This window comes from Dama dama, chromosome 25 (assembly GCF_033118175.1).
Source record: "Dama dama isolate Ldn47 chromosome 25, ASM3311817v1, whole genome shotgun sequence".
NCBI lineage: Eukaryota > Metazoa > Chordata > Mammalia > Artiodactyla > Cervidae > Dama > Dama dama.
Window position 1 is genome coordinate 76,729,821 of NC_083705.1, and position 282,523 is coordinate 77,012,343.

General features: G+C 52.8%; 8 protein-coding genes and 1 pseudogene across 12 annotated transcripts; 2 read left to right on the plus strand and 7 right to left on the minus strand.

Annotated features, from left to right (window-relative positions):
- Positions 1-1,289: 1,289 nt before the first annotated feature.
- On the plus strand, positions 1,290-37,184 carry SLC9A3 (solute carrier family 9 member A3). 2 transcript variants are annotated; one of them, XM_061129733.1, is made up of 17 exons: positions 1,290-1,615; positions 24,319-24,621; positions 26,314-26,474; positions 27,765-27,843; positions 28,441-28,618; positions 29,131-29,351; positions 30,874-31,076; positions 31,521-31,610; positions 31,694-31,764; positions 32,529-32,658; positions 33,683-33,798; positions 34,231-34,360; positions 34,546-34,722; positions 34,852-34,924; positions 35,329-35,439; positions 35,723-35,966; positions 37,081-37,184. In XM_061129733.1, exons 1-17 carry the CDS (start codon positions 1,399-1,401, stop codon positions 37,082-37,084), a joined length of 2,508 nt encoding a protein of 835 aa, XP_060985716.1. In that variant the 5' UTR covers positions 1,290-1,398; the 3' UTR covers positions 37,085-37,184. The 2 variants fall into 2 exon arrangements, with proteins under 2 accessions (XP_060985716.1, XP_060985717.1); XM_061129734.1 differs by lacking the exon at positions 37,081-37,184 and having other exon boundaries at positions 35,723-35,970.
- Positions 1,998-6,646, minus strand: LOC133046460 (nascent polypeptide-associated complex subunit alpha, muscle-specific form-like). The gene is made up of 5 exons (XM_061129297.1): positions 6,629-6,646; positions 5,833-6,026; positions 4,980-5,182; positions 3,675-3,966; positions 1,998-3,302 (listed from the first exon to the last, which is right to left on the minus strand). The coding sequence occupies exons 1-5, from the start codon at positions 6,644-6,646 to the stop codon at positions 3,122-3,124; spliced, it is 888 nt and encodes a 295-aa protein (XP_060985280.1). The 3' UTR covers positions 1,998-3,121.
- A 6,527-nt stretch (positions 37,185-43,711) lies between the features above and the next one.
- EXOC3 (exocyst complex component 3) lies at positions 43,712-67,950 on the minus strand. Its single transcript, XM_061129399.1, has 13 exons — positions 67,812-67,950; positions 66,593-66,795; positions 64,889-65,108; positions 56,607-57,288; positions 53,917-54,034; positions 53,527-53,652; positions 50,918-51,018; positions 49,000-49,110; positions 48,775-48,925; positions 47,563-47,685; positions 45,437-45,598; positions 45,071-45,198; positions 43,712-44,733 (listed from the first exon to the last, which is right to left on the minus strand). Exons 2-13 carry the CDS (start codon positions 66,734-66,736, stop codon positions 44,562-44,564), a joined length of 2,238 nt encoding a protein of 745 aa, XP_060985382.1. The 5' UTR covers positions 66,737-66,795; positions 67,812-67,950; the 3' UTR covers positions 43,712-44,561.
- A 3,378-nt stretch (positions 67,951-71,328) lies between these two features.
- Positions 71,329-164,693, minus strand: AHRR (aryl hydrocarbon receptor repressor). The gene is made up of 11 exons (XM_061129400.1): positions 164,611-164,693; positions 154,808-154,880; positions 145,346-145,527; positions 123,037-123,152; positions 101,471-101,560; positions 94,009-94,138; positions 93,040-93,176; positions 80,530-80,729; positions 75,639-75,700; positions 75,296-75,437; positions 71,329-74,934 (listed from the first exon to the last, which is right to left on the minus strand). The coding sequence occupies exons 2-11, from the start codon at positions 154,867-154,869 to the stop codon at positions 73,968-73,970; spliced, it is 2,088 nt and encodes a 695-aa protein (XP_060985383.1). The 5' UTR covers positions 154,870-154,880; positions 164,611-164,693; the 3' UTR covers positions 71,329-73,967.
- Positions 164,694-175,891: 11,198 nt separating this feature from the next.
- Positions 175,892-190,985, minus strand: PDCD6 (programmed cell death 6). 3 transcript variants are annotated; one of them, XR_009690527.1, is made up of 6 exons: positions 190,824-190,985; positions 189,898-189,959; positions 184,612-184,656; positions 183,598-183,756; positions 179,150-179,367; positions 175,892-176,626 (listed from the first exon to the last, which is right to left on the minus strand). XR_009690527.1 is itself a non-coding variant. In XM_061129402.1 (6 exons), exons 1-6 carry the CDS (start codon positions 190,916-190,918, stop codon positions 176,528-176,530), a joined length of 564 nt encoding a protein of 187 aa, XP_060985385.1. In that variant the 5' UTR covers positions 190,919-190,983; the 3' UTR covers positions 175,892-176,527. The 3 variants fall into 3 exon arrangements, 2 of the variants coding, with proteins under 2 accessions (XP_060985385.1, XP_060985384.1); XM_061129402.1 differs by having other exon boundaries at positions 179,258-179,367; positions 183,604-183,756; positions 190,824-190,983; XM_061129401.1 differs by having other exon boundaries at positions 179,258-179,367; positions 190,824-190,982.
- A 7,960-nt stretch (positions 190,986-198,945) lies between these two features.
- On the minus strand, positions 198,946-221,312 carry SDHA (succinate dehydrogenase complex flavoprotein subunit A). The gene is made up of 15 exons (XM_061129404.1): positions 221,153-221,312; positions 213,410-213,499; positions 212,282-212,443; positions 210,279-210,422; positions 209,900-210,064; positions 208,823-208,971; positions 208,115-208,239; positions 206,451-206,619; positions 205,271-205,466; positions 204,429-204,600; positions 202,689-202,807; positions 201,750-201,861; positions 201,531-201,661; positions 199,943-200,056; positions 198,946-199,355 (listed from the first exon to the last, which is right to left on the minus strand). The coding sequence occupies exons 1-15, from the start codon at positions 221,213-221,215 to the stop codon at positions 199,269-199,271; spliced, it is 1,998 nt and encodes a 665-aa protein (XP_060985387.1). The 5' UTR covers positions 221,216-221,312; the 3' UTR covers positions 198,946-199,268.
- Positions 221,313-221,417: 105 nt separating this feature from the next.
- On the plus strand, positions 221,418-236,221 carry CCDC127 (coiled-coil domain containing 127). 2 transcript variants are annotated; one of them, XM_061129407.1, is made up of 3 exons: positions 221,418-221,492; positions 222,088-222,724; positions 234,936-236,221. In XM_061129407.1, the coding sequence occupies exons 2-3, from the start codon at positions 222,604-222,606 to the stop codon at positions 235,589-235,591; spliced, it is 777 nt and encodes a 258-aa protein (XP_060985390.1). In that variant the 5' UTR covers positions 221,418-221,492; positions 222,088-222,603; the 3' UTR covers positions 235,592-236,221. The 2 variants fall into 2 exon arrangements, with proteins under 2 accessions (XP_060985390.1, XP_060985389.1); XM_061129406.1 differs by having other exon boundaries at positions 222,088-222,537.
- Positions 229,317-229,414, minus strand: LOC133046933 (U6 spliceosomal RNA; annotated as a pseudogene).
- A 5,879-nt stretch (positions 236,222-242,100) lies between the features above and the next one.
- LRRC14B (leucine rich repeat containing 14B) lies at positions 242,101-247,123 on the minus strand. Its single transcript, XM_061129405.1, has 2 exons — positions 246,234-247,123; positions 242,101-242,746 (listed from the first exon to the last, which is right to left on the minus strand). Exons 1-2 carry the CDS (start codon positions 247,121-247,123, stop codon positions 242,101-242,103), a joined length of 1,536 nt encoding a protein of 511 aa, XP_060985388.1.
- Between the last annotated feature and the right edge of the window lie 35,400 nt (positions 247,124-282,523).

Consider the following 282,523-nt stretch of genomic DNA (forward strand, 5'->3'; position numbering starts at 1 on the left):
TCAGGGAGGGGCCGGGGCCCATCCTCTCAGAGGGGGGCCAACAGGAGCAGGCAGGCCGGTGAAGGTAGGGCAGGGCTCTGAGCCACTGTGGGCTGGCCATAGGCACTGAGCAGCGGGCAGGCTTGGGGGAGTTCTGAAGGTGCTGTGGACAGTACGCTGGGGGCTCGGAGGCTGGGGGCCCGGAGGCCAGGGGGGCCGGGGGCCAAAGGACCAGAGACCAGGGGCCCGGAGACCTGGAGGCCAGGGGGCTGGAGGCCAGGGGGACTGGAGGCCAGGGGGGCCTGGAGGCTAGGGGGCTGAAGCCAAGGGGGCTGGGGGCCGAAGGACCAGAGACCAGGGGCCCGGAGGCCTGGAGGCCGGGGGGCTGGAGGCTGGGGGCCTGGAGGTGGGCGCCTGCCTCTGAGTCCCAGGGGAACCGCTGGCAGAGGAGCCGCGGTGGGCTCTGGGGGACAGGGGGGTGGTGTGTGCCTCTCCCTGGGCCAGATGGGCCGTCCAGCTGGCAGCAGAGGCCAGCTGGGGCTGAGGCCTGGTGGTGGAGCGAGGCCAAGCCCTGGGGGAGAAAGGGCCCCTGAGTCCCTCCACTGGAGGTCCAGGGGTGGGGGAACAGCACAGAGCTCCCAGGTCAGAGAGGGGAGCCCTCAAGAAAGGAGGAGGGAGCCCCGGGTGGGGAGGGCAGAGGGGCTTGGTTCCGCCCACCAGAGGTTCTGGGGGGAGGCCCTGGTTTGTTGCCCAGCGGCTCCCGTCAGGAAACACAGGTTCCAGGTGGATACATGGCAGGTGCCGACCAGCAGGCTGCCAGGGGGCTCCGGAGCGCTCCTCGCCCAGCCTGGAGGGCTAAGGAGCGCCCGCAGTGGTGCTCACAGCAGCCGGGGCTCCTCTGGAGGCCGGTGAAGGGCCGCCGCGGGGCGCCCAAGGCGCCGCGCCCCGACCCCGCCGCGGGGATCCCGGGCCCCCCGCCCCCAGCCCCTCCCACGCTGCCCTCCGCCCCCAGGCGAGGCGGCAGGCGAGGCTGAGCCCTCCGCCCGGGTCCCCGGAGGGCGAGAGGAAGAGCGCGCGGGGCGAGGACGGGGCAGCGGATGAGGGGCCAGGGGCGCGCGGGTGGGAAGCCGGGACCGGGAGCCGGCCGGGCCGGGTGGGTGTGCGCCGGCGGCCGGCGGGCTGGCGGGGAGCCGGCGGCTGGGTCTGCGCTCGCGTGCTCGCGGGGCGGGCGGGAAGGCTCCGCCCCGGGGCGGGAGGGGGCCGCCGGATTAAAGGCCACCCCGGCGGGCGGGGATCCGGACAGCAGCCTGCGCCCAGAGCGCGCTCGGCTTCGCGCAGCCCAACTCGAGTCCCGCGAGCCGAGCGCACCAGGGCTCCCGCGTCATGAGCATCCGGACAAGGCACTGAACGACCGCAGCGATGTCGGGGCGCTGGGCTCCAGGCCCCAGGTGGGGGCTCCTGCTGGCGCTGCTGCTGGCTCTGGGCGAGCTGCCGCGAGCGCGGGGCGTCGAAGAGGAACCTGGCGGCGCGCACGGGGAGACCCAGGGCTTCCAGGTGGTCACCTTCAAATGGCACCACGTCCAGGACCCGTACATCATCGCGCTGTGGATCCTCGTGGCCAGCCTGGCCAAGATCGGTAAGCTGCCTGGGGCTCCGCGGGCGCGCCGGCCAGCCGCGGGGTCTGCAGGCCCCCTCCTGCTCCCCCAGGGAACAGCTGGCCGCCGGCTCCGCCTTCTTCCTGGGCTCCTCCGGCTCCGCGGTCTTCCCTGTGGAAGCGGCGGCGTCTCAGCCGGCTTCCCAGAGGTCAGGTCGGGGACCGCAGGGGCCAGTACCGGAACTGAGGTCGCTCAGGGAGAGGCTCAGAGACCGGCGAGCCTGGCCGGACCCGGAGCGCGGTGCGCGTGGCCACGGTAACCTGGTCCTGGCCCGGGGGAAGCAGCCTCCTCCAGTCCCTGGCTCCCCGGTGTCCGCAGTCCCGGCTCTTTCTGCCCGCAGACGCCCAGGGCTGCTCTCCGCGGGGCTCCGGCGGGCCAGCTTTCCCGTGTGTTGGGCTTGTCCGGGTCCTTAGTGCAGGACAGAGGGAATGTCCTTGCCTTCCAGCACTGGAGAACTCCGTCCCCAGTGTAGAAAGAAAAACGGTGCCACTCAACATGAAGCGCAGTGAAATCCTATTTATAGGAGTGAGTTTTCCATTGACAGTGTTTCTCTGTTAAAAACCCTGGTCTGAAAGATCACTTTTCTCTCGACTTGCTCCGCTGAGCTGGCAAAGTGGGAATTGCAGGAAACTCCAGGCAAGGTGACAGGAAGGTCGGCCTTCTCAGGAGCAGCTGAGGACCAAAGTTTCCACACCAGGGAGGGTCTTCCGGGGTGGTGGACATGTGATGGCATTTGTGTCTTAGCAAGTGGAGCAGGGAGAAACTCTGTCGGCAGGGGGTCTGAGGCCACCCCCACACACTCACAGAACAGCCGAGACTGGGACGGGTCAGCAGTGGTTTCGGAATGGGGGGCTTGGGGGGCCCTGGCCTCCTCAGTAGTGTGGGAGGGGCCGCTCTGGGGAGAGTCTGTCCGAGGACTCTGGACCTGGCTTGGGGGGGTCCTGGTGGCAGCTGGTTACAGATTGTTTCTGCTTCGGCCCCGCCTGCATGTGTCCGCTCTGCCAACCAGCTCCCTTTTAAGTCCGTCACGTCTTTCTATTTCTTCAGGCTCTCTGGCCTCTTCCTTACCACTCTGTCTGTTCAGTTCCCTGGCTGTGCCTGCCCGGCCCCAAGTGCCCCCCACTCGCTGGCTTTTTGTGGGAGTTCCTGATGTCAGAAGTGAAATGTGAGCAGGGGGATATGGTCTCACATGCCACGTCTGCCCTGGATGTCTCCGCCTCGGGGGGCCTGCCAACACTGGTCACTTGCTGGGCAGGTCCAGCCTCCCTGGGGCTCTAGGAGCACCCTGACCTGAGGCTCCCCTGGGAGCAAACTGGGGGGTCTTCTGTCTTCCACAAAACCACGTAATGATGCTTGCAGGGCGGACCCACGACTGCCTGGGTCCGCGCCTAGGAACTGGAGCACCCCTGTGGTGTAGAGCAAGCGTGAACTTTCTGTGCAAGTCCAGCCCAGGCTGGGATGCGTGGCGTGCACATGGGGGGCGGGTGTTACTCTCCAGGAAGAGCCTCCCCCCACCTCCCGGGCACTCCTCCCGAGGGGACCTTCTCTGGTGGTGGGGAGTGGGGTGTAGCCTGCTCCAGCCTGCTCCATCTTGAGTCTTGAGGGGGGTCTTCCTGTCCCACCCCTCGCCCTTTCAACAACTCCACCTGAGGGGGACTGCTGCTTCCACTTGAGGCGGAGAAAGGCAGACGTTGGGGGAGGCTTGGGGGGCCATGCCAAGGAAACTGAGGGGGCCCCAGAGAGACCTGAGGGGCTGCCCTCCGCCCTGGGCCCCCGCGCTGCCCTGCGTTTGGCGGCTCCTCCGTGGAGGTGCTGGGCCCCCACCCCGCTTTCTCACCACAGCACGCAAGCCGGGCCCCTCTGTGCCCAGGCCCCTCCCAGCCTCGCCCCGTCCTCCGGGACCTGCTGCACTGACCCCCACAGGTCCCCAGGGCCCTCCGGTGGCTCAGCTTGGGCTTCCTGTGATCCCCGCCTCTAGAGAGCCCCCTCCCCTCGCCGCCCCCTAGGCCTCCCCACCCGCACCCAGCCATCTCCAAGTACCTGTGTGCCCGGCGCCCCCACTGGGAGGCAAGTCCTCCTTCTCCACCAGCCTGGGGCCCTGGGTGGGTGACGTGCTCCCCGGGGGTCTTGAGTCTGCAGCCACCGGCCAGGACCCACTGGGGCCTCAGAGCAGGCTGGATTCCTTCTTCCTCTTCCTGTTCTGTCTCCTCTGCCTCCCCTGGGTCCAACACTCCATGGGCCCACATCGGCCAAGCTGGATCCTGATGCTGGGGCCGCACTGGGTGGGGGTCTGCCCAGGCTGGGGTATCCGGGCAGCTTCCAGAACTGGGGCCTAGAGGGGGGCAGGCCGAGCAGTAGGTGTTCCTCAGGGCCACAGTGGGGCAGAGGGGAGGGGCGTCCTGCCCTCCCCCCTGGACGCGGCGTTCCCAGGGTGGGGGGTGGGGGGTGAAGGCAGCACTGACTTTTGGCCAGAGCTGCGGGGAGGCGTGATTCTCTTCCTGGGCCAGGAGCCACAGGGCCAGGCGGGGATTCACCACCTCCTTCTCCCCCGCCTCTCTCAGGGTGGCCCCCAAGCCACCCCCCGCCCCGACCCCAGCAGAAACACTCCAGGGAAGATGGGTGCCTGTTGGCCCTCCTGGCTTCAGAGGAGGCAGCTTGGGTGGGGGGGCTGGCGGGGGTGGAAACCCCAGCCGTGGTGGTCCTCAGAGACCTTTGCCCTGCCCACGTGGCCCCTGGGTTTGCAAGGGGCCCAGCCTGGGCGGACCCCCACCCAGTGCGGCCCCAGCATCAGTTGCCTCCTCTGTCTTCACCCAGCCTGGGAGGAAGGGACTCTGCAGGGGTCGTAGGGGGCGTCTTTCCTAATCAGAAGGGTCCCCCGGGCACCCTGAGGAGTAGTTGGGGGTCTCGGGCCTCAGGTGGGACCCTTTTCACACACACACCCGCCCTGCCCAGACCTGGGCTTCAGAGGCCGCAGCAGCCTGGCCCCTGGAGACGCGAGTCCCTCTCCTGTCCATGTGCCTGCTGGAGCCCAGCCTCGGGGTCCTCATCCGCTCAGGCTCTGCTCCGTGGGCCCGGGCCCTGTCACTTGTAAGGCACTGTCACACAGCTTCTCATCGGGTCAGCAGGATGCGATCCAGCCCCAGCCCTCGCCGGGGGAAGGGGCATAGACCCTGGGTGCTGGGACATCCAGGGCCTCTGTCCTGACCAGCTGCTGCGTCAGTGGTTTCTCTCAAGTGCAGCCCCTGGGTGCCGGTGTGGGCCCCTGGGTGCTGGTGTGGGCCCCGGGCACCAGTGCAGGCCCCGAGGGGTGCTCCTAGGCTGTGGGGAGCTGTGGCCAGCACTGACCTCCTGGAGTCGACAGCAGGCAACCGTGGGAATTCCGTGGTGGCCCGGTAGTTAGGACTCTGCTCTCACAGCTGAGGGCCCCGGTCCTGTCAGCTCCCTCACTGCTGGGTCGAGGCCCGTGTCCCTCTTCCCTGTGGGAGCACCCTCTTCCTGTGGCTCCCACTGAATTTCCCTCGCATCCCTGAGGGGATCTGTAAGAGGGTCTGGAGGAGGGGGTGACCGGGAAAGGCTGGGTGAGCCGCAGGATGGCATGGTGGGTGCTCCCCAGCGTAGACGAGCCCATTGGCCCTAGTGGACCCCAGCCTGGCAGCACAGATGGATCAAGGCCCGTCGGCCAAGGCCTGGGACCAGGGCCGCTCCCTGGAGTCTCCAAAGGAGCGGCGTTCCTGTGCTGAAGGTGTAAAGTCTCCCTTCTCAGGAACCGCCTGGGAGAGAATTACTGTGGCTGTAAAACAATTGGCATTTGGAGCTAAGGTGTCTCTCTGGAATGTCCCGGGGACGAGGAGCAAAGGTTGGGAGGCGCTGACACCCCGGTCCTGCCTGCTCGGCAGATGGGACGCCCCAGGGAGCCGTCCGTCTGGCAACTTCCCACCAGGGCATCCGAGAGAACCACAGGGGGCTCTAAGACAGGGGCCCAAGCTCTCTGACCCCTCCGCTGGGCCCTCCCGGCCCCCTTGCCCAACTGGCCCCCTGCGTTGTCTGCCCAGGGTCCCAGCGCCCTTCAGCGGGAGCGTGGAGCGGGTGGGGTCCCCGCAGGCCAGGGCCGGCTCTCTCGGGCCCTCCTCCACCCACCCCGCCATCCCTCAGGGACAGGGCTCCTCCGTCTCTGCCCCTGCCGGGCCCGGGGACTGACCTCGCCACACTGGGGCTCAGGCTGTGTGGTCCTCCCCGGGCTGAGGGGGGCTCAGCTGGGCGCCCCGTCCCCGCACCAGGAAGCCTTGGGGGCGGCCGGGGGGCGCTCCTGCGAGAGACCCGCTTCACCAGGGCGGCCGCACACCTGCATCTGCTCCGTCCGTCCCCCACTGGCCCTGCCCGTATCTCCTGTCCCTGCCCCACCCCTTCTCATGCTGTGAAGTCTGTCTCCTCCATCTGTCCAGGGCGGGGGTCAGAGGGGCGCTGGGGAAACCTGCGAAGGCTGCTCTCCCACCAAGCCCTGCCTGCAGAACCCATGAGACGGGCCCACAGGTCCCCCCTCAGCACCCAGGCCTTCTGTCTGAGGCAGGGCAGCCCCGCAGAGGCGGCACAGAGCCCCAGGCCTGGAGGCTGGCCCGCCCCGGCCCGGCTCCTGCAGGTTTGCGCGCGGACACACATGCTTGGCCGGACAGCGCCGGACAGTGAAGGGACGGACACTGCAAACCCCCTAGGTGCCAGCCCAGCAAGAGGCTCCCGAAGCTCCTCAAATTCTTATCTGAATTATCACACAGCCTCCCGTGAGGGGTGCGCCCGGTGACCCCGCCGTGTGCTTGCAAGGCCGGACCTGCTCAGAGCCCCATGAGCGTGGCAGGGGTCTGGGGTTCTGCGGCGGGGGCAGCTTGCCCCTGAGGCCTAGCCCACAGCAACTCCCCCACGAGCTGAAATTCTGTGCATTCACACCCTGCCCTGCCTCTGGCACAAGACTGGATGGAGTAGACCCACGGGTTCAGACTCACGGGCCACAGCGTCTGCATGGCCGGCTCACATGCCCCCGTGAGAAGCCTGGCCCAGGGTCCGCACGCAGTGACCACCTCCAGGCCTAAACATTTGTTTATTACTGCGGCTGACATGCTGGATTCTTAGTAGCCACAGCTCCTAGCACTTGTTTAACATTCACTTTGCCAACATTAATGCTGCCACATGCCTGGTAGTGCCACGGCTTCCGATAAAACAGACCAGACGTCCCTCAGAGTGTGTCAGTCCCAGGGGCAGGCGAGGTCCACCACGGGACATAAGGCGCTGCGTGCGGGTGAGGGGCGGGGCCTGGGCGGGACAGAGCCTGCAGCTGGCGGGCATCGCCGGGGTCCAGGTGGCCCTCAGGGGGCCCTCAGGTGGCCCTCAGGTGGCCTGGGTCCAGAGGGCCCTCAGGGGGCCCTCAGGTGGCCGGGGTCCAGGTGGCCCTCAGGGGGCCCTCAGGTGGCCTGGGTCCAGAGGGCCCTCAGGGGGCCCTCAGGTGGCCCTCAGGTGGCCCTCAGGGGGCCCTCAGGTGGCCCTCAGGTGGCCTGGGTCCAGAGGGCCCTCAGGGGGCCCCAGGGTCTTGCAAAGGCCCTGGGGTGGCTATGTGGGGCACGTCCTGGCCTCCAGGCCCCTTGCGTCCTGGGGCAGGGGGTGAGGTGCCCGCTCGTCTCTGCAAGCCTGACCGGCCTGTGGGGCCAGCACTGAGGCCCCGGGCAGTGCCTCAAGGTCGTGGGGTTGTCCTTGGAGCCACTGTGTCTCAAGTCCACACCTGCAGGCCAAGTGTTTATGCACCCGTTCTAGAAAGAATGGAGAGGCCCCGGGGCTCGCTGGACATGGGGGTCAGAGTCCAGGCTGAGGCCAGGTGGTGGTTGCGGTGCAGGCTTCCCGTCTGGGGGACAGTCGAGACGGGCCACAAAAGGTGGGGCTGGCAAAGCCAGAGGGGCTGGGGAAGGCGGTTCGGGCGAAGACCGACCAGGGAGCCTGGTGCTGCTGGGAGGGGAGGCCGTCAGGGCCTGGGGAGCCCGTGGGGGGTCAGGGCCGGACAGTGGGGAAGGGGACAGGCTAGGGGCGTGGACTCGGGCAGCCTTGAGCCCGGTGGTCCAGGCCCCAGTCAGACTCTGCGCTTCAGGCGCAGACGTGGCCCAGGCACGGGTGGCCAGGTGTGGGCTCATGGAGAAGGGCGGGGCAGGCTCCCTTTCCTCCTGGGTAAGTCGGGAAGCTCCAGGGAGCTCGCCACCTGCAGAGATACCATGCCGAAGTCCAGTCAGTTGTGAGCTCTCTGCCAGGAAAGAGAGGCAGGAAGCTGGAAACGTCTGTCTCCAGCAGCTTTTGGGACAAGGCAAAGGGTGAGGGGCCACCAGCTCACAGGGCTCTGCTCCTTCTCAGATTTAGCGGGCCTGGACGTTGGGGCAGAGCAGACACGGGCCCACAGCCTCCACAGCCTGCTCTCCTAGAACGTGACCCTCTGCATGAGGGGTCCTGGTGCCGCTCAGCCCCTGCCCCCGCTCGACGTGGAGCCGGCTAGACAGGGCCACCCTGGGGCCATGCGCTCTGTGCTGTGCGCTCGTGCCTGTGGGTTGAGGGTTTCACCCATGGCACCAACTCAGATCTAGCTTCCGTGTGGCCGTGGACCTGGGGACCTGAGGTCCCCTCATGTGACTTTGGGTCCCAGCTCTCCCTGCCAGTGTCCGCGAGGGGCGTGCGACAGGCTCGTGGTCTGGTGTGTGCATTGCTTTCACCCCCAGGCCCCGGTGGCTCAGCGGAAAAGAATCCACCTGCTGTGCAGGAGTCACAGGAGACACCAGTTCGATCCCTGGGTGGGGAAGATCCCCTGGAGGAGAGAATAGCTACCCACTCCAGTATTCTTGCCTGGAGAATCCCATGGACAGAGGAGCCTGGAGGGCTATAGTCCATGGGACTGCAAAGAGTCGGACACGACTGAAGCGACTTAGCACGCACGCACATACCCCGACACAGTCAGCAGCGATGGCCTAGACACGAAGCACCTCCCCCCAGCAGGAGAAGCTGCTGCTTCTCCTGGCCCCAGGAAGGGCCACTGCGAAGAGCCTGTTGGGGGTCGGAGGCGGGGGAAGGAGGCTTGGCCCTCGAGAGTTGTGTCCTGGGCTCACAGAGGCCTTTCCAGCTAGAGTAGTCCCCAGACAGCCCCTCCAAGGGCAGGACTACAGGGCTGACGTCGGAGACTTAGCTTTTTCTGGCACCCGAGGCCAATCGAATCTCAGAGACAGAGTCTGGGGTGAAGTAGAAAAGGAGAGCTTTATGGCTTTGCCAGGCAAAGGGGTCTACCATGGGCTCCTGCCCCCGAAGCCTTGTGTCCCTACTGGGGAGGACAGTGACAAGTTTCACAGTAATTGTTCAGAGGGCGTGATCAGCTCATGAACATTCTTCTGATGGGAGGGTGGTGAGCTAAGTAGGAGTCCACATTGTCAGCCTTCAGGTCTGACTGGTCTGGGGTCTGCATGCTTGCAGGCAGCATATCGTTAATCATTAATGCTCCCACCTGGAGGGGTTTCCGTATCTGCAGAATGGCTCAGAGACACGGTGTGTTTCCCTTGATCGGAAAACAGGACCTTGCCCCAAGACTGCTCTTGATTGTTCCTCCCTGGTCTCTATCCCCTCCCTTCCCTAATGAACAACTGCTTGAATCTGCCCCTTGGAACTCAGGGAAGGTCATGGAGGCGGAATGAAGGCTGCTTCCTCGAGTCAGAGAGTGGGGGACACAAGGCCTTGTGCCTGGGGGCCCTACAGGGCCCTGCACGGAGTCAGGGCTGGAAGCAGGCCTGCTGTGGCTCTGCCTGTAGGAGGGGTGGGGGGTCCATCTGCCTCCAGCTGCTTTGCAGAGGCCAGTTCAGATGGAGGCTCCCAGGAGGCTGTGTCCTACCCCGGCCGCACCTGCAGGGACTCGGGAGCCAAGCGGGGTGAGCCTGGGAACGTCAAGTGTGCCTGCCGCCCCTTTCAAACCCCGAGGCGGCAAAGCCGTCCTCCTGCTCCTTCATTGACAGTTCAGACGGGACCGGCTGCCCTGTAGCCCAGGGCGGGTGTGTCACGGCCTCAGACCGTTTTCAGCTTCTGGGAAGCTGGTGAGACCCCTGGTTCTCAGGCCTGTTCCAACAGCTCACATCAGAGCTTCCGGGGTGAGGCTGGGGCCAGGCCCAGGCTCGAGGGGCTTCAGGCTCATGGATCTTCGGGGACCAGGCCCAGGCGGGGCTTCAGGGTGGGCAGCGGGCACTACCTAGAGCAGGCACAGCTGGGCTGGGCTCCTGGAGGCTGCCTTCAGCCTCACAGGACTCGAGGCTCCCCAGAGCCCCCCACGCCTGGCTCCTGCCTGGGATATCACAGCACGTAAGAGGCCTTGTGATGGGCAAGAGGCCTCGCTGTGGGCAAGCTGCTAACCCCTCTTCACCCTGGAAGCTCTGATGTGGGGTGTTGGGACTGGCCTGAGAACCAGGAGTCTCACCGGCTTCCTATAAGCTGAAGTCAGTCTGAGGCCGTGATGCACCTGCCCCAGGCTACAGGCCAGCCGGTCCCATCTGCACTGTCAACTGTCAACTTCAGCCTCCTCGGTGGGGACACCACCAGGTCCAGCATCTTAACAGGCGCTTAGAAGGTGCCTGGTGGACATTCTGTGAACTCATAGTCACCCTGCACAGTGCCCAGCTTAATAAGAGTTCAACAAATAATGGTTGAATGAAAATGAAAATGCCAAAACAGACACAATGACTCCGGACACTAAGTCTGAGGTCAGTAGTGGGAGGCAGGACCTCACGGTGGCGGCCAGGACAGGGCCAGTGCCCTCGGGTGCGGGTAAGGGGGGCTGGGCACTCCTGCCCCCACACCTGTCCCTGCAGCTCCAGCCCCCCTGCTGGGGGTAGGGATGACTTAGCGGCCCCATCAGGGCGCTGGCTTTCACCCACTGAGTCTGCAGCTGGAGAGGGTGTTACATGGAGCCAGTTGGGTGAGGAGTGACCTCTGTGTGAGCCGTGTCAGCTCCACACAGGGGCACCTCAAGCCCCAACCACTAGTGACCCTCTCGGTGCTGGGGTCTCCGGTACCGTGCTGCTGGGATTTTAGGGGAGGGGTCAGCTGACTGCCATTAAAAAATACAGTTAGTGAGCAGGCCTCAGGGGTGAGCATGTGAGGTGGGGCCTGTGGACACACCCCCATGTCCAGCAGTCCCCCAGCCCCACCCCCCAACACCCTACCTTCCGGAGGATAAGCTGGAAAAGGAGGGCAGTTTTTCCGGGCAGGCCCTGGGATGGAGAATGTGGCACCCCTTGTGGAAATCTCTTACTCATTAACTCGACAGAACCAAGAACGCTCTGCAGGTCGGGCGCTCTCAGCTCCGAGTCCGGCCTGCACTTGGGGGCCAGAGGCCTTCCTGGCCCAGCACCCCCTCTGCCTTCCCTGGGGCGCGCCCACAGGGCGCACCGGGAGGGGCAGGGTGGTCGCGCATGGCGGCCGCCCAGGGACAAGGCCCAGCTCTCTCAGCAAACCAGGGGAGCGGGTTCAAGTCCTGGTCTTTCTCCCCGGAGCTCTGGGACCCTCTTCCCAACATCTCCCCCGCTCCACCCCCCCCCCCCCCCCCCACCTCTGCGTCCAGCCTGTGTGGGGGGTGGAGACCCTTGCAAGGGTCTCTGCAGCGCCCCCAGAGGGCACCCAGGGGACTGGCTGTGAGAGGCATCCCGAGGCTTTCCATCTGGACCCCGTTTTCCCCGGGGTCCCTTTCGGTGCTGACGCGCGGAACCTCTTGGGAGGCGGATGTGACGCCTTGAAGCCCAGCGCGCATCTCCCCGCACGGAGGGAGGCGGGCCCGCGGCCCGTGGCAGGGTGGGCCGCGCGCTCTGTCCTTGCAGGGGCCTGGCCCTGCGCCCACCGCCGCGGTAGCCGCGTCCGAGAGCGGGCTGCCCGGGCGCGTGGGACCTCCGCATCACCGCCCGCGCCCGCCTCCAGGAGCCGCGGGACCAAGGTTGGCTGTTTTCAGCCACATCCGCACGGCCCCGGCCTTACCGCGGGCAGTTAAAAGTTAAACGAGACACACCGTCGGGGAGCAAGGTCCTAGGCCCACAGCCACGCCCTGGTCTGCGCTCTGGCCCCCCTCCCGTCGCGGCCCCTGAGGTGTGTGTGGGGCGGGGGCCACAGCCTCGTATCCATGCAGGGAAGTCCTGGGTCGGGTGGCAGGCGTGGACGCTGGTCTGGGCTTCAGGGGACCGTCTCCCTTGGAAAGCCTCTTGCTCCCGGTCCTGCCGAGCAGAGCCCCCCTGTTCCGAGCAGGCCTGCACACTTGGGGACACAGAAGGTGGCCGCGGGGCGGCACGCGCGCTGTTCTGGCCCCTGCAGGACCGTCCGTTTTCCTGAAGCCGATGCCGTCCGGGGTCGGCGCTGCAGTTTCCTCGGAACAGACACTGAATGTCCTATTTATGCCCGCCCCCCGCTCAGGCTGCTGGCCTCCACCCCCCTGCTGGCTGCTTCGCCCCTTCTGCAGGGCCGGCACCTGCCCTCAGCCTCTGCCCTCCAAGGGCACCTCGCCGGGCACTCCATGCCTTCGGCCTTGGGAAGCCCCCTTTGTGTGGACTCATTTTCCACCAGACAGACTCTCCTATTGCTCAGGGCCTGGCTGTGCAGTGGAGGTGACACTGACTGCCCCCAGCGACCTGTGACCCACGGGGTTCATGCTGGGGACCCCCACTCCCCAGCGATGATGCGCTTCAGGGGGACGCAGTGTGGGACCCCTGTGGGCAGGTCACCCAGAGCCCGTGGCAGCCTCCCCGCCAGCTCCCCTGAGAGAACGTGTGCGCCTTCTCTTGAATTTCCTCCCCTGCACTAATGCCTCTGTCTTCATCCTCTGTCTTTTGAGAGGCCTCTAACTTCATCTTCCAGCTCCTCCAGTGAGTCTTTGGTTTCTGCTCCAGTATAACAAAAGGTTTGTAATCACTGAACGTACTTTTTTGTCGAGGTTGCGGCTCCTTTTCCTGAGGGTTTCCTTGCATCATGTGGCCCCAGACCTCCCATCCCCAGCCCCCCGGCGGTGGCCAGTGGGCTGTCCCTGCCTGCGGGCGGCCAGATCTCACGGGGCCCAGCAGGAGTTTGTGGGCTGTGAGGGTCAAGGGCCAGGATGCCAGCATTTTCAGGTCCCTTCTTCCTGCTGGCCCAAAAATAAATGACACCATAGCCCTTCTGCTTTTTCCGGGCTTGGGAAAGAAGCATGTAATCCACCTTCCTTGCAGGAATCTGACTTTCATCTTTATGGTCTCCCAGAAAGGTCTAGCCTTATCCTCATATGATGAGGAAGCCTAGTCTACAAGGGATAAAACAGTAACGTGCTAGTGACCTCAGAACAGAAAGCACTCGAATGTGCAGAAACCCTGACTCTTGATCCCTCAGACAGGTGGGGCTCCATCGAGCAGCCCCAACAGGGGGGCTCATGGGGGCCCCTGGAGGCCAGCAGGGGGGGCCAGCAGTGGTGGGTGGGGGGCCATAGGGGGTCCTGGGGACCAACACGGGGCAGCATTGGGGGAGGGGCAGCATCCAGGGAAGGGTCCTGGGGCAGCTGCTGCACTTGGTCCTGAGCCTCTTGTGTGCTGGGGGAGCAGAGTGGTCCCAGTGAGGGCGTTGGCAGTACTGTTCTCCAGGGATGAGAAGCAGCTTCTCATTCCAGCTTCTCTCGCGACCTGGTGCCCATGTGGGGTCCTCTGATGGCCTCCCTGCCTCGGGAACCCTTTGCCCTCTGCAGCGCGGTATCCATATCAGAAATCGATAGTCCCACGGCTTCCTGCTGCTCTGGCTCCGGGCAGTGGCCCATGACAAAGTCCTGGCTTTGGGGGCCATGCTGGAAGCACCCTGATAGTGGTGGCTGCAGCGGCTGAGCCGCCACGTGAACGGCAGACATGGTTTATGACACCTTGGAACATTGACCATACACTTTATCTGCAGAAAACATGTCCTTGGAGAAAACACCTTGCTGAAATTTTTCACATGAAAGTGTAAAGGTCGATGGAGGGCTTCCCTGGTGGCTCAGATGGTAAAGGGCAATGAGATGTAATCCTGCTCCCCGACAGGAAATCTGTTTGCAGATTCTCCAAGCCCAGCACCGCCCCCCCCTGCCCCCAGCAAAGTGAAGTGTCCTGTGTCCTGGCTCTGGTGGACTTCAAGGCAAGTCTGATTGTTACCCTCAGTCTCCCAGCCAGCCACCAAGCCCCACTGAGGCTGGCTTGTCTCCTCTCACGATGGCTCCCTGTGATGTAATTAACTTTCTGTTCTTGAATCTTAGAACTTTGAAGAATGCCTTTTCTGGTTTGTTTGGCCTCCAGGGCCACCAGCCTCCAGCTTCCTCATTCTATAATAACAGAGTCGCTGAGTACATGCCCTTCTGGGCCCTTTTTACGTCTCGTGCAGAGAGAGGGTTTGTGTGGTGCTGGGGTCTGTGTGACCCTGATGGAAACCTTACTTCTTCCTGCCTTGGCTGTTTTTGCTGGTGTCTGCCTGTCATAGCTCGTGTTCAGTGAATCCTTTCGTGGAGTAAGGTCTCAGTGACCTGGTCACCAGCTACTCCAGCAAGCACGCCCTGTGACTGTCCGCATGAGCCGTCTGCACCTGGGCCTCCTCCATGGTTCCCTGCTTGGGGCCCAGCCAGAGTGGCCCCCCTCTTCTGAGGCCCCAGCCCCCTCAAGCTTTCCTGCCCTGCACCCTAGCTTTTCTCACACCTGCTTCAGCTTCACTGGGACACAGATCAGTAGAAATCATCTAATGTGAAGTGTTTCTCAAGTCTCTAGGTTTATATTTTTCATCAAATCAGGGACACTTTTGGTCGTCATTTCTTCAGATTTTTCTACCTTGTTTTCCCTCTCCTCTTTCTAGGGCTCCAGCTTTACTTACGCTGTGTCTTCTGTTATCATCACACACACTACTGAGGCTCTGTCCACTTTTTATCTTTATCTTTTTGTACTTTGGATAATTTCTATTGTTGTCTCTATCTGCTGTTAAGCTTATCCGTTGACTTTTTTTGTATCAGATATTGAATTCTTCAGTTCTAGAGTTCCAATTTGGTTCTTTTAGATATCTTCTATTTCAAGGGCGAGCAGGTTACGCCCATGGGCTGGCTGACTGTTTTTGTAAATAAAGTCTTATTGGAGCACAATGATGTCCGTCTGTTCATGTATGTCATGGCTGTTTTTGCACTACAGGGGCAAATTGAGTAATTGAAAATCAGAATGTATAGCCCACAAACCTAAACAATTTACTATCTGGCTCTTTTAGGGGAAAAAAGAGAAAAAAGCCAAATCCTATTCTATTCCACTGCTGAGATTTACTCTTTGTTAATTCATTACAAACATATTTTCCTTTACATCCTTGAGCATGGTTGCAATAGCTATTTTTAAACCATTGTCTGCTACAAGGATTTAGCAACATCTGGGTCACCTTGAGGTCTCCACTGATTTGTGGATCTTGTTTTCCTGTTTATTCACATGTCTAGTGATTTTGCATTGTTTCCAGGACACTGTGACTGATGCATTGTAGAGACTCTATTCTGTTATGTTCTTCTGGATGGCATTGCCTTTTGTGGTTGCTGCTGGTCACTGTTGTTTTGCTAGAGCTGGGCTGAAACTCCAAGTGTGTCTCCCTATGGTGACAAAAGCTGAAACCTCTGGATTCTTAGCTTCTGCTGGCATCTCAGGACCTGCCTCTTGTGTCAGCCAGATATTTCAAGAGTTCATACAGAACTTGGGGTTTGGCCTGTCAAGCTCTTTCCTTTCTGGGATCTGCCTCCTCCCTTTTCAGTTACTGTGATCACCCTGAGCTCTGATTTTTCAATCCAGTCAGGCTATAGGCTTCTGTCTGAGTGTTGGCTACTCTGCATGACCCCAGGTAAGACCTGCCCTCTGGAAAACAGTCATAAGGAAACACAGAAATTGATTCGTGCTGGTCTCTTCCTCAAAGTGTAGGTCCCTCTGGTTTCTGTCTTTGGGCTCTCTTCAGTGTTGTGGGTGTTTTTTCCAGACCTCATGGTCATTAACAGGGGACAGATGGCTGGACAACTCTTGACAGTGGTTCCTTTGTGTGACAACGGGAGCGACTCCACTGGTGCTGTGAGGTGTAATTGTCACAAACTCTTAGAGCCAGTCATGAAATCATATGAAAGCAGAGCTTAAATGTGCGCCTCTGTATGTGGAGCACGCAGAGCAGACTGACACGGAGGAGGGGTGAGAAGGCTCTTGGGGAGAAGGTGCAGCTTGTGGAGAGGGGCTGGTGGCTGCAGACCCACCTGTGGGCAGGGACAGGGCCGCTCATGTGTGACTTCACTTGACAACACTTTTGTTTATTGCTTTTGATATGGCGCTGAAGAAGACTCCTGAGAGTCCCTTGCACTGCAAGGAGATCAAACCAGTCCATCCTAAAGGAAATCAGTCCTGAATATTCATTGAAAGGACTGGTGTTGAAGCCAAAACTCCAATACTTTGGCCACCTGATGTGAAGAACTGACTCATTGAAAAAGACCCTGAAGCTGGGAAAGATTGAAGGCAGGAGAAGGGGATGACAGAGGATGAGATGGTTGGATGGCATCACTGACTCAATGGACATGAGTTTGAGCAAACTCCGGGAGTTGGTGATGGACAGGGAGGCCTGGCATGCTGCAGTCCATGGGGTCACAAAGAGTCGGACACGACTGAGTGACTGAACTGATTCTGAGAGTGTATAATTACATGTGACATCATCAGTCACACTGCCGTGTGGTTGCTGCCTGCCCTGTAGGGGATGGCATCTGGGTGGATGCCTCTGAAGACAGGATAAGGGTCCTTGGGCCAGTGTCTGTCCAGGAAGGGGCCTCAGGGAGACCACAACATGGCTGTAGAGAGTACTGGAGAGTCAGAACTGGGACCTGTGTGGGTTTGTGTCACAGATGTGTGTGTGGGATGTCCCTGTGTGCATGTCTGGGTGTCCCTGAGTGTCTGGGTGTCCCTGTGTCTGTATGTCCCTGTGTGTGTGTCTGTGTGTCCCCAAGTGTTTGTCTGTCTGTCCCTGAGTGTGTCTGTGTGTCCCTGAGTGTCTGGGTGTCCCTATGTCTGGGTGTCCCTGAGCGTGTCGGTGTGTGTCCCATGACTGTGTGTCCCTGTGTGTCTCTGTGTCCTGTGTGTGTGTCTGTGTGTTTTTGCCTGAGTGTGTGACATCCCAGGTCACACGTGGACCCACTTGTCCCCTGGAGCAGGCAGAGCCCCAGGCCTCCCACCCTTCTCTCTGGAAGCATTGCACTGTTTGGCTGCTCTGAAGCAGGTCTGAATGTACACGTTAAAGTAAAACCAAGGGATTTACCATGCCTCTGCATTGCGTGGACTCAGCTGAATCTGCTGAGAGATCCCAGGGGCGGTGGCCTCGGACAGCCTGACCCCAGGCCCGAGGTCCCAGGCCATGTTCCAAGGGGGCGTGAAGATGGTTGGCAGTAACTTCCCAGTGCCCGCCCTGCTCGGGGCCCCTCCAGAATGGCTGGCTGGCACGGGCGCCTCTGACCTTTAACATCAGTCCGAGGGTTGTAATTACAGGTCGAGGCATGTGTCCCGTGCTGTGACCATCGCGTGGCTGAGCTCAATTAGCTGTAACTCGCCAGGCCTCTGCCGTCAGTGACCTGTGGGCTCGGAGGTCCCTGTGGAAGGCTGGGCCGCCCCAGGACAGCCTCACGTGGTTCCTGGGGACCGGCCTCCATGGGGCCCCCGGTCTGTCCTGCACAGAGAGCTGTCCTGTCTCCCTCAGGCACTAGCGTTCTGTGTGGTCCTGGACACGTGTCATGCGCTTGCCCGGCATCCAAACCTGTGATTCTGTTGGGTCCTGGCCACCCTCGTGGCTCCTGCCCATGAAGTGGCCCTGTGGGTCTCGACCTGGCTCTGGCCCCACAGTGGACGCACACTTGGGCCCCGTGTTGGCCCTTGACACATGAGGTGCTTGAGTCCTGGAAACCTCGGGTTGGCTCTGTCCTGGCAAACTCGGCTCTGATGGGGAAGGCTGCCCCCTACACTCGCTTCCCAGGGCACTCCCCCAGGACAAGGGCCCTCTGTGTCCATGGCCAGGGTCTGTGTCTGCGGCCCGGGCTCCGTGTCCACGGCACAGGCTCTGGGGGGCCGCACATGGAGACTGTGTAGCAGTGCGGCCTGAGGTGCCGAGGTCACTGCTCTGACTTGCTTTGTGGGCCCTTCTGTCTTCAGAATACAGGAGATGAAGGTTAGGAGGGTGATTGGGCCCTTGGCCACCAGGCCCCCCCAGGTTCCCCCAGTGTAAACCGGGGTGCTGGGAGGTGGCGGGGAGGAGCAGGTGGCAGTCCCACGACTCCCCCATCATCCTCCCAGCTTCCCCAGGAGACCCAGCCACCTGGGGCCTCAGAGGTGGGAAGGAGAGCACCCAGCGGGTGCTCTGGCTGCCGGTCATCCCGGTTATCTCATGGAAGCTGTGACAGGAGCATCTGTCCTAACCACACTCAGGCTGAGGCTGAAGGGAGGGTCTAGCCCGCAGGGACACGACCCCACAGGGAGCGGCCGCCCTCCTGGCGGGTGGACAGCATCTCTGGGCTAGCCACAGCAGGTGTGCCTGCCCAGGGCGCTTGGCACTTGGCCCACTAGCTCCTAAAATGCCCATTATGGGCTTAATGGCTGAGCCACTCACAAATTGCCATTTAAAATCAATCAAGTCTTCAGCTTAATTAGCTGATTACCATGCAGACTGCCGTCTCGTGGTCACGAGAGAAGGGGAGAGCCATGCAGCCTAACCGCCGGGTTGGAGGATTGCTCGCAAGGAATTCCCATCACGCAGAGACCTGGCGCTACGGGCAGAGACAGAGAAGAGGAGCCCCACGCCCACCCCATGGATTGCTGCTTCCCCCTCCCCTGAGACCAGAACAACTGGGAACCAGGGGCCAACCAGATGTCAGAGCCCTCAGACCACAGGGAGGGATGGCCCTGCCTGCCCCGATCGCTAGCTCAAGTGACGGCATGTGGACCACATGGCAGCAAGCCTGCCTCAGGGTGTCCTCACGCTCCTGGGGGTGGTGGGGGTGGACAAAGCCATGTGATGGGGGGTGGGGGAGGGAGCAGGGGATAGAGGGCTCCCCGGGAGAAAAATGTTAGCGAGAAACGGGAAAGTTCCTGTGCGTTCTGACATCACAGACAAGGAGCAGAACACAGACGCAGTAGGACAGGCGCTCACAGTGAGACAATAAAATAGTGGTGAAACTAAAAACTGGAAAAGAACGAACACAGTGAGATCTTAGAAATAAACCGTAAACATTAGAAAAGACCCTGATGCTGGGAAAGATTGAAGGCAGGAGGAGAAGGGGACAACAGAGGATGAGATGGTTGGATGGCATCACTGACTCAACGGACATGAGTCTGAGCAAGCTCCGGGAGTTGGCTGTGGACAGGGAGACCTGGCGTGCTGCAGTCCATGGGGTCACAAAGAGTCGGACACGACTGAGTAACGGAACTGAACTGACCTTTGAAATTGAAAATGCACCCGTGCACGTGCGTGAAGAACCGCCTGTTGATAAGAAAAGGCTTATAACCCGGTAACACAGTAGCAAAGGCCACGATACACGGGTCACAGAACAGGAAGAAATGTCTCCCAAATGATATTAGACACTCAGCCTCACTCACAATGAGACAGATTAAATCTCCAGGAGACGCCCTTTCCCAGCTGCCTGGGATGAGGGGCAAGTGTGCCCCCCGCCATGGGCAGGTGAGGCGGGTGTCTGGGCAGGACACGGATGAGTGCTTATCAGGCCCTGCCCTGCTCAGAGGTGCGTGTCCAATGCCGACGGACACAGAGGTTGGAATAGCATGCCGGTCTGTCCACATTGTGTGTGTGTGTGTGTGTGCATGTATATGTGTGTAGTGTGTGCATGTCTGTGTATATGTGTGTATGTGTGTGGGTTTGTGTATGTGTATGCGTGTGTATTTTCTCTCAATGGGTAAAAAGTTCAGATCACTTTTTCTGTGGGTTTTCAGGGCTTCCTTCCAAGCAGGAGCATCTGGTCAGAGGTCAGCCTGTGTCTTATCCACCCTTTGCCCAAATTATTACGGTTTTCTAGTAACCATACAGGAGTGTGGCAGAGGATTAGGACTCCGAGTCCCAAAGGGCAGAGTTTTGTTGTTGTCGTCGTTAAGGGTCACCTGGCTCCTTGGCATCTTCCTGCCCCGCTGGTCCCACAGCTGCCAGAGACAACTGTGATCTGAGACCCACCATGAACATCTACTTTGGGGAGACGTTTGGCTGAAGAGCAAACTCAGCCTGAGCTGAAACCGGCCTGCTGTCACGGCAGGGGGTGTGCTGGGGTCGGCTGGCACTGGCCACAGCCGGCCCTGGACCTGATGACTCTGCAGTGCTGGCCTCTTCAGAGGGGCCCCCGACCAGTGGTCACCAGACGTGGGCCCCTGGAGCCTGGCCGGGGCAGGAGGCATAGGTTTCTGGGGAACAGCTGCTGGGGCTGGCAGGGCCGCCCTCCACACAGCTTATGCGGGGTTCATTGGGGCTTTTGAGGTGCAGTAGCGGAAGCCACGTGCAGCCTGGGAGAAGCACAGCCTCATAGCAGCCCAGCAAGCAGGGGACTCAGGCTGTACCGTGGTTCTGGCTCTCGGCGGACTTTCTAACTCAGCTCCCAGATGCCAAGCAGCAGGAGGGAGAGGAGAGGACATGCCGCCATCTGTGGACTCCGTGAGGCCCTGGGAGGAGAGGCGAGAGCCCAGGCCTTTCTATGACAGCATCACTCCGAGGGACCAGCACAGATTCCTGGGTCCAGGCCTGCTGAGCCGGGCATCTGGGTGGGGCCTGGGGCCCGCAGGGAGGGTTCTGGGCCAGGCTGAGGGGTAGGAGCAGGCTGTGAAGGAAGAGACGCGTCCCTCCGTCCCCGGTGGGTGGCCGGCTGGGCACGTGTGTGCAGGGAGCAGGTGCGGCCAGGCCCAGGCTCTTGGGCTCCTGCCTGTCTCCCCATCGGGGACCCTCCCATGCTGGGCTTGGAGGGCCCTCGGGGGGTCGAGAGCCTGCAGGCCTCAGGGAGGACAAGCTCAGGCCTCCCGCTGACGAGCAGGGCGGGGCCAGAGGGTTTCCAGGAAGCGCGGCCCCCACTCCGGCCCCCCACCCTGAGCTCACAGGCAGCCTCCTGTGTGGGCACCTCGGGCCATGCAGCCGGCGCCCCCCTGTGGGTTGGGAACCGTTTCCTGTGGAAACGATGAGGCACCAGCCTCCTGGCCTCTGAGATCATCCGTGAAGGTGGGACCCCACCACTGGCTTCCTGGGTGGCTGCCCTCACTGGACCCCTGTGAAAACCATCAGAGGAAGAAGCGGGACCTTGTCCTGACATCCAGATGACCTGCTGCTGCCGTGGTGCCAGATCCCAGGAGGCCTGCGGGCTCCTAAGGGGCCCCCAGTGGGTTCTTAGGGCCTCAGGGCCCATTCTGCTCCACTGGCTGAGACTTGAGGCTCCCTGGGCCACAGAGCGGGGCCCACGCCTGCCCCACTGCACCTCAGCCCGACCTGGGGAGGACTGTCCTGGGGAAGACAGGCAGACTTTCCGAGAGCCAGTGTCTAGCCCCTAAATGTTCTCAGGTCACCAGTGAGGAGACAGGCTGAGGACAGGGTGTGGGGCTCCTGGACCAGAACCCAGGTCCTAGGTGGCTGGGGCGCATAAGCCAGGCTCAGTTTGCTGGCCGTACCCTCGTGGGTCACACCCTGTGCTCTGTCTCCCCCGACCCCGCTGCCCTTGGGTCCTCGCATCTCAAGAGACAATCCTCAGAATACAAAAGAAGACTTCTTAATAAACAGAACTTAGTTTTTCAGTCACACAGTCGTGTCCGACTCTTTACCACCCCGTGGACTTAGCACACCAGGCCTCCCTGTCCATCACCACCTCCTGGAGTTTACTCAAACTCATGTCCATTGAATCAGTGATGCCAAACAACCATCTCATCCTCTGTTGTCCCCTTCTCCTCCTGCCTTCAATCTTTCCCAGCATCAGAGTCTTTTCCAATGAGTCAGCTCTTCTCATAAGCTGGCCAAAGTATTGGAGTTTTAGCTTCAGCATCAGTCCTTCCAATGAATATTTAGGCTTGATTTCCTTTAGGGTTGACTGGTTTAATCTCCGTTCTGTCCAAGGGACTCTCAAGAGTCTTCTCCAACACGAAAGTTCAAAGGCATCAATTCTTTGGTGCTCCGCTTTCTTTATAGTCTAACTCTCACATCCATACATGACTACTGGAAAAACCATAGCTTTGACTATATGGACCATTGTAGGCAAAGTAATCTCTTTGCTATTTCATACACTGCCTAGGTTTGTCATAGCTTTCCTTCCAAGAAGCAAGCATCCTTTAATTTCATGGCTGCAATCACCGACTTCAGTAATTTTGGAGCCCAAGAAAATAAAGTTTGTCCTTGTTTCCATTGTTTCCCCATCTATTTGCCATGAAGTGATGGGACCAGATGCTATGATTTAGTTTTTCAAATGTTGGGTTTTAAGCCAGCTTTTTCACTTTCCTCATTCACCTCATTTCATTCACCCTCAGCAAGTGGCTCTTTAGTTCTTCTTCGCTTTCTTCCATGAGGGTGGTGTTATCTGCATATCTGAGGTGATTGATATTCCTCCCAGCAATCTTGATTCCAGCTTGTGATTCATCCAGCCTAGCATTTTGAATGATGTACTCTGCATATACTTTAAATAAGCAGGGTGACAATATACAGCCTCCATGTACTCCTTTCCCAATTTTGAACCAGTCTGTTGTTCCATGTGGCTGCTTCTAACTGTTGCTTCTTGATGTGTATATAGGTTCTGCAAGAGGTAGGTAAGGTGGTCTGGTATTCCCATCTCTTTAAGAATTTTTGTTTGCTGTGATCCACACTAGTTTGTTGTGATCCACACAATCAAAGGCTCTGGTGTAATCAATGAAGCTGAAGTAGACAGTTTTCTGGAATTCTCTTGCTTTTTCTATGATAGATGTTGACAATTTGATCTCTGGTTCCTCTGCCTTTTCTAAATTCAGCTGGTACATCTGGAAGTTTTCTGTTCATATATTGTTGAAGCCTAGCTTGGAGAATTTTGAGCATTACTTTGCTAGCATGTGAAATGAGTGCAATTGTGTGGTAGTTGGAACAGTCTTTGGCATTGTCTTTCTTTGGGACTGGAATGAAAACTGAACTTTTCCAGTGCTGTGGCCACTGCTGAGTTTTCCAAATTTGCTGGCATATTGAGTACAGCACTTTCATAGCATCATCTTTTAGGATTTGAAATAGCTCAACTGGAATTCCATCACCTTCACTAGCTTTGTTTATAGTGATGGCCACTTGACTTCACATTCCAGGATATCTGGCTCTAGGTGAGTGCTCACACCATTGTGGTTATCTAGGTCATTAAGATATTTTTTGTACAGTTCTTCTGTGTATTCTTGCCACCTCTTCTCAATATCTTCTGCTTCTGTTAGGTCCATACCATTTCTGTCCTTTATTGTGCCCATCTTTGCATGAAATGTTCCCATGGTATCTCTAATTTTCTTGAAGGGATCTCTAGTCTTTCGCATTCTATTGTTTTCCTCTATTTGTTTGCACTGATCACTGAGGAAGGCTTTCTTATCTCTCCTTGCTATTCTTTGGAACTCTGTGTTCAGATGGGTGTATCTTTCCTTTTCTCCTTGCCTTTCACTTCTCTTCTTTTCTGAGATATTTGTAAGTCCTCCTCAGACAACCATTTTGCCTTTTTGCATTTCTTTTTCTTGGGGATGGTTTTGATTACTCTCTCCTGTATAATGTTACAAACCTCCGTCCATAGTTCTTCAGGCACTCTATCAGATCCAATCTCCTGAATCTATTTCTCACTTCCACTGTATAATCGTAAGGGATTTGATTTCGGTCATACCTGAATGGCCTAGTGGTTTTCCCTTCTTTTTTCAATTAAAGTCGAATTTTGAAGGAGTTTATGATCTGAACATGAGTGAAAAAGAGAACTATCTCAAACACCCATCTCTTCTGTCAATATTCCAACTATTTTGAAATCAGACTTAACATAGGATTCTTGCCACATTTTCCTTGGAGTCTTAAAATAAAACAAAGAAGTGGCCCCAGTAGTGTGACCTCCCTTGAGGTCCTGGCAGGGCTGACGGGCGAGGGGACCGAGGGGCCTGACTGTTGGTGGGGGGACCTTTGGGGTCCTGCTGTCCCCAAGCACGTGACTGTTGTGGTGGGGGTGATTGCGGCTGGGGCACCCTGGAGCGCCTGGCCTTATAGGCTGTCTTCCTGGGGGGCAGGGGGGATGTCCTGCATGGGGGCGCTCCCATGAAGACACAGCAGGGCTTCAGGCAGGGTGGGGGTCCAGGGCACCAGATACAGCACGGGGGTGAGGTCAGAGGGGGTTTGTGGGGCCTGGGGCGTGGGAGCCCGCACTCTGCTCACCTGGCCTCTGTCAAAGCAGTCATGCAGCCCCTCCAGCCTGACTCTGGCATGGGACTCCCTGCGGAAGGGGGCCGTTTTCTGAGCAGGAGGCAGGGAGACCTCTGAGGAGGGTGTCCCAGGGCCGGGTGGGCTGGCAGGGCCTCCCAGCCACACAAGCAGGGGCAGGAGGGAGGTGGCCACAGCCCCAGGTGGGGGGCCTTGTTTCCCGAGTTCAGGTCCTCTCCGTGGAGCCAGGCTGGCCCCCTGACTTCCGCTCCCCCCACAGGCTTCCACCTGTCCCACAAGGTCACCAGTGTGGTCCCTGAGAGTGCCCTGCTCATCGTGCTGGGCCTGGTGCTGGGCGGCATCGTCCTGGCGGCCGACCACATCGCCTCCTTCTCCCTCACGCCCACGGTGTTCTTCTTCTACCTGCTGCCGCCCATTGTGCTGGACGCCGGCTACTTCATGCCCAACCGGCTCTTCTTTGGCAACCTGGGCACCATCCTGCTGTATGCGGTCATCGGCACTGTGTGGAACGCGGCCACCACTGGGCTGTCGCTCTACGGCGTCTTCCTCAGTGGCCTGATGGGTGAGTGGGCACTGCCACCCCCGGGGGGTGGGGGGCTCCTGGAGGGTCCCAGCTGGAGCAGGCTCCCAGCAGCTGCGTCTAAGAAAGCACAAGACAAAGAACACAGACCTAAAAGGAGAGTGAGTGTGGAGCTCATCCAGAGATGTCACCAGTGGCCACTTAACCCTCCTGGGTTTTAATTCACCAACAGCCAGTCCACGCCCGTCCTCAGGCCGAGACATGTGTCCCGCTTGGGAATGAAGTCTGGTCCGACCAGGTTGGCTGGTGGGTGGGGCGGTGGGAACGAGCTGGCTGCTGTCCCTCCCCCTTGGCAGGGAGGTCGGGTCCAGCCTCAGATCCCAGGGAAGGAGGAGGCAGCCTCTGGCAGAAGGCGACACCTGAGCCCCACGCCCGTGGAGCCCAGGTAAACCTGCCCCCGTGCCGAAGGTTGGGTGTCGTTTCTACTCAATCCGGCGGGGAGAAGGCAGGCCAGCCTCTCCTCCATCACATGGGATCTGTGTCTGCGGCTCTTCCCCCTGGCCGTGTTTCCTGCTAGTTGGTTACTAACCTCAGCCCTGGTGTACCTCTGAGGTGCACCCCACCCACCTAGGAGTCGGTCATTATCCACCCGGGAAACGAGCAGGTGGGGCCCTGCTCACCGAGGCCGCACATACGTGCTGGATGGCACGGCCCTGAGCTCAGCCTGGTTCCCATGTGCCTCTGGGCTCCGCGGGCTGAGCTCCCGGTGTTGGGGGTGACGAGGGAGGTGGGGGTGCTTCCACCTCCCTGGGCAGCAGTCTCGGCTCAGCTTCGGCCTCAAACACTTCCATCAGCTGAACCAGACAAGGGACAGGCCCTCTGACAGAAGAGCACGCACCCCCAACCCCCCCAGTGGGGCTCACGACCTCCCTTGAAATCACAGTGTCAAAGACACATTGAGAAACAGGGCTAAGGCACCCCATCTGCAGGAGTCACCTAGGACTTTGTCCTCACCCCTGGGCAGTGCGGGCGTCCTCAAGTCCCCACAGCCATTCAGCACCAACCCCAAGCCCAGCCGTGGAAGCCCCCCAAGGCTGGCGTGGCGCCAAACACACCCGGCCAGTTCTCCCCAACGCGTGGGCCGCAGGGGCCAGGCAGGTGACGTTAGAGTGCCATTCCCAGCGGTGCCCTCAGGTAGTTGGGACAGTCTAAGGCCACTTCTGCCCCCAGGCCCAAGGGAACATTCTGGGGTTTGGCTCCCTGAGGGGCCACAGCCGTCTGAGGCCTGTGCTCCATCCTTGGGATGGAGTGGTCACGGCTGGGTGTCAGCCAAGGTCATGGAGCAGGGCAGTGCCCAGGGGATACCTGGAGCCTGGCCCTGCAGCCGGCAGACAGGGATGGTCTCTGCTGACCGTCGGCCCAGCTCCAGGCTCTGAGGTCTGCCCCAAGGCTGGGGCACACCGCCAAGGAAGGGTCAGCCTGGGTGGCCACAGGTGGGCCAGGCAGCGACCGTCCTGGGGGCATTTGGGCACAGCAGCCCAGCACCCAGAAACCCCGGGCCACCAAGAGGCCCTGTGGGTGGGTGAGGCCGCAGTGGGGGAGGGTCCCAGAACACGCAGTCTGGCAGCCGTGAGCCCACAGTCCCGTCCCTGGGACCTTCCTGGCAGGGCCGGTGCAGGGAGGATTGGCCCTCCGGGGAGGAGGGCTACCCCCAATGGTCCACTCGTCCTCCAGGAGACCTGAACATTGGGCTACTGGACTTCCTCCTGTTCGGCAGCCTGATTGCTGCCGTGGACCCAGTGGCCGTGCTGGCCGTGTTTGAGGAGGTGCACGTCAACGAGGTGCTGTTCATCATCGTCTTCGGGGAGTCCCTGCTCAATGACGCCGTCACCGTGGTGAGTGCCCAGCAGGAGGCACCTCCCAGTCCTGCTCCAGGGCCTCACTGCTGGCATCCCAGCTTCAGATGCAGGCTGGGTCCCCGCCCTTGACCGTGGAGTCGTGGGTGATCACGGTGTTGTAGGGACTGAAGAGGAGAGCCCAGCCAGGCCCAGTGTGCCCGTGGCCTGAGGGCTGGGGGTCCACGTCGGCTCTGGGTAGCCTGGAGAGAAGAGCGGCCCGTCCGGATATCAGAGGCCATCCTCCCCATGCCAGCCATGGGCTCTGGGGAATTGCAGTCCCGGGGGCAGCACGGAGCCGTCGCCTCCCTAGGGCTGGTCAGTGGTGTGTCTGAGCACCCTCCTGGGGTCTCCTCAGCCCTGCAGGTTCGCAGACGTAGTGGACATCCAGTCTCCTCTTTGCTCTAAAAGCCCTTTAGCCTCCATGTCCCGTAAATGTGTGAAATTCTGCCCAAGCCAGGAAGCTCCTCCCTGGCTCCTGTGAGGCTCATCTTCCTTACGAAGGAGGAAGCAGGAGAAGCAGGGCGCTGTGCTCTGCTCCCCCGACCTTCACAGCTGCGCCCATCCCTCCCACACAGTCTCCGTGCAGCAACACCACCAGGTTTCCTTCCATAAACACAGCTTTGCGATCTGCCCCGTGAGGGCCTTCTCCCCACTGGAGAGCACAGACCTGGGGACACAGAAACATTTCTTCCCAAGGGCCCCACAGCCCCCCGGCCCGGGTCACCCCCAGGCCCCTCCCCTGGACATGGAGCCAGCGCATCCTTCAGGAGCTTCGCTCAGAGCACAGCAGGCACCTCCCACACACACAGCCCCGCAGCCTCAGATGAGGTGTTAGGCATTTATCACGACGTCATAGCAGGATGAGGTTTAAATGTCAACAGGCAAAGATGCCAGGGGTGCCTCCCTATAGACAGGGGCCACATAACGGCAAAGTCACTGCAAATGAAACTCTGGGTGTGTCTTAGGAAATGAACTAAGGATCACTACGGTAGGCCAGCTTTGTGGCCACCCTGCTTCACCACAGGCGGGAAGGCCAGGTTTTCTCTGAGGGTTCTTGTTCTTCCCAGACTGTCCTTCCACCCCAGACCCCACACTACTGCCCCAGATGAGTTTCCCCCGGTGGTTTTCACTTTCCCTTCAGATTGCTGCCATGTTCTCCTCACTCAGCCCAAGTCTCACAAGGCCTGGGGCACGAGACTCAAGTCTCGACAGGCCTGGTGCCCAAGACAGGGAGGAGTCAGTGCTGACCGCAGGCTGACGATGTCCTGTCTGTCTCTGTCCCCGCAGGTCCTGTACAATGTGTTTGAATCTTTTGTGACATTGGGTGGTGACAAGGTGACCGGTGTGGACTGCGTGAAAGGAATAGGTGTGTGGCTGGCGGGTCGTGTTCCAGCGGGAAGCCAGGGCCAGTGTCTTCTCTGGAGCATGGACTCCTCAGGGCAGCATCTGTGCCAGGCTGGAACCCACAGCCTGTGCAGGGAAACATTCTTCCATTTCAAAATCTTGGTGACAGGCCCCCTCCCTCCCCGGCAGGTCCCACTAATGTGGTTTTCCAGGCCCCAGCCACCCTGGGTGGCGAGGATCATTGCCCCCACAGACCTACGGGAGGATGGGGATCCTGTATCCGGGGTCCTGGGCATCCCTCTGGGCAGGAACAGTTACAGACAGATAGCATTCCTGGGAGCCCAGAGCCTGGTCCTTGCTGTCAACCCCCCACCAATGCTGCTGGTCTCAGTGCTGCCCCCGCGGCGGGGCAGCCAGGCCTCCCTTGATGCAGTGCTCTCCCCTCCCTGTGGAGGCCAGAGCCTCTGTCCGCCTAGAGAATCAGCCTCTTGTTTGCCGAGCTGCTGGTGCCTCTGGGGTCACCCGGGACCTCAATGGGGAACGGTCAGTCAGGCCAGCTCGCCCACGCTGCGGCCACAGAGGGCCGCTCAGAGGCCAGTGGCACTCCTTGTCCTTGCAGTGTCCTTCTTCGTGGTGAGCCTGGGGGGCACGTTGGTGGGTATCGTGTTTGCCTTCCTGCTCTCCCTGGTGACACGCTTCACCAAGCGCGTGCGCATCATCGAGCCCGGCTTCGTGTTTGTCCTCTCCTACCTGTCCTACCTCACATCCGAGATGCTGTCCCTGTCGGCCATCCTGGCGTGAGTCCCCCCTTGCTGGTGGCTCACTCACCAGCCCCCGCGCGCCTGGCGGACCCGCCCAGGGGAGGCCTGGCACTTCGGGCGGGGCGGGAACTCGCTATGGGGGAGAAGAATTTGATCTATTTAGTCTTTTAATTAAGGAGTTGGCGTCTCACAGAGCTGCCCAGGGGCTACAGCGCCTGCTCTGTCCCCATGCAGCCGTTCCCAGGGCTCTGACCCTCAGAGCTGCCCCCTCAGTGTGTGGCCAGAAACTAAGGCAGCCCCCTCTCCTCCAGTGTGGGACCCAGGCTCCCAGAAGCCCACAGACAGTGTCAGGGTAGCCAGCCCAGGGCACCAAGCCCCCAGAAGGAGCCCTGTGCTCACAAAGAGTGCTGATGAGTAGCGGGGGATGCTTGCCCAGGATGCAGAGGCTCCAAGGTGCTGCCTTCCAGGAGACAGGCTTGAGCCCCACGGGGTCTGGTGGGAGCTGAGCCCTGGCCTGAGCCCTCATGGTGGGCTGTCCTGTGTGCCAGCATCACCTTCTGTGGCATCTGCTGCCAGAAGTACGTAAAGGCCAACATCTCGGAACAGTCAGCCACCACAGTGCGCTACACCATGAAGATGCTGGCCAGCGGGGCCGAGACCATCATTTTCATGTTCCTGGGCATCTCGGCTGTGGACCCTCTCATCTGGAAGTGGAACACAGCCTTCGTGCTCCTGACACTGCTCTTCATCTCCGTGTACAGGGCCATAGGTGAGGGTGTGGGGAGCATGGGGGGTGACACAAGGACAATGTGGAATTATGGGGGGATGATGATGACGGGCAGATGAGGGGACAATGGAGGATGATGGGGGTGGTGGGGATGATGAGGGGGATGGGGATGAGGGGATGATGGGGATGAGGGGGATGAGGGGACAATGGAGGATGATGGGGATGAGGGGGATGATGGGGATGGGGGGATAAGGGGGATGAGGGGGAACAAGGGGATGATGGAGGGTGATGGGGATGAGGAGGATGAGGGGGGATGAGGGGGAACAAGGGGAGGATGGAGGGTGATGGGGTGGTGGGGACTATGGGGGATGAGGGGATGATGGGGTGGTGGGGATGATGGGGATAAAGGGGAATGAGAGGACAATGGAGGATGATAGAGGTAGTGGGGATGATGGGGATGAGGGGGCAGTGGGGACGATGGGGAATGACGGGGATGAGAGGATGATAGAGGATGATGGGGATGAGGGGGATGATGGGGATGGGGGGTGATGGGGATGAGGGGGGATGAGGACAATGGAGGATGATGGGGATGAGGGGGGTGATGGGGATGAGGGGATGAGGGGGATGAGAGGATGATGGAGAATGATGGGGATGAGGGGACAATGGAGGGTGACGGGGATGAGGATGGAGGATGATGGGGATTAGGGGATGATGGAGAGTGATGTGGATGAGGAGGGCTGAGGGGATGGTGGAGGATGACAGAGGGGTGAGGGGACATAGTCAGCCAACAGCAGGGATTGGCCGCAGGGAGTCTGAAGAACCAGGGACACACATTGGCCCCTGGCCACCAGCCCTATAGCACAGTGAATGACAGGTTCAAGAGACCTTGGGGAACCTAAGGCTGGCCAGGACATTGGTCACCCTCAGTGAAGGGACAGGCCTTCTCACAGCCTTATAGCCTCATTACTGAAATAAGACGACCTTGAGGTACATGTGGAAGGTTCCAGAAGCCAGGGGAACCCATGTGGCTTCCCACTTACTTTGGATGTGGTCACTTGGGGACACCATCAGTCACCATGGCACTTGAGAGGCAGGAGCCCCTGGGGCCCCACCTAGCCCTGGTCACTGGTCCCTGGTGTGCAGTGCTGACCCAGGGCTGGGGAGGGGAGAAGGCAGTTGGGTGATCCCCACCTGCTCTGCCTGTAGTCACTGGACTGAGGGCTCAGGGAAACAGAGGCCCTGCGGTTGGGTGGCATCTTGTCCTGGAGCTGCTGGGCAGTCACATGTGTGGTCACACTGAGACTTGGGAATTTCCAGAGCGGCTGGAGCACAGCTTGGGGGTGCAGAGGCAGGCAGGGGCCCAGAGAGCTCCAAAGAGGACTAGGGACCTGTGGGCGGGGCTACAGTGGTGCCTCCTGGTCCCGCTCTCTAGCTCGCTTGCTTGCTCATGGGAGGAGGCAGTTTCCCAGTGTGACTCCTCCCCCACTGCGGCTGCAAGGGGTGCTGACAGAGACAGAGGGGCTGCATCTCCCCCCAACTGCTGAGTGCACGCTGCACCCCACAGGGGTCATCCTGCAGACCTGGATTCTGAATCGGTACCGGATGGTGCAGCTGGAGATCATAGACCAGGTGGTCATGTCCTATGGTGGCCTCCGAGGAGCTGTGGCTTATGCCCTGGTGGTCCTCCTGGACGAGAACAAGGTCAAGGAGAAGAACCTGTTTGTCAGCACCACCATCATCGTCATCTTCTTCACCGTCATCTTCCAGGTAGGGGTGGTGGAGGGGCCTCACCCTCCCAGGCGCCAGGCCTAACTGGGTTGATAATTTTAGTAACTAGGTGCAGTTTAGTAGGTTTTCATGTGGCCCCACAAGGGGTGCTGCACGATTTGGCCTAGAAACCTCCTTCCTTGGCTGTTGCTGGTTAACAAAGCCCCAGTAAATGTTTCATTGACCAGGAAAGAAAGGGCCCTGCTTTGCCTGGCTCTTGGATACTCTAAGGAGCTGGCCAGGGGTGTCCAAGGATGTCCAGTGACCTGCAGGTGGCAGCGCCTCTTCTGCCGGGAGGTGGGCACAGATGACCTGGGTCCTAGCCAAGGGGTGGCCCCTTCTGCCCCACTGGGGTAGGTGGGCTCAGGATCAGTGGGCCACAGTGGGGTGTGGGTCTGGGGTGAGGCCTGGCCCAGCCTCAGGGTTAGGGTGCCTATCTTCCAGGGCCTGACCATCAAGCCCCTTGTGCAGTGGCTGAAGGTGAAGAGAAGTGAACAGCGAGATCCCAAGCTCAACGAGAAGCTGCACGGCCGGGTAGGGGGAAGGGCCAAGGGAGGAGGGAGGAGGAGGAAGGGGCCATCCAGGTGACGCTGACCCACTTGCCTCTCCTCCCAAAGGCTTTTGACCACATCCTCTCGGCCATCGAGGACATATCAGGGCAAATCGGACACAATTATCTGAGAGATAAGTGAGTGGCTGCAGTGGCCCCTGACAAACTGAAACAGGAAAATTCAGAGGCACGTTCATTTCAGTTGTTAGTCCCCTTCTTCTTTAACCAGCGACTGTAGGACCCACAAGCTATAGAGTGACTCTCTGGCATCACCGTGACCCTTCCCCACTGAGCCCCAGTGACCTCAGAATACTGCCCTCGGAGGACCCAGAGCCACTCACCACCTTGTTCAGGTCCCTGCTTCTCCCCTCCTGCCCCTGGAGGCCCCCCAAGCCCCTTCTCCTAGAATACTTCTGCTTCTCCTCCTGGGACCCCCCCTTCCGCCTTCCTGCCCCTGAAGCCCCTTAAGCCCCTTCTCCTAGAATCCTCCTACTTCTCCTCCTGGGACCCCCTTCCCCCCTTTAAATCCCCTCCTCCTTCTGGAATCCCCCTCCTCCCCCCATCTTCCTAGAGGGTTATGCAGTTAGAGGAAATCTGCATGACCGCATTACAGGAGAAGGTTAAGTCCACTTTCACGCACGCACCATGACTCTGCTGTCGGACAGGAAGGTAGAGCGGCCACAGGGCTGTGAGGCAGCGTCCAGTGGCACATGGAGGGTCATCTCTTTCACTTCAAAGCTCGCCTGTGTGGCTGTCACAGTAAATGGAAACTGAGTGTCCCGTCCAGTGGCTACACGCTGTGTCCATCGCAAGTCTGGATGTTCCCAGGGTTCCATCCCGGGGCTTCACCCAGACCCCGCCAAGTGCCGACCACTGTTGGTTTGACCCACCTGTCCTCGCAGGTGGTCCAATTTTGATAGGAAATTCCTCAGCAAAATTCTCATGAGAAGGTCGGCTCAGAAGTCTCGAGATCGGATTCTGAACGTTTTCCACGAGCTCAACTTGAAGGATGCCATCAGCTACGTAGCCGAGGTACTAGCCGTCTTGTCTGCTCTTTTGTAGGAGTGTGGGGAGAGGGGGGCAAGAGGCGAGACAGACCCGCATGTGGACAGTGCTGGGTCTGCACACTGAGGCTCGGGCTGAGGTAGGGGCAGCTGGTGGGCGACACACGGTCTTCTCGCTGCCTCAGCCGCGGTTCACCCGAGCTCATGGGCCCTCAGGCACCCTGAAAGTGGGGTTCACCACAGCTCCAGCTCTGCGGTGCTGGGTCTGAGGTCACAGACCCCAGTGAACACAAGCTCCAGGCTCCAGCCAGGGCAAGGCCATGAGCGGAAGGCCTGTCTTCTGCACCTCTGACCAGCTGAGGAAGTTCAGAGCAGGAATCCCGGCCCCTCTGACCGCGAGCCTTTGAGGCCTCGCTGCCTCCCTGGGGCTGGGAAGGTGGGTGGTGACCCCTGCTGGCTGCATCCTCTCCTGGGGACCCTCTATGGCCCCCCAGTCCCCACTGGTGACAGGCTCCCAGCAGGGCACCAGCCTCCCTTCCCCTCGCTGCCTGCCACTGTGGTGCCTATGACGCAGGCCTGTGGGCTCCTCTGCACTGCGGTTGTGCCTGTGAGCAACGCCCACAGCACCAGCTCTGCCATAGCAGGTTGGCCCCCACCCGGCTGCCCTTCCCAGCTCCAAGCTCTCCCCAGAGGGCCAGCTGCTCTAGGGCACCTCACTCGGCAGTGTGACCTCCATGCCTATGGACTCTGTTCTGCCTGGTTTTCGTCTGACTCTGGAGGCTGGGGTTTCTCTTCTGGGGAAAACTAGGGCAGCTGGTTTGGAGCCCCCGTGGGGACAGGGCCTCTTCCCCCATCCCGTGGGGATTCCCAACGCTCCCCGAGGCACCAGGTCCTTTGCACAAGCCTCTGTGAGCCTCCCAGCTCCAGCGGGGCCTCCACCATGGTTTCTGGGGTCTTGGCTCTCCCAGGTGCCTCGGGGTCAGTGCACAGCACCCCGGGGCAGGGTTCCCTGGGGCCAGGCCATTGACTGACAAGGCCACCTCCTCCCGCAGGGAGAGCGCCGTGGGTCCCTGGCCTTCATCCGTTCCCCCAGCACGGACAACATGGTCAATGTGGACTTCAGCACCCCACGCCCCTCCACTGTGGAGGCCTCCGTCTCCTACCTCCTGTAGGTCCCCAGGGCTGCTGTGGGCCAAGCTCTCCCCGGGCTCCCTGTGGCCTGCCACAGGCATGGCCAGTGGGCCTCTTGGGGCTGCCCAAATGGGAAACAGGGCCAGAGCTGATGGCGTCTATCACCTGTCGTGTCGGTCGGCTGGCTGGAGTGAGGCAGTGAGCCAGGGTCCAGCAGCCCGCTTAAGGAGCGCCCCCTCCCCCACCACCAGAGACAGAGGCACTGGTCCCCGATTCCAGGCCTCCAGCCTCTGCCCTGCTAGTGCAGGGCGGTTCTGGGCATCACTGCTGGGGCTTTGGAAGCGCAGGCGCACTGTGGGGTCAGTCTTAAACAAGAGGCGGAGAAGGTCTTACCGGGACGACCCAGGCCCCAGGGGTGCAGGTGGGAGGGCAGGTGGCCATGCCCACTTGCTCACCGAGGCCCCTGCAGGAGGGAGAACGTTAGCGCCGTGCGCCTGGACATGCAGTCCCTGGAGCAGCGGCGGCAGAGCATCCGGGATGCAGAGGACATGATCACCCACCACACGCTGCAGCAGTACCTGTACAAGCCCCGGCAGGAGGTGGGTGCACCCTTGCCAGAGCGGGCGCCCCATCCATCCTGCCCCAGGGCAAAGCACATCCCTACTTAGTGCAGGTTGCTCCTGGGAGGGTGGGGGTTCAGGCCCGCATCCGGAGGCAGCCCAGGCCCTGGGAACACGACCAGCTAACCCTAACCACCCCGCCCACCCCCCGTCACCCCCCACAGTACAAACATCTCTACAGCCGGCACGGGCTGACCGCGGATGAGGACGAGAAGCAGGACACCGAGATCTTCCACAGGACCATGCGGAAGCGCCTGGAGTCCTTCAAGTCGGCCAAGCTGGGGATCAACCCCCACAAGAAGGCCGCTAAGCTGCTCAAGAGGGAGCGTGCCCAGAAGCGGGTGAGAGGGCACACTTGGGCAGGCCCCACTGAGGGGGCACCCCGGCCACACAGGGCAGAGGCCTCCCTGGGGTTGACAGGCGGATCAGGCGGGACCCAGAGCTGTGAGCGGTTTCCTTCTGCTCCTCAGAGAAACAGCAGCATTCCCAATGGGAAACTGCCAATGGTGAGCTCCCTGCAGGACTTCACCATCAAGGAGAAAGGTAGGCTGGGCCATGGCTGGACGTTGGTCAGCAGGAGCTGAGGGGCGCCTGAGGGCAGCCGGGTGCAGATGACTGTCCTTCCAGGAAACCCACCCCCTGGGCACCAGGGCCCTCCTCACAGGCTGCAGCCACTCTAGGGGCAGGGCTGCGACCTGGGCTTCCCAACCTCTTCCTCTGTGGCCCGCCCCCCCTCAAGAAGACAGAGTGTGGTCCTCTCTGCCCAACCCCATGCTGGTGTGGCCAGGTGGGCACCACGGTCTACTGAGCTGCCTAGAGGCTGCTAAGTGGGGGCGGCAGACATGAGGACACCGCCGTGAGCGGTCCGGGGCAGTTGGTCAAGGGCTCAGATGAGGTCATCTGCGCCTCCAGCCTGTCCCCTTACACTGTCCCTTCCCTGTCACCAGATTTGGAACTCTCAGACACTGAGGAAGCCCCCAACTATGATGCTGAGATGAGTGGGGGGATCGAGTTCCTGGCAAACATCGCGCAGGACACAGCGACAGACTCCCCCTCAGGTGAGGGGGACGGCCCTCCACTACTCACAGGTGATCCCTGGCGGGAGGCCCAGGCGGTGGAGCGCGGTTCACGCGGCCGCGCAAGTGCGGGCACAGGCGGAGGCTTCCGCTCTGAGAGAGGCGAGCGAGAGCCGGCGCAGGGCCGGAACCCCAGAGGCCCGACACCTTCCAGGTGACCTTCCGTGTGGCCGAGGACGAGCTGCTGTCTGACCCAGGGCCGCTGCCTCCCTCTCTGCCCTTCCGGTGAGCGAGGGAAGCTGACGACCGCCGCCCTCTCTCCTAGGAATTGACAACCCCGCGTTTTCCCCGGAGGAGAGCCCCGGCATCCTCTCTGGGGTGCCGCCCTGGCTGTGTCCCGGGGAGGCGGTGGTGCCCTCCCAGAGGGCCCGCCTGCAGATCCCCCACTCCCCCGGCAACTTCCACCGCCTGGCGCCCTTCCGCCTCAGCGGCAAGTCCGTGGACTCGTTCCTGCTGGCCGACGGCCCCGAGGAGCAGCCGCATGCCGCCCCGCCAGAGTCCACACACATGTAACTGGCCCGTTGGCCCCCGCTCTGTCCCCCGCTCCTCTCGGCGCTGCCTCAGCCCCGCGCGTCGCTCTCTATCTCAGCTGCCGCCTCCGCCTCACTCTGCTCTCACCAGCCTCAGCCTCTCTTCCAGCCGCGCTTCTTTCTTCAGGCGCATCTGACTTCCTGCTTCTCCCGCGTGCGGGGGGAGGGGCGGGTCCCGTTGAGTGAGGGTGTGAGGGTCTGCGCTGTGTGAGGGTCCCGCTGAGTGAGGGTCCCACTGAGGGAGGATGTGAGGCTTCCGCTGAGTGAGGGTCCCGCGGAGTGAGGGTCCGCTGAATGAGAGTCCCGCTGTGTCAGGGTGTGAGGGTCCCCGCTGAGTGAGGGTGTGAGGGTCCCGCTGAGTGAGGGTGTGAAGGTCCCGCTGAATGAGGGTCCCGCTGTGAGAGGGTCCCCGCTGAGGGCCCCCGCTGAGTGAGGGTCCCCGCTGAATGAGGGTGTGAGGGTCCCGCGGAGTGAGGGTGCGCTGAATGAGGGTCCCGCTGTGTGAGGGCCCCGCTGAGTGAGGGTGTCAGGGTCCCCGCTGTGGGAGGGTCCCCACTGAGTGAGAGTGTGAGGGTCCAGCTGTGTGAGGGTCCCGCTGAGTGAGGGTCCCCACTGAGTGAGAGTGTGAGGGTCCAGCTGTGTGAGGGTGTCGCTGAGTGAGGGTCCCGCTGCGTGAGGGTCCCGCTGAGTTAGGGTGTGAGGTGTGAGGGTCCCGCTGTGTGAGGCTGTGAGGTGTGAGGGTCCCGTTGTATGAGGGTCGCCTGTTCCGGGCTGTCGGTTAGGAGAGCGCCGGCTCAGCGACCTTGGCACCGAAGGGCACGAGCTTTTCTCCCTCAAGGCCCGCGGCCCCGGAAAGCCCGCAGGAAGCGGGTTCGGCAGACACCCTCACTCGGAGGGCAGTGCAGTGGGCGGGGCAGGGAGGGGTCCCCGAGGCCCGCAGGCGCCCGCGAGACCGCAAGAGCTGGCGCCCGTCTTCTTCCCGCGGCTTCGCCTCAGGGCCTCGCACCGGACTTGGGCCTGGGACGTGACCCCGGCTTCCTGCCTAGGCGGAGGGCGCCGCGCCGCCCCGCGCTTACGCCGGCTCCTCCCGCAGGTGACACCGGCTCCGACGCTCCGCTGACCGGACGCTCGTCCCCGCCCGCTGTCGAGAAGCCCCCGCGCGCGCGCGCCCCGAGCCCGGCCCCGCCCAGCCCGGCCCCGCCCAGCCCCGCGCAGGCCCCGCCCACCCCGCGAAGCCCCGGGCCCGCGGCACCACTCGAGCCCGATCCCGCGGCGGGGCCCGCGCAGGGGGCGGGGCCGGAGCGCCGCGGGCTGCTGGGCGCGCACGCGCGGTCGGCGGCGGCGCGCCGCGTACACAGCCGGCGCTCGTTCCAGCGGCCTCGCGCGCGCCGCCGCCCCGCGCTGCTCAAGCTGGCGTCGCTGCCGCCGTCGTGCCACGCGCCGCCCCACGCTCTGGAGCAGGAGGAGACGCCTCTGTGACTGCCGACCCCCCCACCCCCACCGAGGTCTGCAGGCTTGACGTCGCCCCTGGGGGGCTCCACTCCGCCTCGGCCGCGCCTCACGAGGGGCTCCACTCCGCCACGGCCGCGCCCCTGGGGGGTCTCTGCCCCCATCACGGCCCCGCCCCCGGAGTTCTCCACTCTGCCACGGCCGCGACTCCCGGGGGGCTCCACTCCGCCACGGCCGCGCCCCCGGGGGGCTCCACTCCGCCACGGCCGCGCCCCCGGGGGGCTCCACTCCGCCACAGTTGCGCCCCCGGGGGGCTCCACTCCGCCACGGTTGCGCCCCCCGGGGGTCTCTGCCCCCATCACCCTAGGATCTGCACCCATTACCTCGCCCCAGGGGATGACCTCGACCCTCACGACCTCGCCTCTTAGGGGTCTCCACCTGCCCCTCCCAGCCGAGCCACCGTCACTGCCCGCCCCCATGCATGGTCTCCACCCCCGCCACAGCTGCCCATCGGGGGTCTGCTCGCATGGCCATATTTTCTTGGGGTCGTGGCCTCAACTCCCAAGGTATCTTCTGGTGACCTGGAGTAGCCCCGGACACTCACCGATCCGGTTAGGTGCTGGGATGCACAGGAGCTGAACTCTTCGGGACCAAATGAGCTGCAAGATGGGAGCCGAGGCATTCCCTGGGGTTCCTTTGGAGAGGCCGCTGTGGGTGGGAAGTGGGCGTGAGCCTTCCCCATCGTCTGGGAGGCTCCGTTGCGGGCCCTCTATTCACCTGTCCTGGATTTGAGCTGAGCCGGCATTTGTGTATTGCCGTTTCCATGGTCACCCCTGACTCAGGGACAGTTTGTGCTTCAGTTCCTGCCACCTGTGTCCATTCTTATCGGCTCTGTTGGGGAAACAGACCCAAACCAGATGAGACTTGCCCACCGTGATACCCACCCAGGCTGGCCTCTCCCAAAGCCCCCTGGACTGTCAGCCCCAGGGTCGGGGGAGCCCTGACCCCAGGGTGGGATGTGACCACTCACCAGGTCTTTGAACCACCTGTCACCTTAGGGACCGTAGGCACAGCTGCAGAAGCATCTTTTGTTTGCTCGTCCTTTTTGTGTTGAGATTCCCAGAGCCTGATGCTTGCTCACCCTGCACAGATCCAGCCTCAGAATGGGGGCCTCTGTGCACCAAGCCCCAAACATCCCCAAGCCCCTGGTCTGTGGCCTGAGTTGCCCCACCTGATGCTGGACGATGGCCCGGGCTGGGTTAGGGGTTGCAGTGACCCAGTGGGCACGCCCATACAGTCCCAGCAGGTGTGTGGGCATCTGTCAGCAAGCAGTCCTCTTTAGAGTCACAGCTGGTCCTTGGAGACCCCAGGTCTGCTCACCACAGACAGGGGATGAGGGGGATTGGACCACCCCCCCCACGCCCACCCCACTGTCAGGGGCTCAGGGATGTGGCCTTGGACAGATCCCTCAGTCCTCACCTGCTCCTCAGGAGGGTTTGCGAGGCAGTCAAGGAGCAGAGGGTCAGGGGCTCCCGGAAGCTTCTGTGAAGCAGCTCAGCCCTGCTCAGGGAATTGTCCGCTGTGCTGTGACCATATCTTCTGTGCGTCCTTGCACCCCCCTCCCCCCGACCATGGCAATTCACAGGGCCCCAGTGGCCCTGGTGGAAAGTCTACACTGCGCTGTTGAGGGAAACGGGGAGCGGCAGGGAGGGTGGCTGTGGCCCATGTCACCCAGAGACGGACCGTAGGCTGATGCACAGGTCTGCTCACCACGCAAGTTGCTCGCTCAGCTGTCACCGGGACAGGAGTGACGTGGTTTGCAATGCTTATTCTCACATTCACAGCCACTTTGACCCACTCTGAGTGTAAGAGCCAGCCATCATCTGTCCCATAGGCCTGGCGGAAGGCACATTCTCCATCCACTCCTGCAGGGGTGGTTCGTCCGGAGCAGGCGGGCTGGTCCAGGTGCCATAGCCCAGCCATTCAGCATCTCCAGCTGCCTTAACAACTCTCCTGGACCACCGGACCCAGATCTGATTCCTCACTGCAGGGCCAGAGGCTGAGACACCCACTTGACACTGTAGACTAACTAAACTTCTGTGTGACCGACCTCCCCTGGGCCAGCTGTGCCGTGGGCAGCAGGCACTGCCTGTTGTCAACCTGCACAGGCTGAGCAGTGTCCGAGGTTCCAGCGAGACATCCAGCCAGAGAGACTGTGTTTGGTCTGTGACACAGCGTTATAAGCCGTAGTAATGTGGACACATTTCATAAATGAGAATCTGAGCTGTTCTTGTCATTGTAAAACAGAATGTAAACAAAGTCTTATGAATGTATTTCCTTAGGAAAACTTGTAAAATTTTTTATTAGGAAGATTCTTATTTATTTAATACTGAACTGTGGCCAACTTTGTGATATAGACTAAAGTACACAAATTTAGGAGTCATTCTCTCACTTCTACATTTTCTTGAAAATAATTTTAGTGCAGTGCTCAATGAACTATTGATTTCTATTGTTAAAGAGATTTAATGGAGGAATTTCATTGAAACTGGAATGGGAATGTATTTTACATTATGAGTGGTGAAAATTGTGAATGCTGGTTTTGTGAATGTAACCCTGTCAAGCTGTGTGACTCTCATCACGATCACGTGCCTTAAAGCACTGCCAGTGTGCTGTCAGCAGTGTCTGGGAGGAGCCTACCACAGACCCTGCAGCAGCCTGATCAAGTCTATTAAAAATATTTCAAGACACTTTGGGTGAAAACTTTGTTTACAAGTGAGATCATATCAAGGAGGTTTTAAGGGGCCGTCTCTCCTGCAGGCACAGTATTCTGGCACTAAAATTAACATGGATGCGCCTCTGTTTGTGTGTGTGTGTGTGTGTGTATGAGTGAGGGTCACGTGGATGCATGTGTGTGTGTGTGCGTGTGTGCGAGGCTCAGGGTTAGTGCAGAGGCTTGAGGGCACAGGCTGAGCACCTGATGTGTGTGTGTGTGTGTGTGAGGCTCGGGTCTGGTGCAGAGCCTGCAGGCAGAGCCTGAGCCCTGGATGCATGTGCCTGTGTGTGTGAGTGTGTATGTGTGTGTGTGTGTGTGTGTGCATGAGGCTCCGAGTTAGTGCAGAGTCTTCAGGCAGAGCCTGAGCCCTGGGAACCCACCCCCTCCCTGCCCCCACCACAAGCAGAGATGGTGGCCACCAGCACTCTGCCTGCCGGAGTGGGAGGACCAAGCACTTGCCACACCAAAGGGGTCCACAGGGGGCAGGCCTGGGGCTGGAGAGCTAGGTGGGGACAGCTGGGTCCAGAGCTTGGGGGACAAGGCTGGTGGGAAAGACCCTAGTGTGTGCAGTTCAGTTCAATCGCTCAGTCGTTTCGGACTCTTTGCAACCCAGTGGACTGCAGCATGCCAGGCCTCCCTGTCCATCACCTACTCCCGGAGTTTGCTCAAACTCATGTCCATTCAGTCGGTGATGCCATCCACATTCCCTTGTCCTCCCGCCTTCAGTCTTTCCCAGCATCAGGGTCTTTTCCAGTAAGTCAGCCCTTCCCATCAGGTGGCCAAAGTATTGGAGAATTATTGGAGTTTCAGCTTCAGCATCAGTCCTTTCAATGAAAATTCAGGATTGATTTCCTTTAGGATGGACTGGTTGGATCTCCTCGCACTCTCAAGTCTTCTCCAACACCACCCAGTTCAAAAGCATCAATTCTTCAGCGCTCAGCTTTCTTTACAGTCCAACTCTCACATTCATACATGACTACTGGAAAAACCATAGCTCTGACTAGATGGACCTTTGTTGGCAAAGTAATGTTTTTTAATATGCTGTCTACGTTGGTCTAACTTTTCTTCCAAGGAGCAAGCATCTTTTAATTTCATGGCTGCAGTCACCATCTGAAGTGATTTGGGAGCCCAAGAAAACAAAGTCTCTCACTGTTCCCACTGTTTCCCCACCTATTTGCCATGAAGTGATGGGACTGAATGCCATGATCTTAGTTTTCTGAATGTTGAGGTTTAAGCCAGCTTTTTTCACTCTCCTCTTTCATCAAGAGGCTCTTTAGATCTTCACTTTCTGCCATAAGTGTGGTGTCATGTGCATATCTGAGGTTATTTATATTTCTCCTGGCAATCTTGGTTCCAGCTTGTGTTTCATCCAGCCCAGCATTTCACATGATGTACTCTGCATGTAAGTTAAACAAGCAGGGTGACAATATACAGCCTTGATGTACCCCTTTCCCGATTTGGAACCAGTCCGTTGTTCCATGTCTGGTTCTAACTGTTGCTTCTTGACCTGCATACAGATTTCTCAGGAGACGAGTAAGGTGGTCTGGTATTCCCATCTCTTGAAGAATTTTCCACAGTTTGTTGTGATCCACACAGTCAAAGGCTTTGGCATAGTCAATAAAGCAGATGTTTTCCTGGAACTGTTTTTTGATGATTCAGCGGATATTGCAAATTTGATCTCTGGTTCCTCTGCCTTTTCTAAATCCAGCTTGAACATCTGGAAGTTCAGGGTTCACATACTGTTGAAGCCTGGCTTGGAGAATTTTAAGCATTACTTTACTAGCGTGTGAGATAAGTACAATTGTATGGTAGTTTGAACATTCCTTGGCATTGCCTCTCTTTAGGATTGGAATGAAAACTGACCTTTTCCAGTCCTGTGGCCAGTGTGGGGAAACCAAGCCCTACACGTCCCAGTGGATCCCAGCCCCTAGGTGGAGCCGCCCGGGGCTGGCAGTCTTCTCCACTGGGTCATCCTCCAGGGCTCCCTGTCAGAGATACACCTTTTAATAGTTGAATTTTCTAACTTTATTGTAATTGTGTATTTTCACCTGCATTGAGTCCCAGTTGTGGCACACAGGATCTTTTGCTGCTGCGAGGGCTTAGCTGCTCCGTCGCTTGTGGGATCTTACGTCCCTGACCAGGGACTGAAGCCACATCCCCTGCATTGGAAGGCAGATTCCTAACCACTGGACCACCAGGGAAGTCCCCTGAAATTTTATTGTATAAAGAAACTAGCAATTTGCTGTGTGGCTCAGGAAACTCAAACAGGGGCTCTCTATCAACCTAGAGGGGTGGGGTGGGAGGGAGATGAGAGGGAGTTTCAAAAGGGAGGGGTTATATGTGTACCTAAGGCTGATTCAAGTTGAGGTTTGACAGAAAATGGCAAAATTCTGTAAAGCAATTATCCTTCAATAAAAAATTAAGAAAAAAGGAAACTAGCAAGTCAAAATGTAGGCCATAGACATTCTAAGAGGACTCAGTAAATACAGCCCTTTCCACGTTGGTGGAAAGCAGTCTCCAGCAAGGAAGGGGCTTTTTCCTGATGCTGCCCCCCACCGCCTGAAACACAACATTGATTGCTGGAGTTGGCAATCAGGACGAGGCGGGACAGGGCTGTGCCCCCTGAGCCCCATAGGCGAGTCCTCCAGCCTCTGCAGCCTCTGGTGGCAGAAGCCTCACCACGACCCCGTCTTTACCAGGCATCACCTTGTCAGGACAGTCATGTCTGCTTAGGGACCCACATCCTCCTCCCACACAGGAGGGCCCCAGGGCAGCTGGATACCTGCTGCCCACCAGCCCTGACTGATGTCCTCAGCGTGGGAAGAAACCCACCCCCGCTTCCAGGCTCTGCCTGTGTCACTAGGGGAGCGCGGATCGCATGATGCAGGTGCAGTGGGACAGCATGCCAGGCAGTGCAACGAGCATACGGGGTCAAGAGTCCCTTCTCCTCGGCGTTTTGGAAACCCGCTGAATACACCCGAGTCAGACATTTCCCGACTTGAAAGATGTGCTTCCACTGAACAGCAGTGTTTCTACAAAAAATGCCAAGACTCAATGAGTCTGTCAAGCCAGCTCCCAGCGTGGGCCCCAGGTTGCCCACCGTTGAACCCACTTTCTCCAATGGGCACATGGTGGCTGAGCAAGGGGCAGACGCTGGCCTTCAGCACAGGTGCCTGTGGGCCCTGCACTGAGTGACCTGGAGATGCCCCTTCCGTGGGCATCAGTGTGGACACCACACCCGCCCAGCGGGAGCGGCCCTCCGCCATGGCCCCCACCACGCCACCCAGCACATCCTGGCCCTCAGAACGTGGTGTGTCCAGCACTCAGCTCAGGGCCCACCATGGTGCAGGTGTGTGGTGGCCACCAGAGGGCAGGTCACCTGGGTCAGCTGCCACAAGCTGCAGTCACCATGGGTATTTACACAAGAAGTAACTCAGAGTGGAAATTCTCTCATTAAGTGGAAAAACAAATTATTTTCATTATCTTGAGGGGCAATAACTAATGACTGCTAACACTCAACTTTATTAATTCAGAGACCATGCATGACTGAATCCTATACACTTAAGTCTGGTCAAGCAGGAACTGGACTGGACTGACGTGTGTGCTAGCAGACAGCAGTTGGCAGGAAGTTTGGGAGACAACCATGTCTCTTCTGTGCCAGGATCGGCCATGAGAACCGTCTCTTACATCTCCATCTAGGCTGTGAATCGTCCAAGAAGAGAGTCCTCCCACCAGTATCGGCTGTGAGAACCGTCTCTCATGTCTTCAAGGTTGTATGTAACTCCTCCAAGAGAGCCCTCCATGCGAATTTTCTGCCTCTCATGAGAAGGAAACAGCATGGCATCCACTCTGGTTCCAGATGCGTAAGGAAGGACGAGGCCCTCAGAGCAGCCCAGCACCCACACACTGCAAGGAGAAGGGGCGAACGCCGGAGCCATCCCGCAGCCACCGTGGAGCACGGCCGCCAAGAGCGTGCCCAGCAGGGCGGCGCTGGAGTCGAGACCTCCCCCAAGGCTCCCTGTTAACCTCAGGTGCAGGTCTGTAATTCGCTTGGTCTAAGAGTCACTCACGGGCGCTCCTGGCATCGTCCACCTGCCTGCGGGTTCACCCACCACACCCACTGCATCGCCTGCTGGCAGGTCTACTCCCGGGGAGGCCTGGCCTTGAGCTCAAGCATCTGAAACCTGAAAGCGACTTCTGGGCGGGCCTGCAAGGGCATCACCAGTGAGGTGGGGGCAGGAAGCTGTCAGTCCCTGACAGCAGTTTGGGAAGTGTGCACACAGGGCAGTGTGGGGGGGTGGAGGGGCAGTGCTTTCTGACCCCCCGGCCGCCTGAGGCCGGGGTCACACGGGCTACTTGAGGAGCTTGGCCACGTTGAGGCTGGGAACCATGATATCCTTGAAGATGGGCACGTAGTCGGGACTGGCCTGGGCCGGGCCCTGCTCCAGTGTCTCGATGATGGTCTGCTTCATGTCCCGGCTAGCGTCCCCCCGCATGGCCAACAGCGCCCCGATGTGGTCGTCCCTGGGGGCGAGGGGGCGTCAAGATGCAGTCCCAGGGGAGCCCCTCCTTCCCTCCCCCACAAACACGCAGGAGGGCCCAGAGATAGCACAGGATGAGCATCCAGAAACCAGTCTGCTTGGCTACCTTCCCCTGGAACACCACACATGGGGACGCCCAGATCATGACTCCAGCGCGTCACGGTCGTCTCTGAAGCATGCTCTGCCCACGTCGCCATCTGTAGGCCTCAGGGTCCTCACAGAAGCCCAGAGATGCCACACTCCCCCCACCCCGGGGGCTCCCACCTAACGCCTGGGACCCTCCCCCTCCCCAGAGACTTCAGGGGAGACTCTGCTGGTACCTGATGTCCGGGTACTTGCTGACCAGAGTCGAGACCTCCAGGTAGAGCAGAGAAGGGTCCGTGAGCTTAATGACCTCTGCGACGGCGACGATGGTGTCACAGTAGCTGTCCATCTCCTCTCCAAAGCCCTGCGGGTCCGCACGAAGCTAAGCGGTGTACACACCCGGGGCTCCGCCCGGCTGCCCAGCGCCCGCCTCTTTCGCAGCAACCCCTCAGGACTCGCTCCTCAGAGGGCTCAGGAAGAGGCGGGGGGGGGGGGGGGGGGCAGCCCACGCCTTCTGATGGACTGGGACACTAAGCGTCCTTCCCCCGACCCCCCCGCCCCCCGGCCAGGCGGGTCCCAGCAGGAAGTTGTGGCGCACTCACGGAAGCCAGCTTGCGGAAGAGGAAGCGCAGCTGCTCGGCCTCGCGCACCATGCGCTCCGCACCATCCTTGCGCTCCTCGGCGCTGCGGAAGGAGATGCGCTTCTGCATGACGGCCCGCAGGTACTCCTGCACCGCGCGCCGGTGCGCCTCGGCGATCATCCGCTGCGGACGGGGCTCGGTCAGCCTTCCCGTCTCAGTGACACGATTTCAGTGTCTACAGAGTTCTGAGGCTTTCTTACAAACTCGAGTTTAGCAAGGCAGCAAGTTCACCGTGTTTCACGTTTGGCAAAAAGGCAGACGCGGCAGCCACGGGGCCGCAGCTAGAAGCTGGCTCCGCCCGGGCGCCCGGCGGCTCAGGCTGGTCCTAGAATAAAGCGCCTGCGCGGGGGGGGAGGTCTGCCTGCAGCCTTGCTCAACATGTTCTGGGCACAAACCGGCTGCCGAGTGCTTCCTGTGGGGGCAAGGCGGTGGGCGCCAGCTCTGCCTCCTTGCCTGAGACCCTTTCAGGGGCTCACGGGCTGCCCCGGGGCACTGGGGCTGGTCTCCTCGCCCTGCCGGGCCTGCACACACCTCTGAGCGACTCAGCTCATGGGGAGTGTGGACCCAGTGCGAGGACTGGGCTCTGTCCAGGCCCCTGCTTGGCCCCTCCCACATCACACCCGTGATCAGAAGGCTCCTCAACACTGGTCTCTGCGGACAGTATGACTCTGGGAATATGTTGGTGAAGGCTGTGGTTCTCTCCAGGGCCCACCCTCAGTGATAGACCCCAGGCAGTCACCTGTGAACATGTGAGCACAAAAGTGCTGACACAACACAACATCAGGGCCCTGAGAAGAGACATGAGAAGCCCCTTCTACCAGGGAAGACAGGAAGCTCCTTCCCTGCGCTGAAGTGAGGGGGACCCCAAGGTCCCCAAATAAGATAAAGCAAGACAGTGCCCAGCAGCTCAGGGACCCGAGTGAGGCCAGGCTCTCAGCAGAGCAGACGATCCCACAGGAGTGGGCGAGCCACAAGCCCAGGCTGAGGACTTTACACACCACTGTCAGATCAAAGTACAGAAAGTTCAAAAAAATAAAAGGTGGAACCGAAAACTGTACAAGCAACAAGAAATTAAAAACTGAATTAACCCTAACCTCTAACCATCAGAAGCTCCCGACACTGAGACGGGCCATCAGGGTCAGGACTCCCCTCGAGGTCTGGGGGTTAGCACAGCTCGCTCCCAGCACAGGGGCTCTGGGTTAGATTCCCAGTCGGGGAGCTAAGATCCCACATGCTGCAGCTAAACACAGGCAACTACTGAGTCTGCACACACTAAAGCCCTTGAGCCACAGTGAAGACCCAAGGCAGCCTAAATAAACAAAAAAATAAAATAAAAACCCAAAACACCAGGTTCTCCCTACATCACTCTGATGACAGAGTTAGAATTTAAACTTTCAAATGAGACAAAGATGCCCCTTCCTGGGGATCCCAGCCAGGGCAGCAAGACGAGAAGATATGAAGAACGAGAACCAGACACGAAGCCACAGGGTGATGCTGCTCGCAAATGAAACAACCGTTTCCGTGGAGCCCTGAGAGGACCTGGAGACACGCCTCCAAGTGTCTGGACCCGAGTTCCCGGTATCAAAACACACACGCTTCCGGTAGGGCAAAAACAGAAATCCTGACTTTAAAGCAATAACAGCAAAACCCACCCAAGGCCCTGACGATTGTCCCTGAGCTTCCCCAGCGGCTGCCTGACCCCTGAATGGGGACAGGGCATCTCACGGGGCCTGGAGGGACCGGTGTGCCCTCTGCTGAGTGCTGCTCAGCACAGAGCCGAGAGCACAGATGAGCAGAAGGCACTGCCGCTCCTGGCCTCTTGTCAGAGCCGCGGCCAGGGCCCCACCCTCCCTCGGCACGGTCCCTGCTCAGCAGGCCCCGCCGCCATGGGGCTCTGGGACTGGAGCTGTGCCGGCGTGGCCATGGGCAGCACGGTGGACGCCCCGTCACCTTCAGACACCATTGTCTCCAACCTGCTTGGGGCCCAAAACCACCCCTGAATTCTCACCCTGAGAACTAATGACACCAGATTCTACAGGAGATGCCTGGGGACTGAGACCACACGGGGGCCCCATGCTCTTTCTTACCTTTCTATACGGCTTCTTAATTTTGGCAAAATCATTGAAATAGTCTTCCACAGTGACACAGATGATGTCTACAGCGTTTGACCCTGACAGCCACTTCTTTGTCATCAACTCATTGAGATGTTGCTGGAAGCAGAAACCACAGAAAACACCCTCGTGACGGCCCGTCATGGGGAATGGGGTGCCGAGAGTCTACCTTCGCATGCCTGCCTGATGTTGTGATCACGACTGCCACACTTGTGCAGAAACCCTGCACACACACGCTTTTCCCACACGAGACTTACACTACACTTGATGGAGGTGTCTGTGCATGCATGTTTCACCTGAACTGACTACATCTATTTATTGTGTGGATGCTCTGCAACTAATTACTCAATTCTGATGGACATTTAAAATGTCTCATTTTTCCATTATAAAGAAAGCTGCGGTGAATCTGTATGTTTCTGCAGGTGAAACTCCCAAAACCAGAACTGCTGAGTCAAAACGTAGCAAACTACAACCCTCATGACTACTGCCTCCAACACTTATACCAACTGCCCCCAAAACCGCACCAATTCACAGTATTGCAGAGAATACAAGAGTCTCTCTTTTTCCTCAAGTCCTATCACTGTGTGGTAGAAATGTTCTTAATCTGTGCCATCCCAGTAAGCAACACAAACACCGTTTTAATCTACATTTCTTAGAAGATTGGTAACACTGGGCATTCTGTCTTCTACTCAGGACATACACTACTCCCTTTCATGTGAAATATTACTCATGTCCTTTGTCTATTCCTCTATTATGTTGTCTTTTCAAACAGTTCCTTTGTTTTCTAACCATTTCTCAGACAGACATCATGAAATATCCTGCCCATAACCCCAGGAGCTCCTCCCTGCAGGACCCAAGTCATCATGACTCTGCTTTTTAGTATATCCTGGTTCCTGCCATCCCTGGATAATGTGAGCCATTTCCATGTTTCTAAGTAAACTCGCGTGCTCGTCACACTCCACGCCTCTGAGGTGACCTGCCTGGGCCTCACTCCTGACTGTGCGCCGTGCTCTGCTCACAGTCGAGCCAGCTGAGGACAGAGTGCAGGCCGGTGCGTGGCTCAGTCCAGAACTTGCCAGGAAACACCACCAGCTCCCACCCCGAAACTGCTGGGACACTTCATGGAAGCGTGTCTATGCGACACCGTGTCGGGAGGGCCCAGCACGGGGCGGGGGAGAGGGCGCCCACCTCCAGGTCCAGGAAGACTTCCTCCAGCAGGCTGCCGCAGCCCTCTTTGGCAATTGCATCCAAAACCCCATCCATGCTCAGCTGGCTCAGAGAAATGCCTTCTTCCGCCTCGTGCTTCAGATACTTCCTTTTTAAGCTGACTATGGATTCTCTGCAGGAGACAAGACAGGGCGCGTGAGGCGGCTGAGAGCCCGCCCCGCCCTCCAGCCCGCCCGCGCGGCTCACTTGAAGGTCTGGCAGTTGTTGACGACGGCGACCATGTACTGCACGTAGCAGTGCGGGTGCTGCCGGTTGCGCAGGTGCTCGTCCCGGTACAGCTGCGCCTCCTCCTTGTACCTGCGGACACGGGGCGGTCAGCGCGGCCAGCACCGCGCCTAGCACACGGTCCCACCACGGCACCTCAGCGGGGCTCACAGGGCGACCCACGCTAACAGTAGCTCACCGATCAAAACAGATTATTATAAATTTCATATCAGGCCATGAAATATGGCTCTATATTCTGATTATACAAATACTCTGAAATGTTTGTAACTGGGAAACTATTATTTTATCTGACATGTAACTCATCTAGAAACTCACACAGTAGTGTTGGGAACACAATCAAATGTTAGATAAAACATCCTTTTCTGAAACTTCCCCCAAAGAAATCAAACTAAAAATACATCAGACTTCAAGAAGTCAGGAGCAGAAACGGAGACGGCCGCACACTTCACTTCTGAATGTTCTCTGGCGATGCTCAGACAGACACAGGAGCAGAACACAGCACACCTGCGGTCTGCGCACGTTTTCAGAGCATCTTCAGGACGGAGCAAACTGAACAAGGGTGACTGAAGGGGAGTAATTAAGCATTAACTCCAGTGTTCTGCCCAAAGCATGGCTCGGCTAACCACACAGCTGAGGCTGATGAGGAGAATGTGCCTCGCAGAGGAATCCCCACAAGATGCCCCACTCAGCGCACAACTCTCGCGGATGGAGGCCGACGGGGCCTCGATGCAGGGCCGGGCTGTTGGCACCTGAGCCACCGGGGCAGGTGTGCAGACGACATGGGCCTGCTGTGTTCCGGCCCAGCAGTGAGGAGACACAGAGAGGCCTCAGCCTTTAGAGTCGGGGTCTGGTCTGGGGCAGACGGCAGCTTAAGGCCTGGTGGGAGAACCTGGGGCGCTGACAGGAGGGCGTGTGGTCTCCATGGGCCAGGGGCCGGGGGGCCGGCCGTCCGCTGACCTGGCCTGGATGTACCACTGTGTGAGCAGGCAGGTCTGACACCAGTGGGGACCCCAAACACAGCGCGGTGCTGCAGGGGCCCAGCAGCCGCTCGTGGCTGTCGTGTACGAGTCAAGGGCACTGAGGTCAGGGCAGGCAAGCAGGCGAGCCACACCACAGGGTCTGGCGTCTGCAGTCAAGCACGGCTGACCCCTGAACGTGGGTTTGAACCACACAGGTTCACGGCCACGTGTATTTTCTCAGTCACCGTGCCCGCTGCCCAACGGGAGCCAAGGCTGGCTGAAGCTGCAGACTTGGGACCATGGGCAGGACGGCCGCCTGGGAGGTGCTCTATGGACCTGCAGCTGCAGCGGGGGTCCGCCCTCCAGGGCCCGCATCTTGCTCCGAGTCAACTGTACTCCAGCACAACAGGGGGAGAGGAACTAGATGAGGTCCAGAGTGGCTTTAAGTGGACAGCTCTGAACCTGGACAGTGGGCGAAGCAGCTCCTGTGTCACTCTGCCTCTGTCTGTGTCTGAAAATCTCCTTCATGAACAATTCAGAGGTGGGGGGCATCCCTGTGAGGTACTAGTCTTTGAGTACCTTCCTTCCTTCTGAGGGAAGGTGACCTCCCCAGCCCCCGAGGAAGGCAGCCTGGAGGGGGCTCCCCACTCCACCCCCGCAGGAGCTCCAGCCTCCCTCCCCAACCCCGCTCAGGGCCCCCCAACACCCAGGACCCCAGGGGGTGCACTTGTGCAAAAGGCAGATAGTAAGTCAGGGTGTGAGTTCTAAATAACAGAAGAAGGTGACTATGATGAATCCAACCTTATATTCTTTTTTAATACTAGCCACACTAAGATCAACACAGTTTAGCTTTTCATTAAAAAAAAAAATAAAAAATAAAAAATACACTTTATAATTAGCACACTGGTAAGAATACATACCTACTTAAGAAAGAATTCATTTGCTGAAGACACAAAACTAGTACCTTTGTTTTCAAATCTTCACTTATCTGAGCAGCAACTTGAAGGTTCTGCTCGAACATCTAAAAATTGGAGAACTTATGAACTTTGATATAAAGTCATGAGGATACAAGTTTCCCATATCAGTCCCCCAGAAGTTAACTGGTAGTTAGGACAACCCAAATTCAGAGAAAAAAATGAAGCCACTTGAAAAATAACAAAGTTAATTCAACAAACACACAAAACTTTCTCAGCAGGTTGAAAAAAAAAAAACAACCCCAGTGAACCATTTCCTGATCACCTGCAGATCCCCCCCCGGGGAGACACGCTCTCACGGGGAGACACACGTTCTCATGGGAAGCCAGGGGCCGGGGCAGCTGAGGTCACATGGGGACCGGTGCCAGCATGTCGGTCCCTTGGAAGAACGGGGAGAATAAACCCAGGAGCAGGGGCACCAGATGAGGACAGGTGGGGAAGGACCAGAAGGCAGAGCCTGCCCCCATCATCACAGGACGTCAGTCTCCAAATAAAGGAGGGGGTGGGCCCAACACGCCAGGGACCAACAAGGCCACCCACGGCCCACCCAATGCCCAGCTCCGTGTTTCAGGAGTGTGTGAACATGGTCAGCAACACTTCTGAAAAGAGACTGGACAGGCCAGGAGGCGGCAGGCAAGCCCACTCAAGGACACAGCAGGCGTCAAAAAGCAGACTGACTGTACGAGCACACGATTACCCTAGAAATCCACAGGGCTCCCCCAAAGTACATCAGATTAGACTCGCCTAGGCTGTGTTTATGAAGACGAACCTTGACCAGTTACCTCAGGAAGTAAGCACCAGACACGTAACATATAATTACTGGGTTGGCCAAAACATGAGTCTGGTGTTTTCCATAAGATGGCTCTAGTAGCACTTAGTTGTCTTTAACGTCATTCAAAACAGTTCTGTTAGACTGTGTCCAGACAGCTTCATATCAGCATGCATTTTTTCTTTTTAAAAATTGGTGAATTTTTGTGAAGCCATTTTAACACTGAAAATGGAAGAAAACAGTAATGTTTTGGCATATTATGTTTTACTACTTCAAAAGAGGTAAAAACACAACTGAAAGGCAAAAAGATTTGTGAAAATATATGGCAAAGGTGCTATGACTGATCGAATGGGTCAAAAGTGGTTTGCGAAGTTTCATGCTGGAGATTTCTTGCTCCACAGTGGGGCAGACCAGCTGAAGTTAACAGCAATCATATCGAGACATTAATTGCGAACAATCAATGTTCTACCACATGGGAGACGGCCGACATACTCAAAATATCCAAATCAAGCGCTGAAAATTGTTTGCACCAGACTGGTTATGTTCATCACTTCGATGTTGGGGTGCCATGTAATTTAAATGAAAACAACCTTCTTGACTATACATCCACATACTATGTAACAAAAACGTTTCATTGTTACAACAAATTGTGACAGATGGTGAAAAGTGGATCCTGTACAATAATATGCAACAGATGAGATCCTGTGGCAAACGAAATGAACCACCACCAACCACACCAAAGGCCAGTCTTCATCCAAAGAAGGCAATGTTGTGGACATGGTGGGACTGAAAGGGAGTCTTCTATTATGAGCTCCTTCTGGAAACTGAACAATTCCAACAAGTACTGCTCCCACTTAGACCAACCGAGAGCAGCACTCGATGAAAACATCTGGAGTTAGTCAACAGAAAACGCATCATCTTCCATCAGCATAACATAAACCTCATGTGTCTCTGATGACCAGGCAAAAAGCATTACAGCCTGGATGGGAAGTTCTGATTCATTTGCTGTGTTCACCAGACAGGGCACCTTCAGAATGCCTTTTATTTCAGTCTTTATAAAATTCTTTTCATGAAAACAATTTCAGTTCTCTGGAAGACTATAAAAGGAACTGGAACAGCTCTTTGCTCAAAAAGGTAAAAAACTTTTGGGAAGATGGGATTATGAAGTTTCCTGGATATATGGCAGAAGGTAGTAGAACAGTGAATACTTTGATTAATAAAGTTCTTGGTGAAAATGAAAAATGTGCCTTTTATTTAAAAGTTGAAGAATTTTTTGGCCAACCCAATAGCTTCTAGATTGAAATAAAAAACCACTAGGAACACAGAAGATGCAGGGTTCTGCGACCATGGGCAAAAGTACTTGGCAAGCCTGACCCCTGGCTCCCCAGCTCTGGAGAGAAAAAGGCTCTCCCTGAGGTCAGCATGCAACTATGCAACTATGTATGTGTGAAGCCACTCAAGGTCCCACGCGGGGTGGTGTGTGTGTGTGTGTGTCTGTGTGTGTCCCCACGGCCACACACTTGGAACACGATGGCGGGCAGCGTCGTCTGATAGTTGCCCTCCTGGTCGGCCTCGGGCTCTGTCCTTCTTGTCTGTCATATGTGTGTGTGTGTGCCCCACGGGCGTGTACCTGGGGGGGGGGGGGGGGAGAGAGAGAGAGAGAGAGAGAGAGAGAGGGAGGGAGGGAGGGAGGGAGGGAGGAGAGAGAGAGAGAGAGAGAGAGAGAGAGAGAGAGAGAGAGAGAGTGTGTGTGTGTGTGTGTGTGTGTGTCCCCGCGGGCGCGTACCTGGAACACGATGGCAGGCAGTGTCGTCTGATAGTAGCCGTCCTGGTCGGCCTCGGGCTCCGTCTCCTTCACCCAGTCCTTCTTGTCCGTCTCCAGGGCTTTCCGCAGCCAGGCAATGATGTTGGACTGAGCCGCAGGGAGGACAGAGCCGGCCATGGAGTCGACACCCCATCTTGGGGGTGCAGCTGCAGAGCAGCCTGCCCGCCACCCCTCACCCTGGGCCCCGAGGGCTCAGGAGACGCCCTGACCCCACCCGCCCCTCCTGCTCCTGGCTCTGCGCTCAGCCCAGGGGATGGGCGGGTCTGGCCTTCAGCGGAGGAGGTTCCATCCAATCCAGAAGGGGCCACCCTCCCTCCACCCCGCCTCCGTGTGGGACCAACCGCGACTCACAGTCAGAGTGGACATGTAGGTGTCGAGCAGTGCAGAGACCACGTCTTCGGAGAGCAAAGGCTCCAGGCGGGCCACGTCCACCTCAGGGGCCAGCTCCGCATTCCCCATCATCTCCACGCTGCGGCAAAGGGGGGCCAGACAGACAGACTGACTACCAGGGAGGCGGGAGACAGACAGACTGACTGACCACCAGGCAGGCAGGAGGATGAGACAGACAGACTGACCACCAGGCAGGCAGGAGGATGAGACAGACAGACAGACTGACCACCAGGCAGGCGGGAGGATGAGACAGACAGACAGACTGACCACCAGGCAGGCGGGAGGATGAGACAGACAGACAGACTGACGACTAGGCAGGCGGAAGGGTGAGACAGACAGACAGACCACCAGGCAGGCAGGAACCCCTCAGCAGGGCTGCTCCTGGGCCGGGGCTGGAGCGAAGCAGCCTCTTCTGCCGCCCTGAGGCTGGAGGGGAGGTCCATCTGCCCCCCACGGCCTCTGGGGACACGCAGGGCCCAGCAGGCAGGAGGCCCCGGGAGCCAGGGAATGAGCCCTGGGTTTAGACGTGTGGTGTGGGCGCTAACCCTGATGCTCCTGCGAAAGGACGGGGCCCAGAGCTGGCACCATCCGATGTCCACACCCGGCCCCTGGGGCCGAGGAGGCCGGAGTGCGGACCAAGCGCTGGGAAAGAGCTTTCACAAAAAACATGAAAGCGAGGTATGAGACTCAGTTCCTAGAAGGCCAGGGCTGACCGCTCTGATGACTCCTTAAGCACGGGTCCAGAATGACAACCCTAGGTACTAACAGCATCCAACACCCGTAAGGAACCCCAGATCTTCCTGCGTTAAAAAGTACCTCACGACACTCTGCAAACACCCAAAGACCATTTACAGTCTAGACTATTTCTGCCCCAAGAACCTTAATTCTGCATGAACATGTTTCTAGTGTGGAAACAGCGCAATGTTTCTCTTGAGAAAGTCCCACACAACAGAACATGATGAGCAATAGGAGGCGTCAAAGAACTGCCACTGAGAGAACAGCACTTAACCACATGGTGAATGAGAAACAAGGTAAGACCGACACCACGCAGGACACACAAGTGCACACGCCGCAGTCTGGTGGGTCGACCACGGCAGGGGCCCAGACCCCAGACTCAAGTCCTGCTCCCCACCGGCCGGCCGAATGACCCTGGACACAGTCCCCCAGGCCTCACAGCAAAGGGGACGATGAGAGGCCTTCCTCGGGGGTGACCCATGGGGCCTGTGTGCTAGGGACGGCTGTGGCGGGTGGCCGGCACATAGGGAGCTCCGAGGCCCCAGCCCAGCCCAGTGGCTGCAAGGGCGTCAGTCACAACCAACAGACATTTTCTTTCTCTTCACATTTTCCTGTATTGAAATGTGCACATGTAAACGTTTTTTACTATAAGCAGTTACCAAACAACAAACAAAACACAGACCAAAGAAATCCCTAAACCACGCTTCCACAGTAGTGAAGAATCTGCCTCGCAAGGTAGGGGACGCTGGTTCAACCCCTCATCTGGGAAGATGCCACATGCCGCGGAACAACTAAGCCCGCACCCCTGGACTCCGTGCTCCACCAGAGCAGCAGCCACCACGGTGAGATGCCCGTGCACCAGAACTAGAGAGGAGCCCCACCTGCTGCACCTGGAGAAAGCTCACACACAACAACGAAGACCCAGCACAAAAAACACATAAATAAAAGCAATTAAATTTTAATTTATAAGTAACTAAATTTTAATTAATCAAGTTCATCAATTAAGAAATAGTTTAAAAACATCCCCAAACCTTACTACTACAACAAGAGGTTCAATTTCTACACATCAGCGACAAGACAGGATAGGATAAACTATGCTTCCCTCTCACTACTGCTGCTACTGCTGAGTTGCTTCAGTCGCGTCCGACTCTGTGCGACCCCATAGACGGCAGCCCACCAGGCTCCCCCGTCCCTGGGATTCTCCAGGCAAGAACACTAGAGTGGGTTGCCATGTCCTTCTCCAATGCAGCAAAGTGAAAAGTGAAAGTGAAGTCGCTCAGTCGTGTCCGACTCTTAGCGACCCCATGGACTGCAGCCCACCAGGCTCCTCTGTCCATGGGATTTTCCAGCTGACAGTACTGGAGTGGGGTGCCACTGCCTTCTCCCTCTCACTAGCTAACCTTAAAGACTTTGACAACACCCCACCACCGCCTTGTTCTTCAAGTCCAACCTCAAAATAATGCTGGCACACAGTGACTCACAGCCCTTTCATGGAGTGTCAAAACCTCAAAGCCGAAGAGCGAAAGGATGGCTGATTCTCTGAGCACACAGAGGAGAAGAAACCAGACTCGGGGTGTCAGAAGCCAGCGAGGGCGACTGGGGCCCCTTCAGCAGCCACACGACTGTGCAGGTCATGGAGCCTCGGGGTTAGACGGCCAACACTTCCTGCTTCTGATGTCACCGCGGGGCACACGCAATGCTGAGCTGCTCACCAGTGTCCAGGCACAGGAGCCCCCCAAGCGCAGGAGCCTTTGCACAACCCAACCCCGGATCACAGGCAGCCCAGGAAGGAGACGCCTCGGCCAGAGGCAACGCCTGCGGGTGCCAGGTGCCCGCCCTGCGCCAAGGACCCAGCAGCTGTGCAGGTTGCCAGCGGCCTATGGAACAGGAGACGCCGCGTGTGAAGGGGGAGTTACCTGGTGTAAGTGTTCAAAACCCAGGTCAGCAGACTGACAATCTCGTTCGCCTCCAGATCTTCCGCCGCGAGGTCCTGCATGCGCGCGCTCAGAGCCTGGTGGTAGGTGCGCAGCAGGCTCCGGAAGATCTCGTAGTGTGGCGGGAAGCACTGCGCCAGCAGGTTCTTGGCGACGATGAGGTCGTCCAGCACGTACTTCCGTATGATCTCCAGGTGGCGCACGAGCCACATCCTGTCCGACTCCCGGGTGTCTGCCTGCGTGCCCTCGATCCTGGTGGTCACTGTTCTGTCCAGGATGGTGAACATCTTCTCCTTCCAGTTCTTGGGTCTTCCAGGGGGCACGAAGCCAGTTTGCTTTTTCCGGTCAAGTATGCGCCGGTCAATTTTCTCTTCCCTTTCAATGATCCTGACGACGGAGACGAGCAAGGTGGGGTCACGGCGTACAGTGACCAGCGACCTCTGCAGCACCATCCACAGCTGCTTGGCCAGCTCATCAGACAGACCCTGCGTGCTCCCGAAGTAGCTGTGGATGAGCGCCATGTCACGTGTGTTCCCGCTGTCCATGCGGTACTGCTCATACATTAGCCCGTCCCGGGAGCACTCCAGGTCCATCAGCTTCCGGTGGGCTTGCAGCAGCTCCCCGTGCTCTATGAGGTCCTGCGTCTCCCTCACGATCTCGGGCACTGGGGGGAAGGCAGAGATGGCACCGTGAAACACCAACGCAGGGCAGCACGGGTTGCCAGGCCAACGGCAGGCAAGGGCAGCCAGGAACCCACCCCCACTGGACAACCCACCACACCCACAGGACTCAGGTGAGGGGCCACACACTGTGGAGCTGCGAGGGCTACTGAAGGCTCACACCTTCCAGGGAAAGGCATGAACAGTATTTCAGCTCTTAGCACAGCAGAAAAGTAGAAATTGACTACAAATGACCAGGAGAGGCACAGGCTCAGAAAGACCTGAGAAGACTTTAAGTTTACATGCCAGCCTGGTCCTCAACTGAGACATAGCCTACGACAGTCAAAACAGCAAAACTAATAAATAAAATCAGCATACCCCGGCAAAGAGGAACATCTGACTTCCAGAGCCACATGTTAATTAGATTCAAACGTCCACTGCTCAACAAGAGCACAAGGCAACCAAAGATGGAGGAGAGAAGAGAGTCAAAGGGAAAACCAGAAACCATCCCGGAGAAGGACAGACAGTGGACCAGACAAGGACTCGAAGACGAGTTCCCCAACATGCTCAAAGAACTACAGGCAAATGTGGACAGACGTGTAACTGAATGAAAAACTTACTTCAGATTTTCAAAACAGATTTGAGTGAGCAGAAGAATGAATCAGCAAACAAAGACAGGACAAAGGAAATTATCAATCATGAGGATAAAAAGGAAAAAAACTAGAGAAGAGAGAACAGAACCTCCAGGGCTTGTGTGTCACCACTGGGTTGACCTGTGTGCACACGCAGGAGCCAGAGGAGGAGGAGGAGAGCAGGTGGGCACACCTGCCTCACAGACGCTGTGCGTTTCTACCAGCTGAAGGTCTGCAGTGACCCTGCATCAAACAAGCCTACCGGCACCACGTTGCGAACATCATTTGGTCCCTTCATGTCTCTGTGTCACATTTTATTCTTTTATTATCTTGAAGCATTTCACATTTATAGGACATTCCATCTGAAAGCAGAACACGCTCTCCTCTCACGTGCACACAGAACACTCTCCAGATCACATGTGCCAGCGAAGTCCCTGCAGTCGTGTCCACTCTTTGTGACCCTACGGCCGGTAGTCCGCCAGGCTCCTCTGTCCATGGGATTCTCCAGGCAAGAATACTGGAGTGGGTTGCCATGCCCTCCTCCAGGGCAGCTTCCCAACCCAGGGGTCAAACCCATGTCTCTTAAGTCTCCTGCATCGGTAGGATGCAACTTTACAACTAGTGCCACCTGGTGGGTCAAGCCCTGGTAAATTTAAGGAAATTGAAATAGTACCAAGTATCTTTTCTGACCAGAATGTTATGAGATTAGAAATAAATTAGAGAAAAAAAAAAAAAACTGCAAAAAACATAAACACATGGTGGCTAAACAACATGTTACTAAATAAGAAATCACTGAGGAAATTAAAAAATACATAGAAACAAATGATGACAAAAACACAACCACCCAAACCTAAGGGATGCAGCAAAAGCAGTTCTAAGAGGGAAGTTTCTAGTAATTCAACCCTACCTCAAGAATCAAGAAAAATCTTAAACAACCAACCTAACCTCACACCTAAAGCAACTGGAGAAAGAATAAACAAAATCCAAAGTTACTAGAGAAAAGAAATTATGAAAATCAAAGAAGTAAATGAAATGAAGAAAGTAATAGCAAACTCAATGAAACTAAAAGCTAGTTCTTTGAGAAGACAAACAAAATTGATACACCTTTAGCCAGGCTCATCAAGGAAAAAAAGGGAGAAGTTTCAAATAAAAGAATTAGAAATGAAAATGGAGAAATTATTAATACAACTGACACTGCAGAAATACAAAGCTCATAAGAGACTACTGTCACCAACTATATGTCAATAAAATGCACAATCTAGAAGTGAACAAATTCTTAGAAAGGTATAACCTTCTAAGACTGAGTCAAGAAGAAGTAGATAATATAAACAGACCAATCATAAGTGATGAAATTGAAACTATAATTAAAAATCTTTCAACAAACAAAAGCCCAGAACCAGACAGCCTCACAGACAAATTCTACCAAACATTTATAAGAGCTAATACTCATTCTTCTCAAACCCTTCCAAAAAATCGCAGAGGAACACTTTCAAATTCATTCTATGAAGCCATCACCACCCTGATACCAAAACCAAGGTTTAACAAAAAAAATTACAGACCAACATCACTGATAAACATGGATGTAAAAATCCTCAACAAAATACTACCAAACAGAATCCCACAATGCATTAGAAGCACATACACCACGACCAAGTAGGAGTTATCTCCAGGATGCAAAGATTCTTCAATATATGCAAATCAATCGATGTCATGCACCATATTAACAAATTAAAGAATAAAATTCATATGATCCTCTCAATAGATGCAGAAACAACCTAACTTCACGTAAATCAAGCTGGATTTAGAAAAGGCAGAGGAACCAGAAATCAAATTGCCAACATCTGTTGAATCATTGAAAAAGCAAGAGAGCTCCAGAAAAACATCTACTTCGTCACTGACTATGTTTAAAGTCTTTGACTGTGGAGCACAACAAACTGTAGAAAATCCTTCAAGAAATGGAAATACCAGAACTCCTTACCTGTCTCCGGAGAAACCAGCATGCAGGTCATGAAGCAACAGTTAGAACCGGACATGGAACAATGGACTAGTTCAAAATTGGGAAAGGAGTACATCAAGGCTGCATATTGTCACCCTGCTTATTTAACTTCTATGCAGAGTACATCATGCAAAATGCCAATCTGGATGAAGCACAAGCTGGAATCAAGATTGCCAGGAGAAATATCAATAACCTCAGATATGCAGATGACATCACCCTTATGGCAGAAAGCAGAGAGGAACTAAAGAGCCTCTTGATAAAAGTGAAAGAAGAGAGTGACAAAGCTGGCTTAAAACTCAATATTCAGAAAACTAAATTCATGGCACCTGGTCCCATCACTTCATGGCAAATAGATGGGGAAAACAGTGGAAACAGTGACAAATTTTATTTTTATGGGCTCCAAAATCAAGGCAGATGGTGACTGCAGCCATGAAATTAAGAAACACTTGCTCCTTGGAAGATAAGCTATGACAAACCTAAACAGTGTATTAAAAAGCAGAGACATCACTTTGTCAACGAAAGTCCATATAGTTAAAGCTATGGTTTTCCAGAAGTCACATGTATGGATGTGAAAGTTGGACCATAAAGAAGGCTGATAGCTGATGAATTGAGGCTTTTGAATTGTGCTGGAAAAAGACTTTTGAGAGTGCCCTGGACTGCAAGGGGGGGTTTTCCTGGTGGCTCAGATGGTAAAGAAACTGCAATGTAAGAGACCCAGGTTTGATCCCTGGGCCAGGAAGATCCTCTGGAGGAGGAAATGGCAACCCATTCCAGTAGTCTTGCCTGGCAAATTTCAAGAACAGAGGAGCCTGGTGGGGGTTTTGTGTCCATGGGGGTCACAAAAAGTTGAAGAAGACTGAGTGACTAGTCACAGTGGGTGGACTTCAAGGAGATCGAACCAGTCAATCCTAAAGGAAATCAACTCTGACTATTCACTGGAAGGATTGATGCTAAAGCTCCAATACTTTGCCCACCTGATAGGAAGAGCCTACTCACTGGAAAAGACCCCGATTCTAGGAAGAACTGAGGGCAGGAGAAGGGGGTGACAGAGGAGAAGATGACTGGATAGCATCATTGACTCAATGGACATGAGTTTGAGCAAACTCCAGGAGATAGTGAAGGACAGGGAAGCCTGTCATGCTGCAATCCAGGGGTGGCAAAGAGTCAGACACCACTTAGCGACTGAACAAGAATGACAATAAGGAGACAAACGACCTATATGCAGAAAACTGTTAAGACAGTGATGAAAGATATCAAAGACGACACAAACAGATGGAGAGATACACCATGTTCTTGGATAAGAAGAATCAATATTGTGAAAATGACTATACTGCCTACAGCAATCTACAGATTCAATGCAATCCCAATCAAATTACCTGGCATTTTTCACAGAATTAGAACAAAAAATTTTACAGTCTTTAAGGAAACACAATAGTGGTACAGAACCCACCTGCCAATGCAGGTTAAATGTAAGAGACACGGGTTCAATCCCTGGGCCTGGAAAACGGAAATTATAGCTATATTGGCAAATTACAACTATAAACACTTACATTAAAAAGGAAGAAAGATTTCATATCAACAACCTAACTTCACAACCTAAGGAACCAGGAAAAGAATAAGGTAAACCCTCACCTATAATGGAAAAGAACATGAAAAAGAACAGAATATGCATACATATATGTGTGTAACTAAACCACTTTGCTGTATACCAGAAACTAACACAACATTTTTAGTCAACTATACTTACTTTTAATATTCTCCCAATCCCAAAGAAAGGCAATGCCAAAGAATGTTCAAACTACCACACAATTGCACTCACCTCACATGCTAGCAAATTAATGCTCAAAATTCTCCAAGCCATGCCTCAACATTATGTGATCCAAGAACTTCCAGATGTTCAAGCTGGATTTAGAAAAGGCAGAGGAACCAAAGATCAAATTGCCAACTTCTGCTTTATTGACTAAGCCAAAGCCTTTGACTGTGTGGATCACAACTAACGCTGGAAGATTCTTCAAGAGATGGGAATACCAGACCACCTGACCTGCCTACTGAGAAATCTGTATGCAGGTCAGGAAGCAACAGTTAGAACTGGACATGGAACAACAGACTGGTTCCAAATCAGGAAAGGAGTACGTCAAGGCTGTTTATTGTCACCCTGCTTATTTAACTTATATGCAGAGTACATCATGAAAAATGTCAGACTGGATGAAGCACAAGGTAGAATCAAGATTGCCGGGAGAAATATCAGTAACTTCAGATACGCAGATGACACCACCCTTATGGCAGAAAGTGAAGAGAAACTGAAGAGCCTCTTGATGAAAGTGAAAGAGGAGAGTGAAAAAGCTGACTTAAAACTCAACATTCGAAAAACTAGGATCATGGCATCTGGTCCCATCACTTCATGGCAAATAGATGGGGAAACAAAGAAAACAGTGACAGCCTTTATTTTCTTGGGCTCCAAAATCATTGCAGATGGTGACTGCAGCCATGAAATTAAAATTAAAAGACACTTGCTCCTTGGAAGAAAAGCTATGACCAACCTAGACAGCATATTAAAAAGCAGAGACATTACTTTGCCAACAAAGGTCCGTCTAGTCAAGGCTATGATTTTTCCAGTAGTCACGTATGTATGCGAGAGTTGGACCATAAAGAAAGTTGAGTGTCGAAGAATTGATGCTTTTGAACTGTGGTGTTGGAGAAGACTCTTGAGAGTCCTTTGGACTGCAAGGAGATCAAACCAGTCCATCCTAAAGGAAATCAGTCTTGAATATCCATTGGAAGGACTGATGCTAAAGCTGAAACTCCAATACTTTGGCCACCTGATGCAAAGAACTCACTCACTGGAAAAGACCCTGATGCTGGGAAAGATTGAAGGCAGGAGGAGAAGAGGATGACAGAGGATGAGATGGTTGGATGGCATCACTGACCGGATGGACATGAGCTTGAGTAAACTCTGGGAGTTGGTGATGGACAGGGATGCCTGGCGTGCTGCAGTCCATGGGGTCACAGAGTCAGACACAAGTGAGCGACTGAACTGAACTGAAAGGTAAGAAAGCTAAACCTAAAGCATCAAAAGAAACAAAATAAGACTAAAGCAGAGATAAACAGAAAACTGAAACAAAAAACAGAAAAATCAAGAAAACCAAAGGTAGTTCTTTGAAAAGATTAACAACTGACAGACCCTACCCAGATGAACTGAGGGAAAAAGAAGACTCAGATACTAAACAGTTAAAGCATGGGCATTACTGCCAATTCTACAGGAAAAAAAGGATTAGAAGAGAGCACTGTGAGCAAATGTACACCAACCAGTTGTATAACCAGATGAAGTGCAAATTCCAAGAAACACAAAACCTAAACCACCAAAAAACAGAAAGTCCAAATAACCAGTAAGGGGCTTTGCGGAGGGGCAATGGGAAGCTATCATTAACAGCTGCAGACTTTCAGGTGTTTTCTTTCAGTTTTACCAAGACATAATTTACACACAGCTCTGTGCAGAGTTCCAGTTTTCAAGGTGAAGACAGTCCCTGAGATGGACAGTGATGATGCCTTCACAACGATATGAAAGTACCTCACACTACAGAACTGTACACTTAAAAATGATCAAGATGATAGATTTTATATTGTGCATATTTTATATATTTTAAAGAGAGAAAAGAAAAACAAACAGGCTCTGTTCATAACACTACAGAATTAAAGGCAATGATAAAAGTCTGAAGGGAGACAAACAAGTACAACATTTTCTCAGTAAAAACACGCTCCTAACAAAAACCACATCTACATCACAGCCCTGTTTTCCATCAAAAGAAGTACATTATTTTCAGCCTCTATGGATGAACTGGTAGCTTTTTGGTCACTTGGGTTATGTGGATCCAAATGCCGTGTGGATGAAAACGTAACTTTTTAGTCTTCTGGTGTTCGTTTTACAAAACCAGAAGAAAATGACAGTCAACAAGAAATTGTAAGACAGAAATCAACTAAGAAGGGTCTAAACATCATGAAGGAGATCCTGGCAGGGGGACCGGTCCGATTCCAGGCTGCCAAAGGTCACCAGGAGGGGCTGCGGCCAGGGGCCCGGCGCAGCCGGTGGTGCTGGGTCACTGACGTGGGCAGAGCAGGGCCCCGGAACACAGCCCTGGTTGTCAGGCCCAGGGCAACGAGAATGCACAGAGGGACAGCTCAGTACTCAACAACGCTGCCACCAGACACGCGAGTCCAGAGGAACAGCGCACCCACGCCGTGGTTCACAGCGGTGGGCGGAGGGGAAGAGCTGCACCAGGTTACACGCAGGGGTCAAGCAGCATAAACACATGGAGACCAGACACCAGAGGAGGGAAGGGAAGGGGTCAGACCACCCTGAGGTTTCTGGCTGGGATGCTGATGGCCGTGACAAAGGCGCGGGGGGAGGGACACGGATGGACTAGCTCTCGGGGGCAGAGCACGAGGAGGCTTTGCCCTGGTGACGGCTGACACGGAGCACGCTTCTTCATGCCAACGAGGTACTGGGACAGGATTCTCAAAGGGTCACTCACTCCCTGCCGCCCCCTCACCACCCCATCAGCCGCAAGGACTCCTCCAGGCCCGACCTCCATCAGGGCTGGGTCTCCAGGGCTTGGCCGCCCCCAGCCTCCAGCCTGTGCCCAGGCCTCCTGCCTGGGAGCTGCTCCCTCCGGGACCTCTCCCACGCCTGGCAGGGTCCCGCGAGCCACGTCACAGCAGAGGGAAGAGCGCACATCCCTCCCCATGTGCACTTGTTCAGCTCTCCATCTGTCCCTCGGTCCCAAAATATTCAGAACCACACTCTACCAGCCCTTATCTACTCAGCAGACCACCCATCCACGTTCAAACAAGACCCTAACTGTGCAGGCCAAACCACACCTCTCACCCACTCTGGGTGGGCCCACAAAACACGCCGCCCCAGGACAGCTGAAACCCCCCACAACACAAGCAGGCTGCGGATACACGTCCGCCGGCGGCTACCTGAGAAGATGTTCTTCAGGTTCTCCACAGCGGCGGCAAGCTGGCTGTGTCGCACGACCGCGTCCTTCACGTCCTTGAGGCTCTCGATGGTGTTGATGCTCTGCCTCCAGTCCTTGCTGACATCTGCCAGGGACTGCTGGATGGCCTTGACGTCATTCAGCGCGTTATGGAGCTGGCTCAGGCCCGTGCGCACGCCGTCCAACTGTGACTGGATTGCAGCCTAGGGAAGACACCAGGGGTGAGCAGAGCCAGGCCGGACCTGGAGGCTCATACAAGAGAGGTGCTGTAGTAACAGAGAACAGTCAATAAACAAAACAGTAATGTTTGTAAGCTTTGTTGAGAAAACCTCCTAACACTCCTCATGCAGCCCTTGGCCTGAAAATGCTAGACTCCACTGTGGGAATGCCCTGGGTCCCCTAGCCCCCCTTAAATGGTCCCCTAGGACTCTGCACACCATATCGCAGGCATCCTCAGCTTCCTAACAGGCCTGATCTAAATGGAGAAATAGTCAGGATTTGTCATTAACTTGAGTGGAGAGGGCTTTCCTGCCACTCAAGCCAGAACCAGACTCTGCCCCAGGATGGCTGAGCCCCAGATGCAAAACTGGTGCATCTGAGATTCAGACTCACTCTGAGGGCCCATGGACGTGCCGCCCAGGGAGCCACACAGTCAGTCAGAAGGGAGAGAGCATGAAGGAGCAGCAGCAGATAGATGGCAATAGGAAGGGAAAGACAGGGCAGCACAATGGAAGTCAGGAACACCTTTCACCCATGAGTCGTTAAGTAGCACTTAAAAATAACTAATGATTTCAAAGGACCACACAACTGCTAGTTCATCCATGAGTTTCTAGAAGAGACTAAAATTCTGAATAAAAATGTAGCAGGTCTAAACTATTTTTTAAATTGATACGAAACTGCTTCAAGTTAGTCCAACAGGTCTTTGGCTGCTTTGCTGCTGCAAATCAATGACCCACATCCTGTCTCGTCAAACCTGCCATTACCGGGGCACCAATGTTTTCAACTGGACAGGCAACCTCACTATCATATCAGTGCAAGAATTAACCTTCCTCAAATGCACTCTCTTAAATCCTCAAGACTGTTGTGCTGCCAGTCAGCAGGCCATGGTCTTAACATTTTTATAACTATACCAGGCAAGCATTGTTTTAATAAAACCCAATTTCTCCACATGAATTAAGTTGAAAGCCAACCCAAATCATAAAAGATTGACTTTCTTTCTTGCCTCACTTTCACACACACTAATAAATGTATAGAGCTCTCTTCCTTCCTGCCACAAGGCCAACAGAATGCCTGGTTCACAGTCAGCGTACTATATCGTGTGCTAGAAGGACCCAAACAAAATGTTCTCTGGACATACTCTGTGGAAGAGCGTTTACCAAAGAAGGAAAACCGTTACTCTGCTAGTGTTTTTTAAAAAGCTTAATGGACACTTCTGGATGCTTAAAGGGGTTGCTCCTTTGGTGTTTTCAACATCCCCCTGTCTAATTTGTCAATCTACTAACCGGCAATATATTATTGGAAAAAACGTGCTAAATCAAGGTAATGTTCAAGTCTGCCTTCTTCCACATCCTCATAATGTCCAATTTGGCAAAGTTATAACTTTGTTAAAGGAACTTGAAACTCAAGATAAAAGGCCCTGTCCCGCTGGGGAGTGCAGCAGGTGCTGATGGCCACTCTGACCTCGTACCTTTAATCTGGCCTCCACAGAGGCCTTCTTCCGGGCTTCTCTTCTGCGATACTGCTCCACTTTGTCCAGCTGGTCCGGGCGCTGCAGCATTCCAGCAACCCTCTGGACTGCTGTCGCAACAGCCTCCCGATCAGTCTCCTTCATGGTTACAAAGCAGGGAGGATCTCTGCACCTGTCATACTAGAGGCATCCTGTGTCCACAGCTAGATGGGGAACGGGGAGGGGGGATGTGTTAGGAAGGTAGAAATGTTAGTGACAAAACTTACCCCCTCCACCAACAGTCAGCTGTCCACAGTGGAGCTATAAGGAGAGCATCTGAGATCATTAACTCAGTAAACCTGAAAGCAGAACTAGGATTATGAACTCCTGGATAAGAAACAAACTTTCAGAAGTCAATTTTACCTTAAAGTGGAGCAGGGGCAATTACAGGCAAAAAATATTAGCATATGGAGGAATCCAGATTACTCACATCAGACGTCAGTCTCCAGGGCACTTCTCTCCCCCAGACAGGTCCCCTTTCCCATTTCCAGAGCCTTCACACCCGCCCTGAACTCCCTGGAGGGGCAGCTGTGCCAGGAAGCCCCGGTGAAGACGCGGAGACGCAGGGCCAGCACACACCTCACCATCCCCGCGGAAGTTTCAGCACCCACCCTACGATTCGCCTCAAAAATCACTACCTGTAGAGTCTCAAATCCCACGTCTTACTATTTAACAGCCCTAGTGAACAGGTGAGCGGGCAAACGACGCTCTCCTCAGGATAACGCACTCCTGCCTTCGTGCCGGCTCCACCAACATCCGAGCCGGAGAGCTCGGTGAGCGTCCGGCAAAGGAGAGAGCGGACATCTTTAGTCAGCCGCCCGTTTCCACGCATGTTTTCCGTGCACGGATCTCCAAGACGCTCCCCATTCCCTCCGCAAACGCTCTCAGAGCAACACCCAAGTCCCGGCCGACTCTGAGGGGCGGGACCCGAGTGCCTCTGGCGCCCTCACGGACCTGGGCTGGGGCGCCGTGTCTCCTCGCCCCCTTTCCGGGCCCTGGGCTGCGCCGCGTCTGGGGCGCCCGAGGCGGCCGCGGGTCTCCCGGCCGCCGCCCGCGAGCTCAGGTCCGCACCCGCTCCCTCCTCCTGGCCTGGCGCGGCGTCGGCCCCGTCACGGACGCGAGCCGACCCCGGGACCGACCCCCCCGCCCCGCCCTCACTGCCTCCTCGCCGCGCCCGCACCTGCTGGAGCCGGGGAAAGGGGAGGCGGGCGGGGACCGCGACCGCCACCCGGCCGCCACAGCTTGCCGCAGCCTGACCTCGCGGGTCACCGCCGCCGCCTCCGCCACCTCCGCAGCCCGGAAGTGAGCGCTTGGCTGGCACTTCCGCTTCCGTCTTCGAGACTGGGAGGGCGGGGCCTGGCGGCTCAGACGCCGGGCTCGGGGCGCGCGGGCTCAGTGACTGTGAGGGCCGGCTGCCGACGGCGCCACGGTGCGCGCGAGACCAGAGCGGGCAGAGCGGGGCTGCGACGCGCGCACACCCCGCACACACGTAAACACACACACAGACACTACACACACATAGATAGACACATAAACACACAACAGACACCCCACAGACACATATCACATACAGACATGCCACACACTCCACACATAAATGCAGACGCCACACCACATGCACACACCACACACGCTTGAGCGCACAGACCCAGTCAGCATGTGTGCATGTGGGCTCACAGAGGCAGGGCCAGGAAGGAGGTGTGTGAGCCCCTCCCTGTGGCCATGCCAACCGGAACCTACAGTCAGCTGATAGCAGATCACTCTCCAAGGGCCAGGACCTCAGCGCCTGACTGGCTCTGAGGACTGATCCCTCTGTTATTTCATCTGTCCCTAATAATTTGTGAAAATATAGCGCCATGCTGGGTCAGGAAGATCCCCTGGAGAAAGAAATGGCAACCCACTCCAGTATTCTTGCCTGGAGAATCCCCATCTGCAGAGGAGCCTGGCGGGCAACAGTCCATGGGGTCCCAAAGAGTCGGACCGGCTGAGTGACTGAACACTAGAGAAACAAAGAATGTAAACAGAAATTATAATTATGTTTGAAATTCTGACTGTACAGGCATTTTGAAACATCCTCAGTGCAAGAGTGGACCAGGGAAAACAAACAACCGAACCCCAAAAAGCAATGTCTCCCAGGTGCTGGGGTCTCTGGGTCAGGAGAGGATCCCAAGAAGACAGCTGGGAACCTGTGCCTACCTGGGTTTGGTGCCCTCCTCAGTGGAGAAGCTCTCTCGGAAAGGCAGCACTCAGCAGAAGACACCAGGAGCGGTTTTTGAGAGGCCCCAGCCCAGCGGACTAAAGAAGGGAGTGAGGTACGTCTCTGAAGCGTCCTGAGAGAGTGGAGATCTTGTTAAGCTGTAGCTTACACGTTGTTAAATACAAAGAGAAAGTGCAAGCAGTGCCATAGTAATACTAGGAAAAGAAAAGCCGACGGATCATTGGTAACTAAAACACAAAAGGAGGAGTGGAAACATGTTCAGATATATTGATTATCAGGACACAAGTTTAAAACAACTAGTTATTGTAAGAAAAACATGTAAAACATGAAGAAACAGGATGGTTAAGTTTGGAGGAGGTTTGCGTACCAGCTAGTCTGGACCCGAAAAAGCGGTTGTGGTGATGTTAATACCAGACAAATGGGCTTTGTGTCAGAGGCACTGCCAGAGAGAGTTATTTTAAGATACAAACACATAAACCACCAGGAAAAAGATGGTTTGCTGTGCCAAGATTTTAAACTCTTGTGTCTATTTTAGTCCTTAAAGAAAAAGACAAGCCATAGATTGAGAGAGAAACTTTAACTGACAAAGTGCAGCTATCCTGAATTTTCAAATAATGCCCATGGTTCAACTAAAAACAGCAAACAAGTGCAGGGCAGACAGCAGAGGACCTTTCACCTCTCTGGGGAAGAAATCAAGATGAGGGTACCTCGCGGCACCAGCATGGTCTTTGTGAAGGCAGGGGGCCCTCACCTCCCTACAGCCTATCTGGCCTTCAGACCACCGCCCAGGGTCGTCTCCACTGCAAGCCCTCTGGTGGCCCCCTCACCCAGACCTGCCTGTGACCCGCCACCCCTGCCTGACTTCTTCCCCGCTCTCTCCTCACCCTCTCACTCCAGCTTCCTCCACACACGATCTGTACGGTTCCTGTCAAGTCTTGGCCCAAGGCTGCCTTGCCCACAAAACCACCACCTGGGTCACCAGGCCCCAGCTGACCCACCTGAGCAGCACCCAGCCCCTCCCCACACGTCACAGAACCTACACAGTCCTTTGGTCACTTGTCTATCCCCTGTCCCCTGGACATGTGCACAGGGACCTCGGCTTCAGCAACCTTATTTCTGCATCTTTTCTTCCCCAGTATGTCCCCAGCACTGTCCCCACTGCTGCTGCTAAGTTGTTTCAGTCATGTCCAACTCTGTGCGACCCCATGGATGGCAGCCCACCAAGCTCTTCCGTCCACAGGATTCTCTAGGCAAGAATACTGGAGTGGGTTGCCATTTCCTTCTCTACAGCGCTGTCCCAGGACCTGGCATCCAGCAGGGACTTAACAAGCAGCTGAGTGAAGGAAGGAGATGCACATGAAACAGCTGAGTGCCCCCTCCCGCCTCAGAGATACCCAGCGACCTGAAAGCTGGCCTTCAGCAGACCCTGCCGCCACTCAGGTCTCAGACTCCCAGCCTCCGAAACTGTGAGAAAGAAATGCTTGTTGTCCATAAGCCACCCAGCCTCTGGCGTCTTCATTCTACAGCCTGGAATGGGCTGTGTGGAGGCTGTGCAGGGTCCCTCGGGTGCCGTGGGGGACGCCTGGGCAGCGCCTGGTGAGGGGAGTGCTGTCAGCACCTCCGGGGGCATCCTCAGTCCCCCAGAAGCACAGAGGGATAGGGGCGGCCACTGGGCAAGCGGAAGTCTGGAGACAACCCACATGTCCGCTGGCGGCAGGCTGGGTGGTAGGAGAGTCATGCGGTGGGGTGACGCCCGCCTCCAGGTCTCCCCGTGATGAGTCTGAAGAACACAGGGAGAGGAGGCGGGTGTGGGGATGGCAGGCTGGGCCGCTGGCCCCCAGGGCCGGGGAGCGGCTGGCTGGGACCCAGCAGGCGGGGGCAGGCTGGCCTGGTCTCCCCAGGAGGGACACGGAGCCATGGAGCAGGGCCGAGGTGATGGCCTGTAGGATGCAGGAAGGGGGCTGGGCCGGGCTGGACTGGCACCGGGGCAGATCCTAGTGCCGTACGGGGTGCTGGGCGCTTGTGCGGTTTGGAGGTGCTCTGCGATCAAATGAAGGAAATGAAAACACGACGCCCTTGACACTGGGGGGCAGGTCTCTGCCTGGGCCCGGATGACCTCCCTTGACCCTGGGGGGGGTAGTCTCTGCCTGGGCCCAGATGACCTCCTGGCCCTTGCCACGCACTTGTCCCCGGGTCCTGGGCAGGGTGGGGCTGACCCTACAAGACATATGTGACATTGGGCCAAGCATCTGCTCCTCATAGCACAGTTTGAGTCCGGGGTGTCCCCCAACCCTCATTGCTGGGCAGGAGGGTCTGGCAGGAAAGGGAGGGGGGCTCCTCCTGCGGCCCCAAGTCCACTCTTGCTCTTATAGCGGCCCCCGAGTCTGGTGGCAAAGGACAGCCTTAGAATGTAAATTAGCCTACACACACTTTAAAGGAAACAAAATATTTCATTTGGAGAATCAAGAAGATGTTTCCATTTACAGTAAACACATACAATATATGATTTATTTTACAACGATATCATAAATTTAATACAAACCACAGTATCAGAAATGTATTTGGAAGCTCTTTCTAAAGGCACTGAGGAAATATACAAAAGTACAAAAGTTGTATTATAGTGTATCTATTTTTAACAATTCAACAAGTCTGTCTAGATATTAAAAACTTTTTTCATCCAATAGAAACTACAAAAATATAAAATATAAGTTGTGTTTATCTCCTCCCTTCCATCCCATTCTTACATCATCTTTGATTTTAATATTTTTCAGCTATATAGGCAAAAGCTACCAGCAACAGAAAATACAGGCCTGAAATCAGTACTGTTCATGACATTTTAAAGCAGGAATGGCCACATCTACAGAAGTGGCCACATCTGACATTCCACATTCCATCATCACTTTCCGCACACAGTTTCTCAGGGGGCAGGGCTGTAAAACGACAAAGTGCTGACTGAGGCAGGTTCTGTTGCCGCTGTCCCAGCACGTCAGGACCTGGGCCTCCAGCATGACAGCGTCTCGAGCATGAAGCAAGCGCTGATGTCCAGGTGCTGAATTCTGCAACAACAAAGTGTGACTCGCCACACGCCTGCTGGGACCAACTTGGTGCACGTAGTCCAGGGGAGTGGATGCATCTGAATGCTCGGGTACCACGGGCTTGAGGGCAGACTGCTGCACCTCCTCGAGCCGTAGCTATCCTTCGCTGGGTTCCGGCTACAGTGTGCAAACATGCAACGATGCCTCTCCACTCCATCTTTCTGGTCCAGGGTTTCACACATGCAGACTGCCGGCTACCACGCCGAGACAGGAAGGGGTACCCCTGTGCGGAGGGTGCGTTTGAGGACCCTCCCTTCGCAGAGGGAGCTCCAGAGAGGCTGACAGTCACTTCTGAGAGATGGCACAGTGCTTCCATGAGGAGCTGGGCGCTTGGCATGAATAGAAAGGAAGGAGGAAGTTTCTGAAATTCCACCCCATGTCTTAGGGATGAAATCTACACGGTGGGCTGGGCTCAGCATGAGAACCAAGCAGAGAGGGGTGCTGAGCTGGCAGCAGGGGGGCGGGGGGTGGGAAGCAGGTGGTCCTGACAGGCAGCTGTGCTGCCATCACAACAGGGGAGGGGGAGACTCTGGCAAGGGTGGGGGGCAGCATGGCACCAACGTCACTTTCTGCAAGGGCCCCCCGGGGGTGGGCAGGGAAGAGAAGGCTGCTGGGCAGGCCCTGGGGATCCCACGAGGCCATGAATTGACCACACCTGACCCGGGCTCTGACTGGTAACTTCTGTCACTCTGGGAAGAGACCTTCCGCCCCACCACAGGCCTGGGGAAGCCCTTCCAAGAAGAAGAGCGCTGAGGGGTACGGGCGCCCCCAGGCGTGCCTCAGTCCACCGGGCCCAGTCCTGCCGCCCCGTCCTGAGTTGACAAGGTGAATGCAGATGGCTTCACCAACTCAGGAGCTGAACGCTGACACCCCAAAGCCAACAGATGACAGGAAGACCCCTTGCTGAACACGGTGGGACTGCAAGTCCCCGCTGGGGCTCCTGCAAGTCCTGAGACTCGGGGCAGGGGGTGACCGAGGACAGATGCTCGCGCCGCAAGGAGGAGGGGCCTCCAACCCGCTTCCTCCTGCCCCGTGGTGGCTCTGGAGTCACATCCTGCGGGGACTGCACCTGTGGGATGGGGTCGCCCGGAAGGTGTGGTGAACTTTGCCCTTAGCCATGAGCTATCCGTGGTGACTGCGGGTGGCCTTCACTTTCTGATTTCTTCTTTTGCACCTAAATTTCCTACGTTCAGAATGTGTTCCCTTCAAAAATTTTTCTTTTTTTCTGGCCACTTCCTGCGGCATGTGGAATCTTAGTTCCCTGACCAGGGATCGAACCCACACCCCCTGCAGGCATTTAACCGCAGGACCACGGGGGATGTCCCCATGATTTTTTCCTTTTTATAAAACGCTGCCTGTCTGTCTCGTCTCGACTAATTCCTTCTGGGATGACGATCAGAGCCATCTGAAGACCTGCAGTCAGCAAGACAGCCTGACACCTGGACCAACTCCTTCCTTCCCCTCGTGCTGTATTTCTGGACTCCAATCCAGACCCTGTGCATTCCAGGCTACGTGATGCAGCGGGGGCAGATGAGCACGGACCCCCTTCGAAGGCCGCTGAAACACCAGAGAGACTGCAGAAGAACCACAGAAGATCTGGCCAATCCTCCCTCCGGGCTGGCCTCGGCCTAGGCCAGCGTTTCAAGCACACACTGCATGTTGGAGTGGAGGGCAGCCCGGTGCCATCAGCCTCTTCTGGCTGAACTTCTAGATTCCTCCCAGGCATGAGCACGTGGCCACCTGCCATTCAGTGAGCGTTTCTCCCAATTAGCTGTCTTAGCAGTGGGCCACCAGGGTGCGGCTGTTCCCCGAGGTCTGCTCCCTTCGAGGCGCCGGGGAGACAACCTGGGGTGGGGGTGGGGAGCCGTGCTCCTCAGAGGAGAACCCTGCCACCCTTGAGCAGACTGATGACCACCCTGCACTTAAGACCTTCAGTGAACTTGCTACTGCACGTGCTTCCCTCGGGGAAGGCTCGGGCCGGAGCGCTGTCTGCGGGGCCCGGCCGGCTCCAGGACCAGCAGCTCTAGGGCAGGAAGGCGCACTGCGCGTCCCTGGGGGGCATCCCCACGGCCGGGGCACTCTTGCAGAATAGCCCAGGAGGCCCACCCTGGCCATGAGCCGCCCACAAGGGAGAGTCCAGGGGCTCGAGCTTGACCGTGGGAGCCGGCCCGGGAGCCCGGCAGTTGCAGCCCAGGTTGGGGGGCTGGTGGCCCCGTACACAGAGGCGGGGTGGGGGCTCCAGACAGGCACAGGACGCGGGGTGCAGCGGGGCCAGCCCCCTGCTGGGTCTGGGGGGGGCGCCCAGCAGGCCAGGCCCAGGGGGCACGCTGTACAGGGGGTGCCTGGCGCCCGGCTCCGTCTTCAGGTGCATCTTAGTCGGGAAGGTGACCAGCTGTCTCTTGGCCAGGTCGCCGGCCCCCAGCCACACCTGGGTCGGGGACACGCAGTAGCCGTCTGCAGCGTCCTCGGATCCCGAGTCACTCTCCATCTTGATGGGCACGTCGAGTGACGTGGGGTGACTTGGGGCTCCTGGGGGCATCAGAAGGCCTCGCAGCTTGTCCTCAGCTGGGTAGCCGCCCACCGGGAGACGCTGGATTGCCGGCCGAGGGACCCTGTTGTCCAAGCCCCCGTGGGGGAAGGGGCCAGGGGTGGGGGGCGGCACCAGACCCTGGTGTCCGTCCCGCAGGGCTCTGCTGGTCCGGCTGGCACAGGCCCCAGGGGGCGGCCTGGGTGGGTGAGAGCCGGGTGAGCTCCGGAGGGTGTGCACAGCGCCCTGCGTGCCCGGGTAGGGCAGGCAGGCGCCGCGGGCCGGGGCAGTGGGGAACGGGTTGGCCTTGCCCAGCTCCAGCTTCAGCTTGGCACTGCCGCCATCCTGACCATGCCTCCCGGCTGGCCAGTCCAAATGCTTCACAGGGCCCAGGGGCTCCAGGCAGCAGCTGTATGGGGGTGCGTCCCGCGGGACCCCCCCGAGCTCCTCTCCTTCCCCGGCCCTGCAGGAAGGGACGCCCATCAGACAGGACAGGTTGCGGGGGCGACCCTGCATTGGGCAGGTACCGGCTGCAGCCTCAGGACCCTGGGCCAGCCCCCTCCCTCCCCGAAGGGCCCATCCACAGTCCCCCAGCACCTGGGGGGTGGGGCAGGGGGGCTGGGTTGGGAGCGAGGGGAGAGGGCTTCTGAGCGAAGGTGAGGACAGAGGCTGGGGAGTCAGTGTCCCCCACCAGTCCTCACGCGGTGAGGACAACCTCCAGGGCGAGGAGCAGCTGTGGGTGCCCTCTGTGTGTCCCCCGTCCCACCCAGGGAGGCTCAGCTGCCGAGGGCAAGGGCCGCTGATGCTGTGACTCAGTCACTTACCCTGCGGCGCCCTCGGGGTCAAGGACAAGGTCAGGGCCGCCCCGGAGGCACAGGCAGGGGCCCCGGCCTGTGACCCGGCCCCAGCGGCAGGCATCCTCTGGCGTCCTGAACAAGGAGAGGCCGTTTTCTCCATTGCTTCTCCCTGTCAGGATTTGGAAAAGCAAGGCTGAGCAGTGTCTGGAGCGGGTGGACACTCATCCTCCGCACAGGTGACAAAGTGCCCGTGAGACCGGCTCCGCCCACCCACCCCAAGCTGCAGACAGCATCGAGCCCCCACCCCACCTCCAGGGATATGGTTATTTCACCTGTTTGAAAAGGTGGTAGAGACAACTGTGATGAGTACCTGCTAAGTAATTGGGTTTTCCGTGCAATTCTGATTCGCAGAGACTTGAGGCAGCTTTTGCTCTGCAAAGGACAGAAGAGCGCAAGGCAACAAGCAGATTAAATGTGTGTCGAGGGCAGAAATTACACACAACGGGTGTTGCTGCCACCCAGGAGCATAAGATACAGTAACTCCCAGTGTGAAAGTCTGTAGAGATTGGATAATCTTCTCTCAGTTACAGATTTGCTGGAAATTCCAATTCACCTCACTTTTCAGGCCAGTGAAGCACTAATGAATTTGCTTCAGAAAACAGACATACACTGCTGCCAGAATGGGTTTCAGCGTGTTTGCTCTCTTCTGGATGGTCAGGATGAAGACGCAGATCCCTGTGACCTGCAGTAGTTACTTGCAGTAGTTTACAAAGTCACTGTGAGCACTAAGTTAGTGCCACTGAACCACTGCCCCCCCCCACCCACACCTGTGTCTCATAGAACTTACAGTCAGAGATTCTAAGGCAACTTGCAACTTATCTCACAGATCATATTTTCTTTATATGTCAAAAGAAAAAGACGAGGCTCTGAAGTGTTAAGCAACTTGCCTGAAGCTGCCCTGACAGCAGGAGTGGGATTCAAACCCTGGCCAGCTGGTCCCACAGCCAGAGCTTCCTGCCCTATAGTGGCCCTGACTCTCCATCTCATGGACATCTCTGCAGGAGCTGAGACAGAGACAGAGGAAGAGACAGAGACATGGGAGAGACAGAGATGGAGGCCGAGACGGGAGGAGACGGAGACAGAGGAGGAGACAGAGGAGAAGACAGACAGAGGAGGAGAAAGACAGAGACACAGGAGGAGACAGAGGAGGAGAGAGACAGAGGAGGAGACAGAGACAGAGGAGAGACAGAGACAGAGGAGAGACGGAGACAGGACAGACACAGGGATGGACCCAGAGACACAGCAGTGACAGGACAGAGGTGGAGAGCATGCAGCTCACACACAGGACCTGTGAACATTCAGGAGCGAGGCTGTGTCACAAAGGCCCCTTCAGGAAGAATTGTAAAGAACCTGAACTGGGTCCAGTGAGCACGATGCTCCATCCAGAGCCAGCCTCCTGGGCCTCAGACTCCCCAGGTTCACACCTCACGGCCTCTGAGCTCAGAGGGGAACGGACGGGAGGAGGTGCTGCAGCAAGGAGTTGAGTTCAGGGCAGAATTGGGCTCCAGAAAACCCAGAAGGCAACAGAACCTTCTTTCCCAAAACTTTCAAGGGCTCTTCCTCTCTTCCAACTTTTTTCTTTATTTTTAAAATTTTTTGTTTTTTAAATTTTTACAATACTGGCTTCTGCCACACAACAACGTGAATCAGACATAATTATATATATATCCCCTCCATTTCCCCCAGCCGAACCTAGAGCTTGTTATTCAGTGAAGTGAGTCAGACCGAGGAAAATAAATATATATTAACTGCATATATGGGAAATCAAATAAAATGGTACTGATGACCCTATCTGCAGGGAAGGCATGGAGATGCAGATGCAGAGAATGGACCTGTGGACACAGTGGGGGAGGGAGAGGGGAGACCGACGGAGAAGACTGCGTCCACATACATGCATCATCCAGTGTCAAATGGAGAGCGGGTGAGAAGTTGCTGTGTTGACACAGGGCGCCCAGCCTGGCACTCTGTGATAACCTCCCTGAGTTTTAATGATGTTTACAACGTATTTCCAGTATTTGCTGCACAGTCTCCTTCTGTACAGTGTCCTAGCCTCACCGTGAAGACCCTCGCCAGCCCTCCAAGGGACATCCAGGTGTCCACGCCGCCCAGGCAGCAGCATGTGGTCCGGGAGTCCACACCCACTGCGAAGGCTTGCCCACCTGCGCTTCCCCGTGCGGCCGCCAGGGGACAGCACGCCTCTTGGAGAAGCGATCAGTCAGTTCAGTTCAGTCGCTCAGCCCTGTCTGACTTTTTGCGACTCAATGGACTGCAGCACGCCAGGTTTCCCTGTCCATCACCAACTCCTGGAGCTTACTCAAACTTATGTCCATTGAGTCGGTGATGCCATCCAACCATCCTCTGTCATCCCCTTCTCCTCCTGCCTTCAATCTTTACCAGCATCAGGGTCTTTTCAAATGAGTCATCTCTTCACATCAGGTGGCCAAAGTATTGGAGTTTCAGCTTCAACATCAGTCCTTCCAATGAACACTCAGGACTGATTTCCTTTAGGATGGACTGGTTTGAACTCCTTGCTGTCCAAGAGACTCTCAAGAGTCTTCTCCAACACCACAGTTTAAAAGCATCAATTCTTCGGCGCTCAGCTTTCTTTATAGTCCAACACTCACATCCATATATGACTACTGGAAAAACCATAATTTTGACTAGCAGATCTTTGTCAGCAAAGTAATGTCTCTGCTTTTTAATATGCTGTCTAGGTTGGCCATAGCTTTTCTTCCAAAAAGCAAGCATCTTTTAATTTCACGGCCGCAGTCACCATCTGCAGTGATTTTGGAGTCCAAAAAAATAAAGTTTCTCACTGTTTCACTTCCCTGATAACTCAGTTGGTAAAGAATCTGCCTGCAATGCAGAAGACCCTGGTTCGATTCCTGCGTCAGGCAGATCCACTGGAGGAGGGACAGGCTACCCACTGTAGTATTCTTGGGCTTCCGTTGTGGCTCAGCTGGTAAAGAATCCACTTGCAAAGTGGAAGATCTGGGTTTGATCCCTGGATTGGGAAGATCCCCTGGAAAAGGGAAAGGCTACCCACTCCAGTACTCTGGCCTGGAGAATTCCATGGACTATATAGTCCATGCGGTCACAGAGAGTTGGACACAACTGAGCAACCACTTATTTTCACTGTTTCCATTGTTTCCCCATCTATTTGCCACGGAGTGATGGGACCAGATGCCATGATCTTAGTTTTCTGAATGTTGAGCTTTAAGCCAGCTTTTTCACTCTCCTTTTTCACTTTCATCAAGAGGCTCTTTACTTCTTCTTCACTTTCTGCCATAAGGGTGGTGTCATCTGCATATCTGAGGTTATTGATATTTCTCCTGGTAATCTCATTCCAGCTTGTGCTTCATCCAGCCTGGCATTTCACATGATGTACTCTGAATATATGTTAAGCAAGCAGGGTGACAATATACAGCCTTGACGTACTCCATTTCTGATTTGGAACCAGTCTGTTGTTCCATATCTGGTTCTAACTGTTGCTTCTTGACCTGCACGCAGATTTCTCAAAAGACAGGTCAGGTGGTCTGGTATTCCCAACTACTGAAAAATTTTCCACAGTTTGTTGTGATCCACACGGTCAAAGGCTTTAGCATACTCAATAAAACAGAAGTAGATGTTTTTTGCTGGAACTTTCTTGCTTTTTCGATGATCCAACAGATATTGGCAATTTGATTTCTGGTTTCTCTGCTTTTTTTATATCCAGCTTGAACATCTGGAAGTTCTCGGTTCACATACTGTTGAAGCCTGGCTTGGAGGATTTTGAGCATTACTTTGCTATGGGGAAGTGATAGAGAGAGGATTTTCCCTCTATCTGATCACAGGACTGGGAATTTGAAAGTGCAGTGTGTGGGCTCAGTCACCGTCGCTAGCCCAGAGAATATGAACACACGGAGGACTCTGAGAGACAGAGGCAGGCGGAGAGTGCTCGGGTCTGGGGTATGGGCAGGGCCATCCAGCCGGCCAACGCCCGGGGCTCCCGGCCCACAAGACGCGCCCAGGTGTGTTGGGGGTATAACCTCTGTGCTTTGTCGCACCTCATGTTTTAGTTGCTTCATCAGTTATTTTTACAGTTTTTTCCCATGAGTATCCTGTTTTTCCTCCCTCCTATTTTACATTTTCTACCTTAAAAAAAAAGCATACATATTTAATTTTTAAATGCTCCAGAAAACTGCTGCCTTAGCGTGCGGGCCTGTGGGACCTGGAAGCTGTGATGAGGTGCCTGTGCCTGAAGGCAGCAGTCCCCCGCCACCCCACGAACCCCAGGCAGCAATAGGAGGTTTCCTGGTCCTGTGAACTGGAGCTGAGGTCCAAGGGGGAACCTGAATGCTAAGGAGTGACAGAGAAGTGGGCTGGGGTCTCGCGTCTCCTGATATTCTGTCCCTGGGCAGGGCACAGTGGAGGGTACTGAGGAAGAAGACGGACAGACCTCCGACACGTCCCCCTCCCCAGGGCCTCCTCACATAGCAGGAAACACAGTTTACAGGCACACAGCATCTTACAGGCACATCTTACAGGCACACAGTCCCAGCGCCTGGCCCACACAACACAGATCTAACCGTTCCAGAGACTATAGTTGGGAATGTCCTAGAAAACCTAACTTTCTGAAAGTGAAAGTGTTAGTTGCTCAGTCATGTCCAACTCTTTGCAACCTGATAGACTGTAGCCCGCCAGGCTCCTCTGTCCATGGGATTCTCCAGGCAAGAATACTGGAGTGGGTAGCCGTGCCCTCCTCCAGAGGGTATCTTCCTGACCCAGGGATCGAGCCCAGGTCTCCTGCATTGCAGACAGATTCTTCACTCTCTGAGCTGGAAGGCCAGGACACCTGTGGAGTCCCTGTCCCCAGCATGTGCCCCTGTTAGCCTGGAGTCGAGGGAGGGGACAAACGGAGGCTGCAGCCTCGCCCCCATCCCTGTGGGGGCCGGGGCCCCAGCACTGCCTCCGAGGCTCTGAGTGGGGGGCTGGGGAATGACGAGAGGCAGGTAGAAGTGTTCGGTGCCACGGTTGACAAATACTAGTGACAGGCTTTCTTTTCTCTAATAGCTGCTTCTCACATGATGTAGCAGCTTTGTTTTTAAATCATACTCCCTGCTGGAAATGAAGTGAGAACAGACAGAAAATGCACGTGTGCAGACACCGCGTGTGACCCAGCAGTGACGAGAACGGGTTTGGCTGCTGGGGCCTCTACTCACTTTGCGTCGGTCAAGGCCGGGACGTCCGCCCTGTGCTTCGCCCTCAGGTACACGGTCTTCATCCTCACCTCCACGCCGGGGGGCAGGGCCAGGGGGGCCGCCACACAGAACAGGGCCAGCCGCGGGGGCAGGGCCGCGCCCGAGGGCGCCCGCCTGTTCTGTCCGAAGAGGAACTTCAGTCGCCCTTGAAACTGCATCGTCTGGTGTTTCAAAGACAGAAACGAAGGCTCGGTCACAGGGTAAACTAGCCGCTAACTGGTCAACGGCCAAAGGCCTCGGAACTCACATTCCCAAGGACGGAAACCAATACGTCTTCCATGCCGGCCCCTGGGGACAGGCGCTCCCCACTGCCTTTGAATCATTTGGGTTTCCCTGTAACTTTCTCTAAACTTCCAGCGTGTTCTCATGTGTACACTCGTGGGCGTGTGAGTCCTCGTTCAGGTGCCTGAATATCCCTGGACCAGGCCGGAGTCACCAGGCAGGCCCCTGGGAGGACGTGCTGGAGCCAACCATAGTCCAACTCTCACATCCATATATGACTACTGAAAAAACCATAGCTTTGACGAGATGGACCTTTGTTGGCAAAGTAATGTCTCTGCTTTTTAATATGCTGTCTAGGTTGGTCATAGCTTTTCTTCCAAGGAGCAAGTGTCTTTTAATTTTAATTTCATGACTGCAGTCACCATCTGCAGTGATTTTGGAGCCTAAGAAAATAAAGTCTCTCACTGTTTCCATTGTTTCCCCATCTATTTACCATGAAGTGATGGGACCAGATGCCATGATCTCCATTTTTTGAATGTTGACTTTTAAGTCAGCTTTTTCACTCTCCTCTTTCACTTTCATCAAGAGGCTCTTCAGTTTCTCTTCACTTTCTGCCATAAGGGTGGTGTCATCTGCATATCTGAGGTTACTGATATTTCTCCCAGCAATCTTGATTCCAGCTTGTGCTTCATCCAGCCCAGCATTTTGCATGACATACTCTGCATATAAGTTAAATAAGCAGGGTGACAGTATACATCCTTGTCATACCCCTTTCTCAATTTGGAACCAGTCCATTGTTCCATGTCTGGTTCTAACTGTTGCTTGTTGACCTACATACATATTTCTCAGGAGGCAGGTGAGGTGGTCTGGTATGCCCATCTCTTGAAGAATTTTCCACAGTTTGTTGTGATCCACAAAGTCAAAGGCATTGGCATAGTCAATAAAGCAGAAGTAGATGCTTTTCTGAAACTCTCTTGCTTTTTTGATGATCCAATGGATGTGGGCAATTTGATCTCTGGTTCCTCTGCCTTTTCTAAATCCAGCTTGAACATCTGGAAGTTCACGGTTCACGTACTGTTGAAGCCTGGCTTGGAGAATTTTGAGCATTGCTTTACTAGCGTGTGAGATGAGTGCAATTGTGTGGTAGTTTGAACATTCTTTGGCATTGCCTTTCTTAGGGACTGGAATGAAAACCCACCTTTTCCAGTCCTGTGGCTACTGCTTAGTTTTCCAAATTGCTGGCATATTGAGTGCAGCACTTTCACAGTATCATCTTTTAGGATTTGAAATAGCTCAACTGGAATTCCATCACCTCCATGAGCTTTGTTTGTAGTGATGCTTCTTAAGGCCCACTTGACTTCACATTCCAGGATGTCTGGCTCTAGGTGAGTGATCACACCATTGTGGTTATCTTGGCCATGAAGTTCTTTTTTGTATAGTTCTTCTGTGTATTCTTGCCACCTCTTCTTAATATCTTCTGCTTCTGTTAGGTCCATATCGTTTCTGTCCTTTATTGTGTCCATCTCTGCATGAAATGTTCCCTTGGTATCTCTGATTTTCTTGAAGAGATCTCTAGTCTTTCCCATTTTATTGTTTTCCTCTATTTCTTTACATTGAACAGAGGAAGGCTTTCTTATCTCTCCTTGCTATTCTTTGGAACTCTGTATTCAGATGGGTATATCTTTCATTTTCTCCTTTGCGTTTTGCTTCTCTTTTTTTTCTCAGGTATTTGTAAGGCCTCCTCAGATAACCATTTTGCCTTTTTGCATTTCTTTTTTTGGGGATGGTCTTGATCACTGCTTCCTGTACAATGTCATGAACCTACGCCCATAGTTCTTCAGGCACTCTGCCTATCAGATCTAATCCCTGTAATCTATTTGTCACTTCCACTGTATAATTATAAGGGATTTGATTTAAGTCATACCTGAATGGTCTAGTGGTTTCCCTACTTTCTTCAGTTTAAGTCTGAATTTGGCAAGAAGGAATTCATGATCTAAGCCACAGTCAGCTCCCGGTCTTGTTTTTGCTGACTGTATGGAGCTTCTCCATCAATCTGATTTCGGTATTGACCATCTGGTGATGTCCATGTGTAGAGTCATTTCTTGTGTTGTTGGAAGGAGATGTTTGCTATGACCAGTGCATTCTCTTGGCAAAACTCTGTTAGCCTTTGTCCTGCTTCATTTTATACTCCAAGGCTAAACTTGCCTGTTACTCCAGGTATCGCTTGACTTTCTATTTTTGCATTCCAGTCCCCTATGATGAAAAGGACATCTTTTTTTGGTGTTAGTTCTAGAGGGCCTTGTAGGTCATCATAGAACCATTCAACTTTAGCTTTTCCAGCATTAGTGGTTGGGGCATAGACTTGGATGCATGTGAGAATACAGTGTGAGTTAAAAAGCCAGATGGTAACTCTGGAATGTGTGATAAAGAAAATGAAAGCTCTCTGATGGAACGTTGATCTATAACTGAGTGAGTTCACATGACTCCAGGGTGTCCTGCCCTGGGTGGGCGAATAGCACTGCACACTCTCCTTGCCACTTGTCAGTCAGTGTCTCCCTCCATCCCTCCATCTGTCCCTCCCTCCATCCACCCATCCGTCTTTCCATCTCCCCATCTGTGCATGAATTTATGGGGTGCACAAATGCCTGAAAGCCTCTAGGTGTGCTGGCCACGAGCTTGGTGTGGCGCAGGCCCGGCTGTGCCGGGCACCTTACCTCCAGTCCTGGGGGAAAAGCCCTGGTCTGCGGCACCGGGCAGTGTCTTTGGTGTGAACATTCCCACTGTGGCTGACTTTAAGCTAAAAATCCAACATCAACTGCACGTCCTGAGGTTTCAGCAAGGGCGCTCGGGGGCAGCCCCGCCCGCTGGGTATGAGGAGGCTGAACTCAGGCAGGGGGGCTGGGGTGAGCCCGGGACCCGAGCTGTCCACCCCCCCCCCCCCGTGCTCAGGGCCTCAGTCCCCACTGCAGAGCCCTTCCCTGCACGTGCAGACACCAGCCTTGCGGTAAAACGCCGAGACCCTCCACACTGAGTCCTTCTGCTCGTTTCCTCCACTCTGTGCCTCAGGCAGGGCTTCACTTCAACCTAGGTTTAAACCTCTGCCTCAGTGTTAGGTAAAATCTATCTGCATCCATGTGGAGCGAAAACCATCTTAGTTTTCCACAAAACTGAAAACCAAGTATGATCAAAACAAAAGGCCTTCTGGACAACCAACCGATCACCTGAATAAAGGATAAGCAGGGGTGGGGGGTGTCGCCCCTGCAGATGCCCCACTTCATTCTCATTAACCTCCCGTGACTCAGCCCTGCCCCATCAAGGCCAGGCTCCCCCGAGGCACCCACACCCCACCCCTTGCTTCGTCAACTGCTCCCATGGACCTTGGAACCCCGTGCCAGGCCCAGGCCTGGACTCACACAGCACCGGCCCTGCACCCACTCACTCACAAGGAGGCCCAGGTGCTGTCCCCACCCTCTCTCTCACCAGGAAGCCCGAGGTGCCATCCTGCACACCCTCTCTCTCACCAGGAGCCCCCAGGTGCCGTCCCCACCCTCTCTCTCACCAGGAGCCCCCAGGTCCATCCTGCACCCTCTCTCTCACGAGGAGACCCCAGGTGCCGTCCAAACCCTCTCTCTCACCAGAAGCCCCAGGTGCCGTCCTGCACCCTCTCTCTCACCAGGAGGCCCAGGTGCCGTCCCCACCCTCTCTCACCAGGAGGCCCAAGTGCCATCCTGCACCCTCTCTCTCACCAGGAAGCCCGAGGTGCTGTCCCCACCCTCTCTCTCACCAGGAAGCCCGAGGTGCCGTCCCCAACCTCGCTCTCACCAGGAAGCCCAGGTGCCATCCTGCATCCTCTCTCTCACCAGGAAGCCCGAGGTGCCGTCCCACCCTCTCTCTCACCAGGAGGCCCAGGTGCTGTCCCCAACCTCGCTCTCACCAGGAAGCCCAGGTGCCATCCTGCACCCTCTCTCTCACCAGGAAGCCCGAGGTGCCATCCTGCACACCCTCTCTCTCACCAGGAGCCCCCAGGTGCCGTCCCCACCCTCTCTCTCACCAGGAGCCCCCAGGTCCATCCTGCACCCTCTCTCTCACCAGGAAGCCCGAGGTGCTGTCCCCACCCTCTCTCACCAGGAGGCCCAGGTGCCATCCCCACCCTCTCTCTCACCAGGAGGCCCAGGTGCTGTCGCCACCCTCTCTCTCATCAGGAGCCCCAGGTGCCATCCTGCACCCTCTCTCTCAACAGGAAGCCCAGGTGCCGTCCCCACCCTCTCTCTCATCAGGAGCCCCAGGTGCCATCCTGCACCCTCTCTCTCAACAGGAAGCCCAGGTGCCGTCCCCACCCTCTCTCTCACCAGGCGGCCCAGGTGCCGTCCCCAACCTCGCTCTCACCCGGAAGCCCAGGTGCCATCCTGCACCCTCTCTCTCACCAGGAGGCCCAGGTGCGGTCCCCACCCTCTCTCTCACCAGGAAGCCCGAGGTGCTGTCCCCACCCTCTCTCACCAGGAGGCCCAGGTGCCATCCCCACCCTCTCTCTCACCAGGAGGCCCAGGTGCCGTCCCCACCCTCTCTCTCACCAGGAGCCCCAGGTGCCGTCCCCACCCTCTCTCTCACCAGGAGCCCCAGGTGCCATCCCCACCCTCTCTCTCACCAGGAGCCCCAGGTGCGGTCCCCACACTCTCTCTCACCAGGAGCCCCAGGTGCCGTCCCCACCCTCTCTCTCACCAGGAGGCCCAGGTGCCGTCCCCACCCTCTCTCTCACCAGGAGGCCCAGGTGCCGTCCTGCACCCTCTCTCTCACCAGGAGCCCCAGGTGCCGTCCTGCACCCTCTCTCTCACCACGAGACCCAGGTGCCGTCCCCACCCTCTCTCTCACCAGGCGGCCCAGGTGCCGTCCCCACCCTCTCTCTCACCAGGAGGCCCAGGTGCTGTCCTGCACCCTCTCTCTCACCAGGAGCCCCAGGTGCCGTCCTGCACCCTCTCTCTCACCAGGAGGCCCAGGTGCCGTCCTGCACCCTCTCTCTCACCAGGAGGCCCAGGAGCCGTCCCCAACCTCTCTCTCATCAGGAGGCCAAGGTGCCATCCCCACCCTCTCTCTCACCAGGAGGCCCAGGTGCTGTCCCCACCCTCTCTCTCACCAGGAGCCCCACGTGCCATCCTGCACCCTCTCTCTCACCAGGAGGCCCAGGTGCCGTCCTGCACCCTCTCTCTCACCAGGAGGCCCAGGTGCCGTCCTGAACCCTCTCTCTCACCAGGAGGCCCAGGTGCCGTCCCCAACCTCTCTCTCATCAGGAGGCCCAGGTGCCATCCCCACCCTCTCTCTCACCAGGAGGCCCAGGTGCTGTCCCCACCCTCTCTCTCACCAGGAGGCCCAGGTGCCGTCCCCACCCTCTCTCTCACCAGGCGGCCCAGGTGCCGTCCCCACCCTCTCTCTCACCAGGAGGCCCAGGTGCCGTCCTGCACCCTCTCTCTCACCAGGAGCCCCAGGTGCCGTCCTGCACCCTCTCGCTCACCAGGAGGCCCAGGTGCCGTCCTGCACCCTCTCTCTCACCAGGAGGCCCAGGTGCCGTCCCCAACCTCTCTCTCATCAGGAGGCCCAGGTGCCATCCCCACCCTCTCTCTCACCAGGAGGCCCAGGTGCTGTCCCCACCCTCTCTCTCACCAGGAGGCCCAGGTGCCGTCCCCACCCTCTCTCTCACCAGGCGGCCCAGGTGCCGTCCCCACCCTGTCTCTCACCAGGAGGCCCAGGTGCCGTCCTGCACCCTCTCTCTCACCAGGAGGCCCAGGTGCCGTCCCCAACCTCTCTCTCATCAGGAGGCCCAGGTGCCGTCCTCACCCTCTCTCTCACCAGGAGCCCCAGGTGCCGTCCCCACCCTCTCTCTCACCAGGAGCCCAGGTGCCATCCTGCACCCTCTCTCTCACCAGGAGCCCCAGGTGCCGTCCCCACCCTCTCTCACCAGGAAGCCCGAGGTGCTGTCCCCACCCTCTCTCTCACCAGGAGCCCCAGGTGCTGTCCCCACCCTCTCTCTCACCAGGAGGCCCAGGTGCGGTCCCCACCCTCTCTCTCACCAGGAGCCCCAGGTGCCGTCCCCACCCTCTCTCTCACCAGGAGGCCCAGGTGCGGTCCCCACCCTCTCTCTCACCAGGAGGCCCGAGGTGCTGTCCCCACCCTCTCTCTCACCAGGAGCCCCAGGTGCCGTCCCCACCCTCTCTCTCACCAGGAGGCCCAGGTGCCATCCTGCACCCTCTCTCTCACCAGGAGGCCCAGGTGCCGTCCCCACCCTCTCTCTCACCAGGAGCCCCAGGTGCCGTCCCCACCCTCTCTCTCACCAGGCGGCCCAGGTGCCATCCCCACCCTCTCTCTCACCAGGAGGCCCAGGTGCCATCCTGCACCCTCTCTCTCACCAGGAGGCCCAGGTGCCGTCCCCACCCTCTCTCTCACCAGGAGCCCCAGGTGCCGTCCCCACCCTCTCTCTCACCAGGAGCCCCAGGTGCGGTCCCCACCCTCTCTCTCACCAGGAGCCCCAGGTGCCGTCCCCACCCTCTCTCTCACTAGGAGGCCCAGGTGCGGTCCCCACCCTCTCTCTCACCAGGAGGCCCGAGGTGCTGTCCCCACCCTCTCTCTCACCAGGAGCCCCAGGTGCCGTCCCCACCCTCTCTCTCACCAGGAGGCCCAGGTGCCATCCTGCACTCTCTCTCTCACCAGGAGGCCCAGGTGCCGTCCCCACCCTCTCTCTCACCAGGAGCCCCAGGTGCCGTCCCCACCCTCTCTCTCACCAGGCGGCCCAGGTGCCATCCCCACCCTCTCTCTCACCAGGAGCCCCAGGTGCCGTCCCCACCCTCTCTCTCACCAGGAGCCCCAGGTGCCGTCCCCACCCTCTCTCTCACCAGGCGGCCCAGGTGCCATCCCCACCCTCTCTCTCACCAGGAGGCCCAGGTGCCGTCCCCACCCTCTCTTTCACCAGGAGGCCCAGGTGCCGTCCCCACCCTCTCTCTCACCAGGAAGCCCAGGTGCGGTCCCCACCCTCTCTCTCACCAGGAGCCCCAGGTGCCATCGCCACCCTCTCTCTCACCAGGAGCCCCAGGTGCCATCCCCACCCTCTCTCTCACCAGGAGGCCCAGGTACCGTCCTGCACCCTCTCTCTCACCAGGAGGCCCAGGTGCCGTCCCCACCCTCTCTCACCAGGAGGCCCAGGTGCCATCCTGCAGCCTCTCTCTCACCAAGAAGCCCAGGTGCCGTCCTGCACCCTCTCTCTCACCAGGAAGCCCGAGGTTGCGTCGCCACCCTGTCTCTCATCAGGAAGCCCGAGGTGCTGTCTCCACCCTCTCTCTCACCAGGAAGCCCGAGGTGCCGTCCCCAACCTCGCTCTCACCAGGAAGCCCAGGTGCCATCCTGCACCCTCTCTCTCACCAGGAAGCCCGAGGTGCCGTCCCCACCCTCTCTCTCACCAGGAGGCCCAGGTGCCGTCCCCAACCTCGCTCTCACTAGGAAGCCCAGGTGCCATCCTGCACCCTCTCTCTCACCAGGAAGCCCGAGGTGCCATCCTGCACACCCTCTCTCTCACCAGGAGCCCCCAGGTGCCGTCCACACCCTCTCTCTCACCAGGAGCCCCCAGGTCCATCCTGCACCCTCTCTCTCACCAGGAGCCCCCAGGTCCATCCTGCACCCTCTCTCTCACCAGAAGCCCCAGGTGCCGTCCTGCACCCTCTCTCTCACCAGGAGGCCCAGGTGCCATCCTGCACCCTCTCTCTCACCAAGAAGCCCAGGTGCCGTCCTGCACCCTCTCTCTCACCAGGAAGCCCGAGGTGCTGTCCCCACCCTCTCTCTCACCAGGAAGCCCGAGGTGCCGTCCCCAACCTCGCTCTCACCAGGAAGCCCAGGTGCCATCCTGCACCCTCTCTCTCACCAGGAGGCCCAGGTGCCGTCCCCACCCTCTCTCTCACCAGGAGCCCCAGGTGCCGTCCCCACCCTCTCTCTCACCAGGAAGCCCGAGGTGCCGTCCCCAACCTCGCTCTCACCCGGAAGCCCAGGTGCCATCCTGCACCCTCTCTCTCACCAGGAGGCCCAGGTGCGGTCCCCACCCTCTCTCTCACCAGGAAGCCCGAGGTGCTGTCCCCACCCTCTCTCACCAGGAGGCCCAGGTGCCATCCCCACCCTCTCTCTCACCAGGAGGCCCAGGTGCCATCCCCACCCTCTCTCACCAGGAGCCCCAGGTGCCGTCCCCACCCTCTCTCTCACCAGGAGGCCCAGGTGCCGTCCCCACCCTCTCTCACCAGGCGGCCCAGGTGCCGTCCCCACCCTCTCTCTCACCAGGAGCCCCAGGTGCCGTCCCCACCCTCTCTCTCACCAGGAGGCCCAGGTGCCGTCCCCACCCTCTCTCTCATCAGGAGGCCCAGGTGCCATCCCCACCCTCTCTCTCACCAGGAGGCCCAGGTGCCGTCCCCACCCTCTCTCTCGCCAGGAGGCCCAGGTGCCGTCCCCACCCTCTCTCTCACCAGGAGGCCCAGGTGCCATCCTGCACCCTCTCTCTCACCAGGAGGCCCAGGTGCCGTCCCCACCCTCTCTCTCACCAGGAAGCCCAGGTGCGGTCCCCACCCTCTCTCTCACCAGGAGCCCCAGGTGCCATCCCCACCCTCTCTCTCACCAGGAGCCCCAGGTGCCATCCCCACCCTCTCTCTCACCAGGAGGCCCAGGTACCGTCCTGCACCCTCTCTCTCACCAGGAGCCCCAGGTGCCGTCCCCACCCTCTCTCTCACCAGGCGGCCCAGGTGCCGTCCCCACCCTCTCTCTCACCAGGAGGCCCAGGTGCCGTCCCCACCCTCTCTCTCACCAGGAGCCCCAGGTGCGGTCCCCACCCTCTCTCTCACCAGGAGCCCCAGGTGCCATCCTGCACCCTCTCTCTCACCAGGAGGCCCAGGTGCCGTCCCCACCCTCTCTCACCAGGAAGCCCAGGTGCCGTCCCCACCCTCTCTCTCACCAGGAGGCCCAGGTGCGGTCCCCACCCTCTCTCTCACCAGGAGGCCCAGGTGCCGGCCCCACCCTCTCTCTCACCAGGAGGCCCAGGTGCCGTCCCCACCCTCTCTCACCAGGAGCCCCAGGTGCCATCCCCACCCTCTCTCTCACCAGGAGGCCCAGGTGCCGTCCCCACCCTCTCTCACCAGGAGCCCCAGGTGCGGTCCCCACCCTCTCTCTCACCAGGAAGCCCAGGTGCCGTCCCCACCCTCTCTCACCAGGAGCCCCAGGTGCGGTCCCCACCCTCTCTCTCACCAGGAGGCCCAGGTGCCGTCCCCACCCTCTCTCTCACCAGGAGCCCCCAGGTGCCGTCCCCACCCTCTCTATCACCAGGAGCCCCAGGTGCCGTCCTGCACCCTCTCTCTCACCAGGAGGCCCAGGTGCCATCCTGCACCCTCTCTCTCACCAGGAGGCCCAGGTGCCGTCCCCACCCTCTCTCTCATCAGGAGGCCCAGGTGCCATCCCCACCCTCTCTCTCGCCAGGAGGCCCAGGTGCCGTCCCCACCCTCTCTCTCGCCAGGAGGCCCAGGTGCCATCCTGCACCCTCTCTCTCACCAGGAGGCCCAGGTGCCGTCCCCACCCTCTCTCTCACCACGAGGCCCAGGTGCCATCCCCACCCTCTCTCTCACCAGGAGGCCCAGGTGCGGTCCCCACCCTCTCTCTCACCAGGAGGCCCAGGTGCCGTCCCCACCCTCTCTCTCACCAGGAGGCCCAGGTGCCGTCCCCACCCTCTCTCTCACCAGGAGCCCCAGGTGCGGTCCCCACCCTCTCTCTCACCAGGAGGCCCAGGTGCGGTCCCCACCCTCTCTCTCACCAGGAGGCCCAGGTGCCGTCCTGCACCCTCTCTCTCACCAGGAGGCCCAGGTGCCGTCCCCACCCTCTCTCTCACCAGGAGCCCCAGGTGCTGTCCCCACCCTCTCTCTCACCAGGAGCCCCAGGTGCCCTCCCCACCCTCTCTCTCACCAGGAGCCCCAGGTGCCGTTCCCACCCTCTCTCTCACCAGGAGGCCCAGGTGCCGTCCCCACCCTCTCTCTCACCAGGAGCCCCAGGTGCTGTCCCCACCCTCTCTCTCACCAGGAGCCCCAGGTGCCGTCCCCACCCTCTCTCTCACCAGGAGCCCCAGGTGCCGTCCCCACCCTCTCTCAACAGGAGGCCCAGGTGCCGTCCCCACCCTCTCTCTCACCAGGAGGCCCAGGTGCCGTCCCCACCCTCTCTCTCACCAGGAAGCCCAGGTGCCGTCCCCACCCTCTCTCACCAGGAGCCCCAGGTGCCGTCCCCACCCTCTCTCTCACCAGGAGGCCCAGGTGCCGTCCCCACCCTCTCTCTCACCAGGAGCCCCAGGTGCCATCCTGCACCCTCTCTCTCACCAGGAGCCCCCAGGTGCCGTCCTGCACCCTCTCTCTCACCAGGAGGCCCAGGTGCCGTCCTGCACCCTCTCTCTCACCAGGAAGCCCAGGTGCCGTCCCCACCCTCTCTTTCACCAGGAGGCCCAGGTGCCGTCCCCACCCTCTCTCTCATCAGGAGCCCCAGGTGCCGTCCCCATCCTCTCTCTCACCAGGAGGCCCAGGTGCCGTCCTGCACCCTCTCTCTCACCAGGAAGCCCAGGTGCCGTCCTGCACCCTCTCTCTCACCAGGAGCCCCAGGTGCCGTCCTGCACCCTCTCTCTCACCAGGAGGCCCAGGTGCCGTCCTGCACCCTCTCTCTCACCAGGAAGCCCAGGTGCCGTCCTGCACCCTCTCTCTCACCAGGAGCCCCAGGTGCGGTCCCCACCCTCTCTCTCACCAGGAGGCCCAGGTGCGGTCCCCACCCTCTCTCTCACCAGGAGGCCCAGGTGCCGTCCTGCACCCTCTCTCTCACCAGGAAGCCCAGGTGCCGTCCTGCACCCTCTCTCTCACCAGGAGCCCCAGGTGCCATCCTGCACCCTCTCTCTCACCAGGAAGCCCAGGTGCCGTCCTGCACCCTCTCTCTCACCAGGAGGCCCAGGTGCCGTCCCCACCCTCTCTCTCACCAGGAGCCCCAGGTGCCGTCCTGCACCCTCTCTCTCACCAGGAGGCCCAGGTGCCTTCCTGCACCCTCTCTCTCACCAGGAAGCCCAGGTGCCGTCCTGCACCCTCTCTCTCACCAGGAGGCCCAGGTGCCGTCCCCACCCTCTCTCTCACCACCAGGCCCAGGTGCCGTCCCCACCCTCTCTCTCACCACGAGGCCCAGGTGCCGTCCCCACCCTCTCTCTCACCACGAGGCCCAGGTGCCGTCCCCACCCTCTCTCTCACCAGGAACCCCAGGTGCCGTCCCCACCCTCTCTCTCACCAGGAGGCCCAGGTGCCGTCCCCACCCTCTCTCTCACCAGGAGGCCCAGGTGCCGTCCTGCACCCTCTCTCTCACCAGGAAGCCCAGGTGCCGTCCTGCACCCTCTCTCTCACCAGGAGCCCCAGGTGCCGTCCTGTACCCTCTCTCTCACCAGGAGGCCCAGGTGCCGTCCTGCACCCTCTCTCTCACCAGGAAGCCCAGGTGCCGTCCCCACCCTCTCTTTCACCAGGAGGCCCAGGTGCCGTCCCCACCCTCTCTCTCATCAGGAGCCCCAGGTGCCGTCCCCATCCTCTCTCTCACCAGGAGGCCCAGGTGCCGTCCTGCACCCTCTCTCTCACCAGGAAGCCCAGGTGCCGTCCTGCACCCTCTCTCTCACCAGGAGCCCCAGGTGCCGTCCTGCACCCTCTCTCTCACCAGGAGGCCCAGGTGCCGTCCTGCACCCTCTCTCTCACCAGGAAGCCCAGGTGCCGTCCTGCACCCTCTCTCTCACCAGGAGCCCCAGGTGCCGTCCTGCACCCTCTCTCTCACCAGGAGGCCCAGGTGCGGTCCCCACCCTCTCTCTCACCAGGAGGCCCAGGTGCGGTCCCCACCCTCTCTCTCACCAGGAGGCCCAGGTGCCGTCCTGCACCCTCTCTCTCACCAGGAAGCCCAGGTGCCGTCCTGCACCCTCTCTCTCACCAGGAGGCCCAGGTGCCGTCCTGCACCCTCTCTCTCACCAGGAGGCCCAGGTGCGGTCCCCACCCTCTCTCTCACCAGGAGGCCCAGGTGCCGTCCCCACCCTCTCTCTCACCACGAGGCCCAGGTGCCGTCCCCACCCTCTCTCTCACCAGGAACCCCAGGTGCCGTCCCCATCCTCTCTCTCACCAGGAGGCCCAGGTGCCGTCCCCACCCTCTCTCTCACCAGGAGGCCCAGGTGCCGTCCCCATCCTCTCTCACCAGGAAGCCCGAGGTGCTGTCCAGCAGGCAGCGCACGCGGCAGATGAAGCAGCGCGTCAGGAAGGCCGAGTACTCGGTGGGCTGGTCCACGCCCCGCTCCTGGGCCCGCAGCAGCCTCCCCAGCACGGCATCCTCTCCTGGGCACAGACGGCGGGGACCAGGGAGAAAGCAGAAACACACCCTGGTCAGCAAGTTCGTGGCACCACCAGCAGCTGTCAGCAGGTAATGCACAGGCCTGCTCCAAACCGGCCTCCCTCCCTGAGCACCCCCAACACCCCTCGTGAGTGTCCGTCAGCTCGGGCTTTTGTTCTGAGCTTGTAAAGCTGGTCAGCACCTGGGGCTGTGTCTTCTCTACCTGTAGAAGGTGACCCACGCTGCCGTGTGAAGGCGTGCTGGAAACTCCTGGAATTCCTGACCACCGTGGGGAACATGTGGTAGACCCAGGACCCTGTCTCCCTGCACCGCAACCCAGGGGAGGCCACTCACTCTGACCCCCGAGCTCTCATCTGCTCTGCCATCTCAGGGACCTGGGCGCCTGCCTGGTATGTTCACTGGGCAGGGGCTGCAGATCTGGGACACCTTGGGGGGCTTGCCCACAGTGGGCAATGTCCCCGAACAGACAGCAACATTTGGGAGACTGTTTCAGGTAAATCTCAGGTGGGTGGAGAGAGTTTCCTAGAAGATGTGCATCTGAGGAGGAGTTTGCAAAACTAGAGGCAGGGTCCCTGGCTTCTGGGCTTCACACCGTACAGGGCACAGGGACGTGGCAGGAGACACAGGGGCCCTGGGAGCCAGAGAGCCCCCTGGGGAAGCCGTCTGAGAAGGGTGGGGGTGCAGGAGGTCTCCGAGGAGGAAGGGGTGTTGACGCCACTTCAATGGGAGGAGGAGGAAAGGGGCAACTGCTGCGGAGGTGTCCACGTGTTTCAGGAACCTCCGAGTCTGCGTCAGACCAGGGCCCCCAGGACCCACCTGTCTCCGAGAGCAGGGACTGCCCGCACCCTGCCTGGGGAGGGTCCATGGCCCAGTGCAGCTGCCGGCAGAAGTCCTGGCGGTCGTCCACGTGGATGTAGTCATAAATATTCTGGTGCATCACATCCGTCTGCAACACGAGACAGTCATTTTAGTCTTACCCCGAGGGAATGTCTGCACTGTATTCCAGGGTTAATGACCACAAACACGTCTCATCCATCTGTCAAAGGCAAGTCACACCCGTGAAGAGAAAGTCCCTCCCCACAAGAGGCAACCAACACTGCCTGGACACCAGGCGTCCAGCCCACAAAGTGCCCCCCAGGCCAGGCAGTGCCTCCGGGGCAGATCAGGGGCTCAGAGACCAAACTTCCTTTGGGATCAAGATTCCCAAAGTTCAAAGCTGACTCCAACCTCATCGAGCTGTGCACTTATGTCTGGTCGCCTTCCAGCCTCTTTGTTACACTTGGATCACAAAGTTAATTAGGGAAGCACACCTTTACGGTGAGATGGGGCCAGGCTGGCATCTCCAGGCCTGACCGCTGCCCTGGCAGGATGCCGCAGGGACCCTCCGACCCACAACCCTCTCTCTGGTCCTGGGTCCCCCCACCTGCTTGCAACCTAAGCACAGAGGCCACCCCACCCCCCAGGTCCACACTGGGAACCTGCAGTCCGGGGCGCCAAGGCCCTGCCTTGGGCTATGAAGGCAGACCTCAGCGGACTTGATTGTTGGTATTGCCAGAGAAAACATCCAGAGTGTCGACAAACGACGAGGCTGGTGCACGTCTTCCCATCTGAACCGAATGGCATTACCCATTACCCACCTGGGGCCCCAGTCCCACAGAAGCCCCTTGGCCCCTTCAGCTGGCCCATTGCTGAGCTTCCGTTGTTTCTCAACTGGATCACTGTAAAAACTAGATAGAGGAGAAGTTCCTGAAGGATCAGGGTTTCACAGATGAGGCACTTTCTCAGGGGGTAATAGGCAGCCTCACTCAGAGTGGATGGGGGGCCTCAAGGTGAGGAGAGCCTCCAGGTGAGGGGGGAGCTGCCAAGTGAGGGGGAGCCTCCAGGTGAGAGAAGCCTCCAGGTGAGGAGAGCCTCCAGGTGAGGAGAGCCTCCAGGTGAGGGGGGTGCCTCCAGGTGAGGGAGAGCTCAAGGTGAGGGGGGAGCCTCCAGGTGAGGGGGAGCCTCAAGGTGAGGAGAGCCTCCAGGTGAGGAGAGCCTCCAGGTGAGGGGGGAGCCTCCAGGTTAGAGGGACCTCCAGGTGAGGAGAGCCTCCAGGTGAGGGGGGAGCCTCCGGGTGAGGGGGGAGCTGCCAAGTGAGGGGGAGCCTCCAGGTGAGGGGGGAGCCTCCAGGTGAGGGGGGAGCTGCCAAGTGAGGGGGAGCCTCCAGGTGAGGGGGGCCTCCAGGTGAGGGGGGAGCTGCCAAGTGAGGGGGAGCCTCCAGGTGAGGAGAGCCTCCAGGTGAGGGGGTGCCTCCATGTGAGGGGGGGCCTCCAGGTGGGGGGCCTCCAGGTGAAGGGGGGGCCTCAAAGTGAGGAGAGCCTCCAGGGGAGGGGCGAGCCTCCAGGTGAGGGGGGCCTCCAGGTGAGGGAGAGCCTCCAGGTGAGGGGGGAGCTACCAAGTGAGGGGGGGCCTCCAGGTGAGGGGATGCCTCCATGTGAGGGGGGGCCTCAAGGTGAGGAGAGCCTCCAGGTGAGGGGGGCCTCCAGGTGAGGGGGGAGCTACCAAGTGAGGAGGAGCCTCCAGGTGAGAGGAGCCTCCAGGTGAGGTGAGCCTCCAGGTGAGGGGGGCCTCCAGGTAAGGGGGGGGGGGGTCTCCAAGTGAGGGGAGAACTGCCAGGTGAGGTGGGAGCTGCCAAGTGAGGGGGGCCTCCAGGTGCATGAGAATCAGAAGGTGCTGCAGGTGTCAGCAGGAGGGAAGGTCTGGTGTGTCCCCATCCACTACGAGTGGTCCTCATTCAGGCCAGAGCCCGGACAACACTGACCAAGGACTACAACACTTCTGACCTCAGCGTCTGCTTCTTTCTGTGAAAACTGTGTCTGAGACTGTGAGAGAGAATGTGCATACATGATTAGAGTTTAGCCTTCGAGTTATAATCACACTCATTTTCTACCTTCCTGCGGTTACCTGTTTGACATTCAGGGACCACAGTTATAGGAAGAGCCCGAGGAGAGATGGTGCCCGCCTGGAGGCCCCCCTCACCTGGAGGCTCCCCTCACCTGGAGGCTCCCCCTCACCTGGAGGCTCTCGCGTCACAAGGGCATGTCCCATAATGAAGCTTTCCTCATGCAATTTTGTGATGCGGCGTAACACAGAGTGAGTGTGAAACGTGCCCACGTCATAGTCACACATCTTCCCCACCCAGTCAGGACTCAGAACCCTTCGCCCCGCACTCCGCGGAGGCGACCCGGGTGCAGCCCCCGCACCCCGGGCTGGTTCTGTTCTCAGGTGGAGCCCCGTTTCCTCCGTGTCCCCACCTCGGTGGTGACGCGGCCCCTGGCGCCTGAAGCAGAGGTCCAGCCCCTCCGCGGTGTGGCTCTCAGCCGTAAGACACACCGCCGCTGCATCCGGGACACACCGTCCCTCCCCGCCTCCGGGCCTCTCACCGGCGCAGCTGCGGTGTCTTCCAGGGCGGTTCTGCTCGGCCCGCACCCCGGACTGGGATGTGGGCCACGGGGTGGAGGGCCTCAGCCCCAGCGGAGCACGCCGCCAGCCGCCAGAGTGAGCGTGCGAGCACTCTCCCCCGGGCCGTGTGCGAGCCCAGGCGCCCCGCCTTCTTTGTGAGCCACGTGTAACGGTGTCTGTTCCACGTTTAATCAGCGCGTCTCGAGGACTAATGAAGGGAGCGCCTACCCACAGAGTCACTGGTTTTCAGATGAACGTGTGCGATGCGCCGCCTGCTGCTGTCCTTCTCTCGACTCTCCACGGGGCCGCCTGGCTGCCCCGTCACCTCCTCCGCCCTCCCGGACGGCAGTCCTGTCGGGGGGCGACTCCTTGGCAGACATCTTCCCCACCGCTGGGCCTGCCGCCCTCCTCACGGGTCTGACGCAGCTGGATCCATCAGTCTCTCCTCATGGTCAGGGCTTTAGGGTTTCTGTCCTCTCTGTGTGCTTGTTCCTCAGATACCGCCTGACTCTGCCCTGTTAACTTCTAGAAACTTCCACCATCTACCATTGACTCTGCGTGGTGTGAGGTAGGTGTCAAGATTCACTTTTTCAAGAGGATTCAGTGCATGAAGCACCATTTACTGACAAGACCAGCACCTGCCCACCTCCTGGCAACATCGGTTTCATTGTGAACCCAAATCTGCTGTGACCCTCCCATCTCATGAGGCCATGTGTCCTCTTTGCACCGACCCCACTGGTCTCAGCCACTGAGCTGGCCATGAAGTGTTGTGTCTGGGACAGTGTGTCCCAGAGATCATCAATGCCCTTCCCCATGGTGCTGGATTCACTCAGATCTCTGCATCTCCAATTAGCTTGTCCAGTTTCCTCCCAGAAAAGCAACACAGTTTTTGTTCTTTGTTGTTGTTGTTTAGTCGCTAAGTTGGGTCCAACTCTTAGAGACACTATGAACTGTAGCCCACCAGGTTTCTCTGTCCATGGGATTCCTCAAGGAAGAGTAGTGGACTGGGTTGCCAGTTCCTTCTTCAGGGATCTTCCTGACCAAGGGATTGAACCTGTGTCTCCTGCATTGGCAGGTGGATTCTTTTCCACTGAGCCACCAGGGATGCCAGTTATTCTTTTTTTCCAGTTATTCTATAACTTGATCTGTCACCTTTATGATAATAATATTAAGTCCTCCAGTTCACAACATATCTTTCCATTTTCTTGTTGTTCAGTTGCTAAGTCATGTCTGACTCTTTGCGAGTTGGACTGCAACTCGCCAGGCCTCCCTGTCCATCACTGTCTCCTGGAACTTGCTTAAACTCATGTCCATTGAGTCGGTGATGCCATTCAACCATCTCCTCCTCTGTCCTCCCCTTCTTGTCCTGCCTCAATCTTTCCCAGCATCAGGGTCTTCTCCAATGAGTCAGCTTTTTGCATCTGGTGGCCAAAGTATTGGAGCTTCAGCATCAGTTCTTCCAATTTATATTTGGGACTAATTTCCTTTAGGACTGACTGGTTGGATCTCCTTGCTATCCAAGGGACTCTCAAGAGTCTTCTCCAAAAAAAAAAAAAGAAAAAAAAAAGAAAGAAAAAAGTCTTCTCCAGCATCACAGTTCTTCAGTGCTCTGGATCTTTAATTTCTTTAAGTAATGCTTTATATTTTCTGAGTGGAAGTACTACGTATAATTTGCTTGACTCATTACTAGGAATTTGGTGTTTTTCCATCCTTCTTTGATGGATGACATTTTCCCCTCCATGGTTTTGATTAAAGGAAAAAAACTGTGCTGAGGTCTGAGAGCTGGATATTTCTCACTGTAACCTAATAAATAGGCACTGTGATCCACGTATTCCCTGGTGAGTTTCAGCAGAACCCCAGGGGCACCCTGCTGCCCCATTTGCTGTCTCCACACACCTCAGATAATCCACGAAAGGGATGCAAGGGGTGGGTCTGCGGCTTAACCGACACAGGAGGAGATCCCCTTGGAGAAGGACAAGCAGAGCTGGAGGTAGCATGGCAGATCGGGCGACTCTGAAGCTGTTAGACAGAGAAGCCTGGTGCGTTACTGTGCGTGGAGTCAGTCACAAAGAGTTGGACACAAATGAACGACTAACACACACACACTTAAATGTCGACGCTTTCTGGGATAAGAATACCGAGGTCGTGGCGGTTAGCCTGGCCTCCCTTCGTCTTTCCTAATGTCTAGGGTTTGCTCCCTACAAACGAGGTCAAGAAGAATAAATCGTGGGGGAGTGAGAAGCGGGGGAGAGTGGCGTGTCGGCTGTTCACAGAGCACAGAACAAGCACACTCTGGTCAGGTCAGATCGTCTCCATCTTGGCTCTGAACCACCCTCCGCAGAGTTGAGGATAAAAGCACAGCCGTTTTCACAAACAGCTCATTCCATTAGTGACCATCTTTGCCTTTTGCGCAGAGAGCACATATATCCGCTCTCCATGCCCGAGGGTCCTTAACTGCTTCCTGCCACAGGCCCTCACATCCGGCCTGATTCACCTGGGGACGGGACGCCCCCACTGCTGACCTCGGAGAGAATGGACAACGTCTTGTAGCAGCAAAGGCGAGGGCAACTAAAATATACATCTAAAGCCTATTTGTTCATCTCAAAGAGCACTGAAACGGGAGATACTGAACCGATGCACTCAGGTTGCCACAGGAAACGGCTGGTTCCTGACTTTTTGTAAAGCATTTTGCCCAAGAAGCTGACAATAATAGCACAGGGCTGGTCTAATATGTTCATGAAACGTTTTACATAAACTAGAGGCACCGCCTGACTTAATGGCATTTGGAAACAATTTCCTTATAATAAAAGGCAAAACTATTTTTTTTTAACTTGTAACACTTCAGAGGAAATAACCAAGTTCCAAGAAAACAAAAGCTCCAATTAGCAAGTTCAGACCTGGAATCAGGTCTCTACAGGGCACCTGCATTTCCCACAGAAACCAAACCCGGGGGTGGGACCTTCAAATTACATAGCCAAAGGCAGGTGATGTGGGTATCCGGAGAATTTACAGAGCAACTCAGGCGACAGCGATTGGGACAAAAAAACAAATATTCTCAGCGGGCACACGCGACCACATTTTTCTAGATACGGGTGCTGCACACGACGCCCAGGGACGCGACGAAGGCTTCATTACCCGGGGCTCGAATCGTCGCGCCCACTGCCTCGCTCCGCCCCGGCGGGCCTGGGAGAGTGGTGCTGCTGCAGAGAGGCCGGCGCGGCCCCCGCGGAGCGACTGCCGAAGGAGGCTGCGCAGGACGCGGGCAGGTGGAGAGGCGCGGAGCAAGCGCCTGGAGGCCCGTCCTGCAGTTCGCTGGGGAGGCCGGCGTCTAAGGGGCGGAGCCGGGTGCCCTCAGGCCTCCCGACCTCCAGGCTTCTCCCCCAACGCCCGGCCGGCCGGCCGTGGCTTCTAGCCCATCGGGAATATTTTCGGTATTAACTGCACGTCTGGCGCCCCATCTCCTTCTTCTCTGGGCTCTGACCCGGGTGCTGCGAATGTTTTGCCTGGCCCGCAGAGGTGCCGGGCTCCGCGGGGTGGTCTCCAGCCTCCAGGCAAGCACGCCAGCGGGCGGGCCCCTTGGTGGACTATTCACCTCCCAAGGGCCACCGTGGCGTTGCCAGCGACGGGGTCTCAAATGTGCTCTTGGCCCGACTCAGCCCCGCTGCCCTCCACCCGCTGTGCCTGCACCTCTCTCTGGCTCGGCTAACCTTGTGTTTTTAAACTCCCAGTCATTCTCTACAGTCAAGTTTTCAAATCGCTGCATGCTTTGCCCCCGGATGAGGCCCTGAGCGTAGACACACTATATTCTGGGTTTTTCCAGGTTCTGTCTTGTTCTCTCTCAAATCCACCTGTTTTTATCTTGAATTCCTCAGGGAAGGTGCCAGGACTGGCATTTGGTGGCTTCCTGGAGTTTATAACCCTGTGCTGTGAGCTCCCTGCAGAGGGCTGGTGGCGGAGGTGGGGGGGGGGGAGCAGCTGTTTTGGGGGGGGAAGTGGCCACACTTGTGCCCAACTTGTCCTCAGACCCCAGCCGTCCAAGCTGCAGAACCAGGAGGTTTCACCAGCAGCATGTGACTCTGGGCTGGGATTGCTCCTGAGACTTTTCCCTCCCAGAGGCCAAGCCAGGTCCCACTTCCTTTCCTGGGGCTTCTCACTGAGCCACCTCCTTGGACCCATGGTTGGATGGACTCCATCCCGCTCTGCCCTGAGGTCTGGAACCGTCCAGGCTGTGCTGACCCGGGGCAACATTCTGGGCGAGCTATCTGCACACCAGCAAGAGCAATTCTGGAGCACACTGCGTCCTGACTGTACCTTGCATCTGGGGTTTGAGACACCAAAGTGCAGCTCAGGACAGGTCCCTGCCCTGGCCCTGACCAGCCTCTCGCATCGCGGAGCGTAGAGGTTGGGCTGCAGGTGGCACAAGTCACTGCTTTGAGACTAGGGACACCCAAGACACCGTCATGCCTCTCGCCGTGACCCTGAGCCCCAGACAAAGCCGGGTGTGCAAAATCTCACCTGACAAAAGCTCAGTGATTTAAAAAAAGAAAAAGTTTGATTTTAGAAATGTTTTAAACCTTGAAGTTTAAAAGTTCAAGGTCCCTGGTGGCTCAGATGATAAATAATCCACCTGCAATGCAGGAGACCCGGGTTTGATCCCTGGGTTGGGAAGGAATGGCAACCCACCCCAGTATTGTTGCCCGGAGAGTTCCCCGGACAGAGGAGCCTGGCGGGCTGCAGTCCATGGAGTCGCAGAGTCAGACATGACTGAGTGACTAAACACACATGCATGCCTCCAAGGTGGCGGGACCGAACCGCAGAGGACAGGTGCTGTGCTCACCTGATGGAAGCCCAGGTAGTCCACGATCGTGGCCGACGCGTAGAAGATCATCCCTTCCGCGCTCACCACCAGAGCGAAGCCGTGGAGGGACTAGAACAAACAGAACACCAACATCACTCACATGACATCACTCACAGTAAAAACATCAAGCATTGGTTCTGTTTGGCTTTTCAACCATTTCTTCCCTGTTTTGTGGTCTGAATTCATAACCTCCAGAAAGGCCTGCTTTTAATGTTTTCATGACTGTTCGCAAAATGTCCTGAGCCAGCAGGTGACTTGAGAACTTGGTCACCGTTTATAAGGCTCATGACTTGGGTTCTTTTTCTAATGATTATCAAATGATGTTTTATAAAATACAAACATCACCATGGTGAGATGAGACACACCAATACCTGAAACACAACAGGAACTTTTACACCACAAGGTGGATTTTCCCATTCATGCATCCTCTTCTATACCATGTCTGGTCTTTCTAGGAATTTTTATCATGAAAAAATGTTGAGCTCCAACAAGGGCTATTTCTGTTGTCTACTGAAATCATCACATAGATTTTCTTTAGTCTATTAAGGTAGTGAGTTACACTGACAGATTTTCTGATGGTGAATCATTCTTGCCTATGGAGGGTAAATCTTTTTGGATCATCATTTCTAATGTGTTCTTGGAACTGATGCATTTCACTTGGGAAATATTCATCTATATTCAAGGAAATCCACCTATAAGCTTCTCTCTTCATTTTGGTGTTCAAGTGTACCTAATCATCAAACATCCTTTCCCTCTTTTTTCATTTTCTATGCCCACTTATTTATGATGAGGAAAACGTATTCCTAGAACATCTGGTTCACCTCACCTCTAAGATCCTCCAGTCTGGGTGCATTTTGGCGAGATGGTGAGTGAAAAGGGGGTGAATTTTGGTACCATGTTGGTTTATTTTATGGCTGTTAGTATATTCAGGATTTTTTCTTATATCAGTTATGGCATCTTAAAATTTTTTCCAGTAATGCATCCATTGCATCTTTATTTTAAATTTACTCATGTATGTTATTCACAATATCTTAATGATTGTTAAATCTGTTATATCTGTAATTATTGTGGCATGCACTGTGTTGCGGAGAAGGCAATGGCACCCCACTCCAGTACTCTTGCTTGGCAAATCCCATGGACGGAGGAGCCTGGTAGGCTGCAGTCCACAGGGTCGCTAAGAGTCAGACATTACTGAGTGACTTCACTTTCACTTTTCACTTTTCATGCATTGGAGAAGGAAATGGCAACCCACTCCAGTGTTCTTGCCTGGAGAATCCTAGGGACGGGGGAGCCTGGTGGGCTGCCGTCTATGGGGTCGCACAGAGTCGGACGCGACTGACACGACTTAGCATCAGCAGTAGCCGAAGCAGCACTGTGTTGGGCTCGATTTAACGTTTCCCTTTTTTTGAAAAGCAGGCCCTCCAGCCCCTCCTGCACAGGCTTCCCAGAGCCATGGCTAGTGAGGGTGCATGAGGGACCACAGGCACGCGAGCACGTGATCAACGCCCACCCTGTCAGCCAGCTGTCTGCCTGCCTGTCTGGCGTCCTCCTCATCCTGATAAGGAAGACAGCGGTCCAGGGAGTGTGGGCCCTGGTAAGTGTCAGACACCAAGTGTGGAATGGCTCCCTCAGTTGTGTATCGCCTCCTGCAGGCAGGCAGGAACAGTCTGACTTTCTGGGGCCAGGGCACAGCCGGAGCTTAGGGAGGGTTAGGCAGCTGGACGGTGGAGTTCATGATATCTCAGCTGGAATCTTTAACATGCAGAAATTTACAGACTTTAACATCCATGAAGTTTGCAGCTATCAGCAATACATTATAATATTAATTTCTCTTAATTCTTGACCACGCTGGGTACTTCTTTCTTTTTTTTAATTTTTGCCAATTTTATGTGATAAATTATTTTACCATCATTATAATTTTCATTATTTGATTATTAATGAGATTGAAAAACATTTCACACATTCATTGGTAACTTGTATTTCTTTTTTGGTAAAATACCTGTGCATGTTATGTGCTGATTTTTCTATTAGGATTTATAAATATCAATTTCTAGGAGCTTTCAAATTACTGGTATTGAAGACTTCTAGGGAGCCCAGGATAATGTTGCTGTTCAGTCTCTAAGTCATGTCTGACTCTTTGCAACTCCATGGACTATAGCCTACCAGGCTCTTCTGTCCTCCACTCTCTGCTGGAGCTTGCTCAAATTATGTCCATTGAGTCAGTGATGCCATCCAACCATCTCATCCTCTGTCGTCCCCTTCTCCAATTGCCCTCAGTCTTTCCCAGCATCAGGGTCTTCTCCAATGAGTCGGCTCTTCCCATCAGGTAGCCAAAGTATTGGAGTTTCGGCATCAGTCCCTCCAATGAATATTCAGGACTGATTTCCTTTAGGATGGACTGGTTTGATCTCCTTGTAGTCCAAGGGACTCTCAAGAGTTTTCTCCAGTACTATAATTTGAAGGCATCAATTCTTCGGTGCTCAGCTTTCTTTATGGTCCAACTTTTACATCCATACATGACTACAGCTAGCAAAACCATAGTTTTGATTATACAGACCCTTCTCAGCAAAGTGACATCTCTGCTTTTTAATAGACTGTTTAGGTTTGCCATAGCTTTTCTTCCAAGGAGCACGTGTCTTTTAATTTCATGACTATAATCAAGGTCCACAGTGATTTTGGAGCCCATGAAAAGAAAATCAGTCACTGCTTCCACTTTTCACCTTCTCTTTGCCATGAAGTGATAGGATAATGGCAGCCACCTAAATCCAAAGCCTCACACCTCTAAAAACTGATGGAGAACCACAAGGACAGGTAAAACTTTACAACTCTGTACCCCGTCATGATGAGGACACACAGAGGTGATGAACTGCAAGTTACATATAATCAGAAAAGGCAACGTAAAGTCCCAGTAAGCTTAGGATGACGGTTTCAAAAGAACAAAGTGTGTAATTCCTCCTCAAGAAACTAGAGACAATTAAACACAATGTAAGGAGAAGGATAAAGCACAAGCTGGAATCAAGATTCCAGCATGAACATCAATAACCTCAGATATGCAGATGACATCACCCTTTTGGCAGAAAGCGAAGAGAAACTAAACGGCCTCTTGATGAAAGTGAAAGAGGAGAGTGAAAAAGCTGGCTTAAAACTCAACATTCAGAAAACTAAGATCATGGCATCTGGTTCCATCACTTCAAGGCAAATTGGGGAAAAAATGGAAACAATGACAAACTTTATTTTCTTGGACTCCAAAATCACTGTTGATGGTGACTGCAGCCGTGAAATTCAAAGACGCTTGCTCCTTGCAAGAAAAGCTATGACCAACTCAGACAGCACATTAAAAAGCAGAGACATCACTCTGCTGACAGAGGTCCGTCTAGTCAAGGCTATGGTTTTTCCAGTAGTCATGTATGGATGTGACAGTTGGACCATAAAGAAGGCTGAGCACTGAAAAACTGACGCTTTCGAACTATGGTGCTGGAGGAGACTCTTGAGAGTCCTTGGACTGCAAGGAGATCAAACAAGTTGATCCTAAAGGAAATCAGTCCTGAATATTCATTGGAAGGACTGATGCTGAAGCTGAAGCTCCAATATTTTGACACCTGATGCAAAGAGCCAACTCATTGGAAAAGACCCTGATGCTGGGAAAGATAGAAGGCAGGAGGAGAAGGGGACGACAGAGGATGAGATGGTTGGATGGCATCACCGACTCAATGGACATGAGTTTGAACAAACTCTAGGAGATAGTAATGGACAGGGAAGCCTGGTGTGCTGTAGTCCATGGGGTTGTAAAGAGTTGGACACGGCTGAGAGGCTGAACAACAGCAACAAGAAAGAGAGAAAAATTAAAAATAAGAGAAGAAACAATGAAAATAGTTAAATAATAAAGTTTCAAATATTATTTAAATAAATAATAATAGTTTTTAAATAGTTAAATAATAAAGATTGTTACAAAGTGGAAAATTGTTTCTTTAAAAAGACTAATAAAATTGATAAACTCCTAGAAGATTTATCAAGAAAAATACAAGTTACTGACACAAGGAGTTTTAAAGAAAACATCATTACACACCCTAAAGACATTAAAAATACAGTAAGGAAATATGAAAAATGATACTCAAGAAATTAAATAATTTACCATAATTAACCCATTAGAGATAGAAACCTTGAAGCACAATTTCTGTAGAAGAAACAAAGTTATCAAGGCACTAACCCAGGATAATGTGCCTGACCCAGATGTTTTAAAAATCTTTAAAAATCAGATAATAACAATGCCCCCTAAATTGTCTCAGAAATAGAAAGTGAAAATTCCCTAATTCTTAAGAACTATAACATGGACAGTTAATTCTGATAAGGAAATTCAATAAAAATAAAATTACAGACTTTGACTACTGATTCCAAATATGCTAGATAAAATATTAGCAAACAGATTTCAGTTTCACATTATGAAAAGAATACATCATGACCAAGAGACTTTATTCCAGGAATGCAAGTTTGGTTCAATATTGGGAAATTCATTAATATAATACACCAAGCTTATCTATCCCTGGGTCAGGAAGATCCTCTGGAGAAGGGCATATGTACCCACTCCAGTATTCTAGCCTGAAAAATCCCATGGACAGAGAAGCCTGGATGGCTACAGTCCATCTGACTCCAAAGTCAGACATGACTGAGCAACTAACCAGACAAGCAAGTTTATAGTTCCAAGGAGAAAAATCTATAACTTTTGCCATATTCATGGATGGCAAAAAAGCTTTCAACAAAATTCAACACTCATTTCTGATTAAAAAACACACAGGAAAATAGGAATTATGGATACATTTTAACATGATAATGCGTGTGAACATGTTGTGTGTGTGTGTGTGCATGTTATTCCTAAGGTAGCAACTTAATTAATGGGGAAAAATGCTGCGTGTTTCCAGGAGGGTTGGGAAGCGAGGCAAGGATGCCCGTGACATCCCACTCCAGGGGTGTGTAAACTACAGTGCCCCTCCATTCCACCTTACACTGTGGCCAAACCTGTTCATTTACGTGTGTGTACTACGAGAGCAAGGTTAAATAGTTCCAAGAGAGACAACGTGGCCCATGAAGCCTGAAACGCCACCTGCCACTTACAGAAAAGGTTTGCTGAGGCCTGCCGTGTAGTTTCTGGGGTGTTAACTGTTGCAGCTAGAAGGGAGCTCAACGGGAGGTATAACATCGAGAAGGTGAAAGCGTCACTACCTGCAGAGGACTCCTCAATCTGTCTGGGAAAATCTAGGGAATCAATGATAAAGTAACCCAAATAAAAGAATTCAGTGAACAGGAAGGATATAAAATTAAATATATAGTCAATAGCCTTTACATACTAGAATAATGACCATATCAGAAGACATCCTGGTGGATAAAATCCTCTTTAGAAGACCCAACACTTGCAAACTCAATCAGAAAAACGCAAAATTGATGTGAAGAAAACGTTAAAACATCTCAAGAGACACCAAATTATATGTGAACAATAGAAAGACATCCTCTGGTCTTGGACAGGGTGACTCACCATCATAAAGATGAATTTATCAATGGAGTGCAATGTCCGGCCCAAAAGGAAATCATGTTCTGCCCAACGTGACATCACACAAGATTCCCAAGGAAACTCCCAGAAAGGGACACAGCCTCACAGCCGCACATGGGCCCTCGCTCTGCCGTGAAGCCACACCTTAGCTGTTAAGAGTACTACTCAGAGAAGAAGCATCACAGCACTCAGGCAAACATACAGTGAGCACTCAGCAGAAGGTCTGATCCAAGAGGGAGGCACCAGCGGGCTCCCTGGTGGTACAGTGGATAAGGTTCGCCTGCCAATGCAGCTGACACTGGCTTGACCCTTGGTCCGGGAGATCCCACATGCCAAGAGGCAGAGCCCACGAGCCCCAGCTACTGAGCCAGAGCACCTCAAGCCCACACGCTGCAGCAAGAGGAGCCAGCACAGTGAGAGACCCAGGCTCCACAACTAGAGAAACCCATGTGCCGCACTGAAGACCCAGCACAGCCAAATAAGTGAGTAAATAAACAAAAAATTTTTTTAGAAAAAGAGGGAGTCACTAAGATGTTAAAGCAGCCTAAGATGTATCAGAGATGCCAAAAGCTCACAGCTGAGATCAGATTGCTGCCTCAGATGCAGACATGAAATTCCCCCGGAGAATCCTCGAGCAGCCTTGTGCCCACATGACTTGAAAAGGAGGTGACACCCAACGGCTTGCCTTGTTTCACAGTTCTGGATGAGTTTCTGACACAGAGGTGCAAACAGCAGGGTGGTGATCTGCAGTCAGATTTAGACTTTGCGCTGAGTCTCCTGCACGAGAAACCAAAGCTCACACAGCCCCCTGAGGCACCCCTGCCCCTAGCAGTCTGCTGCCGGTGACCACATCTCACCAAAAGCCTGTTATTAAGATACCAGCCACAACTCCCGAACTCCAGTGAACGGACAATTGATCCTATGAACACTGTGTCCACCGGAACGTCCGTGTTCCCAGAAAGATGGCAGCATTTGTCATGAGTTCCTGTGCAGTTCCAGGGAAGTGCCTGTTCACACTGCCCACACTCCTTTGGGCATCTGGGGGAAAGTCCGGTGTTTGCCCGCGCTTGTCCCGGTGGGGGGGGTGGGGGTGACCATGACTGAATCTCCCCCCACGTGCCTCTGCTAGGAGATCCCAGGTTTCTTGGTGAGGGTGGGGAGACCCATGAAATGTCTGGGCTGTTACATGGTGTAACAGAGGCCAGATTTCCCTGCGTGCTGACCGGCAGGGTGTGGGTCGATCAATAAGACAGGAGGCTGGGTGTGGACAGCCCCATCTGTGAGTGGTCCCCACGCAGACTTCCCACCACCCACTGGGAGGTGCCAGGTTTGGACAGTGCCCCTCACAGTTTCTGTGCCACTTCAGAGAAACTTCATCTAAAAACACAAAACCTGCATGTCCACGTTCACTGGCCCGGAGGATTTTCAGAAGTACCGTCAGCCTCAGAATCTATGACGAGCTGGACCACTGAGGCTTGGACTCCCATGTCCCTCAGACACCGACACGTACAAGAACCACACTTCGAAATGCCAACTCTCCTCATATTGTGGTAAAATGTATGCAGCAGAAAGTTCACCGTTTTAGCCACTCTCACACACACGGCTCATCCCCGCGAGCCTTGTGGTTGTACGGCCGCCAGCAGCAGCATCTCCAGAGCGTCTCATCTTCCCAGCCTGACACTCCGGCCCTCCCCAGTCCCGGCCACCACCATCTGCTTCCTGTCTCCAGGAGCCCCACTCCTCAGGGGCCTTCTGAGTGGACTCACAGGACTGGCCCTTCCGGGCCGGGCTCAAGCACTCAGCACAACATCCTCGGGCTCATCTGTGCAGAGCCTGTGTCGGAATTCCCTTCTTCGGGGCTGACTAATATTCCACTGCATGCACAGGCTGCACTGCCGATCCCTTGTCGCTCAATGGGCGTCTGGGCTGCTCTCAGCTCCTGGTAAGGGCTCCCGGAGATGCGCGCACACTACATGGATGGAAGACACCTAAGGCAAGGAGGAAAGGCCACAACCTTTCCTCGCTGCAGCGCTGCTGTGCAGAGGAGGTGTGTGACCACATGGGACCTGCTGCCCCCAGAGCTGGGCGTCCCCCAGGATGAGGGCAGTGCTGGTGCTCACACCACTGCCCATGGCCCTCCTGTGATGGCTTCCAGCGCCTCCCCTACAAACCTGGCTTCCTGTGACCCAGGGGCTCAGCGGAACACCTGCTCAGGGTGCCCGGCTCCTTCCCCACCCTGCACCACAGCCGGCAGATTCTAGTGGCCAAGGCCCTCGGGGCTGGTGCAGCCTGCTGCTGCGGCCACCGTGACCAAGCCCTCCGGCCAGAAAAGCCGGAGCGGGCAGCCACGGGCCTCGCACCTGACCTGGAGCTGGCAGGGACATCCCGGGAGGGGCCTGCAGGCTGCCCATCTAAGTCCCACCCCAGGAATCTGGGCAGAAGCAGGGTGGCACCACCGCAGGCTTCGGTGGCCTTGTGGTGTGGCTCTGTTACTGTGGCAACAAGGTTACTGTTCCTCCTTCTTATAGACTCACTGACCAGTGGCCACGTGGCCCAGGTGACCAAGCCCAGACGCCACGCGGGGCTGGGCTGGTGGTAGCCTGAGAGCCTCGTTCCCCCCCACCCCGGGCAAGCTGCAGGCGTGGGGACTCCCACTTGCCCCCGGCGGCGGGAGTGGGTGAGGTGGGCGCTGCCAGCCGTCCACGCAGCGTTTCCCGTCTCAGAGGCAGCCCAGACTCAAAATGTCCCACTAATAACAGTCCAAAGCCCAAAGAGATGCTCATGGTCTGAGTGCATCAAATGCCGTCTCAAAAAAGATTTTACAAGATTAGTCACAGCCGAAAACAACCTTAATTTTAACTCACCAGGCAGAAATTTTAAAAAGAAAAACGACCATAAATGCTGTTTGCCGAGTCATATGGATTCAATATCAGATCGACGTTCTGGCCTGGAAACCTCACGCCAAATAGTGCTGCACATGTGGGACGGCCGGAGCAAACATGCATCGCAAACGTTTGTTTGTTTTCTCTCTCTCTTTTAATCCTGCAAGACTTTTGTGTTTCTTTAAACATGGTACATGGAAAATGAGATCACTTCTCCAAGCGGAGAAAAGAATTTGGCCCCAAGCTGAAGGCTGCACTTTTTTAAGAGGAGAAACAACCGCGTCCACGTTCAGTGACAGCCAGTCACGGGAGCTGCACCTGCCACTGCAGGGCCGGCCACTTGCCCTGCCCCGGACACCACCGGTGGCCCCGCGTGGGGATCGGGGCAAATGGCTGAGCAAGCAGGACTTCCTCTGGACAGCCCTTGAACATCCTGATGTCTTCCAACGCAGGCAGAAAAAAATAGCCGGCGAGCACTTCAAAGATTGCTCCTCAAGGTCACAGCAGAGGAAAAAGAAGAGAGAAAAGGAACAGTTCCAGCAGCCCCTCTCCTCACCCCTCCCTGGAATGAAGGGAAGTTGGGAGCTGGGCCCTCCCCTGAGAGCTGTCGCCATGGCAACAGAGCAACACCACAGGCCAGGCCGCCAGTCACGCGAGCCGGGCACTGGCCGCTGGGCCTGCTGGAGCCAGATCACTCACTGGGCCTCGCCGCGGGGCTCATGTGCGTGCGAGGCGCTTCTGCTGGGGACGGCTCGCCGGCTGTTTATAGATCCCACAAACAGTAAACTTGGCCTTGGGCTCCAGCCTCGGAGAGCGACGGTGCTTGCAAACAGTTCTCGAAAGAGGCAGTGAGCTGACAGGGCAGAGCCACAAGGATGGAGGCAGGTGTGGACCCCCGGGCTGGACCCGTGCTGCCCGGCCCTGCTCCACCATCCACGGCGCCGGGGTCATCCTCTCCAGGTGAGCAGCTGGACAGTGCAGGTGTCTGGATGGTGAATCTGGCCCTGGGCCCTCCGGCGGCCGGTGGGAGCGGAGCCCAGAACCAGACACAGAATGTGGCCACTGCAGACATTGCTCTTCCTTCCCTGGGCACATGTGACCATTTCAAAAACACCTCAACCAAAGGCTGCTTTTTCAACAGCTGTGTGACCTTGGGCAAACTACTTAACCTCTCTGGGCCTCAGGTTCCTCATCTAAAAACTAGGGATGATAGCAGGGACCATCTGTGAGCTCAAATAAGCACCCACACAGAATAAAGGCAGAATCAATATTGGTCCTGTTAATTAGAACTCGGGGTTTTGTGCTGGAACGAGTGATTTACCAAAAGTGTTGGCAGTGTTTCCTAAAGAGAAAACAAAGCCTGTTTGAAGACTGAGACGACTCTCTGAATATAAACTTAAGTTTAGCTCCTGAAAAGCAGTTATGGGCAATCGATAAACAGGTGCTCCTGGCAACCCTAAGGGAGCAGCAGTGCTTAGTCTGAGAGTCCATCCTGCCGGGGTCCTGGGGCGGGAGGGGTTGCCCCCACTCACCCACCAAATCTCCAACCGGGGGCCACCAGCCTCAGCCTCATAGCCGAGGGTCACTCCAGACCTGTGGACAGGTTCTACACCATTCCTCTGCCCCCGGGGAGCCCAAGGGGGCCTGCAGGAGGGGGAGTGTCACTAGGAGCTGGAGAGAGCCCCTGTGGAAGAGTCGTCGTCATGCAGGAAAGCTGACCCGACAGCACCGCAGGGAGGAGCTAGTGTGAGCCCTCAGACTGCACATGGAACAAACCAGGGGTAAACCGGGCTCCACGGCAGGGGGGGGACCCGGGTTCCACGGGGGGACCCGGGCTCCATGTGGAACAAACTGGCCATGGCCTTGGCTGTGGGACAGGCAGGTTCTCAGGCCCCACGACATTCAGCTGCTCCTCCGTGAACTCAGGGTGACCCAGAGTGAGCCAGGAGCTCTTCGCTAGTGATAAACCCTGCCGATGACGCAGGCCCGCAGCGTCTCAGGGCCTAGCGATGAACAGCAAGGCTGACATGGAGCCCATGCAGCAGGTGCAAGCCGGCCCGCAGGTCCTCCTCCAGGGGGCCGGCCTGCATCCTCACCCGGCTCAAGTCCCCACCGGGACCCTCCCTATGACCATGGGCTCAGTGAAGGCAGAGCCTGGGGCACATACGTCCAAGTCCGGGAGAGCCCAGGGCAGAGCAGGGCCTGAGTGGCCACAGGGATAGCTGACCAGGAAGCCCTGCTTGGTGACCATGGATGATCAGGGGTTCAAGGTGGACAGCTGAAGTGACCATGGATGGCCAGGAGGTACACAGCAGAGAGTTCTAGGTCTAAAAGCCACAGAGAGGCTCCAAACAGCTGAACTATCTTCAGCAGTAGGGCCAGGAACTCTGGGCTTCTGACCACAGGGAGACTGCTGAATGGACAGAAAGTACAACTTTGCACCACGGTGGACATAGCCTGAGGCTGGTACTGCCCTGGGATGCTCAGTGGACGTCAGACAGGTGGGGTGGGGCCTGGGGTCTGCTGGGCAGTGGGGGCAGCCTGCCCTTCAGGGCTGTGTCCACCCACAGGCCAGCCCCTGGGGAATTTACACTTTTACTCACACCTGTCATGTCCCTGAAAGAAGAGCCACATCAAAGAAGTTTGGGAACAACAGGGTCACAGCAGAGGTGAGACAGGATTTCTCTGAGCGCAGAGACCAGAGTGGGAGATGGAGCAGCCCCTGCAGCAGCCCACTCAGCGGATCCAGAAAACACGTGGGTGCAGGTACGCGAACACCAAGGTGCTCTCCCCAGAGCTGAGGGGTAGGAGGGCCTCAGACGCATACCTGCGACCTCGCCAACACTACCATCCAGCAGTCGGGATCCCGGGTGTGCGATGCCCCCTCCTGCAGCCCGGCCCCTCTGACAGCGACCCTGAGACCCCTGCCCCCAGGCCGCCTCGCCTCCCCCCCCGCCGGCTGATTCTGTGCCCCACTGTGCGGGCTCTGGGGTTTTGTGCCCCTGTTTCTAGAGGACCCGTGGGCCCAGCACCAAGCGGAGGAAACTGTACCAGGGAGTCCTCAGCCACAGCCCACCAGGAGCGTACACACTTGGCCCCTGCTCCTTCCTCCCAACCAGGAGAAGGGGTTTCTGGGTCTTTCTCTAGGAGAGCAACAGCCCGAAGGTGAGAAAGTCTGCACTCTCGTTCTCGGCACGTCACTTGTGGTTCCTGAGAACTTCCCGGGAATTGTGCTGGCTTTTCCAGAAACGGCGCCAGCTCGGTTGGCACGGGTCAACAGCCTGCTGAGTGAGTGTGGTCCTTGGGGTTCCCAGACACGCAAGGCCCTCTCACGGCGCTTCCTCGAGGCTCGTGGGTGCCACGAGGCCACGTGAGTCACCTGCCGAGGCCCAGGGCCAGCAGCAGGAATGGCAAAACCCTCTCACTCGGGAGCCAGCATGCTGGCCCGTTTGCCACCCCTCCCTGGAGGATCTTGACCGCTGTAACCCAAGGACGCTGCTGCGGCCTCCAAGGCAGAGATGCAGCACAACCCAATGACCCTGTGCGTCCCTGCCCTGCAGCAAGGTTCAGGCTTCTGTGTCTGCACAGGGCGAGCCAGCACAGGCTCCATGCCCCACCCTGCAAAGTCACCCTCCTTATCCTAGTGGGGGCCCAGGGCTGTCTGGGTCAGGATGAGGAGGGCTGTGGCCTGAGCCCAGGGTGGGCATTCGGGGGGCATAGAGAACAGAAGTAGGAACCCTTTCCTTCTCTGCTGGGCCCCTTGCGTTGCCTGGTGGGATGAGGGAAGCAGAGCTGCAGGGCACAGCTGAGCCGTATCCCAGGGACTCACCCCTCCCGCCCCGTGCACACCCCAGACCAGGGTTCCTCCCAGGGCGGCCCTTTTTAGAGGGGACCCTCACCAAGGAGGCAAGTCCACCCGGTCTACCCTCCTCTCCCCAACCCTCCGGCCCTCAGCACACAGGCGCCAGGACACAGCTCAGGGGATGCCCAGTGGATGGGGCAGCATAGAGCAGAGGATGAGACGAGCATGAGTTTAAAATACAGATTTAAGGAGGTAAGAGAATAGCAAAATGAAATGATAAGAAGAAACAGTGCGAGCAAATCAAGGGGAAACACTTACTAGGTAAGAAAATGTAGGGACGAAGAGGAGACTGGCGGAGAGTCGGACAGGACTGAGCGACCAAGCAGAGCACAGACAGAGGACTGCTGAGGTCCATGTGATGGGCGCAGCCTGGAGGACTGGCCCCGAGGCAGCAGAGAAGGACAGTAGACAGATCACGAGAGAAAGAGCTGCGGGTGGGAGGTCTGCCCAGGTGCCCTGGGCGCGGGGCTCCAGAGGTGGAACCAGTAGCCCAGAGGGACAACGGGAAAAACATCCAAACTGGAGAAGAAAGGCCTCAGCTGGAAAGAACTCAGAGCACCAGGCAGGAAAAACAAGACGAAAGACACATCACAGTGAAATTCAAGAATATCAGGGCCAAAGACAGGCTCACAAAAGCTCCAGACAGAGCCAGAGCAGACCTACCACAGAGAACAAGCCTCAGACCCCCGTGGCAGCACCAGGCTGCAAATCGTGAGGCAGGATTTGTGAAGGTTGAGGGAAAACTTTGAACCTAAAAATCTATACTCGGCCAAGTTGTGATCCCAGTGTGAAAGCACAGGTGAGATGCAGAAAGATTTCACAGGAGCCCCACAGCAAAGTGCTCGGGGGCGGTGGGGAGAGGGGCCACGTGCAGAACCTCAGAGGGGCCTGGAGAACTGAGGACCACGGCAGGACCTGTGTCATCCAGGATTCAACTTCTGGACAGTCACTGTGTCCATGCGGGGCCACCGGGCGATCCCTGAGAACAAAAGCAGAGTGCGTGACTCCTTTAGCACAAGAAAGCGTGACCTGAATGGGGAGCTAGAGAGAACAAGAAACCCAGGAAAGTACAGTCAATAGAAATTACAAAATACAAGGGCAGAAATTAGCCCCCAGCAAGAGTAATTACACGAAGAATAAAGAGGCTAGACTCCCAGCCAGGGCTCGTGGTGTAGCGCAAGGCCAGTTAACGGGAGCGGGAGCCTGGTGGTGACAGCGAGGCACCGTCCCAGCTGCGGGATGCCGGAGAGCGGGGCAACCTGAGCGTCCGATGGACACCTAGCGGGACGAGGGACAGAGTAAGCACAGGGTGTGAGGGCTGCCTGCTCGCAGCTCCCTGAGAGGCTGCCCCGGGCTCCCCGGGGTTTCAGGTGTCCACGTGTCCCCACCGCCACCACAGCCCCGCTTCTGCTGATTGAGCGGCATCACGGCTCTGCTAGAACCCGAGCTGCTCCGTGCTCCAGACGCTTCTCAGCGGGCATGGGGGGATGCACTGTTCTCAGTGCCCGCTGGGCGATGACTTACCCCGCCCTTCCGCAGCAAGTGGTTCACCACCTTCTCCCCACCTCCCGGTGGGCCCCGGGCTCCAGGTCCCCGCCTGCCACTTGGTCACGGCCTGTTCCATGCGGAGAAAGTGGAACTGGGAGGCTCAGGAGTGCCCCCGCCCCTCCAAGGCAGGCAGGTGCCCCCTCCCCTCAGGCACCTCCCCATGGCCTTCCAAACTCTGCCTCCTTGTCTCAGAGCCGACCCTCCTGTCCTGGGTGTTGAGTTTCACAGAGGCGAACGTTTGGTATTGGAGCTTCAGCTTCAGCATCAGTCCTCCCAGTGAATATTCAGGACTGATTTCCTTTAGGATTGACTGGTTTGATCAATACTTGACTCCAATACTTTGGCCACCTGATGCAAAGAACTGCCTCATTTGAAAAGATGCTGACTTTGGAAAAGATTGAAGGCGGGAGGAGAAGGGGACGAAAGAGGATGAGATGGTTGGATGGCATCACCGGCTCATTGGACATGAGTTTGAGCAAGCTCTGGGAGTTGGTGATGCACAGGGAGAGCTGGTGTGCCGCGGTCCATGGGGTGGGACATGACTAAGCGACTGAACTGAACTGAAACACTTGGTCCTTTCTCTCTGTACTGGTCACCCATGGGGCCTTTGGGCCGGAAACTCAGTCCCGAGTTCTGGGAATCTTCTGGGTCGCTTCCTTGACCATTTCCTCCCCTCTGATCTTTCTGAAGCTCTAAGTACACAGGTCCCCGGGGCCTGGTAACTTCCCCAACTTTCCTGTTTTTCTCCACCTGTTCCTCAGTTTCGCGCAGGAGGACTCAAACTCTGGGCCCTTCCACAGATTTCCAGATTTTGCTCTCATGCCTTTAATTTTGAGTGCTTTTAAGATCTCCAGCGGTCTCTTTCACGGGTGCGTGTCCCTTTGTCTGAGGAGCCCAAGGGCCGCGTGGCCTGTCTGTGCAACCTCTCCTCTCCGCACGGCCGTCTCTGTGTAGCTGTTTTCTCGTGGCTCCTGGGTTTGGCTCCATCAGCCTCCTCCCCGAGACCCACGACCCCTCAGCGTGCTGGACTCGAGGAGCAGGCGCGGTCCCCCTGTGCAGCCTCGGAGCTTCATGTCCCGCGGGGAAGCCTGGATGTCCACACCTTTAGTCCCGTCTGCACAGGCCCTCTTCTGTGTAAAGTAACAAGTCACAGGCTCCGAGAACAGGCCAGGAATCTGCGCCTCTCTCAACCAGCTGCACAGCCACAATCACTGCACATACACAGATCCAGAGTGTGCAGGCCGCACTCAGGGCACAGGAGGCAGAGGCCGCCAGCTGGCGGTCAGGGAAGGGGTGCAGAACGGCCAGCCTCCTCCCGGAGAGAAGGGGAAGCACTGAGCAAGGAAAACACCAGGAAAGATGCAGCATCTCAGACGAGAAATAGACGCCATGAAAAAAACTGAGAATTTTAGACGAGAAATAAAATATATGAAGTAAAAATTTCACTGGATGGGCTGAAGGGCAGGATGGAGGTGACACAGAAGAGCCAGTAAAGACAATGGGAAGTTACCAGCCTGAGAGAGAAAATATGGGGGAAAAGTGAGGGGTGCCTCAATCCCTGTGGACAGGGTGAGAAGGCCTAACAGCTGGACAGTGAGGCTTCTGAAGTGAAAGAGACAGAGGCAATAGAAACTATTTGAAGACTATGGCTGGAAACTTCCCAAAGTTGGTGAAAGACACAAATTTAAAGGCTTAGGTAGCTCGTGCATGCGTGCTAAGTTGCTTCAGTCGTGTCTGACTCTTTGCGACCCTACGGACTATGTAGTCCACCAGGCTCCTCTGTCCATGGGATTCTCCAGGCAAGAATACTGGAGTGGGTAGCCATGCCCCTTCTCCAAGGGATCTTCCAGACTCAGGGATCAAACATGAGTCTCTTTCATCTCCTGCGCTGGCAAGCAGGTTCTTTACCACTAGCTCCACCTGGGAAGCCCTCAGAAAGCTCAGTGAACCCTAAATAAGACAATCTAATAAACCCAGCATATACCCAAGCCCAAGCATATAAAAATTAAGCAGCAAAGGTCAGTAGAGATACTGAAATGGAATACTAATAAGTATTACTAAAGTCAAAAGAAAGGTAGAAAAGAAACAAAATATAGGAAAATTATGAAATGGTAGACTGAAATCCAATAATATCAATGATTACTGCAATATAAATGCCCTAAATACACCAATTAAAATGATACTGTTGGACTGGACTCAGAAAAACAAAACCAAAAAAAGGCCCAAATACACCATCAATACATTTAATGTAATAATACAAATGGGTTAAGATGAAAAGATGAAGCAAGGTATTTCAAGGAAACATTACTTAGAAGAAAACTGGTATGACTGTATTAGTATCAGACAAAGCAGACCTCAGGAAAACTACAATAAAGAGGTGTTTAGTGATAATGATAGAAAGGTCAATTCAAGAAGAAAACGTGATGATCCTAAGTCTGCAGCATACAATGGAGCCCCAAAGAACACAGAGCAAAACTGATAGACCCTAAAGAGAAGGACAGAAGCCCACAGTCACACCAGAAGGTATCTTTAAGGTTAGGGCCAGACAGAAAACCAGCAAGGACATAGAAACTGTCAGCGTCATCAGATGACTTGATGTGGCTAATGTTCTGTGGACATCTCACCCAAGGACAGCAGTTGGGCTCACAGACAGCCTTGTCCTTCAGGAGGGAGGGGCAGGGCCTCTCTGGGATCTCTCATAAGAGCACCAACCCCATTCATGACCACATCACCGGCAAACACCGCCACTCTGGAGGGTGGTCTCCAGTCCAGTGTGAGTCTGAATTACATTAACTTTGGGGGGGTCAGTCTAGTGTGAATCTGAATGACATTGATTTTGGGGGGGCCAGGGGGACACGAGTGTCCGACCCGCAGCAACAATCAGTGAGACTAACAGCTGTGTGCCTTTGGAAAAAACCAATAAAGTGAATGCACTTCTAGCCCAAGTGACTAAGAAAAACCAAGAGAAAACACAAATTACCAATGAAACAGAAAATGAGACAAAGCTACAGAATCCACAGACATTAAAAGGGCAACATGTGAAAACCATGGACAGCGTTGTATTCATAAAATCAATAATGTAGATGAAGTAGACCAACTCCTTGAAATACGCAAACTACTCAAATTCACACTAGAATAGTCCTTTATTAATTAAGGAAAATGCACTCACAGTTTAATCTTCTATGATTTAAACTAAAGAAAATCCCCAGACCAGTTGTTTTCTCTGGTGAATTCTATAATCACTTGAGGAGGGATAACATTAATTCTACACAAGCTCTTTCAGGAAAAAAAAGAAAAGGGAACACTCTCAACCAATGTTATGAAGCCTCCAGCAGCATGCCACCACAACCAGACAAAGACATTACAAGAAAACAATAAAATAGTTCTCATGAACATAAGTACAAAAATCTCCACAGATATTAGCAAAATTTAATCCAGCAATATATAAATAAGATCTATTCTGGGCATGTAAGGTTGAGTAAGCATTTGAGGACCAATTAATGTAATTCACAATATTAAATAGAAAAAGACTCAGGAAGAAAAACCACCATCATCTCAACAGATGCAGAAAAAACATCTAACAAAACTTAATATCCATTCATAATAAGAACTCTCAGAGATGAAAGAATAGTGGGAAATTTCTTAATCTACTGCTAAGTCACTTCAGTTGTGTCCGACTCTGTGCGACCCCATAGATGGCAGCCCACCAGGCTCCCCCGTCCCTGGGATTCTCCAAGCAAGAACAGTGGAGTGGGTTGCCATTTCCTTCCCCAACACATGAAAAGTGAAAAGTGAAAGTGAAGTCACTCAGTTGTGTCCGACTCATAGCGACCCCATGGACTGCAGCCTACCAGGCTCCTCCATCCATGGGATTTTCCAGGCAAGAGTACTGGAGTGGGGTGTCATTGCCTTCTCCGTTTCTTAATCTAAGACATCTATAAAAAGCAAAATGAGCATAATAAAAGGCAGAGACATTACTTTGCCCACAAAGGTCCAAATAGTCTAAGCTATGGTATTTCCAGTAGTCACGTATGGATGTGAGAGTTGGATCATAAAGGCTGAGCACCAAAGAATTGATGCTTTTGAACTGTGGTGTTGGAGAAGACTCTTAAGAGTCCCTTGGACAACAAGGAGATCAAACCAGTAGTTCTAAAGAAAATCAACCCTGAATATTCCTTGGAAGGACTGATGCTGAAGCTGAAACGCCAATACTTTGGCCATCTGATGTGAAGAGCTGACTCATTAGGAAAGACCCTGATGCTGGGGACGATTGAAGGCAGGAGGAGAAGGGGACACAGAAGATGAGATGGTTGGATGGCATCACCGACTCAATGGACAGAGTTTGAGCAAGCTCTGGGAGATGGTGAAGGACAGGAAAGTCTGGCATGCTGCAGTCCATGCAGTGGTAAAGAGTCGGACACAACTGAGCAATTGAATGACAACAACACAGTAATTAAGGCAGCAAGGTGTTTCTCTGTGAAAGGTTAGACATGTGGTCAATGCACCAGGTGGGGTCCAGAAACAGACTCAAAACTATGACCAACTGATGTTTTTATGAAGGTATAACGGTAATTCAATAGAGAAAGGATCAACTTTTGAATAAATGGTTCTGAAAAATCTAGACTTCATATGCAAAAATAAACAAATCTTGCCCTATGTCTCCCACCTTACCCTAAAGTTAATTAAAAATAGATCACAGACTTGAGTGTAAAACTTAAAACTGAATGCAGCAGTATGAAATGCTGGACTCAAACATAAAAGAAAAATCTTTGTAACCTTGGAGTAAGTAAAGATTTCTTATAGCTGACACCAAAATCATGACCTATTATTAAACAATGGATAGACTGAATTTTGTCAAAGTTAATACTTTCACTCTCTGCAAGGCCCTGTCAAGAATGAAAAAACAACAACAACAACAAAACAAAACAAAAGAAAAAGAATGAAAAGACAAGTCAGGCTGGGAGCAAACACTACAGAATCTACACACAGGGAGACATGTTGGAACATTTACACGCGCTCAGAAGCCAACAGTTAAGAAAGCAAACAACCCGATCTTCTCTTGATGGACAAAGACTTGAGCAGACAGCTTACAAAGAGGATCTGTGGACGGCAAAGAGACTCACGAAAAGATGCTCAACATTATCGGTCATGAGGGAAACACAAATCAAACCCACAAGTGGCCCAGCTCCTAAAACGGCTTGGTACACTGGGCACACCAGGGACTTGGAGCAGCGCAGAGCTCCGTCCCTGTGACAGGGACGCGCCAGCACAGCCGCCCAGGCAAGCAGAGTGGCCGTCTCTCGCAAAATTAAGCACACACACGCCCATCATCCAAATCAAAGGAAAACCTGTGTGCAGAGAAACCTGTGTGTGAATGTTCATCACAGCTCTACTCACAGCTGCGCAGCCTGGAAACAGCCCAGAGGCCTCAGCGGCTGGGAGGGCCAGTGCAATGAGACGCCCACACCGCAGGTGCCGGCCGCTCGGACACTCAGGTGCAGGATGCGGAGCTGGGGGTGGGTGGGGGTCTGGCTGCAAACGGCGAGCAGGAGGGAAACCTGGGGGGGAGGACTTGCTCAGTGCTGTCTCCCTACACCGCCAGAAAGGACTCAGCTCAGAAAAGTCCCATGCAGCCCAGGACACCTCATCTCTAGCCAGGGTCAAGGGGTCAAGGTGTCTCCCGGCCAAGCAGGAGACACCCTCCTTGGTGGGGGTGGCCCAAGGCCCACAACATGGCCATGAACACAAAGGCCCAGGCCTCTCCCCCGTGGAGGCAGGACAGCCCGGAAACACCAGGGAAGTGAGGTCCCGGGAGGTGGTCCCGGCAGCAGGACGGTGCCTGGTGCTCTAACCTGGACAGCAAGCTGTGTGCATTGGCTTCTCTGTTTATAGCGCAGAGCGAAAGTTTAAACACGATTTTATGGTTAAGATGTCATTTTAATCTTGAACGTGAATAGGGAAAGAGCGATGCCAGTCATCATCTGGCAAGAATGAAATCCAGGCTGGCAGGATGTTCTCCACGTTCACTAGCACTAACAGAAAAAAACCGCTTCAAAGGAAAAATAACATTTAAGATTTGCTTCCTACAAACTCGATAAGTAATGAATATGGGAACGTTTCCTCTTCTGAAAGCACAACCTTTCCCAAAGCACTCTGCTCTTAGGCCTACTCTCTGCTCCACAGGCCCTGGGGTGGCAGGACTCAGCACCCTGCGAACTCAAATGCAAACCCTGTCACCTGCGAGAACACATGTTTTCACCTCTTTGGGAAAGAGATGATCTGTAAGCTCCTAGGGCCTCCGAGCATCCAGATCCCTCGGCAGGGCCGAGGCCCGGGGACTGTGGGATGGGGGTGGGGGGGGGCCATGTGGCCAGCACGAGAAGGTGCAGCGTGACGCGGGCCGTCGGGGGGCCCAATCGGGGGTGGGGGGGGGCCGCTGAGCAGACACGGCAGAGCAGGGCCGGGAGGCAGACCCTGAGGAGCCAGTCGGCCAAGTCCGCCTGTCCCTGCCGTGCACTACTCCACCCTCTCTTCCTGGTCCACACTGCTAACAAAGCGCTGGGGCAGGAGCCTGGCTGAGATGAAAAGGTGTCTGCTGGGCCCCCCTTCCTCATGGAGGAGGCTGCCGGGGAGGAGCTGTCGGGGACACGAGGGAAGGAAGGCCCCGTGGTCACTGCCAAGGTCACCGCGTGTCCCCGTGCAACACTCAGACCCCGAGTGGGGCGCTGGCCCGGTGGGGGGGGGCACCCGAGTGGGCGTCAGCCGGTGACCACAATCACACCAGGCCCAGTGTGACCGGCGGGGAGGGGGCTGCGGGCCGCGGAGCAGCCTGGGCTGCAGACCAGCCACCTGCAGGGACCGAGCCGCTCTCAGAGGCAGGCGGACAGGCGGCTGCCCCGCAGGGCTTCTCCCAGCTGAGCGCACCTGCCCTCCGCCCCATCCCCTAACACACATGCCAAACTGGGGGGCCACGGAGGGCACGAGGCTGCGGCTGGCTTCACCTGGGGGCAGAACTGCCCACCAAACAAGGCTGCAGGCCCAGAACCAGAGGCTCAGCTCTGGGCCTGCGGGCAGACACGCCAGAGACACGGGGGCCCGGGAGGACGGCCAGGGCAGCCCAGCTCCAAGGGCACCATGGCTGCCGGTTACGGGCAGCCTGTTGGGGGCTGGTCCCCGCACCCCAACCCCCCTGGGAGGGACGGCCTGCACCCCCGCCCTCCCGGGGGGGCCTGCATCTCTCTCGTAGCCAAGCAGCACTCTCACCCTGTGAGCAGTGATTGATACCACCCAGGAAGCCCCACCTCCCTTATCTTGTCAGGAAAAGCAGTTCAGAACCACCACGCAGGCCCCTCTCCGGTGAGAAGGCCCGCCCCGCCCGTGACGTCCACTGTGTGGTATCAACAACGGGGTCAGCCCGGGACTCACAGTGCATGATTTTCTGTCCTCAGTCTGAGGGGAAAAGCCTGCTCGGTATTTTATTAGGTTCTTGCATCAACAAGTAAAACCAGAAAATGCAGAAGGGGAAGCGAGGTTCCCATCTGAAGCCCACAGCCTGGAGGTCACCCGTGTGTGCTGCCCAGGGATCCTGGAGCCCACCTGCAACCAAGCCCTCCCAAGATTGAGCTCCCTGGTGGTTGTGAACGGTCAAGACTGACGCAGCAACACGGCCAGGAGACCCGGGAGTGCGGGGCGGGGGTGGGGGGGGGCTCACCTCCAGCAGCAGCCTTCCCTCCAGCATGGCTGAGCCTGCGGACCCTCCACGTGGACCCCGGTCTCCTGGCGAGGGGGCAGCAGCTACCGGCTTCCTCGGGCGCCTCTCCTGCAGGGCTGAGGGGGGCACGGTCAGTCACACTCTTCCTGTGTCCCCGGCTCCCACCCTCTGCAGGCACGCCAGCCCAGGTCTGCTCTCCTCCCAGGTACCCAGGGCAGCGCCGGACAGCTGGTGGGGGACATTCAGGGATGGGGCTTCTCGACTGGCTGCACTCTGATGACCCCACCCCACCCTGCCCTCGGCCTCCCCCGACGAGCCTCTTAACCCCCTTCCAGCCTTAGGGACCCTCCAGGTGTCCCAAAGCTCCCCTCTCAAGACCCAAGCCTAGGCAGGTCCCCAAACTGGACACCACTGTTTGAGGGAACCAGTCGCCAGGAGCCCTGCACACTCCTTCCTGTCTCTCCGTCCTGGAGCCCTGGCCTGACCCAGACTGGAGCGGCCAGTGCCCTGTGGACCCACACCCCTGCCAGAGCCCCCTGCCGCCCGCCACCCCCACTCTGGCCTCATCTGCACTTGAGGTGAAGCGCTCAGACCGACAGACATCCACATCCCAGCCCTGAACTCCACGCTCTGTCATCAGCTCCTGGAATTATGAGGGTTCTCAACCAGGAGCCGGCCTGGTGCTGATGCCTCCATGGAGGCCTCTAGGACTGCGCTTCCACTTCCCCTGATTTGGGGGGTGTCAGTGCCACCAAGGGCCCTGCAGGCTATCACCACCTTGTCTTGTGTTGGGGTAAAATACAAGCACAGTGCAGAGCTCCCCAACACTTCTTCCCAAACCAGAAGTTGTGCTAAACACTCCCTCCAGGGGCCATGGGGTTCCCCAGGAGCTGGTCAGAAATGCAGGGTCCCAGGTCCCCAGTTTCCCTCCAGTTTGGGTGGGGCCCACTGCAGACGGAGACCCCTCACACGCACATTCACATACAGACACATGCACACAAACAGAGAGACACATACAGAAACACACACACAGACATACATAGACACACACATATACACACTCACAGAGACACATACAGACATACACACACACACAGACACATGCACATACAGAGATACATACAGACACACACACAGACACACAAACACACACAGACACATAGAGAAACACACAGACATACACAGAGAGAGACACAGACACACACATAGACACACAAACACACAGAGACACACACAGTCACGCACACACACAAGGATACTCACAGACACACACAGAGACACACACAGTCACGTGCACACACACACACACACAGTCACACACACACACAGAGACACACACAGTCACGCACACACACACACACACACAGGGACACAGACATGCACATACACAGAGACACAGAAACACCACACACAGGCACATGCACACACAGAGACACACACAGTCACGCACACACACAAGGACACTCACAGACACACACAGAAACAGACACACACAGAGACACACACAGGCACGTGCACACACACACGCACACACACATAAGGACACAGGGACACAGACACGCACACACACAGGCAGCAGCCAAACTGACCACCCCTCTACCTCCCTGGTCCAGGCTGAGGGTATCCACAGGAACAAAGGGCTCCTCTGGAAGCCCTCTGCCCCACCCCCGTGGTCCCCTCAGTGGCCCTGCCGTTGCCTCTCTGATCCCCCTTCTCAGAAGCTGTGCTCCATCCCCTCCCTCCTCCTCAGAAGCTGCGCTCCATCCCCTCCCTCCTCCTCAGAAACTGTGCTCCATCCCCTCCCTCCTCCTCAGAGCTGTGCTCCATCCCCTCCCTCCTTCTCAGAAGCTGTGCTCCATCCCCTCCCTCCTCCTCAGAGCTGTGCTCCATCCCCTCCCTCCTCCTCAGAAGCTGCGCTCCATCCCCTCCCTCCTCCTCAGAGCTGTGCTCCATCCCCTCCCTCCTTCTCAGAAGCTGTGCTCCATCCCCTCCCTCGTCCTCAGAAACTGTGCTCCATCCCCTCCCTCCTCCTCAGAGCTGTGCTCCATCCCCTCCCTCCTCCTCAGAAGCTGTGCTCCATCCCCTCCCTCCTCCTCAGAAGCTGCGCTCCATCCCCTCCCTCCTCCTCAGAGCTGTGCTCCATCCCCTCCCTCCTTCTCAGAGCTGTGCTCCATCCCCTCCCTCCTTCTCAGAAGCTGCGCTCCATCCCCTCCCTCCTCCTCAGAAACCGTGCTCCATCCCCTCCCTCCTCCTCAGAGCTGTGCTCCATCCCCTCCCTCCTCCTCAGAGCTGTGCTCCATCCCCTCCCTCCTTCTCAGAAGCTGCGCTCCATCCCCTCCCTCCTCCTCAGAAACCGTGCTCCATCCCCTCCCTCGTCCTCAGAAGCTGTGCTCCATCCCCTCCCTCCTCCTCAGAAACCGTGCTCCATCCCCTCCCTCCTCCTCAGAAACCGTGCTCCATCCCCTCCCTCCTCCTCAGAGCTGTGCTCCATCCCCTCCCTCCTTCTCAGAAGCTGCGCTCCATCCCCTCCCTCCTCCTCAGAAACTGTGCTCCATCCCCTCCCTCCTCCTCAGAAGCTGTGCTCCATCCCCTCCCTCTCCTGCAGGAGAGACAACCCATTTCCCAGCAGAAGGTGCTGAGCTCCGGGAAACAGAACAGTCCACCTGGGCCCCGGGCAGAGACACAGATGGCCGGGCTCCCTCTCCACGAAGGGGAGGTTCTCTCTCCCTCCAGCAGCAGAGCCCCTCTCACGGTTGCTGGTTTTCAAGGCACCGAAAAATCTCTGAGCTCAGAAGCCAGAGGCGCTAACACTTAATCCCTTGTGTGTGCCTCTCTGCTCAGAAAGCAGAAGGGTGAGTGCCCAAGACTCCTGGAGCCAGCCCTTCCTGACCGGAGGCTCAGTGAGACCAGGAGCTGCGCTGGGGTCTGCAAGAACCTCCTGGGGCCCGGGCGCGCCCCGCCTCTGACTGAGGACCACACAGCCTGGCTCCAGAGGCTGAGAAACCCAGGAGGCAGTGGGCTGGGGCCCAGGCCCACTCCCATCCCTGCTGCGGGCTTCCCAGAGGGTCCGGCCCAACTGCCCACCCAGAGGCCACGTCTCCCAGGTGGTCTGAGGCCAGGAGGAGGGGGGCAGGACCCCACTCCCCAACCCAGGGCACCAGGGCTGTTCCCTCCAGGACCCAGACCAGCGAGGCCTCCCAACGGACCCACTGCAAAGCTCACTGTGGGGGCACCCCCCCACCAAGGGGAAGGGGAGGTTTGGGGACAGGCTTCCAGGCTCTCTTGCTTCTCAGCCCTGCAGCCCCGGAGTGGGGGTGCTGCTGCCCACAGCTGACTGAGGGCATCCCCAGGCGGTGACGTCACCACACAGGGGATTCGCTGACCCCTGCTGGGACCCTGCCCCCCACTGGAGGACACAGGCTTGCAGGGGCCAGAGCCGACACAGGCTGCCTGGGGAGCGGAGGTCGCTTCTGGAGGCATAAGTGGGGGTCCCCTTCCAACTTCCCTTCCCCCCCCACCACCACCACGGCGCGGCAGCATCGCGTGCGCCCCCAGCAGGCACCCCAGCTTCCCGCCTCCGCAGCCACATTCCGAGGGGCACGCCCGGCAGGGCCTCCGCGGGCCGCTGTCACGCGATGGGGCGTCAGCGCCGCAGTGACAGCCGCTTGGCCCTCGGCCAGGGCCTCGCGTGCGAGCAGGGCCGCCCGCGCGCCCCACCCCCAGGCCTGTGGCGAGACTGGAAGAGGCGAGACTGGAAGAAGCCGAATGCGATTCCTAGGCTCTCCCGGAGGCCCCGCCAGGGCGGGGGCGGGGGAGCGCGGCCTTCCGAAAACCCCTCTGAGCCACAGCCCCCCAGGTCAGGGGGGCCGGAAGTTGCCAGGGCAGCAAACTCTGGTGTGGATGGGGGTCAGAGCCAGGGCCGGGGCTGGGGGTGCCAGTCCTCTTAATGGGGGATGGCACAGCAGTGGGGGAGTGGGGAAGGAGAGAGAGTGGGGAGTACCCCCAGGGTGGGGGGTTGGGGAGCACCCCAGGGGTAGGGGGAGCAGCCCACACGCCCCGCGGCCCTGTGGCCAGCATCTGGGTCTGCTCTTTCATCTCAGCATCTCTCTCCACGGTCGGCCTCTCTCCCTCCCTGCCATGGCAGGCGGGGTTGGGGGGTCTCACCCACGATGACCTGGGACTGAGCCCCAGCTACGTCTGAGTGGGCCCCAGAGGGGAGGCCAGGGTCGCAGACAGGGTCTCTGCAGACAGCCCCAATTCTGGTGCCCTCCCGCCAGGCCTCCTCTCAGACAAAGGGCAAGCCCACCACCACGCTTCCCTGCCGTGTGCTCCTGGTTGCCCCGGTAACATGCTAGGGAGAAGAGCTAGCAGAGAGCAGGTGTGTGTGGGGGGGTCCATGGGGAAGTTTGTGGAAGTTGGAGAGGAGTCACTGAAGCCTCTGGGCCCCGCGAAGAAGGACTTGGCGGGGGTGCCCCAAGGCCCAGGGCTCCAGGAACCCCCTGAGGTCCAGCCAGGGACGGGAGCCCGCGCATCTAAGGGTCTCGTGCCCCCACTGAGCTGCTGTCCCCACCAGCCAGCCCTGTGTTGTCCCCAAAGAGGGCCAAATCACATGACACAGGTTTCAGCCAGCACCCACGACCCACCCGCCCCACCCCGCAGGCAGCCGGCCTCCTCCCCACAACCTGGTCTCTGAGGGGCAGTGGGAGGGGCCGCCAAGACCCCCAGTCCCACGGAAGCTATCCTGGCCCAGGGCAGAGACTGGGGTCGGTCTCCACACTGTCTGCAGACAGAGCTCAGGGCCTGCAGGCAGAAGAGGCGGCTGGTCAGGGCTGACCCCGCCCAGAAACGCACGGACTCCCTGAGGCTGGCACAGTCCAGCCTGAGCCCTGAGGCTGCCGGACCCAGGGCTCAGCCGAGGCCCTGGGTTCCCTCCCCCTCGCAGGCCCCAGAGCTCCAGCCACAGCAGAGGGTTCTCACTGCCCTGTCTGAGCTGCCCACCAGTGGACCCCAGAACCAACCAGAACCAGTTTCCCTCACTTCACTGACTCCCTGCATCCCTGAAAGGCTTCCCTGATATCTCAGTGGTACACAATCCACCTGCAATGCAGGAGACACAGGAGACACGGGTTTGACCCCTGGCTGGGGAAGATCTCCTAGAGGAAATGGCAACCCACTCCAGTATTCTTGTCGAAAAACCCCATGGAGCCTGGCAGCCTGCAGCCAAAGGGTTGCAAAGGGTTGGACATGAGTGAATGTCCAAGCCCATCCCTGAGCTGCTTGTCTGGAGGAGAGAGGCTGTGTGTGATCATCATGCAGACGGCGGGCATCCCTGTGTGGGCTGGGCTTCACACACAGCCTGGGGGGGAGACTGGAGAGGCTGCTGCCCTTGGGGGCTCAGCCCCCCCGTATCTCACCTCCTTCCCTGTCCTTCACACAGAGGAGACACAGGGCAGCTGCCACACTGGGCTGAGTCACGTGGCACAAGGACCCAGCCCCACCTGTCGCTGCTCAGGGTTCTGTGCTCGGGTCTGGCCACCGAGAGGTGCCAAGTGTCCCTGGTGGAGGAGAAACCCGGAGATGCCCCGTTTCTGCCTCTGGAAGTGCATGATGCCCAGAAGCCACCTTGCTCCTGGCCAGCTCCCCAGGGACAGGACAGGTGAGTCCAGATTATGGACACAGGGAATGTGGGGAGCAGGGGGCTGTCTGGGTGTGGGGTGCAGGAGTTCTGCCACCAGGGTGATGAGAGAGGAGCCAGGGTACCCCGGGGAGCTGGGCTGGACCTCAGCTCTGACGAGCAGCAGCTCCTGGAGTGGACGGGTCACTGCACACACAGCCCAGCCCTGACCCTCCAGCAGCACACCACCCCGGCCCGCGCGCCCAGGGCCGCATTCACGCTCGGCCGTGTGTCCCTCTGGAGGCAGCTGGTGTGAGCACAGCGCAGCCCAGCTCCCTCCATGCTGCGGAGGGAGGTCAGTGTGGAGGGGGCAGAGAGCGTGGAGCCCCTGGGACCCCAAGGAGCAGGCCTGCCCCCCTCTCCTGCACGCTTCCAGCCCAGATGCCCTTTGAGGCCTGCTCGGCAGAGGAGCACAGGCTCAGAGCAGGGGTCCGGGGGCCTCGGCGCCCTCTGAGATGGGGGTGGGCCGCTGGGGGTCCAGCACACCACCCACCTGATGTGCCTCGAGAGGGGCCTGGGCAGCAGTGTCCTGATGTTCCGTGTCTTGCTGCCACCAACTCGGCACAGACCTCCACGCGGACACCTGTGTGCCCACATTCCTGGCCCCTGAGGTGAAGGTGTCAGGAGGGGCTCTGGGCCACGAGGGGAGCCCCACGAGCGGGATGAGTGTCCTTATAACAGACCCCAGGGGCACTCTCACCCCTTCCCGGGTGAGGACAATTCAGAATTCAGTCCTCACCAGAGCCTAGCCATGGGGCACCTGACCTCGGGACTCCAGCCTCCAGGACTGAGAGGTGACGTCTGTGTGTCTGTCACAGCAGCAGAGCTGAGACGGGAGTGACCGCAGCCACGTCTGTGGTGGCCGCTCTTGGCCGTCCCCTTTCAGCAGCTGAGACCAGGCCCAGGGAGCAGGCGAACTCAACCCTCCGAAGGTGCCCTGTCACTTCCCGCAGGGACCGCGTGCCATCCTTGAGACAGGGGCCCAGGACGTGGAGAACCAACTTTCCCGAGAGACTGGGGGGTTAACTGGCTTCGCTCACCCCTGCCCCCACCACCAGCCCCTCTGGGTGACCCTGGGGATACTTCTCAGGGGCCCAGAGGCCCCACAAGTCCAGGAGCACGTGTGGGTCCCACGCAGCGTGGTGCACCTGCCGGGGGAACAAGTGGCCAGGCCTGGGGGGCAGATGGAGAATGCGGGGCCCCACTCTGACCTGAGCTCCCACCCCAGCGTGCCTGCAGACCCCGCCGCAACTCTGGCATCACATTCATGGAGCACCTCAGCTTTCAGACATTCAAACTCTCGCCCACGCCTCGCTTTTCAAGAACTAAAAGATAAACTCCTTGTCTTGCCGTTGGAGGATGACCGTGAATCACACAGGCTGGCAGAGAGTGCTGTCCTGTGACTCGACAGCAAAGGGGTCCGCAGAGGGGCCGGCTGGCTCTGTCTCCTTCTGGACAGTGGTTTTCTAAACCTGCGCTGTCAAGAACAGACGTGCTCACAGGGTTATGTGCTGTCGTGCCAGAGTCTGCCCGCCCAGCACAGGAAAGGTGACCGGAAGCACGTGGGCATAAGCGGCCAGGGCTGGACCAGCTCTCATCTCAGCCCCGAAGGAGGGGGTGGGGGCGTGGGGGCATGTCCTTCCAAGCCCCACAGTTAGGTGGGTGCGGAGGAGGGGCTCCAACGGCATCCAGAGCCCCAAGCTCAGTTAGGTGAGAAGAAACATCATGCGTGTGAATAAATGTGCCTATGTTTAGAAAACAAGAGTCCACTCCAGGACGCAGACCGCATCAGCTTGTGGGTTTTTTACAGAATGAATTTCCCTGTTTTCCAAAATAACCAGGGAAGCTCCAGAGGTTTCACAGCTCAATCTGGCTCCGGGCACCAGGAAAGCGGAGCCCCCGCCTCCACAGCTGCCCGGCCCAGTCCTCTTCACTGGCTTTCTGGGGTCTGGCGGGCAGGAGCCCAGGGTTGCAAGTCCTGCAGAGGAACTGTGCTCTCTCCTTAATCCCCATGCTGCAGTGCAAGTTTTAGGGAAGTTTTCAACTCTTATCTCCTCAACTGTTATCTCCTCAAATATAGCTCTTGCACAACAAAGGAAACTATAAGGAAGGTGAAAAGACGGCCCTCAGAATGGGAGAAAATAATAGCAAATGAAGCAACTGACAAAGGATTACTCTCCAAAATGTACAAGCAGCTCATGCAGCTCAATACCAGAAAAATGAATAACCCAATCAAAAAATGAGCAGAAGCCCTAAACAGACACTTCTCCAAAGAAGACATACAGATGGCTAATAAACATGAGAAGATGTTTAGCATCGCTCATTATTAGAGACATGCAAATCAAAACTGCAATGAGATTTCATCTCACACCGGCCAGAATGGCCATCATCAAAAAGTTTACAAATAATAAATGCTGGAGAGGGTGTGGAGAAAAGGGAACCTTCCTACATTGTTGGTGGGAATGCAAACTGATACAATCACTATAGAGAACAGCATGGACAGTCCTTAAAAAACTTGGAATAAAACTACCATACAATTCAGCAATCCCACTACTGGGCATATACCAAGAGGAAACCAGAATTGAAAAAGACTCGTGCACCCCAATATTCATTGCAGCACTATTTACAACAGCTAGGTCATGGAAACAATCTAGATGTCCATCAGCAGATGAATGAAAAAGGAAGTTGTGGTGCATATGTACAATGGAATATTACTCAGCTATAAAAAGGAATGCATCTGAGACAGTTCTAATTAAGTGGATGAATCTAGAGCCTATTAAACAGAGTGAAGTAAGTCAGAAAGGGAAAGACAAATACCACATATTAATGCATGTATGTGGAATCTAGAAATACTGTACTAGTGATTCTATGTGCAGGGAGCAAAGGAGACACAAATATAAAGAACAGACTTGGACTCAGTGGAAGAAGGAGAGGGTGAGATGATTCGAGAGAATAGCATTGAAACACGTACATTACCATATGTAAAATAGATGACCAGTTTGAGTTTGATGCATGAAGCAGGGCACCCAAAGCCGGTGCTCTGGGACAACTTGGAGGGGTGGGGGGTGGTTCAGGATGGAGGGGACACATGTATGCCTATGACTGATTCATATTGATGTATGGCTTCCCAGGTGGCCCAGGGGGTAAAGAACCTGCCTGCAATGCAGGAGATGCCAGAGATATAGGCTTGATCCCTGGGTTGGGAAGATCCTGTGGAGGAGGGCATGGCAGCCCACTCCAATATTCTTGCCTGGAGAATCCCATGGACAGAGGAGCCTGGCAGGCCTTAGTCCACGGGGTCGCAAAGAATTGGACACAACTGAAGAGACTGAGCACATGGCAAAAATCACAATATTGTAATTATCCTCCAATTAAACTAAATCTCTGAATTTAAAAAGAGAAGAGGGGGGGACACAACCAAAAGTAGCTCTTTGGGAAGAAAAAGGAAAGGAGATTTTATTTACACGTGTTTTGGTTCCACATGCTCTTGATGGTAGAAGAGGTCAACTATTCGGGTTTCTCACTTAATTTCAACAGTCTGAAGGGAAGTGTACAGTGGCAAGCCCAGGGCTCAAGAAACGTTTTGAAAAAGCAGACAAACCAAAAAGAAAAAAAAACAGTGCTATAAAGTCAAGTAGTTATTCCATGAGGAACTGCATGGTGTCAAGATAAGCAGGACACAGGGACTTGCCTCATGGTCCAGGGGTTAAGAGTCTGCCTTTCAATGGGTGGAGACCAAGACCCCACAAGCTGTGGGGCAAATAAACCCGCCCACCATTTAGGCAGGAGGAGATACCACCCTGCAGGGTAAAGTAATTGGAGAGTCATTCCCTGTGGACTGGAACTCCAAAATGAGGATAGCAGGACAATTAAGACAGGAGGCTGGGCCCTGCCCAGACCATATATATCTCATTCTAGAAGTCAGGAGACCTCCCCAACCACATATGCACATAAAGGCTCCTTGGAGGTCAAAGGGGGAGTTATGTCAAGGGATGTTCTCTACCCATATGCCTTATAAAATCCATCTTGGCTAAGGGATGCATGCAAACACATGGGAGGATCTTGAGATACATCAAATGCGGACTGTGAACCAAGGAAATCAAAATGATTGGCCGAAGGAAACCTAGAAGAAATGCCCCATAAAGGTAATTCAAACTGCCACCAGGACACAAGTCGAGACTCTCTCTGAGTCCGCCCATGTGTCTATCCACATATACTGTACTTATTCCCCTTAATAAACACTTGCTTCACGGACTTTCCATCTTTGTGGGAATTCTTTTCTGCAAAGCCAAAGGGCCAGAGGCCTGGTCACTGACCACTGGTCTGGTGGCCAGGATCTGGGGCTCTCACTGACACAACTTGGCCTCTCTCTGGCTGGGGAACCCAAGCCCCACTACAAGCCATCGCAGGCCGAGGCCACATCACCACCACTAGAGAGCCCTTCACCACAGTGAAACAGCCCACATGACGCAACGAAGATGCCACATGCTGCAACTCACAGACAAATAGATAAGAGGATGATCAGAGCACATTCTTCCCTTGCGAAAGGACTGGTTTCTTCCCCTAAGAATTCCAGACGAGCTCTAGGAAGATCAGCTCCTGTCAGCCACTCACCTCACCCTCTCTGCTGCTCCTCCTCCAGCTCCTGCTTATCTACAATAACACCAAGTCAGGCACTCCAGGTTGAAGGGGCAGACTGTCCTCAGGGCAGCTCCAGCCAAGAACAGGCCGGATCTGGAGGAGTGGCCAGCTTGGCTGTCACAGTGTCTGATGCATGCGCATAGGATGAATTTGTAAATAAATTTACAAAGAAGCCTCCAAGTACAGAACTTGCACGTCACCCAACCTGGAGCCCATTGGTCACCACCAGTGACTCCAGCGGTCGTTTCCACCACAGTCCTGCCTGACTCACCACCCACAGGCAGGGTTGATTGGGCAATGGGTGGGGGGAGGTCTCTGCCCAGGTGCTTGGGGCCTTCTATGGCCGAGTCAGTCTCCACCCCTGTGCAGGGACACAGCCCAGCACTGAAGGTCCCAGTGCGGCTGGAGGAAGCGGCCAAAGAGATGACTCTGAGCAAACGCTTGGAGAAGGGAGACCCCGGGGCCCGGTCATGAAGCGGCTGCAGGTGAGCTGGGTCAGCGGCCCCCAGGAGTCCCCTCCACCCCCTCCCAGCACCTGTCCCCTCAGGGGCCCTTGGCTCAACCTATGGAACCACCGGTGGTAACCGTGCTGCTCAGAGCACACTCTTCCCTTGCAAAAGGACTAGTTCCTTCCCCTAAAAATTCGAGGCGAGCTTTTGGAACATCAGCTCCTGCCAGCCCCCCACCCCACCCTCTCCGCTGCTCCTCCTCCAGCTCCTCCCCTTGACTCACACCCTCAGCAACTTCCCCGGTCCACAGTTTTCTCTACTCCTTCTTCTTTTCGTTTGTGTTTTATTTTGAGACAACATCAAGCATGCAGAAATGTTGTAAGAACAACACCCAATGTCCTCTGCCCAGAGAACCCCCCTCCACCCCGGGACTTCACCGACTGCCCAGAGCATCCTCTCAGCCAGGCACGGGCTACTGTCCATCCAGATGCCCCTGGTCCTTCTTGACTCAAGATGGGACAAGCTGCTCTGCAGGCTGCCCCTGAGGTCCGGTTTGCTGATGCGTCCTCAGCATGTCCGGTGGGAACATCACAAAACTAAGCAGTGTCCTCACACATCCTGCAGCCTGGCACACGGGGTCGGTTTCTTCCGGGACTGAAGAGGCCATGTTTGGTCACTGGGACAGTGTGCTGGCTTTCCCCACTGCAGGGCTTCCCTCTTTGTAGCTAATTAGTACTTCGTTTTTCAAGACTCAAATATTCCATTTCTTACTTTCACCAATTTTAGTGTCCATTGACATTTCCAGCCTGAATTATTCCTCCAGTGGTTACCAACTGGGCATTTTATAATTCACCTCCGCTCAAAAGTCACCCATCTAGAGGCCTCTTTCCTGGCAGTTTGGTCAGGTGTCATGGTGTCTGTTTAGTTGTTCATTTACTTATATCCATGCAGATTTAGAGAATCCCATCTCATTTGCTGGATTATCATCTGTCACGACACACGTTCATCTTAATGCTGAGACTGTCCCAACCTGGTTAGGGGAGCCCCTCAGGAGGCCTGGGTCCCTGGGGAGCCCCTCAGGAGGCCTGGGTCCCTGGAGAGCCCCTCAGGAGGCCTGGGTCTGGGGGTATGTCCCCTCAGGAGGCCTGAGTCTGGGGGTATGTCTCCTCAGGAGGCCGGGGTCCGGGGGTATGTCCCCTCAGGAGGCCTGGGTCCTGGGGAATGTCCACTCAGGAGGCCCAAGTCCCGGGGGAGCTCCTCAGGAAGCCTGGGTCTGGGGGTATGTCCCCTCAGGAGGCCTGGGTCCCGGGAGGTATGTCCCCTCAGGAGGCCCAGGTCCCAGGGGAGCCCCCTCAGGAGGCCTGGGTCTGGGGGTATGTCCCCTCAGGAGGCCTGGGTCCTGGGGCAGCCCTTCAGGAGGCCTGGGTCCGGGGGTATGTCCCCTCAGGAGGCCTGGGTCCTGGGGCAGCCCTTCAGGAGGCCTGGGTCCGGGGGTATGTCCCCTCAGGAGGCCTGGGTCCGGGGGTATGTCCCCTCAGGAGGCCTGGGTCCTGGGGCAGCCCTTCAGGAGGCCTGGGTCCAGGGGTATGTCCCCTCAGGAGGCCTGGGTCCGGGGGTATGTCCCCTCAGGAGGCCTGGGTCCTGGGGCAGCTCTTCAGGAGGCCTGGGTCCAGGGGTATGTCCCCTCAGGAGGCCTGGGTCCGGGGGTATGTCCCCTCAGGAGGCCTGGGTCCTGGGGCAGCCCTTCAGGAGGCCTGGGTCCGGGGGTATGTCCCCTCAGGAGCCCCAGGTCCCAGGGGAGCCCCCTCAGGAGGCCTGGGTCTGGGGGTATGTCCCCTCAGGAGGCCTGGGTCCAGAGGTATGTCCCCTCAGGAGGCCTGGGTCCGGGGGTATGTCCCCTCAGGAGGCCTGGGTCCTGGGGCAGCCCTTCAGGAGGCCTGGGTCCGGGGGTATGTCCCCTCAGGAGCCCCAGGTCCCAGGGGAGCCCCCTCAGGAGGCCTGGGTCTGGGGGTATGTCCCCTCAGGAGGCCTGGGTCCAGAGGTATGTCCCCTCAGGAGGCCTGGGTCCGGGGGTATGTCCCCTCAGGAGCCCCAGGTCCCAGGGGAGCCCCCTCAGGAGGCCTGGGTCTGGGGGTATGTCCTCTCAGGAGGCCTGGGTCCAGAGGTATGTCCCCTCAGGAGGCCTGGGTCCAGGGGGAACCCCCTCAGAAGGCTGGAGTCCCAGGAGAGGTATGTCCCCTGAGGAGGCCTGGGTCCGGGGGTATGTCCCCTCGTGCTCTGAACACAGCCTGCTGTCCAGCATGGACGGTCCAGGCTCATCTTGTCCGTTCTCTGCTCCTGCTCTGGACAGAGGCCAGAAGGCATGAGTCCCTTTCAGTGATGAACTGCGTCTGGAAACTGAGGTCTGAAGGCCACCTGTGTCCCCTGTTCTGGGGTGGCCCCTTCAGTAGACAGAGCTGGAACACACATACACATGCACACACGTTTAGGCACACGTGTGTGTGTGTGTGTGTGTGTGTGTGTGTATGCGCACAATGTGAGTTCACATCAGGACCTCTGTTACAATTCTGTACCATGGACTCAGTATAGGGTGGACTTATTTTTCATTTGACATTTAGTAGAAATTGCTTTAAAACTGTCTGGGCCTAGATTTTTCTCTGTGGGAAGATTTTAACCACTCATTCAAATAGCCATATGACTATTTGGGTGTTTTATTTCTTCTTCAATTTTAATAAGCTATATTTCTAAGCATTTACTATATTTTCAAATCTACTAGCATAAATTTGTTCATAATAATTTCAAGCCATCTTTTAAATATCTGCAGCATATATCATCATGCTTTATATATAATATGCTATATAATATTCCTTTTACTTCCTAATACTGTTTGCTATTTTTCCTTGATCAGTCTCACCAGATCTTTATTGTTTTATCATTTTTTTTTTTATCATTTTAAAGGAATTCTATTGTATGTTACCTTTCTATTTCACAAATACCTTCTGCTTTATTATTTCCTATGACTGTTTTTTATTTAGTTCACTTTATCAACACTGAATGCTTAGCTAGTTAATTTTCATCCCTTCTTCTTTCACATTAGACCCTCAAGTTGATTTATTTCTAAGAATTGCATTAGCTGCAGCCACACATTTTGATGGATTGAGGAGCCTGGTGGTATTCAGTCCACGGGGTCACAAACAGTCCAACACAACTGAGCACACACACATATTTTGATTTGCAAATATTTCCTCAGTTCTGTCATGTTTTCTACTTTGGTCTATGTTATTTACAAATGTGTTTATTTCCAAATGTAAGGGCTTTCAAGTCATCTTTTCTACAGATTTCCAGCTTAACTGGCTTGAGGGCTCACCATGCATTCTTCATGATTTTGTCTTTTGAAATTTATTGTGACTTGCTTTATTGACCAATATATTTTCAATTTTGGCTTCCCAGGTGGCTCAGTGGGTAAAGAATCTGCCTGCAATGCAGGAGACACAGGTTTGAACCCTAGGTTGGGAAGATCCCCTGGAGGAGGGCATGGCAACCCACTCCAGTGTTCTTGCCTGGAGAATCTCATGGACGGAGGAGCCTGGTGGGCTGCAGTCCATACAGTGGCAAAGAGTTGGACATGACTGAAGTGACTGAGCATGCACGCATATTTTCAATATATTTACAAGTTACATGTGGGCTTGAAAAGATGTGAGTGTTAAGTCTCAGAGTACAGTGTTATGTATGTCCATGATTAACCCTTTTTTGCATTGCTCAAATCTTCTTTAATTGTTACCGATTTTTATTTATCTGATCTATCAAGTACTGAGAGAACTATCTAAAATCTTTCTCTCTGATGATGAATTCATGTATTTTTCCTTATAGTTCTGTCAATATTGGTTTTATATTTTTGAGGTGATGTTATTAAAAGCACAGAAATTTAAAATTATTCTCTTTGCTTGATAAAATAAAATGCTTAATGACTTTTAAATGATACTCTCTCATGATCTCCAGTAATATTTTTCACCCTAAAATCAAGTTTTTGACATTAACATAGCTTTACCAAATGTATTTCAGTTAGTATTTTTCCAATATATCTTTTTCCATCCTTTTACTTTCAACCTTTCTGTGCCTTTTGTAAACAGAGACATTCACTCTAATAATCCTTATCTTTTAGTTGGCCTGTTTAGTCCACTTACATTGTCTGTAACTAATGACACATTTGGAATTTTACGCTTTCTATTTGTTACACTCTTCCACATTTCTTTTTTCTTCTTTCCTGTCTTTTCCTTTTGATTAATTACATTTTCTCATTCTACTTTTTTCTCTCCATTATTTTGAAAGTTAAACCTTTCTGTTGTCTTGATGATTATCCTGAAAATTTTATTATGAATTAGTTACTCAACCTCCAAATTTAATTAATACAAGAAATGTTGAAATCTTTAACTCAAATCTCCCTCTCCAAATTTATATGCTGTCATGGCCAGGGCTTTATTTTTCTCATTTTTTGCCCTTACCATATGCCATTATTACTATTTCACACATCAGTGTTTGCTCTGATTGACACCCTTCTCCATTCCTCCTTGCAGCCCAAACCTTGCCTTCTTTCTGCATTTTAAAGGAGGTACATCCTTTAAAAATGTTTTTTAAAAATTTATCTTTGGGTTCTCAACTGCACTTAGTTTTTAGTCTCTTTGAGTATCCCTTAATTTCCTGCTGACTGAGTGATACATGTTTAAAGGTTCAGATATTTCATCTTGTATTTCACATGTCATCTGCCTGATGGCTACAGTTACTGACATTGTATCTGCTGGAAATGGAAGAGTCTGTTTGCTTGGTGGCAGACCTTCCCCGCTGGACTGTAAGTCCTGGGAGGTGAGGACCACAGCCGCTGCTCTGTTTACCTGCATTAGAGCTTGCTGTTACTGTGAAACTTTCAGTCTGAATTTGGGCCAAGGCCCCACCACAACATGTTCCAACTGTTGGCCCCAGATGACCTTGGCAAGGCTTCAGATAGGATGTCAGAGGTGAGAGATGTTTGAGGCTGGAAGTAGGACTTCCTTGGAGGGTGATGCTGTTGGTTCCACCCCCTCAACCTGCACCAGAAGAGGGCTGGAGGCCCCTGCCCCTGCCAGCGCCCAGCGAGAGGAGCTTTGTGATGGCCCTGCGAGGCCTGCACGTGCCTCCAGGGGCCCGTGGGGTGGGTATCTCTCTATATTCAAGAACTCCAAAGGTGTTTGGGCTGCAAGTGAGAAGCACCATGTGTCAACCAGGCCCGGCCCGTCAAAGACGTATGTCTCCTGTGGAGCAGGTGGGGCCACAATATCCAAACACTTGCTGAGGGTATCTCAGCTCCTCCCGGGAGGATGCCTGTAGGCATGTGGCCGTCTGACACTTGTGTTAAGGAAGGAAGTGCAAGGAAGTGACTAGAGAGGATGGGTGACCCATGTCAGCCACGGAGGCAGACAGACACCCCGGGCATGTGGTCCTCAGAGGCCGGGAAAACACCAAGACCACCTGGGTGCCAGCTCCCGGCAACGCCAGGCAGACTTCTCCCAAACTCACCTCTTCTTCCTGCTGCTGCTCTCACCTGGAAAGGCCAGAAACCATGGCTCTGGGATCACCATCCGGCTCCCCACCCACCCCAACCCTGCCTGCTGGACCCTCAGACTAGGCAGTGAGAAGGCTCACACTTGAAATTCTTTCAGAGATTTATTGTTCGGCTGGACTGATCACACTAGTACCAGTGACGGAAAGACCTTAAATGACCCAGAAGGGACAGGGAAGGTCCGGGACTGCCCCTGGTCCATCCCACAGCAGTGAAATAAAAAGCAACACTCTTCCCTGTGTTGTGGGGGACACAGGTCCTGGAAGGACTCAGGAACCAGGAGAGAGTGAAAGAATGAGGAGCCTGCACACAGCCTGACGTGACCCAGAGCAGCATATCTTTGCTGGAAAGACCCCGGGGGCTGTCCTCCAGAAGCTGTCCGTGCTGTGGGGACGGGGCTCCCACAGGGGAAGAGCTGGAGAGGAGATGCAGCCCCAGCCCAGCCAGAGCCACATCCCAGAGGGGAGGAATTCACGGAGCAGCCCCATGAAGGCAGGGGAGTCTGGTCCTGACCCGGCTCCCAGCATCTCAGAGGCCTTGCACCCCTTGCCACTCAGAGGTGGGAGCGCCCACTTGCAGAACACAGTGGGGAGGGCCCCCTGGAGCCTCCAACCGCTCGTTCTCAGGGACGGGGCCCCAGCTCGCATCCCTCGGAGCCCCGCCTCGCCCCATGGCACAGTGGGGCCAGGCCTCAGGATGTGCTCTGCGGGATCACAGACACTCATTCCCAGCAGAACTCATCAGGGAAGGATGGCTCGTCAGTGAAAGCTGAGAACTGCACAGTTTAGCTCAGCCGCATCCACTGCACTCCCAGGTCACAGGATCCTAAGACTCGGGGAGAATTTCATCTCTGACCTGCAGAGGAGTCCAGTGTCCCGTGTATCCCGGACACATCTCAGGACATGGGGCTTGTGGACCTGCCACCCGGAGCGGGTGAAGCAGACCCACCCAGCTCAGGCGAGCCTGGGGCCAGGGTCCACCTGGAATGGAGCGTGCAGGTGGGCTGCCTGGGCTGAGTGGATAGTGAGCGGGGGCGGGTCCTCACAGCTCAGGGATCTCTGGATCGTCCCTGGAGGCCGAACCTGTGTTTTCCCCTCCTGGGTCTGTCTGCTGAGTGTCCCCTCCCTCTGCTCATCCCACCCACAGCCCTGCCTGCATGCCACCGGCCACGCTAAGGTGACTGGGGATCCTAGGTCTTGCCACCAGCCAGGCTAGGGTGACCGGGGGTCCTGGGTCACTCCACCAGCTGGGCTAGGATGACCGGGGTCTTGCCTACACGCCACTGGCCAGGCTAGGGTGACCAGGGTCCTGGGTCATGCCACCGGCCAGGCTAGGATGATGGGGGGTCCTGCCTGCATGCCACCAGCCAGGCTAGGGTGACAGGGGGTCCTGGGTCATGCCACCGGCCAGGGTAGGGGGGCTAGGGGTCCTGGGTCATGCCACCGGCCAGGCTAGGGTGACTGGGGTCCTTGGTCATCTGCATGCTGGTCCCCATTCTAGGCCCCTGAAGCCCAGGTCCAGTGAGTCTCCTGCCTGGGTCAATGCTGCAGCGTCGTCTGCTGGGCCTGAGAAGGGGGCACCTGGGACCTCACGTCCTGGGCCACATGTCCTAGCGGGAACCTGGCTCCCGCCCCCCTCAGGGTCCTTCACATTCTCCACCCACCCTGCCTCCCTTTTCTGTGATCAGTCCCCCGTTTCCCTTCTTGCAAACAGTGAAACTTGCAAGAGTGGAAAATCCCTCTTTTGGGTACAAGCAAAGGGTTTATAACTAAGAAGCACCAGCCCGCAGTCTACTCAGATCCAAGTTAACTAATTAAATAAGTTCACTGCCTTTTAAAAATTCATGAAAGTTGACACAAACACGACACTACAAGCAAATTTGCAGGCCATTATTACTCTTGGAGGCTGGAACTTTCCAGTTCATGTCCTTCCCAAAGGTGACTTTTTATGGAAGCTTTAATGAAATTATCCGTTTCTGAGTCAGGAAGCAGAGATTAAGATCCAATTTTTATAGCTCGACTTTTTTTCTAACTATGTAGAGGGAATGAATTCAGGAAAATGTTTAGAATTTCCCCTAAAATGTACAGCCTGAGGAAGATCACAAACTTGGGAATCCTTGGGAGAAAAGGGTGATAGGGAAGTCAAGTTCATTACCTCCCCCAGCTGTGACCAGCAGGGCCACCCACTGGCAGCGTGAGGGCTCCACAGACCTGATGGGGCATCCCCCTGCCTTGGGGCAGGGAGAGGGATCGGGCACAGTGCAGGAGAAGCACTCTGCTCCTGGTTAAGAGGAACCATGCATTCAGGCGGACACCGGGCCGATACCTGAACTCCTGCAAACAACAGAACCAAAGTCTTTACAAGGCCACCAACCCTGGCCTGGCTGGACACAGCTGTACCCGAGGAAGTGACCAGTCCCCTATCAGTGTCCTAAAGGCAGATGGAAGCCTCTGTGGGAGGTAGGTGAACAGAAAACCCTCCTGAGCAGCCCCACACCTGGCCCAGCTGTCCACATGGGTCACTGAGGCAGCCCCGGGCATGGGGAACCCTGGGGACAGGTATGGGGTCCCTGGAATGGGGGGTGGGGACCCCATAAAGGGAATGAAGACCCCAAAATGGAGGTGGAGACCCCACAGTGTGGATGGATAACCCCACAGTGGGGAGAGGCCCCGGAGTGGGGATGGAGAGCACACAGTGGGGGATAAAGACCCCACAATGGGGATGGAGACCTCGCAATGGGGACAGAGGCCCCGGAATGGGGATGGAGATTCCCACAGTGGGGATGGAGGCCCCACAGTGAGGATGGAGACCCCACAATGGGGTGGACACCACACAGTGGGGATGGAGACCAGGCATTGGGAGTCAGGGTCTGAGAGTTTCTGAAGATGGGTCCGTGAGCCCCCAGCACCCCCAGGCCTTCGGAGAGGTCCTGTTATCCCTTCATGGAACTCTCTCCTTCGTGAGCACAGATGGGGCTGGAGAACTGGCAACACCAGCAGGGCCTGCGGCTCCAAGACAAGGGCCCTGGACTCCACACCAAGGCCACACCAGTGCTGAATGACTGCTTTTGCTGTTTCACACATTTGCATTTTTCCTACCTAAAGATCTGATGCATTTTCAGTTAGACTTGGAAACCTGGACAGTAAAACCCTCTCAGGGATAAAGGTTTGTCTACAGCCATACCACCCTGAACGCGCCCGATCTGTTCTGACCTCAGAAGCTAAGCAGGGTCAGGCCTGGTTAGTACTTGGATGAGAGAGAAAAGCTTTAGCGAGTCTGTGCGTCAGCCCCAGTGGGGGCTTGGTCAGGTCCGCGGTGCCCCCACGGCAGGGCCCTGGGGCCTGGTTAGTGCCTGGATGGCCGAGAAAAGCTTTAGCGAGTCTGTGCATCAGCCCCAGTGGGGGCTCGGTTGGGTGTGCGATGCCCCCACGGCAGGGCCCTGGGGACGGTGCGTTCATGGGCCCTCCTTCGGAGAGGTGCAGGGCCCCTGTGGGACGGAGCCCTGGGAGGCACTCAGGACAGAGCCCTCCCCGGAAGGCACTCAGGAGCGGCCGACAGACACCTGAAGGCCTGACCCCAAAGCAGAAAGCTGGCTGCAGCCCCTGAGGACTCAGCACCCAGGAACCGTGGAGTCCACGGTGGCCAGGAACCACGTGCCCTGGGCCCCACACCGCAGGTCCCGGCAGCTGGAGGTACTGATGTTTAATTTAGAAGTAGTGTCACTGGAAGGCTTCCCCAGGGGCTCAGCAGTAAGGAATCTGCTTGAAATGCAGGAGCCACAGGAGATGTGGGTCAATGCCTGGGTTGGAAGATCCCCTGGAGGATGGCACGGCAACCCACTCCAGTATTCTTGCCTGGAGAATCCCATGGATGGAGGAGCCTGGTGGGCTGCAGTCCATGGGGTCACAAAGAGTCGGACACGACTGAAGTGACTTAGCATGCACGCATGTCACATGAAGCCCCTGTGGAGCTGTCGCTTTCAACTTCCGCTTGGAATGGAGGAGCTGGGAAAGTGACCCACTTCACACAAAGAACCACATAACCCCTTGAGTTTCCCCATTTTCCTGCACCCATCAGAGATCCAAGGCCCAGGTAACCATAACCCGAGATCCAGGGAAATACAGGTGCTTTAAGGAGGGATAGGAGATTGTGGGCATGGGAGGGACTCAGACAGAACTCAGGCCCAGTTCTGCAAGTGGGCCAGTGGGACATGCAGGAGAACGCAGGACTCCTGGTGGCTGCAAGAAGTGTGAATCTGGGGACCCGTGGGGGCCTCGGGGCTGACCACAGGGAGGAGGCGCCGGCAGGGCAGGGCGCCAGTTAATGGGGGAGGGGCCCAGACCACAGCTGGGGAGGGTGGGGCCTTCTCAGTGCAGGACTGAAGTAGCAAGGGTCCCTTAGACGGCTCCATGACGGGGCTGCCTCTATGCGGCCTACAGACCACACCACCCCCCTCGCCTCCTCCTGGAAGCCCTCCAGCCAGCACAACTCTCCCGGTGACCCCCCAAATTCCTGTCCCCATGGCACCCACCATTCTCTGCTGCCCTCCAAGCCTACTTTTCCAAAAATGCTTCATAAGCTTGTGCCTCCAGCCATGGTGGGGCGGGGGGATCTGGGTGATTTACTGGAGGACGAACCTGGGCTGGTGCTGGGCAAATCCCAGCCCAAGCTGTCAAAACTCTGCCCATGTCCTCACCCTATGATTTCCCTGAGCCCGCGTGTATGTGTGTGGGGGGTGGACACATGTGGGCGTCACAAGGAGCAAGGACCTCCCCGCCCCCAGTACCAAGCCTGGGTCAGCAGACACAGCCCTGAGTGCTCAGCCTCCCCTGGGGACAGAGGTCCTTTCCACGAGGGACAGCTCGGCTCACTGGGGTCAGTACCACTCAGTGTGCCGTGCGCACCCCTAACAGGGGTCCAGCCCCAGAGCGGAGCCGGACACAGGGGAGGGACCATGGGGCCCCGGGAGTGGGACCCAGACCCTGTCAGCACCCTCACACAGAGGGGGCTCCAGGGCCAGCCGCGGCGGGAGGACTGGGGTTCCCGCTCCAGGAGACAAAGGGAAGGCCGGGAGGGCCCGGTGCCAGGCTGGTCGGCGCTGGCCCAGCTGGAGGGTGCAGTGAGCGAGTCCCTGGGGGAGTCAAGGTTGAAAGCAGCCTAAGTCCTCAGGAAAAGTTCCCTCCCAGGCCGAGAAAGCCAGCAAGGCACAGTGGCTGCCACACCTCAGGCACGTTGGAAGCACGCACATCCCCAGCCCCGTAGCGGGGCTGGCACTGTATGGCCCGGGTCCCCGTGGTTCCGGGCCGCAGCCTCAGAGGCTGGCCCTCCTAACCAAAGCCCAAGGTGGGTTTCGGCCACAGGAGGCTGTGCACGCGTTGACTCCCAGAGCCTTGAGCAGAGTGTGAGCCTGTGGTCAGCTGCTGTCCGCCACCCCCTGGTGTCCACACGTGCCTACTGTAAACACTCATCTTACCTCTGCCCGAAGACACAGAATAAATGCACAGTTTTGTAAGAAGCTCAGACTTGGCTGAGGGCTGATGGCCGAAGGCTGAAGTAGGCCGGTGAAAACCACATTTCTTCCCCAGTAGCTCAGCCAGGCCACGCGAAGCATAAGGCTTGCCCAGGGGCACCAGACACGAGCAAGTACCCAGCGCGTTGCAAGGGCCTGACGGACACACCAGCTGCCCTGCGCCGAGGGGGGCCGCACCTGGCCCAGCACAGCATCCCGAGGCAGGTGAGCCAAACAGGGGAGAGCCGGCCCCAGGTCCCTCCCCACCAGAGCTGCTCTGGTCGGTCGCACTCAGCACTCTGCCTCTAAAGGGTTCCAGACAAGAAGCGAAAACAGGCCCATCCCAGGGAAGCCAGGTGGGCCCTGGCGAGGCCCGGGGGACAGAGGTGATAAAGCCAGGTGGGCCCAGGCCAGGCCCGGGCGGACAGAGGTGAGGGTCTTACCTTGGAAGAAGCTCTTCACCCTGAGGTAGCTGACACTGAGGCGCAGGACGGAAAGCTTGTCGAGCTTAGAGATGATGTCGGGCGGCAGCGGCAGCAGGCTGGCCAGGTGGTCCAGCTCGGCATTGAGGCGGTCACGGTGCCGCTTGGAAGGGTTCGACTTCTCGGCGCCCACAGCAGGCCTCCTGTGAGGGGAAGACCACAGTCAGGCTGGGACTCCCAGGTGGAAAGCGTCCCAGGCAGTGACCTCAGGAGAAGCACTTGGCTACAAAAAGCAGCCGCCAGCAAACACGTGCCTCACGGGATGAAAAGGCACCAGTTCCTGGAGATGCACAAGCTAGACTGTAGCCATGCCAGCCACATGAGCTACGCCAGGCACAGAGGCCACGCCAGGCACAGAGGCCACGCTGGGCACACCAGCTATGCCAGCCACAGAGGCCACGCCAGCCACCGAGGTCACACCGGGCACATCAGCTACGCCAGCCACAGAGGCCATGCCAGCCACAGAGGCCATGCTGGGCACATCAGCTACGCCAGCCACAGAGGCCACTCCAGCCACAGAGGCCATGCTGGGCACACCAGCTATGCCAGCCACAGAGGCCACGCTGGGCACATCAGCTATGCCAGCCACAGAGGTCACACTGGGCACATCAGCTATGCCAGCCACAGAGGTCACACTGGGCACATCAGCTATGCCAGCCACAGAGGTCACACTGGGCACATCAGCTACGCCAGCCACAGAGGCCATGCCAGCCACAGAGGCCATGCTGGGCACATCAGCTATGCCAGCCACAGAGGCCACGCCAGCCACAGAGGCCACGCTGGGCACACCAGCTATGCCAGCCACAGAGGCCACACCAGCCACAGAGGTCACACCGGGCACATCAGCTACGCCAGCCACAGAGGCCATGCCAGCCACAGAGGCCATGCTGGGCACATCAGCTACGCCAGCCACAGAGGCCACTCCAGCCACAGAGGCCATGCTGGGCACACCAGCTATGCCAGCCACAGAGGCCACGCCAGCCACAGAGGTCACGCCGGGCACATCAGCTACGCCAGCCACAGAGGCCATGCTGGGCACATCAGCTATGCCAGCCACAGAGGTCACACTGGGCACATCAGCTATGCCAGCCACAGAGGCCACGCTGGGCACAGAGGTCACGCCGGGCACATCAGCTATGTCAGCCACAGAGGTCACGCTGGGCACATCAGCTACGCCAGCCACAGAGGCCACACCAGCCACAGAGGCCACGCTGGGCACATCAGCTATGCCAGCCACAGAGGCCACGCCAGCCACAGAGGTCACGCCGGGCACATCAGCTATGCCAGCCACAGAGGTCATGCTGGACACATTAGCTACGCCAGCCACAGAGGCCACACCAGCCACAGAGGCCACGCTGGGCACATCAGCTATGCCAGCCACAGAGGCCACGCCAGCCACAGAGGCCACACCGGGCACAGAGGCCACACTGGGCACATCAGCTACACCAGCCACAGAGGCCATGCTGGGCACACCAGTTGCACCAGCCACAGACGCCCCGCCAGCTAAATTGGCCACACTGGCCGCACCAACCGTGCCAGCCACTGGTCGCAGCTCTGGAGGGAGGCCCAGAGATGGGGAAGAGCCAGCAGGAGGGCCCTGTGGCCTCTTTGTGCTCACCCCCTCTGCAGTAGCAGCGGGCACCAGCCCTGTGCACACAGCTCAGCTCTCTCGGGAGCTCCTCTGGGTCCTGCCCTTGAGGCCTGCGTGGCCCCTCTGGGCCCGTGTGTCCCTACTCAGCAGGGCTGGAAGGTGCTAACAAGGCCAAGGTGAGCAAGGCGGCCTGGGCACCATGGTGCCCTCCACCCTCCCCTCCACTCAGGAGTGGAAGGCCAGGGCCCTGCCACAGGCCTGCTCCCCCTCCTACTAAGGCTACTAACACTCCTACTAAGCTCCCTCCAAGGGAGCGGCCCAGGCTGGACGTCCTGCCCACCGCGGCCACCCTCACGGGCCCTCTTACCCACCCCTGGACCTACCCCCTCCGCGCAGAAACATCTCCTTAACCTCCTTCCTAGAAAGCGAGGCTAGGCCAGTTGGGCAGGGGCCGCCTCCCCTGGGCCAGCACTCCACAGGTCGGGAGCAGCCTTCTGGGGCTCCGGGCTCCTGGGTCCAGAAGGTCCTGTGTCTCTACCGCACGCTCACTTGTAAGTACATGGAAACCTGCCCCACACAGTCCTTTCGGTCAGAAACCCCCGGGCACCCCCCACCCACACGGCCGTGAGGGGCCAAGGCCATACAAAACCACACAAGAGCAGAAGCTCCACCGTGGCTGCTTCTTTCTCTTGACTGAGCTGTAATTCACGTAACATAAAGCTGCTTCAAAGTGAAATCGTGCTGGCATTTAGGACATTCACAGAGCTGTCAACCTCCATCAAGCTCCAAAACATTTTTTCACCCCCAGGTAACACTTCTACCAAGTGGCTTCTCTCATCTCTCAGCCCCCAGTGGCCACAATCATTGTCTGTCTCTCTGGATTTGTTTGTTGAGACATTTCTATAGATGGAGTCAGACTTCTCACAGCTGGCATCCTTCACTGACCATCACACAGTCAAGCTTCGTCCATCAGGCAGCCTCTGTGGAACTTCACTACTTCTCAGGGCTGAGTCATGTTCCATGGCCCTGTGATTCTATGTTTAACTTTTTGAGGAGTTGCCAAACTGTCTTCCACACCAGCCATACTTCACAGCCTCACCAATACTTGCTATTGTCCTTTTTAAAATAACATTCTCATACGTGTGATGGTATAACAGTGTGATCACTCAGCTAGAGCCAGACATCCTGGAGTGTGAAGTCAATCGGGCTTTGGGAAGCATCACCATGAGCAAAGCTAACGGAGGTGATGGAATTCCAGCTGAGCTATTTCAAATCCTAAAAGATGATGCTGTTAAAGTGCTGCACTTAAAATGCCAGCACATTTGGAAAACTCAGCAGTGGCCACAGGACTGGAAAAGGTCAGTTTCATTCCAGTCCCAAAGAAGGGGAAAGCCAAAGAATGTTCAAGCTACCCGCACAATTGCACTGATTTCACATGCTAGCAAGGTCATGCTCAAAATCCTCCAAGCTAGGCTTCAACAGTATGTGAACCAAGAAATTCCAGATGTACAACTTGGTTTAGAAAAGGCAGAGGAACCAGAGATCAAACTGCCAACATCTGCTGGATCATAGAAAAAGGCAAGAGAGTTCCAGAAAAACACTTACTTCTGCTTCATGGGCTACGCTAAAGCCTTTGATTGTATGGAAACTGTGGAAAATTCTTTGAGAGAAGGGAATACCAGACCATCTTACCTGCCTCCTAAGAAACCTGTATGCAGGTCAAGAAGCAACAGTTAGAACCAGACATAGAACAACAGATTGGTTTCAAATTGGGAAAGGGGGACATCAAGGCTGTATATTGTCACCCTGTTTATTTAACTTACATGCAGAGTACATCATGCAAAATGCTGGGCTGGATGAAGCATAAGCTGGAATCAAGATTGCCGGGAGAGATATCAATAACCTCAGATATGCAGATGACACCACCCTTATGGCAGAAAGTGAAGAGGAACTGAAGAGCCTCTTGATGAAAGTGAAAGAGGAGAGTGAAAAAGCTGGCTTAAAACTCAACATTCAAAAATCTAAGATCATGGCATCTGGTCCCATCACTTCATGGCAAACAGATGGGGAAACAATGGAAACAGTGGCTGACTTTATTTTTGGGGGCTCCAAAATCACTGAATATTAAAAAGCATAGACATTACTTTGCCGACAAAGGTCCGTCTAGTCAAGGCTATGGTTTTTCCCGTAGTCACATATGGATGTGAGAGTCGGACCATAAAGAAAACTGAGCACCAAGAACTGATGCTTTTGAACTGTGGTGTTGGAGAAGACTTGAGAGTCCCTTGGACTGCAAGGAGATCAAACCAGTCCATCCTAAAGGAAATCAGTACTGAATATTCATTGGAAGGACTGATGCTAAAGCTGAAACTCCAATACTTTGGCCACTTGATGGGAAGAACTGACTCATTTGAAAAGACCCTGATGCTGGGAAAGATTGAAGGCAGGAGGAGAAGGCAACAACAGAAGATGAGATGGTTGGATGGCATCGCTGACTCAATGGACATGAGTTTGAACAAGCTCTGGGAGTTGGTGATGGACAGGAAGGCCTGGCATGCAGCTGTCCGTGGGGTCACAGAGAGTCGGACACGACTGAGCAACTGAACTGACTGAATGAATGAATGGCCAATAATGTTGGGCATCTTCTCACATGCTTGTTGGCCATCTCTGTATCTCCTTTGGAGAAATGTCTACTCGAGCCTTTTGCCCAATTTTAAATTGGGTTGTTTGCTCTTGCTGCTGCTGCTAAGTCGCTTCAGTCGTGTCCAACTCTGTGCAACCCCATAGACGGCAGCCCACCAGGTTCCCCTGTCCCTGGGATTCTCCAGGCAAGAACACTGGAGTGGGTTGCCATTTCCTTTGCTCTTGAGTTGTAGGAAGTCTTTATATATTCGGGATACTAGATCCTTAACAGATACACACATTTTCTCCCATTCTCTGGTTATCTAGTGACCCTCTTTGGTTTCTTTTCTTTTTTCTTCCTTAATGAGGTGCCTACACCAACATCGGTCATCTGCTAACAAAATCCAGAGCCAGGAGGTGTGGGGAGATGGAGCAGCCTCGTGTGGACTGGATGTGCCAACCAGAGGGTAGCCTCGCCCAGAAGGAGAGAACTCAAGGCCTCCCCAGAAAGCAGAGCAGCACTGAGGGCAGATGCGGGGCCAGAGGAGTGCAGAGACCTCACTGTGGGAAGATCTGTGGGGAGCAGGCCCCCACCCACACCTGGGATGGGCTGAGTGGTGACTGTCCCCACCCCCACCCCATGAAGTGCCGGGGGACACTACTGACTGAAGACAAGGGGGCTGGGAAGGCTCTGTCCTTCCAGCTTTCTCAAATCGACCACCCGGCTGCCCCTCGAATGCAGCCCAACACACCTCCCCAGGCCTTGGTTCCAGGGGCTGGGGCAGAGACCCTCGCCCCCACCAGGTGGGTGAGGGGCCACTGGAGGGAAGCGTCCTCTGAGCTGACCTCAGGCTCGGGCTCAGGGCCATGGGGGAAAGCCCCAACTCTGCAGGGTGGAGACTCGGCAGGAGGTGAGGGACCCAAAAGCCAGAAACCTAAAACACCCGGGACAAGTCCAACAGGAGAAACCCTGACACCTTAACAGTGCTGAGGAAAGAGACACAAACAATGGAAAGTCAGCCAGTAAGGCTGGGTACTGTTAAGACGGTGTTACCCCCAAACTGACTTGTGGAATCGATGGAGCCTCGACGGAAATCTCAGCAGGACTTTTTGCAGAAACGACAAGCAGTCTAGACTTTATGTGGATGTGCTGGGGATCGTCAGTCAGAGGGCAGAGTTGGAGGACTTACCTGACTGACCATAATCCTCTCGGAGTTAAGTGTTCCATTTTGGTTTGGTTTCAGACAAAGATGGAAAAAGATCAATGGAGCAGAAGAGAGGATCCAGAAACAGACCCACATACTTTTGGTCAATTCACTTGACAAAGACACTAACGAAATTCAATAGGAAAAGAAACTCTTTTCAACAAATGGTGCTAATCAACTGGACAGCCAAGAAAACAAGTAAACATCAATCCTTACCTCACACAATACCAAAATTAGATCAAAACAGACTGTAGGCCTAAGTCTAAAATGTACCATAAAACTTTACAAGAAAATACATTAGAAAATCTTGGAGACCCTGGAAGGAGTCCTGGGACTCTCGGGGCACACATTAAAAATACTGTGAAAGAAAAAAATGGTAAATTTATTTTTTTCAAAGAATTTAAAATGACTTTTGAAAGTCACCATTAAGAAAATTAAAAGGGGAGCCATAGATTAATTGGCTAAAAATATTCACAAGAGCCTATATACAGAATACTTAAAGAAGTTTCACAATTCAACAAGAAGACAAACAGCCCAATAAGAAGACAGATGAGTTATTTAGACAAACTCTTAACGGGAGAAGCTCTGTGGACAGCAAATAAGCACAGGAAAGGCCATAAGCACCGTTCCTCACTGGAGAAATGCAACGTAAAGTCACGGTGAGCCTCCACCACAGCCGGTCGGGGAGCTGAGACCAGGACAGACACCCAGGTGCTGTGAGGAGGCGGATGAGCCCCACGCCCTGCCACCGGCAGCATGGACAGCAAAGCTGCTCAGAAAATCATCTGTCTGGTGGATTCTCAGAAAGTGGAGCCCTCCTCGACTGCACACGGACCCACAATCCCACCCAAGAGAAATGAAGGCACACACCTGAAGACTCAAACATAAATGTTCACAGCAGCTTTGCTGGTGACACCCCAACCTGGGACCCACCCAACTGTCACCGGAGATGAGTAACCACACGTGGTTCATCCACATGAGGGGCACACAAGTGTGGAGGAAGCTGCATCATCACGACAGGGGACTGAAGCCCCCACGTGGAGAAGGTCCCCTTCGTGGAAAGTCCCAGGAAGTGCAGACCCGCCTGCAGGACGGGGGTGCAGGCAAGGTCGCCTGTGAGGCCATGGAGGAATGGCAGGCAGAGGAGCCTCAGATGCGACAGAGCCTCGCTAACCTCAGTTTCAGGAAGGCCTTCTCGAACCACCCCGAGTCCCCACACGGATCAGACCGCGTGCAGCGAGCGCTCTCAGCCCAGGGCGCTCAGGTCACAGCCAGTCACAAGAAAACAGAAGCGGAGACAAGGGGGCGCCCCCAAGAGCACGGGGACTGTCACCGCCACAGTTACCCCACAGCGGGGGGCGGGGACATGGTCAGCCCTCACCGCGGTGGGCTGGGGGTGGGGACCCGGTCACCCCTCATGGTGAGGAGCGGGGGCCTGAAGGGGACGGGGGGGGGGGCCCGGTTGCCCCTAGAGGCCGGGGGCAGGGACCCTGCAGCCCGCCCTGCTTGCTCAGCGTGGGCCCAGCCCTGGGCCTTGGGGGAGCACGTTCTCACCTGGGCTTCTAGCAGGTTCCACCTTGCAGTCCATCTATGGCAGGCTCCAGACTTTCTTTGCCCACCCACAGCCCACAGCCTCCGGGAGAGGGCAGGGCTGCAGCTGGCACATGGGGCTAACACCCCAGTACACGTCCCAGCAGCCTCCCCAGCCTTTGCAGCCCACAGACATGGGTGCCCAGAGAGGCCGGCAGGGCCATGTCCACAGGCACAGCTGGGTGAGTGTGTTTAGGGGTCCTTCACCTTCCCTGAAATCACAGATCTGAATGCCCAATACCATGACAAATCGGGGAGAACACTGCTCATCTAACAGAAATCCTGGGAACCAACAGCAGCCACAGGGAAGAAGAAACAGATTCAGAACACACACCTTTCACCAGGAAAGACTCTAAAGGCTCAGAACTTCCAAATGTATATTCAAGATCTTCTAGGAAAATTCTCATAAACTTGACGCAGGGAAGACCTTTCTAAATGTGACATAAAATTAGCCACAAAGGAAAAGATTAATAAACTCAACTACATGAAAATTAAGTGCTTTTGCATGGCAAAGAATACCACAAGTGAAATAAAAACTGGCGGAAAGTATGTGAAACATGTTCAAGAATCTGTATCCCCAGTGTACAAAAAGCTCTCACAAATCACGAAGCACAAAAACATAAACAATCCGATAGAAAAGGGAGCGAAAGCTGTCAACACAGACAGTCACAGAAAAGGAGACAGTGTGCCTGCCAGGCTCGAGTCTGAGAAAAGCACCCACATTCCCCAAAACCAAGGAGCACGGTGCACCTGGCAGGGCTCAGCTCCGCACCGGCCCGTGTGGTGACACCTGTGAAATCACAAACGCCACACTCCTGGCCTGAGCAACGCCACTTGTAGGAACACACGTGCCTGTTGGGTCTGGCCTTGAATCACCTGCTTGCAAGCTGACGAGCTGCTGCTGGCCACCAATCCTGGCCGAGGCGCCAGCTCCCCAGCTCAGCAGGAAACTCACTGCTCACAGCACAGCAGGGTGCGCCCCTCTGTCTGCATCACTGACTCGCGCCCCCAAGTCCACAAGGGTGACACAGATGTGGCCAGGCAGGGGCTGCAGTGTGGGCTTTGTGTCAAAGCTGAGGAGTCCACCACTCCCAGCGTGAACACTCAATGAGCCTGCTCAGCCCACGAGGAAAAGCCAGCACGCGGCCAGGGCAGCCATCTCTGCAAAGACGGGAGAGAGTTCGACGCGAGGCCTGAAGTCACAGCAGACACCCGTGAGAGCCACAGCAGGCCTGGCGGAGCGCTGGGGCCCACACCCCGTGGTGCGTCCTGAACTGCTGGACAAGGAACGCTCGAGGAACACCGTCGCAGGCTCACTGCCAGGTGTGCAAACACGGCTGGCCCCTCGTGCACAGAGGCGGGGAGCTGCCCCGATAAACACTGTTGTGGCTGGTTTGGCTGCTCTCAGCCCCCAGGTGTGGACACGCCCCCCTGGATCCTGGTGGACACGCCCCCATCCCCAGATCCCAGGGCACACAGCTGTGTCTCCAGGTCCTTTCTTTTCCTATCTAAGAAGACAAGTGTTCTCACCAGAGCAGAGGAGCTCAGGACGTTGCCCGGCCTCTCCCTGGGTACATAACTCTGCCGTCCCCCCGCCCGCCCCCCACAGACTAGGCCGCACACTTGTCCCCAGCCCCATCCCAAGGTCACAGAAGGAACACAGTTGACTCAGGTGACAGCCACTTTCGAAAGTCCAGCCTCACCAGTCTTGCAGCCCGTCCTTGGGGCTGGAGGGGTCCCCATTCCTGTCAACCTCTCACGGGTCCTGCAGCCCCCAGGGGCTGGAGGGCGGCCTGGGTCACAGAAACCTGGACACCCACACAGACACAACTGCAGGTGCACACACATACACACACCGACAGAGCTGTTACACACAGGAAGCGACACTGCACACGCACACACACACACACACAGCCCTGCACGGTGGACGCATCACAGAACCTGGCCCCAGGCTCTGAGGGCCGCTCTCTGCAGCCGGCCGGCCACTTGCAAGACTGCAGGGTGCCCGCATGGAGGCTCCGAGCCCCACCGGGCAGCCACAGACAGGGCTGGTGGGGGCCACGCCTGGGCTACCCCCCAACTCAGCCTCCTGGAGGCTGGGAGGATGAGCCTCGGTCTCCTCTCACTTGGGGTGAAGCCCAAGGGCACTGGGGTGTGTCCAGCTGGAAACAGTCTCACCCGGGCAGGGAGGTACCCCTCGGCCAGACTTCAGCTGCAATCAGGGCTGGGAAAGTGGCCCAGGGTCCTGCCCCCACGCCCCACAGCCAAGACCCCAAGATCCTGAGGGTGCCTGGCCCTCGGGAAGGCCTGACAGAACCCTTGCCTCACTCCTTTCTTCCTAAAATTCACTTTTTCTAATGAAAACACAAGGCCTCCCCTCCGTCAGCAGCCGTCAGCAAAGACATGATACTTTACTGTTTCTGCACGGGCTTCCTGCGTTTCCTCCCGGCGTACAGGCACTCCCCCGGTGGGATCATCGTCTCAGGCCCTAAAAGAGAGGGAGCATCGAGTCAGTCACACTGAACGGAGCTGGGTGTCCACACAATGCCCCAAGCCCTGAGGCAGCGGCCAGGGCGTGGCCGACCAGCGAGGCGCGCGAGGGCACAACGCCAGGGTGTGAACCATGGCCCCCGGGCCCAGGCCCCGAGCGTGCGAGCAGGCTCCTGCCGCGCCCCTTCTCCACGGGTGGCCCCTGGGCCCCCAGGGTGGCCCGAGGACCCAGTCCTGTCACCGCACTCCTGAGAGAACAGCCCTGTGCTGGAAAAGCTCCCGGCAGGTAGACCCCCTGAAGCGACTAGAAACAGGAGTCGCTGCTCCAGCAGGACACCGGGCCGCAGGCACAGAGGGCTGAGCGCTGGGTCAGGACTCTGGGCAGGCGCCCCCCGCCCCCGCTGCCTGTGGCCCATCTGTCCCCTCCCAGCAGCCCACCTCCCCCAAGGTCTGCACCTCTGGGCACACGGGCTTCCTCTTTTCTATGTAAAATCTCTCTCGACGCCACACCGGGCATCTGCTTTGGCCACCAACTCAGAGCTGCACTGAGCCCGCTGACCACGCCTGGTGGCCGCCACCGGCAGTGTGGACACGAACGCCGGCTGAGGGAGCAGCCCCGTGACTGTGGTCCGAGGCTGGGCAGCCTGCCCGTCACCTCAGGACACACGTCAGAACCTCGGTTTCCCGTGCAGTGGGGCTGAGCCTCACGGACGCCCTGCAGACCAATGACCCTTGGCGTCAGGCTCCGCGCCAGCAGACGTGGAGAGGAGGCCAGCAGCCCTGCCCGGCCTCGAGTGTCCAACCCGGAAGAGGAAGCAGATTCAAACTCACAACTTCCACCCTTTCCTCTACGTTCAGCAAGTGATGTGACAATGCCGGAAACATGTCATGAATCCACTCTAAGCATAAGAAACACACTTTGACTACTGGCAAAAGTAGGTAAAGTGAACGGATCAAAAAAGATACACCAATCCAAAGTCCAGCTGGAGTAGCCATGTGAGTGGCTGAGTGAGCGTCAGACAAAGCTGACTTCAGACAAAGGAGTCGCCAGCACAGACAGGGATGCCGCACAAGGATGAATGGCCCGTCTCTCTCAATAACAATGCACCACCCAGAGCTTCAAAATGCATGAAGCAGAAACTAAAAAAAAATGAGAAGATAATTCACCAGTGACTTCAACATTCCTCTCTCACTAATCGATCGTTGCTGTTCAGTCACTAAGTCGTGTCTGACTCTACGACCCCATGGACTGCAGCACGCCAGGCCTCCCTGTCCATCACCAACTCCCAGAGTTTACTCAAACTCCTGTCCATTGAGTTGGTGATGTCATCCAACCATCTCATCCTCTGTCGGGCCCTTCTCCTCCTGCCTTCAATCTTCTCAGTAATCAATATAGCAAATAAACAGAAAATCAAAAAAGTTGTGGAATATCCAAACAACAGACATAGACTAATTGAAGGATATATAGACCATTTCACCCAAAAACAGCAGAGTCCACACTCTCTGTAGTTGGAACATTCAAGACAGACCATATTCTGAAATGTAAAGTCATCCTTAACAGACTTAAAAGAATAAAAATCATACAAGGTATGTTCTCTAATAATAATGGAATTAAACTAGAAACATATATGGAAAATTCCCAACTATCTGGTATGCAAATAGCCACAGGTAAAAGAGAAAGTCTCAAAGAAATTTAGAAGTATTTTGAATTGAATGAAAAAAACAACACATCAGACTTTATGGAGTACAGCTGAGAAGTTCTTTGATGGAAATGTACCATTAAATGTTTATAGTAGGAAAAAATTAAAGGTTCGAGGTAAGTAACCTAAGCTTCCACTTTAAGTAACTACAAGAAAACAAATCCAAATCAAGCAGAAAGGTGGAAATATCAATAAAACTTATGTTTCTCGTGTTTGTTTGTTTTGGGGTTTTTTTTTGACCTGGAGGCATGTGGGATCTTAGCTTCCCAACCACAGATCAAACCTGCACTCCCTGCATCGGAAGGCAATGTCCTACCCACTGGATTGCCAGAGAAGTCCCTCAGTGAAGCTTAAAACAGAAAAACAGAGAAAAATAAACAAAGCCAAGAGCTGGTTCTTTGAAAAGACCAACAAAATTGATAAACCTCTTGCCAGGCTGATCAAAAAATAGAGAAAAGACAAATTACCAACATCATGAATGAAAGAAGGTGAAACAGAGGAGGACCCTATGGTCCTTGCCTCCTACCAATTCCTCTATCTGTCTTTTGTCTGCAGAAAACTTTAGTCGAAGAATAAGTTTAATCAGAGAAGTGAGAAATGCAGAAACAAAGGAAAACAGTCAGAGACTAAATAATAATGCAGTCATTAAGCACAGTCAAGGACCTTTAGCTCTTTCTCAAAGGCTATATATAATATTCTGAGCCATATCCTGTGAGCTGTCTTATAGACACTAAAACACTAGATGGAGAATTTAAACTACATGATGACCAGACGGTACCCATGAACTGGCCTCAAAGAAATGGTAACAAACTGACCCTGGAGCTGAAAATTAACTGTACCTAAAACAACCAAGATGATGTTGGTCAGACCACTGATGAAGATGGTGAAGACCACCAATTTGAAGACGACTGTCAGAGCTGACTGTGCTGTTTCTGCTGTTTCTGCATGTAGAAACCCCACCCCCCCCCACCACCACCACCATCACTTCTGTCTATAAAAGCTCTTGCCCTGCTGGTTGCCAGTAGGGGGTGGGAGTCAGCCTTTGGACAGACATCTGCCATCCTCTCTCTGTTCCAGCTGCCAGCATCTGAAATAAAGTAAACTTTCCACCAACCTGGCCTGTTTACTGACTTTTGGGCAGCAAGTAGCCAGACCCCACATACCTTTTGGTAACAGATTTTGCAGTGAGCAGCCGGACCCCACCTCACTCTTTTGGTAACAAAGGGACATCACTACAGATACCACAACCATCAGAAGGAAAACAAGAGAACACAGCCTAGAACTTAGCTGTGTGCCCTGCAAGTTCACGTGTTAAAGCCCTGGTCCCACATCTGACTGTCCTGGAGATGGGTCTGCAAGGAGGCGATTAGGGTTAAATGGGGTCTTCCAGGTGGAACCCTGCACTGCCAGAACTGTTGGCCTCACAAGAAGAGGGAAAGAGAGGACAACACTCTGCACTGCGTGCGAGCTAAGAAGCCCCTTCTCACCAGAAGTCAGGTCAGCAGGCACCTTGATCTTGGACTTCACAGCCGCTGGAACTGTGAGAAATAAATCTTCATTATTCACAGGTATTGTTTAAGCCACTGGGTCTGTGTGTTTTGTTATGGCAGTCCAGGGAGATTAAGGGGCGTCCCTGGTGGCTCAGACGGTAAAGAATCTGACTGTAATGCAGGAGACCCGATTCAATCCCTGGGTCGGGAAGATCCCCTAGAGAAGGGAATGGCAACCCGCTCTTGGAGAATTCCATGGACAGAGAAGCCTGGCGGGCTACAGTCCATGGGGTTGCACGGAGTCGGACACGACTGAGCAATTAACACTGTCACTAAGGAGACTAAGACAAACACTCCCCCCACAGATTCAACAGTTTAGATGAAATGGACCAGTTTCCTGAACGACATAAACTACCAAACTCACTCAAGAAAAATAACCTGCTTAGCCTGTATCTACTCCTACGACAAACAAAAGCAAAAGCCCAGGTGGAGTCACTGGTGAAGTCTACCAATTTAAGGAAGAAACCATACAATTCTCTGCAAAAATCTAAAAATCAAATTTAAAACTGACAAATAATTTATTTAAGTTCAGCATTCCCTGATACCAAAACCAAAGATGTTTTGAGGAAACTATAGACAAAAATCATCCCTCATGAACACAGGCACAAAAATCTTCAATTAAATGTTAGCAAATGGGAACCAGAAATATATAAAGAGCACAACATATCACAAGTGAGGTTTGCTCAAGGAATTCAAGAAATTGAGTATAATTCACTTTATTTATGAACAAAAGAAAAAAATACATGGTCACCTCAACATATATAAAATGCATGAGGCCAAATCCATGTAGAATGATTTTTAAAACTCTCATTAAACTAGGAATAGAAGGAACTTAATTAACCTGATAAAGTGTTAGTCACTCACGTGTGTCCAACTCTTTGACCCCATGAACTGTAACTCGCCAGGCTCCTCTGTCCATGGAATTCTCCAGGCAAGAACACTGGAGTGGGTTGCCATTCCCTTCTCCAGGAGATCTTCCCAACCCAGGACTCGAACCCAGGTCTTCTGCATTGTAGGTGGATTCTTTACCAGCTGAGCCATCAGAGAAGCCCAACCTGATAAAAGGCATCTACGAAAAGATGTACAGCTGACATCACACCCGAGAGTGGAAGACTGAATACATCCCCAGAGACCACGAAGACAAAGACGTCTTCTGTCATCATGCCCCTTAACGTTCACAGACAACATGATGGTACACACAGGAAATAACAAAATTTGGCTACGACAAATCTCTTATAATAACTGAGTTCAGCGAGGTCACAGAGAAAAAGGACAATATAGAAAAGTCAACTGTATTTCCATACACTAGCAATGAACAACTGAATACAGATATTTAAAAAAACCATACCATTTACAATAGCATCAAAATAAAAATTAAATATTTAGATATTTCAAGAGGCTTAAAATGTGTAACTGGGGCCCTAAAGAATAGGAGGACAAAGGAGGTGACAGAAGTAAGTAATAATAGCAGAAATTTGTCCAAACAATGAAAATTACAAACCTACAGATTCAAGAAGTCAATGTATTCCAAGCATAAGAAAGAGGAAAAAAACTATACAATGCACATCAAAATCAAATCACTCATAACTAGCAATAAAGAGGATAATCTTAGAAGCTGCCAGAGACCACGGTGTTGGGCACAAAAAAATACAGGTAAGTGTGACCACAGACGCCTCCTGAGAAACACGGATGCGGAGGACACAGTGAGCCGCATCCTTAAAGCACTGAAGAAAAAGGCATGAAAGTAGAATTCCTGACACTGTGGAAATCACTGCGGAAAATTAAGGCTAAATAAAGACTTTTTCAGACATGAAAAAGCTGAAAGCATTCGTTGCCAGCTGACCCACACTATAAGAAATGTGAAAGAGTGTCTTCAGGCCAAAGGAAAATGATACCAGATGGAAACGTGGATCCACAAATGAACAGAAAGCACAGGAAGTGGTAACTGCACGGGTAAAAATGCGGGACCCTTCTTACCATTTAAATATCTGTAAAAGATAATTGACTGTTTAAAACAATGACAACAGTGTGTTGTGGGGTTTACGACCTATGCAGATAAACAAGGCACCTACAGCACAGAGGCCAGGAGGGGGACATGGTGGCGCCCGGCAGCGGTGGGACTCAGGGGACAGTCCCTGGGGACCCCGTGTGCCAGGCACCTGCCTGCTCCCAGGGCTGGGCCCTCCCGGCACCTCTCCTCCGCAGTGAGCGCCGTGGGACACCCTTCACCACCAGGGGCTCCCGGCTCCCACACGCCCCACCACCTGTGTGCTCCTGCCCTCCCGCGCCGGGGGCCGAGAAACGGGGCGACCACCCCCACTCTCCTGGAGCCTGAGCCCCCACACCCACGTGAGGCCTCTGGGCACCTCCCGCAGTCCTGAGGACCCTTTTGAGCTCTCTTTTCACTGTTGCTGATACTTCTTTATATTAACTAAAGTCTCTCAATTTTAAAAAATTAAGTTAAAAAACACATAAAAAACTGATTTTTAAAGTCTACACATTTTAGAGATACATATACGCTAACACCTGTGAAAGAATGACATGTCAGCGATTGTTTCTATTAATCTGGGGAGTAGGGTGGGGTTTATGCTGCTTGATGAATAAATTGGGCTCATTATAAAACTCTCCACTTTTGTAGAAGGTTTGAAAACTTTCATAATAAAAGGGCTTTAAAGGAGTTGAAGAGAGATGTGGCATAAGAATAAACATGTGTGGTCTATGGATTTTCAACAACGAGGCCGTTCGATGGGGAAGAAGGGCCCCCTCACCAAAAGATGCTGGACAACTGGACATGCACTCACTGAAGGGTGGGGGACCCAGCTGCCAGCAACAAAAACCAGCCAGTTAGTTAAAGACCTGAGGGTACGAGCTAAAACTGTAAAACTCTTGAAGGAAACATAATGCTATGTTTCTTTCAGTCTTAAATTTGGCAATGGATTCTTCACCAAAAGCACAAGTAAGAAAATAAAAATGAGATAAATCGAACTTCATCAAGATTTAAAACGTGGACTTCAAAGGACACTATCAAGAAAGTGAAGAGACACTCACACAGAGAATATTAAGTATAAATCACATATCTGATAAAGTCTAGTATCCAGGCTATAAAAAGAACTCTTAAAACTCGACAACAAAAAGACAAACAACCTAATTAAAAATGAGCAAGGGACCTGAATAGATATTTCTCCCTCAAAAAGCATACAAATGGTCAACAGGTACATAAAAAGATGCTCAACATCATGAGTCACTAGGGAAATACAAATCAAACCCACAATGAGATACCACTCCACACCCACGATGACGGCTATAATTTTTTTAAAAAGGAAAATGACAAATGTTGGTGAGGATGTAGGGAAAATGGGTCCCGAGTGCCTTGCTGGTGGGAATAGAAAATGGCACAGCTCCTGTAGAAAGCATTTCAGAATTTCCTCGAAAAATGAAACACAGAGTCACTATACTATACCAGCAATTCCACTCCTAGCCCAAGAGAACTGAAAACATACGTTCAAACAAAATCTGGCACACAAATACTCAGAGCATCGTTATTCACCATAGCCAAAAAGCTGAAACAACCCAAATGCCCATCAGTTGATGAACAGATAAACAAAACGTGGTCCATCCACACTGTGGACTACACTCAGCCATAAGAAGAAGTGAAGCCCTAATGTCCCTGCAACACGGATGGAGCTTGGAAACACGATGCTACAGGCCGGAAGGCAGGCCCCAAAGGGTACACATTGATTCCATGTAGAGGAAACGTCCAGAAAGGAGATGAGTGCCAGGGGCCGGAGGGAAAAAGAAGGGGGAGTGACTGCTTGAAGGATATGGCGTTTCCATTTGGGATGAAGAAAATGTTTTGGAATCAGAAGTGGTAGTTGCACAGCTTTGGCAATATACTCAATAAATACCACAGTACTGTAAATTCTTTAATGGTCAATTTTATGTAATTGGATGTTACCATACTAAAAAACAAAGAACACAAATTTCTATATAAATAGAAATAAAATGTCTGGAGTGGCAAAGAGGACCCAGTGGTGGCAGTGCTAGTGGGGTGTTCCCGGCAGGGGTGGGGTGGGCTGGGCTGGGATGTTCCCGGCAGGGCTGGGGTGGTTTCTGGGCAGGGGGGCAGCTGCAGGGCTTGGGGGGCAACAGCTGGCTTTGAGGCTGCGGGGTGACAAGTCCGAGGAAACAAGAGCTCTGGAGACGGGCTGGGGCGGGTGAGTGGGGCCTGGTGGCCGCAGGCTGGAGCAGGGATAGGTGGGCAGATGCCTGGGAAGGGTCCAGCCTTCTCAGCTCACCTGGAGCCACGGCCACCAGGCCTGCCCTTCTCTGGAAAGCCAGGTCAGAGCCTCGGGGGCTGGAATCCAGAGGGTGAAGTCGTGCATCTGAATTGCAAAGCGGCTTAATGCCGGCAGGAGAGGACTGAGCCGCACCCAGACCCGGCCCAGCCTCAGGGGACACCAGGCAGGGACGCTCCCCCACACCCGAGAGGGGCCGGGCACTCAGAGACCCACTGAACCCCGTCAAGACCCAAAGTGGGGGGGAGGGCTGACCTGCACCAGCCCCAGGAGACCCCTCCCCATCACCACTATTCCCTAAACGAGCCCAAGGCTCGGACCAGGGGTGGCGTGGAGTGGGGGTGACAGGGAAGATGAGCCGGGGGGACACATCGAGGGGGTGGTGCTGACCCTTTACTTCCCTCCGTACAAACCCCCTCCAGCAGCAGGACCTGAGATGGATCCAGGCTCCCCGGAGCAGCCCTTCCCCAGCGTGCACACAGCCAGCACACAAAGTCCCAGGATGGTAAGGCCCTAAAAACACAAGTTACGGCAAAAAGCACCAGAGCAAACAAGCACACGCCAGGCACCCCGTCAGGGGCGGGAGAGGCACCCCGGGATGCCGCTGTTCCCTGGGAGAGCCTCATCGTGCCCTAGGAATCCTCAACACGGGCTCCATTTTCCTGACCACTTGCACACTCTCCTCAAACAGATGCAGACCTGGCAGGCCTGGATCATCCTCCCCAGAAACGCACCACTGAGCAGTGCGGGGCTGGCCTCCCGGAGCTCTGAGCCGACTGCGCTGCTCGGAGAAATCTGGGCTTTCCTAAGACCCTTTCATGGTAAAAATGATAGTTGTCCACTTCAGAAAATACACATAAGCAAAAAACAAAAATAAAAGAGCCTCCCACACCACAGAGCAGTGCCCATGGCTCCCGCCCAGCATGTGTGCCCCTGCCCACGCAGCTGCCCCACTCTGGGGCCAAATCAAGAGGGGGACAAAGCCCAAGGTCCAAGTCCAAGCTCTGCCCTGGACCACCCCGAAGTCCTCACCAGCACACAGACCACAGGAGCGGTCTGCTGGCCCCGGCGGCTGGAGCCAGCACAGGCCGCACCCCCCCGGGGTGGGCAGAAAGCTGCTCACCTGCCCACGAGTGGGTCCCGAGACCACCAGGATGGGGCTTGGGCCCAAGAGGCTGCAGAAGTCAGGCTGGAGGCCCTGATGGCGGACGCTGGGCGGAGACCAGCCAGGCTCAGGAGCCCGCCTCCGCCAGAGGCCCCTGGAGACGGCCCGGGTGGGCCAGGCCGCTGACCAGGCCGGGAGAGGTCCAGTCACGACTGTCGAGTACCCGGAGCGAGAGGGCAAGTGCCCAGGGCATGCTCTCATGCCTCCCGACTGCGCCCAGCCCCTCGAGGGTCAGAGCCTGCGGCTGGGTCACACACAGGCCCCACGTGAGTCGCGGGGCAGCCACAGCTGGAGACCCGCTGGACGCTTCCAAGGGGGCAGCCTCCGGCTCCAGCCCCTCAGACCAACCGGGAGAGACACAGGAACCCCAGGGCTAACCTCCCAAGGCCTCTGGCCTCTGACCTCTGACTGGTCACCTGCCCTGTGGGCAGCCCAGTGCCTCTCACAAAGTGCCCACAAGCTGGGGATTTTCCACCACTCAAAGTAAAACTTTAGGGAGAAAAATTTTCTTGGTGCCACTAACTGAAGCCCAGTGAATTCCTGGAACACATGCCTTCAGCCTTCTCGAGTGTGAGAACCAAGACTGGCACTCCCTGCCCAGAAGGAGGGGGCTGAGCTGCGCACCCCCAGCTCTGGGGCCCCCCACCCTCACCAGCTGCCCTGGGGAGGGCTCAGGGGTTCGGTTCCAAGTCTCCCCCCACAACCCCTAGCATCTGCCCGAAACATTTCCGAGGGAAACTGGGCCAAGAGCTAAGGGCAATCGGCCCAACTCTTCCAAAGCTGGGGGAGGGGGCTGTCTGACGCTCCCAGGTCGGAAACTGAGTGACCACAAGCAATGGAAGTGCACTGGAGTCCCTCGAAAGTTCTTGTTTTATTTTTAGGTGAGGAGCTGCCGGTTGGACTCCCGGGCCTGGAGACGTGAGGATGGGGTGAGTGGAGGGGGACCCTTGGGGAGATGGCTCTGCGCGCGGGTCTCCACCACGGAGACGGAGCCGCGGAGCGCGCCCGGGGCACTTACCCGGCCGGCGGGGCGCGGAGGCTCGGGCGCGCCCGCGGGAGGCGTCCGCCGGGACCGGGAGCTGTGTTGGCACGGCTGCCGGCGCTCGCATCTCAGGGACCAGGCGGCGGCTGCGGCCGCGAAAGGACAGCTCCACCCCGGCACGCGAGCCGCCCCGCCCCGAGACGACCGAGCCCCGGCGGCGGCAGGGGGCGCGCGCGTGCACCCCGCGCGGTCCTGGTCCCCAGGTCGGCTCGTGCATCCCCGCCCGGTGAGGTCCTGCCTTGCGCCCCTGTCTCTGTGGTCCTCTGAATCAGTGCACCCCGGTGAGGTCCTGCCCTGCGCCCCTCTCTCCCCGTGGTCCCCGGGTCCGAGTGAGCCACGGTGGGCTCGTGCCCCGCGTCTCTCGCGTCCTCGTGGAATCCTCAACGCTCTGTCGCCTCCAGGCTGCTCTGTGCCCCTCGAGGTCCCCATGCTCCCCGCGGGGAGCTCCGGACTCTGTTCCTCGCTTCCAGTCGCGGCCCCCTTCCGCCCGCCAGCTGAGGCCGGTGCGCCCCTAACCTCGGTGCGGAGGTGCAGGGTCCGAACTCCCCTAGCCGCTGGGTCCCGGCATCTGGATCAGAGCGCTTAACGTGAGGGTGGCATGTCCTGCTCTACCTGCTTCGGTGGGGTTATTGCTAAAACCAAAGGGTCTTACAGTTTAACATATTAATATAGTACTTTTAACCTTGCACCTTCCAGGAGGAAGTCTTGATCCGGACTTTTCTGATTCACAGGCGCTAAGGCCTCCAGCCGACCCTTCCCATCTTTCCTGCTGCTCCTTCCCTCTCTTCCAACCGGACCCTCCCACCCTGCCTCCATCTTGGTGGACATGTCCAGACTTTGGAAGGCCCACTTCCCCTCACTGGGTTGGAGCTGCATATCTGGCCCAGAGCCTCCCAGACACCCATGAACCTCACCTCACACCCTAGGCTCTCCACAAAGTCTGAAGGGTCTCAGGAGACCTGGCCCAGGGGCCTCCTTGTGTTGCCGGGGCAATCCAGACCCTCCCGGGTCCCCAGGGAACCTCACACTGTGTTCATGCAAGCCCCAGCAACCCCCACCCCCCACAGCCAGCCCTGATCCCACCCCCACCCAGAGCCCCAGGCCCATCCTGACCTCACAGACAACAGGCCCTTGGCACTTGCTCCTGCTCCAGGAAATCTCTTCTGCAGATACTGGCAGGGCTGGCACTCTGATCCTCTGTCCTCAGAGAGAATATCCACCCCAGATCCAACCCTGCTGTCTATCTCCTCTACCTTTCACAGGGCTTATTCTTGCGTGAAATCACACAGATGTTTTTTTTTGCTCCAGTGTCAAATAGGCAAACTCACCAGGTCTATTCACTTCTACCTGAGGAAAAGCAGAGTCCCCAATGCAGAACAGGGACTCAAAGTGTCAGCTTTTATTATTCTTATTGTATATTACCTTTTGACATTGAGCAACATGCAGCTATGTGGCTGTATTTTTTAAGTAGTTAAAATCAGCTGCTGTATCTTGATCCGATTTTTGTAAAGTGCATTATGCACAGAAAAAATCTGGGTGCATAACTCAGATTACAGGTGAACTTTCATTTCTTTTTCCTTGTTAAAAGTTCCACAATTTCTGATTATTTTGCAGAAGCATGGAGTACTTTTGAACTACTTTCATTGTTTTCCCTTTTTGTTAAAAAGAAAGAGTAAGCATGTGTAAGACGTTGGGAGGATACATCTTGGATGGCAGGGGTAATGGGGTCCCCTCTGTGAAGGCCAGGCCTATAGGGGGCCCTCAGAGCAGGACGGAGGGTGGAGACCCCTGGGTGGGTGCCCGGAGGACGCGGAGCTTTGTAGACAGAGCCCTGCACCCACTGTGTCCCCTTCGAGCCTGCTGCCCGGGCATCATTCCTACCCACCCACCAGCCCCTTGGGGAGCCCGCCTGAGTGAGATGCCTCAGTGCTTCTTGCTGCCTCTTCCCGGGGCGCCCCGTGCAGAAGCAAGTGTCCGCGGCCCGCCCTCCACGCCCCGCCCCCAGCCACCCCGCCTTCAGCCAGTAGGCTGCGCCTGCCCCAGAGCCCACAGCCTCTGCAGACCTGGAGGCCGTCACTGGGACTGGACGCAAACAGGGCACCCTTCTTCGGTGCCCCCTCTGAAGTCCCAGGGACTCAGGGTGACCCCCTTAGTGAGAGTCCCTGGGTGCCGTTCCCACCAGGATGAAGGTGACTCCGGGCCTCCCCGGCAGTGTTCTCAGGAGGTCAACGGGACACAGTCCACACAGATAGTGCGACGCATGACAGTTTGTGGGCGCCCTGTTTTATTCACCATCATGACCACTCTGTGGAGAAGGAAATGGTAACCCACTCCAATGTTCTCGCCTGGAGAATCCCATGGACAGAGGAGTCTGGCAGGCTGCAGTCCGTGGGGTCGCAGAGAGTCAGATACGACTGAGACTGAGCATCGTGACCACCCTGCCCACTGCCCCCCACACTGTTTCCCTCTGGGGCTGCGACTCAGGTGGGGTTCTCTTCAGAACCTGCCCTCCCTCTGCACTCGGGAACCCCAACTGTAAACAGGCTCCAGGTTGCTGAGTCTGCCCCCTCTCCCCGCCCTCCTTGCCCCGGCAACGAAGGTCCAACCAGCCGGGGACAAATTCCTCTTGCCTGGATAATTTGTCCTAGGGTGAGAGAGCAGCCACCACCTGGCAGGGAAGAGGCTTGGAAAAGAGACCATCCCTGGTGCCTTCGCTGCTCACGGGGTGTCCGCATCCGCGCTCCAGCCTTGCCATCCTGGGAGGCGGGTGACGTGACCGCTATGCGAGCCTGACTGCCATCTCTGCTGTGCCCACCTGCTCTCCCCCAGGGTTCACCGGCCTGCTCCAAGCCCTCACCCTGCCCCCAGGCAGCCAAGGCCTCCTCAGGGTCAGACAGGGGTATGTGGTCACTCTGCAGGTGCCCAGCCAGGAGCCAGGCCACACGGGCCCAGGGGACAGCGCGCTGCCCAAGCAACCCTCGTTCAGGGCGGCGCTTTCTCTGTCCCCGCGCGAGGGGGGACCCGGAGTGCCTCAGTGCCCCCCACCGCCTGAGGGCCATCCCTGAGTGTGCCTCCCTGAGTGTGTCCCGGGTCCACTGCACAGCCAGGCAGGGCTTCCTGCCCCAGGACACAGAGCGGACGAGGGACTGTGCCCTCCGGCCTGGTGGGGATCAGGATCCCCAGGAGCCCTGCTTGTGAACAGGGTGCAGCCAAGCCCCTCAGGCTCTGCCCTCCCCTCCTCTTGCTCCAGGGGCTTCGCAGGCACTGTTCCTTCTGAGTGGAATGCTGTCTGGCGTTTCCTTCAGCTTCAGGCAGAGGCCACCCCTACCTCCCTCACTCCCCACGTTTGGGTTTTTTGTTGGTGGGGCAGGCAGCAGGAACTTTCATCTATTAACTTCATCCCTAACCCTAACCTGCTACAGCCTCACAGCCCAGAAGCAGCCACTGTGGGGGCAGAAGGGTGGGGGAAGGGGAGGGAGAGGGAAGGGGGGAGGGGGAGGAGGGAAGGAGGAGGGGCGGGGCGGGGGAGGAGGGAAGGACGGGCAGCTCACTACAGCTACTTCCTTTCTTGCACAACCCGGTCCCCATGAACAATGACTCACTTGGTTTTCTTTGAACCTGCCTTGTCCCCCACATCCTTTGGTGTCCGAGAAGCTAGCCTTCCGCAGCCCATGAGTCAGGCCGCCTCTGCCCCGCCTCTGCCCCGCCGGGCCCCCCTTGGGGCTCTGTCTACGGGACCGGCCCCTTCTCCATCTGGGCTGTGGAGCACCCTGCAGGAGCGTCCCAGCTCGAGGCACGTGGGGACCTTCTCAGAAACTGTCCTGCTGGGCCGAGGGCGGCGCCCCCAGCGTCCCCTGCTCCTGTCTGCGCCCCTGCTCCCCTGCGGTCCTCCCGAGTGCACCTTAGCTCTGGAAAGGCCCTTTTCTGTTCTGAATTTCTATTCCCCACAGTTTGCTCTTTTCTCTAGCTTTTTCCCTTCCAGATGTTCTACTTCCATTCTGTATCATTTCTTTGAATAGAAGTGGTTCTTTTCTGATGGATGCGATGTCTTCGGTCATCTCTGAGACCTTGGACGGCAGGAGTTCTGAGCTGTTTCCTCAGGTCCTTGCTCTGCCCTCTTACAGATGCCAAGTGAACCATCCCGCGCTTCTACCGAGGGAGGCACTGCTCGAGGTGGGCAGAGCGCTGGGCCTGCTGGGCAGTGCATACCTGTGGGCACATCTCAGGGGGTGGGTCCTGCTCAAGCGTGGAAGGGCTCCCTGTTCAGGGAACCCTCAGTGCCCCCCTTCCCCTGCCCCTGCCCTCCTGAGCCTCCCCAGGCTCTCAGGAGACTGTCAGCTTTTCCCTGGAATTTGCCCTTCCTGGGTTCTTGGGGCAGACATTTACCTCTGTGTTTCTGTGCATTGTTTGAAGACAATTTCAATGAGACCTCATTACTGGAAGCTAGTCTGAACCTATATGAACCAGGTGAGGGCCCAGCACAGCTGGCCTGGAGGGGGACCTGGTGGGAAGAGTGGCTGGGTCCGATGGGCACCCTGTGCACCCACCTCTGCATGAACAGACGAGGGCCAGAGCATCCTTCCGCCAAACCCCAGCCTAAGCACCACTGACCACATGACCTCGGCCAAATTATGGGTCCTCTCTGAGCCTTGCCTTTCTCATCTATAAAACAGATAAGTATAGACCAACGAAACAGAGAGCCCAGAAAAAAACCCTCACACTATGGTCAGGGATGCTTGACAAGGGTGATGGCTGCTTTTTAATACACTGTCTAGGTTTGTCACAACTTTCCTGCCAAGAAGCAAGTGTCTTCTAATTTCATGGCTGCAGTCACCATCCACAGTGATTTTAGAGCCAAGAAGAAGAAATCTGATCATTGCTCCCACCTTTTCCCCTTCTATTTGTCATGAAGTGATGGGACCAGATGCCATGATCTTACCTTTTTTAATATTGAGTTTTGAGTTGGCTTTTTCACAGATCATTAGGGAAATGCAAATAAAAACCACAAATAAGATACAATCTCACACTTATTAGGATGGCTACTGTCAAAACATTCTTTAGTTGCTACAGTTCAGTTCAGTTCAGTTGCTCAGTCAGGCCCTCTCTTTGCGACCCCGTGGACTGCAGCCACCAGGCTTCCCTGTCCATCACCAACTCCCAGAGTTTACTCAATCTCATGTCCATTGAGTCGGTGATGCCATCAACCATCTCATCCTCTGTCGTCCCCTTCTTCTGCTGCCTTCAATCTTTTCCAGCATCAGGGTCTTTTCCAATGAGTCAGTTCTTCGCACCAGGTGGCCAAAGTATTGGAGTATCAGCTTCAGCATCAGTCCTTCCAATGAATATTCAGGACTGATCTCCTTTAGGATGGACTGGTTGGATCTCCTTACAGTTCAAGGGACTCTCAAGAGTCTTCTCCAACACCACAGTTCAAAAGCATCAATTCTTTGGTGCTCAGCTTTCTTCACAGTCCAACTCTCACATCCATACACGACCACTGGAAAAACCATAGCCTTAACTAGACAGACATTTGTTGGCAAAGTAATGTCTCTGCTTTTTAATATGCTGTCTAGGTTGGTCATAGCTTTTATTCCAAGGACCAAGTGTCTTTTAATTTCATGGCTGCAGTCACCATCTGCAGTGATTTTGGAGCCCAAAAAATAAAATCTGCCACTGTTTCCACTGTTTTCCCACCTATTTCCAATGAAGTGATGGGACCAGAGGCCATGATCTTAGTTTTCTGAATGTTGAGTTTTTAGCCAGCTTTTTCACTCTCCTCTTTCACTTTCATTAAGAGGCTCTTCAGTTCCTCTTCACTTTCTGCCATAAGGGTGATGTCATCTGCATATCTGAGGTTATTGATATTTCTCCCAGCAATCTTGATTCCAGCTTGTGCTTCATCCAGCCTGGCATTTCCCATGATGTACTCTGCATATAAGTTGAATAAGCAGGGTGACAATATACAGCCTTGACATACTCCTTACCCTATTTGGAATCAGTCTGTTGTTCCATGTCCAGTTCTAACTATTGCTTCTTGACTTGCATACAGGTTTCTCAGGAGGCAGGTAAGGTGGTCTAGTATTCCCAGCTCTTGAAGAATTTTTCAGTTTGTTGTAATCCACAGAGTCAAAGGTTTTGGCATAGTCAATAAAGCAGAAGTAGATGTTTTTCTGGAACTCTCTTGCTTTTTTGATGATCCAATGGATGTGGGCAATTTGATCTCTGGTTCCTCTGCCTTTTCTAAACCCAGCTTGAACATCTGGAAGTTCACGGTTCATGTACTGTTGAAGACTGGCTTGCAGAATTTTGAGCCATGCTTTACTAGCGTGTGAAATGAGTGCAATTGTGTGGTAGTTTGAGTATTCTTTGGCATTGCCTTTCTTTGGGATTGGAATGAAAACTGACCTTTTCCGGTCCTGTGGCCACTGCTGAGCTTTCCAAATTTGCTGGCATATTGAGTGTAGCACTTTCACGGCATCATCTTTTAGGATTTGAAATAGCTCCACTGGAATTCCATCACCTCCACTAGCTTTGTTCATAGTGATGCTTCCTAAGGCCCACTTGACTTCACATTCCAGGATGTCTGGTTCTGGGTAAGTGATCACACCATCATGATTATCTGGGTGGTGAAGATCTTTTTTGTACAGTTCTTCTGTTTATTCTTGCCACCTCTTCTTAATATCTTCTGCTTCTGTTAGGTCCATAGAATATCTGTCCTTTATTGTGCCCATCTTTGCATGAAAAGTTCCCTTTGTGTCTCTAATTTTCTTGAAGAGATTTCTAGTCTTCCCCATTCTATTGTTTTCCTCTATTTCTTTGCATTGATCACTAAGGAAGGCTTTCTTATCTCTCCTTGCTATTCTTTGGAATGCAGCACTCAAATAGGTATATCTTTCCTTTTCTCCTTTGCCTTTAGCTTCTCTTCTTTTCATAGCTGTTTGTAAGGCCTCCTCAGACAGCCATTTTGCTTTTGTGTGTTTCTTTTTCTTGGGGATGGTCTTGATCACTGCCTTCTATACAATGTCACAAACCTCTGTCCATAGTTCTTCAGACACTCTGTCTATCAGGTCTAATCCCTTGAATCTATTTGTCACTTCCAATGTATAGTCATAAGGGATTTGATTTAGGTCATACCTGAATGGTCTAGTGGTTTTCCCTACTTTCTTCAATTTAAGTCTGAATTTGGCAATAAGGAGTTCATGAGCTGAGCCATAGTCAGCTCTCGGTCTTGTTTTTACTGACTGTATAGAGCTTCTCCATCTTTGAAGAAAACGCTTAGTCGTGTCAAACTCTTTATGACCCCATGAACTGCAGCACACCAAGCTTCCCTGTCCTTCATTATCTCCTGAAGTTTGCTTAAACTCATGTTCATCGAGTCAGTGATGCCATCCAATCATGTCATCCTCTGTCACCCCCTTCTCCTTCTGCCTTCAATTTCTCCCAGCATCAGGGCCTTTCCCAATGAGTTGGCTCTTTGCATCAGGTGGCCAAAGTATTGAAGCTTCAGCATCAATCCTTCCAATGAATATTCAGGGTTGATTTCCTTTATGAATGACATCACAGTAATTGAAGTAGATGCCCCAACCACTAATGCCAAAGAAGCTGAATTGAACAGTTCTATGAAGACCTACATACAAGACCTTATAGAACTAACACCAAAAACCAGTCAAAACATAAAAGTTGGCAAAACATAAATGTTGCAAGATATGGAGAAAGTGGAGCTCTTGGCCACTGTGGGTGGGAATGTAAAATGGAAAACAGTCAAGTGGAAAACAGGATGGAAGTCCCTCAAAAAATTAAACATAGATCTACCATATAATCCACCACCTCGGGGGATAGAACTGAAATAACTGAAAGCATGGTCTCCAGGAGGAACCTGTCCACCCAGGTTCACAGCAGCATGTTCACGACAGCCAAGAGCTGGAAGCAGCTCAAGTGTCCATCAGCAAATGAGGAATGATCACACTGTGGTCCATTCATACAACAGGTGATTATTCAGCCTTAAAAAGGAAGGAGATTCTAAGACAGGCTCCAGCATGGGTGAGCTTTGAGGACCTGGTGCTCATCGACATGCAGGAGTCCCAGGAGGACAGACCCTGCAGGACTCGCTCACACAGGGGCCCAGAGGAGTCGGGCTCCTGGGACAGGGGGTGGTGGGCGGGGGTGGGGAGTTGGTGTTCACGGGGACAGCGCCCCAGCTTCACGGGACGGAGAGTCACAGGGAAGGTAGTGTGAGACTGCACAACACTGCGTGCACTTCATACCGGTGAGCTGCGCACTTAAAGCTGGTTAAAATGGTAAACTTTCTGTTATGTATATTTTAACCATCATACAACAGGTAAGAATCTCTGCCTTTACCCATTTTCCCAAGAGGTACGTTCAGACTCACACAGGCTGGCTTCCTGGAGCCTCCAGCCTGGACACCGATGAAATCTTCACGTGCGCCCTGGCAAACTTTCACATTCACAGTCACCCTTACAATTGCCCGTAAGGGGAGAGCAGCCACATCGCACACTGCTCCTCACATCAGCTCCGCCTGCAGCCCCCGAACCCCCACCCTGGGCCCCTGCCTGCTCCCCCTTTGACCAGGCTCACCTGGATTGCGCAGGTGACTCCCCCAGCTGGCTGTGGTGACGAGTGGTGACTAGGGTGGTGGCTGGACGACCACCTTCTTCATGGAGAACTGGGCTTGTAAGCTAGGTGAGAACGGCGGCATCTCGGGCACATCCGTCATGTTCCTGGGAGTCAGACACGGAGCTGGGTCATCAGCTCATGACACCTGTGGGGAAGGAGCGCGAGAGAAGGCAGCCAGGGGCGGGGCCGAGTGACCAGGCATGAGGCAGCAGATGGCCTGGCCTCCTGCAAGGCCAGTCCCAAGCCTCACCTCCCCTCCCCTCCCCCCCAACCCCTCCCCCCCACCCCTCCCCCCTACCGAGGCTGGGCCGGCCTCCCTGCAGCCCTTCCTCTGCCCCATCCCCGAACCGACTCTCAGGGGCCCTGGGCCGGCCTGAGCGTGGAGCATCCTGACAAAGAAAAAGCCCCAGAGCTGTTTCCACCCTCACGACCGGTGCCCTGATCCCTCGGGTTTCTCTGTTGCTTCTGGAAATTCCACGCCTGCAGTCAGAGCTCGGGTCTGGGTGAGACCCAGGGTCAGGCGGTCTTCCAAGTGGCACAGCACCGCCCCCGTGTGGCCGACTGGTGCTGAGACCAGTCAGGTGTGGCCCTGGAGGGAAGGGGTCCCCATCTTCCGGCGCGCCTGCCTGGGCGGCCTGGGCGGGGCTTGGGGACCCCCCAGCCCTTAACTCACCTGCCTCTCCCGCGGCAGCAGCGCTCCCAGCCCGCACACCCCTACCTGTACGTGCACTGGTACAAACCCAAGAGTCCACTGAGGGTCCGTGCAGAGTATATACCAGGCCACCCACCTGTGTGCCTGAAGTGCCTATAAGTACCCCTACTACCCGCCTGTGTGTGTCTACCACTGGCTCGTGTACCTGCACCAACTCTGTGTACTGTGCCACCTGAGCACATCTGTATCACATCAGACCTCTTTGCAATTCTGCAACTTCCCTCTCCCTCACTTCCTTGAATCAGGGGACATCCCCAGTCACATGTGCACAGGTCCCTGACTGCGGCTGGCCCACACTGAGAGCAGGCAACTCAATGTCTGCTCTGTCTGGGCACAGGCCCCAGGGATCTCCAGAAATTGAAGGCAGACCATGCACTGGGCAGGTTCCTCAGTGAAGCTGGGAATTGCTGTCACCCCAGACCAGCTTCAGCGATCCCGGATCCTGGGGTCCAGGGGGAATCCAGGGCCTAAGGTACTGCAGGGGTCGGGGCGGGAGGGTGGGGTGGGGGGGACAGAGAATGGTGAGCGGCCCACATCACAGGGGCCCAAAGTGCAAATGCTGGATGCCTGCCCTCCCTCTAAGCTTGCTATCTGTGCAAGCCAGAGCTCATGGGACAAACAAGCATGGCACCTCCCAGGGGAGAGGGACCATGCTGTCCACACTTCCACCGACTGGGGACCAATTATCCACACCTGGGGAAACGCCAGGGGAAGTGGGCCCCACTGTCTACACTTCCGTCTACTTGGGAACCTCCAGGGGAGGAGGGACCCACTGTCTACATCTCCGTCTACTGGGGAACCTCCAGGGGAGGAGGGACCCACTGTCTACACCTCCGTCTACTGGGGAACCTCCAGGGGAAGTGGACCCACTGCCTATACTTCTTGTCTACTGGGGAACCTCCAGGGGAGGAGGCACCCACTGTCTACACCTGTCTACTGGGGAACCTCCAGGGGAAGTGGGCGCACTGTCTACACTTCCATCTACTGGGGAACTTCCAGGGTAAGTGGGCCAGTGTCTACACCTCCATCTACTGTGGAATCCAGGGGAAGTGGGCCCCACTATCTACACCTCCATCTACTGGGAACCTCCAGGGGAAGTGGGCCCACTGTCTATACCTGCATCTACTGGGGAACCTCTAGGGGAAGTGGGTCCACTGTCGACACCTCTGCTACTGGGGAACCTCCAGAGGGGAAGTGGGTCACATTGTCTATACCTCCATCCAGTGGGAGACAGGGAGATAGACTAGGGGCAGTTATGGCTGAGGCAGTGGGTACCAGGTACAAGATGAGTCAAGCTGCACACCCGGATGTCCCGGGCCTCAAGAGTCAGGAATTTGGGAACCGACCTCTGGAGTACAACTTGTGAATGTGGGCTGGTGTCCTCAGAAGTGTTTCGAAGTGTAGAGATCCATGAAGGGTAAAGGCGTGGAATCCTCAGAGAACCCCTTGGACCTTTGACCATGAGCTCACAAGGCCAGTTGGAGCCCCACAGATTCTTTATCTCAACCCCAGGTACTGTGCTCAGTGATGTTCCTTGTAATCAGACACTGCAGATAAAACTCACAGCTCCCCAGGCTTCTATCTGCCACCAGCACAGGTCCCCCAAAATGGACCCCCAGTTTCTGATGCCCCAGATCCATTTATGGGTCACTGACACCCACCCAGAAGCCCAGCCCAAATCTCACAGCCCCAGCCCCAAATCCTGGTTTAGGGAGGCACCTTTAAAGGGCGAGGGCACAGGGGCCTGAAGCGAATCTGCGGGGGCTGGTGCAGGGACCCGGGCCGGCTGGACGCTGAGCACACAGGGCAGGGCCGGCTGCACCCCTGCTCCACATTCATGTGTGAAAAACTCTGATCAAGTCCATCAGAGGGCAGAGGTACACCATTAGTAAGTGAAAGAAAGACCACTCCTTTCCAAATTAAACTTGGATTTGTATTTCCAAAGTTTTACCAAATGTAAACCAACTCCTGTCACAGAGGATGGACAAATCTTGGGACTCCCATGACCAGGGCCAGGGGACACCCCAGGTTGCTGGACCCCTCGGAGCTCCAGGTGAGTGCAGCTGAGACAGACGGGCACAAGGATACGTGTGCTTTATTGCTTACGCTGCACATTCAAGTGAATACAGTAAACCCCCTTTAAAAAGTAAGGCACGTGAGTGGCCTTCTGTGCAAGTTCCATATTATTTAAAGTTCCTATTGGCTAATAAAGTATTTCCACTCTAGAACTAGAGCTATCTAAAAAAGCACATGATAAGTTTTTTGCAAGCAGAATACCTGAAACATTATTATGTTACCTCATGGCACAATTAAACAGCCTCATATCAAATGTCTGTATCTAAGGAAAGATAACTACTGTTACAAGTGGGAAATGTTAACCAGCTTATCCACATATATACAGTTGGGTCCCCAGATAGTAGTTACACAAAATTTAAAGAAAGAACAGTATCTAACTGCATTGATGTCTGTTTCATTAAAGCTAAGAGATTTGGCATTTTCAGTCTTTTCTTTCCCATAAGTCACGCTGGTATTTGCAGAAAGGCAGGGTCATACGATGCTGAAGACCATGGACAGATACTGTTCATATGACACTTGGATCCAGCCGTCCTGGTCTGTATCGTAGCGTCTGAATATATCTGTCAACCTCTGAGGAAAAACAGCATGTATTTAGACCTGACACTTACCAAACAGAAGGAACACAATGTATTGGTAAACAGACATTCAGGAACCCAATTTCAGAAGAGTTCCTGTCTCCACATCCCACACCCCCAGCACAGGGAGGCAAGGCAGGTGTCCCTGACAACCCGCAGGGCAGGCCGGTCCGCCCAGGAGATGGGGGTCGGGCAGGACAGCGGGCAATGGGGGGAACCAGTGTATAGGCCACAGCCCCGGGTCCTGGTAGGGCCTCTGGCCCCAGAACAAGGTTTCCCCACACTGGGTGATGTGCCTGGGTCCTCCTTTCCCACCCTAAGACCATTCTCCCAGGACCCTCCCTAAAGGCTCCCCTCTGTTCTGGCGACAGGCTTCTCAGGACTAAAGGAAACCAGCCCCCACTGGGCCCCAAGAATCTGCCCGCCCCGGGGGGGAGCCTGGCCGCAGAACCAGAGGGTGGGGTCTTCTGTGCCAGCCCAGTCCCTTGTCCCGATGCCCACCCTCCCCATCCCCTCCTGGCTGACCAGCCCCCAGGGCTCCCCCTCAGTCTGCTCACAAGTCCAGCCACCAAACCACAGGGACTGGGGCGGCCAGGTCAGCGCCGCCTGAGTGACAGAAGCTGGAAACCACCACAGGTTCAGAAGAACCCAGACAGGAGAAGACAGCGCCCAGTCTCATTGAGACCTTGGCAGCTGCCTGTCCACCTGCCCCAGGACGGAGCAAGGCTGCAGCCTGGCCTGTGAGCTGAGCCTCCCGCACCCGTCTCCAGTTCCGGCCCTCTCTGTCCCAAGCTGGGCAGATCGATGGCCAACAATCAACAGGCTGACCCAGGTGACGGTCCACGTGGGGGTGAGCTGGAGCTTCCTGTGTGGCCAGCGCTGGTGTGATACAGACCACAGAAACCACAGCAGCAGTCCCCTCTGCTGGGAGACACGCGTGGTTTCCCTTTATTTACACGTGAAGATTTCTACCACTTTTCACATTGTTTCATAAAAACAACTTTCAAAAAGGCTTTTTCTTTCTCAAAAGAGGCAGATGAAAGAAAACACCTCTGAGGGCTTCTGAGGACTTTCTGCAGGTGGCCTGCAGCTGAGCCTTTCCTTTCTGACCCCCATCTCTGTGCAGAGTTTGGGCTCCTTCTCTAAGGGGCGGGGGCAGGGACACCAGGCCTGGACAGCGGGCAGCCCACAGTCTGTGCTCAGTCTACAGGCAGAGAGGACTCAGCCCCTGTTATTCCAGGGGCTGAAAGCGACACAGGATGACCTCTGCTCATGCAGACGTAAGGATCAGCTGGTTACTTAGGGGACATAACCTCAAATGAAAATCCCAACCCACAGATCCTGGTGAAATTTCTATATCACACCTATTCCTAACACATTCTGACAGCACAGAAGCGAAAGCGTTGGCCGCTCGGTCATATCTGACGCCTTGCGACCCCAGGACTGCAGCTCGCCAGGCTCCTCTGGCCACAGGATTCTCTAGACAAGAAAACTGGCATGGGTTGCCATGCCCTCCTCCAGGGGATCTTCCCAACACAGGGATCGAACCTAGGTCTCCAGCATTGCAGGCAGATTCTTTACTGTCTGAGCCACCAGAGAAGCCCTGTAATCTCACCTCACCAGACCCTGAGAGGGAGACACCTGGCATTCCAATGAGCCACCGAAGCACAGGGCCTGGCCGGCCCAGATTCCCCAGGAAAGAAATCAGGACAGCAGGTCAGGGAGAGAAACCTCAGTCATTCAACTATCGCTGTGAAAAGGAGAGCCCTGAGAATGTCCCCCAGGTTACCAGTCACACTGATAACCTCATGCCCTGCACACCTCTCTGCAAGGGTGTCTTTCAGGGCCGGGTTCTACTGAAATACTTCTGGAAAACACATTTGCTTCCCATAAACGGAACTGTGTCAGAATTATGAGCTAATGGAGTATTATATGGACTTGGCTATGAGGTGGTAACTGCTGACTCGAAATAATGGGCACATGGGTTGTCTTCATTATTATTATTATTGAGACTTCTCACAATAAAGACTCTGAGAGACATAAGGGTTTACACCAATTCACTGCGTTTTCTAAAGCTGAAATCTAAGGAACTTGGCCCCCACCTGGAGACAGGAGCAGGGCCTGTGTGGGAACAGCCAGGCGGGTCAGGTGCTGCTGCCTCCACCCTCAGAGGGCGTGCCCGCCCTTGGCTCCTCCTGGGTGAGCCAAGGGACCGCAGGAGGAGCCAGCTCGGAGAGGCCTGCGAGGCGGTGGGCACTGCAATCATCAGCCCACCAGGCACTGCTCCCGACTCCTGCTGGGGCGCGAGCCTCACGTGAGGGCGCAGAGCAAGCCTCACGATAAAATCTTCTCCAATACTCAGGAAGAAACACAACACAACACAACACCAGGTATTCATGTAAACCGCCCACTGGATCCCTTCCAAATGCACGGCTCTCAGGGTTTCCAGGGGAGGAGGGACACGCCGTCTACACCTCCATTTAACAGAACTAGTTACTTCTCCAAAAAGCACACTCACTTCTGTAGGTTCCAGAGGCAGTCTTATGCGTCTGACTCGCTTCAACTGCCGAAGCACGGGGATTCAGGTGCCCACTGCCCACCACCCCGGGCCTTCTGGTGGTGGTACCTGCAGCACGATGCAGCCCTGGATGAAGTCGTCGAAGGCGATCTGCCCCCGGCCTTGTCGGTCGAACTTCCGAATGAGGATGTCATGAAACTGGTCAGAGAGCCGGTACCCTGCAGGGGGGAGGGCAGAGTCAACCCCATGCCCGCCCCGGAAGCCAGTCTCCCCCCACCCCCCACAACGGGGGCCCCCCAGTCAGGCCCGGGGGCAAGCACATAGCAAAGCGCCAAGAGCTCCACAGAGTCTCTGCACTGTGCCCTCAGCCCCACGGAGGCGCCCTCCGGGAGGGACCACGGAATCACTCGTTCACACCAACTCCAGCGCTACAGTTGCCCTGCAGGGGCTTCTGAAATATCAACCTTCTTAAAAGCCCCTACTGGTAAACTTTACTTCATTCTTAACCTAGTGGTGAAGCTGTCAATAACTCAGCTGTCCTGGATTATTCGCTGCTAGAGAATGCTTTGCAAAATAAAACCTCACTAAGGCTCCCAAAGAGACAAAGTGTAAACTTAAGGACAGGAAGTTAACTGACGGCCCCTCTGCCGCATCAGCCTTTCCCTGACATCAGGACGTCAAGGCTGCGAGGATGCGGCAGCTGCACTCAGACGGAGCTCCGGAGGGCCATCCCGGTGACTCGACTCTCCCTCCAGTGCCTGAGCCGCCTGGCCTCCAGCAGGGATACCCTGGCTCTCTCAGCCCTTCCCTCCCCACCCCCCAGTCTCACCACCTGTGTGACCGTGGCTTCCTTACTTATTCAGGAGACAACATCCAGGTGCAAAATATTTTTACCACTTTTCAGTCTCGCTGGAATCTTTGCAAGGATAGGTACACCTATTATCTGAGTGAATGTCACAGTTAATTACCTATATAAGCACTTCATCACTTTACTGAAAAAGTCAAATGTGCACACACGTGACAGTACCTTTCAGAGTGGTCAGCGAGCTCCTCACATCCCGTGAACTAATCCAGGCCCCCGGCCCTGCAGCTGAGCAGCAGACAGGACCCTCCTACACCTGGCACAGCCTGTGGCCAGACAGAGGCCAGGCTGGAGTGTGTGCTTGGGACTTGGCGCAGGGCAGCGCTTGTCCAGCCCTCGCTGTTCCACGGGCTCCCACCCAGGCTGGGGAAGGATGGCGAGACGGTGACAGGGACACAGCATTACGGAGACTGGGGCTTGCGGAACCAGACAGGTGCCACTGGGTCCACTGAACCGCTGGGCCCACTCCGCCCTCCAAATCCCAGATGTGGGCCCACCTCAGCAGCCTGTTCTAGGCCAGTGAGGCAGGCGGAAACCCTGCCGGCCACCTCACTGCGTGTCATGCACGTCCTCCTAGAATGCCCCCTACCCCAAGGCTGCACTTCCAGTGGAGGGAACAATCCCTTCTTCCCTAAGAGCTAGCGAGGTGGCCTGGTGCCTCCACTGACCACCCAGTGCCCACTTGCAGCACCAGGAAGAAAAGCGGATGCCAGTCAGAAACTATGGCAGAGGACAGACGCAGCCAATGGCACAGACAGGGGTGGGGGCTGCCATGGCCCTGTTAGGGCCGTAACTTGGTCAACCTGACCGTAAAGATGCCGTTGACCTGGTCAGGGCAGCTGATGGCCTGGGCTCTGGGATGCAGAGTGGGCGCGTGTGTGGCAGGGCTTGGACTCCGCTGCATTAAAAGGGGCAGAGCAGGTGCAACACAAGATGGAAAGCAGCCAACGAGGGCGACGAGTAATTGGAGGCTCACTGCCCCTGCATGATGTCCCCACAAACCATGCTGGAATCAGGCTGCCAGGGGCTGGGTACAGGGCTGGGGCGGGAGTGCTGGAGGGGCGCTTGTGGTGGGGAGCCTGCCTTTGTCAGGGACAGCAGGACTGTTTGTCCCCCACGAGTGGAGTGTGTGGCCTTGCCTTACATACATCTTACTTTCCAGTCTCTGTACCTGGCATGCAAAACATGCTATTTAGTCACTTAGTCGTGTCTGACTTTTTGCGACCCCATGGACTGCAGCACGCCAGGCCTCCCTGTCCATCACCAACTCCAGGAGTTTGCTCAAACCGTCCATCGAGTCAGTGATGCCATCCAGCCATCTCATCCTCTGTCGTCCTCTTCTCCTCCTGCCCTCAATCTTTCCCAGTATCAGGGTCTTTTCAAATAAGTCAGCTCTTTGCATCAGGTGGCCAAAGTATTGGAGTTTCAGTTTCAACATCAGTCCTTTCAATGAAGACTCAGGACTGATTTCCTTCAGGATGACTGGTTGGATCTCCCTGCAGTTCAACGGACTCTCAAACGCCTTCTCCAACACCACAGTTCAAAAGCACCAATTCTTGGGAACTTAGCTTTCTTTATGGTCCAACTCTCACATCCATGCGTGACTACTGGAAAAACCAGAGCTTTAACCAGACGGACCTTTGTTGGTAAAGTGCTGTCTCTGCTTTTTAATACACTGTCTAGGTTGCTCATTGCTTTTCTTCCAAAGAGCAAGTGGCTTTTAATTTCATGGCTGCAGTCACCATCTAGAGTGATTTTGGAGCCCAAGAAAATAAAGTCTGCCACTGTTTCCACAGTTTCCCCATCTACTTGCCCTGAAGTGATGGGACCAGATGCCATGATCTTAGGTTTTTGAATGTTGAGTTTTAAGTCAGGTTTTTTACTCTCCTCTTTCACCGTTGTCAAGAGGCTCTTTTATTCCTATTATGGAGCACCTAATAGGAATAAAAGCCTAAAAGATGAACAGATGGACCATCAAATCCAGCAGGTGGGCCATTCAGGGTCACATAGCCCTGCCAGGGCTGGCCTGAGACCCCATGTAGGGGGGTGAGAGGTCAGAGGGCACCTTAGGGTTTCAGCCGCCCTGACTCCCTCACGCGTCTGCTGAGCAGCTCCAGCTTGACTGACAGACACTTGGTCTTAAAAACCAAAGAGGAAATTTCACTACCAGGGCAAAGTTTCTAATAGTTACTAACAAGTAACCGGCAAAAGGCTGACAAGTCACCTTGGGTGGGAGATGAGGAGCCAGAGGAGTCCTGAGAAATGGAGGACCAAGGGCAGGAAGGAAACCTGCGGAATAACTGAAGAAATGCTGCAACAGAGTATGTCCTTCCTCCAGGAAAAGCTGCAAGTCAGGAAGGCTCTTGGCTCTGCCCCGCACTGTGGAGCCTATCAGCATCTGACCTCCTGGGTCTGACCAGGACTCGCAGGCCCGAGAGCCAGAGACCGGCTGGTCAACCTTGGTTTCCAACCCGAGTCCAGGACATGACGGGTGCTGGCACTAAGAAAAAGTGGGTTCCAGGCCTGACAAGGTTAGAAACACTGTGGTCGGTGCTGAGAGCACCAGCCTGGAAATTAATTCAGAGGGTCCAGGTTCCAGTCGGCCAGGCCTCCAGCTCCCTCCTGCCCAGGACTGCTCTGTGGGGGACACCCCTAACGCTCAGCCCCCCACCTACGGGCACAGCAAGGTCAGCTGCATTCCAAGTTCCAATCCAGAGAACCCGGGGCCAATGTCCTGCCCAAATCCTGACCTGCTCCTGGTGGGCTCATGAAACAAACTTCTGTGGGGTCCCACAGTCTCTAAAGCAAGACAGAGACAAAGAGGAGAAGACAGCCGCAAAGGACAAACACAGAGCAAGAGGGGTGGGGGAGAAGCACAGCGATAACCACAAGGACCAAAATGTACTTTGTCACTGAAACCAGAAATAGCCAGAATAAAGTACACTGGACTCTTAACAGAAGGGCCCAGCGAACACAGGGCCGGGGGATTCACGCCCATCAAACCAGAATTCTGGTGCAATGACTGCGTCCCTCCTCATGAACCCCAAGCTCCCCGCAGGCCCAGGTGAACCCCGGGACCAGGCTTGCTGACCGCTCTGGAAGGCACCATGGGAGCACCGCTCACAGCACAGCAAGCACGCAGGCTGTACACACTTGAGAATGAGGGCTTCCGTGCTCACGCTTGTGCTCCATGCAACCCACGGACTCGTCTTTTGTGGGCATTTTATCATCGGTCCGTGTATTCTCATGTCAGGGAACAGAAGCTGCTTTATATATGTAAGCTGTTTTATCTTGACTCATTCACTTTAAACTTTTTGAAAGCCACATTCTCAGCGTGACTGCGACACCACTTCACAAAAGAAAACTGCATAGCCCTTATCTCATTTTGGATGGAAAACCGCATAAAAGCCCCCAAGTCAAATATAAGCCTGCATGATAAAGAAACATCAAAAATGTAAAACTGCGATGTAAACAAAATTTCACATAGGCTACTTTCAAATCATTAAGCTGAACAAAGCAACAAGATACACGTTATGGCCCTTGGCTCCAAAATGAAATAGCTATGCAGTCAAGACAAGTGTTTTACCGAAACCTGAGAGGGCTTGCTTGAGCTCGTTCTTGTCGATCATGCCCGAGTTGTCCCTGTCGTACGTGCGGAAGACGTTCTGCCAGTCCGTGATGTACTTCCAGACACCAGTGAACTCACTGAAGTTCACGCCGGCCTTGTTCTCTCTGTCAAACATGGCTGAAGCGAAAGGGCACGGCTCAGCAGGAACCAGGGCAGAGGGGCACCCACAGCTCTGCAGGCTGGGCTCCCCCAGGACCAGCCCAGAACTCGGCCAGCAGGTCCCCAAGGGCTGTGGTAACACCAGCCCTACAGCAGCCAGGTGGGCGTGAGGTGGCTGTGAAGAGGGATGTGCAAGCCGAACACCCTGGTAGATCCACAATAAGAATGATTTACATAGAGGGATGTTCCTCAGAAGCTGGGCATGCCCGCTCTTGGGAAGGAACCAGGGTGCAGAGGGGTCAAGGAGCCCACCCCAACCCTCCAGGCTCAGGTCTGGTTCCTGGAGCTGCCCATCCATCCCCCAGAGGATTCGCGTCTCCAAGGGGGAGCTCCTTAGAGGGCTCGGTCAGGGAGGCCCGTGCCAATGAGAAAAAGACTACCGGCTTTTGGGTTTTCTTTTTTTTTAAGCAAGATCCACCTTTCATTTTTAAAAAAATCAACCTCATTTCAGGTCCAAATAAGAACTTGTAACTACATTTACATATAACTGCATGCAAAATGGACAGAGAGGCATGTATGAAATCTCAGTCTGAGACACTGGTAACAAAACGTAGTGCGCCATCTGCCTCTTCAGGAAACTGAAGTGCTCCTGGGGTGCATAGAAGTCACTCCAGCGGAGTGACTCGTCACGTGAGAACTCAGCTGCTTCCTCCAGTCACAGCCGCGCAACCCAGGGGGAACGGAAGCATGTGCGGGAATGAGGGCGGGGCACACAGCGGACGCTGAGTGAAGGCTCAGGGATGGTGGTGCAGGCGGGACATCCGGAAGACAATCAGCCAGGAGCACAGGCCCGACGGGGTTGCCCATACTTACATATGATCGATCTGACAGTCACTGGATTAAACGGAGTCCAGGTGCCTGAAACAAACAGCAGGAATTAAAACAGAGCAGAATCTCTGAATCCCCAGTTTGTAACCCAAAAAGCCAGAGAAAGTAGCTTTCAACATCAAGACCTGAGAGCCACAAGACCTCAGTGGGGAGGCTGCCCCCAGACGACGGGTCCTGTCTACGCTGCCCAAGAGTCACTCCGGTCCAGCCACACGTTCACAGCTGCTCATGAAGACCTGCACCTGGCAGCTCGCCCCTCCTCACTTTATAACTAGAAACGGCTATTTTACCACTCACTGAACTTCCTAGACCCACAGCACCAGGTGAGCTGAGAAGAGGGTGCTCAGCCCTGCTAGGAGTGTCACAACTGCACTTCAGAAAACCCCACCCCCAGGGGCACCACCACTCCAGGACCAGCGTTGCCCATGCGCCCACAGCGGCTGCACACACGGTGAGTGAACCTGCCCAGGAGCTCTGGAAACTGCAGCGTGAAGACAGGCTTACGAGCTCCTCCTAAAGCAACAGGCTGGGCAACACACTGTCTTCTCTGAAACTGTGAATAGAATGCATCATTCCATGATCAATTTCAGAACAGTAATGGGATCTTACCAAACATCTGTTATGAAGGGAACTGTTCACTCTGACAGATTTAGTAATTTAGAACCCTTCATAAGCTGTGATGATGGAATGTTCACCAGGTACCTGGAGCCCGAGGGACCAAATGCAGCTGCTGGACTCTTCCTGCCTCCCACAGCCTCCCTCTGATGCTGGCTGTGCCCACACCAGGAGTCCACAGGGACCGCCCACCAGGGGCCCGTGCGCGGCCGCAGCATTCTGCAGACTCTTGAAGAGGAGGCTGTGCCCACTGCTCATCCCGATTGTGAGGAGGGCATCCTGGTCACATCGGCAAATGAATTTTAAACAGAAGTGACTTGAGTAAAACAGTTAAATGATGCTGCAAACACAGGCACTTTGCAAGATAAAGGCCAGGCCCCTGTGGAGGCACATGTTGGTGGATCGGAGCTCCAGCTGACAGAGCTGGAGGATGGGAAACTGGGGACAGTAGAGCCCACCCTGGGCTGAGCCGGGCACGGAGACAGGAGACCCGCAGGCTGGCCAGCTCAGGAGGCAGAGGCAGGTTCCTGGTCCTTTAACTGGCCCTTCCTGCCACCCAAACCGGGCCGACTCGCCACAGAAACCAAGGGGTCACAACAACATCCAACAGTGAATAGACTCTCTGTTGCATGCCGGGTCCTGTGGCCTCAGACTAAACATCAAAGCTTGACAGCCCCTAGTGACGCTGCACTTAATGCTTCAGTAATGCTAGATATCAAATACACCAGAGGGTCGGCCTGAAAACCTACAACCTCCTGTAAGAAAATGCACTGCGACGCGGAGAAGCAGACCTAACAGCCTGCTCGGTGCCCAGGACACACTGGGCAGGAAGAGTCCCTTCGGTGCCAGTGACCCTCACGCAGCTTTCAGGGCCAACCCCAATTTCAAACATTCCTACCCGCTTTCCTCGGTAACCAACGCGTCTAGGAATGTCACAGCCAAGCCTGCAAAAGATTTCCTGTCAGACTTCTACTTAGAAACATATGGTCTCTGTTCCTATAAGTCTTGCCTCAGTCTCATCTGAAAGAACCAAAGAAAACAGAAACACACACAGTATTTCCATGTACACTGAGGACACATAACTCTTTTCACCCATAATTCGAACACGAAAGGGCCATAGCTCCATGGCGGTGGGTGAGGGGCAGCGGGGGTCACACCAGAAGCTCAAGATGTTTTCCTGCAACCCTCAAGAATACAGATGATTTTAACAAATTTATATCGGACTCTTTCTCAAAGGAGAAAAATGCCACTCTGCTCTGTGATAATATATTCTTCTTGCTCTCCAGAGTTTTCTTTCTAGAAATTGCATCCTGTTAGCACAGACGTGGATTTCAGTGAGAGGTTAGTGGGAGGAATCGTCATGGCATCCAGCAGCAACACTGAATCAGCGGACAATCCGGACCTTTCACAGCACCACCGGCCGTCCCCCTTCCACTTCACTGCAGCAGAGCCGGCCGCTCAGCCCTTCTGGGGGAGGCAGGAGCCACGCAGGCAGGCTGGGCGCACCCTGCAGGCTCACGTGGACTCTGCCAGGACCCTGGTGCTTCTTCAGGGTCAGGAATTCTGTATCCCACCAGTCACCTTCACCTACAGCCTCAAAGAGGCACTACTGCCGGGTCTCTAGGAGAGCTGAAGTCCATTTTGATAAAAAACACCTCAAAAAGAATGTATTATATGACCTATTATTTAAAGTCCAACTAGGGATTCCCAGGTGGCTCATTGTAAGGAATCCACCTGCCAGTGCAGAAGACACAGGTTCGATCCCCCACCCAGGAAGACCCCTTGAGGCACGGAGCAACTAAGTGCGCGCTCCACGGCTACTGTGCCTGCGCGCGCCTGCGCGCCAGAGCCGGTGCTCCCGACAGGAGGCGCCGCAGTGAGCAGCTCGGCTCGGTAACTAGAGCGACCCCACCCACTGCAACCACGAAGAATCCTCTGCAGCAACGGAGACCCGGCACAGCCATAAATAAACAAAGTCCAGTTTGAAAAATGCTTTCTCGAAGTATACCAATGTTCTGTTACTGCAAACCTACAGAAGTGCAAAAAAGGGGCTCAAGCAAATTTAATTTCCAATAATTCGAAGTAACAATGTGGAAGTAAAAATTTTTTTAAAAAGTACCTAACTGAAGATAGTTTGTGACACGCTATTTTAGATGGCAAGACAGTCCTGCGTCTCTTCGCACCTCTTAACCACACCTCCCTGAGAGCAGCTGTGGGAAAGCTCCCCCAGCAAAGACGACATAAGGACTCAGTGTGCCGGGCCCACGAGGACTTCCTCAGGGCAGTTTCAGCTGATTCCAGCAGTGCCTCAGAGGCGCAGAGCTAACAGAAGAGGGAAGCCATGCTCTTTCGTGCTTTCAGCTTTTCCACCAGTAATAAACTAATTTCCTGAAATAATATTCTAGTCCTAATAGGAAAACAGGCTTTCCAGGTGGCATTAATGGTAAAGAACCTGCCTGTCAATGCAAGAGACCTAAGAGACGCAGGTTCAATTCCTAGGTTGGGAAGATCCCCTGGAGAAGGAAATGGCAACCCTCTCCAGTATTCTTGCCTGGAGAATCCCATGGACGGAGGAGCCTGGCAGGCTGCTGTCCATGGGGTCACAAAGAGTCGGACCCGACTGAAGCAACTTAGCAATATGAAAACAGAGGTCCATTCCGGGGAGAAAACTGAAAGTCAAAATAACTCCAATCTTAACAACTCTGGGAATTCGAGGAGCAGGAAGAGAACTGACTCTGTCCATCCTCAGTGACTGAGGCTGGGAAACATGATACAACGGAAAACTAGAGACCAACTTGAACTTCCTCCAGGACGCTGAGGCCCAGTAGCCAGGGACAGCTGCAGATACAACTCCAGCAGAAAGAGAGGAGGAAACAGGCAGCACCCAAGGAAAGGGAGGGGCCGTGGGTGCAGAGACAGGAGCGCCCAGACCAGGAGGAATGGCGGGCATCCTGGAAGGAGGAGCAGAGCCCGCTCGTTGGAGTGAGAGCCACAGTGGGCCTGTGCCTTCAGGGGGCCAACAGGAGGAGGCAGGTGGGATGGTGCCAGGTGTGGGGGGAGCGCCTAGCTATGTGGGCACACATCCTGATTCCAGTGTGCGACCTACCTCTACTCTGGGGCTGAGAAAGGATGAGTGATCAGTACCCATTCATAACCAGACTTCCTGCAGAAAAAGCCTAATAGAATTTACAAAGATATTCACAGCACAGCAAAAACAAAGCAAACTCTCATTATGCAGGATGGGAGGACAAAAGCCTAAGAGAGTAAGGGGTCCCCGACTATCAGTAAAATTTACCTCTTAAAATTCTCAGCTTGCGGCACTGGTGAGCTAGAAATTCAAAAATTTTAGCAGCTAATTTGAAGAGGAAAATGTGATTGGTTAAAAAAATCACAGTTTATAAGATACACACAAAGCAGGTAGAAGAGCTGTCACAAGTTGCTCCACACAAAACCCAGCACACCCCCAGGGAGGAGAGGAGGAGCCACGGCCGGTGGGGGGAGGGAGTCCCTACCTCCCTCTGGGCTAGGTGACTACCAGTAAGTTCTTACCCAGCCCCAACAGAAGCTGAGGAATCCCTCAGGGCAAATCAAGAAAAGTGACTCCACAGGGTCACCTTGAGATGGTCCTGATACACACTTAGTGGTTGGGTTAAAACACGTTCCCTCTCCAGCAGGCTCCTGGTTCAAGGCTGTGTTCTGACAGAGCCATTTGCTTTAACAACCAGCTGAACTGGAGGCAGTACTGACATCCTCAAGAGGCAGTATTACCTGTATGATCCTGTAAATACCAACCGTTGACCAACAGCAACAGAGGAGTACCCACAGTGGGGGCACACCTCCCTTCCAGTCCAAGTGCAGGCCTGGGAGGCACCGTCCACCTCCCACAACACCAGCCTGCTCTCGCTGGTAAGGGTGAGCCTTTCAGCATCGTCATTATCTCTTAAAATCAATCCCTCTTCGAGTTTAAATGGCACCCCTCTGGAAGACACCACAAACTAAGGACCAGAAAAAGACAGTGGTATCTGATGGATCAAAAGAAGGGAAACACAGTCAGGTATTTACTGAAATAAGGTCTCTACTTCAAGTCAGGTAATTACTGAAGTAAGGTCTCCACGTCAATGGATTAATCACGCTGAGGCCAGCAAAAAGGTGACTCTAAGATGTGCCCCCAGAACCGGCACAAAGAGCTGGGATCCTCTCGCCCCCGTCTGGATGACTAGCATTCACTGACTGAAAAGCCTGAGCCCCGAGATCCGGCTGCACGGCCACCAGCATCCCCAGTTGCTTCCCCGTCAGTGAGACCTTGGTGCCCCTCCCCGGAAGTCACAAGATGCAGTTACCAGAGAAATTCAACAGCCTTCAATAAACGGGAGGACCATCGGCTGTACAAAGCCAGGTTCCTGAAGCCCACACCTCAGCCTCCAACTCTCAGGCTTTCCCTGTGACCTCCATGCAGCTCCCCCCGAGCTCAGCAAGGACTCGGAGAAGCACTGACAGGACACCCAAGAAAGCACTCGACAAAACAAACCTGGAAGCCCTCCACCACAAGCCAGGGATTAAGTCTTAATGATACGGAAAATAAATCCAGGAAAGAAGTTATTTACTATGGGTGGTCAGGCCCGCAGTTCACAAGTCCAGATGGCCGGGTGCACTCACCATTGGACAGTGCTTGCTGAAGCTCGTTGTCGGATATCACACCGCTCCTGTCCTTATCAACCCTACAAAATTAAGATTAGTTAAACTGGCGATTCAAAGTGCAGGAAAAGCAATACAGGGCCAGAACCAAGGTTTACCTCTCCTGTCAATCCTAAATTAATTTCCCTGCTTCTTTCCCTTTGGCTGCTAGATTATCGCACTCCCACAGTCCCCTGGGGAATAAGCAAGCCTGTCTCCTTCACTGTCTGAGGAACTCCCCTGCTGAAGGCCAAGCTGCTTCTCCGTTTCTCTCAAGCCTTTCTCCCACAGCCTGTCTGAATTCCACCCAGATCTTGTCCTTTTCACAAACAGGAAAAGGTTCTCTTAGACAACTAAGTCACTCCCTGACCTTGAATCACTCTAGCATGGTGCGCCGATTCGCTGGAAGGACGACCGGGTACCGAAGACACTGCGGTGACGGTCCCCTGCGCACAGCCAGGGCCTGGCTTCCCGCCTGGTGTCAGGCAGCCGCGGCGAGCCCGCGTTTCTGCTCCCCTAACTGAACAAGCGTCCCCGGGAGACCCTCGTCCCAGAGCAAAGGCCCCACTCTCGGGGGAGGAGGACGGAGGCCGAGCCTCCGGACGGCCGCTCTGCGCTCCGGGAAGTGCCCGGGGGCGGAGAGGAGGTCAAAGCTGGGGGGACGGAGCAGGCCGGGGGACCAGGGCGCCAGGAGGGAGGCCGGACTGCGGCCCGAGGGGGTCAGGGCTCCAGGAGGGAGGCCGGACTGCAGGCCGAGGGCGCCAGGAGGGAGGCTGGACTGCAGGCCACGCGGCCAGGGCGCCAGGAGGAGGCCGGACTGCGGGCCGAGGGGCAGGACGGGGAAGGCCCGGGGCTGACACCGAGGGAAGGGGAGGCCTGCCCACGCCCGCCCGCCCGGTCGGCCGCACCTCTGGAAGACGTTCCACAGGAAGCTCTGGTCTGGTAGCGCGGCGCCCGCGGCAGGGCCGGCGCCGGGGCCCGGGCGGTACGGGTAGGCGGCCATGGGCCGAGGAGCGGCGGGGAGAGGTACTGCTAAGGCGCGGCTGGGAAGCGGGCGGTGGCAGGTGGCTCCACTTCCGCCTCGGCGGGGGCGGGGCCGAGCGCGCCACTTCCAGGGGCACGGTCACGGGAGCGAGCGCGACCAATCCCGTCGCTGCCCGGTTGCCAAGCAACGCCCCCGCGTCCGGCCAGCGTGTCAGGGTCCAGCGTGCAGCTCGGAGCTGGTGGCCGAGGCCACGCGGCCTCCAGGGTCACGGACGCGCGTGGGAGCTGCTTCTCCCACGGCACAGAGTGAACGTGAAGGGCGGGGGCAGTTCCTTCTAGCATGGACCGTCCTTGCACCAAATGAAGGCCATGGAAGGACGGTGATGGAGCGGAAGAACGCGCCAGAGATTCCTGTGCTTTCCTGGACTTCTCTCCCGGCCCTGCCTGCGCTTCTCTGCGTTCCTTCCCCACAGCCACTTTCTTCTCGGTACCACACGACGTCCCCTCCGGTGTCTGACAGGGCCTGGAACTCCCCAGCTCGGTCTGCACGTACGTGACCAGGCCCTGATGTCCCCTGCTGACCATGGTGAGCGGCCAGCGTGTCCCTCCGGCCAGTTGAAGACGCCACCGCCTCCGTCTGGACTTCGACTGAGCCGGAGCGCCCTCCGCGCAGGGAAGCCCAGCTTCAGGGCGCTCCCGCCGCCTTCCAGGCTCTCAAGAGTGTTGAGCTGCTGATGCAATCTCACTGACTTGGTTCATCTTCCTCCCCTGCTTAGTTTGTGGAAGGGCCGAGCACCAAGGAAGCCCCTGACACTTCCTTTCCTGAAGGGATTTCATTATTCAGCACTCCAAAGCTCTGCAGAAGACCCTGGTTCGATTCCTGGGTCCAGAAGAGCCACTGGAGAAGGGATAGGCTACCCACTCCAGTATTCTTGGGCTTCCCTGGTGTCTCAGCTGGTAAAGAATCCGCCTGCAGTGCGGGAGACCTGATTCCTGGGTTGGGAAGATCCACTAGAGAAGGGATAGGCTACCCACTTCAGTATACCTGGGCATCCCTTGTAGTTCAGCTAGTAAAGAATCTGCCTGTAATGAGGGAGTCCTGGGTTTGATCCCTGGGTTGGGAAGATCCCCTGGAGAAGGGAAAGGCTACCCACGCCAGTATTCTGGCCTGGAGAATTCCATGGACTGTATAGCCCATGGGGTCACAAAGAGTCAGACAGGACTGAGCGACTTTCACTTTCATTTTCCAGGGCTCTGTATCTGACCTGTTGTTATTCTCCAGTTGTATTGTCCTCAGCCCCTTTTAACCACCAGACCATATGCTGGAGAGTTCTTTAAACTCTTCAAAGAGATTAAGGTATTCTGACTTGGGCACTCACACAGATTACAAACTCAGCAATGTGGCTTTTTTCATGACTTAATGAATTCAAGTGCTTTCTAGTTTTATCTTCCTAAAGCATTCACATCACTTGCTGACTAATCTTTTCTACAGTTTCCCACAGCTCTTTGATCGGTAGTTTCTGAAATTTGTTTATTCTCTCTCCCACCTCTGGCTCATTTTTCTCTGCTGCTGCTGCTAAGTCGCTTCAGTCGTGTCCGACTCTGTTCAACCCCATAGACGGCAGCCCACCAGGCTCCCCTATCCCTGGGATCCTCCAGGCAAGAACACTGGAGTGGGTTGCCATTTCCTTCTCCAACGCATCAAAGTGAAAAGTGCAAGTGAAGTTGCTCAGTCATGTCTGACTCATAGCGACCCCACGGACTGCAGCCTACCAGGCTCCTCCGTCCATGGGATTTTCCAGGCAAGAGTACTGGAGTGGGCCACCATTGCCTTCTGAGCATTTTTCTCTAGAACACTACAAAATTAATAACTGATTTTGCACCCAGTTTGTAAGTTTTCCAGCACAGAGTATACAGGGCAACTTCTGCAAGGAACTCCTCAGCAACTCTAGCTGGCCTTGGTCTCCCTCTCCCGAAAGTGACACAGCCTCCACCAACCCTTGGTTGAGTCTCCAGCCTGGATTGCCACAGCCAACACCAACTGTGGGGCCCAGAATTACTTCATTCTACTTTATGTTTAGTTCTAGGGGTTGGAAATGATTCATTCAAGGGAAGAATCAATTACTGAATCAACCCTAGTGTTTAAATATTGCTGTGTGTAATCCTTACACCAGAACCTCATGGCAAGGTACCAAAGTTCACATGCTGGCCTAAAATCTGTCAACTAAGAAAAGATGCACAACATGAGAGTTGTGAGTTTAGTTTTATCTGGGGCAAAATGAAGGAAACAGCCCAGGAAACAACACCTCAGATAGTTCTGAGAAACACCTCCAAAGAGGTATGGGTGGGGGGATCAACATATGTGATTTTGGTGAAGGGGGAGTTCATACAATCAAGCACTTATCTTACAAAAAGTGTTCTGCTAGTCACCAGAAGCTAACTTTACCATGAAGGGATTTAGTGCTTCTCTAGACATGAGATGTGGACTTTCCCGATAGCTCAGTTGTAAAGAATCCACCTACAATACAGGAGAGCCTCGTTCGGTTCCTGGGTTGAGAAGATCCACTGGAGAAGGGATAGGCTACCCACTCCAGTATCCTTGGGCTTCCCTTGTGGCTTATCTGGTAAAGAATTTGCCTACAATTCGGGAGACTGGGTTCAATCCCTGGGTTGGGAATATCCCCTGGAGAAGGGAAAGGCTACCCACTCCATGATTCTGGCCTAGAGAATTCCATGGACTGTATAGTCCTTGGGGTCGCAAAGAGTCAGACATGACTGAGTGACTTTCACTTTCAGACACGAGATGCAAGGATTGGGATCATAAAATCAGTTCCTGAAAATATCTATCTAAAGACCTGTTCCACCAGTTTTCCTGGAGCACAGTGTGCCTCAGCCTCCACCCTGGACTCCTTTCAGGGTATGTCAAAGGTCAGCAGCAGCACAGGATTCGAGCCCAGCTGGGGCAGGCAAGTAGACGCTCTTACCTTGCCTAGTCACTCAGTCATGACTGACTCTGCAACCCCACGGACTGCAGCGCGCTGGGCCTCCCTCTCCTTCACCATCTCCTGAAGTTTGCTCAAACTCATCTCCATTGAATCAGTGATGCCATCCAACCTTCTCATCCTCTGCCACCCCCTTCTCCTGCCCTCAATCTTTCCCAGGATCAGGGTCCTTTCCAATGAGTTGACTCTTTGTATCAGGTGGCCAAAGGATTGAAGCTTCAGCTTCAGCATCAGTCCTTCTAATAGTCAAGAAGCAACAGTTAAAACTGGATATGAAACGGACTGGTTCAAAATTGGGAAAGGAGTGCATCAAGTTTGTATATTGTCACCTGGCTAATTTAACTTATACACAGAGTACATCATGTGAAATGTTCGGCTGAATGAATCACAAGCTGAAATCAAGATTGCCAGAAGAAATACCAACCTCAGATATGCAGATAATACCACTCCAATGGCAGAAAGTGAAGAGGAACTAAAAAGCCTCTTGATGAGGGTGAAAAGAGGAGAATGAAAAAGCTGGCTCAAAATTGAACATCCAAAAAATTAAGATCATGGCATCTGGTCCCATCCCTTCATGGCAAATATAAGAGGAGTTCTTGGGCTCCAAAATCACTGCGCATGGTGACTGCAGTCATGAAATTAAAAGATGCTTGATCCTTGGAAGGAAAGCTATGACAAACCTAGACAGCATATTAAAAAGCAGAGACATTACTTTGCCAGCAAAGCTCTGTATAGTCAAAGTTATGGTTTTCCCAGTAGTCATGTATGGGTGTGAGACTTGGAACATTAAGGAAAGCTGGCGGCCAAGAATTGATGCTTTTGAATTGTGGTGCCAGATGAGACTTTTGACAGTCCCTTGGGCTGCAAGGAGATTAAGCCAGTCAATCCTAAAGGAAATAAGTCCTGAATATTCATTGGAAGGACTGATGCTGAAGCTGAAGCTCCAATAGTTTGGCCACATGATGCGAAGAGTCGACTCACTGAAAAAGACCCTGTTGCTGTGAAGACTGAAGGCAAAAGAAGAGGGTGGCAGAAGATGAGATGGTCAGGTAGCATTACCAACTTAATGGTAATGAATTTGAGCAAATTCCAAAAGACAGTGAAAGATAGGGAAGCCTGGCGTGCTGTAGCCCAGGGGGGCGGCAGAGTTGGACGTGAATTAGCGACTGAACAACCAGATTGTCATAGCTTTCCTTCCAAGGAGCAAGCGTCTTTTAACTTCATGGCTGCAGGCACTGACTGCAGTGATTATGGAGCCCAAGAAAATAAAATCTGCCATTGTTTTCACTTTTTTCCCATCTATTTGCCATGAAGGGATGGGACCAGATGCCATGATCTTAAGTCTTTGAATACTGAGTTTTAAGCCAGCTTTTTCACTCTCCTGTTACACCATCATTAAGAGGCTTTTTAGTTCCTCTTCACTTTTGGTCATTGGAGTGGTACCACCTGCACATCTGAGGTTGATATTTATCCTGGCAGTCTTGATTTCAGCTTGTGAATTATCCACATTTCACACAGTGTACTCTGCATATAAGTTAAATATGTAGGGTGACAATAATATAGCCTTGGTATACTTCTTTCCCGATCTTGAACCAGTCCATTCCATGTCCAGTTCTGACAGTTGCTGCTTGACTTGCATACAGGTTTCTCAGGAGGCAGGTCAGGTGGTCTGGTGTTCTCATCTCATTAAGAGTTTTCCTGGATGGTGAAGGACAGGGAGGCCTGGTGGGCTACAGGCCATGGTCACAAAGAGTCAGACATGACTGAGCGACTGAACTGATACAAAGGCTTTTGTGTAGTCAATGATGAAGAGTTTTTTTTTTTTTTTTTTTTAATTCCCTTGCTTTTTCTATGATCCAACTGATGTTGGCAATTTGATCTCTGGTTCCTCTGCCTTTGCTAAATCCAGCTCGTATATCTGGAATTTCTCAATTCATGTACTGTTGAAGCCTGGCTTGAAGAATTTTGAGTATTACTTTACTAACATGTGAAATGAGTGCAATTGTATGGTAGTTTGAATATTCTTTGGCAATGCCTTTCTTTGGAACTGGAGTGAAAACCTTTTCCAGTCCCATGGCCAGTCTTAAAGGGGAGATTAATTTAGGAATTGAAGATTTAAATACCACCCCCCGCCCACCCAATGTATACCCCTTCGTTAGTTAGTTCAGTCACTCAGTCATGTCTCTTTGTGACCCCATGAATCGCAGCACGCCGGGCCTCCCTGTCAATCACCAACTCCCGGAGTTTACTCAAACTCATGTCCATTGAGTCGGTGATGCCATCCAGCCATCTCATCCTCTGTTGCCCCCTTCTCCTCCTGCCCTCAATCCCTCCCGGCATCAGGGTCTTTTCCAATGAGTCAACTCTTCGCATGAGGTGGCCCAAGTATTGGAGTTTCAGCTTCAGCATCAGTCCTTCCAATGAACACCCAGGACTGGTCTCCTTGCAGTCCAAGGGACTCTCAAGAGTCTTCTCCAACACCATAGTTCAAAAGCATCAATTTTTCGGTGCTCAGCTTTCCTCACAGTCCAACTCTCACATCCATACATGACCACTGGAAAAACCACAGCCTTGACTAGACGGACCTTTGTTGGCAAAGTAATGTCTCTGCTTTTTAATATGCTATCTAGGTTGGTCATAACTTTCCGTATGTACAAATGAGTCTAGGACTCATCAGAGACTAGCCTGGCACTTTCACCTCAGCCCTGATGGCTAAGACTGCAGCTCTAGAGATAATGGGAGTGGTCCCTGGGCTGGGTTCCAGGGCAGGACTCAGCCTGCAAGTCCTAGCCAGATGGCTGCCATCCATTTGGTGGGGCGTGGGGTGGTGGTGGGGTGGTGTCTTGTTGCCTGGAGTCCTGACACCACCTTACACAGATGAACAGCAACAGTGACGACCACCCTCTGCTAACAGAAAGAGGCTGACCATCTACCCCTGGCTCTGCTGAAGAAGTACAAGTCGCTCAGTCGTATCCAACTCTTTGTGACCCCATGGACTACAACGTCCATGAAATTCTCTGGGCCAGAAGTCATTAAAGTATTGATATGCTTGCCACTATCTCCTTGCCCATCTTGGGATTCAATTCCCTCCTAACTAGGTCTGTTCTAAGCTTTCCATTTAGATGGTGATTCTGGGTGGTGCAGAGAGATGAACTGAAAGACAACACTCCCCTAATTATTGGGCCAGTCTTTCCTTTGGTCTGATTTCTCTAATTGGAAAATGCCTGTTATCCCTAGAATTTTTCTGAACATTGGTTCTAAACAGAGTGCTAGCACTAACACTTTTAAACCCACGCCTTGTTCATCTTTGGGCACAGTAAGCCCTCAATAAACATGAAACATGTTTCACGGGCAACCAAGGCAATGCACCCTTGTCCTGTCCTTGTACACATGTGTGTGCACACCTAAGATCTTGTATCATCTACCTTACCAGCTTCCCCTGGAAGCCACTCTGGCTCATTCAGTTCAGTAGCTGTCGTGTCTGACTCTCTGTGGCCCTATGCACGCCAGGTTCCCCTGTCCATCATGAACTCTCGGAGTTTACTCAAACTAGTGTCCACTGAGCTGGTGGTGCCATCTATCTCGTCCTCTGTCCCCTTCTCCTCCCGCCTTCTGGCTCATTACTTGTCTTTATTTGCTTATCAGGACCACTATGGCTCCTGCACACTGGAGACCCTTCCTTCTCTCTGCCTTTCCCAGCCTGGCATGGAATTCCAGGACACAGGCTTACTGTGCCTGCCCTTCCCCCCTTCCTTTCCAACCAGTATTCTTGCCAGAATCCAGTATGAAAGTCAGTGACCTTCCAGTTTTGTTTTTAACTCTGGCTTTTTACTGAGTAGCAGTCAATGTATTGAACAGAGGTTTAGTATAGGTTTAGATCTACACTGGTGTTGGCCCCCAGAATTTCCTGCAGTGATGGAACTGCCTTTATCTGCCATCCAGCGTGGCAGCAACTAGGCACATGTGGTCCTGGAGCACTCGAAACACACCAAGATGACTGGGGAATAAAATCTTAATTTTAGTGACCTTAAACATAAACAGCTATTGCAGGTCTGAATCTTTTATGGTATATCTTTTTTTGATCCATATTAGAAATTATCTACACCTCTCTGGGCAGTATTCTATTTTCTTGTTATCTTGACTCTTCTTTTTTTTTTCTTTTACTTCTCTGGTTTGTCAATTTGCTTAACATTTTCAGTATGAAATATTCTGTCCTGCATTTCCTTAACTAAAGGAATTTCACAGAGACTTACATTTCCAGATTACCCACTCCCCAGTGGTTTTCTTGGTCTCAGAATACTCATGAAAACAGGTTTGTTTTTGGTTCAGAATTAGTGGCAGTGACATCAAGAAACCACCCTCATCCTTTGCAACCATCAGCCTTCCTGTTACCCTCTCATGCCTCAGGGGTACCCATGCCAGCTTTAAATTCCTTGTCCTAACACTTCAATGTTACTCGATGCCCATGTTAACACTTTCACCCAGCTTACAAAATGCCCTAGCACATACTTCTTCATAGTACCCACTGGCTTGGGCAAAGTAGTCTGAGGTTGTCATGCAGTCTTTCCACACGTTCTTTCCTCCTAAAAATTAACTCCTTCATATTTGTTGGACCACATCATTCAACACAGGCGGTTTTTGAAGTGTGGTCCTTGGTCATGTTAGGAATACAAATTCTCAGGCCCAATCCCAGGACCTACTGAGCCAGAAGTTCTGAGCAATCTCTAACCTAGAAGAACAATCTGAAATGAAGGAACCCGACTGCCTCGGACTGGATTCTACAGAACCCAACCCTGAGACAAGACCTTGTGGGGCGGCTCCAAGCAGCACCTGCACGGCGGGAGGAAGATCCATTTATGCCCACGTCACCTTCGTGCAGTGTTTGGTCATTTAAATTATTCAGGACACATGTTCAGGTATTAAACCATTAGCCTGCTAAGATCTAGCAGGTAATGTCTGTTGTCTTCATTTGCTGTCAAGCACCAAAACTCATGCCTTACACACACACACCACAGCAAAATCTCTGGACTTTGATGCAACAGAATAGAAAGGTAGTTATGTTTTATATTTCAGGTCAGTAAGTATGCCTCAAGTCAAACAGTACAATATTGCGGGTGAACCTGGACATAAACACAAGTCTGTAACTTGTGTCATCTAGTTTTATTATTTCAGGAGGAGGAGGCAGGGATGAAGGCAGGCTGAACACTTCCTGGCTGGTGATCACTGGCAAGTTACTGGTCTCTGGTAGGAATTTCTATCAGATGGCCTCCTCAGTCCGTCAAGGACACAATCGAGAAGGTGGTTACGACCTGAACCCAGGCGTGAGCTATTATACATAATTACAGGAGAGGGGATGCCTCAGTCTCCTCAGTAGGAGCGGATGGCTGGGGGAACAGTGGCGCAGTCAGTCTCGTTCAAAGTTCTGTCGATTACAGGTCTGTATTCCAGGGAAACCTAAAAAAAAGAAGAGCCGGTGATGAGCAGAGAAATGTACACACAACACTCTTGTGCTTTTGAAAAATCGTAAAAGCAGGTGTGCAGACACATTCAGGAACTTAAAAACAAAGGTATTTACTGGAATATTCTTCAGTAACGAACTTGAGATTATGTAAGTTCACATATGGAATACAACAATTAAAATAACACTGTATCAAATTCTCAACGCTTCAAATTCAAACTTAAACTGAAAACGCTCCAAAAGCAGGTAAAACTTTGTCATTTGTGATACACTGTCATCACTTAATTGTGTAAATCATGTATTTGCAGTTTCTCCTACTTTTAAGTGAAAGTTCATATGCACACGATACTTGAGGTAACTACTTCAAAATGGTAAGCGGGAGGTCCCTCTGAACCATCTGCCCCTGCTGGGTTCCTTTCCAGGCAGAAGCCTGACTGACAGTGTGTTTTCAGTGATGTCTCTCATCTGTCAGTAGTCAACTGAAATCCACGCTGTTCCTCACAGTTCAGCGAACGCTGACCTGTGTCACCCGAGGGCCAGGCCATGTGCCCGTGTGGATAGGTGGAACCCGTTCCCCACGCACCTTCCCAGTCTTGATGTCAACGTAGGAGAGCGTGTGCTTCCTCCAGTGCTGCTCAAACGGCTTCTTCTGCTGCCCCTGGATGGGCTTGGAGTAATCGTACTCATCAACCCTCTCCTAAGGCCACAGAAAGTAAGTTTATTTCAGAAAATGCCATCAACAAATACCCTATACAGCCCGACAACCAGAAAGCATGGCAAACTCGTTATTCCCACTGAAACTAAGTGTGCAGACCTGACCCAGAAGAGCACAGGGCAAGAACTCGCACCACACGCAGATAAAATGAACAAGATCTGGGATCCCTTGGCCAATGGCCAGTCCTCTAGACACATCCGTGGGCCTTTACCGATAAACCGCCAACCCCTCACCTTGGGCTGGCCTGGTCAAGGACCCCTACCCGCCCCTGTCCATCCCATCCCCCACAGCGCTGATGAGGTCAGGCCCTTGAGCCACAGGCCTGGGAGCAGGCCTGCAGCACAGCACGGCTCAGAACTCCACTTCTCCATTTTCTCTCCACAATCAGTGGATAGGTACTGGAATTTAACTGGTCTTTTACGTACTTGAGATTATCAAATACCTTCCCTGTCTTTCTGCTCTGTACTCTTTCAGACTTCAACTTTCTCTTTCAGCCTTTTAAATTTAATGTTCTAATCTTAGCCATTTAAGTTTTCCAAAACTTTTAAAGAGAAGCTGAATGCTATTAAGGAATACCCTGCATGTGGTAACAGATAAGACGCACAAAACCTCTTCAAATAAAACCCCACACATCCACCCACTTGCAGCTTCTGCTGAGCAAGGCCAGACCTCTTGCCTGGGGCAATGGACACCTCCCTGACTGCTGCACCTGTACCCCAAGGAGGGGCGAGCCCCGCCAACCTCAACCCACTCCAGGTGAGGGGGTTCTGCCTGTCTTCAGTGACATCTCAGCCACAGGAACCAACCAGCTTCCGGGAAAGGTTTCTGTCCCAGGCACACAGGACGAGCGTGCTCACAAATGTCCTCTTCTAAGTACCTGGCAAATCTAACGCAGCTCCAACCAGTGTCTAGTGGATCAAAATCCAGTTCTTCCTGCTCAGCCTCTAGCTGAGCCATCCAAACACAAAAGACTGCCTGTCTGTCGCTCAGGTCCAGTAAATGTGCCCAATCCTAACCTGACTGCCGCCCCAAAAACCTCCTTCCAGGAAAATCTAACTACTACGTGCTGGATGCACTTTTCTGCAGAATCTGGCAGGTGAGCTTGGCGTAAAAATCAGTTCATTCAAAGAACAGTGAGCTGAGATGAGGCTCCACAGCTCTTTCCAGACCAGGGGCAGGCCGGTCACTGAGTCAGTCAGTGAGCAGCGCCGGCTGCACTCGCCTCCACCCCGTCCAGGCCTAGAGGCAGCAGCAGACACTGAGCGGAAGGCGGAAAGCACTGGAGCACCAAAAACACGAAGACACAGGTGTGGAGGCGATCAGGAGAGTAAGGCGCCCTCCTCACAGCTTTGCGGGAAACGCATGGAGACTGCCCTGGAGGGAGTGCGGGCCGCAGGGGGCTGACGGGTCACGGGGAGCCCAGCCCGGGCCGCGGGAGCCCAGGGAGAAGGCACACCTTGAAGTCCTCCCTGGCGTGGGCGCCACGTGACTCCTTCCGGGCCTCCGCTCCGTAGATGGTCTGCAGAGCACAAAGCATCAGGTTCTGCAGCTCCAGGGTCTCCACCAGGTCAGTGTTCCAGACCATTCCTGGGCACACAAAGCAGCCCTCAGGCGACAGGGCCCACTGAGCAAGGACTGTGCACCCCGTGACAGCGGGCGGGCGCGGCACACTCACCCCTGTCGAATGTCTTCAGATGCTGCAGGTCTCCATAGAGGCCGCTGATCTTCTCGCAGCCTTCCTGCAGCACACTCCCCACGCGGAACACTGCGGCATGGCTCTGCATCGACTGGGATGTGAGACACCTGTAAGCTCTTAATTCACGCGGAGAAGCCATGCCAAGAACTGTTAAACCTCCAGGTTTTCTCTTGGGCATTTTTTTTTAAAAATAAAATACTCAACAGAAAAACTAAAAAATTCAGACTGAGTTTATTACTCTGAATTTTAAAATGAAGTCTGTGAGAACTTAAAAAACCTGCTCTCTAAGCAACTCCTATGTGTACAAGAATACTAACTAGTCAGGATGCTGCTGTACACGCCAGGGCTTACTGATTTTCATCCTGAAACTTGTACCCTGGACTGTCTTTCTCCACGCTTCTGTTCCCTCCTACCTTCCCAATCCACGAGGCCTCCCCGAAGCCCAGACTCACGAAGAGAGAACCACAGTCCTCTGAGAATGGCCACATGCACCTCTTCCCTTTTGCTGGTGTCTGTGTGTATGGCCACAGGAACCATTCGGGCTTCTTTCCAGAAAACGCTCCCACACAGAAATTTCAAGTGGACAGAGCAAAGTCTCCTTCATGGAGCAAGATTCCCCATGTTAAAATAATTGGATTCCTAGCTGTTTTGTTTTTAATTGACCTAAATCTGTGTTACCTGATGGATTAGCCACCAACCACAGGTACCTACATTTTAAAGTGAAATTAAAGAGAAAGCCACGTCCCAGTGCCGGGGAGCTGCTGTTTCTGCCCTGGGCTCCCCCTTCCAGCCTTCGGTATGGAAAGCACACACTTGAATCTTACGCAGACCCGAACATGCCTCTGGGAAACAGCAACCCCACGGCAGGGTTGTCGACGCAGCTGGCCTGCTCACTCCAAAGCTTGTCCAGGTTCCTACCTTCTGCATGTTGAGTCGCAGTTCCGATGTTCTTATGCTTCCATTGGCAAATCTCAATTTGTCAAGATTCATGACAGATTCTTCCCCAGCATTTGGTTTAATCGAGGGAACTTTATCTCCTTAAAAAAAAAAAACAAAAACCACCCCACCAAGTGTGTTATACTCTTTTCAGGGAGTTTGGAAAATGCACACATAATATTCTACCTACTACCCTGTCCCCGAGGAAGCATCTATTGACTTGGGGTCAAAGAGTAAACAAAAAGACTAAATTTCTGGCAAAAAGTCTGTGTCCAATAAGTAATCTTTGCACGAACAGAACAGAAACCGTATCTTAAGATCAAAAATTAGATGTATGCAAATCAATCTTGCATTACTAATCTGCGAAGGAGAAACACCGCACCCTGCAGGAGAGCTGTTCTCACTCTGCCCAATCCTTCTGATTTTCAGACTTAGGGGGTGGGGGGTGGATGGGAGGGACCTGGCTGGGGGTGTCTAACAGCCTCCTGCTGATCCTGGCTCTTTACCCTCTTATGTAAACCTCAAGATTTGCTGTTCTTGCCTTTCTAAAAAGATAAACACTTTTGAGGGTTTTTAAGCTGTTTGGGGATGACAAATATATTTTCTGCAGAAGGTATCGCATGTAGGTGTGATGTGCAGGAGACAAAGGCCTGGAGTCACTCTCTCTCCAACGCTGAGCGCTGCCCGAGCTCCTCCAGGCGGGCAGCTTTGCTCCCTTTTGTTTCAAATGCTTTAAAAAAGTTGTTCTGTAAAACTGAGTTTTTCTCTTAGGTGCACACATCTACAGATTTCAGTAACACATATAGACTGCTGAAACTGCCACGATTTTAACATTTAGCCTAACTTAGTGTGGTTGCTGGTTCTGCCAGGCAGAGCTGCGTGACCCTCGCCACAAGTAGACCCAGGCCCTTAATGACCACCCCACCATCTCCTGCCCCAGTCTCCCTACTCCAGAACCCCACACACAAAATCACATTCATGTGGCCTCTTGGGTCTGGACTGCACCACCTGACATAGACTCATCCATGTTGCTACATGTGTGGGTAGTTTGTTCCTTTTATTGCTGATTTCCAAAAGTTTTAATAGTGTAATCCTTCAGGTGCAAAAGTAAATGGTATTCTTATAAAACTTTCTTCTTCTCAGGTCAAAAGAAAAGGAACCTCGAATTTTCTCCTTTGCTCTGAGAGACTGCTATCGGGCTCCAGCTTCAGCAGTGGGCACCAGAGTTGTTGTCAGACTAGCACGTGGTATCTCTTCCTCAGCAAATTAAGTTACTTTATGTCCACAGGGGAAATCACAGGTAGAAACCCAGCCTCTCTGGAGGGGAGAGCTGTGACCCAGGCTTCTCTTGTTTGCGTCAACTCATCCTTTTCTCCCTTAAAAGATGTAGTTGTATTTTGCTCATTTATACCTACTATTTAAAACATTTCTTTGGAGATAATTCACACCAGGCAAGTAATATCTGATAAACCCCTTCAAACTAACAATTTCCCAGGAGTGACTTCTGAGCAGAACAACTGCAAAAACACCTGACTCAAGTTACTCTTCTAACTCTACCCAGCCTGTGTCTAGTCTCGGGTCTATCACCATAAAAATCTCTGAATTTCTGTTTTTTCACTTCTCTGGGATAAAACCAGGACTCCCCCGCTCCGCCCCCTCTCCACTATATGACCACAAAGCAAAGCCTCTGCAAATAGCTAGGCTCCTGGAAGAAGCATGTACCGGGTCTGCAGGACTCCGCGATGCTCAGAGCGCACGCCCGGCCGAAGACCACCAGGTCCAGGAGTGAGTTTGCACCCAGACGGTTGGCACCATGCACTGAGGCGCAGGCGGCCTCCCCGCAAGCATACAGGCCGGGCACAACCTTGTCCTGGCCATTCACGTGCCTCAGAACCTGGGGAAAGAGACCAAGATTAGCAAGCACGGTCTGCCCAGCTCCCTTTCCCCTCAGCAAGGATAGAGAATGGAGAAGAGACTGGACACCCCCTCCCCCCGCCCCCGAGACACTGCCCCACCCCCTCCCCGGCCACCTGTGCTGAGGTGTAAGGACGGCAATCTGATGCCCAGGAGACCCTCCCCGCACCTGACGTGCCCCCGCAGCCCCACTCCAGCTGTGGGTGCGGCACAGGGAGGGCAGCAGGCGGGAGAGCACTCAACAGGGAGGTGGAGGGCCGGAGGCGTCAGCGCAGCCCACCTCACCGGACGAGGGGGTGACAGTGACTAAAAGGCTCTCTGTGAGCTGCAAACCATCCGCGAGTTAACTGTGAAGAGCTCACAAATTACTGTTGAAAGCATGCACTCATGTAGGAGAAACTGCAAACGATCTAATATATGACTAAGGAAGAATTAATCAAATGCTAACAGTTGATTAAGGCATGAATGCAAACATTGGAGGAGCACCAAGGCCTCCCGCCCTCCAGCAGAAGCACCCGTCACACCGGACAGCACTTCTGGGAGGGGAGTCCCCTCAGCCTATCACCGGCCCAGCACCTGGAGCGGGGAGCTCCCCAGCCAATCACCCTGTCACACCACACAGCACTTCTGGGGGGTCCCCAGCTGATCACCTGCCCCTTGTAGTTGGTGGGGATGCCGCCCATGTTGTAGTGCACGGTGGGAAGCACAGGGATGGGTTCCTTGGTGACGTCCACGCCCGCAAAGATCATGGCCGTCTCTGAGATGCCGGGCAGGCGCATAGCCAGCTGCTCCGGGGGCAGGTGGTGCAGCTGCAGGTACACGTGGTCCTTCTCGGGGCCACAGCCTCTGGGGGAAGAGAACAGCAAGGCAACAGGTCAAGAACGACATCCAGAAAATGTGAGGTCACAGCATCTTCGTGGTGCGTGAGGCAACACCTGCTTTGATCCAGGAGAAAGCGCCCCCTTCACTAAGGCCACCTTTCTGGGGCATCTCTTCTCGGCAGCCAAGCACCAAAGTGGGCCCCAGGTGCTTGGATGCAGCTGTTAACACGGCGGACACCCCACCCTCACTAGGCTCACACCTGAGTGTCGGGAGGTCACAATCTGCCGTGTTCTGCTGGGTGAATGCATTAGTCCTTTCACGACAAAGAACAACCAGCCTTCTTTCTTGTGCACACATGATGCCTCCAGAGGCCACACCCAGGCATTTAACCAGCATCACCACGGCTGGCACAGTGGCAGGGAGACTTGACACCTCACACCTGACACCTGAGGTCTCACCTCAGCTGAGACCCCACACTGCTTCACAAAGAACAAATCCTACTCATCTTGAGCCCCCAGCCACCCAGGGTTAAGCAACAGGCACTGGAAGCTCACCGTTAAATTCCCCTGGTGGCTCAGACAGTAAAGAATCTGCCTGCTATGCGGGAGACCTGGGTTCAATCCCTGGGTTGGAACCATCTCCTGGAGGAGGGCATGGCAACCCACTCCAGTATTCTTGCCTGGAGAACCCCCATGGACAAAGGAGACTGGCGGGATACAGTCCATGGGGTTGCATCTGACACAACTGAATGACTAAGCACACAAAGCCACCACACTCACAAACACATGAATTGGTCCACAGATCTGAGAAGGAGTCACAGCTAACTGCTAAACTTCTCAAACTACAGATCTCTGGAGACCATAAACTAGCAGACAACTGTCAGAGGCAACTGCACGCGGCCTCCAGGGTGAGCAGCAAGCTGACAGACACAGGAGCCCCCCCAGCCCTTGCTGAAATGCAGACACGAACCCCAGCCACCAGAGGATGGGGGGGCATGACCACACAGACCTTCCCTCGCGGATTTCCAGGGTCATGGACCGGGACACGACATCCCTGGATGCCAGGTCCTTAGCGACGGGGGCATAGCGCTCCATGAACCTCTCACCCCGGCTGTTGACGAGGATGCCCCCCTCTCCACGGCAGCCTTCCGTGATGAGACAGCCAGCGCCGTATATGCCTGCAAAGAACCAATCGACGAAACAGTTACAACCTAACAATCGCTGGGTCTATACTTCAGATGCAAATGCTTTTCCCAAGATACTCTGGGAGAAGGAAAGGGTGTGCAAACAGCACACCTCCCAGGAGAGCAGAAGATAGAGAAAAAGCCAAGGCAGGTGGCGATGCCACAGCATAAAAGTGGCACAGCCCAGCTGCACAGAAGGCCTGGCTGCAGCATCCATGCAGTTCTGCTCAATGCCCCGACCGTGACTGTGCTGCACCCTCTCAACATGGTGAAGTGTACATTTAACAGCTCAGGTTTTAACTGTTCAACACCACGGAGTTGTGTTGACTGATGAAGGTTAGGAAGCCTGGCTGGAAAGCTGGTGTCGGCAGCAACTAGATGACGGACGAGGCTGCAGATCGTGGCAGCCCTCACGGAGGCTGTGCCCACCACGGACACTCCAAGTCTCCCCGGCTTCACAGACAAGCCCGCCAACATGATGCTGGGAGGTGCAGAGCCCAGACCCAAGTCTGGCAGCATGGAGGGGGAGCTGCGCCATATCTCGATCGTCCCTCGACTTCCCTCAAGGTGATGAGGACAAGGACGCCTGGAGCTGGATGCAGTTTGTAGTTTGAAGCCTAACACTTCGATTAGTGCTCTAAAGGGTTACCTTGCTTTTAGAACTAGATGCAAATTCCTGTCTGTCATTTTCAGACTTCCTAGTTTCAATGGCCATTTCTTCCAGTAGTTAATTTCTCATATATTGAAAAGGAAGCAAAAAAAAAAAGAAAAAAACCTCTAACTACAGAGGAAATCAGAAGTCTCAGACATCTTACTGGTTAAAAATAGCAATAAAACTACCACCTAATACACTGCTTTTTCTCATTCACGCCAGGGTCGGAAAGAACACACTCACAGTGTGTGTCTGGTTCTTCAGCACGGGGTGGCTCTGCGGCTGACAGGTCGTCCCTGGCCCCCTCCCCGGCCCCTCCCACGCCCATGCCCGAGTCGCCTCCCTCGGGGTGGCTCTGGCCCGCCTGCCACTCAGTCACTGCGGCAGCCCGAAGTTCATGTGCGCCGCTTCTCCACTCAAACGCCGTCCCTCCGGCCCTACCGCGTGCTGGGCGCTGTGAATGTCAGTGTTAGTTGCTCAGATGTGGCCAACTCTTTGTGACCCTGTGGACTGTAGCCTGCCATGCTCCTCTGTCCGTGAAATTCTCCAGGCAATACTAGACAGTGGTAAAGCAGCAGACCTGCTCTGGCCTCCCAGGGGAGCTAACAGCCTCGTCGAGGAGAGGGGCAGCCAACTGTCACTGCGTCGCATCGCGAGCGCGCTAAGATGAGGTGAAGCTAAGACGCTGGCTTCACCGCCCTGAGGACCCTGGGAAGAAGCTCCTCGGGGAGGCCATGATTCAGGACTGAGATCCGAGAAAGCAAGCACCTGTAACTGCAGAGAAGCCTTCCCATAGTTCCTGATCACCTGAAAGACGAGGAGCCCGACGCGTCCTACCTGTGGGGTGGAACTGCACGAACTCCAGGTCCTGGCAGGGCAGGCCAGCCCTGGTCACCATGGCGGTGCCATCGCCGGTGCTGGTGTGGGCGGACGTGCAGCTGAAGTAGGTGCGCCCATAGCCGCTGGAAAACACAGGTCGGCAGAGAGGCTACAGCACACGTGTCCCCTCGGGGCCGCGCGGGGCAGCACCTCTGGTGCGTCTGCACGAGCTGCCCTGGCCACAGCAACGGAGCCTAGGGACGCCTGTGCTTTAGGGCATGTCTGCGCTGTGTGATTCTCTGAAAGAATGCTCCTTTTACAGTAAAATGTAAAAATGTTTATGGATTCACTTCCTGACAGTATATAAGATGGAATTTTACTCGTTTTCTTCATGTGAATAAACAGCACTTATCTATCCCAGAAACCAGTATAAACACAGCACCCACCAAAGCAGAAGAGATGTTACTCCAGAAAGCATCACATGACCCTCCAGGCCTCGGTCTCATCGAGGGTCCTCCCAGCTGGGAACTGCTGACTCTTTCTGACCATGCCTGAGGTAGGTGCTGGGGCCGCCCCTCAGGCCTGCAGCGGTACAAGCCCAGCAGGTGACCCGAAGCCTGGGCCGCACCCACCGCCCCGCGATGCCTCCATTCTCACTAGAAACAGGAAGTTCCGAAATGCAGCTCGCCTGCAGAGAAGTTGAACATGACAAAGGCAGGCTCTCACCCTGTGGCGATGACGGTGTTTCTGGCCCTGATGCGGTGGATGGACCCGTCTTCTATGCACAGAGCAATCACACCGCGGCACTCCCCGCTCTCCATCAGGAGGTCCAGGGCGAAGTACTCCACAAAGTAGCTGGTGTCATAGCGGAGAGACTGAAAGGGGGAGAAAACGGAAAAAAAGGGATCCTGCATTTGCAGTGGCACTGTAAACCTGACCAGTCAGAGACCGCGATCTGAGGGGAGAGGGATCAGGCAGACTTGAGGGGAACAATGGATTCAAAAAGGAGCCGCAGACTTCAAGCCACAAATGCCAGCTCATTGGTACAAAGAACACAGCCCAGGAGAGGGGGCTGCACGTAGGGCTCATCTCAGCTCCAGACAGCCCTGAGAGGCGCCAGAGGCAGCACCAAGCTCCCCCTGGCCGCCGCCAGGGCTGAGCCACGGACCATGGGGGTCCAACTTGGACCAGGCTGTGCTATGTGGGGCCTGCTGCCACGTGGCCACCGAGTCCAAGTAAAACGAGACGCTCAGCACATTTCCACCACAGCAAAGGGTTCATCTTGGACTGTGCAGCCCGGACTTGGGATCTGACAGCCCTGGAAAAGGATGGGGCACTTGTCAAACCACCAGCCCCCTGCGTGACACACAATTCTGACTTGAAAATCAATGATCTGTGCCCCTCTGCATATCAAGAGTTCAAAAGCAGCACTGTTCAGAATACTGACTACTGGGCCAAAGTTGGCCCTGATTATCCAGTGACCACTGTCCCTCAAGTCATAGGTCAGATTGAACAGTTAAGTATTAAATCAATCAATTTAGGAACTCAGAGGTGGGGAAAAAGCCTCAAAATGCTTGTTCTGTTCTTATACTTTCATGACAGAGGCCAGGGTCAAACCTGGCATGTAATGACCACCATACGTCTCCAAAAACAGACACTTTCAAATTAACAACTAACCAAGTAACTCTGCTGCTTAGAAAGCGACCCCTGGGCTGACAGTGACCTGGCCCAGAGAGGCCTGCTTCCCACCCTGCATGCGCCTGGCCAGGCTGCCCCTCACCGCCTGTGGGCCCAGCGCCTCACCCTTCCGTACAACGTGTGCAGCAGCGAGTGGCCGGTGCGGTCAGCTACGCAGCAGCAGCGGTGGGCCTGCCCGCCCTTCCCGAACTTGAGGCTCTGTCCGCCAAAGGCACGCTGGTAGATCTTCCCATCTTCAGTTCTGCTGAAGGGCATGCCGTAATTCTCCAGCTGAGGAACGTAAAAGGAGACACCTAGAACCTTACAGGACCTGGACACTCACGGCTAACCGACACCAGAACTTCAACACCAATCTGCAGACCAGGACGAACACCCTCTATGAGAACGTCAGCCCCGGGGAGCAGCCCTCCCGTGTTGGCAGTTCACTGCCGCCCGGCCAGTTGGCCTCCGGCTGCCGCCGTGCCCGCAGCCAGCAAGGACGCACCTCCACCACGGAGGCAGGGGCCTGCTCCGTCATGTAGTGGATAGCGTCCTGGTCCCCCAGCCAGTCAGAGCCCTTCACGGTGTCGTAGAAGTGCCACCGCCAGTTGTCCTCCTCCATGTTTCCCAGGGCGGCGTTGATCCCTCCCTGAAACACAGCAGCCCGTGAACCATAGTAGGAGCCCAGCTGCACCGTCAGCCCACCTCCCCACCGCCCCTGACAGAACAGATGCGGATAAAGCCAGCTCCTCGAGTGCCAGTGTCTGTGAGGGATCCCACCGCCTGGCAGACTCCGAAGCAAGTCTCTCCCCCTGCAGAGACAGGGACCGGTTTTAGAGCCACCTAGCCTCAGGCGCCTCACCCTGGAGAAGGGCATGGGGCCTGAGCCCTCGGGGAGTTGTCTGGAGTGTCGGCTGAGGTCCCCCAGGCTGAGGCTTCTTTCCTACCAAGTCTGGCACATAAAGGGGACTCAGAGCTGTCTACTGTTTTATGACAGTGTCCCCAGAAGTGCTTGTGCGCATGGGTTAAAGGCAGGAAGTGCCCATTGCTGAGGCTCAGAGCCACACTCTCCACCCCCGCTGCCCCCCGCCCCCGCCCCCCCCCCACCCCACCGCCAGCCCATCAGTCACCGAGGAGATCGCAGCACAGAGCAAACTTTAGCAGCTGGCCACCACCCCACCCCCAAACTTCAATCTGCTATCTCCTCTTCAGGTAGCGTCTTTCACACACGACACTTTCTCTAACCGCCCTCTCCCCAACTGTTACTCAAGCGTAACTTCTTCAGGAAGACTCTCCTAAGCTCCTTCCCCAGCTGGTGCTGCTCTCCCTCAGCCTCCTGTGTGTTTTGCTACCAAACCGATGCTAGCATAGAGCAAGGAGCCTCGGCCAGACACACACGAGTTAATTCATTCCTTCCTCCCTCCTCCGACTCTAAACCCAAACACATTCCTGATAGCAAAAAGAAATCTTAAGTACCAGGGTAGCAGAATATAGAAAGCTGGTTTAAAAATGAAATGAAAATCAAACTCTCTTCCAAAGGGATTATATAAATTTATATCTTCCCCAGCGATGTAAAAAAATTCCTGTTTCCCCACAGACTTGCCAACAGTTTTGTCAAACTTGGAGTTTTGCTTATCTAGTAAGTAAAAAATTCTCAATAAATAAATAGTGCAAAAATACATAGCCTAGTGCACACACAAATGTTATCCTTCCCCAATTAAATGTTCTTTTCTTGAGAACCAGCATTCAAAAGTCATGCTACCTTTTTCTCATTCTGTTTTATTAATATTGCACTCTACCTGAAAACTGTATTATTTTTGTAATACTACTTAAAATTATCTGCTTATATCTATTCTTCCTTTTAGATGATGAATTAGCCACAGAAGTTTATTACTTATTCTTCAGTTTAAAAAGCACAGTTTTTGAACAAAGTATCTGGACAGCTCGGTGGCTGAAGAACCCTGCTGCTCCAGGTGTGATGGTGACAGGAGCTTCTACTGGTTCCAGAGAGTCACCACATCCTCTGCTGTGCCAACGAGGAAATGTGCCCAAACACTAGAAAAGAGCCACGTGTGACCCTAGGATACTCCCTGCATGTCAGCCGGGCACTACCTACAGTGTGCCTAGAGTGAAAAACCACAACTATAAAGTCACCTAAGTTCCCACCTCACTCACCCCCTTCCCTAAATCCAGAGCAGTACAGGTCACTGCTCTCTGCTGCACATTCGTGCCATCATCAGAGCCCGTCTCCGGCAGACACAGGGCAAGCACACAGCCTGCTCGTTCACGTGGGGCGAGTGCAGGGGAGGTGGTCACACCATGATGGGGGCAGGTACGGGGGCGTGACTGGAGTGGAAACAGGAGGGACGCGTCCCCAAGGGGTGGGCAGTGACAGTGGGCAGAGAGCCCTGGGGACTGAGTGCCAGGAGCAGAGGGGGCGCGGTGCAGGGCAGGGCTCCTTGAGCGGCACCTCGCAGGCACTGTGAGCACGGGAGCGCCTTCTCATACCTGGGCCGCGACAGTGTGGGACCTGGTGGGGAACAACTTCGTGACGCAGGCTGTGTTGAAACCTGCTTCGGAGAGGCCGAACGCGGCCCGCAGGCCTGCCCCCCCCGCACCGACCACCACGGCATCAAACTCATGGTCCACGACTGGGTACTGCGCAGAAATCTGGAAAAGAAAAGTCCCCGTTAATCACTGGTTCAACTAGGCTGGACACTGAGGCTGTGGTCACGGTGAAGGACTTCAACACACAGGAGTTGCTGCCACCGCCGGAGGGCCTCCATCGTGCCGGGCTGCACACCAGCCGCGGCGACAATGGCAGACTCGGTGGGCACATCCTCAAGTCAAAAGGGTGCTCCCATCACGGCAGAGCACCGATCCACGGAGCCGGGACACCCACCATCAGCTGAAAGGCTGGAAACTCACAGCATGGGACCATAGACGCAGAGGAGGGCAACGCCACAGATCAAAACACCGGTTCCAACTATGGTTTCTCTTTACAGTTACCATTTTGTACCTTTTCTTTTTATGCTTACTCCGTATATAAATGGTTAGACAAACCTAAGCTTATAAAGTAGTATGGACCATGCTTTGCAAGTTTCTCATGAAAAGAGTGAAATGTTCATTTAGATAAGCAGAGTCCATTCACCTGGGAGACCACCGAGAACCCAAGTATGTTCCAGGTCCATACTATATTTATGACTGAGAAGGTGCCAACTAGCACTCAGTCACCACTGTGAGCCCACGAAAAGGGCCTCAAAAGCAAATTCCGGTTTCTTCAACAGAGTGAGAAAGGGCCTTGTAGACACAGAGGAGCCCACGTTCAGCTGAGAAGGCATCTGTCACCTCGCATTCCAGTAAACATTGTTCACCTGACATCTGTATTTTGTTATTTTGTTTACTTCACTTGACGTTTCATTTGCTTATACATACACAAGAGTTACAAGCAAAAACATCAGTATCTATATTCATGTCTGTACTATAATTACTAACATATCAAAAATAATTTGGGTACGAATTAAAAAGAGAATTTAAGTAAAAACCTGTGTGTTACTCAAGTACGTAAAAAACTGGTATAGAACACTACTCTGCTAAGTCAAGAAAATCACTTAAAACAAAGAGCCCTGAACTTACCGCATCTGAAACTCTAGCAGACGACCTCTTATTGCCATCAACGGTGAAGTGAAAACTGCGGGCTCCTGTCTGCCATGCTGCCGGCCACTTCTGAAACAAAGAGGGAGGGCTAACTGTCTTCAGAGAACCGGGGACTTCTAATTTCGTAAGTCGCGAACCTTCTCATGGACCCAGGTGCACGCTCTCACCCAGAAACTTTTCCTGGAACCCTCCTCTTAGCTCTGAAGGTTAAGGCAGGGGCTAAGGACCCAGGCCCGGCTTGAGGAAGTGGTAACCAGCAAAGGCCCTTCCACATGAAGCTTGTTTCCAGACAGGACATTCAATGACCCAGAAAATGTAAAAGGCACACTTTCAAATTTCCTGACTTACAGTACTTAGAGGAGAATGGGAAGGACACCTGTGCTGCCTAAGTGGCAGTTCTGCAAACCACCAAGTGCTTTTCCCGGGTCCATCCCAGCCCTCTTCACACTGGCCCCCCACCCTGTACACGGGGCCTGCGGTTCACTGGAAGAGGCACTGACAGTGAGGAGGGGGCAGTGAGGCTGCAGAACAGGCTGTCCCAGGCCCGGGGCTGACCCTTCATGGACACGCGCATCCAGGCCCCGAGACGCTCCTGGTCCTGCGTCGCCCTCTCCACACCTGCAGCGGCTCAGCCATGTCCCTGCCTGTCATACTTCGCCTCCATCCCCCTGCCTGGACACCTGTCCCTGGTCTGTCCCTGGCCAACCTGTACAACTGCAAGCCTCAGCGAAAACGTCCCTTTCTACAACCATTTACCCAAGAAAAGGGTGGCAATGAAATCACAATCCAGCAAGAGAGGCAACATTCTTCATGGACTAAGAAAGGTATGCAATTTAGGGAACAAGTCTTTTAATTCTGCTTACCACATTTTAGCAGACTCTGGTAAAAGACACTTAGAATATTCTGAACAACACTTTTGGGAACTAAATACATTCAGCAATGACAAAAGGGATGTCTTCAATTATTCTTCAATTGGAAGAGATGTTTCAATTTTTTGGAGAAAAGAAACTATGCTTTGGGACAAACACATGTGGATTATAGGGAGAATTTCCAAATACAAAATGAACTGCAAATATGTTGTTTGAAACCAGACAGACTTCTTTAAGATGAGGAACTCTGGCAGGGGTTGGATAACCTGGCTGACCACCAGCGAGGAACGTCAGAGGCAGAAGGTTCCCTCTAACTCAGAAACTGAGTGGTGGTTGATGCAAACATCTGAGTTTATTTTAATAGCTCTACTTAAAAAGTGTAGTTTCTTGCATTTTTAAGTAGATTCGAACTGGTAAGAGTGATATTTTTGAATTTTTCATTGGTAATGTTAAGTGTATTTGATTTTTTTTTTCCAGTACATTTGTTTTTATTGACAAAACTTAAGTTTTTTTTTCCTTCAGATGTGAATTTAAAAGAATACTCTCCAGCTTTATTATACTTTCTTAAATGGTAAATTCATATTTTAACATAAACCAAGTCCCTGAAGGAATTTTAATACAAATGTTCTTGAAGATATCATAAAGTACTGCGACTGAACTGAACAACAAAAATATAGCTAATAGTACCAATAAGAATAGTATACTTTGTGATACCAAGTTAAAATTAAAATAGAAACTGTGAGATTCCCTAAGTATTTATTTCTTCTTTCTGGGATGTTCACATTGAATAAAGACAGACAAACACACAGACCCACATGGTTAGCTTAAAAAGCAGTAGCTACTATAATAAAATCTGTAACAAATTATCACATTATCACCCCATGGAAAACAGTAACACTATTTTTTGTACCTAAATCAGATTTGGGGAGTGATTTTAGAATTTGGAGAGTCCAATTTAATTTTAATCCAATTTCTGTCTTTAGATAAAACTCATTTTATGCCACTTATTAATCTCACAATTTTTGAAGACAAAAATATCAAAATATTGCAACAGAGCAACATGAAAAAGAAAGCAGAAATCTACCTAAGATATTAACAGAGTTAGCATAACAGTACAGGTCACTGAATCAGGAGAATAGAGAGAGCAACAAGTGAGAAGAGCAGAGATACTTATCTCCCCAACTGAGCAAAGTGGAGAGTCCTCATCTAGCACAGCACCCTATGAATCAGGACCAAGAAGCTACTCTGTAAGAACAGGTACAAGCTACACAATTACAGAACTACACAGTAAAGGTTCTGAAAGTGGTTGCATAATCAATGGGAAAACTGAGGATGTGGGTAGTAGGGCAAGTGAACTAAACCCTTCAGTTCAGTTCAGTTGCTCAGTCTGACTCTTTGCGATCCCATGGACTGCAGCACGCCAGGCCTCCCTGTCCATCACCAACTCCCAGAATTACTCAAACTGATGTCCACTGAGTCGGTGATGCCATCCAATCATCTCATCCTCTGTTGTCCCCTTCTCCTCCCACCTTCAATCTCTACCAGCATCAAGGTCTTTCCAAATGAGTCAGTTATTTGCATCAGGTGGCCAAAGTACTGGAGTTTCAGCTTCAGCATCATTCCTTCCAATGAATATTCAGGACTGATTTCCTCCAGAATGGACTGATTGGATCTCCTTGCAGTCCAAGGGACTCTCAAGAGTCTCCTCCAACACCACAGTTCAAAAGCATCGATTTTTGGTGGTCAGCTTTCTTTACAGTCCAACTCTCACATTCATACATGACTACTGGAAAAACCATAGCTTTGACCTTTGTTGGCAAAGTAATGCCTCTGCTTTTTAATAAGCTGTCTAGGTTGATCATCACTTCTCTTCCAAGGAGCAGGCGTCTTTTAATTTCATGGCTGCAGTCACTGCAGTGATTTTGGAGCTCAGAAAAATAAAGTCTGTCACTGTTTCCATTGCTTCCCCATCTACTTGCCATGAAGTAATGGGACCAGATGCCATGATCTTAGTTTTCTGATTGTTGAGCTTTCAGCCAGCTTTTTTCACTCTCCTCTTTCACTTTCATCAAGAGGCTCTTTAGCTCTTCTTCACTTTCTGCCATCAGGGTGGTGTCACCTGCATATCTGAGGTTATTGATATTTCTCCTGGCAATCTTGATTCCAGCTTGTGCTTCATCCAGTCCAGCTTTTCTTATGATGTACTCTGCATATAAGTTAAATAAGCAGGGTGACAATATACAGCCTTGACGTACTCCTTTCCTGATTTGGAACCAATCTGTTGTTCCATGTCCAGTTCTAACTGTTGCTTCTTGACCTGCATACAGACTTCTAAGGAGACAGATCAGGTGGTCTGGTATTCCCATCTCTTTCAGAATTTTCCACAGTATTTTGTGATCTACACAGTCAAAGGCTTTGATGTAGTCAATACAGCAAATATTTCTCTGGAATTCTCTTGCTTTTTCAATGATCCAACAGATGTTGACAATTTGATCTCTGGTTCCTCTCCCTTTTCTAAACCCAGCTTGAACATCTGGAAGTTCACGGTTCATGTACTATTGAAGCCTGGCTTGGAGAATTTTGAGCATTACTTTGCTAGTGTTGTGAGTTGAGTGCAATTGTGTGGTTGTTTGAGCATTCTTTGACATTGCCTTTCTTTGGGAATGGAATGAAAACTGACCTTTTCCAGTCCTGTGGCCACTGCTGAGTTTTCCAAATTTGTTGGCATACTGAGTGCAGCACTTTCACAACATCATCTTCTAGGATTTGAAATAGCTCAAGTGAAATTCCATCACCTCCAATAGCTTTGTTTGTAGTGACGCTACCTAAGGCCCACCTGACTTCACATTCCAGGATGTCTGGCTCTAGCTAAGTGATCACACCATCATGATTATCTGGGTTATGAAGATCATTTTGCATAGTTCTTCTGTGTATTCTTGTCACCTCTTAATATTTTCTGCTTCTGTTAGGTCCATACCACTTCTGCCCTTTATTGTGCCCATCTTTGCATAAATATTCCCTTGGTATCTCTAATCTTCTTGAAGAGATCTCTAGTCTTTCCCATTTTATTGTTTTCCTCCATTTCTTTGCATTGATCACCGAGGAAGACTTTCTTATCTCTCCTTGCTATTCTCTGGAACTCTGCATTCAAATGGGTATATCTTTCCTTTTCTCCTTTGCCTTTCACTTCATTGTGGGGTTCTTGCCGACAGCAGTAGATATAATGGTCATCTGAGTTAAATTCACCCATTTCAGTCCATTTTAGTTTGCTGATTTCTAAAATGTTGATGTTCACTCTTGCCATCTGCTGTTTGACCACTTCCAATTTGCCTTGATTCATGGACCTAACATTCCAGATTCCTATGCAATGTTGCTCTTTACAACATTGGACTTTACTGCCATCACCAGTCACATCCATAACTGGTTGTTGTTGTTGCTTTGGCTCCGTTTCTTCATTCTTTTCTGGAGTTATTTCTCCACTGATCTCTGGTAGCATACTGGGCACCTACTGACCTGGGGAGTTCATCTTTCAGTGTCCTATCTTTTTGCCTTTTCATACTGTTTGTGGGGTTCTCAAGGCAAGAATACTTAAGTGGTTTGCCATTCCCTTCTCCAGTGGACCACGTTTCGTCAGAACTCTCCACCATGACCCGTCTGTCCGTCTTGGGTGGCCCTACACAGCATGGCTCACAGTTTCATTGAGTTAGACAAGGCTGTGGTCCATGTGATCAGTTTGGTTAGTTTTCTGTGATTGTGGTTTTCAATCTGTCTGCCCTCTGATGAAGAAGGATAAGAGGCTTATGGAAACTTTCTGATGGGAGAGACTGACTTTCTGAGGGGGAAACTAGGTCTTGTTCTGATGGGTGGGGCCATGCTCAGTAAATCTTTAATTCAATTTTCTGTTGATGGGTGGGGCTGTGTTCCCTCCTCGTTATTTACCTGGGGCCAAACTATGGTGGAGGTAATGAAAATAATGGTGACCTCCTGCTACCCACAGTGCCCCTGAGGGTAGTACCTCCAACCCTGCAGCAGGCCACAGGCAACCCACACCTCTGCCGGAGACTCCTGGACACTTGCAAGCAAGTCTGGGTCAGTCTCTTGTCGGGGGTCGGGGGTGGGGGGGGGGGTGTCACTGCTCCTTTCTCCTGGATCCTGGTGCACAAGGTTCTGTTTGTGCCCTCGAAGAGTCTGTTTCCCCAGTCCTGTGTAAGTTCTGGTGGCCCTATGGGGGGGCTAATGGCGACTTCCTTCAAGAGGGCTTATGCTATACCCAGGTCTGCTGCACCCAAAGCCCCTGCCCCTGCGGCAGTTCACTGCTGACCCATACCTCCGCAGGAGAACTAAACCCTTATTTACCAGCAAAAATCAATGTCTAAAATGGACAAAATGCACCTGCATATTAGCTAGAGAAATGGAGGTAAACAGCAGGCATCAATACCACAATCAGTTCAGAACTGATTCCACTAGAGAACAGGTCTGGGAAGGAGGTGGTCTTCTTTCTTTTCACTTACAAGAACTTCTGTACTCACTTTTTTTTTTTTGCTACTATGTGCAATTACTTTCACTTAAAATTTAAAGGTTTTTAAAGTAAGGATGTTTAAAACATCATTCACATGATAACTGAGGATAGGCTGTGAGCTGCAGGTCCTGGCACAGAGGAACACCACACAAGTTTCACATGTTCCCTCACAGAACCCTCATTAATGCCACAGAGCAGTGGAGTCTTTCCAAGGTATTGGATCTGCCTGGCTGGCTCCAGATCCTATACTTTCCCTATGATCCAGGGATCCTTGGGAAAAAATTTCCAGGCTTCCAAACTAAGATGAATATCCAGGTACATACCAAAACCAGCCACAATTTTTCAAATGAACCAGGAAAAACAGGACATGGAGTGTAGAACTGAAAGCCAGTGCCACTGTAATTATTCCAAGAAACAAAACAAAAGGTTACTAGTTACTACAGTGGCCTAAATAATGTAAATCTAGATATGCCACTAACACATATTCAGAATGATACATTAGAATAAATTGATTTATTCTTGAATAGCTTGTTGAAAATGGAAAAATATCACCTGAAGTTAAGCAACAACTATATAAGGTTACTGGTTTTACTCTTCCTTTTGATTTAACTACTTTCAAATAGTGTGCAAATTTGTGTCAGTACATTGGGACAATTAAAAAGGAAACAAAGGCGAAATAGGTTTGATAATTTTGTAACTCAAAAGGAGCTGCAAATATGACTTGAAAACACCACAGAATTGGATAAAGATAAATCTTCTGTGGCCTTTATTCAAATTATCTTTATTGAGTACAGTCCTTGAACATTTCTCAGTGGGAGATTATGAAATCCTTTCTTTTTTTGTTCTGCTAATTTGCTGCTTCTGTTCTTGGCAACCTTAAACTCCATTAAGCAGCTTGCAGACAGATTAATTTACATAGGTGGAAATAATTTTAAAAGCTACCTTCATCAAGATAAAAGACTTTAAAACTCAAGACCATCTTTGGTAGATCTAACCTGTGGTTTAATTTTGCTAACTCTCTCTCGCCATTTTGTTCACAAGCACCTGAACACAAGCCCCTGGTGAAGAATCATGGAGACAGTGAAGCACAGTGCTGGCAGTTAACAGCAGATTGCACTAAGATCACTTCCAATCAAGCCAACAGGAAAGGAGAGGTTTAGGCTCCAATCTGTTGTTTGTGAAACTTTCACTTTCAGCTAAAACCTCAGAGCTGAATTCCTTCCAGCCCAGCCTGTATAAAAGACAGCAACATGTACATAAACTGTCAAAGGGCAAGTGATGGGTGAAGGGCAGGCGCAGGCTGGAGTAAGGATCATCTGGTTCCAGTCCAGGTTGACAGACCTGTCCGCTCTTCCCCAATGACCACCAGACCAAACTGCCATCTCACCTAACAAGAAGGGCCCACTCAGAAGTCTGCTTGTGCTTGGCTGACTAAAACTATCCCATTGACCATGGACTTCATCATCTGCTTCTGGACCCCCTGCTACCCTTGTGTCTTAGAGCCCAAGATTTGGGGGGCTGGGGGGAACCTCTGCTCAGTAAGCATCAACAACATGGGACAACATTTAAAACACTTTCTGGGGTTGGCAGAATGTCCGACTCAACTTCCTCACATTTAGCATAACCTCTAATACCAGAATTTTAAAAAGAAAAAAATTGTGGGTATAATTACAGGCACAAATCAAGTCTACATTGTTGAAAGGCTTGCTTCTCACTGCGATCTTTACTTTGTAATTAAAGCACTAACTAGGTGGCTGGGCAAGTTCACATAACGGGACCAAGTAACTAAACCCTCTAAATTCAGTGCTTCAGTAAAATTCCAGAGGATCAACTCAGAAGACTTAACTGTCAGGAGTGGAAGGGACACGGTCCAGCAGCCAGGCCTCGGGAAAGCACAGCCCAGACCGACCGAGTAGGGCTCACGGGGCTCCGCAGGAAACGCTCAGGAGGACACCGGCCCCCGCGACCGCCCCGGCCGCTCTGCAGTCAGTGCCCAGGGGCCGCGCAAAGCCCCAGAAGCAAAGCCGAGTCGAGTGCCGGGGCGCTGCTCAGACCGCACCTTACGGGCCCACGGCCGTCCGGCCGCCCCGGGCACGTCCCGCCGCGTGACCTTGAGCAGCCAAATCTTCGAGCGCGCGCCCGCGGCTGGGCGAGAAGCCTCGCAGCCGCGCCGGGCTCCCGGACAGGCCCCGGGCAGCCACGGGGAAGTGACCTTCACCGCGCCGCCGCCCGGCCGGCTCCGGAACGTGTGGCGGGCCCTCCCCCGCGTTTCGCCGCGAGGCAGGGGACCCGGGACCCGGTGTCTGCCGCGCCCCGCCCGCTGCGGACACTCACCGTGCAGGTCAGCGCTAGGCGCCGGGCTCGCAGCAAGCGCGACACAGCGGCAACCCCCGACATGTCTGCCCTCCGGCGCAGTCGGTCGGTTTCCCGCAGACCGCGCCTGCGCACGTCGCCCCGCCCGGGGTCTTACGTCGCTGCGCCCGGGTCTTACGTCGCCGCGCCCGGGGGTCTTACGTCGCCGCGCTCAGGGTCTTACGTCCCCGAGCTCGGGGGGGGGGGGTCTTACGTCGCCGCGCCCGGGGGCGGGGGAGAGACTGGGCAGCGCCGCGCCTGCGCAGAAGGGCTGGCGGGCGGGGGCGCTCAGGGCACCTGGTCGGCGAGTTCCCGGCCGGAGGTAAGTTGGCGTTTTGGAGTCTTTTCGGGCTTTCCCGATTTCTCCTTATATCTAGACAATGTTGGGTTTTTCTGGAGATTACGGCAGTTTTGTGAGGCGGTACCGGGGTGCCCGTCCCGCTTTCTGTCGGGGACGGAGTGGGAGTTCCGGTATCGGGCAGTTTGATGGCGGGCCGCCCGCTTCGACCAGCGTTCCGGGGTCACCTGCAGGGCGCCCGGGCGGTTCGGGATCCTCTGCGTGTCCCGTGGCGGCGGGCGCGCGGGCACCCTCTGGAGCGCGCTTGTCCGAAGCGGAGCTCAGGCCCTGAAGTTTGTGGGGTCGGGGGCGGAGTGCCCCTCCCAGCCCTGCGCTTTGAGGGTCGTGAGCTTCCGTACTTCAGATCTCTGACATTTTTTTATTGTGCTGGCCACAAGCTCCTTCACATTAACTACTGAGCTTTTTGTGTGTGTGCCATTTCTTTATTGCCAATTAGGATTTTATACCTTTAGGTGTTAAGCAAGTATTTATTGGAAATCGTATGAAGAGTCTTTGATGCTGAATTGAGGGTTTTTTTTTTTTTTTTGTCTATATTCATCTCCTTCTATTTGTATTTCAGTTTTTTGAGACACATCACGCTCCTCTACGATTTGCGAGTTGCTTTTGTCTGAGGTCTTATTTATTTCTTTTAATCTCATAAGGCTCCCTGCTGTGCAGCACCTACCTAGATCTGAACAGTTTTTTAAGAGAGAAAAAAAGAAAAAAGGACTCACATGGACCACATGCTGTGTTTAGTCGCTCAGTCGTGTCGGATTTTTTGTGACCCCATGGACTGTAGCTCGCCAGGCTCATCTCTCCATGGGGATTCTCCAGGCAAGAAGACTGGAGTGGGTTGTAATGCCTTCCTCCAGGGGATCTTCCAACCCACGGATCGAACCCAGGTCTCCCGCATTGCAGGTGGATTCTTTACCGACTGAGCCATCAGGGAAGCCCAAGAATACTCGAATCCCTTCCCTAAGGGATCTTCAGGACCCAGGAATCAAACCAGGTCCCCTGTGGATGATACATTGTGAGCAGTGTATTTTGTTCCATTGTGTGGTTAACGATATTGTTATTTGCTTCAAGGTGTATCTCCATGAATAACTTAAATGACCCCCCAAATTGGAATATCCGGCCCAATTCCAGGGCTGATGGAGGTGATGGAAGCAGATGGAATTATGCCCTGTTGGTTCCAATGCTGGGACTAGCTGCTTTTCGTAAGTCGTGATTCTCCTAACTTGTTTTCTGGGCTGAGAGTGTGGAGCCCAGAGATCTTGGGCTTTGAAACCTAACAAATGTTGACTGGGGAAAAAATGCACAGTGTGCGAGCTGTGAAGACTATAGCCCAGGATGTGTGCGTGTGTGCACTCAGTTTGTGACCCCATGGTTTGTAGCCCGCCAGGCTCCTCTGTCCATGGGATTTTCCAGGTGAGAATATTGGAGTGGGTTGTCACTTCCTTATCCAGGGGATCTTCCCAACCCAGGGATCGAACCCGTGTCTCCTGCATTGGCAGATGGATTCTTTAGCACTGAGCCACCTGGGAAGCCCTATAACCCAGGAGAGAGCCTTTCAGATACCTGTTAGGACCTGCTCTGCAGAGGTAGAGGAGGAGCCAGGGAATACATGTGGTCAGGCTACATCTTGGTGAAAGATTACTCCTTGTCATAAAAGAAAAGCCAGGTATCTCAAGTTAATGATTTTAATATGGGAAGGTGCAAGAATCTGGGGTCATTAAAATTCTTCCATAAATATGTATCTTAACTATTTAGGGTCTCATGTATCCAAGACAGAGTGCATTCACCCTGAAAGCCTTTCAGGGTGAACGTGTAGGTCACTGACTACAGTGGCTAATGACTTAATCATAAATGGCAGGCACCAGTCTTTGTTTACACAGACAGGTACTGTGTGTCCTGGTCAAATGGGTTAACCCTCTGAGCCTCAGTTTCTCTGACATCGTAATTATCTTAGTGCAATGCGAGGGTTAAATAAGACAAGATAGAGGTGTTTTATGTGGAGTGATTTAGTAACTGTTAGTTCTTTTCAAAGCTTCGTTGCTCTGAAGGGGTCTCCCTTGCTTCAGTTGCCCTCATAAGCGCTAATGAGGAAGAATAAAGTAGGCATGAAAGAAAACCGGTTTTGGATGTCTGTGTAATGTTTAGGATATCAGTCTTTGGAAGACTTCATCCCTGAAACCTCTGTTCAGGCTGACTAGAAATTCTCTCTACATTGAATCAACTTTGTACCACTTGAGGGAAACTACCAGTCACTGGTCAGTTGTGATTTTTCCAGCTCTTAGTTTTTATCCTGACTATTGGGGTGGCCAAAAAGTTTGTTTGAGTTTGAAATTTGAACGAACTTTTTGGCCAATTCAATCCCTGATGAATTTCTTGATGGTTAGGAGTTGGTTTTATGTTTTGTCATTGTTGATTGAGGAAGACACTTTACCCTTTTAGGTTTTTCTGACTGGTCTAAGAATTAAATTGCTAAGAGTTAGATTAACAGGAGAAAATAAAACCAAAGTTCCTAACATCTACCCATTGGAGAGAGCTGGGGTTTCCTAGGTGGCTTATTGGTAAAGACTCTGCTGTCTGCCTGTGCACAGACATGAGAGATGTGGGCTCAGTACCCGGGTTGGGAAGACCCCCTGGAGGAGGGCATGGCAACCCACTCCAGTGTTCTTGCCTGGGAAATTCCATGGACAGAGTTGCCTGGTGGGATACGGTTCATGGAGTGGCAAGGAGTTGGACACAACGGAGCACACATACAATAACAACAACATTGGATAGAGCCAGGAAAACTGAGTAACTCACCAAAATGGCATAAGCTCTCACCTTAAATACCATCCTCAGCTAAAGACAAAAGAGGATATTGGGGGTGGGGAGAGTTAGTTATCAGAGAAGAACAGGAAAAGCACAGTAATTGAGGGTAAGGTTCTTGTGCAGATTTAGGTTGTAGCCTTTTCATTTGATAACTTTCAAGCAATTTGGTTAACCTGTTCCTGGTACAACCAGGGAGACACCCTTACAACTAGAGACTTCCCTTGTAAATATAAGTGTTTCTTGTGTTGCTGTTTAGTCTCTTAAGTTGTTTCCAACTCTTTGCAGCCCCGTGGATGGTAGCCTTCCAGGCTCCTCTGTCCGTGAGATTTCCCAGGTAAAAATACTACAGTAGGTTGCCATTTCCTTCTCCAGGGGATCTTCCTGGTCCAAGGATCAAACCTGCGTCTCCTGCATTGGCAGGTGAATTCTTTACTGCTGAGCCACCAGGGAAGCCCGAGGTGTTTCTTATGAACGGGTAGCTCCTACTTGGTTTTCAAAATTTCTTCCATGTCTGCTGTTTCTTAGGAAATAACCAGTTGATATAATCCTTATGCCAAAGAGACCTTTTTTTTTTTAATTAGTAGGAAGTGGATTTATTTAGAAAGAGACACACTCCACAGAATATGGTCCATCTCAGAAGGCAGAGACCCTGAAATGTGGGGTGGTTAGCTTTTATGGGCTGGGTAATTTCATAGTCTAATGAGTGGGAAGATTATTCTAATTATTTGGGTATGGGAGCAGGGATTTCTAGGAATGGGCCACAGCCTACTTTTTGACCTTTCATGGTTGGCTTTAGAACTGTTCTAGAGCTGGTCATTGTGTAATTTAGCATGCTGATGTCTTACAGTGAGCATATAATGAGGCTTAAGGTCCACTGGCAGTGGATCCTGCCATCTTGGACCTAATTGATTCTAACCAGTGGCAGGGAGATCAAACCAATCAACCCTAAAAGAAATCAACTCTGAATATTCATTGGAGGGATTGGTGCTGAAGCTGAAGCTCCAGTACTTTGGCCACCTGATGGGAAGAGCCAACTCATTGGAAGAGACTCTGGTGCTGGGAAAGACTGAAGGCAAAAGGAGAAGGGGACATCACAGGATAAGATGGTTAGATAGCATCACCAACTCAGTGGACATGATTTTGAGCAAACTCTAGGAGATAGTGGAGGACAGGAGCCTGGCATGCTACAGTCCATGGGGTCGCAAAGAGTCGGACATCACTTGGTGACTGAACAACGTGTGCATACTAAGTTGCTTCATTCATGTTCTACTCTTCCCAGTCCTATGGACTATAACCCACCAGGCTGCTCTATTCATGGGATTTTCCAGGCAAGAATACTGGAGTGGGTTGCCATGCCCTCCTCCAGGGGATCTTCCTGACCCAGGGATCGAACCCATGTCACCTTCATTGGCAGGCAGGTTCATTATCACTGACACCAATGGCTATGTCATTCTTTTAAGAGTTGTGCCCTGCTGTCTTCCCTACTGTTTTATTCTCCCTTCAGATTTTAGTCCCATGTTCTTACGGAAAGCAGAGGGGTGATGCTCCAATTTCTGTGGCTTCAAGGCTGAGGAGGGGTATTGACCTTATCTGTCAGGGAGTAAAAATCTCTGGATGCCTGGTCTAGGGCCCCAGGGGCAGGATGGCTCCTTGTTTGCAGTTGGTTTGGGCTGGAATCCTCACATAGCTGTCAGCTTGATGTGGAGCTGTTGTACAGCTTCCACAACCTTCTTGAGACTCTTCTTGATGATGAAGCACTTTTTATTATATCACACTACAAAAATAACTATCTATAAATGACAAAAGACTTGTTGACTAAAAAAAAGATGCACAAGGTGAGAGTTGAGAGTTAAGTTTTGTTTGGGGCAAAATGAGGACTGCAGCCTGGGAGGCAGCACCTCAGATAACTCAGAGAGAGCTCCACAGAGGAAGTGGAGGAAGGTCGATATATAAGATTTTTGTGAAGGGGAAGTTGAATGCAGTCAAGCACTCATTTTACAAAAGGTTTTCTGCTAGTCACAGGAGCTTATATCACCATGAACGGATTTAGTCCTTTTTTAGATATGTTGTTCAGTTGCTAAGTTGTGTCTGACTATTTGTGATCCCATGAACTGTAATGTGCCAGGTTTCCCTGTCCTTCACCATCTTCTGGAGCTTGCTCAAACTTAAGTCCATTGAGTTGGTGGTGCCATCCAACCATCTCATCTTCTGTAGCCCCTTTCTCCTCCTGCCTTCAGTCTTTCCCAGCATCAGGGTCTTTTCCAATGAGCTGGCTCTTCACATCAAGTGGCCAAAGTGTTGGAGCTTCAGCATCAGTCCTTCCAAAGAATATTCAGGGTTGATTTCCTTTAGGATGGACTGGTTTGATCTCCTTGCAGTCCAAGGGACTCTCAGGAGTCTTCTCGAACACCACAGTTCAAAAGCATCAATTCTTAAGTGCTCAGCCTTCTTTATTGTTCAACTCCCACATTCCTAAGTGACTACATGAAAAACCATAGCTTTGACTATATGAACATTTTGTTGACCAAATGACATCTCTGCTTTTTAATATGCTATCTAGGTTTGTCATAGCTTTCCTTCCAAGGAGCGGGTGTCTTTTAATTTCATGGCTGCAGTCCCCATCCACAGTGATTTTTGGAGCCCAAGAAAAAAAATTTGTCACTGTGTCCCCTTTTTCCCCATCTATTTGCTATGAAGTGATGGGACCAGATGCCATGATCTTAGTTTTTTGAACGTTGAGTTTTAAGCTAGCTTTTTCCCTTTCCTCTTTTACCCACATCAAGAGGCTCTTTAGTTCCTCTTCACTTTCTGCCGCTAGAAAACTCATACTGTCATTAAAAGCAGCATTTCAAGAAAACTTCGAAGAAGCCAAATCCAGTCTTGCCCCAGCCTACTCCTAACAAGAGCCATTTACCCAACTAAATTTAATCCCAGTCTTAGAAAATCTTGATCATGTAGAACTTTCTTTTCCAGTATTTTCTTCTCATTCTTTACACATTCTTTTACTGAAAACATATATTCTACTTTCCTTTTAAGTTTTTTTTTCTTTTTCCACTTCAGGTTATTTTTATTGATGACAGATTTGCAACGTATAATAAGATCTTATTTGACCTTTAATAAACCTAAGTATAACAGAAATGCTGTACTTAACAGTGATGATTCTAAAGACATGTCTGTATTAGTCAAACCTACAGACAAGTCACCTTCAATACCAGATATTAATTTAATGTTGAATATTTCCTAGATCACATGAACCCAAAATTCTTTTGGGCCAGTACAAGCACTTGTGCTTAATCACTCAGTTGTGTCTGACTCTTTGTAACCCCATGAACTGTAACCTGCCAGGCTCCTCTGTCCATGGAATTCACCAGGCAAGAATACTGGAGTGGGTTGCCATTTCATTCTCCAGTATAAACAATTAAGTCAATTAAGCAGAGCTCTTTTATAAATTAATTTTGGTAATACCATACATCTCCCACACGAAAACACAGAGACCTCATGGTTCTTATTTCAGATTTTCAGCCCTGAGTCAGTTTGTTGTTGTTGTTCAGTTGCTTAGCAAAAACAAGACCAGAAGTTAACTGTGGCTCAGAGTCAGGTACTACAATGTAAAACCCATCAGTTTTATGGTGGTTGTTTAGTCGCTTAGTCATGTCCAGCTCTTTGTGACCCCATGGACTGCAGCACACCAGGCTTCCCTGTCCTTCAGTATCTCCCAGTATTTCCTCAAACTCATGTCCACTGAGTCGGTGATGCCATCCAATCATCTCATCCTCTGTCGCCTCCTCCTCCTGCCTTCAATATTGCCCAGCATCAACGTCTTTCCCAGTGAGTCAGTTCTTCGCATCAGGTGGCCAAAGGATTGGAGCTTCAGCTTCAGCATCAGTACTTCCAATGAATATTCAGGACTGATATCCTTTAGAATGGACTGGTTTGGTTTTCTTGCAGTCCAAAGGACTCTCAAGAGTCTTCTCCAGCACCACAGTTTGAAGGAGTCAATTCTTCAGTGCTCAGCCTTCTTTACGGTTCATCTTCTGTTTGGTCACATCCATAAATGACTACTGGAAAAACCATAACTTGGACTACACAGACCTTTGTTGGTTAAGTGATGTCTCTGCTTTTAATACACTGTCTAGGTTTGTCATAGCTTTTCTTCCAAGAAACAAGCATCTTTTAATTTGATGGCTAGAGTCACTGTCCATAGTGATTTTGGAGCTCAAGAAAATAAAGTCTGTCACTGTTTCCATTTTTTTTCCTCCATCTGTTTGCCATGAAGTGATGGGACCAGATGCCATTATCTTAGTTTTTTGAATGTTGAGTTTTTTGTTCTAAGGCCAGAAAAAAAGTTTTTTTTTCCCTCAAAGGATTGAGTAGCTATCTCAATGATATCAAATGACTGCTACACCCATTCATCTGTGTTGCAAGGTTTTTCTTTCCCTTATTTAGCTTAGGTTTATCACAGCTTTCTTCCAAGGAGCAAGTGTCTTTTCAGCTGTGACAAACTTTCAGTGTATTGAAAACCAGGGACATCGCTTTGCTGACAAAGGTCTGTTTAGTCAAAGCTATGGTTTTTAGCTTAGCTGAGAAGGCTTCTCCCATTCCTTCTCCACCACCAGTTTTTATTAGATGGCTCCAGATGTCAGCTGTGGCCTCTCATTTGGTTACTGCTATCTACGGGGATGTTCCAGTCTAGGTTTTAATAATCACCCTCTGGGGGCCTTCACACTCCATAGTCCAGGGTCTACTGAGGCCTTTGTTTCAGGTCCAGATTTTGTCTGTTCCTTTACGCTTTCTGTTAGAACTGTCTCATGATGAGGGTGGCTCCCCGACCCTCAAGAAGCAGTGGTCTGTAGCTGGTCAGGCCAGAGAGACGAGCGTGCGGTGGCACGTCGTGCTCCCTGAGGCGTACCCCGTGGTTCTGGGTCTCTCTCAGGAATCTGAGAAACTGGGGAAAGCGCTGCCTGTTGTGGGGTAGGTTTTTTTTTTTTTAATAATATGGAACACTTGGCCAATTTGCATGTCTTCCTTGCGCAGGCACCATGCTAATCTTCTCTGTGTCGTTCCAGGTTTTTTTTTTTAAATTTTTAGTATATGAGCTGCCAAAGTGAGCAAGCATACTTTTCATGGAGTGACTTATGTGCCTGGATTTCTCAGGCCAACGGGATTGAGTAGACAAAGGGGAGGCTGACAAGTGTTGGTCCTTTAATGGACCGGAACCTTGTGGTCCGGAGAGTAAGAGAAAGAGGCTGATATCCCCTGGTTTACACGGAAAGCCAATAGAGTCCTGTTCTTAGGGCTCACGCTGCTGCACGTAGGCACCAGGCGCCCTCTCAAGTGGGTGAAGGCACAGTGCGCCTTCTCGAGAGGGTCTTAGAAGCCCGGGCAAGAAAGTGAGCTCAGCGGGCCTTGGTGCTCCAAGGAATTAGCCAGAAATAGAGAGAAAAGAAAGAAAGACACGGGGACCAAAGCTCTGATGGAGCAAAGGTGTTTTAATGAACATGGCGTGGGCATATATACTGTCTTACAAGGTGGTTATTCTCAGCAAAGACAAAGATTAAAATTCCAGACTTAAAAAACATAAGATGATCCCTATCAAAGAGAGAGTTGCAAACAATCACCCCTTACCATTTGGCTCATAAAAAGGAAGAGGGTACTTATCAGTGTAATGAGAAATGCCTGGATTCCTCAGCCCCGGGAAAGGCATGCCTCTCCTCTTAATTCCTGAATATTCAGGAATCAATAAGGGCCAGAGGATTCCTGACAGATCCAAAACAACACACAGGAAGCCTCTTGTTAAATGCTTCCTGACAGACAAGAGTAGCATTTATCAACTTCCTTTGTCTGCCTTTACCTTTAGACTATGCTCAGGCCACTTAACACCCATCTGTTTGATATAATTTCTTAATCTTGTAATAACACTTTTTTGGAGAATATAAGAATGCAGAATTAAAATTTTTCTCTGATTGCATTACTTAAGCAAGATAACCAAAAAGAAGGAAATATAATATTCCTCAACCCTTCTCAGGGACAGAAAGCAGGAACTTTGAAAGTAAGGATTACTATAAAAAGCTATAAAAGCTAGAGAAGAGTCTGAAAAAACAAATGGAAAATGAAGGTCACCATAGGGCCTTTCCCAGCCTCAAAATGAATTAATTGTAAAGCAATTATCCTTCAGTTAAAAAAGAAATTAAAAAACTAATTTAAAAAACTAACTACATAGTAGCTGTAATTTTAAGCTTTCCACTTCACTCACCAAGTTCATTGCTCTAACTACAGGGAGCAGGCAGCCTTTCTGAGTGTTAAGTAAGGTTTTACAAGAGGGCAGACTAGTGAGTTTCTACATAGCAACTCACATGACCATTATATCTACTACTGTGGGCAAGAATCCCTTAGAAGAGATGGAGTAGCCATCATAGTCAACAGAAGAGTCTGAAATGCAGTTCTTGGGTGCAGTCTCAAAATGACAGAATGATCTCTGTTCATTTCCAAGGCAAACCATTCAGTATCACAGTAATACAAGTCTATGTCCTGACCAGTAATGCTGAAGGAGCTGAAGTTGAACAGTTCTATGAAGACCTACAAGACCTTCTAGAGCTAACACCCTAAAAGATGTCCTCTTCAGTATAGGGGACTGGAAAGCAGAAGTAGGAAGTCAAAGAGATACCTGGAGTAACAGGCAAATTTGGCCTTGGAGTACAAAATGAAGTAGAGCAAAGGCTCACAGTTTTGCCAAGAGAACGTACTAGTCATGGCAAACACCCTCTTCCAACAACACAAGAGAAGACCCTGTACACATGGACCAGATGGTCAATACCAAAATCAGAATGATTGTATTTATTGCTGCCAAAGATGGGGAAGCTCTATCCAGTCAGCAAAAACAAGACTGGGAGCTGACCGGGCTCAGATCATGAACACCTTATTGCCAAATTTAGACTTAAATTGAAGAAAGTAGGGAAAACCACTAGACCATTCAGGTGTAACCTAAATCAAATCCCTTACAGTTATACAGTGGAAGTAACAAACAGATTCAAGGGATTAGATCTGATAGACAGAGGGCAGAAGAACTATGGACAGAGGTTTGTGACATTGTACAGGAGGCAGTGATCAAGGCCATCCCCAAGAAAAAGAAATGCAAAAAGGCAAAATGGTTGTCTGAAGAGGCCTTACAAATAGCTGAGAAAAGTAGAGAAGCTAAAGGCAAAGGAGAAAAAGAAAGATATTCCCATTTGAATGCAGAGTTTCAAAGAATAGTGAGGAGAGATTAGAAAGCCTTCCTCAGTGATCAATGCAAAGAAACAGAGGAAAACAATAGAATGGGAAAGGCCAGAGATCTCTTCAAGAAAATCAGAAATACCAAGGGAACATTTTATGCAAAGATGGGCCCAATAAAGGATAGAAATGGTATGGATTTAACAGAAGCAGAAGATATTAAGAAGAGGTAGCAAGAATATACAGAAGAACTATATGAAAAAGATCTTAATGACCCAGATAACCATGACGGTGTGATCACTCACCTAGAGCCAGACATACTGGAATGTGAAGTCAAGTGGGCCTTAGGAAGCATCACTATGAATAAAGCTAGTGGAGGTGATGGAATTCCAGTTGAACTCTTTCAAATCCTAAAAGATGATGTTATTAAGGTGGTGCTGTCAATATACTGGCAAATTTGGAAAACTTAGCAGTGGCCACAGGACTGAAAGAGGTCAGTTTTCATTCCACTGACAAAGAATGTTCAAACTAGCACAGAGTTGCACTCATCTCACACGCTAGTAGAGTAATACTCAAAATTCTCCAAGCCAGGCTTCAACTATATGTGAACCGTGAACTTCCAGATATTCAAGCTGGATTTAGAAAAGGCAGAGGAAAAAAAAAAAAAAAAGGCAGAGGAACCAGAGATCAAATTGCCAACATCTGCTGGATCATTGAAAAAGGAAGAGTTCCAGAAAAACATCTACTTCTGCTTTATTGATTATGCCAAAGCCTTTGTGTAGATCACAACAAACTGGAAAATTCTTCAAGAAATGGGAATACCAGACCACCTGACCTGTCTTCTGAGAAATCTGTATGCAGGTCGGAAAGCAACAGTTAAAACCGGACATGGAACAACAGATTGGTTCCAAGTTGGGAAAGGAGTATGTCAAGCCTGTATATATTGTCACCCTGCTTACTTAACTTATATGCAGAGTACATCATGGGAAATGCCAGGCTGGATGAAGCATAAGCTGGAATCAGGTTGCCAGGGGAAATATCAATAACCTCAGATATGCAGATGACACCACCCTTATGGCAGAAAGTGAAGAAGACCTAAAGAGCCTCTTGATGAAAGTGAAAGAGGAGAGTGGAAAAGCTGGCTGAAAACTCAACATTCAGAAAACTCAGATCATGGCATCCAGTCCCATCATTTCATGGCAAAATGATGGAGAAAGTATGGAAACGGTGAGAGACTTTATTTTTTTGGCTCCAAAATCACTGCAGACAGTGACTGCGGTCGTGAAATTAAAAGCCACTTGCTTCTTGGAAGAAAAGCTATGACCAACCTAGACAGCATGTTAAAAAACTGGGACATTACTTTGCCAACAAAAGTTCATCCAGTCAAAGCTATGGTTTTTCCAGTAGTCATGTATGGATGTGAGAGTTGGACTTATATAAAGAAAACTGAGCACCGAAGAATTGATGCTTTTGAACTGTGGTGTTGGAGAAGATTCTTGAGAGTCTCTTGGACTGCAAGGAGATCCAGTCAGTCAATCCTAAAGGAAACCAGTCCTGAATATTTATTGAAAGGACTGATGCTGAAGCTGAAGCTCCAGTAGTTTGGCGACCTGTTGCTAAGAGCTGATTCATTGGAAAAGACCCTGATGGTGGGAAGGATAGAAGGTAGGAGGAGAAGGGGACAACAGAGGATGAGATGATTGGATGGCATCACCGACTCGATGGACATGTGTTTGAGTAAACTCCGGGAGTTGGTCATGGAAAGGGAAGCCTGGTGTGCTGCAGTCCATGGGCTCACAAAGAGTCCGACACAACTGAGCAACTGAACTGAACTGAAAATCACTGCATATGGTGATTGCAGTCATGAAATTAAAAGCCACTTGCTCCTTGGAAGAAAGCTACAACAAACCTAGACAGCATATTGAAAAGCAGAGACATTACTTTGCTGACAAAGGTCTGTATAGTCAACGCTGTTGTTTTTCAGTAGTCGTGTATGGATGTGAGAGTTGTATCATAAAAAAGGCTGAGCACCAAAGAACTGATGTATTTGACCGTGGTGTTGGAGAAGCCTTGTGAAAGTTACTTGGACAGCAAGGAGATCAAACCAGTCAATCCTAAGGAAATCAACCCTGATTTCAAATTCATTTGGAGGACTGATGCTGAAGCTGAAGCTCCAATCCTTTGGCCATCTGATGCGAAGAGCTGACTCATTGGAAAAGACCCCGATGATGGGAAAGATAGAAGGTAGGAGGCGAAGGGGACGACAGAGGACGAAATGGTTGGATGGCATCACCGACTCAGTGGATGTGAGTTTGAGCAAGCTCCAGAGATGGTAAAGGACAGGGAAGCCTGGTGTGCTTCAGTCCATGGAGTCAAAAAGTGTTGGACATGACTGAGCGACTCAATAACAAAAGCAGCAGTTCAGAACTTGGGGCATATCCTATACCAGTGAAATCATCACACTGTCTATTGTCTTGTTATCAGAAAAGACCAAAACTCTTACTCATAGGATAGAGAAGGTCTGGTGACAGCACCCAGAACCAGGCACCAGCTGGCTACAGGCTTCATGGTCATCAGCTCTCTTTCTCACTTTGGCTTGTCAGTTTGTGGAGCAGAGCAGGGTATTACCCACCCCAGCTGCCCACACCTTATGTCTTGTATTTCTGAGGTTATGGTGGAGCTGTGTCTTGAGGCTGAAATTCTGATTTCTTGTTTGTATGACCCCCTAGCAGGATATAAGCAGCCATCTTGGGCCTTACCTGTTTATTAGTGATGACCAGGCACAGCTTTGAACTTTTTTCAGTTCTGTACTAACCTGGCCAACACTGTGAAGCATACTCACCCATAGTCATTTTTAAACCTTGCCAATGGTCTTTCGAGGCCCTGTGGCCAGAGTATAGGCACGTGGTGCTAGGCTAGAGGTAGGTTTTCTCAGCCCTCAAACGTTAGGAGGCTGGAAGGGGTCTCTGCAGTCTTGTACTTCTCTTTGGAGAGCCCTTACCTGATTTGAAGCACTTTGCATATTGTATGTGTGCTTAGTTGCTTCAGTCTTGTCTGACTCTTTGTGACTCATGAACTATAGGCCACCAGGCTCCTCTGTCCATGGGATCATCCCTGCAAGAATACTGCAGTGGGTTGCCGTTTTCTCCTTTAGGGGATCTTCCCGACCCAGGAATCAAACAAGCGTCTCCTGCATTGGCAGGTGGATTCTTTACCATTTGAGCCACCTGGGAAGCCCACATAGCTTCATAGAAACTATTATCATTTTGTTTGTCTCAGGACTTAAGAATTTATTGAAATGCTCTATAGCTGCTTTACGTTTCCTGTAAATAGAGATTATAGCACTTGAGCTCTGATGTTCATTATGTGTGTTTTCCTCCCCCAATTTATTTGTGTCAGGCTGGATTTGGTCTCGGGAGTCGAGAAAAGAAATAGAAAAGGAGAGAGAAGCGTACCGTCAGAGGACGGTTGCCTTCCAGCAGGACCTTGAAGCCAGGTACCATGCCACAATTGCAGAAAGCCGGCGGGCCGTGGCACACTTGTCCCTGGAACTTGAAAAGGAGCAGAACAGAACAACTAGTTACCGAGAAGCCCTCATCTCTCAGGGGCGCAAGTTGGTGGAAGAGAAGAAACTTCTGGAACAGGAGCGGGCTCAGGTCCTGCAGGAGAGGAGGCAGCCCTTGCGGAGTGCGTACCTGCACTGCCTGGGCCAGGAGGAGGACTGGCAGCGCAGGGCCAGGCTCCTGCTGAGCGAGTTCGAGGCCGCGCTCACCGAGAGACAGAGCATCTACTGCAGCCTGGTGCTCCCCCGCCGCAGGCGGCTCGAGCTCGAGAAGAGCTTGCTGGTCCGCGCGTCCACTGACCCAGTGGCCGCAGACCTCGAGATGGCAGCTGGCCTCACTGACATATTTAAGCATGATAGGCACTGTGGTGACGTCTGGAACACCAACAGGCGCCAAAACGGGAGGCTCATGTGGCTGTATCTCAGATACTGGGAACTAGTCGTTGAACTGAAGAAGTTCAAGCAGGTAGAGAAAGCCATACTGGAAAAGTAAGACAGGAGTGAACGGCTCCAGGTCAGAGTCATGGGTTGTGGGTTTTCCGATGTTCGCTGCTCCTCCTGCCAGCGCTCCCTAGTTGTGACTGTGCATGCACACCGCCACCTCTTAGCAGTGGCCATTCCCATCACCCTCAGGAGGACAGCAAGGCCTCTGTCCCCTGCAGCAGCTAAGAACACAGTCTCAGAAGCAGGTCAATATTTTATTAAGCAGGACAGGATAACCTCATAGCTTTAGAGTAAAATTGTTTTTAAGAATGTCAAATACAGTGTTCACCCTATAAGTCATTCTGTCACTTCCTAAATAAGTTCTGTTTTCTCCTCAAATTATTTTTCTCTCTCCTAAAACTACAGTTAAAAGTTGTCAGATAGCGGTGAGGACTGCCTCACAGATGGGAACAGACAGTGGTGACGCCAGCAAGGTTTCGTGGTCTGAATCCCATCAGTGTTTCTGCTTTCCACTTGATAACCCTTGTGGGTGTTTGGAGTTTGCTGTGCCTGTATTCAGTAAGCAGATACTGTTTATTTAGGTTGGTGCAAAGGTAATTGTGGTTTTGCATTGTTGAATTTTGCCATTTGATATTGAAATAAATTCTTAAATAAATGAAGTTATGTTTTGAAAGTGCAAGTGTTAGTCACTCAGTTGTGTTTGACTCTTCGGGATCCCATGGGCTATAGCCCGCCAGGCTCCTCTGTCCATGGGATTCTCCAGGAAGAATACTAGAGTGGGTTGCCATTCCCTTTCTCAGGGAATTTTCCTGACCCAGGGATTGAACCCACATCTCTGCCTTGCAGGCAGATTGTTTACTGTCTGAGCCACCAGGGAAGCCCGAGGTTATGTTTTACATCATCTTAATGCACATTTCTCACTTTATGCTTTTTGTTAATGATTTATTACTTGCTTTTATTTTAGATTAGGGAAATGATGTTAGACAAAAAGCAGATTTGAGCGATTTTCTTACTTGAGTTCAAAATAAGTCATAAATCGGCAGAGACAACTAGCAACATCAGTGACGCATTTGACCTAGGAACTGCTAACAAACATACAGTGCAGTAGCCATTCAAGAAGTTTTGTAAAGGAGACGAGAGCCTTGACAATGAGGAGTGTGTTGGCTGGCCATCAGAAGTTGACAGTGACCAACTGAGAGCCATCATCGGAGCTCATCCTCTTACAACTACATGAGAAGTTGCCAATGAACTCAAGTGTCAACCTTTCTACAGTTGCTAAGCATTTGAAGCAGATTTGATAGGTGGTAAAGCTCGATAATGTGGGTGCCTTATGAGCTGACTGCAAAAAAAAAAGCATCGTGTTTTGAAGTGTAGTCTTCACTTGTGCAACAACAACAAACCATTTCTCAATCGGATTATGACGTGACAGAAAATGGATTTCATATGACAACTGGCAATGACCAGATCAGTGGCTGGTGACGACAAGAAACTTCAAAGCCCTTCCCAAAGCCAGACTTGGACCATAAAAAGGTCATGGTCACTTTTGGTGGTCTCCTGCCTGTCTAACCCACTATAGCCTTGTGAATCCTAGTGAAACGATTACATCTGAGAAGTATGCTCGGCAAGTTGACGAGATGCACCAAAAATTGCCTACCGTTGGCCTTGGTCAACAGAATGGGCCAAATTCTTCTCCCTGACAATGCCCAACCACACATTGCACAACCAGCGCTTCAAAAGTTGAACAAATTGGGCCACAAAGTTTAGCCTCATCCACCATATTTACCTGAACTCTTGCCAGAAACTACCACTTCTTCAAGCATCTCAACAACTGCAGGGAGAATGCTTCCACAACCAGCAGGATGCATAAAATGCTTTCCAAGAGCTCATCGAATCCCAAGACATGGATTTTTAATGCTACAGGAATGACTAAACTTCTCATTGGCAAAAATATGTTGGTTGTAATGATTCCTGTTTTGATTAATAAAAATGTGTTTAAGCATAGTTACAATGATTTAAAGCTAGGATCCAAAACCACAGTTACTTTTTCACCAACCTAAATATTAGCAGTGGCGTATATTTAAAACACCTGCAATTTGAAAGCAACAATAACCACTTTTTATGTGTGTAATTCTTTACTGCTTACAAGGCTTTTTAAAACAGATTATCTCAATTTTTTACTACACGCTTAGGCCCACTTTCCACAGAGCTAATGTGAACTGGCCTTTGTTGTGCCCATCACTCGTGCCATCCTGACCCCAGTCCTGTGCAGTGAGCACTCTTACTATCCTTGGGGTAGGGGCTCCTGAGACCACCCCAGACTTGATGGCTTGCTGGGAGGTCTCAGGACTCAATGCATGACTGTTCTCATAGTTGAGGCTCATCACATAGAAAGAGGACAAGGCAAGGTCAGCAAAGGGATAGGTACCTGGCAAAGGGGGAGAGCAGGCGCAGCTTCCAGCCCTGCCCGCCCCCCTCCAAGGGTCACACGGTCATGTGGACATGCCTCAGAGACAGTGTCCTGGGTTTCTGTGGAGGGCCAGTCACACAGGCAGTTTGCCTGGCACAGACCCAAATTCCAGACTCCCAGAGGAAGCAGGTGTCGGGTGCAAACTGTTGGCAGGGTTTGGGTGCAAAGAGCCACTCCTACTACTTGATGGTGGCGGGAACCCTCCCCAGTCCAGGTGCCAACCGAGGGCCAGCCTGTCAGCAGCTTCTCAGGCCTGCAGTGAACTCTTCAATGCAGCCGTCACGTCCAAGGTCACACAGGTGATCACGGGTCCAATTCAGACCCAGGCAGCCGGGCTTCAGAACTGCACTGTCCCAAGTGAGACCAGGTCAGTTTTGAGTGACTGGTGGGTTTGTGGGCTTATGCGAGAGGTGCTCACCTCCATCTGAGGAACCCTGACAGCAGCTGTGCTCTCGACAGGGCTCTGGTCCTGCTGGCTTAGACAAGCCGGGGGGTTGACTAAGGCCACCTCATGGAACCTCAGGGTAGGGATGGGGCATGGTGGTCAGACCTCGGAGAAGAGCCAGAAATGGCTAGTGAGCGACATCTCGAACATTGGAGAAACTACCTTTTAGCCTCAGATCTCATTTTATCTTCTCTGCTGGCAAACCAGCTCTCCCTCTTCTGGCCCCAGGGTAAGAACAGCAATCAGTTCTCCCACAGTGGCCAAGTTTGGGGGCCACGGGGTTGTGTGGTGCCATGGCCTCTGAGTGGAGCAGGAGCAGAGAATCAAAGCTGGCTCAGGCAGCTTTGAAGGAGGCACACATCCTGCAGGCCCTCCAGCAAAGGAAGGATTTGCACAGACCATGGGGCTGCTGGCAGCTGCCAGGGAGGGGAGGGGGTTCCTGGGTCTAGTAGGGGGCAGCTGATGAGATAGCTGCAGGCTGAAGTCTCTGGGTCTCTGGGTACGGCCACCGTGTGAGAGTCCGCTGGGTCTGCGGGTGTCTCCTCAGCTCTGAGTATACAACTGGAAAGAACCGTCCTGAACAAGAACTGTTAAGGTGGGACAGATGCATTGAAGCCCCTGAAGCTGCATCCCTTTCTTGCCAGGATGGTCAGCAGGAAGCAGTGCTGCATTCCTGGAGGAAGGGCAATTATCAATCCACACAAGCCAAGGGGAGGTAAAGATGGTGGTCCCCACGTGTCTAGGCTGTGGTCCCATAGGGTCCATCAGGGTCCCCATCGTCTCCCCATTCCATTCAACGGTCTGGCCCCTGGTAAGACCGGGTGGGTTTAGGCAGATGATGGCACCTCAGGCTCCCCGAGAGCAGCCCAGCTGAGCCACCGTGTGGCTCCTGACAGTCTCCTGACCCTGCCGCTCTGTCCTCTACCCCTGTGGAGCGTGGTTTGCACTCGTGTGGGAGCTCTGCTGTCTGCAGCACGAGAAGCACAAGGGTGGTCCTGGCCCTGATGGGTACCCACGGTCATATTCACCTCCAGCATCACTAGGCACCCTCAGGACCCCCAGTCTTGGGCTGGGCTGGTGCAGGGAAAATCCACCAGGCTGCAAGCAGCATGTTCAGTGTTGGGGCTGAGCAGGACCACGGCAACAAGTGAGTTCAGTGCCCGGGGATGAGTGGGAGGCGTAGGTCCCACTCGGGCCACCTGTGCGCCTCGGAAGTGCTCCAGACGAGCCTCCCAGGCTCTTCAGTTTCACAAAAGTGGGCTATTCCTCAGGGTGGGGTGGGGGCAGTTGGGAGTGTTCTCCACCAGCAGACCCTGTGTGCCCACTCCTGCCACAGATCTCAGGTCCTACATCGCCACAGTCTCCCCGGGCTCTTCTCTACGACAGCTGCTGGGCTCAGCCTTGCATGTGCCAGGTCCTACCTGCTGACCACCCAGAGGCCAGGTCTCATCGGAAAACTTCGAGAGATACAAACAGCAGAAGCTACTCTACTCTTCAGAATTAGAACAAAATCATTTCAAAAATTTGCCCTGTGCCTCCCAAGAGCTTCTTACAATAACAAAGTCCACGTGGCTGAAATAGGTGCCAGTGAGACTTGACGAGCACATCACCTGAGGAGACGTGCAGGGGTGAGCGAAAGGGCAGAGCTGATGAGCACAGGGAGCAAGAAGCCACCACGCTGTCGCTCCGGCCCACTCTGTGTCTTTCCCGAAGACCCAGGGGCTCTTCCTGACCCAGGGATCGAACCCACGTTTCCTGTGGCTCCTGCATTGGGAGGCAGATTCTTTACCACTGAGCCACCTGGGAAGCCCTGTGGAATACTATGTATATTTGGTTTTGTTCAGTTGCCAAGTCATGTCCGACTCTTTGCGACCCCATGGGCTGTACCACACCAGGCTTCCCTGTCCTTCACCAACTCCCAGAGCTTGCTCAAACTCATGTCCATCTAGTTGGCAATGCCATACAACCATCTCATCTCTGTCATCCCTTTTTCCTGCTTTGATCTTTCGCAGTATCAAGGTTTTTCCAATGAATCAGGTCTTCCCATCAGGTGGCTGTATTGGAGCTTCGGCTTCAGCATCAGTCCTTCCAATGAATATTCAGGACTGATCTCCTTTAGGATGGACTGGTTGGATCTCCTGGCAGTCCAGGGGACTCTCAAGAGTCTTCTCCAACACCACAGTTCAAAAGCATCAATACAGCACTCAGCTTTCTTTATGGTCCAACTCTCACATCCATACATGACTACTGGAAAAACCATAACTTTGACTACTTGGACCTTTGCAAAGTAATGTCTCTGCTTTTTAGTATGCTGCCTAGGTTTGTCATAGCCTTCCTTCCAAGGACCAAGCATCTTTTAATTTCATGGCTGCAGTAACAGTCTGCAGTGAACCTAGAGCCCAAGAAAATAAAATCTGTCACTGCTTCCACTTTTCCCCTCTGCCATAAGATCTTGGTTTTTTGAATGTTGAGTTTTAAGCCAGCTTTTTCACTCTCCTCTTTCACTCTCATCAAGAGGCTGTTACTTTCTCTTTGCTTTTTGCCATTAGAGTGGTATCATCTGCATATCTGAGGTTGGTGATAGTTCTTCCAGCAATCTTGATTCCAACTTGTTATTCATCCAGCCTGGCATTCCACATTGATGTACTCTACATGTAAGTTAAAGAGATTAGAACAGGCAAGGGTCCTGTGGGGGAAGGGGAGAAGTGGGTGAACTTTTTGTTTTTGTTTAAATAAATCATGTTAACAAAGGAATACAAATAGCCAACAAGCATATGAACACGCCCAGTTTCATGAACATCTAGGAAATACAAATTAATGCAAGACATTTTTTTCACCCATTAGATTAAAAAAGAAAGACTACCATATCTGAATAAGCCACACTTGTTTTATTAGCATTAATATTTAATTACCTTAATATGCAGCACTCTGCACAAATCTGATCTTAGTAGAAACCAAGTCCAAACATTGGAATTAACCACTCCTGAAGCGCCAGGACTCAGCTGCCAGAAGGAGCCTCCCCCAACCCCAGCTGGAGCCCCCTGAGCCCAGGGTCGGTGGAGGTGGGAGTAGGGGAGGCATCAGAGCCAGAGGCCACTGGCTGCTCTGGGCTCAGCCTGGCACCAGCGGAGCCCTCGCCTCCCGCTTGCAGGCCAGAGGGCAGGGAGCGCCATTAACCAGCAAAGCCAATGTCCTCCTGGATAGGGCGGACACCTGCGCCCTGCAGCCCGGGGGCCGCTGTGCCCCTCACTCGCTCTCTCCTCAGCTGGTCGCTTTCATCTGTGTGTCCAGAAAGATATCCTCTCTGTCCTTCTGCGCTCACACTGGCCAGTCCTCCCAGCACCCGAGTGCCGGTCCCGCCCCTGCAGCTCACTCGACCCTCTACTGCCTGGGCTGCTCCTCTGCTCCCACCGCTGGGCATCCGGCCTGCTCCCCCGCAACCCTGAGCATGGGGCTCAAGAAGACCCCCATTCTGTCTTTGCTCCCAGGTAGCCGGGCGAGCAGAGGGTCCGGCGGAGGCAGGGCCGCGCTCTGGCAGCGCCTGGATGTTTTCACCAGGCGGCGCCCAGTTGGTGGGCGGGGGGATACCCGGGGCCGGGACCCCGGAGTCCGAGCCGCGGACGCACCCGCCTCGGACGTGCGGGGCCTACTCCATCTGCTTCAGCACTCTGGAGAAGTTTTCTAGAGCAGTTTTGAAAGCTTGCAGCAAGAAAACTCCGAGTTCATTGCTGGTTTCCTGAATGTCCGGGTCGAAACTCCCAAAGAGGGGTGTGGAGACCTGGATGTCGTCCCGGCCGGCGCGCAGCAGCACCGCGCGCAGGTCTGCCGCAATGGCGTCGTATTTCTGCTGGTCGAACTTGGACATGGCCAGCTCGTCCTGGGGGTAGGCGCTGCCCTCGGGGTAGCAGTCCCGGGGCACGGGGAACTCCACGCACCGCAGCCGGGGGAGCTCGCAGAGCGCGGCGAAGAGGCGCCGGAGCGCGCGGCCCGACAGCGGGTTCCCCAGGAAGCGCAGCTCCTGCAGCCGGCGGCAGGTGCCCAGCGCCAGGCTCAGCGCGCCCACGTGCCGGTCTTCGAGGCCGCATTCCTCCAGGGTCAGGGCCCTCAGCGTGGGGGCGGCCTGGCCCAGCAGCCGGTGGAAGGTGGCAGGGAACAGGTCCACCAGGCAGTGCCCGCTGAGGTCCAGCACCTCCAGGTGGGCTGCGTGGATGCAGTTCGCCAAGAAGGTCATGTCCTCGTGGTTCAGGGCGCAGTTGCCCACGTCCAGCACTCTCAGTGGCGTCCGGAGGGGGCTGCGGCAAGGTGGGAAATAGCGGCTGAGAGCAGGCCCTGGGGTGCTCTGGGGCCTTGGGGTGAATCCTGTTTCGGGGTGAATCCCGTCTTGGGCACAGCAGACTGCGGCTGAGGGCCGCACCCACCCGCCCGGGACTCCACTCAGCCTGAGAGCAGGACTGTGTTTTTCATTTTTAAGCAGTTGAACAAATCAAAATGAGAATATTTTGTGACATGTGAAAATGATATGAAATTCAAATTTCAGTGCCTGTAAATCAAGTATAATCTGAACAGGCAAGACCTTCCTGTACCTCCTGTACCTCTGCGGCTGCCCCGGGGCAACAGAAGGGCTGGGTCATCAGACAGCGTGTAGCCACCTGCAGTAGAGGCTCAACTTTACCCGAAGACAGGCCTGGCCTTTGTCCTCAGCCACCAAAATCATCAATCTCTTTTGTCAACAGGGCTCTGTGTGTTCACAAGCTTGTTGTGGGGCCGTGAGGTGACTATGAATTGGCAGGAAATGAAACCCTGGCTTGGCTCTGAATGAAGCGCTGGAGCGCGCAGGCTTTTAGGGCAGGGAGAGGTCTATTCTTAGCCTGCCAGGGACCTGAAGACCCTCCTGTGCTCTGAGTAGGAGTCCTTGCCCCGCCCAGGTGCTCTCCCAGACCCACACCCGCCCTGGGGATTCCTGGCCTGAGTCTGGGGTCACCTGGCTGAGCACCAATCGCCAGGACGTGGGGGTCCACTCTCCACCCGCCCGCTGGGGCTCCTTTGCCTCCTCACCCTGCATCTGTACTCTGGGCCCAGAGCTCCTGCGGTTTTCCAGCTGCCGACACAGCAGAGAGCTTTTGTCCACCTGCCACGGCTCTGCAGGTTGTGGCTCAGGCCCTGACCTGTGCGGAGTATTTCCACCGCCATCTCTCTCATGCCCCCATCCACCCATAAGGAGCCCTCTCCCCAGCTGCCCTGCCCCAACCTTTGGGGGGGTGGGGGGAACTCCTGTGTGGAAAAGGGTCAAAGGGCAGGCCTGACTGCCAACGTGTGTCTGGGAGCTTGGATTTGGGAAAGGCCCCCCACTCAGCCGATAAGGGGCCCCTGGCATGAGCTGTCTGTACAAGCAACGTGGTGCCTGCTGACACAGGCCTCCTTCTGGGATCTGAAATCTCCATGCATGCCAGGCCGAGGTGCCCTCCCAACAAGCCCCCAGTGAAACCCCTGGGCCTGGTTTTCCAATGTGCTCCCCATGTGTCCGGAAAGGCGGACCCCAAGCCCACACACAAACACGACTGCCGTGTGGCGGCACCCTGGGACCCTCGGACAGTCCTGCACTTGTGGTGCCTTGGGAAGTGCATTCACAGCCAGACGACCCAGCGCAAGCCTGCAGGGCTGTCTTGTTGGCTCCGCCCTGACATCACCTCTCTTCCCGGAATCTCTGCACACTTGGGCTTCAGTCAGCTGGTCGCTGAGAGCCCATCCAAAGCCCCAGAAGGTGCAGGCATGCCGTGTGTCAGGCCTAAGTGGGAGGGAGGCAGACAGGCATGTGCCCGTCATCACAGTCGGGGCTCCTCCCCCAGGACAGGCCCTGGGTGTGTGCCCTGTCTACCCCGAGACCCACGTCTTCCCCGGCGAATCTGCCCGGTGTCCGTCTGCTGTAATGTGACTCAGCAGCGAGTCTTCTCAGGGAGGCACCACCCTGGGAGCTGTGGGAGCCTGGCCCTGTCTGCCGGTCTTCCCGTCTCTCCACCAGGTCTGCTGTGTGGGCCAAGGGAGCCAGGGCAACCCTTGTCCTGTGGGGCTGATCACCCCAAGTCGGGCTCAGAGCCTCCAGGGCTTGACCGGGCTCTTCCCTGCCCCCGTTCCTCCTCCCTGCTCCCTTCCTCACCTGTCCTTCACCCCCCAGCCGAGGCCACCCTCTCCGTGTCTCCCAGACCTGGCCACAGCCCCAGCTCAGGCCCTTCCCCTGCAGGGTTCCTGCTGGTTCACTGTCCCCGGGCCCTCCACTCAGGGGCCAGGTCTCTGCTCAAAGGTCACCTTGGAAACTGACCTCCCCTGACCACACAGCTGTCTTTTCCCTCCCACTTAGGCCTGACACACCGCACACCTGGACCTTCTGGGGCTTTGGACGACCCTCAGCGAGTGTGCAGAGCAGAGGGTCAGGGCAGACAGGTGATGTCGGGCGGAGCCAATGAGATGGCCCTGCAGGCTTGTGCCAGGTCGTCTGGCTGTGAACATGCTTCCCCAGGCATCACAAGCTCAGGACTGTCCTGAGGGTCCCAGGGCACGGCCACACGGCAGTCGTGTTTGTGTGTGGTTCAGGGCCTGCCTTTCCTGAGCTGGGCAACTACCTGGTTGAGGAGCAGGGATGGGGGACAGGGAGGGGGGCCCAGGTGCCCCGGGGAAGAGAGGCCGTGCAGGCCCTGGCCAGCCGCTGCATAAAGGAAAAATTCTAGAAAGCCAAGGGCTCCCTAAACCGGAGAAGATGTCCTCACACTCACTGGCTCAAGAAATAAGAAGTTATTTTCCATAATTTTTGTAAGTATATTCACAGCTGGTGGCTGCCAAGGTGGTGATCCGAGGTGGTGCCCTCCCCTGGCCTGGTGACTGGCCCTCACCACACCGTGAGCAGCAGCATCAGCATCGGCATCGTACTCTGCAGGGAAGTTTACAGGAGCTGGGCCTCTGTCCAGAGGGCCTGTGGAGGGGCCTATGATCCAAGGAGTTGAGGTCGCCTATAGCTCAGATGGTAAAGAATCTGCCTGTGATGCAGGCGACCCCGGTTTGACTCCTTGTCAGCAAGATCCGCTGGAGAAGGGATAGGCTACCCACTCCAGTATTCTTGGACTTCCCTTGTGGCTCAGCTGGTAAAGAATCCACCTGAAATGCAGGAGGCCTGGCCTGGGTTGGGAAGATCCCCTGGAGAAGGCTAGCCACTCCAGTATTCTGGCCTGGAGAATTCCATGGACTGTAGAGTCCATGGGGTTGCAAAGAGTCGGACACTACTGAGTGACTTTTACTTTTCACTTTTTTTCACTGACAGTCATGAAAATGATCATGGAAGTGGATTATTCCACTTTCCCACCGGACAGGCCTTCAGGAGAGACCACAGCTGCCCCCACAGGGCTCCTGTCTTGCCCACATAAGCCCGAGCACTGGGGTGATTTGTTACACCGACAGGTAATTAATACAATGTGATGGAGTTACTTCTATATTGCCTGCTTGCTAATCAGGACCCTTCTCTTTTCCTTACCAACTGGAGAGTCTCCTTTGAAGCATGGGGCTCCCAGGTGGCCCCTAACGCCAGTCCCAGCCAGACCTCCTCCCTCCCCATGGGTCCTCTCTGGCTGCTCTGGGCTGGGCAAAACCCACAGGGAAGGGGTCTTGTGCCTTGTAAGTAACCAGGTCTGCGCACAGCCCTGGGCAGCCCTGACCTGGGCTGAGGGGCTGAGGGCAGATGTCCCCCACCCCACCCCACCCCCGCCTCCCTCCTTCCGGTCACCCCAGACTCACCCAAGCAGTGTCTGCAGCTTCCCGGTCAGCGTGGAGAAGGCCACGTGCAGCTCCGTGAGCTGCGTCATCCCGCTGAATGCCCGGGAGATGGAGGCGAGCAGCGACTCCTCGCCGTCGGGGGCGGGGGTGCCGGCTGGGGGTGTGTCGAAGGCCTTGGCGGGCAGGGTGAGTGAGACCAGCCGCGGGAAGCCTCCCTGGGCCAGAAGCTGCTGCACGTGGCCCGCGTGCAGACGCACGTTGTGCACCACCTCCAGACGGCGCAGCTCGCGAGGCCCTGCCAGGCGCAGCACGTGCAGCAGCTGCCCGGGGTCCAGGCTATCTGCCCGCAGCGAGAGGCAGCGCACGCGCAGAGGGCTGGGGCCCACCGGGCCCAGGGCGCGTGCCACCACCTCAAAGTTGCCCGCAGTGATGAAGACATCGGCCAGGACCTCAACAGGGCGCCGGGCGGCGCGGGGCTGTGACTGCAGCTTGCAGCAGGTCCTGGCCAGCAGCTCCGTCCGGCCCCACCTGCCCAGTGCCCGCCCGCAGGGGCACCTCTGCACCTGCACGTCTCGGATGCCCGTGAGGTCGGCCACCCGCAGCTGCCGGCGGCCCCCACCCTGGAGCACATGGTCGGCCAGGCCGTGCACGCAGGCCTCCAGGCAGGCCCTGCAGGCCCGGTCCCGCAGGTCCCCCGCATGGTCCGCACTCGGACCCAGCAGAGGGCCCAGCCGGAACTCCTCCAGCGGCCAGCGCTCCAGCAGAAGGCGGATCACGATGGACTGCTCCAGCAGGTAGCTGGCTTTGAAGAGCAGCGGGTATAGATTGTGGGCCACAGCGTCCAGGCTCTGCTGGGCCCCCGCGGGGTGGGACACCAGGGCCTCCGCGGAGATGAAGCGCAGCGACTGCATGGCCCCCCTGCGGCCTGGGACAGGACCGAGCTGCACCCTGTGCTTCTGACAAAGACCAGGCCACTTCTCGCCTATTTTTAGCTGCAGCTGCTGCAAGCAGCTTGCCTTAGACGGGGTGGGGAGCCAGCCCTCTGGTCATCTGATGGCTATTTTTGTCCTGGGTGCCCATTTGGCTCTGGCTGTGGAGGCGTCTGGCTGTGTCTGGCGTGTCTTGCAGGCACTCAGCTGGGGAAAGCTGAGCTCCTCTGATGCTTGGCTGGGGGAGGGCATGGGCCCCTGGAATTGCCGCCAGTGTCCACTTCTGGGGTGGCCTGTCCTGGGGGCACCCATCCCCTCCAGGGAGTGGATCTGCCCCCGCCCTGGGCGGGCTCCACAGCTGGAAGGACCAGCAAGCCTTTCCTTGGATCCCTGGGCCTGAGTCCCTCCCTGGCCCTGCATCCAGAGTCAGGGGTGTGGCAGTGAGCACGGGTTGGCCTCTCCAATGACTGTCTCCTGATTTTAGGAGAAGATAAAGGCCCCTGAAGGGCTTAACCCTAACCCGACTTCACTGTCACTGAGGACCCAGGCTGGGAGCCATCCACCCCCATCCCACACTCGACTGCGCTCCCACCGGTCCATGTGCCCCCAGCTTCAGGGCCTCCCTGAGCAGAATCCCCTGCAGCCCTGGGACCCATGCAGTATGTGGGGCTACAGGTGAAGTGGGGACCCTGGGATCCTGACGCTCCCACAGCCTGGAGCCTGGTTCCTCACTCTGGAGGGTGGCAGAACATGTGCCCCTGAACACGCAAGAGTATTCTGAGCTAAGGGTGCTTGGATCCCCTTTCTTCCTGAACGCAGGAAGGTGAGTCACCTTCCCTGAACTGGGAGGAGAGAGGCAGTCTCATCGCCAGAGAGAGTGTCAGGATAGTTCCTTGTTAATGTTACTGCCTTGTGTGTTGAGTTACTTTTCCACAGTCACCTCGTCTCTCAGCTTAGTCCAGAAACACTTAGGCAACTAGGGTCTTCATCTCTTTATGAGGGCTCCCATGTCATAAAAGCTTACATGAAATAAATCTATGTGCTTCTCTCTAGTGACTCTGTTCTTTGTTACATAGCCGCAGACGACAGCCCAAGATGGGCAGGGAAAAAATTCTTTCTTCCTACAGCTCCCAGCTCTGATGGGTGTTAGATCATCATCCAGTGACTTGATGGTGCACGCTCCCTCCACCCTGACTTCAGCATCTTTTAGGAGCTGATAGACTCTCCATACAATCGCTGATCTAGGGAGGGGACACGGTGGACAGAAAGAGAGACAGAAAAACAGAGAGACAGAGACACAGCAAGACAGATCAAGAGACAGAGGAGGGGAAAGGTGGAAAGGACCCTGGGAGGGGAGGGTCAGGGGCCACTGGACTCCAGGAGGTGGGGTCTGGTGGGGGTGCAGGGGTGTGGGGGTGGGGTAGGAACTTGAGGGTGTGAGTGAGCTGTCACTCACATAGGGCTGGGGCTGTCATGCCTGGGGACCCACGTGGGCCGGGCCCTCCACCCCTCTGCCTGGGTCGGACCCCCCTCAGGGACAGTTCTGCCTGCTGTTTCCCTGGAGCCTCAGCAGTGCCTCCCTTGCGGGGTCATGGGGAGGTGTCGTGCTCCAGGGGGGACCCCAGTATTGTCAGGCAGGCAATGTGTGTGTGGAAAGTGGTGGGGGACCTCTTCTGATGTCCCCCCTGCCCCCCTCAGGGCAAGAAACAAGGATGTGGACCAGGCAGACCCCAGGGGGCTTCTGCTGCCCAGGGCCCCATCCCCCAAAGTCACTGGGGTTGAGGTCCCTGGGGGAGGCATACTGGTGATGACCCTGATGCAACAGAACCAGTGAAAGAAGCACATGCATGTATTAGAAAACAGTCCCATTTATTTATGGTCCTAAAATTTGGAATGGGGCTTCCCAGGTGGCACTAGTGGTAAAGAACTTGCCTGCCAGTGCAGAAGACGTAAGAGATGCAGGTTCAATTCCTGGATGGGGAAGATTCCCTGGAGGAGAGCATGGCAACCCACTGCAGTATTCTTGCCTGGAGAATCCCATGGACAGAGGAGCCTGGTGGGCTACAGTCCAGAGGGTCTCAAAGAATTGGACAAGACTGAAGTGACTTGGCACAGCATATAAAATTTGGCACAGCCAGCATTGAAGCAGGGTAACAAGAAACAGAATTTACAGCAGCCGGCAGAGCACAAAGGTGAGGCCCCTGCCCTTCCAGTTGCTCCTTTCCAGGGGGTGATATCTGATGCTGCCCCCCCCCCAGGGGGGCCTGGGGGGCCTGCAGGAGGAAGCACATTGAGGGCGTCCACTCAGGCTCTCCTGCCTGTGGTGAGGGGGCTCAGGGCCGTGTCCACACTGGCAGGACTTCTCTGCAGAGGCTGGCGTGGACCTTTAACCCCAGCTGCTGTGCCCTTTCCCCACCCCATGTGGGGTCCCCCAGGACATGGGGATGCCGTGTCCTGACTCACGGGTGGAGCCAAGTCGAGTGCTGCTGGCCCCACACTGCTTGTTCGAAGGAAAAGGAATCCGAGATCCCAGCTAGACTCAGGAAACTCCCCCTGCACCCGGGACACACCTCATGGGGGCTGTGCCTGGGGAGAAGGTGCTCTTCAGGGGTCTAGGGCCTAATCCGTAGGTGAGAGTTGTTACCATTTACTAAATTGGGAGAAACTTGGGGAGAACACCCAGATGCTCTTCTGGGATTTGGGGCCTGATCAGAAGGTGGAAGTTTGCACCATTTACTAAGAAGTGTGAGACGTGGGGAGAAGACACACTCACACTGAGATGCTGTTTAGGGGTGTGGGGTCTGATCAGTAGGTGAAAGTTGTTACTGTTTACTAATATGGAAGAGATTTTGGGAGAAGAGGACACACACACACACAGATGCTGTTCAGGGGTTTGGGGCTGAATCAGTAGGTGGACGTTGGTACCGTGTATTATGACGGGAGAGACTTGGGGAGAAGCAGACACACGGACCCTGAGATGCTGTTCATGGATTTGGAAAGTGATCATTAGGTGGAGGTTGGTACCATTTACTAAGGTGGGAGAGACTGGGGGAGAAGAGGACACACTCACACTGAGATGCTCTTCAGGGGTTTGGGGTCTGTTCGGAAGGTGGAAGTAGGTACCATTTACTAAAACGGGAGAGACTTGGGGAAACGAAGACACACTCACACTGAGATGCTCTTCAGGGGTCTAGGGCCTAATCAGTAGGTGGAAGTTGGTACCATTTACTAAATTGGGAGAAACTTGGGGAGAATAAGACACACTAACACACAGATGCTCTTCAGGAATTTGGAGATTTTTTAAATGATGGCCATTGTGACCAGTGTGGTCCCATCACTTCATGGGAAATAGATGGGAAATAGTGGAAACAGTGTCAGACTTTATGTTTTTGGGCTCCAAAATCACTGCAGATGGTGACTGCAGCCATGAAATTAAAATCACTGCTCCTTGGAAGGAAAGTTTTGATCAACCTAGATAGCATATTAAAAGGCAGAGATGTTACTTTGCCAACAAAGGTCTATCTAGTCAAGGTTATGGTTTTTCCAGTGGTCATGTATGGATGTGAGATTTGGACTGTGAAGAAAGCCGAGCACCAAAGAATTGATGCTTTTGAACTATGGTGTTGGAGAAGACTCTTGAGAGTCCCTTGGACAGCAAGGAGATCCAACCAGTCCATCCTAAAGGAGATCAGTCCTGGGTGTTCATTGGAAGGACTGATGCTGAAGTTTCTGAAACTCCAGTACTTTGGCCACCTCATGCGAAGAGTTGACTCACTGGAAAAGACGCTGATGCTGGGACGGATTGGGGGCAGGAGGAGAAGGGGACGACAGAGGATGAGATGGCTGGATGGCATCACCGACTCGATGGACATGAGTTTGAGTAAACTCTGAGAGATGGTGATGGACAGGGAGGCCTGGTGTGCTGCGATTCATGGGGTCAAACACGACTGAGCGAATGAACTGAACTGAACTGATTGTGACCAGTGGGAGGTGATGCCTCATTGTAGTTTTGATTTACATTGATTTAGTAGTTAGTGGAGTGTTTTTGCATGTGTTCTAATACTTTACCTGTTGTGAATACAATTTACCTCTTGAAACTGGCTTCTTAAAAGTCAGCCCTGTTTTGAATTATTTTTTGTTAATTAACCCAGGGACTCTGCTTGAGGGCAGGTGTCCTTTACAGCCACAAAGGCCTTGCAAATATTAGGAGCCCATCAGTTCCAACAAAAAGATCAAACCAGTCAATCCTAAAGGAAATCATCCCTGAATATTCATTGGAAGGACTGATGCTGAAGCTGAAACTCCAATACTTTGGCCACGTGATGCCAAGAACTCACTCATTGGAAAAGACCCTGATGCTGGGAACGATTGAAGGTGGGAGGAGAAGGGGACGACAGAGGATGAGATAGTTGGATGGCATCACCGACTCAATGGACATGAGTCTGGGTAAACTCTGGGAGTTGGTGATGGACAGGGAGGCCTGTGCTGCAGGCCATGGGACACGACTGAGCGACTAAAATGCACTGAACTGAGCTGAGATGTGCTGCAGTTTTAAAGGTGTTGTTATGGGAAACTGCCACAAGGGAGCAGCATTCCTTCATGCCCAAATCAGTTTCCTGAGGCAACCAGAGCCTTAAGACTTAGAGTTCCTGTTGTCAATTGGAGTGAAATGTGCCAGAAGTCACCAAAAGCTGTGTCTCTTGACTTGTATAACAAAGGTTTTTTTTTTTTTCTTTTTTTCCCCCACAGCTGTACAGAATTATTGTAGGTGGGCTTCCTGGTAAAAAATCCACCTGCAATGCAATGAAAGAGTTTCAGGTTTGATCCCTGGGTCAGGAAGATCCCCTGGAGAAGTGAATGGCTACTCACTCCAGTATTCTTGCCTGGAGAGTCCCATGGACAGACGACCCTGACAGTTACAGTCCATGGGGTTGTAAAAGAGTTGGATGCAACTTAATGACTAAAGAACAACGACAATAGTTATACCCATGGATATGTCTAATGAGCTTAGTTTTTTTCACATATAGGTGTTTTGTACTTTCCTTTCTGTACAGTAGGTCCTTGTTGATTAATCTACTTTATATGTATCAGTGTGTATAATTCAGTGCCAAACACCTGATATATCTCATGGCCCCTTCTTTCTTCTTTAGTAACCATAAGCTTGTTTTTTAAGTCTCTGAGTCTATTTGTATTTTCTCAGTTAATTCATTGATGTGTGTTCTTTAGAGTCCACTTACAAGTGATATTGTGTCCAGATTATTCCTAACCTCCTAATTTATGCCTTTCCTTCTTTTTTCTTTGTAAATATTCTTGTTTTCTAAGTTCTTGAGTATGTTTATGTTTTCCCAATTAAGTCATTGGCATATATTTTAAGATTTTAAGTGATATTTTATTATATTTGTCTTTTCATTCTGACTTATTTCAATCAGTATGATTATCCCTAAGATTTATCTATGCTCCCGCAATTTTTTTTCATTCTTTCTCATGGCTGAGTCATATTCTATTGTGTACATATATCCCTTATTCATACCTTCGTCTGTCCATTTACATTTTCTGTGCTGCCATGTCTGCTGTAAATGGTGCTGTAGTGCATGCTTACTTGCATCTGCATTTTTAAATCTTGTATTCTCCCAATATACTCTTCATTTGTTCCTTGTGGATCATGTACTAGCTCTATTTTTCCTTCTAAAGGTACTTCTGTACTGTTCTCTGTAGTGGCTGTTACCATTTACATTCCACCAGCAACATAAAAGGGTATGGTTTCCTTTTTTACCATGGCCTCACCACTATTTATTTTTCCAGAAATTTTCATTTTGGCCATTCACAGTGGGCAAATTAATCTCTCGATCTGTGTGTCTGTAACAGTTCACAATGTTGGACATGTTTTCAAGGGCTTTCTTTAAAAACAAATAGTGTGAGTAAAATTAACTGTTGAAATTATATTTTTTATACTCTCCCTAGTTTTTGTTTTCTCTACTTACCAATGTAACTTTTTGAGGGCAGGTGTGATTTGCAGCCCGTCAGTCCGGGTAAAAGTAGCTGCACGCAAACAGTGATTCCCATATTGTTGTTGTGCCCTGCACCTCTCTATAATAGTCTTTACCATTTATTTTCCACCAGCTCCATAAAAGTGATACCTCTTCTCCATTCCTATCCCACCATTTATTCTTTGAAAGTGAAAGTGAAAGTCGCTCACTCATGTCCGACTCTTTGAGACTCCATGGACTACACAGTCCATGGAATTCTCCAGGGCAGAATACTGGAGTGGGTAGCCTTTGCCTTCTCCTGGGGATCTTCCCAACCTAGGGATTGAACCCAGGTCTCCCAGATTGCAGGCGGATTCTTTACCAGCTGAGCTACAAGGGAAGTCCATTTGTTATTTGTCTTAATAATTTGTGATGTTCAGCACATTTTCACGGGCTATATTTTAAATAGTGTGATTGAAATCTACTGTGGGAATATTCTTCGTCCATGCAGAGTCGGACAAAACTTAGTGACTCAACAACCTCCTGGATCCTGGTGAATATTAAATGCGCAGCAGCACAGTTCTTCGTGGTTGTTAACGATCACGAGGTGGCAGCATTACTTCATGTCACACTCTTCCTTTTTTCCCCCAGTAATTTCCTTTTATTTCCTATTGAAACATAGTTGATTTCTGACGTTGTGTTTGTTTCAAGTGTATAAGAACTCAATTCGGTTATATTAATACACAGGCATTTATCTATTCTCTCTCTCTTTTTTTTTTTTTTTTTTTGCATATAGGTGATTTGTTGTTCAGTCACTCAGTTGTGTCTCTTTGCGGCCCCATGGACTGCATCATGCTAGGCTTCCCTGTCCATGGCAAACTCCCAGCTTGCTCAAACTCATGTCCATTGAGTTGGTGATGCCATCTAACCATCTCATCCTCTGTTGTCGCCTTCTCCTCCTGCCTTCAATCTTTCCCAGCATCAGGGGTCTTTTCCAATAAGTCAGTTCTTTACATCAGTTGGCCAAAGCATTGGAGCTTCAGCTTTAGCATCAGTCCTTCCAATGAATATTCAGGACTGATTTCCCTTAGGATTGACTGGTTTGATCTCCTTGAAGTCCAAGGGACTCTCCAGAATCTTCTGTAGCACCACAGTTTGAAAGCATCAGTTCTTCAGTGCTCAGCCTTCTTTATGGTCCAATTCTCACATATAGATCCCCTGGAGAAGGGAAAGGCTACCCCCTTCAGTATTCTGGCCTAGAGGATTCCATGGATTGTACAGTCCATGAGGTCACAAAGAGTTGGGCCTGACTGAATTACTTGCACTTCACTTCTCACAGATAGGTGAGTACAGTGTGTTCAATAAACTTCCCTGTGTTATTCAGTGGGTACTTTTTGATCATCTATTTGATATATATTAATGTGCATAAATTAACTCGAATCCCTTATATTACTGCACCTGTATCTGAAGGCAACAGGCCCTCCAGGTCCACTATGAGACATGCTGCTTGCTGCATACTCCCAGCTCCCTCAGCCCCAGGACACTCCTATTGGCTTGGGACCCAAGCTAACCAGCCTCCAGGGATGTGACACCAGCCCAGGTCACTGTGTCCTGAGGGGAATAATGTCAGCATCTCTTCTTTGTTTCTTCTGTTTTAATGTCATCATTTGAAATGGAGTATACAGGTGAATTACAATATTGTGGGTGTTTTTTATTTTTTCCTTCTACCACAACTTGTTTCACTTCCATTAATACATATATATATATATATATATTATTTTTTTTTTTTTCCATATAAGCTATTACAGAGTGTGGGCTAAGTGTCATTGTGTTATGCAGTGGGTCCTGGTCATTTATTTTATAAAGAGCAGTGTGCATATGTTAGCCTGAGTCAACTCATTTCTCCATGCCCCACATCTTTAAGTCTGCGAGGCTGCGTCTCTGGGCAAGTTCATGTGTGTCCATCTTTATGTTACGCCTAGAAGTGATATCGTCTGATGCTTGTCTCCCCCTGTCTCCCTTGCGTCACTCAGAATGACCATCTCTACTTTCTTTCCTGGGGCTGGACTTGGCATTGTTTCCTACTTCTGTATGTTTGAGAAAAGCTGCATTATGTGCACGTACCCCATCACCTCTCCATTCACCCGTGCTTCTACAGCTAGCGTGATTGCCTGTCTTGACTATTGTACCCTGTGGGGCCAAAATCACAGGGTTACACATATCTTTTAAAATCTTGGTTGTCTCAACCCCACTCCAGTCCAGACATGAGACAGAAGCCTGCTCAGACTCCAGGGATGGGATAACAGAACAAGTCAGGGAGACTGCAGGAATAAACTAAACGTTGCTTCCCCTCCGCTCCTTGTCTTTAATCTCATGGTGAAGCTAAGTTGGAATTGAGTAAATTTGTAGTTTTGTGCTTGCTATCAGTGTACAAACCACCTGGTTCAGTTATGACATACACATACAGCATATCTGTTCTTTTGCCATAGAGGTTATTGCAGAAGGTCAAGCAAAGTTCCATGTGCTGAGCATCAGGTTGTCCTTGAGCATCTGTTAGAGATACAGATTTCTGTGTATGTGTTAGCTCCTGCCTCCTAATTCGTCCCTACCTTTTCTTTTCTGTTTTTGTTATTGTTGTTTTTGCAATCTTCTGTTTGTGCTTGAATTCTTAGAGTCCCTTTTTGTGTTGTAAATTGGGTCCTTTGCATCTCTCTCTCTCTCTTTTTAAATTTTTCCTAGAAGGGACATCAAAGGCTATGGTCTTCCTCCATCTGGCTGACTTCCCTTAATGTATGGTCCTCCAAGTTCCATTCTCCTGGTGATCAGTGGCATAATTTCATAATTTCAGTAGTGATTTTTCATGGCTGGGTAATGGTGGTGGCAGGTCAGAAAGCAACAGTTAGAACTGGGCATGGAACAACAGACTGATTCCAAATAGGAAAATGAGTCCATCAAGGCTGTATATTGTCAACCTTCTTATTTAACTTATATGCAGAGTACATCACAAGAAATGCTGGGCTGGAGGAAGCACAGGCTGGAATCAAGATTGCTGGGAGAAATATCAATAACCTCAGATATGCAGATGACACCACCCTTATGACAGAAAGTGAAGAACTAAAGAGCCTCTTGATGAAGGTGAAAGAGGAAAGTGAAAAAGTTGGCTTAAAGCTCAACATTCAGAAAACTAAGATTATGGCATCTGGTCCCATCACTTCATGGCAAATAGATGGGGAAACAGTGGAAACAGTGGCTGACTTTATTTTTCTGGGCTCCAAAATCACTGCAGATGGTGATTGCAGCCATGAAATTAAAAGACACTTACTCCTTGGAAGGAAAGTTATCACCAACCTAGACAGCATATTAAAAAGCAGAGACATTACTTTGTCAACAGAGGTCCGTCTAGTCAAGGCTATGGTTTTTCCAGTGGTTGTGAATGGATGTGAGAGTTGGACTATAAACAAAGCTGAGCGCTGAAGAATTGATGCTTTTGAACTGTGGTGTTGGAGAAGACTCTTGAGAGTCCCTTGGACTGCAAGGAGATCCAACCAGTCCATCCTCAAGGAGAGCAGTCCTGAATATTCATTGGAAGGACTGATGCTGAAGCTGAAACTCCAGTACTTTGGCCACCTGATGCAAAGAGCTGACTCATTTGAAAAGACCCTGATGCTGGGAAAGATTGAGGGCAGGAGGAGAAGGGGATGACAGAGGATGAGATGGATGGCATCACCGACTCAGTGGACGTGAGTTTGGGTGAACTCCGGGAGTTGGTGATGGACAGGGAGGCCTGGTGTGCTGCAGTTCGTGGGGTCGCAAAGAGTCGGACACGACTGAGTGACTGAACTGAACTGGATGGTGGTGGTTTACTCACTAAGTCATGTCCAACTCTTGCAACCCCATGGACTATACTCTGCCAAGCTCCTCTGTCCATGGAAATGTCCAGGCAAGGACACTGGAGTGGGTTGCCATTTCCTTGTCCAGGGCATCTTCCCTACCCAGGGATTGAACCCAGGTCTCCTGCATTGCAAGCAGATTCTTTACCAACTGAGTTACAAGGGCCTTAGACATCAGAAGGGGGCAGAAGAGATACTCCCTTGCTAGTTTTTAGCAAGGCATTTTATACTTGTTAGCGAGCTGTTAATCATAGATAAACACCTCAAGGCTGAGAGAGTTGCAGGAGCTTCCTCTCCCACAAGGTACCTCCTGAGATTGTATTGTCACAAGGGGAGCTGTCTCCAGAGGAGATGTCTCTGGGTGAGATATATGGTATCCATAAAACATTGACATAAGTCTTGAGGAGAAACAGACCTCCAAACAAGATACATAGTTTCATTAACATGGCTTAAGAAAAACATTTCCATGAGTAAAATATATTGTTTTGCTGGGCAATTATCAGTTCAAGGTTTGGAGAAAAGTTAGTTTCAGACAGAACTGATTACTGTCATAATAAAAAAGGATTAAATTGAGCCTCCTACATGACTAAAGCAGAGTGAAGGAATTTGGACTGCTGGACTCCCTGTGGAGACCTGCCTGACTGTTAACCTTTTCTTTATCCTTCAAGGTCAGTCCCTGTAGCTATCAGACCTAATTTCCTAATTATAGTGACAGTCTTTTTTATGCTTGAGTAATTGTATGTATGTATGGCGTTTTGTGTAAGCTCTAACCTGTCCCGGAAAATATCACTGGCTCTGTGTCTTGACTACTGTAAGTAGTGTTGCAGCGGTCTTTAGGGTGTGTGTGCTTTTTACTTAGGCTTTCTGGGAATTTAGCCCAAGTGTCAAAACATCAGATCCTGTGCTCAGCTACTCAAGATAGTTTTTCTTTCAGGCATTAGGAGACTGCCCATTTTACTGACTGTTGCCAATGTATATTCCCACTGACAATGTGTGTGTAGTGGGGGTCTTTTCCCTCCAGGCTGTCTTTTGCCTTTGTTGTTTGTAGACTTGAGAAGATGCCCATTGTGACTGGTGAGATTTGATGGCTCATTGTCCTTTTACTTGGCATTCCAGAAGTAATTAGGAATGCTGAGCCTCTGGTCCTGTGGTGGAGGTTCTGGTTTGTTTATTCCATAAAAGGAGTGAGGAAAATTTAACTGTGCCAGCAGGCTTCCTGAAATGGAGAGACCCTCCCGCAGTGTTTGTGTCCTGGCTGGAGCACCCTTCTGTGCTCGCTTTGATCAGCCAGCAGCAGTGCCAGCCCCCTCCTGAGGTGAGCAGTTCTGGGGTTTTGTTCCGCATCACCTGTCCTGCTGAGATAGTCAGGGTCTGGGAATCCCGGCTGGAGCAGCAGTGAGGATGCTGGGGACACTCAGGGCCCTGGTGAATGCCTCTCCCACCAGTCATGCCAGCCAAAGGGAGAGAACTTTTAGGGGGTCACAGATGGGAGAGTGACACGGGCTCGTTGATGCTTCAGACGGACCACACTGAGACAGGGTGTGAGATGCACTATGGGGCAGGGCTCTTTGTCAGGGCCTGATGAAGGCATCAGGCATGGGCCAGGGCTGTGGGTGTAGCGGGGAATTAGAGTGGGCACTGGCCATGTGCCCTGGAGGAGGAGCTGATCGTCACTGGGGCACAAGAAAGTGGAAGCTTGGGAGGCCTGGAGGTCTGGACTCAGCAACCTGGGAAGGTGGAGCTGCCTTTGGGTGTGGGGAGCAGAAGGAACACAGCTGTCTGAGGGGCCTGTGAGCCCCCAAGGCGAGATGGGAGGCAGTGGTTTGGCAGGTGCGTCTGACCCGGCAGAGGGGTCTAGGGGCAAATGTCACTGAAATCATCACAGAAGCCAGAAATTGCTAGACAGTATAAGACTTTGGGAATCTCAATTCTTTACTTTTTAATTTCAATTTTTCTCTTCTCAAGTAAGTATCTCACTCTTTGTTCCAATTTCCAGGCACTCAGAGGAATGCCACCCTGGTCTGGAGGGTCATAAAGCATTCAGACCCAGGGCAAGACAATCATTAGCTGTTTTCCAGTTTGTCAAAGAGAAAAACTCCAGGTAGACAATAAGTTCCTAAATATACATCTGGCCCCTAAATAATAGTCTAGGGTCTTGAAAAAGCATTGAGGTATGGCATCACAATGTCTGAAAAAACTGAGAAATTGGGGGTCCAAGAAAGCCTTAAAAATGACAAACTGGACATTGCAATGTTTAAACTAATTGGTCAAAAATGACATATATTAAACTCACAAGCCAACCAAAAATGTACAGACCAATGTTAGTAAAGACACAAGACTGCTGTAACCCTTGCCCTTTTGTGGCCTCTCACCCCTTTCAGTGTCTATGTGGAGGGCTTTGTTTGTCTGTCTTCTAAAGTAAACTTTGCCTGTGTGAGTGTCTGCGAGTTTGTGGAATCCATTTTTCGGCTCTATGAACAGAATTTGGGTTTCAACAGAGAGAAAGAAGAGAGGCCGGGTGGGCAGGTGGGTCCCAGCAGACCATGTGCAGGTGGTGGTAGTCCTGTTGGGAGCAGCTCAGAGCCAGGAGGGGTGGCCTCAGGGCTCAGCTTCATTCTCCTGTCCCTTTGTAAACCCCTGTGTCAGAGTTAGGGACGCTGTCAGGAGACTGAGCCCGGTGCTGCTGTGGCTTCATCAAAGGGGCTCGGGCGGAACACAGAACTGCTGCAGGCCCTACCCACGTCCCCACTAAGGATGAATTCCACCAGTGCACCAGGGCTCACTGACTTCAGGGAAACCCTGCCTCAGGACTGGTCTCCTTTCTTCCAAACAGCTGCTGGGCAGGGGCCCTGGCACCCCTATCCTGGCTCCTACCTCCAGGGCCTGGTTTCTGGGACAGATTAGGGGTAAACACTCCTGTACCTGCCTAGGGGCTGGTGGATCATGGAGGGCTGTTCCCAGGTATTTGTGGGAAAATGAGGTATGAGATTCCTATGTCTGAAAAGATCTGTGCTTACCCTCTGATCAGTCAGCTCCCCACATTACCCTCCCAGGAAGCTGAGACCCAGGATTAAGAGGGCAGAGGCCCTACCCTTGTGTATCTGCAGGGGTCACTCCCACAGCGAGGAACCTGGATCCTGCCATCGGCCACTCGTCTGGGTGCTTTTTGCTCCTTTCGATGGCATGAGCAGAGGTTTCAGCTTTCTTAGCCACTGCATCCTGGGAAGAATTCTGTAACATAAAGCTCACTGTTTGTGAAGCGTCCATTTTGCCTGTCACTCACAGATTCCGCTCATTCCCAAAGCTAAGTCAGCACTTTTTTGCCCCGTCCTCTGCAGTGAGGTTTTTCTATGTGTTTCTGTTACAGTTAGACATAGTGTCACATTGTGCATTCTCCTGCTGATCTCTAGTCCCTTCAGTCACGTCCAACTTTTCGCAACCCTATGAACCATAGTCACCAGGGTCCTCTGCCCATGGGGTTCTCAAGGCAAGAATGGAGTGGTTTGTCATGCCCTCTTCCAGGGGATCTTCGCAACCCAGGGACTGAACCTGTGTGTCTTACATTTCCTGCATTGGCAGGTGGACACTTTACCACTAGTGCCACCTGGGAAGCCACACTCCCCTGCTACATCGAAATTAGCTAAATTTGAATAGATTATGATTAATCCCTTGGGCCATACAAACTTGTGGGCTTAGACAAATGCATAGTGACAGAGATTTAATTATCCTTCTGTCAGGCGAATATATGCTCCTTGGTTCTGTCTCGTCACAACAAAGATTTGGAGTGACGGACATTAAATATCCTCTCTAAGGAGTATTTAAGTGGGTGCCAAAAAAATGAAAGGAATCTCAGAAAACCAAGTAGCCATTTCCTTTTGTGTCCTGGACAGATCCTGTCACAGCTCTCAGGTCTCGAATGGACCGTGTTACAGCTCTTAGACAAAGCAGTGTTACAGCTCAGTGTTACAGCTCTATTCTAAATAAGAAGATAGCAGGAAAATCCAGCTTCGAGGCGTGAGGGCATGTTGACCCAAAGACACGAAGAGAAGAGCGCCCCAGCACGGGAAGAGGGGGTGGGCGGGGGGAGCACCCTTTGGCTCCTCTTTTTATGTGTTTTTTTCTTCCCCCTGGGCCCGCCCTGAGCAAATTGGACTTGGTCGGGACTGCATTTCTACCTGGAGTCCTCACTCCCCTTGGACCTCCCTCTGACCTTCCGTTCTGTCTCCACGGGCTTTTCCCTTCCCTGTCTTTTAGCCACCGCCATTTTGGACTCCTGTTTCCTATTTTAACTACCTAACACTTCTATTCGTGGTTCAGAGAGGGGCATACCTTTACAAATGGAGATTTCTCTACTGTAAATGTCCTTCGCAAAAGGGAAATGGCTACTTGGTTTTCTGAGATTCCTTTTATTTTTTCTGGCACCCACTTAAATACTTCTTAGAGAGGCAAATTTTGAAGTGGCATATTCTATTCACCTTGATATAGATGTATCCCACTTGGCTTATATGTTCATTTATTAAAAGACATCCTGATTTGTTCAAGTTTTTAGCTATTATGAATAGTGCTGCTGTGCATAACTGCATCCTTGTTTGACTTTGGAGATAGATTTTCAAAGCAGTTGACTAATAATGAAAGCATGATATGTTGCTGGCCAAAATCTTGACCTTCTTTGCCCATTGAAACTGAATAAAAGAATATGGAGACAGAGTTTGGGGAAAATAGAAAGGTGGCTTTAATTTTCAGCCAGTGGACAGGCTCATGCCTCAAGAGCTGTGTCCCCTCCCACTCTGTGTGAGGATCCTGGGCTGATAGAAGGCAGGGCTCGCAGTCAGGCATGGGTGATGAGGAGCAAAAAGGTGACTGGACCTTGGTTTCTTCCTCTTGCATCACTTCAGAAACAGTCATAAACTGGCATCAGTAGCCCTGTAATAGAGTCTGATAGTTAGGTAGCTCTGTGGCCTTCTTTCTGATGTGGAACTACAAGGGGAAGGGTGTTGTAAGACTAAACACCAGATACAGGATGTATTTAGCATAGAGTCAAAGGAAAAAAATGTGAATTGTAGCTCCTACGGAGTTATGGGGCAGGGAAGCAAACTTAGCTAAAGACATGCAGAATTAGGAGCAGTTAAAGTAAAAAACTAGGAATATTCGGGCCTCCCATAGTTCTCTTTATCTTCCTGGTTCTCAGGAAAGGCAGAGAAAAACTCATTCCTCTTTTTTACTTTTCACAGCAACAGATACATCCCATCGCTTAACTTTGGGAAAAAACGGTCCAAATGTGTTACACAGTGTCTGTGTGTCCATCCCACCAGGCGAGGGAGACTTCCTGGTGCTCCTCACTCTCCAGCAGTTGATGAGAAGTTCTAGGTGGTGCTAGTGGTAAGAAAAAACCCACCTGCCAATGCAAGAGACAGGAGACACAGGTTTGATCCCTGGGTAGAGAAGATCCCCTGGAGAAGGGCATGGCAACCCACTGCAGTATTCTTGCCTGGAGAATCCCATGGACAGAGGAGCCTGGTGGGCTACGGCCCATAGGCCAAAACATGACTGTAGCGAATTAGCATGCAAAAAAGTGCACAATTTGAGAGTTGTGAGTTAAGCTTTATTTGGGTGCAATGGGACTGCAGCCTGGGAGACAGCACTCAGATAGCTCTGAGAGACTGCTGCACAGAGGTAGTGGGGGAAGTTCAATATATAACATTTTGGTGAAGGTGGAGTTCAATGCAATCAAGTGCTTATTTTGAAAACAGTTTGGTGCTAGTCACGAGGAGCTGATGTCACCATGAAGGGATTTAGTGTTTTTCTAGATATGAGGAGATGCAAGGATTGAGATCATAATATCAGTTCCTAAAAACATCCAACTATGTAAAGACCTGTGCCACCAGGCTCCCTGAGCACAGAGAGCCTCGCTGCCCCCTGAGCCCCCTCGGGGAGGTTTACGTGTCACAGCTGCAGCAGCACGAGGTTCAGTCTCCACAAAGGCAGGTGGCAAACGCCCCTGCTGCTGCTGGAGAGGAGGGAATGGCAGCTCACTCCAGTGTTCTTGCCTGGGGAACCCCATGGACAGAGGAGTCTGCCGGGCTGCAGTCCGCAGCGTCGCAAAGAGTTGGACACGACTGAGCAACTAACACAACTGGCAAATGCTCTTGGCAAGTGCCAATTTGTAGTTGACATTGTCATCAATTCGGAGTTTTGCAGCTCTGATAGGTGTGGTGTGATATCTCATGATTTTAATTTGTAATTTTCTAGTAGTGTAACCTGGAAGGATAAATTTTAAATTTACACTGGATTTGCTTCTGTGAGTTTAAAGGTTTTTTTTTTTTTTTATAAATACACATAATGGCCTGTCTCAGGGAGATAACTTGAGCAGCCCACCTGTGAAGGACTGCAAGGAAGCGAAACAACTAACACATTCCCTGCCTGAGGCTTGCCATTCTAGGGGACATTTGCAAGGAAGGAATAGTCTTTTTACTTTGTTCCTCACCTTCCCCTCATGAGTTCGGTTCAGTTCAGTCACTCAGTTAAGTCCAACTCTTTGCAACCCCATGGACTGCAGGACTCCAGGCCTCCCTGTCCATTACCAACTCCCAGAGCTTACTCAAACTCATGTCCATCAAGCAGGTGATGCCATCCAACCATCTAATCCTGTCATCCCCTTCTCCTCCCTCCTTCAGTCTTCCCCAGAAATGAGTCAGTTCTTTGCATCAGTTGGCCAAAGTATTGGAGCTTCAGCTTCAGCATCAGTCCTTCCAATGAATAGTCAGGACTGATTTCCTTTAGGATGGACTGGTTGAATCTCCTTTCAGTCCAAGGGACTCTCAAGGGTCTTCTCCAACACCACAGTTCAAAAGCATCAATTCTTCAGCGCTCAGCTTTGTTTATAGTCCAACTCTCACATCCATTCATAACCACTGGAAAAACCAAAGCTTTGACTAGATGGATCTTTGTTGGCACAGTAATGTCTCTGCTTTTTAATATGTTGTCTAGGCTGGTCATAGCTTTTCTTACAAGGAGCAAGCGTCTATTAATTTCATGGCTGCACTCACCATCTGCCATGATTTTGGAGTCCAAGATAACAAAGTCTGGCACTGTTTCCATTGTTTCCCCATCTATTTGCCATGAAGTGATGAGAAGGATGCCATGATCTTCATTTTCCTGAATGTTGAGTTTTAAGTCAGCTTTTTTACTCTCCTCTTTCACTTTCATCCAGAGGCTCTTCAGTTTCTCTTCGCTTTCTGCCATAAAGGTGGTGCCATCTGCATATCTGAGGTGATTGATCTTCCTGCCAGCAATCTTGATTCCAGGTTGTGCTTCATCCAGTCTGGCATTTCGCATGGTGTATTCTGCATGTAAGTTAAATAAGCAGGGTGACAATATACAGCATTGATGTACTCCTTTCCCAATTTGGATCCAGTCTGTTGTTCCATGCCCGGTTATAACGGTTGCTTCTTAACCTGCATACAGATTTCTCAAGAGACAGGTCAGGTGGTCTGGTATTCCCATCTCTTGAAGAATTTTCCACAGTTTGTTGTGATCCACACAGTCAAAGGCTTTGGCATAGTCAAAGAAGCAAAAGTAGATGTTTTTCTGTAACTCTCTTGCTTTTTCTATGATCCAACAGATGTTGGCAATTTGATCTCTGGTTCCTCTGTCTTTTCTAAATCCAGCATGAACATCTGGAAGTTCTCTGTCCATGTACTGTTGAAGACTAGCTTGGAGAATTTTGAGCATTACTTTACTAGCGTGTGAGATGAGTGCAATTGTGTGGTAGTTTAAGCATTCTTTGGCATTGCCTTTCTTGGGGATTGGAATGAGAACTGACCTTTTCCAGTCCTGTGGCCACTGCTGAGTTTTCCAAATTTGCTGGCATATTGAGTGCAGCACTTTCACAGGATCATCTTTTAGGATTTGAAATAGTTCAGCTGGAATTCCATCACCTCCACTAGCTTTGTTTGCAGTGATGCTTCATAAGTCCCACTTGACTTTTGCATTCCAGAATGTCTGTCTCCAAATGAGTGATCACACTCTCATGGTTATCTGAATCATGAAGGTCTTTTTTGTTTAGTTATTTTTTGTATAGTTCTGTGTATTGCCACCTCTTCTTAATATCTTCTGCTTCTGTTAGTTTCATACCATTTCTGTCCTTTATTGTGCCCATCTTTGATGAAATGTTCCCTTGGTCTCTAATTTTCTGGAAAAGATCTCTAGTCTTTCCCATTCTATTGTTTTCCTCTATTTCTTTGCATTGATTACTTAGGAAGGATTTCTTATCTCTCCTTGCTATTCTTTGGAACTCTGCATCCAGATCGATAGATCCTTCCTTTTCTCCTTTGTCCTTAGCTTCTTCTCTCTTCTCAGCTATTTGTAAGGCTTCCTCAGACAACCATTTTGCCTTTTTCATTTCTTCTTCTTGGGCATGGTCTTGATCACTGCCTTCTGTACAGTGTTCTGAACTTCTGTTCATAGTCCTATGAGGTTGATGGGACCTAAGGCCTGGCATGTCCTCTCTCTTTTTGAGCTTGCCGGATTCTTACCGTTGGTGGTAGCTTGTTAGTACTGAGTGCTTTACCAAGACCTCCTGTTGTAAGGTAACTGCTACAAGTGGTTAGTATGGTGCCTGGCAAGGGAGGGTGGTTTCAGTCCATGGTTCCTCTAAGAGGTTGTTTGTTTGTTTGTTTTGTTTTCTGAATAAGGTCCTTCACAGAGTAGAAATGCATACTTTTTTTGAAAGTCAACCTTTTAATTAGTTTATTTTTAAAATTTTCTAAGTTGGCTTTTAGTGTTTTGTGTTAAAACTCATTAGCAGACCTTAGGGTTTTTTTTTTTCAAAAATCTTTAACAGCTTTGTCATTGAATTGTGGTATCAGTTGCAAAGTTCGTGTCTGTGTGGTTTCTGATTAATTAGAAACATCACTGTTCTTCACTGTTTTTAGTGAGGTTTCTGTGCAATGTAGAGGATGACCAGTGATGTTCTACTGGTCTACTGATGTTTCTAAATCATTTGGTTTCTAATTAATTAATTGTTTCAAGTAATTATTTTGAGAAGGGTTGTGGAGATGGTCGACTCCATTTCAGTTTGGATTTCTGAGCTTAGTGCACCCAGAAGAAGAGCATTCTGGATGCTGCATCTGGGGGTTGAACTTGGTGGTGTGCAGGGGGCATTACACCCACCCCCGACCCGCGGGCACAGTCATGTTCTGCCCCCAGACTCGGCTCCAGGCACAGCTGACGGAGCTTTGTCTCCTCAACACCCATCAGGGCTCAGGCTTCTGGATAGCGGAGCTGCATCCATGCTGAGAGGAGCAGAGCTGACTCAGTACCGACCAGCGAAGAGGCGCTGGAAGAGGGAAAAATGAGGACAAAGGAGACGTTTCCTGTGAGCAGCTAGGTGCTGACCAGGCAGGCCAAGCCTCAGAGGACTCAGGAGGGAAAGAGCTCAATATGGAAAATGGTGGGGTTTTGGTGAGGTTTCTGTGTGATGGGGAGGATGATCAGTGATGTTCTTTGCTGTAGGGTATCTAGTTTTCCTGGCACTGTTTCTTGAGAGGACTGTCCTTTCCTCTTTGCACCTTCTTGGTTCGATTTTCATGAATTAACTGTCCACCTACACATGGGTTTATTCCTGGGTTCTCTGTTCTCCTGTAGTCGTGTTTGTGCCAGCTCCTCTCTGCTGTGGTTACCACAACTCCTTTCTGTAGCTTGAAGTCAGGGAGTAAGATGCCTCTAGCTGTGTTCTTTCTCAGAGTTTCTGGCTATTCAGAGTTCTTAGTTGTTGCATACTAATATTAAGAATATTTATATTTCTATGAAGAATGCCCTTGAACATTATATTATAATTGCATTTGCTAATGCCTTTGGTTAAAATGGATGTTTTAATAACTCATTCTTCCATTGCATGAGCATAGAATATTTTCCTGTTTTTTTGTGTTTTCCTCCATTTGTTTATTGATGCTCTTTAGTTTTTCCAAGTAACAGTCTTTTATGTCCTTGGTTAAATTTGTTGCTAGATATTTTATTCCTTTTGATGCTGTAAATGGGAATTTGTTAATTTTTCTTTCTAAAGGTTTATTATTAGTGTATAGAAATAAACAGATATCTGTATGCTGATATCAAATTCTTCAACTATACTAAATTTATGTATTCTAACAGCTTTTTATGAAGTGATGTTGGAAAATGTATGTCTGCAGTTTCAGCTTCTCCTGAACTAGGTTATCTGGTGGACCCAAAACATGGTGGCTACTAATGGACTCTTCTGACAGTGCCTCTTCATCCCAGATGGACGCCTATGAGGGCAATGAGCATCACAGCATCCTCTGAATTTGATCCGGGTAAGTTTCTTGGCCTCTCTAACCAAGTTTCATGCCTGTCTAATGTGATTTTCTGGCATGGTCTTAACATGGTTGTTTTGAAAAGTAATTTACTTTCTAGTAATGCAAAATGTTCAGGAAACTCCTCATAATGGTACAAAGTACTCATATTTGCTACATCACCTAAAACACTCCATATATTTTGCCCCAAATGGGCACATTCCCCTGAAGAACCAGCACATAATGCCCAATTTAGGAAATCATATGGTCTCCACATTATTATGTCATCCATAGACCCACTTCTACTTTCACTAGTTCTCCAAATTGTATGAATATGTCTTTTTCCCATCCTCATCCAGTTTTCTTTTCTGGAATGCAACTGAGGTTTTCTGTCATCTGGACAATCTTCATGGATTTAAAGCAAACAAGATAAATATGGGATCTGGGTGGCCTTTTCTGTATGGATGGTTTTTCACTAAGGATGTTTTTAGTGTTTATTCATGTTGTATTGTGTATCAGTACTATATTATTTTTCCCATTGTAATTAAGAATAAATAACATGACATATCATTTAAATACTTTTAAGCGTACAGTGTTGTAGTATAAACTACCTTCACTCATTGTGCATTAATAATATGTATAGCTGTTTATACACTGAAGAAACCCAGGAAATTGAGTTGCTATCTGAAATGGCCCAAGATATCACCTTAGATACCATCTTCCTCTCAAAACAAAACAGAGATTTCCCTGGTGGTCCAGTGACAAAGACTCTGCCCTTCTAGTGCAGGGGTCCTGGATTGATCCCCAGTCTGGGAACTGGATCCCATGTGCACAACTAAGAGTTCACATGCTGCAATTGAAGATCCTGTGTGCAGTAATGAAGATCGACCCATTGCAGCCAAGTAAATAAATGTTAAAAGAAATAAAAATGAAAGGAAGGGTGTGGTTGTTGTGCAGATATGTGTCTTAGTCTTCCCTATTGACCAGAATTTCACAGGATTGTCATTTTTCTATTCTGGGCATAGAGGGGGAGCTGTTGTTTAGCTGTTGAGTCAAGTCTGACTTTTTGCACCCCCCTGGACTGTAGCCCTCCAGGTTCCTCTGTCCATGGGATTTTCCAGGCAAGGATACTGGAGTGCATTGTCCTTTTCTTCTCCAGAGGATATTGTCACATATTCTCTAGAGGATATTGGCTGGCAGATTCTTTACCACTGAGCCCCCTAGGAAGCCCATAGACAGGGAGATTTCCTTGCAAATGAAGATTTCCCTTATAATTGTAAATTTGACCCACAGAAGAGCCACCTTAACTTGGGTTTCAGAGGTGACCATGTGTCCTTTTTTAAAAAAAATCAATCAGCTCCCAATACTCACTCCAAAGAGGTGGCATTTGCCATCTTCCACTTGGATGTTTTAGTTTGCTTACACAGTCATCTACTGAAGGACATCCTGATATTTAAAAGTTTTTACCCATCGTTAGTAGAGTTGCTATGCATAATTGCGTGATGTTTTTGTTTGGACACTGTGTATAACAGTGATTTCCTAAATATTAGATGTGCTCTGTTGGATCCTCTGGTGAACCTTGTTCAACTTTGGGAAAAACTGTCAAACTGTCTTTCAGAGCAGCTGTATATGCATCTCGGCAGCAGTAAAGGAGTTTGTGTATTTCCTCACTGACCATAAATCAATAGGGTCATTTTTCTTTCTTCCTTTTTTTTTTTTGTTGAGTTCAGTGGTTCTTATAGGTTTGCAGTGCTACTTCATTCACTGTTTTACTTTGTAATTTCCTAATGATATATGATTTTGAGTGTGTTTATATGCTTATCTCCTGTCCGTATATTGTCTTCTGCCAGATGTTCAGATTTATAACTTTAAAGAGGTTATTTACTGTACAGTTTTTGGTATAATGTTAGTATAAATCCTTTATCAGACATATATTTTATAAATACTCTTCTCTGTTTTTAGCTTGTATTTATTTTTTCTGAATAAGGCATTTCACTGAGTTTAAATTTTTAATTTTTAAAGTCCATGCTATTAATTTTATATCTTTTTTGATAGACTTTTAGTTGTTTTTTCTGTTGTTCAGATTCATCACTAGAACCAAGGTAATGGAGATACAGTTTTGCATTTTGTCTTTTGTGAAGTTTGAGTTAATTTGGTGTACATTGTAAAGTTCCTGTCTACATTTATTTGATGGCATATGGTTTCCAATTAATTGTTGTATAACTGGTTTTGGAGAAATCATGGGAATTCAGTTACCCCAAGTAAAACTGCATCCATGAAACATCAGCTTTCTTCAACCCCTGGGAATCACATTCTGCTTTCTGTCTTTGAATTGGACTTGTTTGGATATTTCTTACTAGTGGAATCACAGAATGTTTGTCCTTTTTTGGTCTGGTTTGTTTTACTCAACATAATGACTACTAGGTTTATCCACATTTTAGCATTGTCAGAATTACGTAGTTTTGAAGTCTGGATCATATTCCACTGTGTGAATGCTGAGTGTGTTTATGGAGTCCTCTGTCCCTGGAGAGTTGGTGTGCTTCCATCTGTTCACCAGTGTGAATGATGCTGGTGTGAATATGAGTGTACAAATATGTGTTTCAGTCCCATTTTTCAAACCTTTTCGGTACATAACCTAAGGTGAAACTGACATATCATATGTTAATTCCATGCGTTTATTATTTGAGGATTTACCGTAATGTCTTACACAGTGGCTGCACCATTTCTTGTAGGGTACTGTTAACATTTTTAAGTGTACCCTATTTTGCATATACATTCATCCACTGGACGTTTCAATGGTTCCTATCTTTGGGCTATTGTAAATAATGCTGCTATTAATATTTGTGTACCAGTTGTTTGAATAGCTGTTCTCGGTTCATTGAGGTATATACCCAGAGGTTTTTTTTTTTTTTTTGAGAGGTGGAGGTTTTGGGTAAGCAGTAAGGTATATTTTCTTCTTTCTGAGGAAATGCCAATCTATTGTACGTATAGTTTGTACCATCTTCCATATCCACAAGCAAGTGTAAGGTATCTAATTTTCTACATTGTTAATATTTACACCTTGGTTATAATCATTTAGTGAATGTGAACAAATATTGCATTGTGATTGCAATCTGTATTTTCATCATTACAGAAAGGAAATATACCAAAGACAGTCTTATTACAAACTCAAACCTCACCATCTTGCTTAGTATATATAGCTGTTGTATTAAAAAAAATTACTAACAATCAGCATATATAAAATAAAAAAAATCATTAAGGCCCCAAATCAACGATCAAAATTCATTAGAATAACACAACCAGTTCTACCATGTTAATAAATCCATGGCCAGTACAAATTTGTGAAAGTTTTGAAGAAAAAAACATATAAAACCCGAAACTATAAAACTCCTAGAAGAGAACATAGGCAAAACACTCTCCGACATAAATCACAGCAAGATCCTCTATGACCCACCTCCCATAATATTGGAAATATTGGAAATATATTGGAAATAAAAACAAATGGGACCTAATAAAACTTAAGAGCTTTTGCATAACAAAGGAAACTATAAGCAAGGTGAAAAGACAGCCTTCAGAATGGGAGAAAATAATAGCAATGAAGAAACAGACAAAGGATTAATCTCAAAAATATACAAGCAACTCCTGCAGCTCAATTCCAGAAAAATAAAAGACCCAATCAAAAAATGGGCCAAAGAACTAAACAGACATTTCTCCAAAGAAGACATACAGATGGCTAACAAACACATGAAAAGCTGCTCAACATCACTCATTATCAGAGAAATGCAAATCAAAACCACAATGAGGTACCACTACACACCAGTCAGAATGGCTGCTAGCCAAAAGTCTACAAGCAATAAATGCTGGAGAGGGTGTGGAGAAAAGGGAACCCTCTTACACTGTTGGTGGGAATGCAAACTAGTACAGCCGCTATGGTGAACAGTGTGGAGATTCCTTAAAAAACTGGAAATAGAACTGCCATATGACCCAGCAATCCTACTCCTGGGCATACACACCGAGGAAACCAGATCTGAAAGAGACACATGTACCCCAATGTTCATCGCAGCACTGTTTATAATAGCCAGGACATGGAAGCAACCTAGATGCCCATCAGCAGATGAATGGATAAGGAAGCTGTGGTACATATACACCATGGAATATTACTCAGCCATTAAAAAGAATACATTTGAATCAGTTTTAATGAGATGGATGAAACTGGAGCCAATTATACAGAGTGAAGTAAGCCAGAAAGATAAACACCAATACAGTATACTAACACATATATATGGAATTTAGAAAGATGGTAACGATAACCCTATATGCAGGACAGAAAAAGAGACACAGATGTACAGAACAGACTTTTGGACTCTGTGGGAGAAGGCTAGGGTGGGATGATCTGAGAGAACAGCATTGAAACATATATATTATCAAGTGTGAAACAGATCACCAGCCCAGGTGGGATGCATGAGACAAGTGCTCAGGGCTGGTGCACTGGGAAGACCCAGAGGGATGGGATGGGGAGGGAGGTGGGAGGGGGAAACAGGATGAGGAACACATGTAAATCCATGGCTGATTCATGTCAATGTATGACAAAAGCCACTACAATACTGTAAAGTAATTAGCCTCCAACTAATAAAAATAAATGAAAAAAAAAAAAAACAAAACCCTAACAACAGAAACAGTACTTAAAATACAATAAATGTCATTTGTATTCTTACATGAAGTGGAACTATGCCAATGAAATGAAAAGTCATCATTGTATTTCAACTATAAGAACATTAATGACTAACATTTGAGAATTCCAGTTTTAATCAAAATTGTTTACATTGCATTTATTGATCTATCATCCCCATGAAATGTTTCATCATAATGAAATTCCCACTGTTTGTTTTGCATTTGTTTAAGTTTACAAATGAAATATGACAGATTTATTTCTAGTTATTTATTATATATCAAACAATAATTGTTTTATCATTCATAGGTCATCTGTATCAATATGTTGGTAGTCTATGGATTATTTGTTATTTACATGAAAATGGAGGTTCCATATTCTTTATTTGTGTATTTACTCATGTAACAAGAGGCTTACAGTGAGGATTTTACACCTTATTAGAAATATGAAACATTAGAACATCTTTCAGTTCAATTCAATTCAGTTGCTCAGTCATGTCTAACTCTTTGTGACCCCATGGACTGCAGCATGCCAGGCTTCCCTGTCCATCACCAACTCCCAGAGCTTACTCAAGCTCATGTCCATCGAGTCAGTGATGCCATCCAATGATCTCATCCTCTGTTGTCCCCTTGTCCCCTTTTCCTCCCTCCTTCAATCATACCCCATATCAGGGTCTTTTCAAATGAGTCAGTTTTTCACATCAGGTGGCCAAAGTATTGCAGTTTCAGCTTCAACACCAGTCTTTTAAATGAAGACTCAGGACTGATTTCCTTTAGGATAGACTGGTTGGATCGTCTTGCTGTCCAAGAGACTCTCAAGAGCCTTCTCCAACACCACAGTTCAAAAGCATCAATTCTTCGGCACTTAGCTTTCTTTACAGTCCAACTCTCACATCCATGCATGACTACTGGAAAAACCAAAGCTTTAACTAGACAGACCTTTGTTGGTAAAGTGATGTCTCTGCTTTTTAAAACACTGTCTAGGTTGCTCATTGCTTTTCTTCCAAGGAGCAAGAGTCTTTTAATTTCATGGCTGCAGTAACCATCTGCAATGATTTTCGAACCCCCCAAAATAAAGTCTATCATTGTTTCCCCACCTATTTGCCATGAAGTGATGAGACCAGATGCCATGATCTTAGTTTTCTGAATGTTGAGCTTTAAGCCATTCTTTTCATTCTCATCTTTCATTTTCATCAAGGAGCTCTTTAGTTCTTCTTTACTTTCTGCCATCAGGGTGGTGTCACCTGCATATCTGAGGTTATTGATATTTCTCCCAGTAATCTTGATTCCAGCTTATGCTTCATCCAGTCTAGCATTTCTCATGATGTTCTCTGCATATAAGTTGAATAAACAGGATGACAATATATAGCCTTGACGTACTCCTTTCCCTGTCTGGAACCAGTTTGTTGTTCCATATCCAGTTCTAACTGTTACTTCTTGACCTGCATACAGGTTTCTCAGGAGGCAGGTCAGGTGGTCTGGTATTCCCATCTGTTTAAGACTTTTCCACAGTTTTAATAGTCATAGCATTAATTTGTTACCTGTTTAATGAAGCTAAAGGTTCTTTTCAGGAGGAGGTTACTCCAAATTTCATTTTAGCCATTCCTCCCATTGGCATTAACATAGTGAAAAGAATCAGCAGAAGATTCTCAGTTGATAAAATCACTCTCATTCTATTCTTTTCCTTCCACTTAATCCTCCCATTTTTTATTGCAATTTTAGCAGTCAGTTACCTCCTATTCTTTCATTAAACAGTCTAGTAATCCAACAGGGATCCCATCCAGTTATGGTAAAATCTCATTTCATCCATACTACAAAGTTAAGGATCACTTGGTTGCTTTGTTCTTATTAACTGTCATATTAATTCTAGTAATAGTCTCATCTGACCTTCTAGGAGACCCAGAAAGTTACACTCTAGCTAACCCCTTCAACACTCTCACTTCACATCAAGCTGAAATAATACTTGTTTTTGCATATGCTATTCTGTGATCCATTCACAATAAATGGGTGTTTTATCTTTAGCCTAAATTGTCATTTTAGCAGTTTCCCCAATTGTTTGTATATCAAAACAATAAAGTATAACATTCTGACCTCTTAGTTAATGTTTCTTTGGATTCCCAGTAGTGGACCTAATAACACTAACATGAATTGGAAGAGAGTCCATTGATCACTGATACATTATAATTGGAGAACTAGCATCTGCTCTATACTTCTTTGTATTTGTTGTTGTTTTAGTACTAATAAGCATTATTAAAAGTAACCTGCTAAAATTTAAGAGTCTTTTTAAGAAATGGGAAGTAATATGTCTCCTCAAGACTCAGGGAAGATGCTCTCACTTTACTATTTCCTGAGCAACTTGTCAATGGGACATAAACACTTTCATTAATTGCTACACAAGCATTAAAAATTCATGTCATAAAAACTAGGAGTACATAGTTGTACTTTAAGAATTATATGCCCCCTCTACATATATAAGTATAGTGCTATGCTTTATTATATGTATATGTTACATGTAATATATATAATGTATATTGTATATATTACATGATATATCATTTGTATTAGATGATATATTCTAAAGGAAATCAGTCCTGAATATTCATTGGAAGGACTGATGCTGAAGTTGAAACTCCAATGTTTTGGCCATCTGATGTGAAGAACTGACTCATTTGAAAAGACCCTGATGCTGGGAAAGATTGAAGGTGGGAGGAGAAGGGTATGACAGAGGATGAGATGGTTGGATGGCATCACTGACTCAACGGACATGAGTCTGAGTAAACTCTGGGAGTTGGTGATGGACAAGGAAGCCTGGTGTGCTGCATTCCATGGGGTCTCAAAGAGTCGGACATGACTGAGCGGCTGAACTGAACTGACCTGATATCATTTGTGGTGAACAAGCCTGTCATTGCTGATAATCAGAGCTTAATTATGAACGTGTGAGAAAGTATCCACTTGCCCCCAAATGTGCCTTAATTTCTGGCCCACACTCCATGTGGATTTCTGTAAATGAACTGTTTGTGGTATCTGGTTCTTACTTCATCTCACATAAAATCGTTTACTGCTTCCCCTTAAATAAGACATCATGATTAACCTGCCATGCTCACATAGTTTTTTCATGCATTTGCTATTTTTTAATTTTGGGGGGTTTTGGGAATTAACTATGAATGTCAACATCCTTAAGGCAGTCAAGCAGCTTTTAGCTAACATTAAATTAAATATTATTTACCAACATCAGGAAACATAACGTGACATTGGTTGAATGGTTACAGGATATAGAGCAAAGACATACATATGTACACATGCACATTTCAGATAAACTGCCTGTTTAATGAAACCCTCTTACCTCAGTCTCAATCTCCTACTTTGTAATTGACACCATCACCCTGCTAGACTCCCAAAACAAGGTCAACATATAATGATATATAATAAGATTCTATTGAGTCATCTAACAAATATATTGCCTTTACTTTTCTAACCCAAGTTATTAGAACTGTGAGTTAGCTACCTAAATATAATAATCAAGTACTTAGGTATGTAGGGCTTATAGAGACAATCCATAGTTTTGACATTTACTCAAAAGAAAATAAAAAATACATTTTAAAGAAGTACTACTTCACAGCTATCAGATTGGCTATCATTAAAAGTCCGCAAATAGTAAGTGTTGGAGTGGGTGTGGAGAATAAGGAACCCTCCTGTTCTATTGGTAGGAATGTAAGTTGTAGCCACTATAGAGAGCAGTATGGAGATTCTGTAAAAAAGCTAAAAACAGAGTTGCTACGTGACCCAGCAGTTTCGTTCCTGGTAAGATATGTGGAAAAGACAAAAAAACAAAACAAAAACAAAAAACAAAACAAAACAAAAAACTACTTTGAAACGGTAAATGTACCTCTATGTTCATAGCAGTACTATTTACAACAGCCAAGGCAAGAAGCCAACTTAAATGAATACAGCCAACCTAAATAAATAATGAATGTCCATTTTCAGATGAATGGATGAAGATATGATATATTTATGTGTTTATGTGCATAGACAAATACATACACACAGTGGAATATTACTGAGTCATAAACTAGAATGAAGTAATGACATTCGCAGCCACATATAGATGGTCCTAGAGATTATCATACTACATGAAGTAAGTCAGACAGAGAATGACATGTCATATGGTATCAGTTATGTGTGGAATGAATGTAAAAAATTGATACTAATGAACTTATTTATGAAACAGAGGTAGACTCACAAAAGTAAGAAACAAATTTATGGTTACCAAAAGGGAAAAGGTAGGAAGGGATTAATTAGGAGTTTGGGGTTATTAACAGATACATGCTACTATATGTAAAAGAAACCACAGGACCTACTATATAGTATAAGAAACTACACTGAATATTTTATGATCGTGTTTAATGGAACAGAACCTCAAAAGGAATATATGAAAAAGACATAATAAAAATGATAGTCATTGTGCCAACACTAACAGTTATCACAGCATTACTCAACATGCATTTATACATGGTGATAAAACGTTCAACCCATAGTTTTGACATTTTTTTCATTGATCAATATATTTTTGTTGCAGGAAGGGGGTCCCCTTCCAGGGCCCGAAACTGGGCTCTTGTCTAACACTCGGAAATGAATTGTCTGAGGAGACACGTGTGCTGACAAAGCAAGAGATTTTATTGGGAAGGGCACTCGGGTGGAGAGAAGGAGGGTAAGGGAACCCAGGAGAACCGCTCTGTCACGTGGCTTGCAGTCTTGGGTTCTACGGTGATGGGATTAGTTTCTGGGTGGTCTTTGGCCAATCATTCTAATTCAGAGTCTTTCCTGGTGGCGCACGCATCACTCAGCCAAGATGGATGCTAGCAAGAGGGATTCTGGGAAGTGGATGGACAGGTGGTGTCTCCTTTTGATCTTTCCCAAACTCTTCCGGTTGGTGGTGGCTTATTAGTTCCGTATTCCTTATCAGGATCTCCTGTCATAAAACAACTCATGCAAATGGTTACTATGGTGCCTGGCCAGGCTGGGCAGTTTCAATCAGTGTGCTTCCCCTAACATTTTCATTGAATAATTATATAAAAGTAAACAGAGAATTCTAACACAGAATAAAGAAACTTCTTGTCATTACTCATCATCATTTATGCACTGTTACTACCTGTAACACTCATTGTATCAGTGCTGGACTAGGAATTTACATTAGTATAGACCAAGAAATTTCCAAGGTGGAAGGAAGTATAATTTATTTACTTATTGAAGTATTATAGAACTCTATGTAGATGAATTGAACAAAAGTGAAACAGTTTAATTAAGCCACATTCTTACTAGAGAAGAAACAGTTAACAGGCAGGTCTTGGGAGGAAAGGCTAGCACCCTCAAGCTGGAGGCTTGTTTCCCCTTACATTCCTTTGCTCTGCTTTAGTACTGTAGGAGTCTTTGTTAATCCTGTGTTGCAAACTAACTTTTTCCCAAACCTTGAGCTGCTAATTGCTCAACAAAACAATACATCTTACTCCTGGAAATGTTTCTCTTAAGCTATGTTAATGAAACTATGTATCTTGCTTGGAAATCTGTTTTTCCTCAAAACTTGTGTCAATTGTTTTGTGGATACAATATATCTCATCAGGGGATGACACTTCTTGTGCCAGTGCTATCAGGATGTATGTTGCGGGAGAGGAGCCTGGTACAACTCTCAGCCTTGAGGTGATTACCTTATGTATGATTAGCAGCTCACTAACGAGTATATAATACCTTGCTAAAAACTAGCAAGGGGGTACTCTTTCTGCCTGCTTCTGATGTCTGTCAGGAGCTTTCTCTAGCCCTTTTACTTTGATAAGGTTTCTGCTACACGAAGCTCTGGGTGACCGAGACTGCATCTTTTCATCCTGGCGTGACATCTCCCTCGGAGATCAAGTGTTCTGCACTGTTCACCGTAAGCTGTCACCCTGGGGCTATTCTGGGACGTGAAGACAAGGTATGGACACTCAGAGCCCTAGCTCTTCTGCTCTTTCAGGGTGAAAGCTTCTGCTTTACTGACTTAGTGTGTCTATTTGTGTATAGACTGAGTGTTCCTTCCTTGATCAACTTTTCCTGGTCTCTTCAACCATTTCGCAATTGCAACTGCCTGGGGAGTTGAAGCTACTAACTTAGTGTATCAGATTATAGATTTTTGGTGGACTTGCAATTCATGCTGTTCTTGGGTTCTAGCCAGACCACCATTCCAAGTTTTACAGGACAGTGCAGGTGGGAACATATTAGGGAGCTCAGTGGAGCTGTATGTAGCTCCAGGAACATCTCTCAGACTAGAAATATCCCTTCCGACAGCTTGCATGAGACTCCAGATTTGGACAAATTGGAAGTACAGTGGGCTTCTTCCTTTGGTACTGCTAGCTCTTAGCAGACCAGAGAAAGTTCACTGATGGCTTTTGTCTCAACTCTTTAGATACTCTTCTTGTGGATTCTGTGGGAATGAACTGGAAGGATTGGCCCTAATAGCTTAAGGACAAAAATCACTTTTTCCTCACTGGCTGACCCTCCGCCAAATCATTTGTTATCACATATACTAGTGTGGTGACACTCAGAAGGGACATCCTGGGTTTCACGTTCATCCTTTTATGACTTAGGAGTTTTATTGTGGTCACAAATATACTCAAGACTGTGCATAGGTATCCAGAAGATGGATGTTTCACCTAGCAGTCTTAGCTTGGGAGGCATTCCAGAAGGCTACGTTGTTGCACCCCAGGTGGCATCAGAGGTGGAGCAGAAATCAGGCAAAGGTCTTACTGGTAAGGAACTGGAAATTAATTTGGGATGCTACTGAGTTTACCCCCAGTGCATCTCCATCCAGCCTCAGTGGTAGAATGAGCGGGGCTAATGCACACTGATGAGACACCTGCGTCGGTAAGAGATAGGTGAACACTGGAAGGAAGCTTAGGTGGAAGACCTATCTCCACCTCCATCTATAGCAGGGAGGGACACCTCCATTAGAAAAAACAAGGCAGAGGAGCCAAGATGGCGGAGGAGTAGGACGGGGAGACCACTTTCTCTCCTACAAATTCATCAAAAGAATAACTGAACGCAGAGCAAACTTCGCAAAACAACTTCTGATCGCTAGCTGAGGTCATCAGGCACCCAGAAAAGCAGCCCATTGTCTTCGAAAGGAGGTAGGACAAAATATAAAAGATAAAAAGTGAGACAAAAGAGCTAAGGACGGAGATCTGTCCCGGGAAGGGAGTCTTAGGCGGCATTGCTTGGGGTAGGGTCCGGGCCTGAGTGCCCTGAGGACAATCGGAGGGAGCTTCTGTGAGTTGCCAACTTGAACTGTGGGAGACCAAAAGAGAGAGAGTAAATTAACCGGCCCGAACACACTGCCCGCCGTTCGCAGAACAAAGAGACCGAGAAAATCCAGATAAGAGCTCACAGGCTGCGGACTGGCCCAGCCCCGCTGGAGGCAGGAGGCAGGGGGGAGGGGAAGGTCGCTGCGAGACACAGGGCGCAGGCACCCGACCGGCGCGGGCGGGGACTGGGGCTGGGGACGTGGAGGGCAGAAGGCGCGCGCACCCGACTGGCGCCAGCGGAAACTGAGACTGGGTCCGCGGAAGGGAGGGGGCGCGCCACACCTGGGGAGAGTGCGCCCACCAAGCCCCTGGCTGCCTGGACCGCTCTGACGGGGAAGGCACAGAGAGCAGGCGCAGCTTTTCCTTCCGCGCTTTTGTGGAACACCCGAGGGCTGGAACCTCGCGCAGCGCGGGGCGCGCTCCATATAGAGCAGCCGGGAGCCTGAACAGCGCAGCCGGAGAAAGCAGCGTCAGCCCCTCCCGGCAGCGCAAGCCCGTCCCCGCGGCGCCGGCCCCGCCCCCAGCGTCAGCCCCTCCCCGCGGCGCCAGCCCGTCCCCGCGGCGCCAGCCCCTCCCTGCAGCGCCAGCCCCTCCCCGCAGAGCGACGGAACTAGCTACCTGAATAAGAGTCCACCTCCGCCCGCCTGTGTCAGGGCGGAAATGAGGCTCTGAAGAGACCGGCAAACAGAAGCCAAATAAACAAAGGGAACCGCTTCAGAAGGGACTGGTGGAACAGATTAAAATCCCTCTAGAAAACACTGACTACAACGGAAGGGGGCTGTAGATATCGAGAAGTGTAACCTGGAACGAGGAGCTATCTGAAACTGAGCCGAACCCACACTGACCGCAACAGCTCCAGGGAAACTCCTAGATATAATTTTACTTTTTTCTCTCTTTTTTTCTTTTTTCTCTTTTATTTTCCTTTAAAATCCCCTATTACTCCCCCATTACTCCTTAACTTTCATTTCCATAGATTTTTACGATTTTTTTAATTAGGGAAAAAAAATTTTTTTTTCTTTCTTTTTTTCTTTTTTCTTCTTTTTTTTTCTTTCCTTTTTCTCTTCTATTTTCTATTTTTCTTTTTCTCTTATTTTTTTTAAAGTCCTCTAGAACTCCTCTACTCCTTAATTTTCATTTTCAATACACTATAACCTTACAAAAAAAAAAGAAGAGAAGCCCTATTTTTAAACTGCAGATTATTCTCTCCCAATCTTGACTCTCTGTTTTCTACCTCAGAACACCTCTATTTCCTCCTTTCCCCTTCTCTTCCCAATCCAATTCTGTGAATCTTTGTAGGTGACTGGGCTATGGAGAACACTCTGGGAACAGACAGCTGTGTAGATCTGTCTCTCTCCTCTTGAGTCCCCCTTTTTCTCCTCCTGCTCATCTCTATCTCCCTCCTCCCTCTCCTCTTCTTCATGTAACTCTGTGAACCTCTCTGGGTGTCCCTAATGGGGGAGAATCTTTTAGCCATTAACCTAGGAGTTTTCTTATCAGTGCTGTATAGTTGGAGAAGTCCTGAGACTACAGGAAGAATAAAATCCAGAGGCAGGAGACTTAAGCCCAAAACCTGAGAACACCAGAAAACTCCTGACTACATGGAACTTTAAGTAATAAGTGACTGTCCAAAAGCCTTCGTACCTACAATGAAACCAACCGCCACCCAAGAGCCAATAAGTTTTAGAGCAAGACATACCATGCAAATTCTCCAGCAACGCAGGAACATAGCCCTGAACATCAACATACAGGCTGCCCAAGGTCTATGGACCCATCTCAAAACTCATTACTGGGCACTCCATTGCTCTCCAAAGAGAAGAAATCAAGTTCCACGCACCAAAACACTGATGCAAGCTTCCCTAACCAGGAAACCTTGACAAGCCAATCGTCTAACCCCACCCACTGGGTAAATCCTCCACAATAAAAAGGAACCACAGACCTCCAGAATACAGAAAGCCCACTCCAGACACAGCAATCTAAACAAGATGAAAACGCAAAGAAATACCCAACAGGTAAAGGAACATGAAAAATGCCCACCAAGTCAAACAAAAGAGGAGGAGATAGGGAATCTACCTGAAAAAGAATTTAGAATAATGATAATAAAAATGATCCAAAATCTTGAAAACAAAATGGAATTACAGATAAATAGCCTGGAAACAAAGATTGAACAGATACAAGAAATGTTTAATAAAGACCTAGAAGAAATAAAAAAGAGTCAATTAAAAATGAATAATGCAATGAATGAGATCAAAAACACTTTGGAGGGAACCAAGAGTAGAATAACGGAAACAGAAGATAGGATAAGTGAGGTAGAAGATAAAATGGTGGAAATAAATGAAGCAGAGAGGAAAAAAGAAAAAAGGATCAAAAGAAATGAGGACAACCTCAGGGACCTCTGGGACAATGTGAAACGCCCCAACATTCGAATCATAGGAGTCCCAGAAGAAGAAGACAAAAAGAAAGGCCATGAGAAAATACTCGAGGAGATAATAGCTGAAAACTTCCCTAAAATGGGGAAGGAAATAGCCACCCAATTCCAAGAAACCAAGAGAGTCCCAAACAGGATAAACCCAAGGCGAAACACCCCAAGACACATATTAATCAAATTAACAAAGATCAAACACAAAGAACAAATATTAAAAGCAGCAAGGGAATAACAACAAATAACACACAAAGGGATTCCCATAAGGATAACAGCTGATCTATCAATAGAAACCCTCCAGGCCAGAAGGGAATGGCAGGACGTACTGAAAGTAATGAAAGAGAATAACCTACAACCTAGATTACTGTATCCAGCAAGGATCTCATTCAGATATGAAGGAGAATTCAAAAGCTTTACAGATAAGCAAAAGCTGAGAGAATTCAGCACCACCAAACCAGCTCTTCAACAAATGCTAAAGGATCTTCTCTAGACAGGAAATGCAGAAAGGTTGTATAAACGTGAACCCAAAACAACAAAGTAAATGGCAACGGGACCACACCTATCAATAATTACCCTAAATGTAAATGGGTTGAATGCCCCAACCAAAAGACAAAGATTGGCTGAATGGATACAAAAACAAGACCCCTATATATGCTGTCTACAAGAGACCCACCTCAAAGCAAGAGACACATACAGACTAAAAGTGAAGGGCTGGAAAAAAATATTTCATGCAAACGGAGACCAAAAGAAAGCAGGAGTCGCAATACTCATATCAGATAAAATAGACTTTCAAATAAAGGATGT

Excerpts from the sequence above, each read along its gene's own strand:
- CCDC127 (XM_061129406.1), top strand. The coding sequence starts at position 222,327 with ATGGGGATTCTCCAGGCAAGAAGACTGGAGTGGGTTGTAATGCCTTCC. Across the intron at positions 222,538-234,935 it reads TCCCCTGTGGATGATACATT|GCTGGATTTGGTCTCGGGAG; the intron begins GTGAGCAGTGTA and ends TATTTGTGTCAG.
- SLC9A3 (XM_061129733.1), top strand. The coding sequence starts at position 1,399 with ATGTCGGGGCGCTGGGCTCCAGGCCCCAGGTGGGGGCTCCTGCTGGCG. Across the intron at positions 32,659-33,682 it reads CCATCAGCTACGTAGCCGAG|GGAGAGCGCCGTGGGTCCCT; the intron begins GTACTAGCCGTC and ends CTCCTCCCGCAG. Across the intron at positions 34,361-34,545 it reads TGTACAAGCCCCGGCAGGAG|TACAAACATCTCTACAGCCG; the intron begins GTGGGTGCACCC and ends CACCCCCCACAG.
- LRRC14B (XM_061129405.1), bottom strand. The coding sequence starts at position 247,123 with ATGCAGTCGCTGCGCTTCATCTCCGCGGAGGCCCTGGTGTCCCACCCC. Across the intron at positions 242,747-246,233 it reads AAGCTGCAGACACTGCTTGG|CCCCCTCCGGACGCCACTGA; the intron begins GTGAGTCTGGGG and ends ACCTTGCCGCAG.
- PDCD6 (XM_061129401.1), bottom strand. The coding sequence starts at position 190,918 with ATGGCCGCCTACCCGTACCGCCCGGGCCCCGGCGCCGGCCCTGCCGCG. Across the intron at positions 189,960-190,823 it reads CTGTGGAACGTCTTCCAGAG|GGTTGATAAGGACAGGAGCG; the intron begins GTGCGGCCGACC and ends TTAATTTTGTAG. Across the intron at positions 176,627-179,257 it reads AGGGCTGCATCGTGCTGCAG|AGGTTGACAGATATATTCAG; the intron begins GTACCACCACCA and ends GTTTTTCCTCAG.
- EXOC3 (XM_061129399.1), bottom strand. The coding sequence starts at position 66,736 with ATGAAGGAGACTGATCGGGAGGCTGTTGCGACAGCAGTCCAGAGGGTT. Across the intron at positions 51,019-53,526 it reads TGCCTGCCATCGTGTTCCAG|ATGTTCGAGCAGAACCTTCA; the intron begins GTACGCGCCCGC and ends TCCAATTTTTAG. Across the intron at positions 45,199-45,436 it reads TCTTCCGCAAGCTGGCTTCC|GGCTTTGGAGAGGAGATGGA; the intron begins GTGAGTGCGCCA and ends GCGGACCCGCAG.
- LOC133046460 (XM_061129297.1), bottom strand. Across the intron at positions 5,183-5,832 it reads CTGAGCCCCAGTGTGGCGAG|ACCCTCTTACAGATCCCCTC; the intron begins GTCAGTCCCCGG and ends CCCCTCCTCCAG. Across the intron at positions 3,303-3,674 it reads TGGGGGCGCCGGGCACACAG|TGGAAGCAGCAGTCCCCCTC; the intron begins GTACTTGGAGAT and ends CTCCGCCTCAAG.
- AHRR (XM_061129400.1), bottom strand. The coding sequence starts at position 154,869 with ATGATCCCACCGGGGGAGTGCCTGTACGCCGGGAGGAAACGCAGGAAG. Across the intron at positions 93,177-94,008 it reads GTCCCTGCTCTCGGAGACAG|GAGAGGATGCCGTGCTGGGG; the intron begins GTGGGTCCTGGG and ends GTCTGTGCCCAG. Across the intron at positions 80,730-93,039 it reads ACAGCACCTCGGGCTTCCTG|ACGATGCAGTTTCAAGGGCG; the intron begins GTGAGAGAGGAT and ends TTGAAACACCAG.
- SDHA (XM_061129404.1), bottom strand. The coding sequence starts at position 221,215 with ATGTCGGGGGTTGCCGCTGTGTCGCGCTTGCTGCGAGCCCGGCGCCTA. Across the intron at positions 210,423-212,281 it reads CCCACACTGTCGCGGCCCAG|GGAGGGATCAACGCCGCCCT; the intron begins GTATGAGAAGGC and ends GCTGTGTTTCAG. Across the intron at positions 205,467-206,450 it reads CTGGAAATCCGCGAGGGAAG|AGGCTGTGGCCCCGAGAAGG; the intron begins GTCTGTGTGGTC and ends CTCTTCCCCCAG.